The 288358-nt window shown below is 38.5% G+C and overlaps 11 protein-coding genes across 17 annotated transcripts in view; 6 read left to right on the top strand and 5 right to left on the bottom strand.

Moving 5' to 3' along the window:
* Positions 1–8852: 8852 nt before the first annotated feature.
* On the top strand, positions 8853–22862 carry smarcad1a (SWI/SNF-related, matrix-associated actin-dependent regulator of chromatin, subfamily a, containing DEAD/H box 1 a). The gene is made up of 23 exons (XM_060882149.1): positions 8853–9236; positions 9383–9482; positions 12487–12616; positions 15088–15154; positions 15304–15380; positions 15481–15585; positions 15680–15761; positions 16249–16739; positions 17967–18163; positions 18300–18390; positions 18677–18776; positions 19506–19565; positions 19692–19767; positions 19889–20024; positions 20141–20272; positions 20649–20744; positions 20845–20965; positions 21085–21200; positions 21407–21595; positions 21706–21824; positions 21947–22129; positions 22246–22352; positions 22436–22862. The coding sequence occupies exons 1-23, from the start codon at positions 9098–9100 to the stop codon at positions 22495–22497; spliced, it is 2976 nt and encodes a 991-aa protein (XP_060738132.1). The 5' UTR covers positions 8853–9097; the 3' UTR covers positions 22498–22862.
* A 1201-nt stretch (positions 22863–24063) lies between these two features.
* On the bottom strand, positions 24064–29072 carry prf1.5 (perforin 1.5). 2 transcript variants are annotated; one of them, XM_060882241.1, is made up of 3 exons: positions 28931–29072; positions 27914–28457; positions 24064–25908 (listed from the first exon to the last, which is right to left on the bottom strand). In XM_060882241.1, exons 2-3 carry the CDS (start codon positions 28447–28449, stop codon positions 24915–24917), a joined length of 1530 nt encoding a protein of 509 aa, XP_060738224.1. In that variant the 5' UTR covers positions 28450–28457; positions 28931–29072; the 3' UTR covers positions 24064–24914. The 2 variants fall into 2 exon arrangements, with proteins under 2 accessions (XP_060738224.1, XP_060738223.1); XM_060882240.1 differs by lacking the exon at positions 28931–29072 and adding an exon at positions 28766–28915.
* Positions 29073–33429: 4357 nt separating this feature from the next.
* On the bottom strand, positions 33430–36411 carry mpeg1.1 (macrophage expressed 1, tandem duplicate 1). Its single transcript, XM_060881540.1, has 2 exons — positions 35896–36411; positions 33430–35433 (listed from the first exon to the last, which is right to left on the bottom strand). The coding sequence occupies exons 1-2, from the start codon at positions 36343–36345 to the stop codon at positions 33709–33711; spliced, it is 2175 nt and encodes a 724-aa protein (XP_060737523.1). The 5' UTR covers positions 36346–36411; the 3' UTR covers positions 33430–33708.
* A 4245-nt stretch (positions 36412–40656) lies between these two features.
* Positions 40657–43984, top strand: tspan36 (tetraspanin 36). Its single transcript, XM_060882143.1, has 7 exons — positions 40657–40833; positions 41988–42179; positions 42323–42397; positions 42650–42745; positions 42844–42987; positions 43097–43180; positions 43270–43984. Exons 1-7 carry the CDS (start codon positions 40774–40776, stop codon positions 43342–43344), a joined length of 726 nt encoding a protein of 241 aa, XP_060738126.1. The 5' UTR covers positions 40657–40773; the 3' UTR covers positions 43345–43984.
* A 3719-nt stretch (positions 43985–47703) lies between these two features.
* mapk4 (mitogen-activated protein kinase 4) lies at positions 47704–62094 on the top strand. The gene is made up of 7 exons (XM_060882246.1): positions 47704–48242; positions 49655–49726; positions 50732–51312; positions 55578–55722; positions 57397–57558; positions 57687–57873; positions 60611–62094. Exons 3-7 carry the CDS (start codon positions 50770–50772, stop codon positions 61530–61532), a joined length of 1959 nt encoding a protein of 652 aa, XP_060738229.1. The 5' UTR covers positions 47704–48242; positions 49655–49726; positions 50732–50769; the 3' UTR covers positions 61533–62094.
* A 524-nt stretch (positions 62095–62618) lies between these two features.
* Positions 62619–90811, bottom strand: slc20a2 (solute carrier family 20 member 2). Of its 2 annotated transcripts, XM_060882244.1 has the most exons (11): positions 90652–90811; positions 75878–76447; positions 75309–75449; positions 75084–75169; positions 74722–74818; positions 74320–74439; positions 72916–73125; positions 71881–72475; positions 71250–71435; positions 68709–68793; positions 62619–66127 (listed from the first exon to the last, which is right to left on the bottom strand). In XM_060882244.1, exons 2-11 carry the CDS (start codon positions 76167–76169, stop codon positions 65963–65965), a joined length of 1977 nt encoding a protein of 658 aa, XP_060738227.1. In that variant the 5' UTR covers positions 76170–76447; positions 90652–90811; the 3' UTR covers positions 62619–65962. The 2 variants fall into 2 exon arrangements, with proteins under 2 accessions (XP_060738227.1, XP_060738228.1); XM_060882245.1 differs by lacking the exon at positions 68709–68793 and having other exon boundaries at positions 65962–66127.
* A 16379-nt stretch (positions 90812–107190) lies between these two features.
* Positions 107191–116338, top strand: hsd17b3 (hydroxysteroid (17-beta) dehydrogenase 3). Of its 2 annotated transcripts, XM_060880694.1 has the most exons (11): positions 107196–107427; positions 109383–109429; positions 109542–109617; positions 109834–109941; positions 110082–110149; positions 110438–110482; positions 110600–110634; positions 111109–111190; positions 112187–112252; positions 115235–115384; positions 115598–116338. In XM_060880694.1, exons 1-11 carry the CDS (start codon positions 107286–107288, stop codon positions 115691–115693), a joined length of 915 nt encoding a protein of 304 aa, XP_060736677.1. In that variant the 5' UTR covers positions 107196–107285; the 3' UTR covers positions 115694–116338. The 2 variants fall into 2 exon arrangements, with proteins under 2 accessions (XP_060736679.1, XP_060736677.1); XM_060880696.1 differs by lacking the exon at positions 115235–115384 and having other exon boundaries at positions 107191–107427.
* Positions 116339–122934: 6596 nt separating this feature from the next.
* ercc6l2 (excision repair cross-complementation group 6-like 2) lies at positions 122935–140843 on the bottom strand. Of its 3 annotated transcripts, none has more exons than XM_060880691.1 (18): positions 140728–140843; positions 139519–139893; positions 139292–139408; positions 138538–138731; positions 138116–138277; positions 137789–137996; positions 136390–136647; positions 135829–135948; positions 135249–135320; positions 134891–135036; positions 133813–133908; positions 130440–130539; positions 130066–130218; positions 129514–129585; positions 127512–128259; positions 127197–127351; positions 126347–126516; positions 122935–124877 (listed from the first exon to the last, which is right to left on the bottom strand). In XM_060880691.1, the coding sequence occupies exons 2-18, from the start codon at positions 139747–139749 to the stop codon at positions 124019–124021; spliced, it is 3861 nt and encodes a 1286-aa protein (XP_060736674.1). In that variant the 5' UTR covers positions 139750–139893; positions 140728–140843; the 3' UTR covers positions 122935–124018. The 3 variants fall into 3 exon arrangements, with proteins under 3 accessions (XP_060736674.1, XP_060736675.1, XP_060736676.1); XM_060880692.1 differs by having other exon boundaries at positions 127512–128256; XM_060880693.1 differs by lacking the exons at positions 139519–139893; positions 140728–140843 and having other exon boundaries at positions 138538–138685.
* A 19084-nt stretch (positions 140844–159927) lies between these two features.
* ptch1 (patched 1) lies at positions 159928–205405 on the top strand. 2 transcript variants are annotated; one of them, XR_009649174.1, is made up of 25 exons: positions 159928–160446; positions 161384–161576; positions 169361–169550; positions 169710–169779; positions 169862–169953; positions 171168–171366; positions 171634–171755; positions 172301–172448; positions 173729–173860; positions 173954–174109; positions 174202–174300; positions 179506–179631; positions 183562–183680; positions 184567–184951; positions 185602–185911; positions 188011–188153; positions 191120–191303; positions 192540–192820; positions 194147–194284; positions 195364–195506; positions 199283–199382; positions 199790–200095; positions 200212–200758; positions 202627–202749; positions 204154–205405. XR_009649174.1 is itself a non-coding variant. In XM_060881272.1 (24 exons), exons 1-23 carry the CDS (start codon positions 160279–160281, stop codon positions 200755–200757), a joined length of 4350 nt encoding a protein of 1449 aa, XP_060737255.1. In that variant the 5' UTR covers positions 159928–160278; the 3' UTR covers position 200758; positions 202627–205405. The 2 variants fall into 2 exon arrangements, 1 of the variants encoding a protein (XP_060737255.1); XM_060881272.1 differs by having other exon boundaries at positions 202627–205405.
* Positions 205406–222131: 16726 nt separating this feature from the next.
* fancc (FA complementation group C) lies at positions 222132–244682 on the top strand. Its single transcript, XM_060882166.1, has 16 exons — positions 222132–222276; positions 224609–224774; positions 227466–227553; positions 227853–227947; positions 231738–231845; positions 231932–231996; positions 232337–232501; positions 232646–232799; positions 237343–237398; positions 237865–237964; positions 238843–238918; positions 239328–239424; positions 239797–239971; positions 240729–240917; positions 241760–241938; positions 243326–244682. The coding sequence occupies exons 2-15, from the start codon at positions 224619–224621 to the stop codon at positions 241886–241888; spliced, it is 1653 nt and encodes a 550-aa protein (XP_060738149.1). The 5' UTR covers positions 222132–222276; positions 224609–224618; the 3' UTR covers positions 241889–241938; positions 243326–244682.
* Positions 241919–288358, bottom strand: part of aopep (aminopeptidase O (putative)) — a 75904-nt gene continuing 29464 nt past the window's right edge. Inside the window, exons 8-17 of the mRNA XM_060882165.1 lie at positions 287065–287167; positions 286730–286837; positions 286386–286429; positions 283888–283948; positions 275422–275484; positions 274109–274192; positions 253950–254066; positions 247149–247235; positions 246815–246971; positions 241919–243431 (exon numbers count right to left, since the gene is read on the bottom strand). Of these exons, the coding sequence (XP_060738148.1) occupies positions 246831–246971; positions 247149–247235; positions 253950–254066; positions 274109–274192; positions 275422–275484; positions 283888–283948; positions 286386–286429; positions 286730–286837; positions 287065–287167 (808 nt within the window). The 3' untranslated portion in view covers positions 241919–243431; positions 246815–246830. The remainder of the gene's footprint in view (positions 243432–246814; positions 246972–247148; positions 247236–253949; positions 254067–274108; positions 274193–275421; positions 275485–283887; positions 283949–286385; positions 286430–286729; positions 286838–287064; positions 287168–288358) is intronic.

Genomic DNA, 288358 nt, shown 5'->3' with positions numbered 1-288358 from the left:
CTGCCTTATTGTAGTATTAATAAATAATGTAGTCAGAATTGAAATATAAATCTCTAATACAATGAATAAAGTAAGTATATCACATATTTAAATCATCTGCCAAGTGTGGCATATCATCCTCTCCAAATTGGTTCTCTGTCTCAGAATGCATGGGATTCACTATAGTACAGGTGCCATTTTGTTTTTTATACCTTTTCGATATGGCTTTTGTCCATTTATGTTTTAATGTTGTTCTTACATTTACAGCATCTAGCAGACCCCCTTATCCAGAGTGACTTACATTTTTATTTCAATTTACACAACTGAGCAATTGAGGGTTAAGGGCCTTGCTCAGGGGCCCAGCAGTGGCAGCTTGGTGGATCTGGGGTTCGAACCCATGTCCTTCCTATCAGTATTCCAACACCTTAACCACTGAGCTACCCAGAGCCGATCCTGACCTCCCTGGGGCCCTAAGCAAAATTCTGCTAAGGGGCCCTTCTACCTGACCCGTCAGCCATGTAATCCATTTGCCACACATTCACACTTGACACCCCACTGATCCCACTACAAACCTCCCTCTTTTTAAAAAAGTTTGCTCCATCTCTCAGTCAAAGGTAAAACAATACAGAATTAAATGAGGTATAAACAAATCTTTATTGAATGGAATATTTTAAATCGAATTTTGAGCTGAATATTAGCAACTGAAATTAAATGTAATTCCTGATATCAAAAATATGGTTACTACTAGAAATCACACTCTTAATATTTACATTTTAAGTATTGAAAACTGAATTCTTGATATCAAAAGTCCATATCATGTGAATGTATAAAAGCTAAAATGCTTGCCATACCGTATCACTGTGTTTTATAGTATGCATGAGAGCAATACTTGATCCCTGATGGTTATTATTTACCATCAGGGATGGTAAATAATAAGGGATGTGCATTCATATTGACCTGGCATTATGCCCATTCCAATGTAAATCCATTGGTTTCCATATTGCATTAACGTTGTTGTAACCTCGATTGAGAGACTATAAACATTGTCATTTAGGAGTGCTATCACGCTACTTTTTGTACTGGTCCCCACACAGATGCTGCTGGAAAGCACGCGTGTCATTTCGTGCACGATTACACGCGCATATGAACGCATGTTCACGCGCGGCGCGGTTATCGAGCTGCCATTTATAAACACTGTTGCCCTTGGGCGTTTATTCACGTGAATGTTCATGCAATAAATTGTTGTGTGACAGACAGCACTGCACAGCTAATTTAGCTAGTCAGATAGAGACTAGAGACAGAATCACATCAACTTAACTTTACTGTAATTTGCTCTTGCTGACATCAAACTTGAAGAGAACATAAGTTTACCTGATTGCTGTTCTCGCATTTCACTCTCATTTTGTTTCTTTTTTTTCTTTTCATGGTCAGATGGATAGCTCCGCTTCATATTGTCATCTACACAGTAAACATTAACACGCGCTGTAAAATGAGGCAGGTGGAGGCCTTGCCATGCGCAACTTGCGTAGTGAGCGTATAGGGCCGATCGGCTCTGGAGCTACCACATCCCACATGTGCTTGTTTAACTCATGTCAAGTTTGGTCTTTCCTCTATAAAAAATGACGACAAATTTGTTCTGTATTCTGGTTCTTTACAGATGCTTGTTTAGTTTGTATAGTACACCTTCATTGTCTCTATTCTTTTCCTAATTCGGTGCTTTGTGTGTCTTCCTTTATCGTTTAGCGTTTAGTTTTACTTGTGTCTGGAGCTGGTTTTATTCAGGTGGCTTTGTTGCATTGATTGACCTAACCTTATTATCTTTCTCATAACTAGTGAAATTATGCAGATGTGCAGGTTAATTGTCAAAAAATTATATTGTGTATGTATAATGGAATCCCAAGTGCCTCCCACTCCCTGCAAGAGTGAACTACATTGGGGATGAAGCAATGTGTAGTACAAGGAAACTGGTGTTTAATGTTTGCTTTTTGTCTTGCTTATTTACTATTTTTGGTTTGTTTTGTTTTCTTGTGCCTGCTAGATCTGGAACTGAGGTCAGATTGCAGGATCAACTACAGTAGCACATCTAGAAAAGTTGAGATCTTAGAGCTTATTCATTTGACTGGATATTGTATGTAATTTATCTGATCTTTTATCATCAAATTCATCTTTTGATCTTAAACCAACATTACTGTATAGCAAATGCAAAATAATTAATCTTGTTATTCTAATACTATTGGAGTAGACCATACATGTAGAGCCTGAACATTTACTGAAAGCTACTCCTTTATAATGACAGATATGGAGCACCTCATTGGGAGGCCACTGAAGAGCACATTATGAGGTGCAGTGTGCAAGTCCTTGAATGTGGTTGGTCCAGGCCAGTCTCCATCTATCAGGTCAGACTGTGGATCACATGTACCAATGACAAGCTCAAAACTAGCCATGGCACCACTCTATAGATGGCACCAGCCCAAGATTGGTTTGATGGCATAATGCACAAATACTGAATTCACTCTTTTACATTATGAGACTTCACTATGGGTAAAATCAGTTCAATGATTAATAGCTTTCATTGGTTATTTAGGCAAGCCACTGTTCAGCATGGCATTTCCTAGCATGTTCTAGCTAGTATAATGAATCACAAACAAGCTGGTTAGCTGTGTTTAAAGCAGTGAATATAGCACTATGCTAAGTGCTTATTGCTGACACACTCTTATGATGTCCATGTAAAGCTTTTTGGATACTAGTACTGGATCATCCAACCTGCGGATGTTTGAGAAGTTTGAGTGATTGACATCTCACTTTTATTTGTGGGTAATGTGTGGGTGAATACTAGAGAATCTGTCTTGTTTCCTGGGACGATGACATTAAAATAACTGGTTATGAGGCACCAGTTTTTACAGTTTGAATACAGCGCAGCTTAAAGTTCTGTGCACATGCAGCTTCAAGTCACTGAATTCCAGTTCCCTATTTCAACAACCACTAGTGATTCACCTGCCATCCTTATGCTTAAGGCATGTTAAGACCATGAGACTGCAATTATTCATCTGAGTTCTATCTTCCACCTTGTCAGTGCTCCTACATCTCTCCACATGTTGGATAGCTGCCATCACTGAGTACATTTTAGCATAGTCCTAAGATAAGTCTGGTTCCTAAGGGCATGGTGTATGTTATCTGTGAAATTTTTACCACACCTGCTTGGTCGTTATGTATTTGTAACTCTGGGATTCCCATATAACTGTCAGAGCTTCTTGTTATTTGGAACTGTGCTGGTGCAGCAAGAGGGTTCTAGGGAAAGATAGTTGTATGATAGCAGTCCTGGTGGTCATCAAAACATGGAGGATTGATTTACACTTTTTATTAGGAGACTTAGCAAACATGTGTTTTAGAGATTAACCAGCAATCTAATAATAAGGATACAAGACTCAAAAAAAGCTGAGGATAAGATTACAAGACAACAAAAAACAGTAGATACTAGGGGTTAATAGAGCAATTAAGAATATCCTAAGAGATGAGAATTGCTTTAGGTTGTTTCTGGAATGACAGAAAGAGAATTTCTTTTTTTAAACATTTATTAATTGTGTAAATGGTGAACAGTGTTTAATCACCAGGAGCTGAAAATGACAGCATCAGGAACAAATATGATTAAAAAAACAAACAAATTGCTTAGAAACTTTGCAAATCACTGCTTTTATACACAGTTATGTTATCTGAACTTTAAAGTACTGTATGAGACTTATTCTGTAACAAGCATATCATTTAAAGACTGTTTCTTTAAAACTATCTAAATATGTAAATATCAGGGCATCATATTCTTACTAGACAGTCTTCTAATTTTGTCACAACAATATTTAAAAGAAAAGAAAAAGAAAAGCAGGGAAGAAATGTTTTTCTAAAAGTATTATTATTAGGGTTTTATTTGCTTCCAATCTTGATAATAATTAGCACTGATAAGTTAACAATAATGAAATGAATCAGTCAAAATCAACAGATTACTTTTACTAAAAGAATAATTTCATATTAAATATAATAAATATTAAAAAAAAAAAAAAAAAAGCTTGCCAGCTTGTGTAGATAGTATTGAGTCTAAAGTGTTGATGCAGAAAGTAGTAGAAAGCTTATTCCCCATATCTTACATACACATCTGATGAACAGACAGTTCAAAGCAAAGTCCATTCAGGACTTTAGAATGAAAGTGTGTCACCTAGTGGACACACTACTAATTTTAATTTTAACTCTTTCCTCTGTGTGTACTTATGTTTCAAAGCTAGTAACAGTAAATGGCAACTGGACCTGGTGACATAATTTTAATTCGCATAAGGTTAAAGTTAATCTTGTCACCTTCAGGTTTTTTGGAAGAGACATTTCAGGTTTGCAATGGAAATTAACTATAGCACAATTTAGAGATTTGTAACTTTGTGTAGCATTTTACTGATTATATTTTATCTGATTTAAAAGCCCACTATGTATTTAGAGGGGATTGTTAAATATATTTTTAATGAGGACATTTTCTGTCGAAGGTGTTGAAGGTTTTCTTGTATGTTTTTCTAAATATATTTTGTGTAAATAGATTAGTCAGTTACACAACAATGTTACAAACCATGATAGCAATAGCAATAGCATGATAACAATTTTGTAATTTTACCATAACATTAACAAATATCGTCCAACCAGGGTTTGATTTCCAGGGCCCTAATCGCTATATAGACCATGATGCTGTAGAGTTTGATGTTGATTGTCAGAAAATTGGCTACAGCTGTAGGGTATTGATAAATATAAGAATTATACACTTACTCTTCACTTTATCAGGAACACATGTGATCTTGATCATTCATGCAGTCAATCATGTGATGCAGCACAATGCATAAAATCATGTAGATATAGATCAAGAGTTTCAGTTGATGTTTACATCAAACAACAGAATGGGGAAATGAGTATTTTTGATTGCGTATTTTAGAAACTGCTGATGTCCTGGGATTTTAACATCTCATGTGTGGAGGCTGAAAGAACTTAAGGCATTATCATGGGCACAGACTCACCAAACTGGATAGTTGAGCTGGATAATCTTCAGCTGTCTAGTTTGGGTGAGTGTATGCCCATGATAGCCTCAGGTTCCTGTTCTTGGCTGACAGGAGTGGAACCTGACGTGGTCTTCTGCTGATGTAGCTCGTTGTTTTTTTTTTGGTTTTTTTTTGTATATTTGGTTTTTTTTTTCACCATTTTTTGTGAACCCTAGAGATTGTTATGTGTGCCAGTCCCAGAAGATCAGTGGATTCTGAAATATTCAAACCAGGCCAACTGGTACCAACAACCACGCCACAGTTAAAGTCACAACAATCACCTTTTTCCCCATTCTGATGTTACATTTGAACATTATCTGAAGCTCTTGACCTGCAGCTTTATGGGGTTTTTTTCATTGTGCTGCTACAAAATGATCGACTCTTTAGATAACTGAAGAAATGAGCAGATGTACAAATGTTCCTATAAAATGGATGGTAAGTGTATATCAGAAAAACCAGATTTCATTCGAAGGAAACTACAGTTATATATGTTTAATTAATTGACATTTAAATATGTTTATTTAACAGATCATTTCATTCAAAGGAAACTACAGTGATATAGGTTTATTTAAGTGACACGTTAGACATCCAAGCCTGAAGGGGTGATATGTCCTTGAAAGTGCATAATGCCTGTCTCGAAACAGAAGGGGTATTTTAAAAAAACTTAATCTATAATATATCATGGGAAATCATTTTAGTTGCCTCCATACCAGTAATTTCCACATGCCACAATAGACCTTTAAAGCACCCTCTTACTATATTATTTACACATTAAGTAAGCCAATTTTTAATAATTAAATCAATGTAATAATAATAATAGTAATAATAATAATAATAATAATAATAATAATAATAATAATAATAATAATAAATGTAGGCTACTGATCACTTTAGCTGTATTCACTGGCTCTGGTTACAATTTATATGTTATAAAAATTTCAACTTCAGATATCATGTTTAGAATAAATACGGGGATCAGAGAATACTAGTTCATTTTCAAATCTCATAACCACTACTGGCGCTGAGAAATACCTGGATATGCTGTGTACATTTGCTCACCTACCTAAACCTTTCAACCACTGATGCATTATTTTCCTTTCTTCTTCTCATCTCATGTCAGACTAGCTGTGCAGTACAGCGTATGCTGTTATTTGTTAACAGCTTGTGATCAGAAGATGTTAGTCAAAATATATCATTAGAACTATAGGTAAGCTGGCAATAGACTCCTAAGATTTCCAGCCTTCTCTTCTGCTGCTGTGGGGCATGTTTCCTTACACTCTGATAGCTGGTATGCAGAATACAGGCCTCCATGGCATCTGAAATTGTTTGCTTTACTGCTCTAGTATTTGTTTAGTAGCAGCTTTCACCTTTTCTTCTTTTAATGGGGTTTGGATGATGGAGCTAGGTCCTACCTCCTGTGAGCATTTCCTCCTCCTCTTCTCCAGAGAGGGTCTCTCTGAATCTACTAAAGATCTTCTGCCTATGAAGTGCTGTAAAGAAGAGCTCAGAGTTCAGAATCATAAAAGCAGTATAGCTAAATGGGCCATTTACAACCTTTAAGCCACCACAACATCACACAACACAGCATTCATCAACCTCGAGACACTAAGAATGAAGAGTTCAACTCTCAGGCATACATGAGCTACCTGCTACCTTTGCAGTGGTCCATGGAGAATCCTCTACCCTGAGCAGATATGCAAAGCCAATTTGAGAAGAAGATTTGACACCCCCAGCCAGGTTACCTGTGCCTGGCCCCACATGATGAATCATGACTGTGTACTGTAACCTAGTACTTTAGGAATAACTCATGAACCCCTAATGCAAAAAACTTATATGGCTTCATCTGCAAGCTGTTCCACAAATATGTATGCACCTCAGTGACTGAAACTGGGGTACTGCCTAATTTCCAAAATACTAACCTTCAATGCACTGCAAAAAATTACATCTTAGCAATTGATATCTTTAACTATAGTCAAATTTTCTACAATTTATTGTTAAAAGATTACAATAACCCACATCTAAGATTATTAGGCCTATTTCTAGGCATATTATATCATTTTAATCTTTTAATTTCTTATTCTATTGGTTGAATAACTTAATTTTTTTAATAATGCTTAAAAGTAGCAAAATCTTAAACAGCATATCTTCAAGTTTGTTTTAATAATATAGTATAGTAATAGTAGATCAGTTTTTCTAGATTTAAGATATTTTCAGTTGCTAAGATGTAAATATTATTACATATATATAATATTAATAACAAGTATTATTATTATTATTATTATTATTATTATTATTATTATTATTATTATTATTATTTGCAATGTGAAAGAGTCCCTTATCTATAATAAAGCTGATTTACATCTTTCTGAATACTACACAGTTTGGAAGGCTTTTCTTCTTCACAGTTTCAGGCTCTTGATATATATCAAACCCTATATGGCCAAACAACCTGGCCATATATGTTTGGCAAACAGCCCATTCCAGATTTAGTCCCCCGTTTCTGTTATAATAACCAGAACTTCTGGGAAGGCTTTCCACTACATTTTGGAACATGGTTGTGGTTATTTGTTCATTTAACTACAGGGTCATTAGTGAGGTTGGGCGAGGAATCCTGGCACACCTTCACCATTGCTGTTAATCACAACAGTGTTCAAGCAAGTCAAACCATGTCTTAATGGACCTCACTTTGTGCAAAGGGGCACTGTCATACAGGTTTAGGTTTCGTCTTAATATAGAAAAATCTTAACTCATACAAAGATATCCTAAAGAATTGTGTGCTTCTAACTTTGTGGCAAAAGTTGGAGGAAGGCCCATATACGGATGTGATGGTCATGTATACTTATTTTTGGCCATAGTATACCTTATATCCCAAAGCATGCATCAGTGAGGATATCAGTGATGTTTAAATCATTTTGAACATCAAAACAATGAATATGTAAAATGGTGGTGAAATGGGTTTGGGTTTGCTCCTCATAACGTCATGGTCCCCGTTCAATATTGAGCACAATAAAGTTAATGTCTGTGTGGCATCGTCTCTTGGATTTTGTAAAAGTGAGTTTTCTCTGGGCTCTCCTGTTTCCTCCTGGATTGGCAACTCTAATGCTGCATTTGACTTTCCCCTGGATGTGGGATGTCAGAGTTTGGAATTCTGTCATTTTCAACCTCCATGTTTTCAAGCTAAAAAGTGGGTTAAAAACACATGAACACCTACAAGCTAGCCAGCTTACTTTGATTGGTGATGTATATTAACCTCCTCAACACAGCAATCTGTATAGTAAGTGTTGTAGATTTAACAAGCTAACATGTCTGTTGATTGCTTTAATGCTTTAAATATTCAGCTGACAATCCAACATTCATATTTTAAGTTTCAGGTTACAGTATATTCCTGAATTGCAGTGTAACTGATTATGTCACAATACTGTAGTAATGGTTTCAAACAAGGAAGTATAGAATTGTGTGTGTGTGTTTGTTTAGGTTTTGTGTTTGTGTGTGTGTGTGTGTGTGTGTGTGCGCGCGCGTGCGCGCAATATAGAGTCTTTATTGAAGTAGTTACTGATATTGCATGAATGAATATAATGAATAAATTAACCGTGGCACACGGTGCTGCCCAATTCTTTAGTGTTCAGAAGTACATTATGAATGTATACATACATATATAATACTTTTATCTGTATTGTTTGATATAAGAATTTTTAAACGCATAAAGTCCACTTAAAAACTGGCAACTTTCATGGGAGACACGTTAATCTGATCTGGAATCAGGTTCTCAGTGAGGTGGTCGTTTCTATTGGTTCAAGAGGAAGTGACGCATTCTTACTAGTGGCGCGAAACAACTACACCACTGTAGCCGGCGACATTGTGGCTTGTTTAGTATTCAAACTTTGCCTCGTGGTTTTTTTTTGTGTGGCAAAGTCTTCATGGCGAAGTCTTTAGCGACATACTTTGTGTTTTAGTAAAGACTCTGAAGTGTTTTACGGCTTCATACGGACGTCAGAGTGGAGTTTTATAACCGGTAAAAAAATTGTGTGACTGTTTTATTAGCGGTTTAAAACACAGCGATGAGTTTATTCAACCTCGAACGATTCCGATATCAAAAAGAGAAGACGGTTGAAAATCTGTCGTCGTCGGTCAGTTCACCCAAAGCAGAGCACCGCAGACTGGTGAATAACTGTAGGTCAGATAAGGAGAATTACCCAGGTAAGAGTTTACACTGTACTGTGATGGAGACAGGAAGCGACACATCTCACTGTATAGCTGACAGCATCTGCGTAGTTGCTAATAGCGACTCTGCAGAATAACGCACGTGAAGAAGGTTTTATATCCTTTTCCTTATGTGTCCATAGAACGCAGAGTGAAACCCGATGGCAGACGAGGAAGAGGGAAAATCCCACGCCATGCACTGGAGGATGTGTCCTCTGATGATGAGGCCTGTAAGAAGGCAAGGTGAGCTGATCTAGCATGCTACACTCTTTTTATATAGGTTTGCAAACAAGATGCAATAAGTTCAAACAAAACGTGACGTTATTTTTTATAGTAACAACTAGCAAAATGGTCATATGTTCTAATCTATTGACAGATTTTGTGCATGTTGGCATTTGATATGCATCACAATGGTGCAACAAAATGCTAATTATATTCCTGAATGTCTTAAACACTTAAGCATCAAATTTATTTCAATACACAGAGTTTAAAGTTATTTAATTCCATACCTGGAAAATATGGACAATATGTTCAGAGATAAAAAAAAAAAAAAAAAGTATGTATCAAAGCTCTTAAAGAGCAACTTCAGCAAAATTCACTGAAAATGTTCAGTGTTTCTGTACTTTCTTTCAACACTGGCTGAAAAGTGTAAAGTCTGTAGAAGGGCTTCTTCATTCCTATATAAACACATCGTTAAGCTAGACACACACACCTGCGAGATTACAAATTAGCCCTACACACACAACAGGATATCAGGCATTTTATGTTTCATGGCTTCAACAATGCCTTTTATTTACCTCCTCAATAAGCTGCACAATGTTTAGAACGTATGCAAAAGAAAGGGGGCTTCTTTCAGCTGCGTCCGAAACCGCTTACTTCCATCCAATAATTAGGCGAAGTAGTGCTTAGGCGGCGGTTTCGGACGCAGCGTAGTATACCATCTATCAAGCTGATGCCTCGCGTCTTTACTTCTAATGACTTTTTATGGCGGATGGCAAACCAACTTTTGGTGCATTCACCGCCACCAACTGGACTGGAGTGTGAAGCACTAGTAGGCAGATGACACCTCACGTCTCAATCATCCTCGCGTCTTATATATTTGTGTTCATCAATTTATTAAGGTTCCAAGCAGGGGCGGTTTTAGGATTTCATCTTTAGGGGGTTTTAGCCCTCAGTGAGAATTTAAAACAAGAAGAGTTTTATATTATATGACCACTCTGGTAATAAGAATAGTGAAATTTCACTGCTTTTGGTTGGCGTCTTTGCGGCGAAAAAAATCGCTCTTGGATCAAACTGATAAATAATTTTCTTTCCCATCCACGACATGTCCTGTATTTTAACGTAATTTTTCTTATTTACTTATGAAAGTAAAAAATATACTTGTAGTTTTAGGGTGGCTGAGATGACAGACAGGGGGCTGGAGCCACCCTAAAAAAGGTCTAGAACCGCCCCTGGTTCCAAGGCACTCAAATTGTACAGAGAAAATATATTTCCAAGAAATTTTGGTAAAAGTGCTTTTTTCACTTGAAGCAAATGTTGTCTTTTCCCTTTATGTTTTTGTCAGAGTGCTTCATTTTAAGTTCTCAATTTTTCTGGGGGGGGGGGGGGGTATATTTCGAACCTTGTCACCTTTTTCACCTCTTGTGAGTTTGCAGGTATGTCTTAGCCAGTTTTACATAGACCCACTGCATGCAGTCAGATGAATGTGGCACATTGAGTGGGTATAGAAAAGAAACACCTCCTTTCAAAATAATCACATATAGTTGCTTTTTGTGCAACTTGTAACATCCTACAGAAAAATGTAACAGCAACAGGTCAGACAAAAATACATTTAGAAAGCAGTTTCTCTGAGTTCGATTAACGGATCACCCCTTGTGTCAGTATTTTGTTGAACCATCTTTTGCTTTAATTACAGCCTTTAGTCTTTTGGGATACGTCTCTAAGGTTGTTGCACATCTAGACTTTGTAATATTTTCCCACTCTTTTTTTGTAGACCTGCTCAAGTTCAGTTAAAATTGATGGTGACTGATGATGAACTGCAGTCTTCAGGTTCTTCTACAGATTTTCAGTAGGGTTTAAGTCTGGACACTGAATCTTCTTCCCATTGACGACATTCTGGCAGAGGGCAGCAGGTTTTCCTCAAGAATCTTACAGGATTTTTTTCCCCCCATCCATTTGGTGTTATTTGGATTGTGAGCAGTATTTGTTTTCTGCCGGACACACCATTTAGTGTTGAAGCCATATAGTTTAATGTTTGTCTCATCTGACCATAACACTTGCCCTCAGAATCTTCAAGGTGCATTTTGGCAAAGCCTAGTTGTAACTGCACTTGGCCTTTCTTAAGGGGAGCTTCTTCTTCTTCTTCTTCTTCTTCTTCTTCTTCTTCTTCTTCTCCTTCTCCTCCCATACGAGCCATATTTGTGGTGAATGAGATATTGTCACGTCACATGACCACTCTGTTATAAATTCTGTTGCCATTTCCATCTATTTTGGTGGGAAGTCCTGATCTAGTGAGGGTCTCAGTTGTAGCAAACATCTTCCACTTCTTAACAATAGACTTCGCTTCACTTTTGATAATGGCTTTGATTTTTATTTATCCATCTCTTGTCCCGTGCTTGTTTTCTTTATCCTTTATAACTTTATCCCAGAGATCTTTAAACAGTGCCTTGCCACCCAAAATTTGTTTGCTTTAGTTGCACTACCATGGACAGAAATGCTCCAGGAATATCTCCTTTTATGCTGAACTAATCAACATGACCACAGTTGATCACAGGTGGAAGTCATTTGTCTTGTATGTGTGTCATTGATACAGCGTTTAGTTACAACTGACTGAGTTTACCAGTCATTTTTAGGAGGATGGTGATCCTTAGTTACTGCATCTTCAAACAATACGTAATGGAAGCCAAAACAGTGATGGTTTTTCATTGTTTGTTTGTTTTTTTTTTTTTGTTTTTTTCCCTTCCATTGTGTCAGACCTGTTACCGTTATATCTTACAGTGGATGTTATAAGTTGCAATGAGTACATACAGCTGGATAAAACAAAGATTATTCTTCATTTCAGGTTGTGAATTGCATTTTCGATTATTCAGCAATTACACTTCCATGTGGCACAGATTTCTCTCTACAGAAATCATGTCAATAGTGTTTTGTAATACAGTAGAGGTGTTTTGAGAGCATATGTCCAAAATTAGAAAGAGTTTTGCATTTTGTTTTGTTTGAAAGTAACTAAAATGAGCTTGTGATTTAGGGTTCCTACAATGCACTCATCAGCGAGGAATGCTACAGGGTGTGAAAAGCAGACAGATCTTGAGATGGAAGATAAACTGACCAAGCTTCTGGAAATGTTCCCTCAGAGGAACAGAAGAGAATTGCTGGAGGTAACTGCATTTTTGTTGCTAATTAAATTTTTGACAAAAACTATTTTTGTAGGGCTTTGAGTTATAGTATTATTTGCACTTGGTATTATGTGATTTAGTTTTGTTGGCTACATAAGAATAGGATTTGATGGTGAGTCTTTCCCAGAGTAACTGAAATACTAAAACAGTTTATGCACAAAAGTGTTGATTAAGGTTGAAAAGCTCACCTAAAGGTATCAAATTAACTCAATAAACCTGCTTTTCATCCCAGTCAAATTCACAGATGTCTCATCTCTTTCCGGAGTTTTTACCGAAATCTGACTCCCCTGACAAATCCTATTCCTCCTGGCATACAGCCATTTATCAATCAATTTTACACACATCTAGCATCAAGACTGTACATGGAAAAGTTATAGGAATTCAAATCTATTAACACAAATTAAAGTAGATTTAAAAACTAGTCTCAATAACTGCACTTTTATAAGGCTTTTATAAATTATTAACTGAAACCTAAGACACATTCAGGCAATGCTTATTTTCCAGTTTAAAAAATGTATTGCATCGTGACACCATCATATATTACTGAAATTGAATTTGACCCTCACCAGAATTGGATGAAAACATAAGCAAAGATCCCAAGGCATTTTCAAAATCCCGCTCATGCTCTCTGCTGGTGTTTAAAATGAATGTACTGTTTAATATTTCCCATTGCCTTTGAATGGCATAAAATACTATTACTATTATACTATTATTTAATCATGAAGTCCAATACATTAAGTGTTTTTGTTTGTTTGTTTGTTTTTTTCCCCCACACCTTTTTTGATATTGAAGGTAATACAAAGTCTTTTTTTTGAGTCTTGTTGAGGCCATCAGTGTATGTGTCATGGGACTTACAAGTTGATGATGAATAACTGAATTCATGTGAATAAATGAAATCTGAAGACAATAACTGATTAGTCTAGTCAGCAAACCCGTTGTTAAACCAATTCACTCAGCTCAACAATTAACATGCTGCTTGTATGAATTTAAAATAATTTATTGCCAAAAATGAATGTTCAATAACCTTCTTTTAGAAGTCCACACACAAATATCTTATTCATCTGGTTTGTTTGATGGCATTAAGCTATGTAAATAAATGTTATTAATAATAACACGGGTTGCTCTTGGCCACCTTAATTTAGTAGCTCAAAGTAGCTCTCAGATGGGGAAAAAAAGTTGGAGAACGTTGTAGATATTAGCATGAATGTTTCCTACAGGTAGTCACCACCAAATGTTCTCCTCTTCCACTGAAATGTGGATTGTAAGCAGGCAAAAGATTTGTATCAGGGCTGCTGCACAAGTGTGTTACATGTAGAAGGTTGAGAGAGAAAATAGTAGAACTAAAAAGATATCCATCTAACCTGCTGAAAGACTTCCCTTAGCTCTATTGTTTAGACTTTAGTTTGGACATACGGCTATCATGTTCACTTGCTTGTCTAAAAGAGCTGCACATGATGTTAATGATAGAATCTCCACCACCATCCAGATTTACTAATGCACCACATCTCTGCCACTGATTATTTTACTACAACAGAACACCGTTTTGTTTTTTTTATAGACTCGTTGTCTAGTCTGTTTGCAGTAGGGTCAACACTCAGCATTCTCTCAATTACTTTTAAGAGATGTTTAGAGGATCTTTAAAATCATTAGCAATAAATTAGGGCTAGGCGATAAATCAATTTTACTCGAATGTGTAGTTTACGTCGACTTGTTTGAATGAAAATCGGTTTTCTCTTTAACATCCGCTGACGCTCCCCTCTGGGCTCCCGTAGTTGCATGGCTCAGCCTTCCCCCTGCGCGTTTGCCTTAGAGATACGGGATGCACTTATTTCCAGGGAAATACACAAACAACATGGCAGCAAGCAGGGAAGAACTCGTTCCCAAGAAAGACACTGTCATCTGACATATGGAATTGGTTCGGTTTTGCGGCGTCAGACATAGAACAAACACTCCGCTGCAAAGTGTGTTTTAAAGTCAAAAGTAGCAGTACGACTAATTTACTAAAGCACCTTAAACAGAGGCATGCTGTCGAGTGAGAGAGCTATTGTTTAGACTTTAGTTTGGACATACGGCTATCATGTTCACTTGCTTGTCTAAAAGAGCTGCACATGATGTTAATGATAGAATCTCCACCACCATCCAGATTTACTAATGCACCACATCTCTGCCACTGATTATTTTACTACAACAGAACACCGTTTTGTTTTTTTTATAGACTCGTTGTCTAGTCATCCTGTGGTATAGTTTTTTTTTGTTGTTTGTTTTTTTCATTTGCATTGTAAGTCTAGCTAAATTTTGATGGATCAGACTGTCCCTTAAAAATCTGTCAACACATGAAAAATAAGTATTATCTAAGCTGGACTTGTCAAAATGCTTGAGTTTGACAGATTTTATATTTATATATTGTTATTTATATTTGCTATTAAACTTTGTGATATGTTGGGATTTAACAGGTGGTGAACAGTACCAGCACACTGGAGGGCGCTGTAGCGTATTGTCTGGTGGCCTACAAAGATAAAGGTATAGACCCAATGTATTAATTAGATCAGAATTTTACATCAGCCTGCTATAATGAATATATTTTTCCTGTAACTGTTTTGATGTAGACTAACAAATACAAATAATATTGTGAGGCTGAAGTGATTTCTGGTGTTATTGATATCTCTCAGATTTGTCCAAGACAAAAGGCAGCACCACACACAGTGATGGTGATGAGATGCAACCAAAGAAGCGGAGAAAAACCGCCGTAGGTTTTGGGTACATTGTGTATTTGTTTGGACAATGATTTTTGAAAGAATATAAAATAATTGAGATCCGTGGGTGTTTCGAATGTGTTTTTTGTTTAGGAGCCAGATTTTGAGTCTGAAGAGGAGAACCATGAGCCGAGCAGAGAAAAGCAAGATGCTCTGGTTCACAATTTAAAAAAGAAATTTCCGCAAATGGATAAAGTGGTGGGTTAAAATTGTTGCTTTAGAAGGCAGTGTTGGTGTCGGCTTGACTTGTGTATGATGACTTTTTTTTAATATATTTTTTAAATGCACACAGGTGCTGAGAGACGTTCTGAGAGAGCATGAGTGGGATTATGAAAATGCCTTGGGATCATTGCTTATGTTTTCATTCGATTCCGGTGAGGTTCAAATATTTTTGGACTTTCCAGTAAATCCAGTAAATAAGCATTGCCTGAATGTGTCGTTTTATTTAATAATTTATTAAAGCCTTATAAAAGTGCAGTTGACTAGTTTTGCAGACTGTAGTTGGTGTTTTTCACAGGCCAACATACTTGCCACTTGCCTAATTGTCTTTATCTCCTAATTTGATTTTGTGGAAGTTGTGAATTATTATAGTTATCTTTTTGTGTGGGCTATGTCGTAATTTTTGTAAACCTCAAGTAATCAATATTTTATAAATAGTACTTCATTATTCAGCCTGTTGAATGTCTTAGCCATATGTTTCAAAGTGTGATCTTTGTGTCAAATAATATATTGCTACGCTGCATATTGTTACAGCCATTAAATGTTAGTTATTTTGGTTTTCAGAATTTTTCGTGCATTTAAAATTGTGAGCATTGATATGTGACAAGTTATTGTCTTTTTTTTTTTTTACTACCACTGTAGAGTCTAGCCCTGAAAAGATCAAGAAGACAAAGTCCAAACAATCAAGCAATTCAAAGCCTTCTAAGAGCAGACAAGAGAGCAGTGAAGATGGGAAGCAAAAACCTGAATCTTCTAGTTTGACACGGTGGCTATCAGCTGTATCCAGTAAATCTCCTTCAAGACTACAGTCCCTTTCCACCAGATCACCGTCAAGAGGAAGCAGAACAGTTAGTCATAAGTCTGAAAGAAAAGAAGAGAAGAGAGAACCTGAACCAAACAAAGACTCAGAACTTGATAGTGACTCGGAACTTGATAGCGAGGATGAGGATGATGCTTCTGATGAATTTGACTTAGAAGCTGTGGACCATAAATTTTCTTCCAAGGTCCAGGAGCAGATATTGCAGTTCTTCCAGGAGGCTTCAGTGGATGAATTGAATTTGATATCTGGCTGCTCATTGAAAAAAGCCCAGAAAATAATTTCACTTAGACCATTTAACACATGGAAAGATGTGGTAAGTATTTTTTGAAGATGCATTTCTATGAGTAATAGAATCAGGTTGTCTGATCTATTGACTTGAAAGGGTTTTCCATTCTTGTAGTGTTTGTTCTCATCTGAAGTGCAGTGGTGTCCTATTTATACTTGTTAAATATGACCATTTTATTTTTAAGTTTCGCAGTGCTGTTTGCAGTAGGGTCAACACTCAGCATTCTCTCAATTACTTTTAAGAGATGTTTAGAGGATCTTTAAAATCATTAGCAATAAATTAGGGCTAGGCGATAAATCAATTTTACTCGAATGTGTAGTTTACGTCGACTTGTTTGAATGAAAATCGGTTTTCTCTTTAACATCCGCTGACGCTCCCCTCTGGGCTCCCGTAGTTGCATGGCTCAGCCTTCCCCCTGTGCGTTTGCCTTAGAGATACGGGATGCACTTATTTCCAGGGAAATACACAAACAACATGGCAGCAAGCAGGGAAGAACTCGTTCCCAAGAAAGACACTGTCATCTGACATATGGAATTGGTTCGGTTTTGCGGCGTCAGACATAGAACAAACACTCCGCTGCAAAGTGTGTTTTAAAGTCAAAAGTAGCAGTACGACTAATTTACTAAAGCACCTTAAACAGAGGCATGCTGTCGAGTGAGAGAGCTGTTGCACCCTGCAAAATGAAAAAGACCAGCACAAGCACACCCGCCAAAAAACAACCTATCGTCTTAGAAACATTTACAAACTGATTGAATCAGAATCACAGAAGGGAAAATCAAAACAAAATAAAGTAAAAACTTGTTTTGAACAATTTCTTTGCAATCTGCAGATTGATTTTTCAGTAGGAGGGGGAAAATCGATTTAAATCGTAAATCGGATTTTTTGTGATAAAATTGGATTTTTATTTTAGGCCATATCGCCCAGCCCTACAATAAATACATCATAATACTGGTTCACTAGGTCACAGATTAAGAATCCAGTCAATCTAAAAACAATATGGGGAAGATGATAAACCAAGTAAAGCTCATCGCTAATTTTTCAGATACCTTTTTTTTTTTCTTCCCCCCCAAGATATTCAGAAACTCAGCTGTTTGTTTATTGTATCCTGAGAGATGATGGGATACTTTCCCATGTATCAGATGAGCTGAAACAGGGAAAATGTGTTTTAGAATTTCATTTAGAAATGTTGAACTCTAGGCATTTGTAAGTCAATATTCTTTGCTCGTGTGTGACACTGCTGTTTTCTACCTGCAGAATAAGCAGTTCTATAAGGATAATGGCTTGTCTATGGATTTGGTATATAGCTGTAAGGATGTGCTGAAGGAAAGACAAGTACTGAAACAGCTCATGAACAAGTGCGCAAGCATAGCCAAGAACATGACCAAAGACGTAACCAATGTCATAGAAAATTGCATGGGCTCCATGAAGCAGCCAACCAACCTCAACAAGAAGTGAGCTTATATTTACTACATACGTTTTGTGAAAATGGCTCATAAAATGATTTGTATTTTGACAGCGGTCAAAAAATGAATTCTAAAATATGATTTATGGGATTTTTTTTTTTTAATTACTTTTGTATTTACTCAGGTTGAAATTACAACCATATCAGCTGATAGGCTTGAAGTGGCTTATTCTCTTACACCAGCACAATCTCAGTGGGATCCTGGCTGATGAGATGGTGAGTATGATTTCATTTGTTTGACTTTAGAGTAGTTTATTGTTAAGCAAGCATAAGCACATCATCAAAGTCTGTTTAATGAATGGTGGAATAGAAATGTAATCACTTTTCTAGTTTTGATCAAATTAGGTGAAGGTTATGTCCTGCTGCATTTTGAGAGTTTGAGTAACACTAGAATTTGTGCTGAGATATTTTTATATATCTGTTATAATAAATCTAAATAAAACATTGTCAAAGATGCAAAAGGTCTGAATAATCTGTATTTAATTTTCTTGTTCTCCTTCAGGGCTTAGGAAAGACAATTCAGGCAATTTCATTTTTGGCTTATCTTTATCAGAAGGGGATTAAAGGACCTCACCTAATCACTGTACCCTCTTCCACAGTGGGTAAGACCTATCTCTCTCTCACATAATTATATCATTTTCTTAGCTTTATTTAGATTTAATTTATGTAAGTAAATTAAATATCACAATGGAAAAGCCACAAAGCCAACTGCTTTGCTTGCATGAGTTACAGAATAATCAGATGGTGCTCACGGTACAACATACTTTCATTACCTTTCTTGCAATCAGCAAGTTCATACCAGCACTTGGGTATTATGTACTGCATTATCTTGGGGAAATGGAGTTAAGATTTATAACTGCATTTATTTTTTTCATGCAAAACAGCTTTCAATTAATGCTTAACATTACAAAGGAAAAAAAATAAAGCCTAAAATAGCAGTTCTAATAGAGTTCATTGCTGTTTCTGGAGTTTGTATGCTGCTCGTCTCATAACTATTAAGAAGCCCAGCACATCATGTAAATCAAACATGGTATAACAAAGCAAATCATGAGCTATAAATGTATCTTTCAGTCTACACTTTAGAGCTTGCACCATACCTACAAGAGACAAACGTACAACTGAAACAAGCAATATGTTGTACACAAGGGTTAGGAGGGGAACAAGACGTTCAAAAATCGTTAAAAATTTCATGAAATTGTGGCACTTTTTTAAATAAATAAGGTATCTCGCAGCTGAAACAACATTTGCAGACTGTTATCCTTTGTCTGTGTTTGCATGTATAAGCTCAGCTTCATAACAGCATATTTGAAATAAACTTTCTCTCCCTACAGATAACTGGGTAAGAGAGCTAGCACTGTGGTGTCCCAGCCTGAAGGTCATTGTTTATTATGGTGGGTAAACTATCATTCTATATTCTTTTATTTTCTTAAATTTTAATAAGCAATAGAATTTAGACTGCTTATAAATTTGTATTTCACACTGGTACAATTACGTCTATTCTAATGCATTCCTTGTAGGCTCTGTAGAGGAACGTAAATACCTCCGCCATGATATTCTCAACAATCAAGTGGAATTTAATGTCATTGTGTCTACGTAAGTTAGTGGAGTCAATTGTGATCACGCCTTCACTTTTTTTTGGACATTATTTATGACCACAATGTTCTTGAGCAATTTTCTGGTCTCAAGTTCTTTGGATGTTTGTTTTCTTTTGCAGATATAACTTGACTATAGGCAATGAAAATGACCGCAGTCTCTTCCGCAAGTTGAAGTTGCAGTATGCTGTGTTTGATGAGGGTCACATGTTGAAAAACATGAACTCGCTACGCTACCGCCATCTCATGGCCATCCGTGTTAGTGCAGTTTGATATGGCATAAGAAATTGACAACTTGTGTATAAATATTTCTTTTCACAAGCATTTCAATTTATGTGGGACTTCTAAATGGAATATTTATTTGTTTCCTCTAGGCTGAACAGAGATTGTTGCTCACTGGAACACCTTTACAAAACAACCTACTAGAACTCATCTCTCTGCTCAACTTCATTATGCCCTCCATGTTCTCTAGCAGCACTTCACAGATTTCCAAGATGTTCTCCACGGTAGGGCAGGTGCCAGTGGTGGGAGGATTTTATTTGTGGGTTCGCAAGTTTAAAGCTTTAGCAATCAGTTTTAAAGAAGCAGTAGCCTGTCTTGTGGTGTGTGGGGAAAAAAAAATAAAAAAAAATATTTTAATGGTGACATTTTTTGCCATGTGAATGCCATAGAAATAAACTTTCTAGTTAACAGATTTAGAACATGGATCTGATGAGAATCTGAAAACTACTGATTCATTTGCAGTAGATGATGGACAATGATTAGGAATGACTATTGCATTAAATACACTATTTTTTGCTGTCTTCCCTGGTTATATATTGGCTTATTAAGGAATAATTAAATAGTTGTCATGCACAATATTTGTCATGCCATGTCTGTTAGAAATCGTCAGAAGAGGAAAGTAGTTTCCATAAAGAAAGGATTGCCCAAGCCAAGCTCATCATGAAGCCCTTCATCTTGAGACGAGTCAAGAGTGAGGTAATGACTGCTAAAATCTGAATTTTGGATAATAACCTGGTGCTGTTGCCAATTCTTAAAGCATTTGAGCATTTAAGAAGTAATCTGTGTAATTCCATAGGTGCTGAAAGAACTACTGCCCAAGGTGGAGAAGATCAAAATGTGTCCCATGAGTGATGCTCAGCAGCAACTGTATGATGATCTTTTCCGAAGGCTCAAGAAGACTGTTAAGACTGGAGAGAGTATGTGCTTTACAAAAATGTGCATATTTTACACAAAACATTATCTAAAAAAAAGTACATATTATAAATTGAAGTTAATATATCCATGAATAAAAATATACACCTGTGTCTGATTTTAGAGCGAGAGCTGAGTAATGTGATGATGCAGTTAAGAAAGATGGCCAACCATCCACTGTTGCACCGGCAGTACTATACTACAGAGAAGCTTGAGGCCATGAGCCGAGCTATGCTGAAGGTCAGCGCCTGTTCTTTGTGTTAGATTGAACAGTGTTATGTGGATAGTTTAAAACTATGCTGATTGTATAATTGCCTTTATTTATTTATTTATTTATTTATTTATTTATTTATTTATTTATTTATTAGGTCATTTCTTTTTAAGACATTATCAGATGGCTGTCTAAATTAATTGCTCATCTAATTTTGCGTCACTTTGTTTTTTAGGAACCAACACATTTTGATGCAGACCCTGAATTGATCCAGGAAGACATGGAGGTGATGTCAGACTTTGAGCTGAATAATCTTTGTAAGGAATACAGCTCTATTTCCAAGTTTCAGCTGGATAAAGAGCTCATTCTGGACTCTGGAAAGTTTTCCCTGCTTACTAAGTTATTAGCCAAGCTCAAGGAGAAGGTAATGAAGGGCTTTGAAATCTATATGACGGTCGTTTTGTGTTCTCCTCATTTGTAGTTTTGTTTTTTTTTTTTCATTTTAGCTCTGATGTTAAACATTTTTCTTTTCAGGGTGATAGAGCAGTGCTCTTTAGCCAGTTCACCATGATGCTGGACATTGTGGAGGTTCTGCTGAAACACCTTGGTCACCAGTATGTTCGGCTGGATGGCTCCACTCCTATGACAGAAAGGTTAGCATGCATGTTGCTCACCATATATACATTTTTTTTTTATACATCACCTTTTCCCCTAGTGGGTTAATTCTTCTTTCTCTTCACTGCCATTTTTGGCATCTTTTCTCCTTTTTGTCTAGAATTGGCCTCATAGACAAATACAACACAGACCCTGAAATATTTGTCTTCCTTCTGTCAACTCGTGCTGGTGGCCAGGGGATCAACCTCGCTTCTGCTAATGTAGTAATTCTTCATGATATCGACTGCAATCCTTTCAATGACAAACAAGCAGAGGACCGCTGTCATCGAATGGGGCAGCGCAGGTTAGTAGATTGTTACTAGAGTTGACCATGTGAAATGTTTTTTCACGATGCCATGCAGACATACCAGGAATGTTTAGATCATGTTGTATTTATGCTGCAGTGTTGCCTATTTACAGGACCGTGCAAGTTATAAAACTGGTTAGTAAAGATTCCATAGAGGCCTGCATGCTTCGTGTAGGGCAGGAGAAACTCAAACTTGAACAAGACATGACTACTGATGATGGTGAGCACATAGAAAATACCTTGCACAAACTTTTACCACTTTAGTAAATAGCAAAAATTAATGGGGTTTTGTTTCACTTCCAGGTGAAGAGGGCTCCATGTCAGAGGATGTGGCTGAGCTGTTAAAAGTATCACTTGGCTTTTGACAAAAGTGATGAGTATAGAAAACATGCACCACAGCTAAATAGCTGAGCCAGTAAATACACTGACTAAACATGCACTTGCTACCCATAAAGGTGGTAAAAAGTAGCTGTGTCACTTTGTTTGACTGAAAAATTAACCACATCGTACTTTCCTGATTATTATTTACTTAAGCTACTTTTCTCTTTCATATCCTTGTTTTGGCTAATATTGAAAATAAAGCACTGAATGTTTGACATTTTCAGGGTTAAGATGACATTTGTGCCAGTAGTTCTTTAGCCTGTCTTTTTTTTTTTTTAGTTTTAACTGTACTATAGTTGTCTGTATTATATATTGTTGTACATGTCAAATAAAGACAATTTTTATTAGCTTTTTTGATTTAAGTACCAGGTCTAAAACCAATGACTGCCTAATTGGTGGCTGTTGTGACTGGGAACAGAGAAATGGTGAACCTAGAATGTCAGAATACCTCTAGTGGCTGGTATCAGTGCAACCCTGTATATTTCCATTGACGGGAATCAATGGAGTTCAGTTGAGCTTATTATTTATAATATTTTTCCTTAGGAAAACTACAGTTTTATAAAAGTGTCAAGCCTCAAGAACACCTGTAAACTAAGAAGACTTGTTCTCTTGTAAGATGTTATGGTATAACTAGCAAACCAATGTGAGTAAACTAAGTGGTAAATCAAGGCAGAAAATTCTAGCTAAATATCTCAACAATTTATCCCAATTCGCTTTTGACTGACATTGGTTAACAATCGAAGGTGGTAAAGTTAACTAGTCACTAGTTTTTGTATGTACTAAACCAACAGATTAAACAGCCTGAATGAGCCAAATCTTGTTACTGAATGAGTCGGTAACTTACTACCGGAGTCAGCTCGATTCAGATAATCCCTCTTGTATGTTTTCAATTTTTGAAATTTGTATTTCATGCATACCTGTTTGACTAGTCTCACTAGTATATGGTAGCTTAGATGGTCATAAGTCAAAACTCCTTAATCTTTCCCAGCAGCAGATATCTCTATGATTGTACAAGTTTGACACTTTAGCAGTTTACATATTAAGATGTACGGTCCACTGGTAGTCCAACGGCAGGATCCCATGCTCTCATTGTTAGTTTAGGTTAGGTCAACTTTATTATCCCCGAGGGGCAATTTGTTTCACAGCCAGCAGAATCCATACAATCCCAAACACACAACAACAAACAGTACAGAGGAGAAAAAAAATTTTTATTAAGTATTTAAAAACCCAATAGCAACACACAGCCTGGGTTCGATTCCCAGGCAGACAGCTAACCCAGACAGTGGGTCCCAAGCCCTTATAAAATAGGAGGGTTATATCAGGAAGGACATCCGGCATAAAACCTGTGCCAAAATAAAATATACTGACCAGAAGATCTGTTGTAGGGACCTCGGACAGGGAGCAGCCGAAAGAGCAACAACATTGATATGCACAGGGCTGGCTATAGATTTGACCTACTTCTCAGCCTTAGTCAGGCTGACCTGTATTTATAAAGCTGGATATCTATGGTTTCATTCATAAATCATTCATATAAGTGTTTACACAAGAGATTTAGTATTCATCAAAATTTTTATTTTGGTAGACCATCCTTATCCTACTCATGCTCTTGAATGTTTGCAAATTAACACATAAGAGAAAGTAATGTTAATTCTTTATTGACTTTATATCATTCTTTTATCTTGGCTCATAAACAGTCCCATTGTAACAGTTTACTCCATTTGGCAGATGCCCTTTGTAGTCTCTAGCAAAATCACATTCCCATACTAGTTCACTAGTTCAGGGAATTTTTTGGTGTTATTGGAAATAATTAAATAATAAACAGGGTAATTATGAGCGTGGGTTTCATGTTGACAATAATCCAACAACTTTCATAAATGTAAATACACAATTAAAATTAACTCTAGACCTTTTATCTACTTACTTGTAAGTGAATTAATGAGGGAATCACACAAAACCCCACACTCAGACCATGGAGCAGGGGAGCAGCCAACTGTTCAATAATTTCTGATCTTTTAAAATGGGGGGCCACATAAAAAGTGCTGTAATTCCTACACCATTCACCATATTTGGTGTAAATAATATTTGAGCTCATATTCAGTACTTATTTTTGATTCTTATATACTACATTACACAGTTGACAAGAACTGTATGTCCAAATATTTACAGACCTCACTATATATAAGCAGTACAAAGTTTATTTTAATCCAGAAATATTGCTGCAAAATCAACAGGTAGGTTTTCCTGTAGTCATGGTTCCATTTACAAAGTGCTGACACTAATAAACAATCTAAAACTGATGCATTGTACATGTCTATTCTTATTGGTTATTTGAAGCATAGATACATGAAAAAGCTAAAGAAAAATGTTTTTTTTCATGGTTCTAGTTGCCTGGTTGAGGCTCTCAGGCTTTTGGGGAGTAATGTCGACACCAGTGGCCACCCAGGTGAGCATCACACTGGGTGCTGTACATGAAAAAAAAGACTCCGCTGCTTAAGCTACAGCTATTTGATTGAGTTCCACGTTCAGGGTAGATGGAACACCTTCCCAACAGGTCATCAAACCTTACATCACTATCCCACACTTCAATCAATAACACATGACCGAATTCTATTGAACCAAAATTGAAAGTAATGTCCCATACTGGATTGTTATTATTCATTACTATGTTTGTTTCCTTATACATGTTATTGTACCACACTTTGACATAGGCATCGGTTTGACTGAAAAAGTCAGCATTGAGACCACTGGCCCGTTGCACAGTCACTCTCAAAGTGCCACGACCTGTTCGCAGAGGGCAGCAGTTGTGGTCCAAGTTTGGTGTTGGGTTGCATTTGTGGTACTGATTCTGCTCCAAAGGAATCATGTTCTCTTCAATGTACTCGGACACGGCCTTACTGAGGCTGGAACTCAACTCTGAGTCAGCAACCAGATGATGGAGGGGTAAAATGGCATATGAAATTATATCTGGGTTTTCACGCAAGCTATTGAACCAGTTTGCATACGTGTCATCTAGACTTTCACCACCCAGGACCTCCAACTTCTTTGTCAAAAAGTCCTGATAGAAGCCCATGTTTATGTTATCCTTGAGAATGTTTGAGCATTTATTAGAATATGATATGTTTGCAGGCAGAAACCCTAGAGCAATTTTTAATTCAATGTTCAGACAGTTTCGTATATCAAACTCCAAAAACCCCTTTTGGGTTGCAAGGCAGGTTCGGAAGGCTGTGACTTGTCTCATGCGTCCTCCTAAATAGACATGATGAATGTAGTGGGTCCCATACGTATCAATAATTCTCTGATACTGGGACTTAGTTTTCTCACTGTAGTTTCTAGGTAGTTGATGTAAACGTTTTTTAAATTCTGCACTGAGCTCTGGACGATCCATTACTCTGTAGCTGAAAAAAGAAGTGAAATAAAAGACATTGTTTTTGTTTTGACTTTGCTACCTTAATATAATGTATGTCTCAATGTTCTGTATGGACAATGTGGCAACTTCAGTTATGAAGAAAATAACCAAACCTTCCCTTTTTAAGTTGAGCTTAAATTATTCCTAGTTGAGTACTAAAAGCATATTTTAACCCCTGGATCTCACATTTGTTGACTATAAATCATTTGTCCTACTTTGCATTCTCATTCCATTGAGCAGAAGAGGCAGTTTCAATCTGACCAAGAGCATGGATTATTGCTGCAAAGCTGCTGAAGCCAAATGACTGAAATGAATGTTGCTGGCAGACAAGAATAGAGCTACAAGCATATTAAGTATTGTGGGTAAACCTGCACTGCACATAAGCCAAATGTAAAAGAGCAGATGAAAAAGAATGATACACTTGCAATATAATATGTAGTAATTGTATATAATATGTATAATTTGGGGATGTGCTTAAAGCCCAAAAATTACATTTATTACAAATAGTCTTGTTGCTATTTACATGGGCCATTTTAAGCTAGTCTTATTCAGCTTACCAATATAATTTTGTTTAAATTCTTTGTATGACTGGACACATTTGTCTATTGCTACACCCACAGCATCAGAAGCTTTGGAAATGAGCAGATGCACACCTCTGTGTTGGAGAGGTAGCTACATACCCAGGGCATTGCAGTCAGGAAATGCTGTCTTTCAGCTAACCTGTGTATAGAGATCAGGGAATTCAAGAAGTGGTTCAGATCATTTGGATGTCCTATGCCAGAGAAGGAGACAGTCTGTTGGCAAACAGACAGACAACTTGCTGTCCAGTGTGGTTCGAGGACAGGACTGAAACAAGGGCTCTCTGTCATAATATCTCACTTCACAAAGAATATTCGTTCTACTGCTGCCACTGTTATGAAAGGCACTGCAGTGCACCAGACAGACTGTGCAGCTGGTATTGTTGATAGCCACATTTTGTCCAAGCAGACCATAGTTTTTCCTATTATTGATGTTCTTGATGAACCTTTTGTGCCCACTGCCCATCTGAATGGACTTGCTACCCCAGACACAATAATCCCTATATCTATATATAGTGAAATGGGGTGACACCTGGGAGCAAGCCCAGGGTATTAGTAAGCTTGAAAAGGGGTCCAACCTACTCTTATAAGCATTCATGCTTTATCTAGGTGTTGGTTCTATGTACACATCTGTGTTTTTTCAAAGTCAGGTTTAAGAGACATTCTCTTTAGAAAACAGCAGGTGGCATGCTAACACAGTGGGTACCATTGCTGCTTTACAGCTCCAGGCTCCTAGCTTCAATCTTGGGTTTTTGTTACTGCTTTTCTCTCCATGTTCCCATTGGTTTTCTCATGGGGTTCTTCCCACAGCCTACAGCCTTGCTGGTAGACAGATTGGCTGTTTAATTGCCCATTGGTATGAATACAGACAATGGACTGGCTTTTTTTTCTGGATGAATTCTCCCACCTTCTTCCCAGTGCTTTTTACATAATCTACACTATTTTAAAAAGGAAGATTACTTCAGATTGATCAGAATAGTCAGATACCATGCCTGACATTTATACACTATCAGGAGGTTACTCCATTAACAACTTTGCTTTTAGTACTCCGCTACAAAATTGAACGTATGGGGAAAACTGGACTAGTTCTGGAAATGACAATGCCCTGGCAGTCCCCCATTTCATCACACAGCAACAGATATTTACTATACTTATTATACTTCAACATAGTCAGCTAAAATGAAAATAAAAAGTACAGAGCTGTTCTGTTAAATCCAAAGAGTTTTTTGTCTGAAAAGGTAGGTCACGTAGACCTACCTTTTCAGACAAAAAACTCTTTGGATTTAACAGAACAGCTCTGTACTTTTTATTTTCATTTTAGCTGACTATGTTGAAGTGAAAAAAGACCCAAATGTTTCTGCTTAGGTAAGGAGTCATGTGGCAGATGCCACAGAAAAACATGTCATATGTGTTTACCTGTAATAAATGCAGCTGATCTCATGGAGAGCAAAGGTCACCTTGTCCATCATGTGCTGCTCTCGGGCAAACTTGGCTATGTCTGAGTGACTCCCTCCTAAAACAGCTTTACCCCAATCATCCAGGGTAAGGTCCACTGCCCAGTTATTGTCGATTAGTGATGTGGAGCTTTTAATAAGCGAATCTATGGAATAATGAAGAGAACTTGACAGCTGTTTTCTACAGCGGTTGAAAGAACGCCAGTCCACAACGGCCAAGGGAAGTTTCTGCATCTGTCCTTGTTGTAATTGGTTCGGGCACACAGTACATGTGTTGTTGTCAAATTTGTAAGATCTGACATTTATCAAATAGGCACCTTTGCGTCTCAGGCTGACTACATCAAATCCTTCACCTGCAAGGTTGGAACCAGGCACAAAGGGTGCTTTCTTGCATTCTGTCTCTGTTCCCAGGTGGCATGCTGAGCTTTGATGACAAAGGGTCAAAATTGTGCTGATACAGACTAATAAGTGAAGACCAGTGCATTTATGAAGGCCCATGACTGCTTCTAAAAAGAGATAAGACATGGTTTATGTAAGCATACCATTCTCTGTGCATAAAAAATATACCATTGCATTTTTGTTGTCTTCTTCTCCTTCTTTTGTCTTTTCCCGTTAGTGGTTGCCACAACGAATCATCTGTTCCCAACCATTGCTTTTTTGTTGTAATTACAGTATTTATTGAGACCAAATAGACAAAAGCTTATTTCAGATGCACATACTGTTTACAGAATTGGTAATGGCTACTTTACTCCTATTTTCAGTTGAAATTCCACTTCTTCTTCAGTAATGTAAGATTATTACAAATCACACTTACCTTTCACCAGTGCAAAATTATCCAACATATTTAGGTCATTCAAACATCTTCAGGAAGTTTTAACCACAAACCCAATTGTCACTCAGTTGACTCGTCAACTATATCTCACATTAAGCTAATAATCTTTTTTCAAAATGAAAATGAATTTAAATGATAAAAACCCACATGCTGTTAGGATCTCACTTTCTCCAATTCTATGAATGCTCCAGCTGAAAAGACTCTCCCTGGAAGACTCAGGTATTTGCAGGGAGTGTTTTCCTTTCTCTCTGCTTTTTCCAATGTTGACAGAATTCATATGTTAACTGGTTTGGTTTCGATATATTTAGTGTGTTCCAGTTGTACTGTGGGAGGGAGCTTAAGCAATTGCGGTATGTGAGGGTGTGTCACAGTCCCGGGAATGAGACAGGATTTCAAGGGCAATTCTTTTTTTGTGCTGTACACTGAAGACATTTATCTTTAAGGTCAAAAGAGGTAATATGAGACCATAGATCTGAATTCGAGCTGTCATTTTAGATTTTCGATCTATATTCAATTGAGACATGGCAACCTACATTTTTCAAGTGATGTTTTACTTATCAACACTGCATTTGTTTTTAAAAAAGACCAGATGTGCATGAAGACCAGAGAGCTGTTAATTAGAGAAATCAGAGGCATTGCGCAAACATTAGTCATAACCAGTACAACAATTTGGAAAGGCAAAAAACAAAAGAAAGAAACCGCTGGTGTACTAACAGTTGGAATTCAGGTCAAGGAAAACAACAGGAGTTGGTACAGAATACAGTAAGAGCTGTGAAGAAAAACACAAAAACAACAGTCTTTACAGGTATCATTCACCATTTGAAGAAGACTTTGAGAGCAGACATACATATGATGCATGTCCCTCATCAGCAATAAGAATCAAATGCAATTTGCGAAGAAATGCAGTGATAAGCCACGAAAGTTCTGGAATCAAAATTAACCGCTAACAAAGTGGCAGAGAGGCCAAAGTGTAATGGAAGAAAGGATCTGCTCATGATCCAAGACTTGCAAGTTCATCAAGCATGATTTAGGTAGTGTCATGGCTTGAGCCTGCAGAGTTGCTTCTGGAACAGGATCACTCATCTGTATTAATTATGTAACTCATAATGGTGGCAGCAGAATTAACTCAGAAGCTTACAGAAACATTCTGTCTGCTAAATTACTCAGAAATACGTCAAATCTAATTGACCCAAAACACACTTCCAACACAACACAGGATTTCATCAGGGGTCAGGTCTGTCTATAGTTGTTCCAATACTTTAGCTTAGCCAGAAATGGAATGGTCTGCCATTTTTACTGAATGAATCAATAGCAGAGGTGGGTAGAGTAGCCAAAAATTGTACTCAAGTAAAAGTACTGTTACTTCAGAATAATATGACTCAAGTAAAAGTAAAAAGTAGACATCCAAATAATTACTTGAATAAGAGTAAAAAAGTACTTGGTGAAAAAACTACTCAAGTACTGAGTAACTGTTGAGTAACATCTGATTTATTTTTTAACACGACAACAATCAGACAGAAAAAAATACAAAATAATCTTTAGGCAAATTATGGCTCATCCAATCAATAAAATAAATGAAAATTAATTACAAAATAGCTTAAATTAAAATAATTCAGGTAAATTCAAGTACTTAATAAATAAAATAATAATAATAAAAAATAAATATGCACAAGTAACACATTTCCAAACCTTTATACTTTTTTACCAGGCAGAACTAGAACGAGGCAGCCCATAAATTCTCATAAACTGTGTGTGTCTCTCCAGTGACAGAACAACAGAAGGAAACACACACACACACATTTCATTTCTTTTGTGTTGTGATTGTTGCACATTTGATGCCTTGATGAAAGGGCAATAATAATGAAATACATCTCTACTCCTTTAATTAATTTCAGGAAGCCTCTAGTACTTTCCTTAGTTTCAGGTAAGCTAAAGCTTCTGGTTGCAAAGCTGTTTTTGTTTCTCAAAATATCTTCCTTCATGTTCATCAGAACAAAGAAATTTATACAGGTTTGTAACAACATGAGAGTGAGTAAATGATGACAGAATTTTCATTTTGAGTGAACTATCACTTTAAATATGTGTGTTCGGCGCTGCGAGAAACGACACGTCTGACGTCATCTGTTTGTCGGCTCTTGCGGCGCTGAGTAAAGTTGAGCACATAAAAAAACTCGAAACAGCTGAACTCGACAAAACTGCTGTGTTTCTAACTAACGCGTCCCGCCGCTGAGATTGAGTATGGTAACGTGACGAGACTGCACAACTACGTTTGATCGGAAGTTTCTCTCTCTGTCAAAATAAAACATTAAAATTGATGCGTAGAATACCAAAGAGGTAAAAGGAAAAGTAACGAGCTCATTGTAGCCTAATGTAGCGGAGTAAGAGTACAGTTTCTTCTTCACAAATCTACTCAAGTAAAAGTAAAAAGTATAGTGATTTAAAACTACTCCTAGAAGTATACAAAAACTTACTCAAGTAAATGTAACGGAGTAAATGTAACTCGTTACTACCCACCTCTGATCAATAGTAAATCTAGTGAAGCTGAAATTCTTATGCATCATCTCATATTCATGTCATTTGTGCTCGCACCCAGTTATCCAGTATTTGAAGGTGTGTTCATCTTCGTTTGGGTGAAGGTGATAGATAAGTATGCATCATTCCTGTGTTTTCTCCAGGATCTCTGATTTCTTCTCAGTTCCCAAAAAATATGTCAGTAGGTGTGTTTGCTACTCTAAATTTTCCCAAGGTGTCCAAGAGTGCATTATTGGTGTGTGTGCATGGTGCAAAGATGAGTAATGGACTGGATTGCCATGTGTGGTGCATTCCTATCTTTTGATAGTGTTCTATAGATATGTTCCAGATATATCACCACTTTGTCTAGGATAAGGATTGATAAATAAACGATTTATTACTTTTAACCAGCCAAGGAGTGCCAAAAGGCTTTTGTTGAAAGATTAAGTGCTTATCTGTATATCTGAGTCAATGACATAAAAAATGGGTATATGGCTTCTTTAATATATATTGATACAAATAGTTAAAGTTGCACCTCTTGTTAAAAGAATTTAATGCACTTATCAGGTCCTGTATTGCACTTATTAAAATGACCATGTAGTTAGTATTAAGTAAATTAATATCACCAGTTACTTTATAGCATTTATTTCTGTATTATTACTCTAAACTTTTTAAAATTCTGATTTTTTTATTTAACAAGACTTAGTTAGTTAGACAGAATACATTTTTGGAGAATTTTGGAGTTCATGAGTCTTAAATGAACAGAACAATTGAAACAATATGAAAGTAACAAGTTTATCATTTGCATGACTGGAGCCGTTTATTATTTACAGTGTGGATAGAAAACAAAACCAATGTCAGCTTGATGTTTACCTGCAAATCTGTGTGATGCAATAAGCAAAAAAAGTCAAAATATTGTACACATGGCGAATATATATATATATATATAAATAAGATGCTCAACGTGGATTTTGGAAAAAAAAAGGGATTAGTACCTTAGTAACTTCTCCATTTCCACATGAGTGGAACTAAATGATTGTCTAATAGTCTGAGTTCCTGATTTCACATGTGGAAGCTTTGGGGCTAAAAGGTTGTTAATTATGAAACACCTTGTTTGACTCTGTTGAGGATGTTGGCAGTACCAATCTCAGTAATAAAATTAGTTTTGAATCCCAGACCATTTCAGCGCTGGGTAACTGCTCAGCACTTATGAGATGTCAGAAAAATCAGTAGTGGTGATATTGGCTCACAGAAAATGAAAGATATGTGGCTAGTGCTGCTACATTCACAGGAACCTCTAAAGGAAGTCACATGCTGCACAAACAGACCACTGACAATTTAATGTCAACCACCAATGGGGTACATAAACTTGGATGATGTGGTGTGCAGTCAAGTTATGGAAATGACCAGATCACATCTTTTTAGCTGCGTACCTACGTTGAGGTTGTTAGTGCTATTTGCTGTTAATTGTTGTCATGTTGCTTTATTATACCGTTAGTGAGCTTGTCATAAGCTGTTAAGAGCATGGTAAGATATTGTTATTCAAACTAACTAAAGCGTTATTTATTTTTCCATAGCTTACTGGGTGTTTAAATTTGAGTTCCAACTAAGGTTAAGTAGGTGCTGGTCTACTGTAACTAGATAAGTTTGATTACATTTTTATTACTCTTTATTAAAGATATTTATCTCTTGTTATGTCTTGAGCAAGGACACAATGTTTGGTTATGTTTAAGTGCAAATTCTGTATTTTATTACTGTAAAGCTACACCAGCTGATAATGAAGCTAAATGGAACTAGATACATTTAATCACAAGCATGTCTGTGTACAATGGTGTGCTTGCGTGAGTGACACTATTGACTTTTGACTGAATTGACGTTGAAACTTCCTCTGTGATTTCCAGCTTTCTCATTCTACACATATGGGACTTTTAAGTAAAATGGATTTAGACTAATTGCATTTTATGTTGTATGTGTATAGGATTAACCAAGTTTACTTTAATATATCACATTCTTACACTTTCAGTGCTTTGTGAGAACATCATATTCTGGCTTTTTTCATTTATAAATAGAATATTTAAACAAAAAGATATGTTCTTATTTTTCTTTAGAATTCTTTCACAAAAGAAAATTCCTCATTTAATGTGCAGCATAATTTCTTTAATTGATAAAAGTACACAGCAATTGTAAATGAAATGAAACATGTTTTTTAACAATTTATTACAATTGATGATTTTAATGATCTGATTTTATTTATAAATGTAGAAAAGGTAAAATTATAACAGCAAGCAAAATATTTAGCTTAATATGAAATATTAATAGCTTGAAGCAGTTAAAAGTTTTAGTTAAAGATAATAGTGCATTGCTACTGTAAATCAGTTTATAACTATTTATTGTACTGTATGGAAACATTTACACTAAGCCAAGAGACTCTGAGCATTATCGTCAGTCAGACTTTCGGTGAGTTGCTCTGTCTGGTTTTCTACAGTACTCTCAATCAGTCCTTCACTCTGAATCTCCTCATAGCCTTGACCTCTTTTGAGAGCAAGAATCCTCTTCCTCTTTCTCACCACTAACACTGCTACTGCCACAACAAGAGCAATCAAGGCTAGAGCACCGAATACTATGCCAATCGTGTTACTTTGTGACTGAGAGGAATAATTGTCAAATATTTGGGACATTTTTGCAATGTCCCCAGGCTTGGCCAACCTCCACATCTTTGTGTCTTTGATTCTCACCCAAGCCTGATCTCCCTGAGTCATAACAGCTACAGTGTTTGTAGCTATCATACTGATCACTGGAGGTCTTGTAAAGGGTGGGAGGTGAATGGGAAGTAACTCACCCCCAGTGAAAATGTTCGACTGTACACAGTACATTACCTGACAGCCATCACTTATGCCAACAAGATGTTGGCTGAACTGTGGTGGGCAGCGTGATTGTCCGCCTGAAAGCAAATTGGTAGACTGGCAGCTAAAGAAACCTCCAAAGGGCACAGAGAATCTTGTTGCTTGCTCATAATCATTGCTCAGACAGATCATAATGCCATTGGATAAAAAATTTAGGTCAAAGAAATTAGGAGGACAGGATCTAGATTTGGTTAATGGGTTTTGTAAAGAAGGGCCATATAAACCACCAAAGAGATATCCAGAAAAGTCTGGGGCTTTTTCAGTAGTGGAACACCAATAAGTGTCGACTTGTGCACGTTGAACATAATACACATTTCCACATACATCTTTACAACAGCTAAAAAGCAGCCAGCATGAATGACAATGCTTTTGGCACTCATACTTACTGTATTGTCTTTCCTGCACTTCTGAGCGCAATAGTGTAGTAGTGTATGGCTGTTGGCAAGAATATGCATCAGTGGCTGGGTTTTTCACAGCCAGATCCTGGCAGATTTCATTTACATCTGACGTGAAAAAAGCATTCTGCAGTGGAGTACACTGTTGGTAAACACCACCAAAGCTAAGATTGGTGCTTGGACCTTTACAGGATGCATCATCCATATTTGCTTGGAAATTGAAATTTTTGGAGTCTGGATTAACACACCCAGGATGGGTGTTAATTTTGTAGTAACGATCTATAGCCATAAGCACAGAGTGAGCAAGTTTATTTAGAGTTGGACGCGGGAGGTCTGGAAATGTTGATGGGTTGAGAAAATAATGTAGTGGTAATCCACTACGGTCAATAGCAATTAAATTGTTTAGAGTGCTTTCCTGCCATTTCTGTAGAGTGATTCCAGGATAAAACGAAGCCCCACCATGACTCAGTGTTATGGAATATGTAATGTTACCCTTAAATTCCCTGGTTTCAGACGTTTCTTGAGATACATTACTGCCAATATTAAAATTAATTGTACCAAAAAAACTGGCACCAGCTGTTGCTGTGACTGAGGACTGAGAGGACTGCATATCAGAAACATAAGATGATTTTAAATAGTCTTCCTGCACTAAAGTAGCACCAGCATCCACACTTGTGATGACATGTGTACCATAATCAAGCACCATCTTTTCAGACAGATAGTCAGCCAGACGTGTTTGGTTGTTCTCAATGGCATCTGCAATTTCCTCTGCCTGTCTGGCAAAACGTGCATCCAGGATGAAATCTGGATTTGCCTTTACTGTGTACACATGGTTACGCACCTGTAGGAAAACAAAAAGAAGAAGGAATTATGGAATTGAACAGCATTAAACTGGCTTCATCTTTCCCTGTTTTGATGAACTTAGTCCAGTGCACTCTGTGTTCAACACTGACAAACATAAAATATTCGCATAAAATATTTGGCTTTATTATTATTTATGGATATTATTATCCATATATTATTTGATCTTAGGCGTCCATAGAGACTGACACAATGCATTTTTTAATTCAGTTCAATTCAGTTTATTTGTATAGTGCTTTTAACAATTCACATTGTCTCAAAGCTAAAAGAAGGATAGAATGTGTAAAATCAATTAAAAAATATTAATTTCTATTTTTTTCTATTATTTCATATTTCTTCTTACTTCTTGTCATTCTTATTAATTTACGGTTTAAAGTAGTGTTTTTAAAGAGTAGACAAAGTTTTCACTTGCATGTTAGTTGTATATCTTGCTTGACTTTACCTGTGTCTTAGCTGTGACTGAATTATCCTTCACTTGATGGTTTTTCATGCGTTTGCTCTCAGCAGAGAACTTGCCGTTCACCATTTTTTCAAAGGAAGCCTCCATGTTGATTGACCCTGAAGTGGAGCTTTTCTGCTCAAGCCATGAACCGATGATCTCTGAGTTCATCTCTACTGAGCTCACCTTCTGTGGAATGACAAATATCTCATCTGGAATGATGTAAATGCCATCCTCTGTAGACTGGCATTGTGAATAGCTCAGGTTCATCACTCGACCCATATCCAAGTTGCGCAAGTTGTCCCAGCCTCCACCAGGGAGAACCTCGAGTGCTAGTGCGCTAAGGTTTTTTCGGCACTCACGAAGCCCATTGCTTGAACGAGGTATTGGATGAAAATCAGCAGCACTGATAAATGCAAAGACAGACAACAGAGATAACCAGTGTGAGCCCATGATTTTCAGCAGAGACTATTGTGTATCATGGTCGTTTATCAGCTTGTCAGACTCTTTGTTCTCACATGATGGGTGTGTTTTAGTTACCCTAGTCAAAAAACTTTCACAGTATTTTGTTTCATTTCTGTAACCAGTCAGAAGACTTTTAACCACATCCTCTTACTAGATATGTAATGGGTTCTGCATCTTTGTAACTTCATGAGGTGTTAGTTGTTTGCCACAGCATAACAATGAGAATCCAGTTCTAGAAAGATTTGTTAAGACATGTTTTATTCTCAAGGTTTCCTAACCAAACCAACAAGATCTACCACTTTCCCCAAAGAGCACAAACAATTGATATCCTTCAGCAGGGCCGGCCCTGGCCAATTTGCTGCCCTAGGCAAAATTTCCCTGGTGCCCCTGGAATCACAGACAATTGTGTTCCGATCATTTTGTTCATAAACTTACACAGAAACAAACTGCACAGCTTTGTCCTGTTTTTCTTTATTTTGAAAATATTTTGGAAACACGCACAAACTATATAAAAAAACTATATTACGGAGACCTTGCTTTCCTTGCCTTTCTTACAGCAATAAAATATATATAATAAATATATAAATAAAATACTTCTCAGATAATAAAATATATATACATATATATATTAATATATATATATATATATTATTAATAAAAATAATAATTTGGGCCTAGTGGTGGGCGGCGCCCTTAGCAGTTGCCTATTCTGCCTATGCGCAGGGCCGGCCCTGTCCTTCAGAGGAAATGAATAGTGAATATCAGCACAGCTGTGATTGCCTCAAGTGTGTGCTTGTGTGAGTGTGTGTGCATGTGCGTGTACGTGCGTGTGCGTGTCTGTTTGTTTGTTTGTTTATGTGTTTCTGAAGAAAGCAAGGCCTTCTCCAAGCAATCTGATATTCATCATTCTACACTGAGAAGGATTGTTTATAAATAGACAGAAAATAAGCAAAAGATTAAAAAAACAGCTTTCATGGAAGGCTGGCTAGGAAAATGCCCCTGCTTTCCAAAAGAATATGACAGCATTAAAAGTTGCAGAACAATATCCTTAAAATGAATGAGATCAAGGTGAATGTGTTTGTTTTTGCAGTCACAGGACTGTGATGAACTCCACCAAACTGTTCAGTGAGGTAATTGTGATGTTTCCAGCAGCTTAAGCTGGGCCAAAACCAGCAAACATATGAATGGCTAAAGTAAGAAATTCAAGGTGTTGGAATGGTCCAAACCTCAACCCCACTGAGATGATTGGGTAGGATATTAATCGAGTTGGGCATAAACAAATGCCCCCAAACATCAATAAAATAAAGCATGGTTGAGGCTTAGACTAAATTCCTACAGAAAACATTTACTTCAAGCTACAAGTTACTATAGGTGGTTCTACATGTTACTGAATTAGAGGGTGTACATTTTTTTTCCCACCGGGTTTCTGGTTGCTGCTTTATTAGATATTCATATATTTTTGTTGTCATTTGAGGTTATTTGTTTGTTAATAGTACTTGCTGAGAACCATACAATTGTTGTTTAGGCTAAGGAGGCTTTCTATTACTCATGACAATATGTTCTTTTTTAAACATCCCATTCAAAGGTTAGCTCTCTTTTCTTTGTTCTATAAACCTACACACTTCTGAGAAGGCTTTTTACTAAATTGTGGCTGTGAGGATTTGTCCATTCAGCTGCAAGAGCTTTAGCACTGATGTTGCACGAAGAGGCATCCATTTCATCCCAAAGGTGTTCACTGAGGTTGAGATTAGGGCTCTATGCAATACATTCAAATTCTTTAACGCTAGCCAACCTTGATAATGTCATGCAGGAACATGTTTGGGCCTCTTAATTGCAGTGAAGGAAAACTGTAATGTTACAACATACAAAAACATGTATGGGGTTGTTGTGTAGTACAGGCAGTGATGTGCAAACGTGGCTGTTTTAAAGATATAAAGTTAATATCTTTAAAACAGCCACGTTTGCACATCACTGCCTGTATTACAGTTCTGTACCTATGATTCGCTGTATCGGTTCAGTGATTCATGCGCAGTATCAACAGCTCGAGCTCACAGTTCTCTCAGCACAACATGTCTCAGCTCAGTGTACAGGAGTTACATATACTCCGAGATATTAGTTTATTTAGAGTCGGAGGGGCTGTCAGGCATGACCGAAAGTGAGTAACTTTAGTAACTTGTGGATCAGTGCTGACTTAAGACGCGAACTGTAGAACGAATCAGTCCGATTTGGTGAACTGATTCATCCGGTTCAAAAGAACGATTCGTTCACGAACTGGCCATCACTACATGGCAGGGGGAGAGAGCCCCAAAAAAACACAGTATAACACACATTTTACACCATCATGGCCCATGGCAGGTGGAGAGAGCCCCAAAAAACCACAGTATAACACACATTTTACACCAGACTACACGAAAGTGTCCCCGTCTTATAAACGTTAAACATAATGACAATGTTGGACACTGTAAAGTTTGTAACAGTGACTTCAGCATTGCCAATAGCGGGTTAAATGATTGTAAAACACATGTTGACGTGACTTCAACACGTTTCATTTCATCTTCAGCTTATATAAATAGTAAAAGTGATCTACATATTTTAACACTTAATCACATATTGGGTAACACTTAAGGATCATTAGTTAACATTAGTTTACGATGTTAGTTAACATGAACTAATAATGAACTGCACTTATAAAGCATTTATTTATCTTTGTTAATGTTAATTTGAACATTTACTAATACATTATTCAAATCTTGTTAACATTAGTTAATGCACTGTGAACTAACATGAACAAACATAAACAGCTGTATTTTTATGTTTTCGGAATACCTCCCGGAAAATACGTTCTGCAGTTTGGGATGTCTGAGTTTCAGAATGACCTCAAGTATGGCTGTGATGACCAGGTGTCCACAGACATTTGGCCATATAGTGTATTTTATATGAAACGCTATGCATTTTCGATGATCGTGTCCTCCCTACACACGCTTAGCTCACACCTTGTAAACAAGTTACAGTAGTTATTTGTTGTGAGTATTTCAATTCTAGCCATCTATGTGGCTCTTTTTATGTTATGGTACACTGAACACTAGGATGCCGGTGATAAGAGCTAGGCGGAAACTGATGATTCTCTGTGGTGACCCTTAACGGGAAAATCCAAAAGTAGAAAAAGAAGTCAGTAACTGTCGATGTGGTGGTACTGTCAAGCTTACATATTTGTACTAATGATACGTATATGTATACTTAGAATGTATGTTAAAAATCTTTGAAATCTTTACTCTACACTCTAATCAGTCATTTTAGAGGTAAAATATATGTTCGCCATGTGAAAAACACAAATAGAAAAGATGTGGTACACCTGGAGCTGAGGAAAGGTTTGGGTTTTATTTTGTTTCTTTCTTTTTATGCTTGCTTTTATTGTTTGTTTGTTTAAAAATGTTTGGATTGCGTAGCCTAATTTGGTTAAACACAAAAAAAATCCCTCCGTCACTGATGCTCATGATTCACGCCATTTTGGTTCCCCAATATTACTGCATGTACGCCCTCTGGACCATTGGTTGTGGTTCTAAAAATGCGAGTATGTTTCCATCTAGCGTTTGGTAGAAATGTGAAAACAGGCCTGTCGTAGAGCCACATTAACCACAAACTCAGACGTGTTGCCTGATATTGTAACCCAAATCATTATGTTTGCCTTTAGCAGACCCCTTATCCAGAGTGACACTTTACACAACTGAGCAATTGAGGGTTAAGGGCCTTGCTTAGGGGCACAGCAGTGACAGCAGGGTGTACCTGGGATTCGAAATCATGACCTTCCGATTAGTAGTCCAACACTTTAACCACTAGGCTAATGAACATAATCAGCAACAATATAGTCCAATAAGAATATATATCCGATATATATATATATATATATATATATATATATATATATATATATATATATATATATATATATATATATATATATATATATATATATATATATCGTATAATGTTTATATTGTCTAATGGATGTTGCATATTGTCTAAGTGATTTGGGACACACAATTCATCACGTAGCTTTTTATTTAATATTCATTATAAGTCATTTACATCTGTGGTTAAAATCAGGGTCATTTCAGTGCTAGTTTAGGTTACATATCACACAGTTTGTGTGTGTGTGTGTTTTTTTGTCTATTTGTATTTACATATGTGTATTTTTTAAATTCTCATCTTATTTATTTGTCTGTGTGGTGGTGTCACAAACAAAAGACACAAACAAATTAGAATTCTGATTCTGATTCTTTTTTCCGCATACCTGGCAACCGTGAAGGCCTTACAAGCGTCAATGTGAAGGGAGGCGTGTGTTCTTTTACACAGCAAAACAAAGTATTTAATCAAGCATAATTCAGCTAGTTATTGCACAAGTAACTTACAGCAGACATGGATTTCGGTATCCTAGCATCCAAGACCGTCCTTTTGTTCCTTAGTTTAATATTTTGGGTGAGTATCTTTTCAGTAAAACCAGTTATTAGCTAAATGTAGCTAATACCATGTAGCTAACTGTAGCTAATGTTTTAACAGTTTACAGATTAATTAATGACGATAATAACGTGGGATTATTTTGGAGAATTTTTTTAATGATTTTAATGAAGAATTGTCTTTTAATTCGTTGATGTTTGAGATTCTGAAATTGATAAAGCCGTCTTTTTTAATAATAAATAATTCTTTACTGGCGTGCTAAAGAGGCTAGCTAACGTTTCCGGAATATCTCTACACTAATGGTGAAGTGTAATAGCCGTATTCGTTGACAAAACAAAGAACAAATGATTTAATAACAATAACTCGATTTTTTTTTTGCGTATATTCGTATATGCTTGGTGTATCAGCAAACATTTCATGACATATTGGTCAGGCAGTGTGTTTTTGTTGGCTAAAAGTTGTGGCTAAAAGTTTCGGGTATTTTTGTTTGCCTCAGTATGACATCCTACCAGTAAACACGTATTAAAATCCCCTTTTACCCTATAAGAGGGAACTGATGCATAAACAGAGAGTATTGGTTCTCATTTTCAGCTTCTTTCATGCTGAACTGACACTAAATATACAACAATAGTCACGTTTTTGTCACATAACTATTAGTTCTATAATACTAGTTATATTAAAATAAATGTAACATGTATTTGATTATTTAAGAAAAAGAAAATTGAACAAGGAATATCTCAGTTCAGGCAGTTTGTACTAAAAGCTTCTTTACTTAATTTACAAAGCTGTTTTTTTAGGGCTTTATGCTGATATCTTAGGCACAAGACCAGAGTTCCACTAAAGATTAGAGGAACAAAGATACTTTTAGTCTTATGACCAAGATCTATAAGTTGTTGTGGTAGTATTTCATCATGTGGTATTTGGGTGAACCAGCTGACACACATTTAGGGCAAAATTAAACTATTTATTAAAAAAAAAAAAAAAGACATTGCATTATTATTCTGCGTGATGATCACTCATTTATCATTTATTGCATCATTTACCCAATAACTTTGGGACATATTTACACCAGGGCGTGTGTGTGTCACACCAATTCCACAATATATTGTGGTGATGTGATTAGTAGTTGTTGTTGCTCATATGTTCTCTATTTAATATTGTGCATCTTCCTCCAGGTGGCAGGAGCAGCTCTTGCATATATTAGCTCATATGTCATAATCAGCTACAAGAACTTTAGCAGCTTCACAGTCGACAAATATGCCATTATCCCTGTAGCCATCATTCTTGTCGTGGCCATCGTTATGTTCATCATTGGCATAATCGGCTGCTGTGCAACTCTGAGGGAGTCCAGCATTGGCCTAGGCATTGTGAGTATGGTGCTTTCCAGAAATATATCTGACAGGATGAAAATAAGAAACACAGAACTTTGAATGTCAGTTTAAAAAATAATATGTAGAAGTAAATTGTTTAAATACAACTATATTCATATGTATCTTTGTTTTGCATTTAGTTCCTACTCATTATTTTACTGATATTTGCTGCGGAGCTCACAGCCTTAGTGTTTGGTGTAATCTATGAACGCAGGGTGAGTTTTCCTCTTTTGGTATTTGCAGTTTTACAAACATTGTAATATATTCCTGTCTACTTTCTGTGACATTTTGTTACTCAACATTATAAGGAACAAATCTCCCATTCATTGCTATCGCATTTAGAACCTGAATAATACAAAGGTTACTATAAATAATATTTTTTATTTTCATATTTGTAAAACTGCTTTGAGACACTGCTCATTGTTAAAAGTGCTGTACAAATGAATTTTAATTGAATATTCTGACAGATAAGCGGAGAGTTGAACAAATCAATGAATGACGTTTTTGAGAAATACGACGGAAAGAATTCTGAAACAAAGGCGGTGGATTACTTGCAGTCTGAGGTAAACAATTTTTATAATTAGTTGTAATCCATGATTGAAAACAATCTAATGACTGTACAGATTCTTATTTGTGTCTTTCTGTCCTCTGTGCTTCTCAGCTGGAATGTTGTGGGGTGTCAAACTACACTGACTGGTCAACTAGACCATGGTTTACTTCTCATAATTCTGTGCCTGTGTCATGCTGCAAAGCAAACACCACATGCAGTGGGCAGTTGAACCACCCAGAGGTTCTGAATACAAATGTAAGCAGAACTCCACATTAAAACATTTCATATATTAGCATTTATTGTATTTTGGTGAGAAATTGCTCTTTGTCCTTAACTGTGCAATTAATTCTCTGTGTATTTGTAGGGATGTAAAGTTAAACTTGAGAAGCTGCTGCAGGATGTGCTGAGTACAGGCTTGTTGGTCATCTTGGGATTTGCCATCATAAAGGTATTTTAGGATTATCATTTGAGTAATGGTGTAATATTTTGTGTGGGTATAATGTGGGAGCTGTATTGATTTTTCTTTCTATTCCTCAGTTACTGGGCATACTCAGCATTTGTGTGATTGCCTGCCGCAGCTCGAGAAATGACTATGAGCCATTGTATGCATAAAGGGTTCTGTAAAGTGCTTCAGATTCTTCATTATCAATAGAAAAAGACCTTACCTTAATGATGAGGTTCTGCTAAATGCCAGAAACATAAATGATAACTGTGCTTCACACATGCTTTTTTTGGTCCCTTTTTTGTCTTTTTTTATTGGTGCAATGTTTTAATGAAGTTGTTGACTAGAAAAGCAAGAATATCCCCAAATATAGGAAGCACACAACTTCTTGCCAACAGTTTGATTTGTTTATTGTTTTTTTTTTTTTTTTTTAAGATAAACTATATTCATACTATTAGCTAGTTCACCTTATGTGTTTTCCCCTTTAACTTTCCTGAATCCCATGCTAGCATGTACTTTTCTATGATTTTAAATGTAAACAATAAAGGGAGTTCTGTCAGTCACCTGAACTGACTTCTTTGACAAAAAATTATAAGCACTGAATGGATTGCAATTTGTTTAAATTTATAAATGTTTTTGCCTTTAGGTGTTATGTAAATTGCCAAGTAATGTATGTAGTGATGCATTTTTCATGTTTAGTTTAAAGTCATGATTACCTGAAAAACTTAAGCTTCTGAGAGAGTTATATGTTGACATGCTGAGTTTTAATTGCACTGACAATGAAATAAATAAAATGAAAGTCTTAAATAAGTGTTTGTGAACAGTTTGTGATCTCAATCTGGGCTTTTGAGTTTAATTGCTGATAAGTGGTTTGCACCTTGTGTTATGGTCTCTTTATTTCTGCTTCGAGCAGTGGATAGTAATACCTTCATCCTGCACTGTGGAGGTGGTTGGTGACGTCACTGACTGTTGTTTTTGGATTTTTCTTCACAGCTCTCCCAATGTTTCTGTCTTCATATGCTGTTGTTTTCCTTGGCTGACCTGTCTGTTAGTACGAGTGGTTTTCTTACTTTTTCAGAACATTCAAAATCATTGTATTGGCTATGCCCATTGTGCAATGGCTCTGAATTTCCCTTCATTTCTCAGATTCAAAACATCGTTTCTCTTTTAGAGAGCTGTCTGATCGTCATGCTGGTTTATTAAATCAAATGTCATTCAGAACTATTAATTGTTTTATGAGTTAATCTTCCAGACAAAAAGGTGTCATTTTGTTAAAGTTGTTTAACACCACTACATGTTAATATCAGGATATCAATCCCGAAAATCATCTAGCATGATCTCTAGGGCTAGGGTTGGGAACCTACACTGCCTACACAGTCATGCCCTTTGAGTGCCTCACAACATATTGATGGTGGATTCCCACTTTACACCCAGGATAAGGATCAAATCCATCACAACAATGACCAGGACAAAGTGGTTACAGGTGAGTGTATGAAACCAGTTCAGTTAATTTTCCCAGCAATGTGAACAAATAATGTTTCATTATTACTTTTTTATATGAACTGAAAGCTAGGATTTAAAAGCATACCATGACACAACATGGCCCCTATCTTATTGCATCCCACACCGTGAAACCATGTAATAGATTCTCTGTACACTTGCGATCAAGTCACAGAAAAGCTTGAAAAGCTCCATTGCAGATCACTCCCACAGAGAGAATACTAAGCCGTTTGAAGAAGGAAAATTCAGACCGGTTCTTCATTTATTTATTCCTCCTTGCCCGCCCACTGTGCAGTAACCTGACCCTTCTGATGATGAGACACTGGGCGGGCAGCCAGCTTTCCTGCTGGCCACTTCACACACAGCATCCATGCAGTATAGAACGTAGCTGATACATCAATGTCCTGCCCGACCCTCACTCCGACTAATATTGGACACTTTTCCTTTGGATTGAGTATACTGGAAAAGTCAGCCATTAGAATTAGCGGCTTTGAAATTCTTAGAAATTCAACATGAGTTGAAAAATAGTAATCCATTCTAATCCTTACATCTATCAAGATATAAAGCTTTGCCCAGTAATTTCAGAACAGCGTTGCATTAATATACATATGGAAATCATCATTTTCTGGGATACTTTCAGGGATTATACATTACACTATGCAGTTGTAGGAAGAAAGGACAAACAAACTGGTATGTATGTATTATTTTGGACTGATTTTTGTTATAACCAAATTATAGCAACAGTTCCTAGTAAGTGAGACTAGGTAAGATTATTCACTGGTGCAGGAATAAAAAATAAGTTGGGAGCCTTTTAAAATGATAAGATTAATTTAGTTTATAGTGAAACAATGACTAAGCATTCAAGTATTTGATCATGCTATGTGTGGTCAAATGGTGAACTAATCAAAATAATTGAATGCGGGACATTTTCGATAAAGCTAAATACAGTATCTCATTATATACTTAATGTCATAGCAAGGTGAAGTGCATGTATAATGAGTAACACAATAAAAAGTAATTAATGAGAGATTCAGGGGTCTGAAACAGTTTCAGTCTGGGGTAGTGTGACACTGTTATGCCAAATAAATGTAACCATTAGATCAAGAGTGTCATGGTGAGTAGGCTAAATCATGCTGTAATGTAATTTATCTAGATTCAAGTGCTATTCTCATAGTGTCGTGTGTTATCAGGTTTACAATGCATTTACAATTACAATAATTACTACTTTTTGGCTGAAACAAGTAGATTCTACAGCAAATTTCTAGGAATACTCTAAAGTCAGGTGGATCTGGAGCATATCCCAGTCTACCTACATGCATGTTTTAGAGGTGCAAGGATATCAGAGGAAACCCATGGAAACATGGGGATGACATGCACTGAAAATCTACAGTAACCCAAGCTCAGGATTGAACCAGAGACCTTGAAGTGGCAACACTACCTGCTGCAGCGCTTATTGTCTAATGTCTCTGTCAGAAGGATCCTAATATTTTGCCATCGAGGTTGCTCATGGAGGGTGTTGATGTCACTTTTTTTGGAATTTTCTTCACAGTTCTCACAATGTATCCATCTATCTGCTGTTTTCTTTGGCTGACCTGTCTGTTAGTATTTGAGTGGTTTTCTTTCTTTTTCAGAACATTCTTGATCAATTATCCCTCGATTCTCAGATTTATAGTGCCTTTTCTCCTATAGACAGCTGTCTAATCTTCATACTGGTTGGTCAAACCAAAGGTACACATTTAGAGCTATTAATTAATCAGTTTAACAGGACACACATGGACAACAGGAATCACCTGTAAGTTATGTTCTATTATTTTTGATCACTTGGAAAATGGGTGGGTTCATAAAATAAAATGTAATTTTCTAAGTAGTTTAACACATCTAGATGTACGTATATATCAGAAAATAAAAGCTCTAACAAAAAGTTAGATTTCAGCCTCAACAGAATTGCACAATCTCATACATGCATTGTTACAAACTCCTAATGGAATGTCATATTGTTTCAGAGTTATCCTTGCCTCATGGTTGCTGTTCTGACTCATCTACTCCTAAAAGTCACTGACATTTAGTGGAATGGCCTCTCCTAAGCAGAGTCTTGCTTGTGCTTTAATCTTTCCATTTTTAATTGGTTAAATATATATATATATTTTTAATTGTCTTGACCTTTTCTGTCTCCAGATATGATTTCAAAGAAGAGTGTTTGACATTTGGCAGTGTGCAAAATGCTAATTTGGAGAAAAAAACGACCTAAAACAGACATGTTGGGAAGAGTGTTAATATAAGGTACTATATCCTTTCCTGGCAGCTCAGACCAGCCTGCTCATTCTACTCTGACCTCCCTTATTAACAAGGCACTTCCACCCCCAGAATTATCGCTCACTGTGTTTTTTTTTGTTTTGTTTTGTTTTTCACACCATTCTGTTTAAACTCTAGAGACTGTTGTGTGTGAAAATCCCAGAAGATCAGCAGTTTCCAAAATAAGCCAGCCCACCTGGTACCAACAACCATACCACAACCAGCACAAGGTCACAGAGATAACATTTGTACCCCATTCTGATGATTGATGTGAACATCACCTGAACTCCTGACCTGTATTTGCATGATTGTTTGACATTGTGTTGCTTCGACATGATTAACTGTTTAGACAACTGCATGAATGCATACAGGGGTTTCTAATAAATTAGGGTTTATATTTCTGTCACGTCCGACGTACTGGATGTAAACATTTTAAGAATCACAATCCGGATTAGTGGTTAGGGGGACGTGGTAGCCTAGTGGTTGGACTACTGACCAGAAGGGAATGGGTTCAAATCCCAGGTCCACCAAGCTGCCACTGCTGGGCCCCTGAGCAAGGCCCCTAACCCTCAATTGCTCAGGTGCATAAATTGAAATAAATTGTAAGTCTCTCTGTATAAGGGGGTCTACCAAAAGACACCTTCAGTATTTTGAGCGTAGATCACTTGATTGCATCTATCCTATGGCAGGATCACATTTTTTTCTCATCAGTCTCTCAAGTGTCAGAAGCAGCTGCTGTTTTGTAAATTCACGTCCAGGACCAGCAACCAATCAGAGCGCTCGCGCCTCTTGCCTCTGATTCACTATTGGACGCTAGACTCTGCTGCTCGCGAGCAGCTTTTGGTTTCCTGTCGGCGCGAGCAGGTGTCCAGATCTCAACGGGCGGAACGTGACGTCACACCGGGGGTTACCAACAGCGAGTTTTGTTTTTTTTGTTGTTGTTTTTTTTTTTTCTAAAAAGCTGTCAGAAAACTCAGTGTGGAAGGAAACGCGGAAAACAAAACGGTTTGTGGAGAAGAGTTTTCCTAACGAGAGGCTCGCATGCGGTCTTATCACACAGGAGCAGATGTAATATGATGATTTGATAGGCGGAAAATCCTCGATGCAGAAGCAGAGCTGATAACAGGGAGCTTTAACCTGACCGATACCTCAGACTACAACCGGTGCTACACGATAACCGGTGAGAAACTGTGGGGAAATATGAACATAATAAACCTGTGAATGCAGTCTGTTCTTTGTACAGAGAAGCCATGAAGAAGCCTGAAGTGTAGTAACGGTAAGGTCTCATCATTCTCTTTGTACTTCTGTCATTGGGCCGAAACACAGATTTTTACACTGTTTTTATTTCACCTGATTCTGACGTTTTCATCTCGGTTTATTTTCCTGTTGACTTCTGGTACTTTTGGTTGCACAATTCATTGATTCATTGATTTGATACAGCAGTACAGTATAATGTAAGATAGGCGTTAAACCAGCCGCGCACACAAAGGGAGAGAAGAAAGACAACAGACTGCGACTAGTTTCTCTGCTGCACCTTTTCACTTTGTGCCTCAAACACTGAACCACACTAATCTTTCACAATGCTTTTTTTTTTTTTTTTACTTATTCAGAGCCTATGCATCTTTCCCAAGAAATAACCAAAGCCTCTTACACCCATGTTCTTCTACTGTATGTGTGCTGCAGCACAGGTCCATCACTGACACAGCAGCAGTCAGAGCCACAGCAGTGTGCATTATTTATGAAGTTGGAGGATTGGAATGCAGAACGTCTGTGTGGTCTTTGGGCTCTAAACAAAAAATGACAAACGACTCCTTTACAACAGGAAACGGACACCTTTTTAAAATCTGCATTGACTCTGCAGTTTCCTGACATTGTCTGGAGCAACTTTTTCCTTGTATCAAATCGCACTGAAGAAATGAACTGTTTTTTATCAGGATTCGGATCTTCGTATTACAAAACAATAAAATACAATTGACCTGCAACAGTTAGTATAAAACTATGATGAGGAGGCTTCATTGAAGACATTTCAGCTGCTAGAGCTGTTAACAAAACTTAGTTATAACTAGTTGCATAACAGAACTAAATGATACTCAATTTGATGTTGCGTAAATCTCCACATTTGTTTACAAAAGCTACTTGTTGTGTAAGATCGATTGATCACAAGCGATCCCTTTCTTACTTCTATTTCTTTACACTGTCACATGCGCTAATTCTCTCTCTTCTAATTGGTTGCTGGCTCCTGAAATAGCAGTGGGGTAAGTTTTCTGTCATGCCTGAACTTTAGCATCAGAAAGGTTGTTTCTTGGTAGTTTTTTTTTTATTGTAAAAGCTTTTACACCATGAGCTCTATTAATACTGTATATAGCTACATGCTTACATGTTTATGACCTGTAAGCATGTAGCTATATACAGTATATAGCTACATGCTTACATGTTTATGACCTGTAAGCAATACAGTTTCTAATATTATGTCATATTTGTTCACCTAGAAAAGTGTTTCAATATGATGTCGTATTTATTCACTGAAAATTTCTGTCACACCAAAACCTATAAAGTCTGAGTGAATGTGAGTTGTTCGAGAATCGACAAAACCAGTATTTGTTTGGTGTAGTTATCAGCTATTTAAAACATCACTATAACTATAACCGTGTGGCTTTTATTCAGCATTTCTCTCTCTTTCTCTTTCAGAACCGAAAGCACAGAAACTTGGACAGATAACTGCAAGCATGGAGCTGAAAAGCCAACACAGTGCCTAAAATGGCAAGTAGACCCTCTTAGATTACAATGTGATCGTCATGATCAGTTCAGCATGAGAGAGAAACCAGTTTCTGCTCAGCATCTAGTATGAAGCTAATGTGCAGCTCTAACATTATGAGCAATCCAGTGCTTCTGCAAGAGTTTAACTCAATTTAATGAGAGGTGGAGGGGCTTTTGGAATAAGAGCTCACAGCCTGGGAGAAACTGTGCTGTACATATGTATTAGGCCCTTTCAGGTTGTGGGGTGTTGCTATGGAAACACTTACCCTGGACCAAGACAGTGTTGTATTCTACCTACTGCTTTTTGCTTTGATTTGGCTATGTAAATAGTATAAATCAGTCCAGCACAGGCCAATTAAAGATGACTGTAATGATCAAAAGCTTTGAGTTCATACTCTAATATCCTTACAAATACAGCATCACAGGAGTAAATTATTAATAGGACTCATGATTTAAGTCAGTGGTTTTTAACCTGTTTGTGAGCGTAACCAATTTTTTAAATGTATACTGACCACTCCTTATTGAATAAAAATTAATCTAATTTGAAACAACCTTGGTGAATGCTCACCCAGTGGGATGGTTGGGTTCGTGTAGAGGATCATGGTATCCAGTCGTGCCTGAGTAGGGCTGAGGAAAAGATATAATCTCTTCAGCCATGTGTCTGACACTGTACTCTGTATTTGTTCTTGACATGAAATTGCTTCATTTCTAATCAGCATCTAGCTATGATGACTACTAATTCACAAATTGCTAAGCCCATGTAATTTCTTCCAATCAGCAGTTAATTAGTTATAGCATGACACCCACAGGCATTGCAATTAGGCAAGTATTTTATATACTTGTTCAAAAGTTCCACTTTGTGACCCCCAGGTTAAAAACCACCGATGTAACTAAAGCCACTACTGTCAAATTAGTTTTTAACTGTTTAACAAATCCTTGTATAGAATTTAGTATTATTGAATATCTCGTTCACATTATGTTCTCAACAAAGTTTTCCTCTGTTTTCAGCCTCCCTCAGGCAGCACCCAGCAACTCCTCTGTGAACAATGGCCAGGTGGAGCTCTTTTGCATTCAGATATGGCTTTGACCTGGGCAGTTACTTCCATGACCATCGACCCCTGGGCACAGGTGCTTCTGGCCTGGTGTTGTCTGCCATTGATAGGCGATGTGGGCAAAGAGTGGCAATTAAGAAGCTGGTACTGCATGACCCTATGAGCATTAAACATGCACTGCGTGAAGTCAAAATCACATGCCGGCTCCAGCATGAGAACATAGTAAGGGTGTATGAAGCACTGGGCCCATGTGGCCAGCCTTTGCCACACAACCTCGCCCAGCTCACAGAGATCTATATTGTGCAAGAGCTTATGGAGATGGACCTGTCCCGGATATTGGAGCAGGGCCCGTTGCCAGCAGCCCATGCCACTTTGCTTTTTTACCAGCTTCTGCGAGGTCTGAAGTTCATCCACTCAGCCAATGTGCTACATCGTGACCTGAAGCCCGGCAATATCTTCATTAACACTGAGCAGATGCTGTTGAAGATAGGAGACTTTGGATTGGCACGCATTGTTGACCCACACTACTCACACAAGGTAGGAGGCAAAGCAACATTCTACAGATTTTAAAATGTTCTGCAAAACAAGTAGAAGCACTTCATGCCATAAATCTAAATATGTGTATGTGATACCACAGTGTCTTCTGGATGTAGGATTTTGCCACAGTGAATTCACTGTGTGACTTAATTACAGTAGCTTTATATTGCACACCTCTATATTGCACACTTCTTTACAAGATTTCTATGGAAAAGTAACACTTGGACACCCTGTCAGAAGCTTCACTAATGTTTTTACTTAGTGACACAGCATTACCCAATGTAGTCATGGTAAACCATGCTGTTTCCATGCTGGTACACCTGAGACTGCAGGTTATGCAAAAAACACTGGTTTGGGATGGGTTGGTTGTCAGTCAAATGGACTCTTCTTTCTTGGCCAGACTGTGATGAAAGCCAACACCAAAGATTTGAATCACTCACAGAAAGGGGCAGAGAATTTCCAACTTGAACACATGAACTAATGTGCCACGGTGTAGCTAAGGGGTGACCGCAGCGGTTACTCCAGACCTGATGAGCCATCGTTTAATTTAAATATTGCGATAAGAACTTTGTGGCACAAAAGGATCATGCGATTCCATTCATTACTCCACCACAATCTTGACCAGGCTAAAATGGTTATTGGAGATGAATGAATGTATAGCATTATTTTAAAACGTAACCCAACCCATAGTCTTCTGCTTCTTCAATCCGATATTGACATTAACAAAGGCTAAAATCTGCAAATTCTTTAACTATATCAAGTCTCATTGTACTACACATACATCATCATATCCTGGCAGCACTGCTAATGTGGCATAATGTTTTCAACATTATGTCATATATCCAGGTGGCTCCCATATAAGTCTGAGGGTGAGCTTTACAAAAAATTGTCCTTTGATAAATGCTTCTCAGAATGGCCATTCATTTGCATTATTTCCAAGTTTTTAGATTTCAAGGCATGCGACAACTGCAAACCAGCACAGACTTCATTGTTGTTTTATTTCATGCTGTGCCATTTGCTGTTCTCAAAATCATGTGTCTGCCCTCATATGTGTGCAATTATGGCTTATTTTCACACTTTCTGATGAAATAGATTCCCACTCTGCACCCACTACAATAATTCCTAATTCCTTTTAAAGTAAAGTGGCTTAAAACAGGATGAATAGAACTGTGTGTTTAGCTCCATGCTCCATGCTTATATATGTAGATGACCCTGTTTTGACCTACCTTTAGATCATGAGTCTCTAACACATGTTTTTTGTGGACTCACACTATCCATGTATTACATATCAAAAGCTTTCTGACGAATTATGTCCTCAACTGCTTCAGGATTAGTGCTGTAAAAGATTAATTGTGCTTCTAAAAGTGCTTCTCCCAGCACCATTGTCATGCTTTAGTGTAATATAGACAGGCTCTAGAAGACCAAAATGAATGGAGACTTGTGTGAAATGAGCCAAGTGAGAGTCAGTTATACAGGATGAGGAAAAGGTGCTAGGCTCCAACAGGAAAGGATCACAGAGCAAGTTCAACATGAAACAGGCCTTGTTCTATACAGCTTGAATGAACAATAAAGCTTTTTGTGAGTAATAACCGAGTCTGTTTGAATTAGGGTCACATGTCCAACACCCTGCTGTCTGTTGTTCACCAAGGACTCATATTCAATGCTGTCATGATGTTGTGTTGTTTGTGAATGAGTCTGCATCAGCAAGCTCACTTTTCAGTTCAGTCTGTATTCCTGACTTAGTGAACATGACAGTGCTGTCTCTCAGCTGACATGAATGCGTGCTTCCTGAAGTGGTCAGGACTCTGCAAAGGGTGACACTCCTGATGGCACCCGATTAAAAATGAGGGTCAAATTAAAATTTTTAATGGAACATAGATTAACAACCAGATTCTTTTCTGAAATCCGTACACTCCTTAAGCACTGGAACACTTGCACTGAACAAAATAGAGATTATGTAGAAAAAATGATACACTTTTGTGACAACAATTTGCAACACTGCAAAACAGTGTATACCCACAGCTACTTACCTTTAGAGAAATAAATGCAAAATGTATTAGCTAGCCATAATCAACAACAACAAAAACCAATGTGCTTGCTGAGTCCCATGTTTTGGCTGCCTGGATCTGATCCGAATAGACGGAAAAGTGATAAACTAACGTGATATAATTTTGTGTATGTCCAGCTACATAAAGCTTACAGGAGAGACTTTGCACTGCACTTTATTTGTTTAAATTATACAGTGAACGCTTCTTATTCTGGCAAGATTTCCTGTCTTCTGTGAATGCTGTTGAATTCACCTAGTGAATAAATAAACTTTGCTTGTCTGGTGTACCAGGGCTATTGCTCAGTGATTCTTCCACAACATTTATCAAATTATCAACCTTTAAAATGCTTTTATTTTGGCAAATGCTTGTTGTAAAGGCTTGTTGTATTGGGATAAATAGGCTTATGCTAATCAGCAATGTGGAAATACATTGGTTGGCTGCACTTGTGGTTCATTTTGTAATAGTTGTTTATTTTACACTGCAATGGATGAAGATTTAAATCTATTTTATCAGTCCATCAAAGGATTTTAGTTGTTTGGTTAAACAATGTGGTAAACAATGTGGCCAGGGGATGTGAATGGCATCTCTGTTTGTGTCTCCATCACAACCCACCTCACTCTGAGGAATCTGCCTGGTACGATCTCGTCAATGATTCATCACCTCCTCTCAAGAGAAAACTGGGAGGTGGAAAAGAAAAGATGGATTCTATGGGGGTCTGTTAGAGGCCATGCAGCTATATCAGCTGTTTCTCATTAAAGTTTGAAGAGCTGCTGGGTCATTTATTCTCCTGGGAAGTGCAGGGCTGTAGTGGAGGCATTCTGGCAGAAGCAGGATTGTGTATTGTGCCTTAAGCTTATGTTCGTCCTCTCATCAACAGTGCAGTTTCTGTTCATGATATCCTGCTTTGCAGATTGTTTCGATTTCTTTACAATACTTGTCAGAACAGATCTGCAGACTATTTGTGGATGCAGTAAATGTCACACTGTTGAAAAACGAAATTTCACACAGTCGAAAATGGTATAAATAAAATGTGACACCTCCTAAATGTGTCCTATACCCCATAAAGACAATAGGCTCATTGAAGTAAAATTACCAGATTTTAAGCAAGGAATAAAGTAGCATGGGGCAAGATGATGTAGGAAAATAACCTACTTTATACAGACAATGACTCACGTTGTTTAGTGTGTTTATTATTTCCAAAGTGTTTTATTCCTCTTATTATGCAACTTCCCAGCAATTACAATGACAATTCTTATTAATGTCATGTTATTTATTATTGTCACGCAATTATTGAAACAATGAATGGAAAAATTCACCACATCATAAATTACATTATTGCGTTTTTAATCTGTTTATAGTGGTTACATGGAGTGTCTGCCATGCAAGACTTTCTGATTAAACCTTTACTACAGCAATGTAAACAATCACAGTGATATTAAACTTTGATTATCACAGTGATATTAAACTTTGATTTGAATTACATCTGGCTGGAGTATCAGCTGCTGATCGATTTTATAGACATGCATAATAAACAAATGTATTAAAAGAACTGTGCTGAGTTCTAAAAAATGAACAAAATACAAAATAGTTTGTTTTTGGTTTTTTTTATTCGCTGATAATGCTGTTGTGTAGTTGGTAGTTGGGTGATGGAAGGCCATAATAAAAGTTTTGTTTTGGGCAAAATGTTGAATTTAAACACATATTGCAAAACCTACCATATGCCTCTGGTGTAGATGAATAGTTACTGATGTAATATGCCATCAACACCCCAAGACCTGCCATGGTATTAGTGAGCAGCTCTTGTAAGAAACACATTATCCTTATGACTGGTGTGCTCATAAAAGCCACCTTACTGGATCACCTAGATAATGAGAGAATAGAGACTCAGTCTAGTGTCACATACTGATTTTAACTCGGTCATTTGTTCTGACCTAGTGAGGCACAGCTTTAAGCAAGCATCTGCTTGAATTCAGTCTTAGTCTAATATACACAAGTAAAAAATTTCCTATGTCTAGGGAAACCTGCCTGATGAGATGAAGCTTGTTTTTGATGTGAGTGAAGCCTGATGTATTTCAGAGACAAAGAGCAAGTGGTACACAGTTGTTTTTAGACATGGAGACCCTCTTATCCTAAAGCAATGTGTCACTACAAGCTGCTTGTGCCCATATGTATTGCTAGTAGGTAACAGCAGTCTCTTGTGTGTGCGTGTGCAAACAGGGCTACCTCTCAGAAGGGATGGTGACTAAATGGTATCGCTCCCCTCGACTGCTGCTCTCTCCGAACAACTACACCAAGGCCATCGACATGTGGGCCGCGGGCTGCATCCTGGCTGAGATGCTAACAGGCCGAATGCTTTTTGCAGGTCAGATCTGTAATACATTCTGTCATAGTGCATATACTGCACAGGTCCACCTGGTTAAATGGAAGACCGCTAAAAGCACAATAAACAAATTGTTATATTATATTATGATATTTCTCACCAGGACATAGTAGCATGGAATAAACAAGAAATGCATTACAATGTGAAAATATGTACAGCATATACATTAAGTCTACTTTAATAAAAACACCTTTACACCTGCACATTCATGCAGCTATCCGGTCAGCCAATCACGTGGCAGAAGTATAAATCATAAATTCATACAGATACAGGTGAAGCCTCAGTTAATGATAACATCACACATCAGAATGGAGAAAAACTGTGATCTCTGTGACTTGGCATGGTTTTTGGTACCAGGTGAGCTGTTGAGTATTTCAGAAATTGCTGATCTGAGATTTTCACATAGAACAGTTTGTACAGCTGAATGGTGCAAAAAAGAGTGAGCAAGCAACACTTCTGTGAACGGAAATGCCTTGTTGATGAGAGGTCAGAGGAAAAAATGCCAGATTGATTTAAGATGCCAGGAAGGATAAAGGAACTTAAACAATCACTCTTTACAACCACAGAGAGCAGAAAGGCATCTCAGGATGGACAAAACATCAAATCCTGAGGTGGGTGGGCTATAACAGGAGAACACCAGACTCGGTTCCCTTCCCTGTTTTTGTTTCTCACCCAGTCTGTGTAAACTTTAAAGAACCTCGAATGTATGATTGGTAGTTTATGAAATACTCAAACCAGCCCATCTGGATCAATATCCATGATAAGACAGATTCTTTCTTCATTCTAACATTATTGCATAATGGTGCCAAAGGTGCCATATGATTGGCTGATAACTGCATGAATGTGCAGGTGTATAGATGAATGTGAATATATAGATTTTACCAGCATTACTGTTCAATCAACTTATTAGAACTAAATGAGGCTACCAAAACAAGTACCTACTGTAATCATCAGGGAAACGTTTTTTTTTTCTTAAAGCTAGAATGGACTTGATATCCGGCATATACATGAAATATATTCAATTTTTTAAGAATCCCCTCAACAGACAAATTCAGTTTTGGGGAAAGGTATAACTGCTCTATATGGCCAGCATTTTGTGGACACCAAACTATCGCACTATATTTGCCCATTCCAAAACCATGAACATTAACACAGATTTAGTGCCTCTTTGCAGTTAGAATAACCACCACTCTTCAGGGAAGGATTTCTACTTGATTTTGGAGTGTGGCTGTGGGGATTGGTGCTTATTAAGATACAAGAGAATTTGTCAAGTTGGTCACTGATGTCAAGTGAGGAGTTCTCAAAACGGGTTTAGGTCAAGGCTTGGGCCACTCTTCTTCCATTCTAACCTTGGCAAATCACGCCACCATGGACCTGTATTTGTACACAGGGGCGTTGTCATGCTGGAACAGGTTTGGGAGCCTCAGTGATTATTAGTGAAGGGACATTTTATGCTACAACATACAAAACAATGTATTCAATTGTATACTTCAAGCTTTCCGGCAACTGGATGGAGAAGGCCCGCATATGAATGTGATGGATAAGTGTACTTACATCCTCTTGGCCATATAGTCTGTGCTCAGAAATTGCATCTCTGTTCTTTCTATTTTTAAAAGTAAGACAATCTCATTCTAACATCAGAATTCTATGCTCTAGGTGCACATGAGCTGGAGCAGATGCAGCTAATTCTGGACACTGTACCAGTGTTTAGAGAAGAGGACCGACAGGAGCTGCTGAGAGTCATGCCCTCCTCTATCAACCACAACTGGGAGGTCAGGAGACCACTGCAAGAACTGCTTCCTGAGGTGGAGGATGTAGGTGAGAGACAAACAGGATTGAAATTAACAAGCAAATGACAGTCCAGTAAAATGGTTTTCAGTAATTCACACCTTCACACAGCTATTAAACCAGTATCACGGAGTCTTCTTCTCCACTCCACCTCTCAGCCATAGATTTCCTGGAGCAGATCTTGACCTTTAATCCAATGGACCGTCTGACAGCAGAAGCAGCTCTGTCTCACTCATTCCTCCGGCAATATTCCTGTCCACAGGATGAGCCTGTGTCCCTCCAGCCCTTCCGCATAGAGGACGAGCTAGAGGACAGTCTAGTTGGTGAACACGGTCACTGGGACAGGTACAGACTCAAATCCTACCGCTGTTTTTGCATTTTAATAGAGTCTAATCAGTAGCAGTGTGTGTTCCCAGAAAACAGCTCAATTTAAGCTTTTACAGCCCTAGATAGGTATATTGATTAAGTAAATGAGGCTTGTTCTTGATGGAGTTCACTGCCTTACACATATATTGAAGCTCGAGTGTTTCATTTTAATTCGAAATTTCATTCAATTAGATTTGACTCTTAGGAGTTAGTTTCATTACGTACCCTGAATGTCATGCCACCTTTGTGTTGCAGTGTCTTCCATTAAGAGAAAGTTACAGTGCTTAAATCAAAACATTTAGGCTGCTTTGATTTTGTTTTACAATAAAATTATTTTAACATGTTACATCTAGAGCAAACAAGCAAATTTGAATAAAACTGTGTATCAGAGAGCACGCTATGGGCCGTATATTTAATATTCCTGATTTTCACTCCAGCCGTAAATTAGATTACTAAAAGCCAGTATTCAGTGTCAATATTTATTACACAGTAAAACAGAGCCAAGATAGCAGCAGAAGGAAATCAAGGAACATGACGTTAGGGCTCAATGACATGAGAGGCTGGTTAAATATAGCTTCTCATGAATTATTCGCTTAATATCATCTCTCATAATATCCTACTGTCCTTTCTGAAGCCAGATGGCCTGATGTAAGGGGAAGGTCATTATTTACTGCACAGAGGATAAGCAGGTGGAGGTTAATTGGGCTGATTTAACGATGTTTCTCAAAGAAGGATGTCTAGAGGTCATAAATAAGACTTAACTTGGAAGGACAGACAAAGACCCAAGTGGAACTTGTGGTTTGCGAGCCAAGTGGCATGTCCGAAAATAGAAACACATCAAGCTCATTCTGTATGTCATTAGTGTGACCGTGGAGGCGAGTGGTCTTGAGTTATAATCTTAAAGATAATCTAGGAGCATCAACAGTTATATTGATACCTAGGAAATTCCCTGATATTTTTAGCAAAACACGGATCAAACCTACATTACATTTATATGACAAATAAAGTCTGGGGAAGTTGATCTGAAACCTGCAGTGGTATAATTCTGGGTGTTTCTGGGCAGCTGAGACCCCCTAGTTATCTCCAGAATGCAATAGAAGAAAACCCTGCATTGTTTAAAATATTATTCATTTGTTCTGCTCCCTCCCTTTCAGAGTGATGCAGCTTAAAAGGTGACAAACGTATTTAAATGTGAATGATCATAGTCAAATTATGTACAAGTGAATTTAGTTTTTAATTGAATTTAACTGAAGTTTCATTCATTCATTCATTCATTCATCTTCTACTGCTTATCCGAACTACCTCGGGTCACGGGGAGCCTGTGCCTATCTCAGGCGTCATCGGGCATCAAGGCACTGAAGTTTCAGATTTACAAAAAAAAAAAAAAACACAGAGAACCCAAAGGTTTCAGATGTTAAAAAGTTCAACTGCAGAAATTAAATGATCAGGATAAGTATATGCTTAGTGGTCGAGCATGTCATCAGTAACAGTGAAGACAGGAGATGTAGATGTAGAACCAGAATGAGATAAATGAAACGAAATCTTTTGTTATACTCAAAAAGTTATGTTTTCTACACTAAAGCACTTACACATGCCTTATATTAACTATTAACTCTTTGCCTAACAATATTCCAGTTATGCTTATGTTAGATTGCTGCCATTTACAGCAAAACAACCTCAACTCCAGTCACGGAAGTCTGCAATACTGCAGACATCATTTATCACACCTAGCTCATCAGCTAATTCCCAAGATCTTCATGGGCTGAATCTGGTGTGTTGTAACAGGGTAAACACAAATCTCTGTGGGCCTCCAGAGTTTGACAGCATTATTAGTAACCGTATGAAGTGTTATAGTATGAGTACTGTGTCTAAACCCTACTGCAATTTAAATTAAACACAAACTCAGAGTCAATCTGTGTCTAAGTGTTTCTGATTTAAAGCAGATCATTTGGGCTGTTAGCTGTTAATTACTGGCAGCAAGATAACTAACTAGAACATCATCTAAATGCATTTCTCATTCCAGGTTATTATTTTTTGTTTTGTTTTTTTAATCCGCAGTTCTTCTTTTCTCTTCTCTTCACAATCATGGCACAAAGTGTGGTAGATGATTATTGACAAAGCTTGGCAGCTCTAAAAGCATCTACTTTTCCTGAGAATCCAGAATGATGCACCTTTTAACCTAATTTCCTCAAATAATTTCCACAAATCTATTTCGAAAACAAAATCAGCAGTACACTGAAAACAGTACACTGAAAATACTTAAATAGGACCACTTTCAACTAAATCTTTTGTCTGATTCTAAGAGTTGTCCATGTACCCAGAGGTGTGTCCATATTTAGCTGTGCTCAACTGAAACAAAGGGTTACTTAATGAACAGCCTAGAAAGCAAGTGCAGTGTTTTTATTTTCTAAATAAAAATCCCAATGTACTTGTTATCCTCTGCATTTGTTCTCAATTGTTTATCTCAAACTGTATGCCTTGTTCTTGTATAGGTTCATGTAGTGAACAATGCTGGCCTACAATAGACAAAAGCCAACATTATGGCAATTGTGAGTAAAATGGACTATGATGTAAATGATGTATAGATTCAGGATCGGGAGTAATTTAGTTCATTGGATCAGTAGATTTAAACACCCTCAAGTGTCTTTAAACTAAATTAAATCATTCAGACTCAGTACTTGAAGATGAACTAAAACCCTTCTCTCCCTGCATGCAGTCTTTCATCAGATCTGTGCTGGAAGCAACAGGAGCAGTGTGACTGCATACAGAGTGTGTCAGAAATGGGCGAGACTGAGGAGGATGAGGTCCAGAGAGATCCACGAGCCAATTCCTCCTCCCTCATTGAGGAAGCTCTGGTAGACCCTGGTAAGCACTCTCACAGCAGCTCAGCAGAGCGCTTTCTTGAGCAGTCGCACTCATCTTTGGATAGGCTATGCGGCCACTACCTGGAGCTGGACTGTGGGCGCTCCTGTGACTACAAAGTGGGTTCTCCTTCATACTTGGATAAGATAGCATGGAGGGATGGGAAGCCCCAACACTATTCTGAGCCAAAGCTGATTCTGGATTTGTCTCATTTTAAGCGCAACACACTCCCCTCACCTAAAGGGGGCGATTCTGAACAGCTTATAACTGAGGAACCTGCTAATTTGTTCCAGGAGATTTCACGCTGGGCAGCAAGCACACAACTGGGCCTTCATTCTCCCAGTTCACCTCAGGAACCTCCAAACTCACCAGGGTCTCCTCCTTTACCCATTTCTCCTACCCTGTTTCCTCACTCACTCACAGGCACGCAGGCGCCTACTCTACTGTACACTTCCAATGTTCTTCAACATGGCAGGAGAAGTCCGGCTTCTTTCTTTTCTTCTTCTCCTCCTTTGTTCCCTTCTTCACCCTCTTCACCTACTCAAGATTCATTAACCCCGTTTCAAAACAACAAAGACTCTCCAACAGCTAGAGGAGAGGAACATCCTCACTTTGACTTGGATATGTTCATCTCACAAGTGAAACGTGAGAACAGTGTTACTTCTAAGCAGGGTAGCATTAGTTGTACCTCTAGAATCTCAGAGCACCAACCTTCCAGAACTCAGCCTACGACAGATGTGGTCGAACCTCAAAGCTTTCACAAAGAACAATGGTAGAAAAGTGAAGAGTTGAGAAGATCTACATAGAACTGAGTGACTGAACACCTAACGACTTAGTGCTGCTCTTGCAAGATTGCATAGTTTTTTTGTTTGACATGAATATATTAAACCTTTTTCTTTGTTTCTAATAGCTCCTAAAATACGGTCAGAAATCACAAATCGGCTCCCTCGCTGTTCTACCTAGTGTCCTTACACAAAAAAGTGCAAGGGCATACTGCAGAATTCTCACACAGATGTTAGAGAATTCTTATGTGAAGCCTAGAATCTAGAGCATATTTAACACCAACAAGCAAGAAAAAAAAGAGAGAGAGAGAAGTGAATGCTAGTGTTTGCGCACATTTTGGAGCCATTTATGCAGAAATTCCAGAGTTCCAAAGTATACAAACTTTTCTGTACAACAGAAATGTTGCTGAATGTAGTTTTACAGTTCTTCCAACATTATTTAAATGCATCTGCATTGCAGATAAAATGCATTCTGCATATAAGCTGCTTTTGATACCACTGTAATCTCCACCACCTTTGCAATAGTATACAGCAGTGGTTTGCTTGATTACTGTTTCCAAAACTTTCACATAATAAACTTATTTCTTGTAATATAAAAATTGTTTGTTGTACTTTTTAGTTCTATGCACCTTTTCCCTATAATTTCTAAATTAAAAAAAAAAAAAGCAAAAACTTTGCTTATTTAAAATCTTTAATGATAGCACCATGGGTCAAGTTTGCTACCTCAAAGCTCCAGTGTTCTATGACGGAGCTCAGGTTATTGCCTGTGTGCAATTTCACAAGTTGTCTCTGTGCCCTTCAGGTTCTCTGGTTTCAACCCATCACTCAAAAAAAAAATCATGCCAGAAAGTGGATTGCTGACTCATTGTTGCTCCTAGGAGTGCATGAGTGTGTGAAAGTGTGTGCACAGTGCTCTGTGATGGCCTGGTGGCCCATTTAGTGTATATCCCTGCCTCACACCCAGTGTTCCCATGACAGGCTTTCAGATCCAATCGTGACCCTGGTGACATGGATAACGTGTTTACTAAAGATGAATGTTCCCAGAAAGATGTAGCTCACAGAAAATGAAACACACAGTGGTGTAATTCTCTCATTTTAATTCCCATAATTTAATTAGTTCAAAATGCAGACAACTCTCACAAAATTTCCAAAAAGAAATAGAACTAGTAATACAGTACATACGCAGATAAGGGTAGTATTTTTAAGTCTATGGCCCTGTTTACAAAGGGAAACAGACATTTTACAGCATGGCAGCACAGGGAAAACACGTCGCAGGCATCAGCAGGGGAGCAGGCTACATTCGCTTTAAGTTTCAATGTGAATGAGAAGACAAATATGAAATGCAATCAGTACACCCACTGACAGAAAATGATGATACGACGCCAAGCAAAACTGGAAACCTTTATCTACACACTTAACTGGATGGTTACTTTGCACATTGTCCAATTTCACTTATGATACTGTACCCTGAATTCATATTAGCTTGGATCACATTAGGTTCATACAGATAATGGATAAGTCATTTCAGAGGGACTTGATTTTTCTATAAAGCTTTTTGAAATACAGCCATTAGTACGTGCACGCAATGAAGGATGTTTACAATGGTTAAATGCTGCCATCCTGTGGCCACATACGCTACTGCATCCCCAAGAAAACACGGGTCATATGCTGTTTCACTGCTCACACGTTAAAGTTTGAGTGATAAAGAGAACTGCTGAAAACGAAATCATCTGCTGCTCTGTAAGTGAAATTCATCAAAAACTGCCTTGCCTAAACAATGGCACCACTAGTTTGCTGAAATAATCGTTAACATTGTTGAATTTGAACAATAAGCCACCACGCTTACAAAGAAGGGACAGAATTCTGGTGAAAATGGACACATGGAAATCTCTCCAAGACCATTTTACAGTATATTAAACCCTTACCTGAATGATACTGTTACATATTGCATTAAGTGAGAGAACGTTATATTAGTACATACTGTATATAGATCCATTTCTCAATATAAGTTCTGCTAGGACTCATTTTAGCCAAGTTCTCTCTCCAAAATTCAGCACTCAAGGTAAAACTCAGATATGTAGAAAAATATAGTCTGAATGATATATATCTAATGATTATTTTTTTTTTTTTTTTAAATCACACCCACCCTTATATATATTTTTTTATTTTTTTAACTATGTATAGCAGTGTAAAAGTAACATGATCAGAATTCACACCGCCTACAAACTGAAACACGAAATGACGAGACACCTCACTATTCCTGTATATCTTATACATCATTTTGTAGTAAATAGTTTGTCATTTTTAGGCAACAGTAATGAGTTATTTCTACCTACGTGTGACAATGTAAACACCACAGTAATGAAGTTACTGTATTCGACAAACAGTAAAGCACAATATTACAAGGCAAATGGTCACCGAAGCATAGATTTGTTCATGATGAGAGATAAAAACAAACCAAAAACAACAACAAAGTATAATACACTCACAAGGAAAAAACCAAGTTAACACTTTGCATTGGTTCAAAGCCACAATCTTTAGACAGAGCATTAAGGTGTAATTTAGACCAGCACCAAAACACATACAAAATACGATGGTCGTAAAGGAGTATCCAGTTAACTTTGACACTGACTTCATGGCCAGGTTGTGGCTTAAATTTAGTGATGCTATAATGAAAGAGTCTCACCTATCTATACTGCTGGTGTGTGTGTGCGTGGATTTGAGTTATGTGCTGGTGCAATGCACTGTACTTAGATTTTGGCTATACTTGCACATATGATGGCATTTTTGGGTTCTGTTGGCATGCCTCGTTACCTTGAATAGAAATACTGTATACAGATACTTTGTTTGGCTTTTCAAATAATGAAATGGGAGACTAAAGACAAAATTACTGAATGCTTTGAAGTGTAACTGGGACTACATGGATCCGGAGTTTATCTTTGGTGAAAATTTAAAGAGAATGATTGAGGCACCTGCTGTATTGCTTAGAGGTCTTGGTGCATAGGGCCAGAATCTTTTTATCCAATAGCCATCACGTCAGTGCAACAACATTAATACATCATCTTTTGGATAATAAAAATCTAACCTAAAGTGCCTAAATGTCATTTTATAATACATACAGTATTTTGTTCCTATTCTAGTGATTTAGAAATGAAATGTGACTTTTATAGAGAGCGGTACAATCTGGTGTGCAGCATCATTGGCACTTTTACAAATTACTGGGCAGGGATTGAATCTTAGTTCAATTTTGATATTCAATATCAGAATATCTGGGCCGATCTAAAAGCTTATCTAAAATCATATAAAATGGTGTTTTGGAGTTACAGCTCTTGGTTAGAAATGTTATGTCCATTTCTTTTTCATTAGTAACGGTCAGTAGCTTGTGACTGAGGTGTCAAAGCTTAATCTCCACACTGTAGTTTCTGTGATGTCTGGCGACTAAATAAAGAGCTTATCCAATGTCTATTGCAGAAAATATTTACAGAAGAAATGTTAGCACACACTGTTAAGAGTGTTTTGTTGTTTACGTTATATTCTTTGAAATAAACTTTGATGAAAAATAATCTGAATAAATATGATAAGAGCTAACACTGAATCATATATCAGATTTATAGTGTTTTACTCCATCCTCCTCATATTTTGACGCACTAGCTTTATTTAAACGGCAGAGGTTTGAGGTATGATGAATAACACAATATTTACATTTAGCTGATTTTTAGGGACCCTAAGTCAAAGTTCCAAGAGATACAGTACAGCAGCTACTACAGTGAAGACCTTGTGTGGCCTCCAGTGATCAACAGTTTACCTACATTTACATCACCAGTTTGTCATTTTGAGTGGATGTAAAATACTGCAGCTGTGCAACTCATACAGTGTACATTTCAGATTAAATAAAGCCTCATATAGCAAATAAGTGACGTAGCTCATCAATGCTTTGTGCTTGAAAATGATGCTGATCTAAACTGTGCTCTGTGGTGCTGTATGAAACAACTTTTTATCTTGTATAGGTACAGTGTGTGGTACTTTGTGTGTGTGTGTGTGTATATAGATAAGGTTCATATGTGCTGATCTGTGCATATGCTCATGTATTCGCACCCTTTACCATATGTTATTGATATGATCACTTTTGTATGAGAAACTTATTTTGTTACTGCTTCATTGTGTTACAGATGAGACATGAGACCTACTGGGTTCAGTAACATTACAACAGCTAAAACAGAAAAAAAAAAGATACATTTGTAGAGAATAGTTAAGGACAGATTCTAGATGCAATTCTAGACAGCTTTTTAAACACCCTCTCTTTGGCTGTCCCCTATCAACTCTTTTAATCCGTCCTTCCATCTTACCATCTCCTGGTCTTAAAAATTTTTCTGTCGCCTCCTCGATCACCTTACATTAATTCTCTCCATCTCTGGTCCTTGCCCTCATACAAAAGGCATGATGCCGTAGATCATCAGGGCCATGACGGCGGCGCTGAACAGGCCTGCTACAGGAACAGTGACGAACCAAGCCAGGAAAATGTTCCGGAAGAGGTGCCAGTCTACAGCCTTCTGTGAACGCAGCCAACCAACAGCTACCACTGAACCCACCTGCACACACACACACAGATCAGCAGCAGCACTGAAGACAGGTCACAAGCTTAAAATGCTATGTTGCAGGAGAATCTAGGTTAGTAAAATGGGCCATGTTAGTGGAATTATATCAAAGGGAAGTTTTCAGTCTCTGTTACTGCAAGGTAGTGTAGCAGATAAAGAAAAGACTCCTTTATTGTGTGCCATTTGTCATGCTAATTTACACACACTTTATTCTATATAATTGAGAAAAATAGAAAGAGATGCATTTCAGAGCTCTTTCTATCCTGTTTTTTTCTCTCTCTCATTCAAAGGGAACATCAGTGTAAGGGAGACAGTGTGAGGAGAAACATCTCCATACATGCTGCAGGTGTCAGGTTCCTGGCAGACTCCTGAGCTGCTAGTCGAGGAAGCGATCTGTGTGTTCTTATACGGTCAGTGTAACCTAAGATGCCAGGCAGCAGGAGGGGGCACGAGGGGACTAAATCTGGAGTCAAGTCAAACAACAGAGTCAACAACAGCCAGGACCTTTATCTTTATAGACACTGCATGTGGTTTAAGGGGAACTAATCTAATCCGGTCAATCAGAAAGTGTTCAGTTGGCACCAATATATGGTGGAGATGAAGCCTTGATTTATGATTTTGAGTTTACAGAGTCAGATTGGTGGCTTACTGGCTTAATCATTGATCAAATTTATGCTACTGGCACACAATGTTATGGAAAATAACCCTCAGGCTCCTTCCAAATGCGTGTTAGTTTTATACCACAGCACTGTTGATTTCTGAAATCTAAACAGTCAAAAATGTTCATTAGTTACCTAATTCAGATGATGGGTTGATAGTAATTACACCCATTCTAATACCTTTGTATAACTAATATTTAATGAGTCTTCCGAACTTTATGCTTTATTTTTTTAAAGGAAAGGAGATGAGACGACTGTCCCAAGTGATAAGACCTTGTCTTGACTTTCAACTACATTAAATGTAGCTTCAAGTGGGGGTTGTGTATTGGTAAATTAGATTTTGTAATCATGGCTGTGGTATACATAGAAAAGAACACATTGGTACATGCTGTTAGAGATAATCCTTTCCAGGGTTCATTGCACCACCCAGTTTCCCTAAAACAACACGTCCCATCATGTTTTATTCTTTAGCTATTAAACACTTATTAAATCAGTATCTATTTATCACCACTAATGGTGACTGCAGTCATACTGCCATTCTGGGGGCTTTGAGTAATCATAAACATGTGCACGCTATCCACTCAGAAAAGGTCACTGGCATTCTGATAAAGATCCACAAACAGCCAAGCAACTGCACGTGGAGTCTCCATTCAGACCTACCAGATATTGCTGGTTTATAGCATTGTAAGCGAAATGGATTAACAGCAGCTTCAGATCTGCTTCAAGAGTCCTGAGGATGCAGATACTATTCGGAACTAGAAATTCTGTTCGAACTGTCCGTATTTCTACCTGAAATCCCTTAAAATAAACTCTACTGTGCATCATCAGATTGTTCGACAATGTAATTAAATATCAAGAAGCCCCCAGAAAACCTTCCTAGTCAAAATGGATGAAGTGAATTTGCATGTTAATATAAAAGCCTATTTATCCTACATACAAAGTCTGACTTTCTAATTAATTGAATTAGTTAAACTCAATGCAGATGTATGGGTAGTCTTGTGGCTTTTAGTCTAAAATGCTATGAATCTTTGCATTTTTTGCTATTGTAATGATTAATCTCACAATTGATTGATTTCACAAATGATTTCACATGATTTAGTGATTAGCACTTAAGTGATTATACTAATGATGGCCTAAACTCTACCAAAGCTTCTCTACAACAGCTTCGGTACCTTGCAGTGGGTGGAGCTTATGGGAATGCCCACATTTGAAGCAACAAGCACTGTTAGAGCACTCATTACTTCAATGCAAAATCCACTGTGAATAGACAAAGACAGAAGGAGACAGAAAACAGATAGATATAAATGAGACAGAATGGAGCAAGACTCTGAATGACCCAGACATACAAACACCACAGAAACAGGGCAAACACCACAAAAACTGGGCAAACACCACAGAAATAGAAAGGAGAAAGATCTCTTGGTCTCTGTGACCCCGGAGGCACAGCGCCTTTGGTTTAAGACAAGAGCCTGGAGCACTTGTCCTTTTTCCAGAGAGTCTGAGAGTGCTGCATTACCCCAGTGGAAAGGCTGCATTTAATTATGTGGAACGTGACTCTGTTCAATTGACATGTGTGTGCAATTGAGATGGTGAGTGGTTATTGGAAACAATTTCCAAGCACATGGTGCCAGGATTGGGACAGAGGCGATTATATAAAGATCAGAGATCCCAATTGCTGGCCATGTGCCCTTGGCTTATAAAAAGCAACACTATGTTTGATGAGAACATGCTACATTTCCATAATTCATACTGTATATAACCCTGTCATTTATACGAAGACAGACAATGCATTTCTCGCTTTTAGGGTCCACCACAATCACTTATGGCAGCCTGACAGGTTTGGAGATTTTGCAGCAGCTCTGTATCCCTCTGAGAACATGCAGTCACTCCTTTTCTCACCAGTCACCAGTGTTTACCTTGCAATGTGTGGTACTGATAGGGAGTCCAATATTGGACGCCAGCACAACAGTGACCGCTGAAGCCAGCTCAATTGTGAATCCACTGCGGGGAGGGCAACAAAATATCATTTTATACAATCATACCTGTACTGAGACCAATATCACCAATGCATGCACAGTCCAGGCAGACATGCATTCAGAAAGAAATGAACATTTTAGTTCATGCAAAACGAAAGACAGGAAATATCATGCAAATTATGAGATAAATGTAGAGATGTCCTTTGCGTATTTGTATGAGGATGGTTACACATTGCCACATTAGTCATGTGTCAAGATGCGAGATGTGTGTCTTTAATGAACTTATTCTGTCCCACACATGCACACACAGATGGTGATAGTACAAATGTCTGCCTTATTCAAAATGTGTTAGATTTCATATGAATCATCTTTACTTTGTGTTTTTAGATTTATGTAGGTTTAAAAAAAAACTTATACTGCAACTCCACTATCCCCAAGTGGATCCAGAGCTTTGGTTATCCATTTCTCCCAATGTTCTTGCAAGTTTCCTCCAGTATTTTGCCATCTCCAAACACATGCTGGTTGATATTGCTTGGGTGGTATTTGCTTCTATGACTTGCCCCAAGGGGTGAATGAGTGCCTGAATGTGTGTACACATGGTGCCCAGCAACGAGCTGGCATCCTATCCAGGGTGAATAATCCCACCTTGTATTCAGTTAAGACATCTAGCCTACATTAGACAAACCTTTGTGTTTATTTTCTGTGTTTTAAAAACTAATGCTAATATCAGAGTAATTATGAGCTGACATAAGGATAGGGCAACGTTCACATTAAAAGTGATTTTAATGTTTTGACAGACTGTCAAATGTTTTGACAGACTGAGATATAATTTTATAATAATTTATATTATAAAAAGTTACTTCTAGACCGTAAAAAAAGGCATGGCACTGGATGCAGGATCAAGTTCTTTAATGGAGAGCCTGACACCATTACCAAATGGGAATCCTGCTCATTTTTCACAGTACCAAAAGCCCAATAGCCTCAGATAGCAACAAATGGCATGCATTACATTATAATGGTTAATAAGAGCTCTTTGGTAGCTTTCAAAGGACAGCAGCCTCACCTCTGTTATCTACTGTTCCCAAGAAAAAAAGACCATTAGACATTTTTGTTGCTCCGTTTTTAGCTGCCAAAAACCTCATTATGTTTCACTCGAATTTATTTTTATCACACGACATTATTTTCAAAGCCTCCAGTCCAAAGCCATTGTTTATTCAATCGATCTGAAGAACTGAAGATGATTCTGAAGAACTGGACTGCAGGAGCTCTGCTGACCTGTGGACTTGCCAAGGTTTCTCACCTCACTCGCACTGTGAAGAAATGCTTGTAGACCGGGACTTTTCTACAGTGTGTGTACACTGTCAGCTGTCTATTCCAAACCCACCAGAAGAGGTTGTCGTTTCCTGTTCTGACACCACATTAACCATGGAATGAACTGTATAACAGACAACTGCATAAGACTCTCAGTAGCTTGTTACTCTATGGCATTTCCTTTTCCACCAAACCACTGCAGACTGACCCCTATATTGCTAGCACCAAGATGTCAGCTTTATATTTTTACACCCTGCATGTTCACGCTACAAGTGAAATGCATATGCAGTATAATGATATATTTATTTACATTGTTGTTCTTTGTCTTTCGGTTGCTCCCTGTTCGGAGTTGCCTCAGGATGACGTGGTCGACATATTAGATATGGAACATTAGCATTATTTACTGTAATCTACATTTCCTGGGTATGTACAACTGACTGAAGTCAGCTGATCAGCTTTAAGTTTATGGCAATGGACATCTAACATTAATTACTGGTAAGAAACATTAAGACATCTTGACCTTAAAAATAAGTAACATGCTGAAGTTGAATGTCCCATAAGAGTAAAAGGTTTTTTTAATACACAAATGGTTCATTTTAATTGTGTTGTTTTCCAGTTCTAAACTCAAGTGGTTGCTGTTGAACAGAGTGTTTTGTTTTGACTTGTTTCTCGTCACCATAAGAGCACAAGGTCATAAATGTTCCGTGTTCAAGTGTAACGCTAAATTTAGCAGATGTGGGCAGTCTGATTAGGAGGGAACAAATAGTGATAATTGTTGTCCTTACTCAAAGCTGAACTCATTCCACAGCTGCATGTAACCCTGTGTGTGTAAGCAACAAAGCTGAAGCTTTACTGTCCTAATCTACTTATATTTTAATGGGACAAACAGCTATGACCTACTTGGCGAGGAAAATTCTTTGGGTCCTAACTCTGGAAAAATTACTGGAAAAATGCTGCTTTTGTAAGTGAACAGGAGCAGCCAGAGCAGCTTGTATTAAAAAAAGCCATAATTGCAGTGGTAACCCAGAAAAGGAAAGCAAGAACCTTTTGAAACAAACACAGTTAATAAAAATAGATAGAGCATGCATGTTGAGAGTCAATTTTTTTTTTGCTGTGAAACAGCTCATGCAGAGTCATGCACCCATGCGGACAGGAGGAGTGCAAGCTCACCTGGAAGGTGTAATGGGTGTGAGGTCCTTGCCCATGGTCTGGATTACACGGCGTCCCCACACCCACAGGCCAGCGCAGATGCCTATGCCGCCGTATAACAGCAGCCAGATAGGAGTGGCCGCGTCCTGCATCACCCCACCCTGGTCATAGATCATCCATAGTGCCACCAGTGGGCCGATGGCATTACTGCACGTAAAGAAAGCATTCTTATGCTTAACTCAACACAGTATTGACATGAAGCCTGTAAAAAGGACTTTCTGTGTAGAGCTAAAGACATGTTAAACTATGTCCAATTATGTTTCATCAAGTACTGGCGTTCGATCCAGGGTGTATTCCTGCCACATGTCCAGTGTTCCTGGGAAACGCTCTGGAGACACCATAAGCTTGATCAGGATAAAGCAGTTACTGAACATGAATACGCACGAGTTTCAAATGAGTTTCAAAACTGAGGAGTCAAACTGATGTTAATAGTCAATAAATTAATAATAAATAAAAAAAATTCTGACCCACTAAAATTGGTTCTCTTGCATTTATTCACCCAGACCATTCATGTAAAATGTACTTGTATAGAAATGTACTATTTTTTAGTAATTCTTGAAATATGAGGGTTACCTTATGACCCACAGCTTACCTGACATCATTGCCACCATGTGCGAAGGATCCAAAGCAGGCAGTGAGGATCTGGAGGAAGTGGAAGAGCAGAAAAACCTGGGGCTTGTCTTTCTCATCTTTGTCCTCATCAATGCAGTCCTCCAGCACCCCCTCTGCACCTTGCAGTGATTCAAGCTTCTCGGATCCAAGTTTTACGTCCCCCTCCTCTGCCTCGATTTCAGCTTCGGCCACAGCATTGCAGTAGCTAGAGTAGCTGTCATAACGGACGCGCTTCTTAGAATAGGTGACGCTCTCACCCACCAGCTTCTCGCTGTCCTCAGGAGGCGCTGCAGCATTGGACTCTGAGCGCCGTAGGGGCTGTACGGGCATACCGCAGATGGCCGCAGTGTAGCATGTGTAGCTGTTGTTGCGGCGCAGGACCCGGTGGCTGACTTCAGGCCGCTCTTCCTCCAGCCGGCCGACATGGATCTTGTGCAACAGATCCTTGTAGAGACCAGAGTCCTTGTGCACAGTGTGGTACACCTGACCGTCACTGCGCACATGTCCATCAAAAGCAAAGCTTCCGTTGGACACCGGCGACTTTAGACAGCCGTTGGTCATGGAGTGAGTGCGACCTGGTGAGATGTGATGAGCATTTTTATTTTAGAGAATACTAACAACTTAAGCATAAATGGTTTTACATGGGATTACACCAAATAAACAGAGTAACATAGCAAGCTGATCATAACAATTTAAGAACATTTAATTAAGTAATTAAAATTTACTTAAGCAGTCATAATAAACATATACGGGAGAATTTAGCATGCGTATGGAAGAAAGCACTGTCTAACACACCAAATAAGTATTTGTGATTTCAGAAATTTTCAAAGAATCTACGTAAAATGTTTCTGTTGTACATGTGATTTAAAGCGCATAATAAAATCCACTCAAAGCGTGTCTGACAGAATTGTGATAAAATTACCAATACACAAACAGAAAGACAAAGACAAATAGCTAAGGAAATCATTCACTTGAGGGAAATTGAATAGTAGACTCGGAGTGGCTTTAAACTCACCATACACCCGGCCGTTAGGAAGGACGGTGCCACCGTTGGCCAGGCTGTTCAGCTCACCGGTGGATTCCCTAGTCAAGGGCAGTTCAGAATCATCATTACTCTTTGCCCCTGGAAGCTCTTTAAACACCGGAGCCTCCTCTTCTTCCTCTGGAATCTTATCCAGACTCTCATCAGAAATGCGTGAGAGAACATGCTCTTTCTTCAGTCGACCTGGACACAAAAAAAATAAATAAATAATGGGGGCAATGTGATTTAATACCGGCTTTGAGCCAGAAGGGTATAAAAGGTATTATTGCTTTTGCATTAGTCTGAACACTTTAAATTTCTGGATTTACTTACCAAGTCCTCTAAATACAGTGGAACATATTCTGAGTGTTCCTTTCATTTATAATTGGAATTTAGCATGATCATGAAATGTCTTAATGTAAAATGCTAAATCTAGATGCTGAAAAAAATATTTCACATGTGAAATTAGATAACATTCATCTCCAGTATAATATGATAAAGCCAGCCTTTTAATTCAAACACAATGTTAATGCAGGTATTGATATAAAAGCTGTCAGCCGTAGTGATGCCTTGAAAAATTACCAGTGAACACGATTAAATATTAATCCCAGTCATTTCAAAGCGGCAACCAGAGTGTGCAACTCTCACGTGATCATTTTAGCACGAGATATCCATCAGATTTTAAAACTCAAAACAGTGAAATAGCCAAATAAACAGCTGCAGAGTTTATTTTATTAGAGTATCATTGTGGCCATTTTTACACAGAATAAGCAACAACATGAAGCTGCAAGCCACGGCCAGCGAAAAAGGACACTCCACTGTGCAGCTTCCCGCCGGTGCAACAGATGGTAACCTCTAGGTTCTGGTCATTACTTAACAATGAATTTCCTATTAATGTCAGCCATGTTTCTTGGACTTGACTGTAATTTTCTTTATTGCGCAAATATAACAATCCTCTTCATAGCAGATGTGAATACTAATACAAGATAAAATGAGATATGGATATCTAAGTATTTTGTTAATTAATTAACAATTAATTTAATCTGGTTTCTTTCTGTAACATTTTTTATGGAGAAATTCAGTCACCAGATACTTTCTAGTTTACCTCTTATTTTTGCTTTTCTTCACAACCTCAACTTACTGTATTCTACCTCCTCTCCCTCTTATTCCTCTTTCCTACTGAGCTAAAGCTCTGTGGTTTTGAAAAAGCTGGATTATTAATAACCACACATTCATAAAAACCAAATTGCTTTAATGCATAAACAAACTTGAGTTATGACTTTGCAAATTCACTCAGCAATAAATCTGTAGATAATTAAACTAAACCACCATTTGGAAAAGCAGCCAAACATTGTTTGTGGAGAGCTTGTAAATCACCGTCTTAACATATGAACCTACTTGCGATTTTCCTTCTCATCCAGGGGCAGACAAAGATCCAGACCAAGGCAGCACACACCAGAGAGCCGGCCAGGGTGATGAGGGCGATGGCCCACACTGGGAGCATCTCCAGTCCTAACACTGCAGGGGGACAGGCACACAGCTCAGAACAACAGGGAACAGAGTGCACACCTGGCAGATTAACACATCGCCTTGGGTTAAACAGATGGTCGTCCCATAAACTAGACTTTGTCCTTTTTCAAGTTTATATAAAACTATCTGAAGCACATCTGCAAAACACAAACAAAGCACTTGTGCAATTGTGTAAAAGAGTGTAATACAATTACAAGGATGTCAACCGCAATGAATGTGATAAAGCATATTTATTCGATTAGCTGTCCCTTTAAGGGAGTGATGACTCACAGGGAGCTCCTGTGTACATGATGGAGAATGTGTTGATGCCAATAGTTGAGGCATAGAAGAGGGGTAAAGCACGGAGTCCATTTGGAACAGGATCGTCCTACAACAAGACATAAGATACCGATCAACACGGACACTAAACAATAATTCAACAGGTCTAATGTAGCTACTATCTACTTTAACTCAATTTTACTGGAAGGGTTAATAGCCCCCTAAGATGTTTCCAAACTATGCTCAAAGTCTAAAGAGTCTCCAATTGTATGACAAGGTATTACATTACAAGGTATTACCTACAAGGTATTACATTACAAATGCAATACATACAAAATATGTATCTACAGCATTGAGATCATTCTTAAACTTACTTTATTAAGAATTAAATATCTGATGACAAAGAAGAGAAGGCCAGACATGAGGCCTGACAGCAGAGGAGAGATGAACCAGGAGGCAACTGAAGCAGACAAAAATGATCATGATATTAACAACAAATTTTATGCTGACTTGAACAGTGTAACACAGTGTATATAGTGCATAATGTATTATAAAAAATATTTAGTTTTTAGGTTAATACTGCTCAGTTTAATACATACCAATTTTGACTAGCTGCATCCACTGTACTCCTTTGGTGCCAATGGCCACCATAGAGAAGCCGATAGTAGAGCCCACTATACAATGGGTTCCAGAAATGGGCAACCTAAGGAATGAGGCAATGAGCTGCCAAACTGCCGACCCTGAGAAAGATTTTGATACATGAAACTTACACAGGCAGGGAGTCTCTTAGCCACATTCTTCCTCTCTTGTTTCTTAGGGTTATACTCAATACTGCCACGATTAAAAAGATTTAAACATTGAAAGAAGAAACTCAGATGGAAAACAAACAAGAAAGAATCATGCTGCGTACTCCTTAACACATTTTCTCCTAACACTTTCTTTCCTGGATCTGTTAGTCTCCATTTTCTTCGAAAATAAAGACCCCATTCAGGAACTTGGCATCTGAAAGGAGTATCAGTCAGCCCTCAAATAACATGTGACCATATGTTTACTCTACCACAGAGAATTGGCAGTCTACTGAATTAACAGCTTTGCATTTTCACATTTAATCCCAATTCATAATCTCAGGCTGTCATAAATTTAGTTTAAAAATCAAACCATAACTTACCGACCATGGCGCTGACCTCGCCTGCCATCAGGATCGGTACCGTTTCATTGTACAAGTTGACGTCTATAATCCCCTTCCGAATGGTCTCACCCACTTTGGCACCAAGGAGCATGGAGCCCAGTGTTTCAAAAATGGAAGCCAGGATACAGGCCTGGCGCAAAGTGACCACCCCAGAGCCCACCGCTGTGCCAAAGGAGTTCGCTACGTCGTTGGCTCCCACTGAAAATGCCAGGATGAAGGCAATGATGAAGCCAATTACAACCATCCATAGGTACTCTGTTAAATCCACCATGGTGTCTGGTCTTAAACTGGATTGAGATAAAATGAAACAACTCTGGAGCGCTAAATTAAACAAAGTAAGACGGTTTGTTTTGTTTTTTTAAAGGAACAAATTCCCTTTCTTTTTTGTGTGACGCTCTTCTTCCCCTGGCTGCTTGTGTTCTGGGAAGAGGTACACTGCTAACTAAGCCGTTTAACCTCTGAAGTCTCTGAAGCTGTGAGCAAAGCAGGCAGGAGAGGACATTCCATTGTTTGGCTCCCTTCGTGTCCCGTTGACCAAAAAGTCTTCAGCTGTCAAAACAATAAAGAAAAGAAATGATTGCAGAACATTCTCCTCCTATTTGTGCATGATGCAGCATTACATACAGATAAAAGAAAGCTGCAGAAACAGGTGGGAGAAGAAGGGACACAATCCTCCAATGACAATTATCTCAGTACAAACCTGACCACATCCTTTCAAGCAAAACTGAACTTCTGTCAACACCTTTATTATAACAAGTATATTCACATGTGAATGTTAGATCCTTAATGGATCAACAGAGAAAGAATGTACGAAATTCGCACCTCAGGTTGGACTCTCGGCAGGGATTCAGGGCTGGCGTTCCAGCTCAGCCCAGTAGAATGTGACTAGTCATGCTCCAGCCTAAGCAAAACTGTGGCGTATCAGTACCCAATACCCAGCATTAATATGGCTTCCTGCTTTGCTATTTTCAACAGGATTAAAGTCTTAGTGGGTCACAGTCTCTGGAACATGGGAGGTCTGTAAATGTGCCACTACGACCATGTTTATGTAAATGAGAAACACAGTTTTATGGAAAACTAAAAATTCTCAGTTTTACTTTTGATTATATCTGATTATGACTGGAGAAGGCACCAACTGTCACTCATTAACATGTGATGCTGCAATGCATTTTTAGTACAGTGTAATAAACCTAAAATAAACAGGTATTGGTCACTTGGGTTGTGCAATAAATTATAGCACAGAATTATCTTGCTATATTAGTTGTCTATTAAATCAAGCCTAATCCATGTCCTAAGTAAACATCTGATAACGGTTATTTATGTGTCATATCAGTTAAATAAATTTAACTGACTTTAATGAAAATTAAATGCAAGCTCTGTGTCTGAACAAAATCCATGGTTCTGACCAGGGTGAAAGGAGAAAAAACAAACAAAAAAAAACAAACAGTGGATCTGTTATGATGTGGTGGCACATTGCTAGCATGGTTTAGGTCTGCTTTTCCCGCTAGAGGATATTGTCACTGGAAATGAGTAGTTATTTCTGGCTGATCACCGTTATGGTGACAGATTTAGATCCTGATGGATGTTGTCTCTTCCAAGATGACAGAGCATACAATCTGAACGGTTTGGTGAATCACCAAGACCAAACCCTATGGGCAATTCGGAAGAGGTGTTTGACAGCACTCATCATCACCTAACATCAGCATTAGCACCATCCCTCACTTCCTGCTATTCTCAAATACTATTCATGTAAACCTGATGTCAGCTTGGTGTTAATATGAATCCATAACAGATAATCAATGAGCTGAAAGATCAACATACCAAAAGGTCACCAGTCACCACAGGGGGTCATTCTTGATGTCCCAGAGAGAAATGTTAATCAATGCACGCTTCAGTAAAACTCTCAATGATATGTGCACTGAATACAGCAATAATTACTGGGGACTAAAGCACATTCATGTGAAAGACTAAGCCTTTTGCTTAAAGGGAATTAAATGTAAAAGTAGGAAAGAAAATGTAAAGCCAGGCTAAGACAGACTAGGCATTTACATTTCGTGTGCAGAAGTCAGGTGAGCTACAGAACTGCTCACATAAACATTACATGGCATGTTTGACACCAAACATGCTTGAAAAGGATCAGATAGGTCAGGGACATTCCCACGTTCATGCCGCAGAGTCATCAGAACTGCTAATTCATAAACATACAATGCAGTGCACAAAATAGCCTAAGCCCTTGAGCACACAATATCCTGCAGCAATGACACAATGATCTTTTCATGGGACAAGGCTTGGGTGTTACCAGCTCTGTCAATATATGCCCAGATTCATTGGCACACTACTGTGTTATACAGTATGATGAACAGAAATCTCACAATATGTAGTATATATGTACTGTTTTGATGAAGAGCATGTCTGAACTTTTTTCATAATGTACATTTATTATTATTTACAGCTGTTTTAATGCAGAACACCTTTATACACCTAAACCTTGCAGAAACGGAGTACAGTATACACAGAAGTAGTATCTAATATATCCCTGGGTAAAAACATTAAGCTACCTAATGAGCACTTTTCTACAACAGAAGATACAAAGTATGTGTAAATAATGGCATGGAACATGTGAAAAAACAATAGCACGGCTAATGTAACCTTTTACTTTGGCTTAGTTGTTCATTTGATTGAAAGGCATGTTGTGATCAGTATGAGACATACTATACCTTACTACAAATAAGAAGAAATGAATTGTTAAGCAAGTACACAAACTAAAAAAAAAAAATGCATTCTTCAACAGTGTTTTGGGCTTTTAATAGATTTAGCCTCCTAAAGTTGGAATAATCTTTTTTTCCTGACAGTGTAGGACTATTAACCTCTGGATAAAATGTCTATGTACCAAATCCAATTGGGATCTGGTGTACAATAAATAAATTCTCAAGACTTCCCCATACTGCAAAACCTAAACTAACAGCATCACCTCAAATCTTAATGATTGAAATTGGAATTTAGTTAATAATTGTTGAATAAATGTTTCCATACAGAAAGAATAACATTTATTACTTATTCCAGTTTTTCTTATTTTAAAATCATGATAGCATGAGCTACTCAATCCCAGTGAATAAGATATTAACAAAGTACCGGCAGATTAATACAGGCCTACAATCTGCCTCCCAGCTGATGGAATCATGCTGTTAGAGAAAATCAAAATGACACCAAGAACTGAATTCAACAGTAATGTAAACGTATAAAAAGTATGTAAAAACCTAAGATTACAACAGCTCAACGGGTACAAATGGAAAACCAATGCTATTACGGTGTCATTTAAATACCAACAACATTATTGGGGTGACTTAGTATATAGTTATTTGAATCGAAGAGCATGCTGCATTAAGCGGAGATATTTCGTGGATCATTCAATCCAACTGCTTAAGGGTCACTAGTGCATTACGAGCTCGTTATTTATAACGGTAAAAGATGTACACGTGCACACGCAAGTAAACTCCCCTCTAACCATGACCCTGAGAGTCCAGATTCAATGTGCAGATTCACTGAGTAAATATATTAACCTTTTAAAACCCCCTCGGAGATCAGAAAAAAATAATTATTTAGCAGAGGAAATCAATCGCACAGGTAATTAATGTAGCCAGATATACTGTACATGTAATAAAAGTCTAAGCAATAATAAAGTCGACTCACTCTACTCGGACAGATTAAATCCCAGCAGCTTTAAATCAATTGGTGCTCAAACTCTATATGATACACGCAAACTTCATCTAAGGTTTCACATGTTCACACACATCCAGAAGGCACAATCAGTACCTGTTGCATCACAGGAAGGGAAAAAAGGGAAATGAGGAAAAATGGTAAGTGCGAAGAGACAGAGAAACCCTGCCGCACTCACTGCAGTAAGCTCTGATCTACTCTACTCACCTTCACACTATGCAGTATTGAGTGAATCGTTCTGAAAGGGAGGGAGTAGAGAGAGATAATGGTTGAGAAATGACAGACTGAGTGAGTGATGGACAGATTAAATATGACCTGGGAAGAATGAGGAAAATTACATGATGTGAGGTACTAAAGACAAGAATGACAAAGCATCAGGGTGATCAGATAATCCGTTCAAAAAAGGAAAAAAAAAAAAAAAGTGTCCGGCAGTGAGGGGAGGAAAAAAAAAAAAAGCACTTTGTCAGAAAGAAGAGAAAATCGTGAGATTGAGAGTTAGATGTGACGTGTGATCCTGCAGCTCCCTCCTCATGAAACGCCTGTCACTGCAGTCTAGACTGCCTCTTAAATGAGAGCATCGGCACCGAGTGCAGGCTGACCAATCCTGTTGCACTTCAGGCAGCCACCACCTCTCACTGGGCAATTCTGCATGAGAAGAAAGCATGACGGGGTGACTGAGCCAATCATAGAGAAACATGGTAAAGGGGGCCGTGGGAATGCAAATTTCCAAACCAGGAAAGGCATGTCGGCACACCAAGGACATTCAATGGTGTTTACAGTGCTGACACTGCTACAGTCGCATTATGTTTCTCTTAAGACAAACTAGCAAAGAACAATAACTAACAAAAGCATTTATATCCATTAGGAAATGCCTGATCCCTTAAGGGCACAAAAGAGTTTTTCCCCCTTCACAGCACAAAGAGCACACTGATTAATCAGATTAGCACCATGGTGGTATTATTTGTGTGGAATGAAATATGTAAAATAGCAAAGCCAAGGCACACCTGTCCCATAAAATAGGAACCATTAAACAATTGAACTTCACATAACAATATATAGACCATAGACTTCAACTCCTCTCAACAGGCCAATTACATCAGATTCATTACATATTCTATTGTTATGCTTGCACATTCCTCATTCTCTTTCAGCACTTGGAACAATTGTTCCTTTCATGAGGATGATATCATTATCACGTGCCCCCTCTTTCACTGCCCACCTCTTCAAACCAAAACAACTGTGGAGACATGAACTGGGATGACGATTTTCTCACTAGTAGGTTGCACAAACCGCCCAAACTTGAGGTGGTATGAAGTCGATGCAGTCTCAAGCAAGTCCCATCTTACATTCTATCAAAAATAGCCAAACCGCTCACAGATACAGCCGCTGGCACTGGGGATGCTGCAGCAATCACAGTGGTTCTTGTGACACTGGCTGTCTAAGCAGCAACGCTAGTGGCAGTCCATCTGACACTGTCACACTGATTCAGGGTCATATCTATCACACTGATTCATTGGTTGTGACTCAAAGAGCCTCAAGTAGATTCAAGAACATTCTATGAAAATTCTAATCTTTCAAAGCAACTGCACTACCTTGAGATGTTACTGATAGAAATGCTCCAAACATGGTGTGGGGAGGCTGTCTGGCTCGACTATTCCTCTCACATGGTTTAGCCAGGGTTTACAAAAGGCACATCTTGTGATCATCAGCTATTTTGGCTCGGACTCGTTCTCCTCGGAGTGCCTCTTTCACAGCAGAGACAGTAACGTGAGAGGACCAACAATTAACACTACTCCTCAAAAGATAGCTTGAATGGCCCCTGGAAAGGAATTACTACTTTATTTGTTAAAAGAAAAAAAAAAAAAAACACTCGGTTCAAGCAATAACATTATGAAAGGATATGGAATGAGACATTTCACAGCCATCAGCTTTCTTTATGGAGAAATTCTGGTGAAATATGCAGATTAGCAAGCATGTGAAACTTCTCGTGTGTCCGTATTTTTCTTTAGGTAAGATAAACTATTTCAAGTTGATTTGTCTGGAATTGTCCATATTTCACCTAGAGCAAAATGAATCAGTTTTTGTTCAAGTTCACAAGTTTGTATCCCAGTGATGCCACAGCCATCTAAGGATTTGTCTTAGCTGTGCTCTCTGGGTGAGAGGAATGGCATCCATGCTCTCCTCCGCCGATCACTAGCCAATCTCTGGCACCTTTAAATTCATCTGTGTAAGAGGGATGACCGCTACACTGCAAATGAGGACAGCATGTTCTGCCCTGTGATGCAGCATGAGCAACAGTACAAAAAAAGGGGTTTAGCAGACTACAAGTGTCTCAAAGATGCACGTGTTAGCCTTCACCCTCCCAAGTTGGCAGTTGTATTATGATGGGGAGAGCTGGATGGTAGATGGGAATTGGCAGATACCCAAAAAGGGAGGAAAATCATCTTATTCTCTCATCATTATAATCTTTAGCTTGATTGGAAAAGAACTGCATGGATAGCCCATGACCCATGGAATTACTGAGGACAGAGCTATCAGTTTGAGGCTATTACTCCGTCTTTGAACTGCCATTGCAATGGTCAGCTTTGTGCTCAGGTCTTCATCAGTGAACATTTGAAGACCAGCAGGAAGGAATTAGTGTTAGGTCAAACCAATTTCAGAGTTTATTACAGATGTATTAGTTCCTCAAGAGCTCTTGATTGCACAATTCCACTCAATTACAAACCGTTGTAGAAAGGACATTATTAACATTTACATTATTTACTGTCCAGTGTCACCCAAATGAGGATGAGTTTCCCTTCTGCACCTGGTTCCTCTCAAGGTTTCTTCCTCATATCAGCTCAGTGAGTTTCTCTTTGCCACCATCACTGCAGGCTTGCTCATTAGGATAAAATGTTAGAATAAAAATTGTAAAGTTTAAAATTAAATTATTTATATCTATTTCAAAGGGGGCACAGTGGCTTAGTGGTTAGCACGTTCGCCTCACACCTCCAGGGTCGGGGTTCCGATTCCCACCTCCACCTTGTGTGTGTGGAGTTTGCATGTTCTCCCCGTGCCTCGGGGGTTTCCTCCGGGTACTCCGGTTTCCTCCCCCCGGTCCAAAGACATGCATGGTAGGTTGATTGGCATCTCTGGAAAATTGTCCCTAGTGCGTGAGTGAATGAGAGTGTGTGTGTGTGCCCCTGCGATGGGTTGGCACTCCATCCAGGGTGTATCCTGCCTTGATGCCCAATGACACCTGAGATAGGCACAGGCTCCCTGTGACCCGAGGTAGTTCGGATAAGCGGTAGAAGATGAATGAATGAATGAATGATATCTATTTCATTTCACTTTTCTGGACTTTCATATCCTTCAAAGCTGATTTGAGACAGTGTCAATTATTAAAAGCGCTATACAAATAAATTGAATTGATTAGGACTCTAGGACCAGATGCATGTAAATCTGCTGTGTGACAAAGGCTTTAAAATAAACCTGAAAAAAAAATGTGGTGAATTCTCCAAAGTAGTTTCAAAAGGCTGCTTAATTCAAGAATTCCTTAGTAAGTACAACTGTATTATGACGTCCAGGTAAACCCTCAAGTATTTGGAAAATATTATATTCACCATTGAAATATATTCTTATTAACAATAATAAATACAAAGATACACAATGATGAAGTCCAACCAAGTCACTTCACCAAACTGGTCTTCTCAAACAACCACACATTATGTGGAAGTGATAATCACTGTCAAATATCATTCATTCCAAGAGGAACAAAGCTCTAAAGCTAAATAAACTATATTTTAACCTCCTTTGTGGAAATGTCAAGAAGAATGCACGTCATTTGAATAAGAGTACATCAGGTGAACAGCATGACATTGCTTAATGCATTTTCATGGAATCTCCTTTCAAAAACATCCTTTGCTTTAGGGGAAAACAAAAACGGTCCTTTCTGCTGCCTACTGCTCTGTCCTACTTTCACACTCTGAAAGTGCACCTTGTGAAAAGTAAATGAAAAAAAGACAATGAACAGGAAAAAAAAAGAAAGTTACAATGAAGGGCTACCATTATGACAGCAGCAGCAGATACACTACAAATCAAATAAGGTTTTACAATGCCGTGCCAATTACCTATGACCCAGTGAGTCTACAATTCAAACAATCAGACCAAAGACCATTTACTCTGGCCAGTCAGATAGCCTGAGTAGCCAAGGTTTACAGTTCCCTTTTAGCCTTTTAGCCCTAGTTAGCATTTCATTTCTGCACACCTCACTTTTGACAAAGCATGGTTCAGATTACATAAGAACAGAAAACAATGTGCTAACTGCCGTCTCCACCTTGTCATCTCCACCTGTTAAAGTTCAACAACAACTAGAAACACAGCAATCTTTACAGTTACTAAAATAAAGTGGTTGATAAGACAAAGCAAGAATTTCCCTAAACATATAGCTAGATCATGCTGAAACAAGAAATCATGACTGACGGATTTTGACGAGTTAGTCAAAAATCAAGATATTTGAAAACAAACAGTATTAAAGCGGGGGAGTGCACGGCATTTGAAAGCCAATGTTGACATTCAAAATCACCAAAACAAACACACCCCCAACCCAAATGGGTGTCACCCCTGTTTTGATAGCTCCGCCCCACACATACATACGTAACCCAGGAAACTATTATGGAGGAACCTGCTGGGGCAGCTGGTCGAGGGGATATTTTTAATCGATAAATGAACTCAATGAGTAATACTATGTTGATACAGGTCAAATGGTTTTTTTTGTAGTAATGTTTTTTTTTTTTTTTAATTATTTCAAAACTAAGCTTTTTGTGGAAAACTACATAAATTGGCGAAATTGCAAGCACAGGATTCTTCTTTTAAACTACTACCATAAAGGACACACGTTATTAATTTCTTAGATAGCTATACTCACTTTCTGATGCACCCAAATTGAAGGGGAAGAAGATTTGGCTGGATGTGCATTGTGATGACAGTTAGGAAATTTTTACACACTGCCTTTAGAACCGAGGTGCCACCTCTGAGAGGAGAAAGGAGGAAAAACAACTCCGCAGTTCAACGTGAAATGTCACATGACTGCTTTCTAACAAACCCGTAGTCATGTCTTAACAGGTGTCCCTGTCAAACAAGTGGCCACCAGATCCAGTTAAGCTCGTCACACTAAACTGAGCCCAGACTGTCATGTCATTCAGAATGTCAGCATGACATCAATGCATCACTCTAAAACAGATGACTACATAAGCATATAATCTGCATATCACCATCAGATAATCTACAGGGTTTAAACAGGTGTGATTTAATAAAATTCCAGATGAAGTGACGTATAATACTACAGACGGAAAGCAGTACAATGTTAAATAAAATAATTTAGCCAGTTTCATGTTAAAAAACATTTTCACTGTATCTTATATTGAGTCATTGTCAGAGATATATATATAAATAAAACTGTGCTCGCATTATGTACATATTTATCACAGTAAGTTTAAGTGGAGTTTGCGCCTGGCTATGGCACTCATACCACACCTGATCGTACCACAAGACGCATACTTAAAACTCCTGAAATACAAAGGCAGAGCTGGAAAAGTGTTAATCACAGACTGGAATGAAAAGTCACAATAGGCTACACAGCCCACATTATCCTCCATTAAACCTCTTTGGGTCATGAGCCTACAATATTTTTTTCCACCTTTTGACTAATACAGCCCTCCCACAAACCTCACATTTGGCAAAGTGTCAGCGGTATGGCAAATTCAGCTTTTAACATTTGAGTGGGACCGTCAGTTCTAGATACAGGTCCAAGATACAGATCAGAAATTAATCTGATTTTTACAGCATTCACCAGCACCACTTAACTGTCAGAGAGAGCACTTATAGTTATTGTATATCATATCACATTCTTGCTTCTGGGAAACCGAAGTTAAAGATATAAAGCATGTATCATAAATACAACTACATAAGTAGATGCAAAGTGGAAAAAAAAACAAAACAAAAAGAAAAAAAAAGAAATTGAGGCTGACATTTTCTATATGTCAACAGCTTTTCTTTCTGAACCCAGAGCATCTAAAATCACTTCTCTGTAGCTAAATGAAGTGAGGCAAATCTATAAAGGGAAGAGAGTTATTCACCCCTTGACTTCATCAACCTGAACATTATTCTTCACTATAGGGGATATTGAATTTCACTGCAGTGTACAACAATATTTTTTATCAGAATACCTGCCCAAAGCAGCCACATTGACATTAAAGCTCTGCTGTTAAATCCAAAGAATTTGCAGTTTTGTCAACAAAGGTCAACTCATGCAGTTTACATTTCTATGAGCTATACATAGTATGCAATACTATGGAATTTTTAGTGTAACAGCTATGTAGACATCGTTATCACACTTCCACACTTCTTGGATTTATATATAGACTGCATATCCTGCAAATCAATCATTAACTACTGATGTACACCGCCAACATTACCCAACAGACACATGCAAAGAAAAATCATCTCAGAATAATACGTTACAAGAAAGGTCCTATGTAAAATAATTACCTTGCAATCACAAAGCAAGCTTGGCTTCAAACCCCTGAACTCTGCAGCAATTAACATTTTGTTCTGTCTTGTCCGTTTCTTGCAGTTCCTTTCTTGAATTTTTTCCCTGTGAATTCTTTATTATACATTTATGGCTACAGTGGAACTGAAACATTTGGTTGAACATCAACACTTTTTCTTCCATATGATAGATGAATATCTCTACACTTATCCAAGTCTTGTTCTATATTCTGTTAAGTTAGAGTTTCCCTTCCGATTCATTTGTCGCTTGTGATTGTATGTCCTGTCCGTTAAAAGGCAGTTTACGCAAATTATTCTCAATGGCTTAAAAGAGATTCAGATTCAATTCTGTACCAATTCAAGTCATTAGGGATTTACTTATATATATATATATATATATATATATATATATATATATATATATATATATATATATATATATATATATATATATATATATAACAAAAAATAAATAAAAATAACTTCTGTGACAAAAGTACCATTTAACAATGGTTAGCTGCTACAAGGCTCTATAGCTCCATATGTTTGCCAGTCACTGTGCTATCAGGGTGTTATCTTCCCTAGCGGCAACATGACCCATGGGCGCTGGAAATAGTCCTGTCACAGGCTATCCAGAGGAAAACCCAGCCAGCTGTCCATGCACATACTCACCTCTTGACTGTAATACATACACTCTACCAGGAACATACACATACTCAGCAAAAAATACACGCCAAACGTTGTACCTCTTGAGCCCACCTATCACCCCAGCTCTAATCAAGTTCCAAATAACAAATTGATATTTTTAGATGAGCACTTGCCTCACCATGGTTATCGTGCCATACAGAGACAAAGTCCGCTTGAGGATTTTGAGCATTAACAAAAGCAGGTGCAGATTATTGCCTAACCAAAGAGTGCAGTATAAAAACTTAATGTATGAATTTGTAATAAACCTAAAGTAAACAACTACATGATGTTTAGGCCACAACCTCATCACGTCACATCTCATCATATGGCACAACCATAGTAGTAATGGTTTTGTTTAACCGGACTATCAATCTAGATCTGTGGTTGTTCAACAAGTTTTAAAGCAGGTTTTTTTGTAGATCTTCTATGGTGAGCACACACTTTTGCTGATCCAGTATTGTTCCACTCATGCAAAGCTGTTCAGCACAGTTTACCTATTACTATACATACAAATGTCAGTGGTTATGTAAACTTCCTGAGCTATATGACTCATGCTGAAATAAATATATTAGTATCACTGTGAGATTATATTTTAAAATCAACAATGACATTTCTCATCTTTTACTCAGCTGCTGTTTTTTTAAAATAATCTATTCATTATTGCTCTTCACTGTCACCAGATGGTACAAGAATTATACAGAAAATTGTCATGAAATAATCATGACATGACAATACAATGCATAGCTAATTGTCACAGGCCGACCAACATCAGTTCTAATTATTTCTTGAGATGGAGTCGTTAAGCAAGCACTCGCTTGCTGTCTCAATCAATTCGCACACAACAACCAAGCTATTAAAGAGATGATAAAATCTTGAAATCTAATATAGTAATGTTAAACTTTCGAAATAGAAAGCTTAGCTAATTCATAACAAATTGACATCCCAGTTTTTTAGAATAGATTAATTCACTCAGTTAATGTCACAGCCTTGCTATGTTAGCTCAGATCACTTGGCTAATTTTAGCCACCCAGATTACTTGCCATCAGCTAAATGATTAGGGTATCAGCCAATACTTGATGTAAAGGTAGCCACTGATCCAAGCAGTTACAATAATACTGATTGAGTAGTCTTTGAGGAACAAAGTTATGCTGCAGGGTCATTAACATCCCTTAAAACAGTTTGAAGAGACATACTTTCATTTTAGTTCTACTTATATTCTGCATATTTGTCCTAGGTTTGCATTTGCATTTTCTAGGCAATATATGCAGTGCTCAAATGCCTAATATGATCTCTAAGGATAATAAAGAAAAAAAAACTGCTCCAAAATATTGAAATCCTACCCCAGTTTACAACAGTCAAGGAACTTTTATACTCAGGAGGGGTAACGTTCTCTAAAGCCATTTTAAGGTTTATTGTTTTCCAAGTACCATCCACCACACAACTCAACTCAGCTTATTACCCATAATCTTTCACCCTAGTGCTATATCCTCCACCAAGTGAGCCATGCTGTACATTTTTACCATGCCGAAAAAAACTGAACTGAATCCATTTGGAATTTGATTCAAGGGGAAAGAAATGTAATAATTAGAATTAATGTAATAATAAATTAAATAGCAATAGAAAGCACTACTGTGGGTTAAAAATAAATGTAAATAATAATAATAATAATAATAATAATAATAATAATAATTCCCTGATCAAAATCATTAAACTCTTAAATTCACCAGGAAAATGGCAGAGACGACATTGGAGCCAGCAACATTAATCAGGACAATTCTGTGACTACGGTGTGTGATCGGTCAACCGTCGTGCCATATTTTCATTTTCAAAACATTTGTCGATTCACGTGGTACTAGGACAAGAAAAGCACATTTAAATTCAGATTCAAATTGAAATACAAATTCAGAACAGGTAATTAAATGAGACACCATTCCCTTGACTGTGGAAAACATCAACATGAATGATTATGAGTAATTTGCAGAGCAAAGCTGTGGCACACCTTCCAGTAGAAAAGGGTTATTATTGGCAACTTTTCAGCTTTTCTGGCTTCCATGCATGTGTACTGTATGCTTTTCTTTAGTCACTGCCCTTACTTTGTGTTCTAACATTGTAAGGCTTTGGTTTAAGCTTAGAAATGTAAAGAGAGTTCACTGCCTACTACACCCTTAAGTCAAATTTCTCACTAGTGTACTCTCTCTTTCGAGATCATGTCTGGTCCTGTGAGAGTAGCTCATCACTGGAAAGTAATTAAGCCCCATATTCTCAGCCTTTTAAGGCATTTTCTATGTTTAGAGGTATTGAGTCACTTTAACCAGAACATTTGTGGTTTGTACATAAATCACCACAGCCACTTTTAACTTATTTTTTACTCACATAGTGCTTTGATAAACTGCATTTCCTCTGATGTTATTGTGCTTGAGAAAATATAAATTTGGGTTCTATGTACCAGAACACTAATCATACATCAATGAATTACTGTTTTACAGTGCAGCAAAAAAAGTCAGATAAATGGGCAGATTGCCCTCTGTGGGGAAGCCACACTGACAGAATAGTGTTGTCAGGGATACACACAAGGCCTTGCTGGGAGCACTGGTATTCAGAGCATGGCCAGAGTATTATGGAAAGTGCTGGGGCTGGAGTGACGGGTCTGTGGGTGATGACTCACAATCCATACTGCGGAAACTTTGTCTCATCCTTTATTAGAAAAGCGGCTGTGCAAAGGCTTAATTAACATGACTTGCCTCTGGTAGAATCACATAAATTCTGGTTAAGTGAATCCTGTTTGTACTGGATAAGGACATAAGGTGGTTTTGATTCAGTTTGACTCTTACAGCTTTGCCAAGACAGTTGTTATTTGAGCACAACCCAACAATATTAGCACAACCCAGTTATACAAACAATAACTGAATGTCATATTATGGACCTTCCAGGTATGCAAGTACAAGTACACATTTCCATGAAGGATTATTTAGTGTGGAGGACAAAGGAGATTCTCAGGCTCGGACATGTTAGGTAGAAATTGCATGTAAATATATAGTTGTTCTATAACCTGTTGCTGGTCTGAGAAATCTCTGAGAAGACATTTCTCAATCTCTGGCATAGGTTTAGAGCTATGTGAAGCCTGTATCCTTCATGCTTCTAATTGTAAGCCTTTCTATTATGGCTGCCAATGTCATTTCACACAGTATTGAGGAAAGATGGTTTAAACGCGTTTAAAACAATTAAACCAAACTTCCAGGCAAAACATCAAAAAACCCTCAGATGATCTCAGCTAGCGTGTACAATAAGCAACCTGCGCGCGAGACTCTCTTAAACTAGACATTTGGAAGGAAAGGATAAATGCGTGTCCTGTTCAACCCACATTAAACTGCTTTAAGGACACTGGAACGAATACAGATCATAGCCGCAGAGTGTCTCAGTCAATAATATCCGACTATAAACATCAACATTGTGCCCACGCGCTTCTTCAACTAGTGTCGCGTGGACATAGCAGTCAGGTCTCACTTCCAAAGCATTTAGCCGAAAATCTCTCTTAGCTACAGAAAATTCACGTGAAATCTCAATACCGACAATGTTCCCGTTTTTCAGAAATTTCTGCTCGAGCATGCAACATATCCCAAAGACAAAACTGATATTCACCAGCTTTTCTAGTTATAAACACTGTCCTGCTATATAATAATAATAATAATAATAATAATAATAATAATAATAATAATAATCAGCAAAGCGCCCTTACTTTTATAAACGTTCGTTGATTTTTTTTTTTATCCAGTCTGGTCTATTTAAACATCTTAACAACACTCATGTCGACTATTACTTACCTAGAAATGAAAGACTAGAATGAAGAAAAGGTCGCGTTTTGTCCCGGAGACACAGGCTGAGATTCCAGCACGCGCCTTTCACACACTGCTCGGTGAAGCGACCATGTTGTCCTGTCTCGCGCTGCAGGTTTGCATCCGGGCGTTTATGGAGCTGGAGGAGGAGGAGGAGAAAGGGAGGAAGGTTCGGAGGGAGGGCTGAGCTCCAAGAGGAAAAGACACTGGGAACGGAAGACGGAATGCCGTAAATATTTAAATCTCTTTTAAAGGCAGAATTCACTATGATCTAATTTCATCCTAATAATGAACATCCTACGTTTGTTTGTTTTTTTTAATTTACTTTTTTTTTTTTTTTTTTATCATGTTTTATATTTGTCCATCCGTTCAAAACGCATTTGTATTTCATTTGTGTTTTCGTTTTTTTTTTTTTTGTTTTTTTTTACAGCAGTCTTTATTTTCTACATGACACACAGCGTGCTGTCGTATGACAAAATATTATGTCCATCGATATAGAGACACTCAGGATCAGACAAAAGTATGTGCTCTTGTACAAGCGTTGCATAACAAGTGACGTTAAGGTGCAGAGTTCACGTGCAAACAGAAAGGCGCGCGTTCCCGTGTACATTTAACTCAAAACACAGCAGCTTCCTATTTACGGTGACTCACGTTGAGATACCATCTGACTGCAGGGGATGAGTCAGTGTGCAAAAATGCTTTTTCCTTTTTTTTTCTTGCAAGGACTGTAAAGGATTTGTATATAAAAAAAAATAATAACTGATCATTTCAAAATAATCTAATCCCTTACCCTTACTGTAATCAGCAGAGGCACTAGGGAGTAACTGAATGCTTGCTGTTATGTCAATAAAAGGCCAACACGACATTCACTAGCTTTCTGGCCCACTGGTAACATTTTTAAACGAAATAAATTATTTTGGGGTTTGCATCACTCATGGACACTTGTTCAGAGAGGGTGATTTTACTTCTACTGTCTATGCATTCAAATATAAAAATAACACTTGAGTGAACTTTTGTGTTTGAGTAATTACGATAATAACGAATAATAAAATAAATAATAAGTTAGCAACACTGAACTGAACACCACCTTGATTGTTGATTATTGGGGATTCAATAGTTCAGTAACTAGCTCATGTTAAAACTTCCTACAAATTTCTAGCTATACAGTCAGCTGCATTACTGTATAGACTGTTGCAGCATATATAAGTAATTTCTACAAATCACTGAAGAGACATCTATAGTTTAATCTAAAGTCTAGCTAGTTTAGACTCTTCCACCCCAGACCTGTTTTTCTCTGTTTTTTTTTTTGTTGTTGTTGTTTGTTTGTTTTTTGCAAAGACATTCTCTATTTTAAATGAGTATATCTCAAAAACTAAAATTGGTATCTCAATAATTCTCAATAACACTTGTGAGAGAAAGAACACTGCTACAGAACTATATTTAATATATAAAGCTAAAATAAGCATATATATATATATATATATATATATATATATATATATATATATATATATATATATATATATATATATTACCAGGTCAGAGTAAGAGAAGCTGGAACACAGCAAAAAAAAAAAAAAAAAAAAAACAAATTCCACCTGATAAAATGTTCCAATTCCAGAGAGAATATCCCTGTATAATCATTGATAACAAAGCCTAAAAACTCCAGGAATCTATTTTATAACATCTCATCATTAACTGTATCAAGACTGATTTATCTTTTGTGTATCAGATATATTATAGAGAAGTTTTTTGAAGGATATCTAGGCAGACTCTCCTGTGTACCATGATGGCACATGTTAGCATTCTTCTGTAATATCTGAGATTATGAAAAATAAAGATAAAATTAAAAATAAAGGTAACGTGAGTTTGCTGCAGAAGTGTTAAAATAAATGTATATTCTACCAGATTAGAGTAGGAGAAGATGGAACACAGCAAAAATAAAAATAAAAATATCTGCCTGACAAAATATTACAATTTTAGAGCCTAAAACCTAATTAAGAAATATAATCCATTAACTGTTTCAAGTCTGATTTATCTATTGTGTATCAGAGATATTTGAGAGAGGTTTATGTAGAGGCACACTCTCCAGTGCCAAGTTGGCATACCTCTGTATCTGTGTTTTATCAGCTACCAAACTCTAAAACTTAATTGATTTATATGTCACTATAGCTGTTCATTCCATCCAAATATAACTATTTAGGGTTTGTTTTGAAATCTACCCACCACTACCCACAATAAAAGGGACAGACCTGACTTCTGCGCTTCCATGAATGAAAACAGCGATACTATGGACCAAATAAACACAAATAATCCATAATAAACTCCTTGTTACATACATACTGTACCTACAGCTGATTGAAGGTATTCCTGTATGCTATTTAGGTGATCTGGGGGTGTAAAAACTTTTAGCACAATGTTTTTGTCTGGAAAACCCACCTCTTTTCATGTTTTTCAAACCCAACTCTTTGACGTTTTGTAAATTTTCAGCATTTAAAAAGCTAAATAACGCGAAAAAATCATCCTGAAGAAAGTTAAGTCAGAGAATTTAAAGGTCCAGGGCATTTAAATGGGCTTTAAAAATGTTTTTGTTACAACAGCGTTTGCATGAATTTTGAAGCATAATCCAATAGCAAGGCAGTAATGTTAGTGTGTCAGGAATGATCCATGAATGATGGCCAATGGACTTCTTGGTTTCGTAAGTCTCTCACAGACTCAGGAAGTAACAGAGACAATAAGTTAAAAAAAAAAAAAAAGTATGTCTATTTCATTACTTTCCAGACCATGTGTAAGCAATATTACAGATCTCTAATCCTAAAAAGCAAATTTGCCTTTTTACATTAAATGGAAACCTTTATGGTGGAGTCTTTTTAAAGAACCAAATACAACAGTTTCCATTAAAAACTTTGGAGTGCTATAAAGAACTCTGATATATCATTATCTTAACAAAATAATATAATATTATACAACTACAATATAACTTATTATATCATAATATATCAGATCTTAGCTTTAGAGGTGCGCATCCAGACACTAGAGATTGATAGTGATAGTAGTGTAGTTTCTGTAGATGAAACCGAAGTAACCCTCCAGTTAGTAACCCTCCAACTCCAGCATTAGAGCCCTCACAGCGGGGCGAATGGGTGACAAGTTGGTGGCAAAGTCCCAAAGCCAAAGTTAACGCTAAGGCTTATCCACAGGAGCACAACCCCTCTCCGCTTCACATGTCTAACAGGTTTGCTCTCCTCAGTGAAGCACCGGCTGAGAAACCTGAAAGAGCTCTGGTTATAGGAGACTCCATCTTAAGGCATGTGAAATTAGCTAGGATTTTAGGGGCTCCAGCAGCCTGGTTAGGTATATTCAGAGAGCCAGGGTGCTGGACATAGCAGGTAATCTTAGGGTCTTAGGCAAGCATAGGTATTCGAAGGTAGTTTTCCACATAGGAGCTAACGATATATGTCTTTGTCAGTCAGAGATTACTAAGAGTAATATTGTAGAGGTGTGTAAATTAGTGAAGGCGATGTCAGATGCTGTAGTATGATCTGGCCCCATCCCAATGCGACATGTCGATGTAGCTTACAGCAGGTTATGGTCACTGAACTTCTGGATGTCCAGGTTGTGCTCCGAAAACAATGTGGTCTTTATAGATAATAGATAATTGGAGGACTTTTGAGAACAAGGCTGGTCTGTTAGGACAGGACGGTGTCCACCCCACATAGGAAGGTGCTGCTGTCGTTTCTTGTAGCATAGCTCATAGTTTTAGAACAGGCATAGTTAATCGCGGACAATCCGGAGCCAGGGCCAGTGAGAGACTGTGTCTGTTTCCCGAGTTAAACAAAAAACTATAAACACTCAGAAAAGTTGTTTTAGTAACATTATTAGCATGAAATTAGATGAATTTAGTGAATGTAGATGAATTTAGTGAAATTAGTGAATGCACAGCCAGCACCTTTGATCTGAAGCTAGGACTGTTAAATATAAAATCTCTTGCATCTAAAGCTCTATAGCTAAGAAAATGATTACTGATCAGAAGTTTAGTGTTCTGTGTTTAAAAGAATCATGGGTCAGCCAAATGAGCTTATCACATTAAACGAAGCTTGTCCACCCGGTTATAGTTATATACATCAGCCATGCCAGGCAGGAGAGGAGGTGTCGTAGTCATTCATAATGATAAGCTAGACATCAAGCAAGAATCTTGTTTAACTCATGTTTAACTCATGTTTAAGACATGTTGACACATGTTTAACTCATTCGAATTTCTTCATCCTAACATATGTAGCCACAAAAATAAAAGTCTTCTCAGTCAGTTCCTCTTATTGTTATTTACGACATAATAACAATAAGACCATATTCTGAATTCCTCTGAACTTGCAGATTTCATTTCAAACCTAATTGTTTCTTTAGACAAAAGCAGTAATTGTTGGAGACTTTAACATTCATTTTTGATGTTAGAAGATCCTCTGAGAACAGCAGTTGTTTCCATCTTAGATTCAGTAGGGGTGAACCAGAATGTAAAAGGACCCACTCGTAATGGAGGACACACTCTTGATTTTGTTCTAAACCTCGGAATAAATATAGAAAATATAGTCTCAGTGCACAGTGCGTTTCATTTAAATCGCGCTTCGGACACGATATTTGCAATTTGCCTTGTCACCATGTTAAACGTACATTTACATCCGCTACTGCAGAGAGATTTACCAAGAGAATTATATGTCTCCCAGAATTATCATCCATGATTGGATCGCCGTCTGACCAGACTTGATCAGGTGACTGACTATTTAGAGTAAGTGTTTCGCTACACCCTAGATATTGTAGTTCCTCTTAAAAAGAAAGTAATTAGAGAGAAAAAACTTGAACCCCGGTACCATGACAACACACAAACTTTAAAACAATCAGTTAAGAAATTAGAACATAAATAGCATCAAACTAAATTATCAGTATTTCGATTAGCATGCTACAGTAGTATGCTTAGTGCTGCTAGGTCGGTGTATTTCTCCAGCCTTATTGAAGATAAAAATAATCCTAAATTTTTATTTAACACTGTATCAAAATTAACTAGGAATAAAAACACTTTGGGGGGCACGGTGACTTAGTGGTTAGCACGTTTGCCTCACACCTCCAGGGTTGGGGGTTCAATTCCCGCCTCCGCCATGTGTGTGTGGAGTTTGCATGTTCTCCCCGGGTTTCCTCCGGGTACTCCGGTTTCCTCCCCCGGTCCAAAGACATGCATGGTAGGCTGATTGGCATCTCTGGAAAATTGTCCGTAGTGTGTGATTGCGTGAGTGAATGAGAGTGTGTGTGTGCCCTGCGATTGGTTGGCACTCCGTCCAGGGTGTATCCTGCCCTGATGCCCGATGACGCCTGAGATAGGCACAGGCTCCCCGTGACCCGAGGTAGTTCGGATAAGCGGTAGAAAATGAGTGAGTGAGTGAGTAAAAACACTTTCGAAAAGTACACACCATCTATTTGTTGCAGTAATGACTTCATGAATTATTTCATTGAAAAAATTTATAATATCAGGCAGACCATTGATACCAAACAAAATGATAGATAATGCTGTAGATAATATTTATGTTTTTGATCAGTATTTAGACTGTTTTAATCTCCTTCAAGACAAGGGGATTCCCTGGATACTGGATCCCCTACCCACATGTTTCTTTAAACAGATACTACCAGTAGCTATCCAACCCAGTCTAAAGATAATAAATTATTTTCTTAGCACTGGCTATATGGCGAAATCTTTTAAGCTAGCAGTTATCAAACCTTTGATTAAAAAACCTGGACCCAAGCCAGCTGTCCAACTATAGGCCAATATCAAACCTCCACTTTATCGGCAAAATCCTAGAAAATGTTGTAGCTCAGCAGTTATGCTCATACCTACATAGGAATAATATTCATCGAATGTATCATTTGGGATTTAGGCCTCATCATAGCACAGAGACAGAACTGGTTAAAGTTGTAAATGACCTGTTACTGGCCTCTGATCAGGGTTGTGTCTTTTTGCTGGTATTGCTTGATCTTAGTGCAGCTTTTGAAACCATTGACCATGCTAGTTTACTTGATAGGCTAGAACATGTTGTTGGTGTTAAAAGGACAGCCCTCTCCTGGCTCAGGTCTTATTTGACGGATGGATATCAGTTCGTAGATCTAAATGGTGACTACTTTAAACAAACTAAGGTAATGTTCATGCATTAATGCTACCCCTTTGTGCAATTATTCGTAAACATGGTATTGGCTTCCACTGTTGTGCTGATGTCATGCAGCTATATGTTTCAGCTAAGTCAGATCTGAGTCAGAAGCTTGAAAAGACTGAAGATTGTGTGAAGGACATTAGACAGTGGATGCTTACTAACTTCCTCCTGCTTAACTCTGACAGTGCCTTTACTAGGATCACAGGCAGCCAGAAGTAAGCTTTCTGATTACAGAGTTACTCTGGATGGTCTTTCTATTACATCATGTTCAGCAGTAAAAGACAGTGGTGTGATTATTGATACCAGTCTCTCATTTGAAGCTCACATAAATAATATCACAAGGGTAGAATTCTCAAGGTGAGGAGCTCGGTCACCCGGGAGGAGCTCAGAGTAGAGCCGCTGCTCCTCCACATCGAGAGGAGTCAGCTAAGGTGGCTCGGGCATCTGTTTCGGATGCCTCCTGGACGCCTCCCTGGGGAGGTGTTCCGGGCATGTCCAACCGGGAGGAGGCCCCGGGGAAGACCTAGGACACGCTGGAGGGACTATGTCTCTCGGCTGGCCTGGGAACGCCTCGGTATTCCCCCGGAAGAGCTGGAGGAAGTGTCTGGGGAGAAGGAAGTCTGGGCGTCCCTGCTTAGACTGCTGCCCCCGTGACCCGGCCCCGGATAAGCAGTAGAAAATGGATGGATGGATGGATGGGTAGAATTCTTTCATCTCACAAATATTGCTAAGATAAGAAATATGATGTTATTACATGATGCAGAAACACTAGTTCATGCATTTGTTACCTCTAGGTTGGATTATTGTAATGCTTTACTGTCTGGATTTTCCAGTAGGAGCATAAACAAGCTTCAGTTAGTCCAGAACGCAGCAGCTAGAGTCCTAACTAAAACCAGAAGATATGAACATTTCACCCCTATCCTATAATCGTATTGGCTCCCAGACAAGTTTCACATTGATTATAAAATACTAATACTAACCTATAAAGCACTTAATGGTTTCGTGCCACAGTACCTGAGAGATCTTTTGTTTTTTTATGATCCGTCATGCCTACTTCGATCAAAAGGTGCAGGCTATTTGGTAGTACCTCAAGTAAAAAAGGCTACAGCATGGGGCAGAGCCTTTTCTCACAGAACCCCACAGTTATGGAACAGACTTCCAATTAGTGTTCAGGACTCAGACACAGTCTCAGTGTTTAAGACACATTTGTTTAGTCTAGCTTTTTAGGAATAGCTTTTCTTAGGTAAAGGAGCAGATCTGGAGGGTTCATTGGCATAGAGTGTTTGGTGAACTGGGATGTCTGGATGCTGTCGGCTTACCACCCTCGCAAGTCACTCAGGTTTGCAGACTGTGGAGTGGTGGGACACTTTACATCCCAGGAAGCCCTCATGTCTGTGTCACTTTCTGGCTCTAGTCTTTTAGTTATGCTGTCATAGCTAGTCTTGCCGGAGTCCCGGTCTGCACTTTGCACATAATTTACATTGTCCATCACCTGATTGCAATCATGCCTAACAATTTTTCTCCTCTCTCTCTCTCTCTCTCTCTCTCTCTCTCTCTCTCTCTCTCTCTCTCTCTCTCTCTCTCTCTCTCTGTCAAGCTATATATGCCACTCCCGAGCTCCAGGTGTTCCGAGTTTCTAGCTTGATCGTCTCTTCTTATGGAGCAACTTTGTCAATCCTGATGTTCTACCCCTGGTTGGAGTCTCGTCGCTTTCTCTCTCTTCTGTTTCCATACTTCTGTGAAGCTGCTTTGAGACAATGGGAATTGTTAAATGCGCTATACAAATAAATTGAATTTCAATTTGAATTTGAATAATCATATTTTAATTTAGAAACGATGTGAAATATTAAGATGTAAACTAAAGATATTTCTCCAAACTTTATATTTATACAACAATACACAAACAGTATTTACCTGTACACAGAGCTGGAACAAGGAGACAATTCTGAAAAGAATGAATTTCCAAACTATATTAGTTTTGTACAGTACAAACCTTTTTCAAAAGTTTCCAGAGATAGGAAATAGTAGTAGTATTAATAATAATAATTAATAATAATAATAATGGGGGGGCACGGTGGCTTAGTGGTTAGCACGTTCGCCTCACATCTCCAGGGTCGGGGTTCGATTCCCGCCTCCGCCTTGTGTGTGTGGAGTTTGCATGTTCTCCCCGTGCCTCGGGGGTTTCCTCCGGGTACTCCGGTTTCCTCCCCCCGGTCCAAAGACATGCATGGTAGGTTGATTGGCATCTCTGGAAAATTGTCCCTAGTGTGTGATTGTGTGAGTGAATGAGAGTGTGTGTGTGCCCTGCGATGGGTTGGCACTCTGTCCAGGGTGTATCCTGCCTTGATGCCCGATGACGCCTGAGATAGGCACAGGCTCCCTGTGACCCGAGGTAGTTCGGATAAGTGGTAAGTGGTAGAAGATGAATAATAATAATAATAATAATAATAATTACAATACACCATAAACATTAAATTACATTAATTATATTAAATCAGTGCCCTGCGATGGGTTGGCACTCCGTCCAGGGTGTATCCTGCCTTATGCCCAATGACGCCTGAGATAGGCACAGGCTCCCCGTGACCCGAGGTAGTTCGGATAAGCGGTAGAAGATGAATGAATGAATGAATATTAAATCAGGAATTAGATTTAATTTACATTATATGAGGAAATGAGAAAAAAATGTGATTTCTGTGACTTTAACTCTTGTTATTGTTGATGGGCTGGTTTGAGTATTTTAGAAAATTTAGAAAATAGTCTCTGGAGTTTACACAGAATTGTATTAGAAAAAAAAAACATTAAGTGAGCAGCAGTTCTGTGGGTGGAAAAGCCTTGTTGATAAAAGAGGTTAGATATGGGCGACAAGAGCAGAAGTCCACATTGGGTTTCACTCCTGCCAGATACGAAGAGGCAACTGATGCTGTCCCCAAGTTGTTTGCCCAAATTGTTCAGGACTAAACAAATAAGTGGACTCATCTGATGGTTCCCATAAAGGAGAAACATTGCATTGCAACATTGCAATAAAGTGGAGATTGCTGGTACCCCAACATTGGAGCAGTCTGAAGATCAAGTAAGTCTAAAGCCCTTTGTGGTTACTGGCACAAGGTGACAAGTTTGCTCTTTGTACTTGACAAGTAAATGAAAAAGGCAAGAGAAAAAGGTAAAAATAGTTATGGAACTAACTCCACTGATTAAGACAACATTGTAAAATTCACCTTTGTTTCAGTGGCAGTTTTGTAATGTGAAAAATAATACCAAGATAAATCATGTCAGGATTATTTCTACACACACTGTGCAATTATTACGTTTATAAATTAAGAAACAGGCAGTACAGTAGCAGTACAGTTTAGCACATTTGCCTGACACATCTGGCGATGGGGGTTTATTTACCACCTTGCCCTGTGTGTGAGGTGTTTAGAGGTATGTTTTGGGTCTGCTTTGGGTCAACCCCCAGTTCTGGTTGAAGAATAGCAGCCATAAAGCATGATGCTGCCACCACCATGCCGCACTATGGTTATGGTGTTGTGTCGGTGATGTGCTTTTTTGTACCAAAGATACCTTTTGAAATTATAAGTATATATGTGTGTCATATGTGTCATATGTCTCATATGTGTTTGATAGAGTACATTGTTACATTAAATTGTTTAATTAGTTATATCACTTTTAAAATACTTAGCTCTAATTACAGTATGAATATGTAAATATTTTATTTATATGTATGTATAATTCTCTTTTCCCTTGTTTGTATTATGAACTGTTTCTTTGGCGATATGTTAAAGAATCCCTGTGTCATTTTGAGAGGGGTAATGTGGTCACTTGTGGTGAGAATGAAGCTTGTCAGTTTTCATTGCAATTGTAATGAGCCTCGGTGGCAGCAGAGGGCATTAAAACGTTTTTAAAGCAACAGAATTATTATTCTATAAAATACTTCAATATAAATACTCTGTCCTGCTTGGTGGTGTTCTCAAACAAGGTTGTGATGTTTCTTGTCAGGATGCTCTCTATAGTGCAGGGGGGAGAAATTCCTACTATGCTCTAGTTAGTATATAAAAATGTATTTATGGGCAAATTATTCCAGAAATTGTGCTAGAATATGATAGCTACCTATCCACAGCGCATATATGTGGGGATATTAGAGATAGATGTTAGTGATATATATATATATATAGTATTTAAAATTTTAAATGAATATTTTAAAATAATTTTTAACTTTAAATGTATGTATTCATTTATTTATTTCTTCTTCTTCTACTATATGTATATATATATATATATATATATACATATATATGTGTGTGTGTGTGTGTGTGTGTGTGTGTGTGTTTCCTTCTGTTGTTCTGTCACTGGAGAGACACACACAGTTTATGAGAATTTATGGGCTGCCTCGTTCTAGTTCTGCCTGGTAAAAAAGTATAAAGGTTTGGAAATGTGTTACTTGTGCATATTTATTTTTTATTATTATTATTCTATTTATTAAGTACTTGAATTTACCTGAATTATTTTAATTTAAGCTATTTTGTAATTAATTTTAATTAATTTTATTGATTGGATGAGCCATAATTTGCCTAAAGATTATTTTGTATTTTTTTCTGTCTGATTGTTGTCGTGTTAAAAAATAAATCAGATGTTACTCAACAGTTACTCAGTACTTGAGTAGTTTTTTCACCAAGTACTTTTTTACTCTTATTCAAATAATTATTTGGATGTCTACTTTTTACTTTTACTTGAGTCATATTATTCTGAAGTAACAGTACTTTTACTTGAGTACAATTTTTGGCTACTCTACCCACCTCTGGATAAGTGTTCCTGTGCATTTTTAACAGTCAATGGAAATGATTTAATTGTTAGTTTTTATTATGATTGAGTAGACTTATTTTTAAGTCTGCAAGAACCACTAATTAAAATAATGATGTAGCAATCTTCTGCCTAATAATTTGCCTATACTCTGACTGAGATATATATAGTTTGTGCTAAGCCTTTAATAAATTGTCAATTCAGACATGTGAAAGAACAAATGAAAAAAAAACAGAAGGAAACTCTTCAACTAGCACTTCTTTCCTTATCTTTTGCATTTAAAAAAAAAAAAAAAACACCTTTGACTCTTTTTCATTGTTACTCTGAACAAATGTTTTAAACTCATGGTATCTTAAGTATGTAACTTAGTGATCCAGCATTAATGTATTCAGTGTTAGAGATTTAAACACTTATGTACGTCACTCCGGATAAGGGCGTCTGCCAAATGCTGTAAATGTAAATGTAAATGTAAGTGCAATAATGTTAAGTGTAACATGATTTATTACATGTTAGAACAAGAATGTATCTATGTTAAGCAATCAATCAACAGATAAGACAGAGATAAGTAAGTCTTAGAAACTATGTAAACAAAATCTACAGTAAGCAGGAAGGAAAGTGTCAGGTGGCAGAGACAGCAACAATTGCAGAGAGTGTTTTTATTTAAAACAACCAGCAATGACAAACAAGTCCAAATCGCTAGGCAAATGTCAAAAACAGAGAAGAGGCAGTCGGTCAAGTGATATGCAAACAGAGTATCCAAGGTCAAGGCAAAAATTCAGAAACAAGATAACACTAGTGTAAAAAAAAATCAATCAACAGACATAAGTAAAAGTCAGAGGAGCTCAATCTGAGAGCAGAGTTCTTTCTGGGTCTGGGTTTAATTGTTGTTTGGTTCATCACGATGTCATACTTGGGTTGAGGATGTAATGAGCCAGGATCCATGACCTTTTATTGGGGCGATAGCGCTCCGTGTCACTGAGATACTGCTGCTTGCCTCCCTACAATGGAAATCAAAGACTGCTTTTGTTCCAGCATGCTAGATATATATTGATCTCCAAAGGTTCAGGTGGGGCTTTCAGGAGAATTCCTCTGCCAGAAGAACTTGGATGGCTGGTATGAGGCGAGATTTGTGAAAAGCTGGATCAAAGCGGCGTTGATGTAGTACTTTCAGGCGATAGGTTACGTCATTTGTTGATAGGATGCCGTACATTGTATGGTCTGATATACCGATGGCTGAGTTTGTAATAACCTTGGCTGAGGCTGATATCCTTGTTTGAGAGCCAGTCTCTGTCTCTGGGTTGATAATGGTTGATACTGGTGTAATCGGTTCTGTGAATGTCAGCAAATTCTTTGTTGCTAAGGGTTACCTGTTTGAGCCTTTGATGGATTGTTTCTCACACTTGTTCACTTCACCTGAGCCACTCATCCACTGTAGCTAAATCTGCAGGGGCTGTTGTCCCAGGGGAATAGTGGGGGTTGTTATCTGAGGTCACATTGGAGTGAGCTGAGCGGCCATATGTCTGAGCAAGTTTGGGGAAAATACAGAGCTGTATTTTTGGCACAAAAAGGGCACGAGAATCAGACTCTTTTAACTTATTAAATTAGTTGTGGGAGATATCCTTACGTGAGACTAACAGCCATTTGAAGCTTCTCCATAAATGTTTACCTGTTTATTTTAACTGTGTACTTCAGAAAGGAGAACTGGAAAAATTGATCAGTTATGACTATGATTACCTTCTTTCATTGTGAATGGGAGACTGGGAGATTTGTCATGAAGTCCAGGACAAGGTGACACCAAAGATGTTGTAAAACAGGTAGATGCATAAGTTTACCAGTGGGCAGTGTGCATGCAGTTTCTCTTTGACACAATATAGGTTGTTCTGGTGGATAATTACTCTGGTACCGGTTATTGAATGGTCTGGGCAGTTTCACATTCTAGACCCCATGTAAGGGCACAGATGAAGCATGATTCATGGAGAATTTGCTCCTAATGATGTTGCCTGGGGTTGTTGGGTGAATATGGGATAGATCATCAGCTTCGCTGGAACCAGGTTAAAATGTTAAGATAAGGTAAAACAGCATGAAGAACAGAGCTCAACATGAGTTCAGGGATTTTAGTCTTTTGATTTATTTATTTTTTTTGTGAGTGTGTGTATGTGTGTGTTTACAACAAATGAAACTCAACAAGAAATACCTGTCATGTTCCAGTATTTTTCAATCACATGAAAATGTGTGGGACTTCAGTATCTAAAGTATTTTTTAATTTATTTTAAATTAAATAAATGAGTTCATTCAATATTTCTTTTATATCAGACTTATTTCTTTTAAAATCATTATAGTGCAAACACAACAACAGTGTGTTTATGGTACTGTTAGCTCCTGGCACCTTCAGATACAATTTTAGTAGTTCACTTAATGGCGAATTATGTATTTTAAATGAGGGGCGTTCCTAAAGAAAATTGTAAACGTATTTTTCAGATAACTCTCTGGTGGCCATTTTGAATCCCTTCTACAACACCCTATTTACAATTTCATAATTGTAATATTTTACAATATTGAAAAACCGTTGTATAAAATAAATAAAAGCAAATGTTGCCTTGTTGCAGCATCATGCAATGAATTTTAGAAAGTATTGTGTATTAAAGTGTTATATTTTCTACCATTATTCTTCCATTTAAAGAATGCATGTGTCTTTTTTTGCCATATCACAGGAGAAGAAGGTAAAAACAGCAATATCACCAGTTGATAGGATTTTAGTAGTGAAAATAGACATGAGGAAGGCAGTGAGCTAATAGAAACACAGGAAGAAGAGAATGAGAGTGAAGAGTGAAGAAGTGAAAAGTGAAATAAAGGTAAAATGACAGTATTACCAGTATTCTTAAGACCATCTCTCTTCTGGTAACGATCATGACCAAGTATCTGATTGTCCTCAGATTTCCATGGAGGCCAATGCATAATCCACATACGTCCTAGACTGAGAGAGAGAAATCATTAGCTGGACATCACTGTGTCAAGTCCTGTCCCCGTCCTGACAACTTAGGCCACTTTAGGCCACCTCCCCCCTGAAGGATGAGGAGCATCATAATTTATTTTTCAGCTAAGCAAAAGCCAGTGGTTTGCCTCACACAAATCAGGTTCCCTTGGTTCCCTTGCAAAAAGTCAGTGGAGCTGATTTTTTATCACACTGATTGGGGAATTTACCCTGTTTGCATGGCTTGCCCTGATCAGCAGTATTCGAATAGTGCATTCTGCATGTGGATGCGACTACATCGGCATTAATAAGCTGAGACAGAAGGAACTGTTCCTTTTGTTAATACCATGCATATTACACAACCAAAGGATATTTGCTTTTTTAGTTGAATTGGTTAATTTAAATAGTAGACATTTCAAGGTTTCTACAGACATATTTCTCATGTCTGTGCTACAATTATACACTTTTTCAGTTATTTTACACGCTTCCGATAGAAGGATACAAGGAGACGTATGTAGTGGAAATGCATCCTGTTATTCATCCTATATTTACAAATGCACAGCATTTTTGTTGTTGTGAGTGAACACAGATAAGGGTAGTCCATTTGCATTTTCAAATGATGTCTTGCTTTTTTCTTTATGACCATAAATGAATGTTTTACTTCATTGACTCATATTGTCAGTTATCAAAGGACAATGTGAGTGACCGAGGAGTTCCCATATCTGGACTCACCTGTGGTTAACACCCACAAGACAATAGTCAGATATAGCAAACCAACCAAGAAATCGGCAGGTTCCTACACTCATGCTATGCTAATATATTTAGGAAAATTGGGCAGAAAAAGTTATAGCACTCAGCCACCCAGGTCAGTTACAAACCTCTCTTTTTCCCATGGAATGATAACCCCACTGAACAGTGGAAAACAAATTTAGGCAGAACAACCAGGTGTGAGAATCCACTCACCAGTGTCTGTAACTATAATTTGGTCACTTGTTTTGCATTTTCCACAAGATATAGCTTGTCAAATCAAGAAGACACGAAAAACAGGTTTGTTGGCATCTTGTAACTGGAGACAGGATCTTACTCAGATTACATCTCTTCAGAATTGTGAAGAGGATTCTTCAAGGATTTAATGTAGAATTTGCTTGCTTTTTTGATGGTAGGGAAGCCAAGCAAGCTCATGGTGGAGTCTAGTATAGAGCACTTAATTGGCTTGATAGTCGACCTATAAGATTCTACTTATGTTTTAGAGTAAAATAACTTGAATAAGTAATATGCTTCTCCTTGTACAAAAAAGCAATATGCTTTAGCTTTGACAGATTACATGCGGAAGGAAAGAATCATGGCTTTGGTCTAGATATAACATGTTTATTTGAACAGGAAGCACCCTGTAACAACTTGTTAGACTTGTAAAACCTTGTTTGGATTTTCTCCAAAAGAATGAGCTGCTCTGCTACCAAGAGAAGTAACCAGAAACATCAAAGTAGCTTGTTTTAAAACAAACTGCTCATGCATATTGATATATGCTCAAGACCAGCTAAAACTCAAGACCAGTTAGGATTAGACCATTAGTGTGTAAGTGAGAATAATGTGTCCTTCTGTCCTCTTTCAGTATTCTAAATGTAAACAGTTTTGTAAATAAATACATCAAAGTTTCTTTTACATGTTGTCTCTATGTTGGAGTTTTTCCTTCTCAATGTCATCAATAGTCTACTCATTAGAAATATTATATACAGTACATCTACATTTAGATTTATGTACAACTGCATAGTGAAAATATTTAATGTTAAACGTGTTATACAAATAAAACTGAATCAAATTCAACTGAATTAATTTAAAATTGTATTTCAAGGATCAGGGATTAATTAGCAACTATCAAAAAGTGTTATCAAAAGAAAAGTGAATTTTTCTGTTAGACAGACAAGCTGACTAAAATAAGCTAGCTAGCTAAACACCTTTGCAATTTGGTAAATCAGTAGAGAATAAACATACTAGCTAACTAGGATTGTAATATATACAGTAACAGATAATAGATAAGTAGTCTAAGCAAAAAATAAATCTAATCTTTTGCACTTAAGATAAACCTTTGTTGTTTTTAAACATCTTAAGATATTAATACAATTAATTAATAATATTAATAATAATAATAATCAATATATTTTTTTATCCACAAACCTCAGGAACTCAAATCCAAGGTTAAAATAAAATAAAAGTTGATTTGTTGGTGGAAAAATACCAATTATCTTACAGAGCCCTAAAATATGTCCACAAAAACCCACATGATCAGATTCTTACAAGGACAGAAAAACAAGGATATGAATGTAAATAAAATGAAGAATAACAGATTTGTCACAATGTTACAGATGAACTTGGCATTTGCTTTGTATACTACATGCAAAGGGCAAGCACATTTTTGCCACATTCTTTACTTAGCCTTTACATGATAACAACATGTTCAGATTACCAGAAATTCACACAAACCATTGTAATTGAGAATGTAAAAAATGTTTTGCCTGATTGGATAAGTCTGCCATCAGTCAATGGGAGTGTGTGAGCTAGAGGGCTGTGTTTGAGAATCCAAAGGAGGAGAATTGCAATGCAAAAGGAACCAGTCTTATTATGAGGAGACCTCAGTTTCTGTCCTAAAGGAAGCTTGTAGTACAGGAATGGAACTGATTGAGCTTATCTTTGTTTTGAGTGGTGCCTGTGTTGTCTTCTTTTGGGTGACACGCACGATTATGATGCTTGCTCCAAAGGTCTTTTGGCCGATTCCTGGGAATTTCATTACCTCAATGGGAAAATGGGCAGGTGAGTTATTCTTTACTCAATGAAATCAGTGCACAGTAATCTATTTATATTCCATGCTTATATGTAAAATTGTCATATTTCTATCTCTCTATGCTTCCTTTTATTCCAGTTTGGCTGTCAAGTGTTACATAGGTGTTGGGTTTTTTTTTAAAAAAAAGATTGGTTGTGCTTGGCAGATTTCAGCAGAAGGGAGACTTTGATGGCATTGAAAGAAGGTGGCAGGAGATTAAAAACACTTAATGAATTATGTGATGAGATGAGTGATGCCTCAATATATATTCTTGGAAATGTCTTGTAGTAATTACAATCTACTTCCTAAATGACTCAGTATGTGATACATGAGATAAATGAACACATGATCACCTTACATGCCCAGTGACTCATTATTCTGTTTTTGAAAGTCATCACCACCACCCCCCATACCCCAATCCCACTGACTATAGCTAGCGAAAACAGTTTTAAGTGGGCTACTGTTGTACACGTAATAAGGTTTGGAATTACATTTGCATTATTTTCAATAGAGAGACTCTCCACTGATGTAGGATTCCACACTGAAAAATGTTTGTTCCCAAGCTTTGTTTCTTCTCCACTCTTGATGTACAAGAGGCAAAGGAAAAAAGCAATTAGAACGCTATGTTCCAGGGTGTATTATAACACGATTTACTTTTGGAGTTTGGCATGCATGAATGAATGGTCAATCACAAACTGCCTGAGCTGTCATTTTGTGTGTGTGTGTGTGTTTGTATGTGTGTGTTTGTGTGTGCGTGCCTGACTGCGTGCGTTTGTGTGTGTGCGGGTGTTTGTGCGTGCCTGCGTGTGTGTACGTGTGTGTGTGTGTGTGTGTGTGTGCGGGTGTTTGTGTGTATTTTAACTTGTTTTTCACACACCGCTGTGGTTTTACTTTTTCCCCACTTGCTTGAGTTTTTACAGAAATGTGAGAGACATTTATTTAAGAAAAAGCAAGAAATGATGATTGTGGGGCTCAAACAAACAAACAGGGCATGCTTTTAGAGAACACATTGAACAGCTCCTGGCTGCAATGCTCCCTGATCCTTTATCAAGCATCTGGGCACACACTGTCTTCACAAGTACACACTGTTAAAGCAAACAAACATACACACACACGCACACACACACATACACACACACACACACACACACACAGACTTCCCTCTGTCCTGTTCTGCCTGTATGAGTGTTTATGTCAGTGTGATAAAATGCTGACTGATAAATGCTTATCATCTTCTGAATACTTATAAATTGAATGTGCTTCAAAGTAAATTGGATACTGGCTACATGCTTGATCATTAAACCAATATATAAATAAAATATGTATAAAACCAATGTCAAACACTGATTATGTAATGTAGACAATACCAGTGGACTGAAAGAAAAACAGACAAGTCAATACTGTGACTCATATTTTTCAAATGACATCTCACATTTATCTTAAACAGCGTGCAGTTGACACACACACAATCCAAGTGGAATTGTAGAAGCAAGCATTGGCTCTGTAGTGACTAGAAGTCAAAGCCACAGTTATATCCTTGAGCAAACTCTTAACCCTCAACTGTTCAGTTACATCCTATTTCCTTCGTATTCTGTTAATGACTTTGTTCAGGGGACAAATAATTCTACTGTATTCCTGGGCAAATGGTATAATAATTACTAGCCCAGTCTTTAAGCTGCTTGTATAAATAGGGTACACATACTAATAACAATCAGTGGATAGTATTTTAAAACGTAGAACAAATTATGATTAGCAATGTGGTTAGGTTACTACTTAGACATCATTTTCTGACAACACAATATCTGACAACACATGTAGTACCATGGGAGGAACATAGAGTGAAGGATTTATGCGTCGTTTGGTATTATGGTAGCATGTACTTATTATTATTATTATTATTATTATTATTATTATTATTATAAAATCATGTTGATCTTTGTTGCAGTCATCACTGGAGGGTCAGAAGGAATAGGAAAAGCTTATGCAGAACAGGTATCTCAATCATTCTGAATTCTGCGTGATATTTTGCTTAAATGCTCTAATGTACACACACTGTCTCGATTTATTACAGTTCCAAATTATTTTTTTCCATTAATGTTCCCAGTTTGCAAGATTTGGGCTGAATGTGGTGATCATTAGCAGGAGCAAAGAGAAGCTTGTCAAAGCTGCAAGAGACATAGGTGGAGTGTCTGTGAAGGTTTTTAAATGTTCAGATCATGTTTTATATCCCTTATTTGTACCAAGTTGTAAATCAATGTGACTGGACTTAGGTCATAGTATTTAAAAAAATTAGTAATTTTTGCCAGTTCATGAGTGACGTTACAATCTGGATACATAACTGAGGTGCTTTGTGTTAGTGTCTGGCCTCAGACGGTCTTCTCTCTTTTTCCCAACAGAGGTTAGAACAAACAGAAAGGTCATGATCATATCCACTGACTTTACCAAGGATGATATTTACGGAAGCATTCAGGAAAATATTCAGGGTTTGGATATCGCCGTTTTAGGTTTGTTGGCTTCAAATTAACATGCAAATCACACTTGAAGTGCTCGATGTGTGAAATGTTAGTGTGAAACAGTAAAAGGTCTAATCTAATCTGATTTAATCAGTTTCTTTAATAAATAATAAAATAATGTTCTGTTGCAGTTAACAATGTGGGAATGCTGCCAAGTTATATACCCTATAAATTACTGGAAACAGTTAATCTGGAAGAGGTGAGCTCAGTATTTTATAAATTCTTTTCTAGAATTTTAGTAGATAGTTTTTTCATATATCTTCAGAGATTTCATAGTTATCGAGGTAAATATTTATATTTATACGATTTTGAAATAAGATTGCATAATGGACTATGGGGAGTGAAAACTGAAAATATACTATATATATATATATATATATATATATATATATTCTCCAATAAAAATTGTTTAGGGACGATGTGAACTTGTGTGTGTTGTGTGAGAGACAAATGTGGCTACAGCTGCTAATATTATATTGCCTCTTAGAAAATGAATACACTGATCAACTGTAATGTGAAAGCATTGGTCAAGGTATGACGTCTCAAGTCAATTTAAGTCAGTTCTTTTATAACTGTATGTACAATACATTGCATATTTATAGGAAATATGTTACTTACATTGCCACTTGCATTATTTTTTTCAATACAGATGTGCCAAATTGTCCTTCCTGGAATGGTGGAAAGGTTAGCGCTCTCTCTCTCTCTCTCTCTCTCTCTCTCTCTCTCTTTTATCCGAACTACCTCGGGTCACGGGGAGCCTGTGCCTATCTCAGGCGTCATCGGGCATCAAGGCAGGATACACTCTGGACAGAGTGCCAACCCATCGCAGGGCACACACACACACACACTCATTCACTCACGCAATCACACACTACGGACAATTATCCAGAGATGCCAATCAACCTACCATGCATGTCTTTGGACCGGGGGAGGAAACCAGAGTACCCGGAGGAAATCCCCGAGGCACGGGGACAACATGCAAACTCCACACACACAAGGCGGAGGCGGGAATCGAACCCCCAACCCTGGAGGTGTGAGGCGAACGTGCTAACCACTAAGCCACCGTGCCCCCCGCTATAATATACAGTTAAAGATTATTCAGATCTATATTATGGTTGCACAACATTAATGACTGCTTCATTGTGTCTGTTTCTGCAGAGGACGGGGCATCATCCTGAACATTTCATCTGGCATTTCTAAAGTTCCCTTCCCATTGTACACTTTATATTCATCTACAAAGGTCAGTGTACATGCAGTATCTAAGATAAATATTAACTTTTTCTATGGCTCATAATAATTCAAATAAGTGATCAAATGGAATGCCACTGTTTGATTCCAACTCAATAAACAAAAATGGAACCAGAAATTAGAAATTATTATTGGATATAAACTTGTATAATAAGATGTTTTATTTTTTTTGGTTTATACTTGCTTTTTTTTTTTTTTTGAGTTATGTTACCTAGTTCACTTGTTTTGGATGATCATTGCCATAGCTATTTGTAATTCACCTGACCTTTGCCTTTTTGCTGTTTATGACTTTTGGATTTGTCTGCCTGACTCCAATAAAACGCTGTAACTGGGTGCAGTGGATATTCCACTGGAGCTCTTCAATAACTTTACAGTTTACTCAGAATGCTGCATTGCCAAATATATTTTGAGAGTGTTTGACCCCAGGCTGACAAAAAGCAGCAACTAAGCTTCTTTCTTGTTATCTCGGGTCATCAGCCAAGCCCATCCATGCTGCCTAGTTCCTAGTTGGTATGAGAATCTTCTATAATCTTGTATGCTGAACCAGATGCATTGTTAGCTTACTATGAAAGGTGTTGGGATGTCTACATTTGACTAAGATACCACAGCCCTTCCAAATGACAGTAGGTAGTACCCTGTTTTCTCACCAGTATGCCCCATGTCTGTCATTGGCTTTCCAGTCACTTGCATCTGTCTCATAGCATTAAATTAAGACCACAATGCTGCATTTACTGTCCCTAACAATGCTAATTCAGATCATGATGGATATCAGTTGTTTAAAATTTGTCCTGAAGTTAAAAATCCATGTGCAAATTGCTTTTAATCTGATATCATACAAACAGCTCAAACAAAATGTATCTTACTGCAGGAGGTTTCTTTAAAACTGCTGATATAAGCATATAAGAGGAAGAACTGGAACGATTAATTGCTTTCATTTTACATTTATGAACACCTGGATAATTTTCTGTAATGGTTTCATCTCTCCTAGGTGTTTGTTGAGATATTCTCACGAGGGCTTCAAGCTGAATACAAATCCAATGGAATTCTCATTCAGGTAGATTTCAACAGGAATTAATGTCACAGTGCATCATACACTCCTGAACAATATCTTAAGACCGGGGAAACAATCCAAGTATTTGCATTTCACGCTGGTGGAACATAACCAGGTTGTAAGAACTGCTTCAAAATGACAAAAGAAGAAAAAGGAGCAAGAGACAAAAAAAAAAAAACAGAGATTGCCAATTTATTGAAAACTGCATTTAAGCTAAAACAGGCTGTTCATCAGGTGATCAGAAGTTTAAGAAAATAGAATTAAACAACAGAATTAAAAGTGTCAAAAAATTACTCAGTAGTGAGTAGCCCCACCGTTCTTGTTGATAACTTCAAACACTCGCTTGATGCAACTGTTTCCAGGAGGCTGGTGGGAATGTTGCTCCATGTGGTGAACCTGAAGAGGGCTGAAACTGATGTCCGTTTTTGTAAACTTCCGTTGCCATCCATTCCCATCCATTCTCAAGGGGATTTAGACCAGGGGAACATGCAGGATGGTCCAAAAGTGCAACGTTATTGTCCTAGAAGAAGTCCTTCATCAGGCGGGCATTGTGAATTGCAGCATTGTCCTGTTTGAAAGAGCCAGTCATTACCATACAGACAAGGGCCCGCAGTCAAGAGGGATGCGTGCTGCAACATGTTTACGTAGCCGGCCGCCTTTGACGTCCCTGCACAAGCTCCATTTTTCACAAGGAAAAAGCACCACATATCATGATGGAGACTCCACTGTGCCGAGTAGAAAACATCTCCAGTGCGATCTCCTTGTCATGCCAGAATCATTGCAAGCCATCACGACCATCCAGATTAAATTTTTTCTTGTCAGAGAATAACATTTTATTCCATCTTTCAATGTCCCATGTTTGGTGCTCCCTTGCAAATTCCTAATGGGCAGGTTTGTGGTGTGGGAGGAGATGTGGCTTTTGAAGATGTTTTTGATCTTTAAGCCTTTAAGATGCTCTCTTATAGATATTGGGCTGCAGTCAGAATTAGTAATGACCTTAATTTGGGTCAAGGATCGGCCTGTGTCTTCACGAGCTGGATCCTCCAGCTCAACGCAGGTAATTTTTTTGGGTCCACCACTTGATTTTTGTCCCATAAAATCTTTTAAGGAATTTAAAATGACTGTCTAACTGCATACAACCTTGGCAGCAATGGCACGTTGCAAGAGCCCTTACTTGTGCAGCTTAACAATCCTGCCACGTTTAAAAACAGAAAGCCTGTTTGCTTTTGTGCCAGGAGATCATGACAGTGTGACTGTCATGTCATTTTGAAGAAATACTTACATTATTTTTACATTATATTTTCCCTGGTCTTCAGATTTTATGTTTTATATATATATATATATATATATATATATATATATATATATATATATATATATATATATATATATATATATATATATATAAGTACATACATACTTGTATATACTTACAGTACTGTATTGATTGACTGTTAATTGAATATTTTTAACGATTAACAAAATTCATAGTAAGCAAACAGAAGAAAAATCTAAATCAAATTAATTTTAGTCTGACTACCTGTTGGCTTCAAACCAGCATCTTGTACACATTTGTACAAGTTAGGGATTTTGCGAAAAAAGAGTCAGGTGTATGATTGAGCAATAACACCAGGCAGGTGTTAATGATCATCCATTTCATATGTAGGTTGAAACACAGTGATTAAGTGAAACAGAAAAAGCTGTGTAGGAGGTTTAACACTGGGTGAGGAAAAGACAGACTTTGCTACTAAGGTGAGGATATGGAAGACAGTTTCATGTCACAGGTCATACACCAGGGCAAGACTGAACACAGCAACAAGACACAAGGTAGTTCTACTGCATCAGCAAGGTCTCTCCCAGGTGAAGATTTTAAAACAGATTGTGGTTTCAAGCTTTTTTGAAGAAGCACAAAGAAACAGGACTGTAGAGAGTGGTGTGCCAAGGAATCTTAATGCAGACACATTGTACTTACTTACTTTTGATGTGCAGCAGTGCCATCAGCAAAGAACTGGTAGAAACCAGTGGGACCCAGGAATACATATCTACTGTCCGAAGATATCTGTCCAGAGGTGGCTTTCATGGAAGGACTGTGAGAAATAAGTCATACCTCTGACATGGAAAAAGCCTAATTGACTCAACTATGCATAGAAACATAGGAACTGGGTACAGAAAAATTGCAACAGGTGCTCTGGAGTGATGAGTCAAAACATCTGAAAGAAATGATCTATCTGTCTGTAGCAGGAGGCAATTTGTTTGCTAAAGGACCAAAGAGCGGTACAATAATGAGTGTCTGTAGGCAACAGTGAAACATGGTGGAGGTTCCTTTCAGGTTTAAGGCTACATTTCTGCAAATAGAGTGAGATTTGGTCAGGATTAATGGTGTCCTAAATGCTGAGACACACAAGCAGATACTTATTCATCATGCAATACCCTCAGGGGGGCGTCTGATTGGCCCCAAATTTATTCTGCCGCAGGACAACGACCTCAAGCATACAGCCAATGTCATTAAGAACTATCTTCAGCATAGAGGAGACCAAGTTCTGGAAATGATGGTTTGGCCCCCACAGAGCCCTGATCTCAACATCATCAAATCTGTCTGGGATTACATGAAGAGACAGAAGGTTTTAATGCAGCCTCCATCCACAGAAAATCTGTAGTTAGTTCTCCAAGATGTTGATAATTAACCACCTAACCGCCGAGTTCCTTCTAAAAATGTGTGCAAGTGTACCTAGAAGAACTTAATACTGTTTAGTTGTCAAATATTGATTTGATTTGGCTCTCTCTTCTGTTCACTTTCCCCTTTGTTAGCTGATAAAACGAAACTATTATCACTTCTTTTTTTTAAGCATTCTTACTGTACAACATTCTCAGTACTGTACACACACACGCACACACACACGCACACACACAAACAGGTTAATATTTAAGATAAGAGCTGCATTACAAGCAAATGAATTGGTCTCATCAAGAAATTGACTCTTCCAGAGTTTGTCTCCCTTTGGGATCTCCACTGCAATGACGGGCTATCAAAAACCAAGCATTTTTATGCTCACTCCTGAGGGGTTTGTAAGGAGCTCACTGCTGTATCTCAAAGCTGGGGAGCAAACATATGGCAGCATCAGTCATGCAATCCTGGTAATAAAATAATAAAAAAACAACTTTTTGCCTTTAGCTTTTTGAGTGAGGCTCAAAAAGAATGTCAAGCTTGTGCTTTGTTCAAGAGCCCAGTAGTGAAAACGCTTACATCTACAGTCTTAAATCATAATTTTATGTATCAGTGATATATCATGCCAAACAAATACTGTGTGTTTATTGACTTTACATTGACGATTTTCCTTTATCCTGCAGGGCTGGATACTCCAGGCAATCCCCACTTGGTTGCTCAGAAGTGAATCATTTCAGATGACCGTTCAGGCGTATGTTAAAAAAGTGGTTGTAAAATAGCAGTTTGATATGCATATTATTTATAATGCCACTATTAATTGCTGTTTGTTGTATGTCACCATCTGAAAACCACTGCTTGGGAATCTTAAGGAAGTCTGGTTCATACTAAATACTTTATTAGTACCCTGAGACTGCAGAATCTCAAAATATACTTGACAATACTTCTCAAAGCGTGCAAAGATGCAGTAGCAGTGTCAGCCTGCATTTGGTCTCAAGCAGAAAAAAAATAAAATTATACATGTATTTTTTTATGCCATGTCAATTTCAAGGGAAATTGCTTTGAGTTATGAGTCACATTTATCAAGCACACTTTATTTTATCCACAACTACTGTAACTCCTACATGGAAACAGTGTGGGGGAGAATTTTAGTATACATGGCTCCATCTAGTGGGCACACATCATACTACATTGCAATATGACTATACCAGGGGTGTCAAACTCAAATTCACAGTGGGCCAAAATATAAAACTGGGATAAAGTCACGGGTTAAACTGAATATTTATTGAAAAAATTACTGAAACGATATGTAATGTTCAACATTTTTCATATGGAAACAAACTTTAGTTTTGCTTGAACACAGGATTTGGAACAACCAGAGCTTGATATTACAAACACATAAGACATTAAATTTGAAATAAAAGACACATCAGTGGTGTTCATTTGTTATTTAAATAAATAAAATAAATGATGCCTCTCACTGCATCATTTTAAGTTCCTTTTTGAAGTGGATCTTTTTCAAAACCAACAACAAAACAACCAAAAATAATCATTTCATTCAATGAAAATCCAACTTTCCGACTAGTGTGTTCTCGTTATATTCTTTCGTTACAGACACGTTAGATCCGCACACAAGACAAACAGTTCTGTCCTTTATATTCGTGAACAGATAAACTGCCTCCCACCAGTCTTGAAAGCTCCTATTGTCCATCTCTCGTTTGGCCATTTTTGTGGAGGGTGGAATTAACTTGCCCGATGTGACTGTAGCATGGTTGTTAACGACTGTCAACAGAGAATGTGGCAGTCAATACAGTGGCAAGGCATTCTGGGATTTGTAGTATTAGCGCAGAATGCGGCTAGCCAGCTGTAATGCACATTTGATATGATCTCGCGAGCCAAATATAATTACACCGCGGGCCAAATTTGGAGTTTGACACCCCTGGACTATACAAAGACTCATTTCTTTCTCCTTAATGCTTAATGATAGTGTGCACTTGAGCTGGCATGGACTTCACAAACAAACGTTAAGGGTCCGTTTTAATCAAATCCACTGTAATGTAGTCATCCATTGAAAACATGCTTCAGTAGAAAAAAGGCAATCTGACATTTTGTACAAAGTTGATGTTCAGTATCACAAATTTGCTTACATTTAATTAGATGCCAACAAATAGTTTTTAATAGAATATTAAATATTATATAACCTATTTTGGATCCCAATATATACAAAAATATAAACATAGATAAAAAAAAATATGAAAATGTAATATTCTGTCATTTCTAAAACCTGCTAATGCTGAAATAATAGCATGTCACATAAAATGCAGAATTTTAGCATTACCTATTCACCCACTGCTATGGATTGAGAGGTGGGAGGATGCAAAGATCCTAGAAAAACCCCTTTAAAAGAGTATGAATTTCTATACAAACAGTAACCTGGATTCAGGAGCAAACCCGAGACCCTCTAGCTGTAAGGAGGCAACCACTCTGTCCTTAGACCCTGAAATAAAAACCTATGCAGCTCTAATAAATGGAAAGGGCTGACCTAAAGCCTTGCACATGCATACACTGAATATAAGGTTCAGCTTAATTCATCAATTCATTCAGTGGAGTAAACCTAGTTAAAATAACCTTATAAAAAAATCAACAACTGATATTTGGATTCACTTTCTCAGAAGACAGTATGGAGATATAGGAAATAGGGTAATGTTAAGGTATTCATGTTGATCAGCTCTCACTGTATTTAAGTCACTGTATATCTCATACTGGAAGAAGTAATATTAATTAATATAACAGTCAAACCCACTGTTCGGCATTTAAATCCCACAGGGATTCTAACAACAGGCTAGAGCTAGCAACAGAAGACTAGAAGTGATTATAATAATATTCTAATAATATTCTAAGAAAATGTTTGGGCTTACTCTGTTATATATTCAAGAACTGACAAGACTAGATGTGCAGATCCAGATAAGGGCATAGGAGAAGAACAAGTTTCTCTCTCTCTCTCTCTCTCTCTCTCACACACACACACACACACACACACACACACACACACACACACACACACACACACACACACACACACGTGTATGTTTCCAGACTTCAACTGTTAGTTGGGTCTACACCTATGAAAGTTTCATATCATTTTATTTTACTTGGCTTTCTTGGCTTGCTATGTGTACATTTGTCCTGTAGAGGGCGCCCATCAGCTGCTTATTTGTCACATAGGACCGTAACTAATACACTTCAAATCTTCAGGCTGGTTTTGTGGATTTAATAAAGCAGAAAGTTCACCTTATAAAGCTGGTTATCACTATCTTTAACTGAAAAAACTAACTTAATCTAGGATTTGGATAAGGAATTTCATGTGCTTTATTTTAAGGGTTCAAATGAAAGGCTTTTGTGTCTTAGTGTTAAACTGGATGTACTCTGGAAACATTACAATCTATAAGTTCATTACAAGTCCGCTTTAAAAGTAAGTTACCATTTTTAATTTTTTAAATGTAAGGTTCTTAGAAAGTATAAAACTCTGTACACAACCTTTTTATTGTAATAATATATGGAACCATGAACATGTCATCGAAACATTATATACTATTTAACATTATAATTAATGAAGTCACATCTCAGTAGATATGAATGATTTTTTTTTTTTTTTTGTATTATCAAATGTTTGAAATGCATTTCAGAAGAAATAAAGAGAAGAAAAGACAAAAACAACATATGAATGCAGTCCTTCATGATTTTGAAGAAGATGACAAAGAAGAGAACAAAGAAGATGGTAAGTAATTTGCCTTGACTTTTACTCACATCAGACTGCTTACAATCTCAATAAGCTTTGCTTGTGTGGCCTGACGTCAAGGAGTGCAAATCCTTACACACATAAATAGCAGGCAGATGGGGGAGGAATGATTGTTTACTGAACCTTCGATTCCCTAAACAACTGCTCAAATGACACCAAACTCTGGCAACCTAACACAGACATTATGCTGCTCTCCCACTGGTAAATATTTAGCCTAATTAAAAAAGAGTCATGGTTCTTTTTCCCGTGGACAAAGACACCATATAAACAATCAGGAATCAAATGAGGCTTTTGCTATCAATTTGTTCTGCTATCCTTTTCCCTATTGAAAACACTTTCATGCACAAAATGTAGGAAACTAAATACAAATTGTCTCACATAACCTCTAAGAAATACTTTCAGACCAATACCTTCAGACTGCCTCTGTGAGAACTTGTGCGTCTTCACCCTGAAATAAAAGTCACGACTTTCACGTGCGAAATTTAAACCTGTGGTATAAACATTTCACTTGTTACATTTCACACGTTTTTCATGTGCAGACATTTCTTATGTGTTTATATTTTCAACATGTGATTTTTCACAGGATTCATTGATTTCAACACGATCCATTTGTTGTCATTTATCTTCATGTGTTCTGCACACCATGCAAATGTTTGCACAATTGCTATTCAATATTCATTTCTTCTCACATGATTTATTTCTTCTCATATCATTTCACATACTTTCACATACTTTATATACATATATATATATATATATATATATATATATATATATATATATATATATATATATATATATGTCTTTCTTTGTCATGCTGATATATGAAATCAATGAAATTCACTTCATTGCATTCATTTCTCATAGTTCATCACTAGCACTCCTAGCATCTCAGGCCTTGTGTTCACCTGTGGCTGTCTGTTCTTAATATAACTGAAATATAATTGTTTATGATCAGTTAGTGGAATTTACACTTCTATTAGCACTTCTATTACTTTTGGCTCCTTTAGCTGCTCTGTGCTTTGGATTGCATTTTGTCTTAAATGCTTCAGCCAAAGGAACAAATGTACCATCTACATAAATAGAGATTGAGCCTAGAGGAGAGTAAGCAAGATGTCACAGCATGCGAGTCTAGAAAAAAAAATAAACTTGAGCCTTCATTTGGTAATTGTAACCATCCAGCTAAGAGCTGAGGATACACAAGTGTCAGCAGTGGGTGAGAGAGGTTTATTGTCAGGCTTGTGGTAATCATTTAAGGCTAAAATGAGCAGCTGGAAAAGTGATCTCAGCCTGGAGGCCACTTTTATTCTTTGGCAGGGAGAAGGAGAATTAACCATGATGCCCTGATCTGAATAGTTTTGTGAGGTATAAGACTGAATGGGGAAGTTTCACATTGGCACTAAAAAGTCAATCACTGCAACCTGGGCCTGAAGGCCTTCCTTAATTACGCTACTCCCCTTCTCTCAAGAACCATGCCTGTAATTTCCTAACAAAAGAAAAGCAGAAATATTTTCCAGCTTGTCTCAAAGCATTACAATTATAAAGCAGTGCACTCCTCTCCTACACACACAAACATACTAAATGAGTCATACTTACGTTCTTCAAAGTTCTGTGCTCAAATTTTTTTGTTGTTGATTTAAGTGGGAGGTTATTTGCATGACAAGCTCATGGGTTTCATTTCAATATGCTGGAGTGCAGGATTGCTCATGAGGTCCTCCAGCAATCGTACATGTAAACCCAGCACACCCAGCTGTTATTAGTTTTAAAGCCTTTCTTACTTATTAATATTACATTAGATTTTTTTTACTTTTACTCTATTAGCCCATTAAATGTATGAGTTAATAATGAGTTTTACTTCATTTGAAAGATTCTCATGAACAATTTCTTCTAAAAGAAAAGGCAGTTCTGATTTTCACTCTGATATTATTATTCATTTAGAATTATTATTTTAACACAAAGCTAGTAACATGCATTGTAGTCAGGTATAAAATAAAGGTACATGTAAGCAAATATTCTTTAATAAAGAAGAAAGTCTGTGATTTAGAATTGAAGTTTGAAATATGCACCCCCCCCAGGGGGGCACGGTGGCTTAGTGGTTAGCACGTTTGCCTCACACCTCCAGGGTTGGGGGTTCGATTCCCGCCTCCGCCTTGTGTGTGGAGTTTGTATGTTCTCCCCATGCCTCAGGGGTTTCCTCCGGGTACTCCGGTTTCCTCCCCCGGTCCAAAGGCATGCATGGTAGGTTGATTGGCATCTCTGGAAAATTGTCCCTAGTGTGTGATTGCGTGAGTGAATGAGTATGTGTGTGTGCCCTGCGATGGGTTGGCACTCCGTCCAGGGTGTATCCTGCCTTGATGCCCAATGACACCTAAGATAGGCACAGGCTCCCCGTGACCCGAGGTAGTTCGGATAAGCGGTAGAAGATGAATGAATGAATGCACCCTTATTTTCCATGGAGCTAATTCTGTTCATCAATCGGCGTGTGCATAGTTTGTTTCACCTTTTTCTTACATTTTTGCTTATATTATGTAACAAATATAAAATAGTTCCAGGTATAACATAAGTCAGTAATTCCTTTTAACGATTAAATAACATTCATGTATGATGTATCCTAAGGGAAAATTGATCTGTCTCTTTAGATTCTGGTAAATTTCTATTTGTGTATCATTGAGTACAAACTGTATCACCTTGTGGTATGGCAGCTGCTCCGTCTATGACCAGAAGGCCTCGTAACGAGTCATGAAATCTGCCAAAGCCAGTGCTACTTTATCGGCACCCAGCTCCCTACCATTAAGGACATTCAGCATAAGTGATTCCTTCAGAGCAGGGAACATCCATGGACTGTTTACCTGCAGTCAAGCAGACGGCACAGGAGTTTGCCAGCATCAACAGGCCCAGGGCCTACAATAACCACTAGAGTGACTCAAATAATCACTCTTTACAACCACGGTGAGCAGAAAAGCATCTCGGAGCATCTCAGACCTTCAGGTAAATGGGAAACTACAGCAGAAGGCCACATTGGGCTTCAGTCCAAGATGTAGAATCGAAGGCTGCAGTGGGCACAGGTTCACCAAAACTCATCTGTTGAAGACTGGAAAAACAACGACTAGTTTTCATCTAATCTGTATTTTCAAGCTTTGGTTTAATTGCTCACCTTGAACTGTGAGATCTTAGATTTTATGGTCAATGCTAAAGTGTAGGTCATTGTTGTGTGCTTACTTACATCCATCAATCATTGTCATTTGTTTAAAATAAATCTGCAGATTAAATAGAAATATTTTTATTTTTTTAAATATATTTTTAATATATTTTTATCAATTCATTTTAGTTACCACCATCCCTCTAACTTACTGGGCGATGTGTAAATAAACGGAGTGCAAGGAACAGCAGGCTTCTCTCTGGTCATGACTGACATTCAGTTATTGATGTAGGCCAGAAAAGCTAAACAGCTCAGCTGTACTTAGGACTCACACTAAGACTACAGATTTACTATTCTGGGACGGTTATAAAAGAAACTCATTGCACTGAGCAAATCTGTATTGGTGTATCCTATGACAAGAATAAAATACATTTAGAGGTTTTAAGTGCCCTTAAGACTTTTATCATCTATTACAATATTCACTCTGGCATTGTCTTTAGAAAAAAAGAATATATTATTAATCACAAATGTAGAATACAGAAATAAAAGAAAAAATCAGAAATAACTTACTTTATACTTCTATATGTACTATATAACTTAACATATACAATCCTGCTTAACAAGCATATTTAAAAATACAGTACATAGATCTACACTCAATTTTGTATCTATTACATACAACATATGCACTATAAGTTTTCTCCGGAGTTCACTGAGTGAGTTCTGTGTTTTCGGTCTCGCCATAGAAACCAATAGAAACTCAGATAATCAGCCATTTTTAGGATGAAGAAAAGTTTCTTTTTGTCTCACTTTAAAATAATCCTTAAGTGTAAGGCAAATTTATACAAGTTACAGTGGTACCAAAGCTGACCCTGAAAAAGTTTCATTTCAGATATAACAATTTATCAAAATCCATCCAGAATTTTCTTGTATCAATTCCTCATTTATAAGAAATAAACACTTTAATCTATATGAAAACTCTTGATATTCCACTGATTCTATAGCTTCTGTGTTTTCCACAGTCGCATGTGTTCTCCAGATGAGCATACTGCCACCTAAATTGTGGGGTCAGTTAATCATGTCACTGTGTGCACTAGTCTCCTGTTTATTGATAGCTATCAACACTTTCCCATTTTGTGTTGGGAGATGAAAAAAGAAACCTCAGCTCGTCCTCCTCCCCAGGTTCTTTGCTTACTTCAACCCAACATCAGGCACACACACTCTCACACAGACACACTCACACTCATTCACTCTCTCTCACTCACTCACTCACTCACTCACTCACTCACTCACACACACACTCTCACACACACTCTCACACACACTCTCACACACACTCTCACACATACACTCACACATTCACATACACACAGAGTCCCCACCCAGCATGGACAAATATACAAACCTTAACAGTGCAAAAAGAGTCTTTATCCCAGTCAAGTTAAACTTACTTGTTTTTTGCAGCACTCCTTTACAGTGTGGTAACAGAATAATTCCCAGAAAACCATCACACACACAGCACAATATCGAGTTCAGTCAGGCTGGACCACCGCCACACTGTAAGAGCCACATGGCAGACAGCCATTTTTAATAAACTTTTTCACATTGGCTGTTGTGTTATGGAGGGAGGTTTGATTCATACATCATTAATCATCAGTCATGTATATATGAGAATTCATCTACAGTATGACCCTAAGCACACTATTCCTTTGACACTTATCTATATATATAAAAACAACAATAAAAAACATTTACAAGTGTTAAAAGGAAGCAGCAGAAACAACACTTTCTTTTACACTTTAGAATCAGAGACTGTCCATTCTACCACTTAAAGCTCAAAATGAGGTGTATGTTTTGATTAAAATGAATTTGAATGGCAATATAGCAAATTCAGAGGCTTCTGACATAAGTCCAAAATAAAATCAGAGACAGAAGCAGATTTTTAGACCATTCAAATCTGCTCTCCTACACATCAACAGCAATGATTCAGAAAAGCAGGTAAAACATTAAGACTGCATTTAAAACGTACTGATATGAACCAGTAACAGTTCTGCAATAATCAAATAAAAGCAAATGTACTTAAATAAAGCATACTGTATAAAAATAAGTATATTTTGTAAACAAGTATTTGTAATTTCACATTTCAGAAAAAAAAAGCTTCAGCTTCTTTTATCTTTTCCAAAGGAATTTCTCATTCTTCTTCCAAAGTTGAGAGCTTTCAAGTTGGCTTTCACTATTGGACTTTGTATGCACATTAACACTCCTGCAAAGCTTCTCTACCTGAGATAGATCTGTTAGCTTATTAATGCTTTCCTCGTTCCCCTCATTTAAAATGTCCCAGAAGTCTTTACCCCTGTTCTTTGTCCTCATGGTGGGTGAAGGAATGGGTGCCGCTGCTGGCTTTGGCCGGTCCGCATGTCTCTTTCGCTTGAACAGGTCATCTAGGATGGAGGTGTCACCTATGAGCTCACTAATAAGAGTTGTCTCGGAGTTTCTGTCTGCTTGGTCATCTCTAGAGAAAGATAGTAATTTAGTAGTGGATGTAGTTGCGGAAGAATTGCATGCATTAGTGTTTTTTTGGGAATGGATGTGAATCTCTGGAGAATTTCTAAAAGATGTCTCAAGTGGATGTCTTCCTGAGTCTGGCAAAGACAAACAGTTATTTATAAGCTCAGTCTGACCAACACAGAGACGATGGACATCTTTAACATGTTGTGCCTTGCTTCTTCTCTTCTTGTGTGAGGTTCCTGGTTCTGCTTCATTATCCAATCTCTGAACTGAGTTTAAGAGGGTTCTTTTTGAGGTGGGCCTTTGTGTAGAGATGTGGAGAGGTGAAATTTTTGGCTTCGTCTCAATCACGGGTTTAGGAAAGGTCTTTTGAATAGCGTCAGCAAACTCAGGGCTGCTGTGGCTATAGAACTCACACAGCTTGTTCAGTCGCTGTGCTGAGTTGCTCTTCACAATCTCTTCTGCAAACCCATGCACAGTCTTTGCTCTGAAGAACTTTGCCATTTCTTTCAGCTGCTGCCTGTCATTAAAAAAAAAAAAAGTATAATGCAAACCAGTCAAAACGTGTAACAATAGGTATTGTTTTATACAGGTTTTTGTAGCAGTAATCATTTTATACTATTTTTAATAGTAAGTATGTTGTTTTTTAGAAACATAAATGTTATTTGATTGAGCTGAATATACAACTAATTTGTGTATTTCAAAGTGACATTATCAACCTCCCTATTACTATTCACTTTTACTTCAAACCAAATTTCTTAAGAACAAAGGCACATAGTTAAAAATACTTAAAAAGCTTTCTATTTCTTCTGAGAATCTGCTACCATTGGAAGATTAAATGAGAGCTTTAAATTAAATCATTACTGTAGATGTCTAAATCGAGGAAAAATCAGTATAAATAAACACATTTTTCCTTATTACAGAGACGAAGACTGTATGGTTTTGGAGTCAGTTGGGTGCGTCCTTGGGCTAGTGGTGAAATCTTAGGCTTTCAAGAGGAGTTTTGCTCATAGCTCAATGTGTTTTGGCCCTGCATGGGAAAGGGGTGGGTGAGAGGGCTCTGGGGTGGTCTTACCCCTCCCACAGGGGCTATACGAGGGCGCAGAACGCCATAGCTGTGGCCAGAACTGGCACCCAGCCCCATGCTATGAGGACTTTCCTCTTGCTGCTTCTTGTGTTTTTTTAGCCTAACCAACACTATTAACTGCTATAGAGATGTCTGATTTTAAAGAAGTCTGAGCTGCAAAAGGAATCTTTTGAGTTATAGAAACTCTGCTTTAGTGTCTTATTGTGGAAACTGAAAAAGTTTGTATGAAAAAGAGTTATATAAGGTCCTGTCCGAAACCATTGGAATGGCAAAAACAATTCATTTGCTTTTGCTGTAGATTGGACACTCTGGGGGTTCTGGGGGAATTTAGGCCTTAACCTAATGGAATGCATATATAGATATATTAAGCTATATACAACATGGATACATTTTGCATCAGACCAGATAGACATTTTATTTGAGCAAACAAATAGCTCAGAGCATCTACTCTGCATTTTATGGGAATTTGATATCAGATATTATTTGATGAATTACAGGCTTGATGCAGTTTCTGCAAGCACAGGATATGCAACGAAATATTATTGATATTATCCGATTCGGGATTTATCTGCTCCAATACTTAATTTGCCCTCCTACAAATTGGGTGGTCTGACACACAAGGTTGTATGTTTTATGTTGAAATAAAAGCTACACGCTCATCACATATCCATCTAATGGTCTCAAACCCACATCTATTTGGTGTATAGCACAAACAAACAATATTTTCGGGGGGACTATATCAAATAATAAACATCCTACATGTGTTTCTTGGAAAGGACAAAACATCACTGCAAAACCCCTCCTGTATACATTTATGAAGCTTTGTGTCATGGTTTGGCAAAAGTAAAAGAGAAAATAGAAATAAAATATGAATATAAATAGAAAAGGTAGCTCATCCTTACATGCGGACAGCAGAAGGCGTCTTGCCAACACTAATGGTTGCAGTTTTGGTATTGAGGCAAGTTTCTACTGTGTGGGTGACCTGTTTCAGACAAGTTTTGTCATGACCTTCTGTCATACAGACTTCCTCTGCATTTGTGGGCTCAGATAACTGGGGGATTCCAGACTGGCTCTACAAAAAAATAAAAACATCTGTGAGTTTTCCACTGATCTGGGAATACAAATCAGATGAAGAAATTTCATAACCAAACTGATGATGCCAGAATAAATCAGAATAAATGTGCTCAAAATACAGCTGTACTTATTTCATTTGTAGAGTGCAATTCCAGGAGTGCTTTCTATAACCATACTGGGTATAACCATACTCTGTTTGCCATTTAAAATTCAACTTCCTAGTTTGAAATCTGTTACTACTACAGCTGACAGGGCTGACACTATTTTTCAGGAATATAATTTTGAATATATATAAAATTTTATAGATTTTAAATATATTAAAGCTTGTCAGATGAAAAATAAGAAGCGATGCCTATTGTTTAATTTTCAGAATATGGATTTATCAGCAGTTCATGGTTCAGAATTTTCTTGACAGGAACAGGACTATTTTTAAACAATATTGCACTTGTAACTGTACAGTTATACTGAATACTGGCATGACCTACATTCACCCTGAATCACAGTATAACTGCATTCTATTGCTTAAAAATATCCTTGTTTTAATCAAGAAAATTTAATTATCTGAACCAAGAGCTGCTGTTAAAATCAATTTCGGAAAATTCAACAATGTGTAATGTTAGACAAATAACTATTCTAATACTGTCTAACATAACATTTACTAACTATAACCATAAATACCTCCGATATGTCGCTGAGATTGTTTGCTGGGAGCTGGGAATGTTTGTTCAGTTCAAACACATCCCGTAATGCAGCACGGCTGAGGCAGTCCTCTGCCCTGCTCGAGCCGACCACTTTCTGATTGGAGTGGGTGTAGCTCACTTCCTGAAGCCCAACTACAAGAAAAATACAAGTAAATAATATACATAGTAGTATCACAGCACATTAACCAGTAAATCAGTGTATTGTGCAGCCATTTTCAAATTATTTTTCTTTTGAATTTTAAATTCACTCACTACAATTCACCAAATGCTTTATTAAAAAAAAAAAAATTACCCAACAATGATTCTATGGTGCCGGTGCTGATCCCCTCTATGATTTGTGGCTTTCTGGAATGCACGGTTGTGCATTTTAAATCTGTGAACTGAACTGTTTTTTGAGCTGAATTCTGTGTACTTAAGTGGCGTCTTAGACTTTTCTTAAACTTCACCCTTCTCAGTGGAGCTTCATCTACTGATGAGTCAAAACTGTCAACCGCCGCAATACTTTTCTGTCTCTTCACAGTCGGTAAGGCCCCATCCGGTAATTGCTTGATAGTACTGTCTGTATCTCTCTGTTGTGCTTTAATATTGTGGTGGTGAAGAATTTCTACATCTTCGGACTCCTCCATGCAGACGTGGTCCCAGACCTTTTTTGCATCTTTCCTCTCTTCCTCTGAGTCACTAGAGAAGAACCATTCTGTTTTCCCCTTAGCTACTTTGGCCTCCTCTAGATTCAAGCTCTTCGAGTCTGTATCAGTCTGACTGTCTTCACTGCTCTCTGAGCTCCTTTGCATCTTACTAGTCAGATGTTTCATCAGCAGAGCAGATAGATTCATATTTGCAGCAGAGCTGGTGCTGGGTCCAAACTCCCCTCCTGCATTTGGGTATGTGGCTTTTGATCTGGAACCACACGGATCCTCATCCTCACTACTGCTGCTAAAGTCCAGAACCTCAGCATTAAAGGGCAACCGGGCACCATATGCTGAGCCTGGTCCATTTTCTTGCTGTAGACAGGTAACTGCTGATACACACACAGGACCCTGCTGTGGCACATGGGTAATATATATTATAACACTGCAAATTTATGCAACAGGATCTTCAGCAATTAATCATGCAAACTACACATGAAAATGACTTTGCAAAGGGTGGATAAATAATCAATTCATTAGCTATCTGACTAGGCAACCAAAAGCTCAAATGTGCTGGCCAATTTCCTGCATTCATTCCCCAGAATCCTAAATATTCAGGCTAAAATAAGCCAGTTAGTGAATTAATACAGAATAAGGAAACCACTGAGTAGAATTCTTGTGAAGAGAACAATTGTGTAGAGAATCCTTACCATAGTACACGAATCATCAAGTCATAGGTGAAAATGTTTAGTCCTCACAAGTACAAACAGTTTTTGAGGCTGGCTATTTTATTTTATTTTATTTTATTTTGATATGTTCTATATTTTGACCGTTTATTTTACATAGTGCAAGTTTAAAGAAGATCAGACAACGTAAATTTTTTGGTAAAAAAATACTCAAAATGCTCTGTTTCTTTCTTTCATTCAATCTCAATCTCTCTCTCTCTCTCTCTCTCTCTCTCTCGCTCTCGCTCTCTATCTCTCTATCTACACCTGACAGTGTAGTGCAGCAAGTGGTGGGATTCAGAACGGTTAACACATGGCATTGTCATGCCATCAAGTTGGGAGATCCTATTATAACTATACTATATAACTATATATAAATGAAACAAAAAAGTAAATAGGAAGTAAGATTTTATTTCATCTGTTGTTAAACCTGTTTGTAAGCTGGACAAACATGAATAATCAATTCACTCATTTATTAAAATAACTATAAAGATAATAACTTGGACACAAAACCCGTTTTTCCCTTCAACCCCAGCTACAGATTTGTCAACCCCAGCTCTGTAAAATAGATATTTGAAAATAATTCTGCTTCTTTACTACTTGTCCCCCAGCACTCTGCTTATGATCAGTTAACGTCGGGTTTTAAACTGAGACTTTTCCGTTTTTTGGCTTCTAATGAGACCTACGTGTGAGAATCTCCTAAAGAAAGGACAGTTAGATAAGTTCTGCTGGGTAAATAAACTTGCTAAAGATAACACATGCTTCCGTGTGGTCTTCACCAGTGGGCTGGGGAGGGGGTTAATTACAGCCATGTGTTGGCCTTCGTACCCATCTTTTACTGTGGGAATGAAAGGATGGGGAGATGTCTTGGAAAGCAGAGAGGAGAGATGGATGGAGAACAGGAGCATTCCCGTGACGGCTTTGGAGAAGGGCGGCTACTCACCAGTTCTTGCACCCTCTCATCCGTTGCCTGTGTGTTGGCTGTCATGATCCCCAGCTCAACCTGGCCCTCCCTCTGTGACACGCACACACAGTTTCCATCAACTCATTGAGAAGAATTCATAGTCATGGCTCATTTAACACATCAAACATCTGATTTCCTCCGTATACAGCTAGGAACGTTCAAGCTACAGTCTAGTAGATTTGCCATACATAACCAGGTTATATATACACAACACAATGCTTAATTAAAAGAATGAATAAATAAAAGCTCTAATATCAGCTCTATGTTTTGCATCTGCACAAAAAACATATTCTAAAAACTCCAGTATACTGTGCAGCCATTCTCACCTTATATAAAATTAGTAAAAAAAAATTTTTAACTTAGAGACTGATCTAAGAGACTGATCAAGATGTTTTCTAAAAAAATATCAGTAAAGCTCTACTCATATTATTTTATTCTTTTATCCATACCAAATACATATATGTATTTATATTTACGAATAATTGTATAGATTTTTATGTTGTAATAGATAAAGAGATTCATTGTACTCACCTCCAGGATGCGGCGTGAAAGACATGTTCCACCAGTCTGGAAGTGAAAAAGGTTCCTGATTCCAAATAACTCTCCTGTTTGGCCATCTACTCCTTGTACTGCCTCGAAGTAGCGTCTTGCATTTTCATTTCCAATCACTGAGGACTGCAACTGCTATATCATCCGGTGAAACAAGAAAACCCAGTCAGGCCATTATACACTGGAATTTATTTTTAAATTGATATTTATTCATTACAGTTTTCGTTGCTTTATATTAAATATTAATATATTATTAATCAAATATTAGTATATGTATAAAAAGGATTCAAACATAGGACTTCTGAGACTGTAACAGGAAGAGGTTAGTACCGCAACTCTAGTATATTTTTATATACCTGTTTGTAAATCTGACGCAGATAGATGATCTCCTCTACTGTGCCCAGAGAGATGAGTCTAAAAACCTTCACATCCTTACATTGACCAATGCGATATGCCCTGCATATTGAACAAGAAAGGGTGTAAATTAACATTAACAGAACAAGGCATGACTCGAATGTCATGGTTAGAATGAGCTATTCTGTATCAGATCCCAGTTGTAACATGAAATTCACTAATACTGTCCATGAAGAATTGGCAAGTGACTTAAAAATGCCAGATGGATGGTTTGTTATGTGGAAGTAAGGAAGTGATGGCTGGGGCAATAAAGGACTCACAGCCACACAGAACACAAAGCATCTCAGAACTGAACAGTTATGATGCTTTTAACACAAATGCCCTACCTGGATTAGGATACATAGGTACATATACCTCAAATAACTTGGATCTACTGTGCGTGACTGAAACCTGGATGAATGAGGGTGAGTTAAGCCCGTTCTCGGAGGTTTTACCGCTAAACTGTGGCTTTCTCAACTCTCCACGACTTACAGGACGGGGTGGAGGAGTTGCTATTATTTTTAAGGAAAAATTAAACTGCCGGCGTGTGATGTGCAACACGTACTCAAGCTTTGAGCTGACCCAGTGCTATGTGCTGTGATTTATCGTCCTCCCAAATACCATAAAGACTTTATAAACGACTTTACCGATTTTCTGGCTGAAATCATGCCGAAATATGACAGAGATTTAATCGTTGGAGATTTTAACATCCATATTTGTTGTCCCTCCAAACCATTGGTTAAAGACTTCCTAAATCTCACTGAGTCGTTTAACTTAATGCAGTTTGTGGCCAGCGCTACACATGAGCACAGACACACATTAGATCTGGTCTTATCATGTGGTCTACCTGTTAATAATGTTAATGTTTGTGATGCTACTTTTTCTGACCACATGCCTGTGTTATTTGAGATTTCTTGTTTCTGTAGTCCTAAACCATGTGCCCCTGCTCGTCGCTGTCGCTCATTTAACTCTTTAACTGCAAAACGGTTTACTGATGTTTTTAAAAGCGCATACATGTTGTTTTTAATGTTTTTAAACACACATACATTCTCAGTGTCCACTCACCATTATAATACTGATGAGTTAACATCATTATTTTATTCTTCTTGTGAGAATGCACTGGACATTGCTGCCCCTTTCAGGACTATGCGTGCTAAGCCAAAATCTGAACCATGGCTGAACGACACTACCCGTGCTGCAAGGCGTGAGTGCAGGAGAGCTGAACGCCAATGGAAAAAAGATAGGCTGCAAGTTTCGTCTGATATCTTGAAAGACAGCTTGTTCAAATATCAAAAAACTGTAAAAATGGAAAAGTCAAGGTATTTCTCTAATGTCATCGCAAAAAATTCTCATAAACCTCGTGTTCTGTTCAACACTATTAATTCTGTTTTAAATACATCTCAACAAATAAGTTTGGAATTTTCCAAAGAAACGTGAAAATTTTTTGCAGTTTTTTAATGACAAGATTGTGACTGTTAGAGCTAATATTGTTCACCCTTCTACTGTTATGTCTTCTTTCCCTGTGTGCTCCTCTGTTTTTAATCAGTGTGAGCCAGTGTCTCTTGCTTGTTTAAAAGACATCATTGATAAAATGCATCCATCTTGTTGTCCCTTAGACATTATTTCCCCAGATTTCCTAAAGAAAGTTTTTGAAACCCTTGGCCCTAACATACTGATGGTTGTAAATAGTAGTCTCACTCATGGAGTTGTACCCCTACATTTTAAACACGCTATAGTGGAACCACTGATAAAAAACCTAACTTGGATTCATCGGTTCTTGCTAATTTTAGACCCATTTCAAAACTCCCGTTTCTTTCCAAAATATTGGAAAAAGTTGTTTTTAATCAATTATTAGCCTATCTAGACTTGCATGGCTTGCAAGAGTTGTACCAATCTGGTTTCAAATCACTTCACAGCACGGAAACGGCCCTGTTAAAAGTTTACAATGATTTATTATTGGCCACTGACGCAGGTAACTATGCTGTTCTTATGCTGTTAGATCTTACTGCTGCGTTTGACACCATAGACCACAATATACTGATCTCTCGCCTTGAGCATTGTGTTGGTATAAAGGGTGCCGTGTTACAATGGTTTAAATCTTATCTGCATGAAAGAACTTTCTTTGTACGTCTTGGGGAATTTGTGTCTTCTACTGCATCTCTTGTATGTGGAGTCCCTCAGGGTTCCATTCTTGGACCGATTTTATTTTCTTTATATATTACCTTAAGGGTCCATTTTTAGGAAACATGGCATTTCATTTCACTGTTATGACTTGCAACTCTATCTGCCTTTGAAACGTAAGGATGCAAACTCTGTGGCACCTTTGCTGAGATGTCTTGAAGATATTAAAGCCTGGATGGTCTCCAACTTCTTAAAGTTTAATGAAGATAAAACTGAAATCATTTTATTTCGACCTGGAGGTACCATTAATACGCCTGATGTAGATCTGGGTGACTTAAAGTCATTTGTGAAGCCTGTTGTTAAAAACCTGGGGGTTTTAATGGACGGTGACTTTAAACTAGAAAAACAGATTAATTTGGTAGTTAAATTGTGTTTTTATCAGTTAAGGCAATTATCTAAAGTCAAGTCATTTGTATCTTTTACTGATTTTGAGAGGGTCATCCATGCTTTTATATCATCCCACCTGGATTATTGTAATAGTCTCTGTGTAGGCATTGGTGAGGCATCTCTAACACGTTTGCAGATGGTACAAAACGCAGCTACATGTTTATTAACGGGGACACGCAAACGAGAACACATTACACCTATATTGGCTTCCCTTCATTGGTTGCCTGTTCATTTTATAATTGATTTCAAGATTTTACTTTTAGTTTTTAAATCATTAAATAACATTGGTCCTATTAAAGCCATATGCTCCATCCAGAGCACTTAGGTCTGCTGGGCAACTACTTTTAGTACCCCCAATGCAAAATTAAAGAGCATAGGTGACCGTGCCTTTGCAGTAGCGGCCCCCAAACTCTGGAATAATTTGCCTTTGTACATTAGGCAGGCACCTTCACTGGCTGTTTTTAAATCACATTTAAAAACATATTTGTATGGGGCAGCATACAACGCAGAGTTACCTGTTGAGAGTTACCTGTTAGGAGTTCTTTTTAAGTGTGTGCTACTAATTATTATTGTATTTATTGCATTTTTATTAGTCTTTTATTTATTTATTTTATTATTATTATTTTATGCTTTTTAGTTATATTGTTTATTTTATGTTGTTTGTACAGCACTTTGGTGAACACCTGCTGTTTTTAAAAGGTGCTCTATAAATAAACTTTGATTTGATTTGATACAGGATTCCTTACATTTGTAGATGTGCTACCTCACCTGTCTATGGCCTGAAGGTCATTTGCTGGATTCCACGTTGGATCAAACAGGACAACAACGTTAGCCCCAACAAAATTGAGTCCGACACCGCCAGCCCTTGAGGGAAAACATGGATTCAATATCATGTGCAATAACAGTAACATAATTCATGCTTAAACATATGTGGCACATTCTTATTTCAAACAAAAATGTTTCCTTAAGTAGAGTTCTTCTGTGAAACATCAGTAAAAGCCTTTTTGTAGATGGTCTAGCATTTAACAAGTATTTATTGATTTCATTAATGTTTCAAATGCCCCTGGAGAACTGACTGCAAAACAGCCCCAGAGTATCAATGAATCACCAGAATTCACACTGGATGTGGGTTTCTATTTATCCACTCCAGATTTTTAACCAAACATGGTGATGATGTGCATTGCCAAAAGGTTTGATTTTGGTCTCATCTGACCATAAAATATGATTCCAATTTAATTTCCAATGACTCATAGTGATATTGCAGTGATGCAGTCACTAAATAAGCTCTCAAGGACAGCTTATGTGTTTCCTTTTATCAAAGTTCATCTGATAGCTGATTTTGAAACTCAACAACTAAACCATAAAACTTGGAGGTTTTTCACTTCCTGACAATTTTCAACCAGGGTCAAAAGTGATAACAGAGCAGATACTGAGAGTAATTAAAAAATAGAATTTATTTACATTTGCTTTCAATTTAATTATTTCTTAGGAGTGTCATTCAGTTTGCCGCATGATTTTTAGAGACAAATTAGAGACATACAATCAAATAAATAATGTTAAAGGATATTATATGACCATGATTTTTTTTGCCCATAGAAAAACCTTAAAAAAAAACTACTTTGTAATGAACACAACACTGACCACGATAAACTGTTCTCTGAAGAAAAATGAGAACTCTGAAGAAAATGTTCTCAAACTCAAGAGATTTATTCTCTGTTTTGTGCTTACTTTGTCTGCAAGGAGCATGCTTTCACTCGAAATAAAATTATAGATATAAAACCACCATCTGTATAAAGTTAAATAATATGTGAAATTACAGATTGTATGGTACAACAGCAGCACTCACATGGTAGACACAAGGCAAATGTTAATATCATTGCTGGTGTTGAATTCCTTGACAATGTGGATGCGATCTTTAGACTTGGTGTTTCCATCCAGCCTGCAGTACTCCAGACCCTCAGCCATGCAATAGTTCTCCAAAACATCCAAAAGCTCCAGGAGGAAACATTCAGAATAGGTTCCATATTAGCAAAGAAAAATCTAAAGTCCATATTGCCACAACTCTGATATCTATCTCAAATCATATAACTACCTAAATCATGGCTTTACTTTTAACAAAAACATCAGAAAAACTATCAGCCTTCCAAACTACAATGGAATACAATTACGAAAGAATACATTAAAACACATCACAAACAATTCACCTTTGTGGAAAGTGAAAAAAGGAGGACTTTGTCTTTCCTTGTGATGAAGTGATTAAGCAGTTTTTGCAGCACCTGTAATACAAAAGATGTCTCTACATGAGGTCTCAAACAATAATGACAAATCAAATAGCTTCCTCAATTTAATGGTAAGAAAAAGGAGGATCGAGTGATTCATATTAAACAGACTCTACTGTCATTCTTCATTTGGTACCTGACATGGGAGAATGTGCAGAGTATTTACTGTACTGAGAGCACTAGAAACGGTGATTCTGCCAATAACAGCAACAACGTAAGACTCTGCACATGGGCGAAGAAGATTCTTTGGATAGACTTTAAGAACCACTAAATACTGCCCTTGTTATTTCCCAAGGAAGTGTGTCCATAGCTAGTGAGGCAAAGCCACGCCAACGCCAAAGCTGGCCAAAGGCTGGATTATTCACGCCCTCAAGACCAGAACAAAATTTGGAGTGCACAAGAACTTAGATTTACAGTTCTGTGGTTTAGTAGATTTTGTGGTGAGGATAATAAAACATGCACAACTCTGACGTATTAAATAATAAGTCAAATATAAATATCTAACCTTCATTTTTCCACTGTAGATGGGGTCTGACATGGCCTCAAATGCTGCCTGCTTGCATCTTTCTGTGAAGTCTGGAAACTTCTTGAAGACTTGCGTGCAGATAGCAGTGACACATTTCTCCTGATTTGTAGGATGGGGAATATAAAAGAATGATTACAAAGCCAAAACCCATGCTGATTAGTTCAGAATGATTTCATAATCAGGAGTGCAATCAACATGACATGAGAGGCATGCATTGAAGAGGAAGAAAAAAAAAGGTTTTTCACTCTGAAAATGCAAAGGGATACATGATACCATTTAAATCTTGGAAGAAACACTTGGAAGAAACACAGGGAATAATGTTTTTATGACTATTAAGATCTAATACTGGTTACAATATTGATATTGTATTTTTCAATATTCCATTTAAACATGGACAACCCAAAAAAAAAAAAAAACACCAACTAGTGCCAGAAGTATAAAAAAACTACGCTCTGATTTTTCCACATAAATCGAACATTATCGTATGTGCATCATTATAATCCTATACAGACAATAAGAGTAAAATACTAAAACATGTGCCTGTTTTTCACTGGTTCCTTCTTTAGACTGCAGCAGGGCTACATGATTGGCGACCTTCCTCAGTATAGTCAGATAAGTGAAGTACATGTGTCTGACAGGGACACCGTCTGAACCGAGCTTGTAGCAGCATTTTCTCCTGGAGCGTCCACTGCTGCATGGACACTTCTCTGAGCTCTGTAACAGCAACCTTACATCATCTGTGTCCAGAACAGCACGGTATACTGCCTGCTGGAAATCTGTCATGGAACAGTACACTACCTACACAGACACATAAGAAGTAAAGACATTGAGAATAAGGATGAGGGATTTAAAAAAAAAAAGAAAATAATAATAAATCATATCATATGTTGTAAACATCATATGTCTACACTTCACTCTTGGATGATTAAAAAAAAAATTAAATGGAGTACCATTACAACTGTATCAGTTGTTTTCAAAAATACCAAAAAGGAGGCAAAATTATTATATAAATATAATAATATATAATATAATAATAATAATATATAAATTATTATATAAATTTTTTTTATTAATTTTGCATAGTGATATGCACAAATTAGCCACTTTAATAGGAACACCTGGACATTTATGCAATTTTCCAATAAGCCAATTACATGGCAGCAGTGCAATGATTAAATTCATAAAGCTACAGGTCAAGATCTGAAGTTACTGTTCATAAAATATAAGGAATGGTGAAGAATTGTGATCTCTGTGACTTTGTCCAGGACATGTCAGATAATGCTGATTTCAGCATCATGTTACAGAGGTCACCAGGTAATTTCCCAACCTTCTACTGTCCAGTGAACCTGTGTCCATGTAGCATTAGATTCCTGACAGGCGTGATTATGGTACTTTCACTCAAAGGAGTCTTCTCTGTCTCATCAGCAAGACATTAACTAAAACTCTGTACCTGCATCACTTTATTTTGAGCTGTGTTAAATGGTTGACCGATAAATTGTACATAATGAATTGTACATGTGTTAAAATTAATACTTTTTCAAAACATTGCCTTTATATTGTCCCAGCCCAGTTGGTGGATATTATACTTTGCACATTAAGATGTTATGTTTTAGATAAAGTTGTATAATTATATGATCATTGATAATAGATTACTGATTCCACCCTGGTATACAAAAATACATAACACAACAAAATACCCATGCATTTGAAGATTTACAAATCCAACAGGTGTTGTTGCGATAAAGGTATACTGTATATACTTTAAAGCGCACTAGCTTTTTATATCTCATAAAACCACAACAGATTTTGCAGTAGATCTAACAATAAAGTTGGTCGTGCTTTTTGCAGTTATTTGCTTTGCATGATTTCAAAAGGAAAAGATGTCTTGAATAACTAGACTTGAGTTGAAGAGAAATCTCATCTGGACTGACAAACTCACCCTGTCATCTTTCTTTGGTAACTGGTCACTAATGAGTGCTTTGGTTCTCCTGAGGAGCCAGCGACACAGAATGTTGGCCAGAGCCTGGACAGCCTTTCGGCCCTCAGCCAGTGCTCTCTTGGTTGCACTGTGTTTCTGGCCCTGCTCAATAGGGTCTGAGAACCTAGTCTTAAAACTACTAAGTGGCCCAAGGCATCTGGGGTTGGCCCTGAAAGCACAAAACAAGGCAATAAACATCAGAATCAGAATTAGAATCATAAAGCACAATTTAAACCTCAAACTGGAAATAAATAATGATCATAAAAAGAGGCTTTGCCCATGTCTCACCAATCCATGACACACCAGAGTTCCTCCAGGTTGTTTTGCAAGATTGTACCAGACAGTCCAATACGTACTTTGCATTTCAGGGCTTTCATTGCCTGAGTGATCTGAGATTTGTAATTCTTTAGCTTGTGAACTTCATCCACAATGACAGCGGCCCACTCATGACTGTATCGAGTAAAACAAATCAACATGTTGATAAAAGAAGATTAAACATGAATTCAAATATTCTCTTCTGCAGAAAGCTTATATACAAGCTAATATACGTTGGATAGAGCTGTCTAGAATGCAACTTTTCCAAAGACCTGGATCAAACTGTACAAAGATAAATATGATCTTATGTACTTATGTACGTCGCTCTGGATAAGGGCGTCTGCCAAATGCTGTAAATGCAAATGTAAATGTAAATGATCTCTATAGTAGTGCACCTGTTAAACTCATCTAGACAGAGTCTCAGTGTCTCGTATGTTGTCAGGACGATCTCACATCTTCCTTTGTTGACACGGGCCAATTCCTCCTCCTTTCTCACACCATGGACAACCACTGTTTTGAAATAGCCCCATGTGTCCAGCTCATCTTTCCAGTTATAGAGCACAGACAGAGGAGCCACAATCAGAAAAACCTATTTAATAAGTTTAAAAAGATTTAGTTCATGAGACAATGGTACAAACTACTAAATGACAAAAAGGCTTGTCATAGCTGTTAGAAAATGGTCTAAAAAATTATTTGATATAATCATGCTGTAACAGATCTGTAGAGACCAGAAATTACAGATTTCCTATAATATATATGCAAACATTAAATACACCATTTATTATCAATAAATATATCTTGATATTACCAAATCACTAAATAATCACAATTGTTTTCTCTGCATGTATTTATATTTTAATTATAATATGGTCATTCAGAGTCAAAAAGCCACCCTCACTAAATTGTAGAGCAGATGACAAGATTTAATTAATTATTACAGAAAGATAATTTATTTATAGAATTTTGTACTTCATTTTTTATTGTCATATATATATATATATATATATATATATATATATATATATATATATATATATATATATATATATATACATACAAACAAACACATATATATAAATATAACAATATAATTTTAAACATGACAAGAAGCTTTATTACAAGTAAAGTACTGTATGAGTATATAAGTACCTTCTTAACTTTGGATAGTTTTGATGGCACCTGTGACTGCAAAAACTCTGGCCTATTATTTTCAACATCCTGCCATGTCCCTGTTTTTTGCAAAATTGCAGCCAAGCAGCTAATAACCTGACAAACAAAAAGGGATTAAAGAGCTACAATCATAAAGGCAACATTAATAACATTAATTCCTGGTTGCCTTCAACCTCTGTAGAAATAAATAAGTATGTAAAGGTAACCTGTATGGTCTTTCCTAGACCCATGTCGTCACCCAGGATGCAGCCTTTGGACTTCAAGTAGCTGTCATAGATAAACTTAACCCCATCTCTCTGGTAGTCTCGTAGGTATCTGTTAATGGTATATGGTACTTGAATGGTTCCTGACAGAACAAATGTTTCTGATGGACCAGGACAAACCTTCTGGTTTGTATGGAAGTCAGGTTTCTCATCTTCAAATGGGATCTTCAACATTCTGTGTCTTTGAAGTACAGAGATTAATCAAAAATCATCTTCTATTTGCAGGTGAGTACACAAGGTCATGCAGAGGTGGATTTTCTTCACAACTCTTTGAAGGACGTGTTGCTATCATCACGGTACCAGAGGATACACTGCAATCTAGTTTAAATACAAGATAAACAAATAGCTCTTAATATGAGATTTCCAAGTCAGATAATAAATTAAAAAACAGAAGTGGCACAACTTTTCAATGAACTCTTGTTTCATTCTGATACAAATGCTGAGCGTAAGACAAAGCACTACAGGTAGAAACAGCTCTGGTAATCTCGAACATGCCTTGTGACGATTACAACTGCAAACTTTAGTTATAAAATTCTTAAACATTGATGAAGGCTTTAATGTCAACTAATGTCACGTTATGTCACATTACGTTTATGGCCACCTAACCATCACATCCCATTCCAGATTTAGCCCTCTGTCACTGGAAAGGCTTTCTACAAGATTTGAGGGATTTCAACAATCACCTCATCAATGAGGACAACAATCTCATCATCAACACAACATTTGTCAGACTGTATATTTATAATCACACCCTCCAGTGTAACCCAAATGAGGATGAGGTTCCTCTTTGAGTCTGGTTCCTCTCAAGGTTTCTTCCTTTACCATCCAAGGGAGTTTTTCCTCACTACAGTCACCCGAGTCACATCAGACTTGCTCATTGGGGATAAATACAAACACATTTAAATAATATTATTTAATAATAATAATAATATTAATCTTGAATTTTTGTATTCTATAAATCTTTTTAATAATCTTTATAATAACCTTTTGTTCTATGTTCTGTAAAGCTGCTTTGAATCACAGTTGTGAGCTAGGTAGAATCTAGCACTAGCACCTGTTAGCTTGCTTGCTAAAGTTACGTATCTTGCAGCAGCATCTTGTTGGAACACTTTAGATACGATGCAGGTCAAAGGAAGAATCAGTGCTACTCACATTCGCCCGTTTAAATATCAATCAGATCCGCCCTGAGCCACAGAATCCTGGTTAGCATTTAGCCTCGTCTACCACAGGGCACCAAAGAGAGGTGCGCGTTCTGTTTGTGTATCTGTACAACCGGGATAGCACTTTCGCTACAATCTGATTCGAGCCTTTCGTTTCATATACAGAGATTCGAAATTCTGTAATAATCATAACTGCCGTTTCAAACGTAATGTTTAAGAAAAATACGCCAAAATAAATAAATAAAATAAAATAAAAAATAAAGAAAAAAAAAAAGGCAAAACAATCACAGAACGTGACAACACTGGAAAAAATGCTTTATTACAAAATATGTAAGTTAAATGTTTGTAGCCAGCCTAGCATGCACACATGGACTACAGTACATGTTGCTGTTATCTGGTATATCCCTGAATCATATATGCTCTGTTATACTCACAGAATGTGTAGGATTAGGTAGGATTTTACTTTTCACCACCGGCATTAAAGTACTGTATATGGCTCAGATAAGAACACATATGTGGCACAGAAATGACACATCATAGAAAGGGTTTACATGTGGGCGTTAATTGGTTGAGGTTAAAAAACACAAATTATCTGTAGCTTATTGTAGGAATCATGAAGGCAATCCAAACTTCATGCTAATTATAGAGGGGGGAAAATGGCTGTATTTCTCAGCTGTCCAGTGTACAAAAATTTCAATCATAGTAACTTTTATTTAGTTTGTGATAGCTTGTTAACTCTCCATGTTGCTTCATGTTATTATGAGTATAGTTATGAATATCCATCTCCCAATTTTTTTTCAGAAAAAATAAATTTCCATGCAGTTATTTGCTGAAATGTCATATTTATTTTAAATATATCAAATTTGCAAATTACTATAAACACACACACACACACACACACACATACATATATGTATATATATATATATATATATATATATATATATATATATATATATATATATATATATATATATATATATATTCAGTCTTGTTAAATGGATCCCCTGCGTTTGGGACATAGTTATGATTCAGAGAGAGACAACATAATTTTCTCTCTCTCTCTCTCTCTGCTGCTGGATGAGGGTGTTACTGGGAAACATCCGAGCAAATAATGTCAACCTTTTCAACGGAAATGCTCTCATAGTGTAATGACTAAAAGAAGAATTTGTTTTTTAGCTGTTGAAAGCTTGGGTGGTCCATGAATTCATTCAGACTGACCTCACTATTGCATCTTGGGTCCTTCTTTTTTCTTTGGGGGCCAGCACTGACCCTTGCCGTTCAGTGAAGGAGCAAGTGTTATGTGTAACCTAGTGCTCTATGTAAACGGTCTGACACGAATGTTTGGGCTGCTTTATAGGAACATCTGTAGCAGCTGCCCTATAAATTCCCAGTGTTGAGAGAGCAGGGACAGAAAGTTCCATTTTTGTATTGCAGTGTACCATGGGAGAGCAGACATCTGAGGCAACTTCAGATCACTCCATTTTCTTTATCGTTTGGGGCGTAGTTTATGGGAGGGAAATACGGTGTTTGTTTGTAGGAGAAGAGAATGGCAGCTCTGTACCAGGGTCAAAGCTTGATGTAAAGTAGGAACAGCATACTCTTCTAACATTCTTTTCATATACAGCCTTTCTAAAGTTTATGCTAGTAAACTGCATGTTTATAAAGCAGCTTTCAAATAAAGCAGGCCTGTTTTGTCAGTGTGGTCTGGTTCTCACAGCCTGTTTTGTCAGTTCAGTCATGTTGTCAGATGGTAGAACTTAAAGCAGATTTAATGTACCTGTACATCTGAGGGCCCATTTTATCAGCATATATCAGAATAAAAGTTTCACCATAACCAGTGTTATGTTTCTAAATCATGGGGCATTTTCTTATTCTGCTATTTGACTGTTGTGCGCTCAGTAGGTCTCTGTGATATTATCAACAAGTAGTATATTTTCTTATGCGGATTATTGAATGATTTGTTTGAGATTCTCACATATTGACTTGTAAAGAATGATAGAACAGGATACATGGAGTTTTTGCCTCAGTTATAAGTTGCTTTTGATTGAAAAAATACAATCTGATACTTTAGAAATTGTATTCAAAATTTGAGTTGTACTTTTTCCATCCGAAATATTAAATTCTAAAAAATTTTAATTTTAAATCTAAAAATTAAGTAAAAAAACAATCCCAAAATTTTTTTGGGAAAAAAGGAAAAATAAAAATTTAACAATAACCTGGTTGCATAAGTATACACACACCTTTTATTAAACCACTTTTTAAGTAAGGGTCTCACAGTGTGACACGTGTTTACTTGGCAAATTCTTCCCACACTTTCTTGCAAAAACATTAAATTGTATGGGCATTTCCTGTGCACAGCCCTCTTCAGGTCACCCCAAAGATCATTGGTTGGATTCCAGTCTGAAAAAAGTTTTGACATGATTCGTCTTTGTTTCATTTTTTTACTTCTCAAAAACTTTTTATCATAACAGGAGTGTGTAGACTTTTTTATCCCTTCTAATTAAGGAGTTGAGGGTTACAGGCCTACAGTGTTTCTCTGTTTGTCCTGAAAGTTGATCACTTATATTCTGGTCAGTATCACAATCCCTAAATGGCTGAACCCAACTCACCCCAAATATTTTGGGGTAAAAGCATTACAGAATGCACTGCCTGGAATCATGATAGAATTCCAGGCAGTGGTGAATAAAGCATGAATGGCTGAAGCTTCTTCGTCCATGCTGAATGGGAGATTTGTCTTTCACTCCGCAAGTTTAGGAAACGTTCCATATGTGTTCCGCAGACTTTCTCCCATGAGTCACCCGAACATAAGGAGCCAAAACCAATTACAGCCATGCCAAAAATGACAGTTTCAGCTTCATAAGCATTGATTGCAGAAATGGAAAATGAGGATGATATTTCTTGTGTTGCTTTTTCAATCTTCTATTAGCCAACAGAGTTGGTTGAATGCCTTGCTGGGACATTAACAGAAACCACTCTCTTGTTGTCTTTGTCTCCTGCTAATTAATTAATCCAGTAATAACAACTTTATAGTGATATTGTACCATGAAATTTTCTTTAAAACCAGTATTAATTTGCCCCTATTACCACATTTATACTAAGATTGCATTACATCACACCTATTCTTTATAACAACAGGAAACATTTGTGTGCAAGTATTTTTTTCCCTAATGAGTACCTTAAAACTGGACATCAGTGAACATCTCTGAAAATATTCCATTATCAAATTGGTGTTTAAATATGAGTTATATTCCTCTGTGTGGTCTGTAACATAACAGCTCAAATTAATGTTTCACATCCAGCGTGAAATGAAACTCCTGATAGGATTGTGATCTCTTCCTGGACTCCAAACAAATAGGATTTGTTAGTTAAATAGACCAAAATTTGTTCATTTAAAATACATTTTAAGAAGAAATCTGTTAAACCTGTTAAAACAGATTGCTTTTTCAATTTGGTTATAGACCATTAAAGTAATGTTTGCATAATTGTATTTTCCATCCTTTTTCATCAAGTTATTCTATAAAATTATATTTCAAAATATGATTTAATATTATGGTTATGTGCATGACAGAGACTCTTGTTTAGTGTAGATACAATGTGCTGACCAGATGGAAAATGAGTTCATTAACAATACATTTCAGTACACACATTTAGCAGTTCATTTAGCAAACCTGTTACTCTTACCAGTCTCAGGAAGGACAAGGACAAACAGGGTGCAATCATGCCTTTCAATTAAGTTGTATAATTCTTGAACGTCTTCCCAGCAGCTTTGAATTTCATCCAGCTCCACTCTTAATTGTACAGCCACAAGCACGCTTTGGGAATGCGGTCACAGAGCACATCAACGTGAGCTTTGTCATGGAAAAGCACAAAACTCTGAATTGCTAAGAAAGAGAAATTACAAAAATCTCTGAATCTTTAATTGCAGCTTTAATTGTTCTCTATTTGACAACACATTTGAGATATCCATGGTGACAAATTATTTAGCTCAGTGAGCTACAACGCTGAATTCGAGCCTACCCTGAATAGCTAGGGCTCTTATCTTTTGTCCTGCACTGAGATGGAAACACAGAGATGGGAAAGGAAGCATGTTTACTATTGAACAGTTCAGAAACCCCATAGAGAGAGCTTTTTTTTGATGAGCTCCTCAGGCGTTCACTATAACGCTGTTGTCATAAATCTTTATGGGCCTCTTCTTTGCCCAGATCTGAACCTAATTTGAGTGAATGAATAAATGAGTGACTGAATGAACCCAGGGCAGATTGGTGGCACAGCAGGCAGCACTAACAGTTCACAGCTCCAGGGTCTCTAGTTCAACCTTGTGCTAACTTTGATATCCGGTTAAGAAAAACAAAATACCCCTAAACTTAGAATTTCTACTCAGGAACTCAAGACTGTCTATTGAACCCCAAGTTCACCAAGTGACAACAAGAAAAGTAGCTCTTTCCTTACTTTTAAATGGGTTATGCTGTATATACTAGTAATAGTTAAACAGACAGATGCTAGATTGTTAAATCAGTAACACTCACTATACAGTTTGGTGTTTTGAGAAGGGAAATGTACATCACTCCACATTTTTTTCCACTTTGTAACTCAAACACACAGAGATGAAAATGGATGTAATTCCAAATTCAACTTCCCACTTGTAAGGTAAATTGATGGTAACATGAGTTCTCTTGTCACCTCCTATATCCCTGTGTGTGTGTGGTGTCCTCCAATATACTGGCATTCCCATGCAGGTTGTATTCCTACCTCATGCCTATTATTCCCATGATAGGCTTTGGATCCACCCTAACCCTGACCAGGATAAAGCAGTTATTGAAGTTCAGTGAATGAAATAACCAACTGAGCAAAACCTCAACAACTTTTGTATTTTTCCCTAATAGACTGGAACGTCCAGGATACAGGCTTTTGTATGCAATGGCCCACACTCACATTTGGGTTGGAATGGTTGGTTTAACATGTGTGTCGTAGACAGACAGTCGTCTCTACCCAATCCACCATGAAATACAAGAGTTGCATGATTGAGCAGATCAACAAAGACTTGCTGAAAAGTCCCAGCTCAGCAAAAGCCAACAACTGAGGCACGCAATGGCCATTTGAACACTCTGCCAAACAGAGAACAGAGCTGAAGTAATATCTTTATTTTTAACAAAAGTATGCAAAAAACAACTTGCAATATTTCAGTGGCATCTCTGTGGTACTACTGCTTATGGTGAGGATATTATTTTCATTGCAAAAATCAATAAATGATTAATCAGTATCAGGAACATATGACCACTTGAATACACCTTTGTAAAAATAGTGTTGAAGCATTCATCAAAGCACTATTCATCAAATATGTAAAATATGTCAAGTCTTTTGTCAGGAAGAATTTGAAATGTCAGTGATATCAGATAATAAAATGATAACTTATGTTTCAATAATGGTTTCAAAAGCACTGGACCATTAATAAGTTCACAGCACATTGTTACATAAGGGGACTCTCTTAAATGTAATCATACAAATTTCACATTCACTTACTCAGCCTTGACAGCTAGATCTTAAAGTGTGATATCCTTATCTAATTCTGCAAAACAAAACTAAACAAAAACATAGACATGACCTGAGTCTGCATGCAATTTTCCAGTGGGTGGTCATGCAGAAACAAACATTATACTTGGTAACTGGCTTGCAGAGGTTCATTGCAGTGAGTTCAAACATATTTAGGGTACATTTAAATAGTGATACGAGAGTGCTAGCTGGCCACCGCAGTGCTCTGTATTAGCATGGTGTAAAATAAACACTCCATGGTGTGTGGTCTTCTACCTCCCAGGCTTGTTCTCTGCTCTGTTCTTGGGCTTTCAGAATAAATGAATGTCTCTTGTGGAATGTCTATTATTTCAACAATCAAGCCAACACAAAAAAAATAAAATCTATTCATCTAAGTACTGGAGTCATTATGATATCTTTTTGCCCAGTCTTTCATTTTGTTTCCACATACCGAAACAATGAAGTATCAATATCATAATTTCCATTTATTATGTAAGGAATAAAATGCAACATGCTGATGTAGGAAAATAATCAATGACCAGGTGGTGCAGTGCAAACCATTACCATCCTGAAGTTTCTAATGCAATTACTTGAATGTTATAAGTTAATACCATAATACCAAAAAAAAAACAAGTTACCAAAACCTGCTATCACTTTCTTTCTAATTTAATAAAAGACAAACTGCAAATTGATGCTAGTAAATCACAAAATGCAATGTCCCAGTCCATATACTTTTCTAACACGAACAAATTGTTGTGGTAGTAAAAGATTTGAACACAATGGACGCATCACACAAACGTCCAAAACGATAGTGGATTTTTTTTAATTCTGTGTTTTATTCCTTTGAGTGAGGCACTCAATCACTAATCAAAGTATTTCTGTTAATATAGTTTGTATTATAAGTTATATATTTGTGTATACTTTAATAAGTGAATTGATAATATGTGATCTTATAGTGTATTTTTCTGCTAATAGTATTTCTTGTTGTATAAGTATATAAAATATTCTTAATCAGATCAATGGTCTTAGTCTTCCGGTCAGCATTTACTTGGAATGAAAAAAAAAACAAACAAACATGAGTTTATCATGATGCGTAGGCATGATGGTGGAATACAGTATTTAAATCTTGGAATACTATTACAAAAATCTAAAATTAAATATGCTCTTATTATGCAGAAATATGCACAAAGTTTAAGGTAAATAAGTAAAAATGACTGCATACATAAATTAATATTGAAATCCACCAAATCTAGGTTTCCAACCAACTTCCTTTGGGAGTACAATTATTGACAGTAATGTGTGGAAGAAGTGAGCCGGCATATGTTTTGGAGGAGCGGAGGCAAGAAGAACACTAGTGAAGACAAATGTTTGCTTGTGAGGGACTAGAACTAGACGTCTGATTGAAAAAATGTGTAATGGCCCACAGAAATTTGAAAACATTTATGGTTCTTAAAGAAGGGTACTGTTTGAATAGAAATATGAAGTAAAGACAGAAAAATAAGTAACAGCTTAACCACATGAATCTTTGTAAGTCTGTAAGTCACTGATTTTTTTCTGCTTAAATTTGAGATTTCATGATTGAATTGAATTCTTTTAAATGCAGATTGAAAGAAAGATATAACAGAAAATCCTTCTGCCATCTAAAGAATTAGATTTTGCTCGATCAGCAACATTTCAAAGCAACATTTTAAGGAAAAAGGATAAAATTCAATACTCCCAGACCAAACAGCACCCACAGATTTCTCAGATAATTTCCAAAACTGCATGTGTATATTGCTCGTTTAAAATATAAATAGTTGTTATGTTTCCTGGACTATTTACTGGATAGTTAGCTTGGAGTGGTACATAAGCATTTTCATATGTGGATTTATATCTTGATTTCTGGATTGAGTTGGAATGATAAAATAGTATGTGTGAGTAATATTAAATGTGCCAGTAGTCATATTATAAATGTATATTATTTTGATATTTTGATTCAATTTAACCATATCACAATCTTGTCTACCCCCAGTTTCTATACCTTTGGCTAAGGGTATGTACACCATCCATGCAATCAAGCGAACCTCACACATCAGTGCCTGTCCATGACTCTAGTTTGTCCCTATGTGGAACTACTGTATAATTCATAATCTATGACAAAGCTATTTGTACTAAAACACAGATATTTTATTTATAGGTTTGAAACCTTTTCGTTTCTTATTTAAAAAACAGGGTTTCAGTAAAATCCTCACTAATATGAGAGAAGGCCATAGAAAAAAGTTTGATTTCTACAATTGGACAATATGGGCAACAGGAAGAACAGCAAATAGGACTTCATGAAATACAAATCTTATTGTGCTTACAGAATGAAAAATGACAGGCATCTGCTCAACAAATACAAATGTAACAAGTGTTTATTTTCTCAAGATTCTCCTCCCCATTGCTGCACATGTGGGCTGCTGAAGCACATGTGGCCGTAAGTCTTCCTGAATGCTGTGTTTGACATATAGAAATAATCACTTTTATAATACAAACACTTTCTGGCACCAGCTTGCTGTCTGTGTAAAGGTTCTGGACGAAAGACAAAGGATGCCTTCTGCGGTGAGGCTTTCCAGGTTTTCCAGTCGTTCGTGAGCAGAGCAGAAGAATCTGTGTCAGATTTTGTATCCATTATTTGGGCGGAAATTATGAAAAACAGTGGAAAATGTGAGAATTAAAACTCAGAATCATATATGTGTGTGTTTGTGTGTGTAAGACGGAAAGAAAGAAGGAGTAAGGTGGCATTGTATTATGTGATGCTGTATAATATTCCCTGAGCACTGGAATTATTTTCTGTATTTGCTGTATTCCGGTACAGTACATAAAGTACATTTTCCTCTTGAAGAGCAAATAAAACTTCATCCTAACACCTCAACTATGAGGTATAGTATAATTGAATGCAAGAGTGCACATACTTTTTTCAGCACAGTCTGTCAGTAAGTAATCATGAGTAATGTTCAATAACGTCAAGAAAAGTAACAATTGTTTGTAGTATTCACCTTTATCTATTAGCAATTCATGCATAAGTATTTTTAAAGACTTCAAAGCCTTTTTCTTAGGTTACGTACATCAACGTACATCAGTAATGTAAATCTAAAATAAAAATAAACTAAAAGCTTAAAATATTTATAACAAATTTCAAACATGAGAAAACATGCATGTGTGTAATCTTACATAGCCAAGCTTTCTGCTTTTGTGGGAGTTATGTCATGGCCAATGTCTTTGAGCGATTCAGCAATATGAAGAATATCAGAGACTACACAGCGATCTTGAAATACAATGAAACAAGCAGTTGTTGACCTTTATAATTCAAACAGGGCTAAAGCCAAACCGCATAAACTCGCTTAAATAAAATAAAATAACACATTTGAAGCTGTTGTAGACCTATATGGTACCACAGAGACTTTCTGTTTACATCTTGTTTTGCTGTCTGTTTCCTGTACCCTGTTTTCTATTTCCTGTTCTCCCACTTCCAGCTCTGCACTGGTCATTGTCTTCATCAATCTTAAATCATGGGTCTTGTTATTGCCCATTATTCAGTGGATTTATAACCATGAGTTTGTCTATATGTTTTTCTAGATTCCATGTCTTATGGTACACAGTATCACTATAGTACTCAAGTACCCAGTTTCACTATAGTGCTCTTCAGTTTTTATGTATTAACCTAAAAAAGAGGACACTGAAGGATCTGAAGATCTGGAGAGGATGCAAAAATGGTCTCAGGTGTTTTTTTATTCGTTACACCAATTAATTACCACTGAAAAACCTAACACTAATTAGAGTCAACACTAATAAAAACAAAATAAAAAAATGTATTCTTTGCATTTTTTAATTTACAACAATCGTTTACAGAACAACACATATAGCATTTTTTTCTTATACTGTTAATAATATAATATAATATACAACAATGTTTTAAGCTTTTCTGAAAACGTCATTGTAAAGATGAAGTGTAGGGCAGTGTGTATTGCTCCAGATACTCATGACCACATTAGCATGTACACAATTCCTCTTTTAACACACTCTCTCAAACTGATTGACGATGAATGAAGTCTTTTTAGCCCAAAAGGCTTCATGTGTTAATAGGCACGACATGTCATCAGCCATTATATTCACAGTGGACGTGTTATAATTACACGACAAGAAATGCCATGTTGCAGCTGAATAATCAAGAATAAATTTTGCTGTTCACTCTAAAACTAAGACATCATTAGTTCTACTCGTTGCATAGTATCCTCTTTGTGAAGTATATTACTGTTTACCGCTCCTTATAGTACATTTGTTATGTAGCAAGCATTTAAGTTCAATATTTTTCAAAGTATCACTATCCTTTCGATAACCTTTTAAATAACATAATTGTCAATTACACAATTAAACCTATTCTATATAAACAACTGTATATATTTTTCATGATTTTAAATGTTCTCTTTCAGAGACAATATGTACGGTGGCCAAGAAGTGCAAAACAAATTAACAACTCCGAAAACACATTAACAAATCCGAAAACAAATTAACAAATCCAAAAACAAATTAACAAATCCCAAAACACATTAACAAATCCCAAAACAAATTAACAAATCCAAAAACAAATTAACAAATCCGAAAACAAATTAACAAATCCGAAAACACATTAACAATCCGAAAACAAATTAACAAATCCGAAAACACATTAACAAATCCGAAAACAAATTAACAAATCCGAAAACACATTAACAAATCCGAAAACACATTAACAAATCCGAAAACACATTAACAAGTCAGACAAACCGGAAGCGGTTGGTATAGTTTGTGAATGGAAACTTACCATCATCAGACGAGACACCTTTCATTCACCTGTATATCTTTAATGACAGGTGTCTCGTCCAATGATTGGTAAGTTTCCATTCACAAACTATACCTACCTCTACCGGGTTGTCTGAATCGGTGCACGAAACACATTAACAAATCCGAAAACACATTAACAAATCAGAAAACACAACGACATTTCAGACAACCCGGAAGAGGTTGGTATAGTTTGTGATTGGACAAGACACCTGTCACTCAAAGTATACATGAAGTTCAACAGTCTGCCGCAGGGAAAAGTTGGAATGGATGGATGGAATGGATTACTGTGGATTAATTCTGTTATTTTCTTATATTTAAACTGAGAACTTTACACATTACACATAAGATTCCATACCTGTATATCTTGAGTGACAGGTGTCTTGTCCAATGATCGGTAAGTTTCCATTCAAAAACGATACACTACCGTTTCCGGGTTGTCTGACTTGTCGTTGTGTTTTCGGATTTGTTAATGTCTTTTCGGATTTGATAATGTGTTTTGGGATTTGTTAATTTGTTTTCGGATTTGTTAATGTGTTTTCGGATTTGTTAAGGTGTTTTCGGATTTGTTAATGTGTTTTGGGATTTGTTAATGTGTTTTGGGATTTGTTAATGTGTTTTGGGATTTGTTAATGTGTTGTCTGTTCAACTGAATTAACTATGGCATTTGGTTCACATTCTGTAGAGTAAACATTGTCTAAAAGCAATCACTATCTAGTGCTTAGCATTTCATGTGTTAAATAATATTAACAAATTGGAAAAGGACATGCATTATTCAGCAAAAAAAGAAAGTTACATACATAGATACTATCATTTATTAGTGAGGTAAGAAATAACTAAACATACAATGAAATACCAAAAAAGATAACAACAACAACAACAACAATAATAATTATTATTGTTGTTGTTGTTGTTATTATTATTGTTATTATTATTATTATTAATAACAATAATAATAACAACAACAACAACAACAATAATTATTATTGTTGTTGTTGTTGTTATTATTATTGTTATTATTATTGTTATTAATAACAATAATAATAACAACAACAACAACAATAATAATTATTATTGTTGTTGTTGTTATTATTATTGTTATTATTATTATTAATAACAATAATAATAACAACAACAACAACAATAATAATTATTATTGTTGTTGTTGTTGTTATTATTATTGTTATTATTATTATTATTATTATTATTATTGCTATTCTTCTTCTTCTTCTTATTATTATTATTATTATCATCATAATACAATTTGATGTATACATCAAATACACATTAAACAATCTTTGCATAATAAAAATTATGTATGATTAAATTGTGTAAATTGCATACAATTCTTTGTAATTCAATTAACGTGTAACTGTCAGACTGTTAGTACACTCCTTTTGCTGATTAAACTAGTCTGCTGACTAATATAAGTTAAACTCTATAGTTATTAATGCAGACTGTATACATACTGTAAGTACATGTGAGTACAAGAAACCTAACAATACAATCATAACTAAATGTTATCTAATATCTAAATATGACATTCAAGCTTGCCAGAAAGGTTCACGGGTCATCTGGTGAGAACTTGGATCCCATGGGAAAAGTTGCTCAGGTGCAAAGTTTTTATATTACACTTAATACAGTTACCTTTACAGCATCCTTAGTAAGGATACTGGTAAGGATCCCTGTGGTATAAATTAGGATACGATTTGCTTATATTCTGGAAAATAGTATCAGTTAAATTTGTAAATAACCTGGACTGTATGAGCAGATCTGTATGAGCAGGTCTGTATAAGCAGACACAATTACAGGTATAGCAACAGATTTATTACAGACACTGACAGACATTTCCCAAATATAAGACAAAGTAATAATCAGAAAATGGACAAAGGTCAGGTGATAAGCAAACAACACAGACTAGGCAAGGCCAAGGCAAAAATGTGAAATGAGACAAGGTAACACCTGGAGAAAAAACACAGTGTATATACTTCACAAGTTGTGTGTGAGTGAGAAGTCCTTACATACTGAGAGCTGTTATAGGGAACAGGTGTGTGTGATCGCTGGTGCTGCCTGCTGTAGTCCATGTTTTTTAGGCTGTGTTGTACCATAGGTAGTGTAGTTGGACACCATTTTTGTCTTGGACATTACCCATATGGTGTCGAGTAATGTAGGTGAAGTTGAGGAAGTGTTAGAGCAAGAATGTACAGACCATGCTGACATTGCTGGCTTTTATCTGTGTGCTTTTTTCACCTGTATTAAATTTTTAATTAACCAGACAGAGAAATCTGTAGCACTAAACTTTAGATTCACACAAAGATATACTAGATAAAGGTACATATGTGTTAGCCTGGTGGTTAAGGTGTTGGTCTTCCAATTGGAAGGTTGTGAGTTCAAATCCCATGTCCACCAAGTATAGCCTACCCTTAACAGTATTGTATTAAATGGGATAAAATCTAAGTTGCTCTGGGTAAGGGTGTCTGCCAAATGCTGTAGGTACAGGCAGTGGTGTTTTTTTTCAAATACTAAAACATTATACCCCTAGCTGGAAGATAATTTAGTCAAGGATGAATACATAATTTTATAGGCAAGGTTAGTTTAGGTTAGGATGAATACCATAGAAACTAAATGAGCTAAATAAATAGAAATACATTTTTGTGTGGTTTTGGTGAAATATAGTCATGGCATGATTGAAGAATAAATGTTTTTATCTGTTGAAGTGAAGTAAAGTCAATAATTATGATATAACTGAATTCACTTATTTGACACCCATTCACTTATTTGCATTTTGATTCTAATTGAGAGTTTGAAATAGTGATGAGGTTGCACTAAATAATTGTTAAAGATTATCATTAAAGAGTAGACCAGTTACGATGAGGAAACTCAAACTACAGCAAGAACCCCACAAATATGGTATTGAGACGACAGTCAATTCAGTACCAAATTTGAGATAAGGCTAATAAAGAACAGTCTGGAGAGTTTATGTTTGCCCAGAACTCACAAGCTGCACTGACATTTTACTCAAATGATATGTGAGGCGAGAGTGTGTGTGTGCCCTGTGATGGGTTGGCACTCTGTCCAGGGTGTATCCTGCCTTAATGCCCGATGATGCCTGAGATAGGCACAGGCTCCCCGTGACCCGAGGTAGTTCGGATAAGCGGTAGAAAATGAATGAATGAATGAATGAATGATATGTGAGGCCCTTCAGCAATTAATTTCCCTTATTTTATTTTTACTTCATTATTTAACTTTTTGACTTCCAAAAGGCCCTTTTCAACTCATAACTATGGTTTATGCAGGAATGGTTGACTTGTGCAGGTTTGGAAAAGAACATGTGTTAATCATACATTTTTGTGATTGAACATTTCCAGTTTGAGAACTTAACTAAATAGCTCTTTTTTCTGTAGATCTTTCCACTTTCCCCAGTGTCACGGTGATTATACAAGAACAGCATGATCGCTGAGGAAATTGGAGAGTGTAAACATTGGCAGGGCAGTGCTCATAGCTGTCAAACACATCCACATGATTGAACACAACCTTGTGCTGCAAAGTAAACAGAAGAGGAGGCAAGGGTGCGACGCCATGAAGGACCCGGTGGAGCGCTAGGAGTAACAGGGCAAGAAGGAGTGTTTAACAGATAGAATTCAATGGAAAGTATCCAATACATCTGTTTTAAATGGATGTTCAACATCCATTTAACAATTCTTGCTTTGTAAACAATTCTTGCTTTGTAAAGTGTTAATCAGTGTTATGTTTAGTGTATATATGTTTTTTGTTTTTTTTTGCAAACAGGTAAAGGAATGTGATTTTAAAGAGCTGGACTCTGTAGTCAAGGTTTAATACTAGTGAAAAGAAAGATGTCAGGTCAAATCCCTGATAGTCAGGCATTAACAGCAATTAGTATTGCCTGTAAAAGTCTGGAATGACTAACATTTTCATGACCTAAAAGATTGTTTATCCATATCCTTAAGGGTGAGTCTGCCTTGCACACAGGTTGATTAAAACTGGACACTTCTGATGAGATTTTGATATGTTCTTAGCTAACAGGAGTGGAACCTTATGTGGTCTTTTACTGTTGCAGCACATCTGCCTCAAGGATCAACCAGTGAGCTGCATTTCTGCGCACCATGGTTGAAAAGGGTAGTAATTAATTTACTATAGACTTCCAGAAAGCTTGAACCAAGCTGGCCATTTTTCTCTGACCTCTCATCCACAAGGTATTTCCACCTTTAGAACTGCTGCTTGCTGGATTTTTGTGTTTTTTTGTTCCATTCTGTTTAAAGTGCAGAGACGTATGTAAAAAACCCCAGGAGATCAGCAAATTCTTAAATACTTAAAGCAGCCTACTTAAAGTTTGGTACCAACAACCACACTACAGTCAAAATCAGAGAGCAGATTTTTCTGATGTTTGATGTGAATATTAACTGATGCTTTTGACACATATCAGCATGATTCTATGTATTTTTTTTAGCTGCCATATGACTGACTGATTGGATAAATGCCTGGATGAATAGGTGCACATGTGTTCGTAATAAAAATAGTCTGTGAGTGTATATACAGTATTTAGTAAAAGTTATAAAAATTCAGTGTAGTGTCATTCACTGAGGCTATAGGACGTGAAACTTATCGAATGTACAGTGTCCTTTAATAAATGTAAGAAATATAAATGTAAGTTAGTATGTTTAGTAAAAACATAAGCTTATTCCCAGAGAAATGATTATTCACAAATTCCTTAATCATCTCTAAATATTATTTATACAAGAGCTAGTCTTAGTCCACTAGAGTTGCCAAGAGTGACTTATATAGTATTTAGTATAACCACACAAAGACATTTCAATGTTTGTATCACTACACTTATCTTGTTTCCATCATGTTAACTGTAGCAACAGTCCAACTGAAACCGTTACCATTAGTTATCATTATCAGCGAACAATGCAAATGATACAATTTCCATGAACATAACATCTGATGTAAAATATAAAAGCTCATCAAATGAGGATAAAAAGAAAGAAAGGGAGCAAAGTTTTTATTTAAATTATTGTGAGCTAGTTAGCTGACAGGATATCAGTGAGTGTGGTTCTTTGGGACCTGTTTTCATTTGCAGAGCAAATGAGCAAACAAATTATAAAAGCAATATTAAAAAAACAATGTCGCAGACGAAGATGTGTGTTTATACTGAAGCTGTGATCACCTGTGTCACTCGATCAATAAATCATAGCCATGCCACAATATCTTATGTCAACAACAAGCTGTTTCTATTTTGTGTTTAAGAATATACGCTAACAGGTGTAAAAGGTGCAGTTTGCAGTAAATAGAAGGTTATGTATACAACTTTAATTCTATGAGTAAACTGAGGACTGCAAGGGCAGTCTCCTGTGGAGCTAATAGAGGCTAGTTGTGTGCTTGTTTTCTTACTGTGTACAAATAACAAAGTTGTCACTTTGTGGTGGTGACCTCACATGATTAGCATATAAAATCTTCTCGTTGTGTCATGTTCAACATCTGACCACTTTAATATATCCAAATTGACAAGGTCCTGGCAGGTGTTCCACAGGACCATGGTTTCATTATATTTTGTTCCATTTCGTTATTTGTCTGGCAGAACTAGCGTATCAAAGTCATTACTAGAGTTTGTAACACATCCTGTCAGTGCTCCATGGCAGTACAATGATAGACAATTCTGATTTTTTTTTGGAAATCACCCTTAAGGAATCACCTCAGTGTCCTGATAAAGTTCTTTGTTCAAGATGAAAATCACTTAAGGGGAGTTACTCTGAAACTCACTACAGACTACACAGGATGCAACTCAGCACAATTCAGTCTTTAGTATCCAGCAAAGGTACGATGAACTATATGTCATGCTGAATCACAGACACTGAGTTATTGTCCAACAAAATTTACATCTGCATTTCCATTGAAAGAAATAACAAGCAGAACAGTCTGTTTATACTTGACATTGGAATCAATAACTGCATGAATGTGCAGTTGCACAGGTTTCCTAATGAAATGGATGGTGAGTGTATATAAATGCATAATGAAGACTTTCACACTGAAATGTTTGTGTCAGTAATACTGAAACATGCTATATGATATGGCTGAAAAGGAGGTCTTGGGTGCAACCATTATCAGTCATCCAAGACAAACTGTTAGGATGTCTGCAGTTTGGATGGCAGCATCTGGACAATGTGTGGAATTTTAATGACTGCATCCATAAACGAAATGGCTTTCTATTTTGTAAAATAATAATAATAATAATAATAATAATAATAATAATAATAATACATGAATAAAAAATAAAAAGGGGGTTCATGTGACATGTGATTTGGGCCTGACGAGCTGCACAATCCGCAAAGGAACAGATGACTCTTTACATGACAACTTGACAACAGATACATGGCAATATGTCTAGTGCTTCCACATGTGAGATCAGGAGCTCTTTCTGGTTCACCACCTACAGACAGTCTGCACAACAGACACTCATCCATATACGGGAATACAGACCGGCCAATCATGTATATGACATATATATTTATATATCTATTAAGGATAATAAGCGATAAACTACATCATACAACGCGGGTATACAGCTTGCTAATGTTGTCTACCATAATACCATACTCTTATTTTGAAAGAGTCATTTTATTTCAGCCAAAGCAAGGCTTTCCCTGCAATTTAATGGCTAGACTTGGCTTCTCATACCTATACTTATACTGAGGTGTTTTTGAGGTCAACTGCATCTGGCCTTGACTGTCTGCAAGAGTGGCAGGTAGCAGTCTGTCGATGAAAACACTGAATTTATGCAGTAGTCTTGCCATGGCCAAAACCATGAGCTGTGGTCAATCTTATGGAAAATGAGCCTTCCATATGAATTTAAAGATCTGTTTTCTTGAATAATTATTTCCTTGTACATAAGAAACAATTGTTGTCTTTTACATCCAGTGAGGAACACTGTGCATTTTAGTAACTCTAGGCCTAATATGTTGATGCTATTAGGACGAATAATAAGAGCAACATTATTACACTATAATAACAAATTTCTCATTCATTGTGAACACATGACTCCAGTCACTTTTCATGCACACATAGGACTTAAGTGCGGTCACTTGCAAAGAGATAAAAGCCTACTGTTTAGAAAAGTAAGGTCTTAGAATTAATAAACAGGAGCAAGCAACACGACTGTTGGCAGAGTGACAAGTCAATCAGGAAAAATCTTGTGTCGATGACCTTCGTCATCAAACCCAGTCCAAGTTCATGCCATCAGTGGAAAGCAAACAGCGTTATGTTGTGAAAACTTATTACTTTTCAGATTAAAACCTCTCTGAGGTTGGCCTGAATAATTTACAAAAAACAGAGGCGAGACAGGCAAAGTCTGCAAACGAGCTAAAGCATGGTTGAAAAATACATAACAATGTATCTGTGAGAATAGGTGCTGATTTCAAAATGTACATTTCCAAATTTATTTTTTACTGTTTACTTATATACAGTAATACACTATATGGCCAAATGTATCCAGACATTTGACCAGTGCAACCATACTGTATATATGCCTTCTCCTCTGTTGCCTCAAAATTTGCAGCACATAATTGACTAGAATGACTTTGTATGCTGTAACATTAAGATTTGCTTTCACTGGAACTAAAGAACCCAGACTTGATTATCACAACTCCTCTGTGCAAAAGCTACATTCCTCAATCTAGTAATCAAACCCAAAAGAGTGGAAGTTATTATAACAGCACAAGGAGACCGACTTTGTGTTAATGGCCGTGGCTCTGGTATCAGCACATTTTGGTTTGATGGTCAGGTATCCACATACATTTGGCTAAATAGTGTATGACAACTTTACATTTTTAATCAAAACAACACAAAGTTTTGGCCCACTATGAGCAGCTTCTGTGTCTCAGCATATAGAGATTCTTCAGGTCTCTGGAGCTGTATTGATGGCATGAAAGGAGATATTCTTTATCTGTTGGTGTTTTAATGATGATGGTGTCCCAAAACCTTCTACACCAGAAGGTGCAGAAGAACACTTTTTGTTCACCCGGTTTGATATCTGGTGACTATGAAGGTCATAACATATTGATTTGATCTTGTTTTTAATGTTCAGTGACCCGAAACTCAAAAAAAGAAAAATCTGTGAAAATAAAAGATTCAATTTCAGGATAAACTTAATGCAAAATTGCAAATATGGGACAGTACACTAGCATTAAGTGTCTAGAAGAGGAGTGTTTTCTGTTTGTTTTAGACTTGTATGTCGCTATAAGTCCAGATTTTTAACCCACAAACTAAACCATGCCAGTTAAAGTGTCAAATTATTATACATTACACTTGGATTAATCAGATATCGTATTACAGCGAAACGTCTGTTATGTTTTCAAACTGTACGAGTTCTTGCTCCTATAAAAACGACTCCGCTCCTCATAACTAGCACACTGAGGTAAATCCAACCGCTAGCTCGAGCTCCTCCGTCGCAGAAAGTGGGCGGGGCTTGTGTAGGGCCCGCCCCTCAGACTTTTGGGACGCACACGCGCTACTCGGGCCGCCTGGGTGGTCTCTCTACTTTGGTGAGCTGTTGCTAAGCAGCTAATAATAGTCGTGTTTGCTGAGTAATTTTTGCCCTTCTGGAACCAATCAGAGCAGAGAGACTCCGGCCACCTGACAGACCTGGAGGCGGGATTTCGGGCTGAAGTTTTTTTTTCTTTTTCTTCCCCGTACCCCTCCTCATCCTCCTCCTCCCCCGTCTCCGAATGGAGAGTGTTCTCTCTTTCCCCCCCTCATCTTATTGAATCTCAGAGAGACCGCTGTGTCCCGCGGCCCTCAACACACACACGCACGCGCACACACACGCGCACACACACACAGGAACTCATAAGCACAAAACACAGAATGCATCGGCCGCGGCGCCGTCGTACCTCGCGTTACAGAAAGCGCTTTGGCTTCTGAATTTCTTTCTGCTTTTTTTGTTTAAAGAGAAAAACTGTGAATGCGAGAATAATCGGAGACGTCCGGATTCGCGAAATGTTGCAATGGAAGGCGCCGCTTCTGACTCTGCGTGCCAAACAGGAGCATGAAGCACTTTGTGGCTCTGCGAGCACCGACAGAGAAACGCCGTTTTCTTCGGATATTCAGCGACGCTTGCGGGCCGATCGATTAGTGCCGAGAGCGAGGACCGGACAACATGGCCTCGGCTGGTAACGTCTCCTTCGATCAGGAACACGGGGATCCCGATCGGCCGAGGGTGACGCGGAGGACCAGATGGAGCGCTCGCGCAGCCCCGCCGGACCTGGAGTACTTACAGCGGCCGAGTTACTGCGATGCTGCGTTCGCGCTTGACCAGATATCGGAGGTGCTTTTGCGTTGTTGTTGTTGTTTTTTTTTTTTAAATCTATTCGATGTGGAATTAGTCGCTACAGGACGCACGGTTAAATATCTCATCCTTATTGTTAAGTTGCCGCGTAACGGTACTGCGTTTTGTTTTGTTTTAGTGACTTTTTGTTTCAGGTTCACTGTGAGAGAACTGTCACATTGAGGCTTTGTACGTTAGATGCGCTTTATGTTCCGGTGATTTAGGTACAACTGCTGTTTTCTAGCATGCATAATGCACAAGGCGATAATATCGACACAGCGAGCAGTTTTTCCTCCCGTACAACTTGAGGTCCATGTGGCTGCCCCTCTTCCGTTCACGTTTATCGCAGTAACTCCCCGTGTGATGGCCGTTTCTCAGCGTCGCGCGACTCTGCCTACATCCCAACCCACATATTATCTGTCCTATTGTGATAAAATTGTGCTGCACTGGAGCACGCGCTGTTTACTAGGTTAGTTTATGTGGCATGTTATGGTTAAGCCTGAGCGCCTTTGCACGAGCGGAACCCACGTGCACCCAGAAACTCGAATCACTTGACACCTTTTGGTCACGCGCACAATCACTGCAACCCTGAAGGAGTTTATCACGTTGTGAGCAAATATCTACCACTCGAAATAGACTAAATGCGTGGCATAAAAACACATTGAAAGTTAGTACCATTTATCCGAAGCTGACAAATGACTAGAACTGATGAACTCAGGATCACGTGCACATGTAGTGAACTTTTCTATAAGAAATTTTTACCACTAAACACAATTAGTTACGGTTTAAAGTGTCACAGGTGGGTTTGATCATGTTAAGTGCTTGACAAATCACAGTGCACTGGATAAATAAGTAGGCAATCGTATGGTTCAAACTGATTATCTTCCCGTTGGAAAGAAATAGACTAATATTTGTTGTTGATTTTTTTTTGTTATAGGGGAAGGCGACTGGAAGAAAAGCACCGCTGTGGCTGAGAGCAAAGTTTCAAAAACTTTTGTTCAGACTCGGCTGTTACATACAAAAGAACTGTGGAAAGTTTTTAGTTGTGGGCCTTTTAATATTCGGAGCTTTCGCTGTTGGTTTGAGGGCAGCTAATCTGGAGACTAACGTGGAGAACCTCTGGGTGGAAGGTAAGAAAAAAAGCTTTCTTTCTCTTAGATCTGGGCTTTTATATGGTGCTGTTTTCTTTAACATATGTATAAGATACCGTATGTGGGATGCACATAGAATTGTTTATTTTGTGTTAGAGAATGATGACCTGCATGCAATCTTGGAAAAAAAATCAGTTTTATTCATTTGTCTAACGCTGAATTATCGCTGTGCGCGTAACCCGATCGAGACGTTTCGCGCTAAGACTAATTTGTGTTTTTAGTAAAAAGATGTTTGACAAAGCCGCCATTTTGTGACGGGGTGCGAGCGAGCGCGCGCGTGCGTGTGTGTGTATGTGTGTGTGTGTCTGCCTCCAGCAGCTGAATGTGATCCCAGTGACTGTGTGTGGTCCCTGTTTTTTTGGACGGCTTTCAACTTTCCAAAAAGATTTGTCTCAGGGTTAAAGGATGAAGAGAGAAAGAGAACGCAGGCTGAAGACGGGACACATAGAGAAGAACTTCGCCTAACTAACAGATCTGAGATGATTTTAGACCATTTTAGAGGAAATAAAGTCGCGGTTTGGGGCAGTTAAGTTGCGGGTGGAGTGTTTTTTGCCCCCTGCACTGAGGGGGAGGAGCGAGTGGGGGCTTTGATCTGCATTCCAGCAAAATGGAGGTTTTAAAGTCGCTGTATATGAGCAGGCACACGGTCTCTCTTATTTAATTATGTTAATGTTGGACAGATTGTTCTTCTTTTCAGTAATTACACACATCAGAATATAAGGCTGAAGGAGCCACTGATATAAAGCTCTTCTCGGGATTCAGGAACAAGTTACTTGTAACTGTAGAGTTGTTTGTTATTGTTATTGTTGTTGTTGTTGTTGTTGTTGTTGTTTGTATATAAAAACTACCTTGTCATGACTAGCAACTTAAAGTGCTTTTTAGCCAAGTAGATTTAATTTACATTCAGTAAAATGTGATGTATTCTGTTCAATAAACCAAACTAAATTATATGTACTGTGTGTGTGTGAGAGAGAGAGAGAAATATCTGTAATGCTATGTATAAAAACAAAGGTGTGTGTGTGTGTGTGTGTGTAATATGCAGGCTTTTTCTTGAATGTGGAGTGCAAACTGATCCATTTTTCATGAAAATGAAATACCTGTAGGAACAATGTTTAAGATGCTATAGCCATCATTTTCATCAATCCCAACACGAACACAACGCAAACATCATTTTTAAGGATGTACGGTTGCTCAGTGACTTATTAAGTGACAGCCCCCCTCTTAGAGATCAAATTTGGAGAGATGACAGCTGCCAGATGCAGGAACATTGAAATCTGTTTGTTTGGATTAAGCTCTGTAGCTGAGGGATAGATTAGTTCTGCCTGTCCCTGGGATTTTGAGCTGGAAGATATTGGCCCGGTGTCCATTAGGATGCATGTTTATGTTTCATTTGGAACAGTCTTTTCCTAGCGACCTCCGAACGACCCCATTATTGCACTTTGTCTTGTACCTTCTGCTTAAATTCAGCTCAAATGGGAATCGGCGTGATCTCATCTCAGCTTTCATCACTCGCCATTTAGAACCGTGCAGGTCCAAGGAATATAATTTGTTTGGTTTCTGTACAAATTGTACAGTTAAGACTGATGTAGGTTGTGTTTTTTTTTTTTACTCTTAACCGACTCTGAAAGGAACCGCACGTACGTTCACCATGTCAGTTTTGTGTTTTAATGCATTTTCAACTGCTCATGATTGAGTGTGTATCTGTAACTGAAAGGTATCCCCCAAGCTAACTGGAGAGAAACAGTAATATACTTCTTGTTAGGTTTGTGTTACTTTCTCAGTATGATGTCTCAGTTAAATTTATACACACTGATGAAAGATGTCTCTAAAAGCAACCACAAAAATATAGCTCTGTTTTCACACAACAGGCAAAGTTCATGAGTGTTGATACAAAGATCCAGAAAGATGGTAGTAAGTTTGTGTCTTTTTACTCACTTTGCCATCTTACAGTTTTCTTTTTCTTCACAATGTAATTACTTTGTTGTACATTTTTTGGTTTAAGATGAGGTCTGTGCAGAAGCAGTGATCTTGAAACCCTTCTAAAGCTCATGAAGAGATTTTGATCGATTGTGAGTGATTTCAGCTTTACAACAATACAATCTATGCCTTTTTCCTTGCGGAAAATACTTTAAGCTTTAATTAAAACCATGTCTCATGAACAGTTTCTGTTCTGTAGGTCATCCCACCAACCAAACCCGCAGAGAAACCATTATGATATTGAGTTAGACGGCACCATTCTCTAAAAAGGGGGGTAGGGGGCATGCAATTGGAGGCCACAAGGCTGTGTCCCTTAGGACCTGAGGTCATCAAGTGGAGCCTTCACTATTTAAAAGCTCATCTGATACCAGGCTGAATGAGCCTGGTGTGGAGTGAGGGCTTCCAGCCCATGGTGTAGGTGGAGAGAATATAGTAAGAGGCAAGCACCATTATGCTATATTCCTTTCATTGTTGAAGTCAGTTTAAATTTAAGAGCCACAAGCAATGTATTAGATGCACCCAGTAGGGGGCAGTATGATTTTATCAGTGATTGTGATCAATATGACTATGGCAGATTTCTGAAGCATCTGTTGTTTCAGACATTACTTGTATGATTCTTAGAGAAGGAAGCAAATGGACCAAAATGTAGCTAGTAGAACAAGCATTAACAGGTGGAAGAAAGTGCATACACCCCATTAAACGTATGGATAGGATTGGCTCTTTGTCACAGTTATAGTCAAGGGTATATAGTCTGGGATGCATATGTGTAAATATATCTTGTCTTCTCTGTGGATTAAAACAGCCAATGTAAATGATGTCTGCATATGTTGTGTTATACTTTAACATACATAGTATATGAGATGTACTGTTATTGCTCACACTGTGCAGATACACCAGCAAAGGCTTGTTGTGGTAAGCAATGTTGATTCCATAAGTAATACAGGATTACGTTATGTGCATAATTTTCCTTCCAGTGAGCATTTTTGTCAGTTTTGCTGTAAACCATCTGAAAAAGACAGATGTGTGTTGAAGACAGGGACAAATGGAGTACTTCCCATTCACAACTGGCATCCTGAAAGGCCTCCAAGTCCTGTGTTTATGTTCTGCATACCTTCACCTGATGTTATTCAAAAACCAGAGACACCAGAATGTTTCTCTCTCTCTCTCTCTCTCTCTCTCTTTTTCTCACTCACTCACTTCCCCATGTGCCCCCCTGGCTTCTGCTTGCTTTCCTTCCGAAACGTTTCCCCACACTAAACACCCTCCCCTCTTTTTTACTCTCTTCGCCTCATGTCCCTCCTCCCCTCCCCTCCTCTCTTGGGAGTCCAACCCTGGGATGCCAGATGTATTACAGAGTGAAGCACAGCAATGTAAACACTGTGTCTTGCCACGGATGCCGGGTGGTCCGGCCCTCCCCCTCTCGTCCGCTCTGAGAGTGAGAGTGAGAGAAAGAGGGAGAAAGAAGATAGTGGAAGCAGTTATAAAGATATTTGTTTGGGCTAGAGGGCCAGTTTTTTTTTTCCTTCAGTCTTAACAGGCTTAAAATTTCAAAGTGGAAAAAGAGTAGAGAGACATGAAAGAGATACAGAATGCATTGAGCAACACACCTTAAAAGATATGTTGATATTGTGTTGTAAGACTTCGTAAAAAAGCTGTCGCTTGGTTATCGATTTAAATCTGAAGGGAGCCTAAAACAATGGATTTGAGGAGAGTTTTTTCTTTTATTTCACTCATTTACAAGAATTAGGAATTGCTTTAGCAGATCTGAACTAACATGAGTGTATGGGCATATAGTGACATTTTGACTACTTGCAGAAAAAACACTATAATGTTTGTGGTCATATAAAGTATGATAATACAATAGTACAGTATTTTGCAACCAAAGTTACAGATAGTTGCTTACTATAGAGAATCAAACTTAGTTCCAAGACACGTGGATGCGTGTGGATGATATCTTATTTTGCTGGAACTCGCTCAGTGTTTGGGTTGGTGCACACTCAGAATCCTCAGTACTATGAGTTTTACACACACACACACACACACACACACACACACACATTCTCTCCCTACTTTTTTGTTGCATTGCAATCTAGTTGATTTGAATAGTTTTTTTTTCTCCAGGGTAAGCGACCTGAATGAAGCCAGCAACGTGGAAAAATCTGGCCTTTCAAGGCACTCTGAATGTACATCTCTGGATTGCAGTAAGCTGCATTTGTACGCAGCGGACTGCTAAATACACCCATTTTTTCAAGGCGCAGCTCTGGACATGTGATTAGCATAATTAGGGAAGAGCAGGCCATACATATGGTAATGCAGCGTGGAGTAAATGGCAGCTGCGGTGTAAAATTTGTGTCAGGGGTCGGCAGACTGCTTGGGGGCATTCAGCCACAGCTGCGGGTCAGGAACTCTCTCTGTCACCTCTCACTCTCTCTCTTACTTTTTCATTCCCACCATCAATGACATCACATCCCTCTTTTCTCTTATCTCCAGAAGGTTCTAAAGGGCTGAGGAGTGTTGGTGGTGTGTGGCCAGTGGGTACACGATTAAGGATGCAAAGTTAGCTTGCTGTCAGCTTCGATGGAATCAAGATAAATTGTCCAGCATAACATTACTAGGTGCTTCATAGTATCAGAACATTTGTTGGAAGTAATTTGGATTTTTTTTTCTTATTGAAGCTGCAATATTTTCTTTCATATTTATTAGCCACTTTATCCTGGTCAGGGTCAAGGTGGCTATCCTTATAGCACTGGGTGTAAATTGGAAAGATTTGATGCCACTATCTTTCAGGGCACTGTGAACAGACACATGCACATTCCTTTACACCAAGGGCCAATTTTAAGTAGCAAACCTACTTACCACCCATAAACAGGGTGGTAAGAGGAAACAAAAGAAGGAAACCCATGTGGTAATAAATGTAGAATGGAACCCGGACAGTAACATGAGCTCAGGATCAAACCGGAGACCTTGGAGTCAATGCTGCTCACTGCATGTGACTCTCTTTGCTTAAACTAAAATGTTAGTGCTGAACGATGATTTTGATAAACCTTGCGTCATATTAGTCAGAGCTGGCTCAGCAAGTGCACATAAACTGTGCTGAGAGAGAGTTCTGGATGTTTAGTTCAGGACTGGCTCAGTCTCCCTGGTGTAATTGATGAGACAAGAAAAATATAAAGGCAATCCATTAGCAGGTAGCTTGGCAGTGCCCAGCAGAAATAGTGAGCATGGCTCTGGATCTCAAAAACTGCTCAAGGACTTCCGCATGACTGCAGGGGGGTCTCCCCAAGTTGGGTTCTAATCCAGCTAATCCCGCCCGCAACACACTCATAAAAAGTGCCTTCATGTGTCACCACACGCAGCTCCCCTCCCTGCCTCGCCAGCCCCCAGCGAGCGGCCCCAGGATTGGCTAGAGCCAGGATGGTGTATAGTTGGCAGGATCAGGTAGAGAGCAATGGAGCTGTGATGTGGTGTGTGTGTGTGTGTGTATCAGAGGGGTGCCTTCTTGAAGAGAGGAGCCCCATGCTAGCGTCTAAGGCACCCCAATAAAAAGCCAGCTCATGGCTGAATGGTGAGAATCGAAGGGCAAAGCTTGAAAACCGGGGGGCGATGGCGGGCCCCTTCCAATCCACACTCGCCCAGCAGTGAAAAGGGAGGGTCAGGGGTTAATGTTATGCAACAAAATGAATGAGCCCAGTTCAGGCTCAAACACACTGACATGCACACCCAGTTCACTCACATCTCTCGCTCAATACTTGGGGAGAAATATCACACAGTGACACAGCTAAAGGGCCATAATGGGAAATTATAACCCTGTTATAATATAGGCAGAAAAAGTTCATTATAAGATGCGCATTTTTCTGAATGTCTGCTTTGCTTACGCCGTATATGATATACACTATGCTAATTAAAATTGATCAAAGTGTTTCCTTTGCAACACTGCTATCAAAGCCATTCTAATATATAATGGTTATTCAAGTGAGGCCGTAAAATGTAAATGAGCCCCAAACCAAAACTATAACCATCCTAAGCAAGCTCAGGTGCTCCAGACATAGGTTTTATGGGATCCTGATGTATGATGACATTCCCATAATCCAACGCTTGTAAATCTGTTGGCATGTTGCATAACACATACTGAGTTTCATCTCTGTAAATCCGTCTGTGTGCATTATTGTCTTTCCTTGGTGAATCTTTTCTTGCATCTGGTGAACATCCAATCATCAGCAGGCTACTCAGCTCACATTCTCCTCATAGCGAGGAGATCTTTGCCACACAGTCACAGCTTTCTGATGACTCCTCGGAAAAATTTCTTCTCAACAAAAACTGCCGGTGTTCCAGAGGACCAAATAAAGAACATGCTAAGCCATATTAGGCCGTAATCAACCTGGCTTCCATAACCATGTTGAAGCTCAGCTTGGCTGTGGTCAAGGCTGCGATTAATCATGGATATTATAAACATGCCCTAAAACAAGATCAGATGTGAGTGCGTTTTGGGCTGAGGAAGAAAGACTCCACAGTGTTGTCCTAATGTGGGTAGACATTTTTCCTTTCCCTGCTAGTCTTTCCAAACTGACTTGGTGGTCTAGCCTCAGAGAAAAGCATGGGTTTCTTATCTTTAATTCAGTTACAATGGCTGCAAAAAAGCGCAGCTGAGGCCTACTGTTCAAACTGATCACTATTGCGGGATTAGTCGTTTCTTTAAAACCCTTTTTTATGTTTCGTTTTTATTAAATGCACAACATGCATAAATAATTGCTTTCAAAATAAGACAAAAAGTGAACTTGTGCTTTTTGGTGTTGCTTGAAGAAAAAATAAAGCATGAACATACAGTACAAAGCCAGCTGGAAGGAATGTACATGAAGCGACGAGTAAAAAAAAAAAGTCACAAATCCTTGATACAAACCGTTGAGGACAAATTGACTTATCCAATCTTTTCTCAGCACAGTTACAGCTATTTAGTGTTCGTAATAGCTAAAGGTATCCAGGTTTCCTACTTTCCGACATCAGCGCTAAGGTGGATTAAAAATATAAAACCTGGTGTGTATTTGGTTGTGGTAAATTTACCCAATTACTTGCATGAGTGAGCCACATTGTGTGATAGTTTGTGTAAGTGGGACAGCCGTTTGACAGATTCTTGATCCTGAAAACAGAGAAGTCTGATTTTTCTCTATGGGAAGGTAAATGGAACATGAAGAATCGTCAGCTTTGAGAGGCAGACTTGGCCACCAGTCAGCAGGTCTCTTTGAAAGACTACTTTTGTAGCAGTTTTAGCCACTTGAGGACTTTATAGCCTGAGCTCTTAAGAACACACACACACACACACGCACACACACACACACACACACACACACACACACACAGTACTTACTTTATGTGCCCTTGATTGCACTTATGAATCATACATGTCTAATATCTGGCTAAACACGTGTTTTGAGAGTTTTCTTCAAAATGATGTTATTTGCTAATTATATAGTGATGCTATTTTCTTATTTTGACCCTCTGTACTTTTTATACAGAATTATTTTCAACAGCAGTGAGCGGTTATGTTTGTAATAATGGCACAGTGGAATTATCTAAATTATTTCATTGTTATGCATAACCTCTATACAATGTCAACTTCAGTAATAAAGTTCATGCTGGATCACTGGATGTTTCAGATATTATTATTATTATTATTATTATTATTATTATTATTATTATTATTATTATTATTATTAGTGTCCACAGTATATTTAGCTCCAGTCACAATGTCTCATACATTTTTCCTTCCTCCTTCTTTCCCTTCCTTATAGTGGGTGGCAGGGTAAATCAGGAGCTGAAATACACACGGCAGAAGATCGGCGAGGAGGCCATGTTTAACCCTCAGCTAATGATCCAGACTCCACGGCAGCACAGTGCTAACATCCTGACAGTGGAGGCACTTAAGCAGCACCTGGACTCTGCCGTTAAAGCTAGCAGAGTGCATGTTTACATGTACAACAGGTAAAATACACCATTCGTATTGGCTTAAGAAGATTGTACAGATTTATGTGGGGGCAGTGCGTGCTTTTCTCCCACATCACTTTGGGAATTTTTATATTGTATGTTTATGTAAAACTGGAACTTCTCTTGAACTTTTTCTGTGATTTTCATACCTTGTAGGAAATGGAAATTAGAACATTTATGCTACAAATCAGGAGAACTCCTCACAGAAAACAATTTTGTCTACCAGGTGAGATACTACCAAGTGAGCATAGTATGTAACATACATCACCGTTACACAGGGTGTGACATAATGACATCTATGCTTTTAGATCATTGAGAACCTGCATCCTTGTTTGGTCATCACTCCTCTGGACTGCTTCTGGGAAGGTGCTAAGCTACACTCAGGCATTGCCTATCTCCCGTAAGTGACGGTCACCGATAATGTTTTTCAGTTGGATTTTTGGGATAGTTTGTGGTATAAAATGCTAGAACCTTAGTGATTGGCATGAGAAATGGGCTTATGAGCAAGGGTCAACGGCAGTAGGACGGTAAACAGTAATTTGGCAAGGATGCTTTGTTGTATTTGTGCATGAGAGGACTGCACTGCTCCTCTCTAAAGGCGCTCATTGTAACTGCTCTCTGGCCTGGGCAAGCTGGGATCCCACACAATTGTTACCCTTTCGCTTTTAATAACTTTGTGAAGTAGTTAGACTCAGAAGGATTCCCTCCAGTCCAGCAAAAGCAGAACACAAATTTCTTTCTCCCTCTCCCTCTCTCAGCCTCTCTTTCCTCCCTCCATGTAGATGGTAAATAAGAATTTGACTGTGTTCTGGTTGGGGGAGTCTGAATAATGACTCAAGCCTGGTTAGGCACATACAATGTGGTCTAAGGCAATGAGGGTTAGCCAGATGAGTCCGCTGTGAAAAGAGAAAAAGTGAGAGATGCAGCAAAGATGGACGGCTAGTTCAGTGCTGAACCAACGGGAGGTCTGGAGAGGCGGACAGCGGATCGCTAGGAGTGGAAGAAAACGACAGCACAAAGGAGAGAGGGAGTGAGGACTTAGGGAACAAGGGAGGGCATGTAAGGATAGCATGTGGACAGATTTACTGAGGAGAAAGAGGGAGAGAGGCCCAGAAAGCACAGGCCAGACTGCGACTGGAACCAAGAGCGGAACAGAAATATTAGTGGTTTTTAAATATGATTTAAAAAGTTCTTAGTTGTGGGGATGTTGTAGGCCTTGGGCTGGACCAGGAGAATAAAGTAATTAGTTGAGGATAAAGTTACAACGATTGGACTGATTCAGTTTAGCAGAGCTGTCATTACGGAGGCATTCTGAATCCCAATATATGCCTTTAATGCTGCCTCTATCCCCAAAGTTAGAAACCGTCCTCGAACCATTCTGTCAGTGGATTCGGCTTAACCGAAGTCGTCAGTTATCTTTTCAAATACCGCCCATGGTGCTGCTTTGCCGCTTCAAAGACAGTTATATGAGATGCAGTCCATCCTCTCCACAGAGAGCTTAGATCATCTCATAAATCAGATGCACTCTAGGCTGTTAGCATGCCAAATCAGACATGCTCTGTTGAAATGAAGATAGAGTTTTGGTTTAAAGCTGATTCTTCTGTCCTGCCACAGTGGTAGACCCCCTCTGCAGTGGATGAACTTTGACCCAATGGCATTGATTGCCGATATGCAGACCATGACCAAAGTTGTGGGCAGTTGGGAAGAAATACTGGCCAAGGCTGAGGTTGGTCGTGGCTACATGGACCGTCCCTGCATCAACCCTGCTGACCCAGACTGCCCATTATCAGCTCCCAATAAGAACTCTACACAGGTAATCCTGACATCCGCATAACAGAAATCACCCCGTATGAAACACGATTAGGACAATTCTGTGTATCATTTATTTAGTAGATTTATTGCTTTTCGTGCTTTAGATACTGAATTGTCATTACAGCAGCAAATAGGGTTCCTTGACAGCAGTAAATTAATCAATGGAGAACAAAATAAAAGCTAGCAGGTGTCACAATATGACGTGTAAATAAATGTGTAGAATTTCCATGATTATAATCACATGTTGCTGCCATTTTTGTTTCCATAGCCACTGGATATTGGCCAAGTTTTAACCGGTGGCTGTCATGGGGTCTCTAAGAAGTATATGCACTGGCAGGAGGAACTCATCATTGGAGGAACCACAAAAAACAATAGCGGCAGGCTTCTCAGGTAAGTCTGAGCAGAGCAGAATATAGCATATAGCAATAGTGCATCAGCAACACAGAACCTGAAGGTCTGAAGAAGAACTAAAGTGGCAGTACAGCATGTCTCGGCATGAAGTTTGAGAGAACTCGGACCACACAGCTAGACCCAGCGCTATATAAGTGTCAGATTTAAGTCAGGTTTACGTTTGCTATTGTCAGTAGTGTCCTTTAAGGTATAGTTCACTGATTCTGATGAATATTATTGATAAATATGGCTTACTATTTCTGATGATTTACGTCTGTTAATCCTGTTCATCTGAATGAATGAATCATTTGAATGAATTGAACGGAGTTGTGATGCCGTAACCAGAAACACACAGGACAGTAAACAGTGACATTTCTAACAACGTAGCTACCATCTGTGTCCCATGAAAAGACAGAAATGGATCAATGTGTATCTGAACACAAGAGCAACGTTGCAGATACACGTCTGTTGAGTAGATTTTTTTGAGACGCAGAAGCTGGTCACTGTGGCATATCTGACTTTTTTTAATTACCTGTCTCCAACAGTGCCCAGGCTCTTCAGACCATGTTCCAGCTTATGACCCCTAAACAGATGTATGAGCACTTTAAGGGCTATGATGAAGTCTCGCACTTGAACTGGAACGAGGAGAAAGCGGCTGCCATCCTGGAAGCTTGGCAGAGGAAGTACTCTGAGGTAAAAGCCGGCTTTTAGCATTCAGCTCTGAATCAAACAACTTAGAGAGTGAAAGAGAGAGAGAGAGATTTCATACCTTGTTGCTTTTACTCATGTAGTAACACTTGTTGCTAATTCATAGCCTAGTGTTCAGATTAATGTTTACCTGTAGCTTTATTTTCAATGGCATACATGGAAAATTTTAATTACACTGTAAGTCAGCTGCTCGTGGCCCTCACATGCACACAGATTGCATTACGTCCTCTGTAATAACAGTAAAAAAAAATAAATAAATAATATAGGCAAGTGAGCAGACATTTGCTGCTCTCATTAACAGTGCTGAATAGTCAGAAGGGTCTATGGTTTGTTCCTTTATGTGATCACATACTTTTCACTGTTTACCCCACATTTTACATAGAAAAAAGGGTTTCCCATACGATAAGTGAGTTATTCTGACATAGGACTTGCTATTTGGAATGCTTTTGAAACCCTTTACGAAGCATGAACCCACCTGGAACTAATATGGAAATGGAATTTTATTGGTCTACATCAAAGCCTCTTTCACGCTCTTGACCCACCCCCTATCCCCACTATTTCTCTCTCTCTCTCTCTCTCTCTCTCTCTCTCTCTCTCTCTCTCTCTCTCTCTCTCTCGTATGTGTTTAAAGGAATCCAATTCATAAGTAAACTACACATTCCAGATAGTGTACATCTATCACACACAACCACCTTCAAGGTTATGTCCCAGCTGTTTGGGTGATCAAAATCAAGCTTCGTCTTTCTTTCTTGACCATATTTGAAATGCCTGTGTTTATATGTGAACTTGGGGAGGTGCATATGTAAGGCCAGAAAAGGTCACATTTAAATCCGGTGTACGCGTGATGTGGCCCCGTCTGGAACACATTAAACCACACAACGCTCAATCTCTTTCCCAGCTGCCATCCCATTGGTGGTTTGTAGGTGACATCATCTGGGCTGTGTTGTTTAGGCCCTGACCTCTGATTGGTATAGGTTTCCCCTTTGTGCGCGCTGTGCGTGTTTGTATTTCTCCCTGGATAAAAGGAAGGTAATGAGAGGGGTAAATCAACTGAAATTTTCTTTCATCTAATTGTTAACAGTTGAAAAAATGGAAAATTCAAAACTGACAACAATCGAGTAATGTAAAGCCTAGTTCTATATTAGACAACTGGCCTTTGTATTTCAGTGTGCAGATTCTCAGTCATTGTATTGTTGTGGTTACCATGAAGTTAAAGACATCTTAATGAATTTTATATTTATCTATGTTTCTGTAATCATCTTAAGGTGGTCCAGCAGAGTGTGTCAATCAACTCGTCTCAGAAAGTACTGACATTTACCACCACTACTCTAGAGGACATCCTTAAATCCTTCTCTAGTGTCAGCGGAATCCGAATAGCCAGTGGTTACCTGCTAATGGTATCCGTGCATTTTGTTTCACACTAGCCACCCTAAGCCATACATTATTGAATGGTAATCAATATTAATAGCTTTTTTGTCACCCCTGTGCAGCTTGCCTATGCGTGTCTGACCATGTTGCGCTGGGACTGTGCCAAATCCCAGGGAGCAGTGGGGCTGGCTGGAGTGCTGCTGGTCACACTGTCCGTCGCCGCCGGCCTTGGCCTCTGCTCTCTCATTGGCATCTCTTTCAACGCTGCTACCACTCAGGTATCTCACTAAGTTTATGTTTGAAAATGAAAAAAACTTGTATTCTCTTGCAGAAAGACTGGGGTTTTCTAGCATTTCCTGTGTGTGCATAGGTGCTGCCATTCCTTGCTCTTGGCGTGGGAGTGGATGATGTCTTTCTTCTTGCTCATGCCTTCAGTGAAACTGGCCAAAACCGGAGAATCCCATTTGAGGTGAATACGTCTCACTCTGTCTGTCTTTCTGTCCCACTTTCACAAACATCTCTCTTTTGCTAACCGGTCATTGTACATAAGATTACTGCCTGAGATTGTGTCAAGACAAGATCATGTGCTAAGATCTTGAAGGAAAGGGCTCATTTGTTTTCTAGGGGCCAGGCTGTATCAGAGTTGCTACGACTTTTTGCCCTCATGCTATCCCCCACGTAACGGAATGCGCATACCTGTCCCAGCCTGTGATGTAAGTTCAAACCTTAGCCCTCGTTCGGCTTTGATGTGCACCGGCATCACACAGGGACTCCCGGGGGCCAGTACAGGATGTGTGTGGCTGCACAAAGGGCTTTTAGGGATGGTGATGACAAACACACACACACTTGCAGCAGAGTGTGAGGGCAGATACTTATCTGTTTGTGCTTATTTCTGCATCTTTGTGAGACTGGGCATAATTTTATTTTTTCAAGTGTGCACCCATTGCATTGCAGTTGGAAATGTAATCATTTCATAAACATATATGAATATTTTTATAAGTAACATGCATATGATTTTATAGGCATTACTTGGTATTTAAAGGAGCATTTTGTAGTTTTTATTTACTTTTTGCTGCTTAAACTTGGTATTTCTTGTGATTTACCTTTTAAGGAATAGGAGTTTGGTTCAGCAGATCTGTACTGGCAGGGGTGGATCTGACTTCCAGAAAAATGTAAACAAAAATGTGAATAAACTGGTGAGCTTTAAGCAGAGGTTAGAGTATATGATAATTACAGCTCTACAAACACTGGCGAACCTTATAAACTGCACTTATAAAGTAACGTTTCGCAACATAAATGTGTTTGCAGGCGAAGAAGTATGTGTGTGACTGTTCAGGTCGTTGGTGGTGAGAGGGGAGTCAGGGCAAGTGTTTGCTTGTGTTTGTGTGCAATTGCGCAGCGCAGCACAGCTCTTTTTGGTAAAAGTAAACAATACGCTGTGGGAGAAGAGCACAGAGTCATCCTGACTTTAAGCACACACTGTGTGGTCCAGAACATTCTCAGGACTTCACTCAAAGCCTGCACACAATCACTTCCCCCCTACACCCACACACACACATGTACATACGCTCATTCTCTGTCTCATGTCTTTGCCTTTTCCCACTCTGTTCTTTACTTATGCTGTGTGTGTGTGTGTGTGTGTGTGTGTGTGTGTGTGTGTGTGTGTGTGTGTGTGTGTGTGTGTGTGTGTGTGTGTGTGTGTGTGTGTGTGTGTGTGTGTGTGTGTGTGTGTGTGGAGGTGGAGTTTGGAACACTATCTTATCCTGGTCAACCATCTGAATGGCTTCTAGACGAAAAACAAGAGCTTATCCTAACAAGACAATGAGCCAACTACATTTCGGTGGTCCCAAGCTGACTGTTTAAATGACTATCTCCTGTGTTTGATGGAAATGTTTCTGTGCAAGCGAGGGACAAGGAGTGGGAGGGAAATAAATCTCTCCCTCTCTCTCTTTTTCCTTTTTTTTTTTTTTTTTTTTTTTTTTGCAGTCCTGCTGAAAAAAGCCACATAATAGTGGATTAGAACGGAAAGGCTTTTCATCAGGACTTCAGCTCATTAAGTTGTCATGGCAGGTTCAGTGATTGCAGGCTCTCTCGCATGGAACTAGCAGCTAAAGCGCTTAAATAAGGAAAGATAAAGTATCCCTCTGCAGCACACAACATAAATAACACACCTTTCACAGAGAATTTGTCTAAAGGAGGTTTGGAAATTGGACATTTGCTTTAGAGTTACTGTTGGGACAATAATGGATATCATCCTATAAAGCATTATTTTTCAGAGCAAAGCTTAGATAGAAATACTGTTGCTATAGTAAACTTAATCTAACTTGGACATCAGCAACGGATTAGCTGTGTACTTGCGTGTTTGAACCACACATTGAAGACTATTCCATCCGTTTAGCCTGGCAAGCAATGCTGGCGTGTATGCAAAGGAATCTTTTATTCTGAAATAGAGAGTCGATAAACCAATTAACAAAAATTGTTTCAACGAGGCAAGAAAGTAAACCTTGAACCTTAGCCCAGGGAACTGTGTGCAGGTGGTCGCATAGGTGCCTGCCTGCAGATACCAACATAAAAAGTAAAAGGAAAGGAAAGTCAAGCGTTTCACTGATTAAAAAAAAAAAACAAGTACAAAGTACTCAGGTACAAAGGACCAGATGCCATAACTCAAGAGTTTCACTCCTATTCAATCCCTATTCCATTGAGTTGTATAGTAGTTTAACATTGGACACTGTCACCAAGAGGCTTTAGAGTAATCCGGATGTAGATTTAGAGCCTTAACGAGCAAAGGAAAAGGAGAAAGGAGAAAACTCCCTGAGACAACATGAGGAAGAAAACGTGCCAAATAAGCTTATGTAGGATTGCTAAGTTATGTGCCGGCATGTTTTGTGCCTGACGAGAGGAGCTCTCGATCCTTCCCTCCCTTTTTTGGCAAACCTTTCCAGATGCTTCATGCTTATTATGTAGCTGATCAGATTAAACACATACACACATATGAACAAATTTCTCCTAAGTGGGAGCATTAGAGCTGGCGAACAGTTTGTAAAAGGCTTGTTCTAAGTATTTCATGAGGAATACTATTTCTTATTTACTATTCTTAAAATTGGATGTAGTTAATGTAATCATACTGATGAGTAGGCAAGACAACAACCTAAGATACAGAGACACAGGTGTGCATTTAAGGACAAAAAGGATCATTTAAGGACCAATGTCTTTCTGACTTTGAGGGATGATATATTTCTTCTCTGCCAATCAGCATTCACCTGAAGCCTGGACGTTCAGGGCTGCTATCTAAGCAGATTACAGTATAATGTAAAGCTGTGGCTTCTTCTCACTATATCTTTGTGTCCGGGACTGTTTTCAGCTTCTGCTTACATTATAACAAGCCAGTAGGTCAGATCGAACATGGAAAAAAAGGATGTCCAAGCCGAGTTCAGATGAACTACACTTGAACCTGTGAAAGCGTGACTGATGAAAAGCAACATGCTCAAGCCTAGTGTTGTTCTTTCTGGAATAAATAACTAATATGAGGCAATGCTATTGCTAAACAACATTTACACTGGCTGTGAGATGTTTCTCTTCACTCTCTGATTTTTATTTCTGACCATCTGCATGAGAGTAAAACCGTCCAATGGGATCCTGGTCCAGATGCACGTGTGAGAAATGACCTATTCCATAAAGTAAACTTTCAATGACTGTAACAGGAAAGATGTGAAAGATGGCAATACCTGAAATATTCACACTGTAGGAGAGTTGGTGTCTTCGCATTGGAGTGTACACAAAAATTCTGAGACAGCTTTTAGGGCAGCTCATGGGTGATTAAACCGAAAGCTCCCAGAAGCTTGTACTTTCCAAGTAAAGTAGATGAACAGGTCAACAATTGCCTTGTATAACAAATCGTTTTCTAATTGCAGTTAATGAAAGATACATTTCTGATATTCGAGTTAAAGGTAGGGTCTCCGTTGTTTGAAAGCCAATGTTGACATTTGAAATCACCAAAACAAACACGGCCCTAACCCAAATGGGTCCCACCCCCACATACATACGTAACCCAGGCAACTAATGGAAAGAAATGTGTCTTTATCATAGCTGAAGGGAAGAACAATACAATTGCAGATAAACAAACAAGCAAAAATGACACACGAGCATAATCATGCAAAGGACGGCATATATTAGTTCTGTGAAACAAAGCAAAACCAACGTTACTCACCTATCGAGAAGGAAAAAGCGACCTCGGCATCTTAAGTAAAGTTGGCCGCATATTCACAGATTCAGCTCAGTAGTTATTGACTTGGGAAACTCCAATCTCTGAATATGTGACCAACTTCCTGCTCCTTCAGTTCTCTCCAGTGCTGGAAAGCTGATCCTTTATTAACACGGGTCCTACTTCTTGCCTTATCGTAAGCCTTTCTATGTTTTCTTTCTTTGTTTTTATCCTCCATGTCAATGTTAAAACCGCTTTCTGCTAATGTCACACATGTGCACTGAAAACGCTCTCAGCCCATATTGACAAGACCCGCCCCTTTCTGCTCATTGGCTACACTTTAGTTTTGTTTTTGTTTTGTTTGTCGGCCCAACTCGGTTTTTTGAAGCATTTCTCAAACAACGGAGACCCCACCTTTAATATTCTTTATACGTGAAATACAAGCATAATAACTTTTGAGTTCCTATAATGTTCCTTTCATGTCTATTTTTGCTTGTTAGTTAAAATTCTGTATGCTATATGATGTGAACTGTGCATGCTACGCTTCCAGTATAAAGCCGATATATAAACCAGCCTTTATTTATCCAAATGAAAAGCAACATGCATCTTTACCCGCAAATAGCAGTGAGCTACTGCTGAAATAAACATGTACAAACAGGAGCCTAGCTATCACGGAAGATCAAGCTCTCAGCTTAGGCCAATAAGCCTGCTAGAAAAATGCTTTGGCAATAATTTGACATTTGTAACATTCATGCCAATAATGCACTGATGAATTACTAATTAATGTAAGAAAGTTTACATTTATGGGCTTAGATTTATGAACCATCTTTGCCCAGATAATATATTCCTTTTCATTTGGTAGGTATTCTGTCCAACACTACAATATGTTGTATTGATTTATTATTTGTAACGCAGTCATGGTATTACATAGCTGTTTATTGTGCAGTAAGGAGCAAATGAAATATTAAGCTGGCAGCCACAGAGATGGTCTAGTGGATTTCAGTCTGATCGTACCACAACATTAGGCCAGAGGACCTAATGACTTAGGCCAGAGGACTTGGCTTTTTGGAACCCATCACCACTCATGACGCATCATCATCATCATCATATTCATCATCAACTTATTGCTTTTTTATTTGACATGTTTGATTGCAATAATTGGTGAGGTTATATCTTCATCAGTGACATCACCTGACCTCACTAAAGCTCTTATGGGTAAACTAGTCAGATCCTCCCCAGAGTCTAGTGGAAAGCCTTCCCAGATGATTAGAGGTTATTATAGCAGCATTGAGGGACAAATGTGGAATATGAAGTTCAGAAAGTACAACTGGATGTGATGGTAATGTGTCCATAATGTTTAGGATGTATGCTGTATTTCTGAAGATTAAAATGAATCTATACAACAAGTTGTACTGTGCATTCGTGTGTATGAACTGGAGTTTAACTAAACAATATTGTTTCTGTACAATACAGGACCGTACAGGCGAGTGCTTGAAGAGAACCGGGGCCAGCGTGGCTTTGACCTCCATCAGTAACATCACCGCTTTCTTCATGGCCGCCCTCATCCCTATCCCAGCACTACGGGCATTCTCTCTACAGGTATGTCAAACTAGCGAACATGATTTTTGCATGTATGGGAATCGTTCTATAAAAGGTTTCTAAACACTGTTAGACCTGTTAGTGATTGCTGTGTGTGCTCCCCTGCGTATGTGAGGTCTTTCACTCCTTCTTCATTGGTACCAGCTTTCCCCTGGTGACTTTTATTGATTTCATTCATCAAATGGAGCGTGTGACAGGTCGATGGCTGGCACGGCCCATAACCCCCCACTGGGCTTGATTAGTGGTACGGCCCCTGTGCATCCACGTTGTGGCGCGAGTACACGTAACTCAATCCTGGGGGGAAGGGGTTTGGTGAGTGGTGCTCTGTGGTCTCTGTGTGGGAGGTTGTTAGAGACTCAGGTCTGGCGGGGTTATTGTGTGTACATGTGATTTTAAACAGCTGGAGTTGATTTGTGATGTGGAAATGGGGCAGGATCTGAGCCGAGCAGCCTTTAACTGAACAGGAATAGGTGAGGCAGACCACACTGCATAACAGCTGGAAAATACGCAGCCCAAATCGGTGCGTGATTTTACATGGTCAGCGTGTATCAGACTGATATGGATATGTGCTCCCAGTTCTGCTTTCTGCTACAACTGCTTGAGTTAACCTTTATGTTCTGCAGGCCAGTAGAGGAGAAAACCCCACATTATACGTCTTTTCTTCATCACCAACGTAATCAATGAAGCTCTGCGTTTTAGTATCAGAATACGATGCTATGAGTCAGCATGCAAAAATACAACATAAGGGGTTTCTTTTTCCCCGATAAAACCGCAGATGAGCCAGTCAGATCTGTCAGGTGATTTTACCCATCTGTTTGTTAAAGCTGTATTCGTTTTACGTCAAAATGACATCATTTTTAAACTCTGTGTGTTCAGTCTACAAACCAGCTAACTGTGATTTAGTAATGAGGATTTAACTCTTCTTTTCCTCTTCTTCTTCTTCTTCTTCTTTTTATTATTATTATTATTATTATTATTATTATTATTATTTCTTGTTATTGGTAGTTCCATGTTACTTGCTTTCTGAGAATGTTTTGGGTTTATTACTATGAAATAAACTCTATTCATGTACACGTTTACCTTAGCTAACCTTGGGCAAGAATATAATTAAGGCTTTGGATAATAAATAGACTCTAGAATAGACTCGTAGACACTAGAAGAATTTATATGCACACTTTCTTATTCATTGCTATATGCAATAATTTTCTTCCAATTCTAGGGTAAATAAAATGTGTACGTATGTAATTTTAACAGCGTTTGAAATTCGAAAGTGACAGCTTTCGCTCCTGCGATTTGTATTCACACAATCCAGTTTTTACCTGCATGAAGTGATTTGCGAAAGCAAATATAACTCTGTATAATATATTCATTATGTTTAGATACACTCGTAGCAACATTCCAAGCTGCAGCATTTCGCGAGCACCTTCCTGCTTGACTGTAGAGCACAGTGTGATACTCATCTATAATGAATGTTGTCACAGTGCAGTTGCATTTATTATATTGTAGTGTACGAAGAGCGAGAGGCTGTGGTTAAATCACACATGCACTCTATCTGATATTAGCATCTGTGGATGGATGGATTGCACACCGCCTTTCAAACACCACCTGTTTACGCCTGCAGTGTAGGCCTGCTGGCAACTATTCAGCAGCATGCAAAACACACACACATACTGTACACACACACACACAGCTCTCAGGCGAAACAGATCTCTCTTTTTCTACCCTTAGCTTCACCTGCATGCTGGAGAGAAACCAAGAAACAAATACATATCTAAAAACGCGCTGTTTTTCAGAGGTCCTCACATGCCAGCGTGTGTGTTCTCATTGCTCTGACGAACCCAGAGTCAAAACAATCGATTCTGCATCCTTCCTGTATTACGTTTCGCTTGAGCTTCCAAAGCATAATGTGATAGCATTCTGTCTTTCTCGCCTGGCATTTTTCTGCTTATCTGTTTCCCGCTGTGCAGATGAGCAGAAGATAAAGCCAGGTATTTTCTTCCCAATGTTTCCAGTCTGAATTCATGTATTGTATTCATGTAGATTAATGTATGATGAAGATTAGGATACACAGTAAGGTCTAAAAGTCTGAGAGAACTAGTGAAAATGTTTCTATTTTGCATTCTTTTCTATTGTTTTAAATTTTATTACAAATTAAATTGTCAGCAACGCATCTTTAATACCCATTTGTCCCAGCTATGTTAATGGCAGTTGTGAAAGGGGCCTAACTTGATCAGACGTTTATGTTACATTACTAATAACATTATTAGAGTGTACTTTTTTGACGGTCATGTGTGAATCAAAGAATTTTTAATTGCTAAATATCAGTCGTGCTCTGATTAGTATGTGTGGAAAGAGGTGTGTGTGTGTGTGAGAGAGAGAAAGAGATTTAGGTTCTTCACCACTGGACACGTGCGCAAAGCTGCACACATGCTGTAGTCAGAGATTGCAGCTTGTGTGGCAAGCTGTGTGTGTGTGTGTGTGGCAGTCTTCACAGAGTCTCTTCTGTAGCTCCAATCCCTTGCAGACACATGCGCTCTTTATTCTCCCTTCAGTAGTCATTTGTGCACTCACTTTTTCATCACAGAACACACACATCACTCATTCCTAGCACTCACACACTTATAATTTCAGCTCCTTAAAGACACGCAAACACAAGAAGACATCGTTTGTGTGCCAGGGGAAAAACTGAATGAGAGAGAGATGAGTAAGGTGTGTGTGTGTGTGTGTGTGTGTGTGTGTGTGTGTGTGTTGAAGTACAGACCTCTCTCAGCACCTCCAGGCTGTACTGGGCTGCTGCACTCTCTGTGTGGTCTGGCAGCTGAACACAGAGCCAGCCTCCACCCAGGAATGAAAAACACAAAAACCCACACAAGCTGACCAGACCAGACATGCCCTCTCTCTCTCTTTCTCTCTCTCTCTCTCTCTCTCTCTCTCTCTCTCTCTCTCTCTCTCCCTGTTTCTCTATTTCTTTTTCTTGTTTCGAGTCCTTCACTAGCTCCAGCTCTATGCGTTCACAGAAACAAACTTCTAAAGCTGTCTTTCTCAAAAAAAAAAAACTTTCCACTCAGGATATAAATCATGCAAAATTCAAACGCAAACCTTTTTTTCTTTTTTTTTTCATTACATCAGTCTACTTTTGGAGTCTACTTTTACTTTTATCAGTCTAAAGAACAAATAAAGTACAAAATCATCCTAACAGAGAACATAACTAGAACAGTAGTGTTCAAGGTTAGACTTTATCATTATGAGCATTAAGTTGTGAAAAACAAATTCAGTTGAATTAAATGAATAATGCGTTCTAATGACTTTATAATTTTGCTCAGAAAAACTTTGAACATTACTGCAACTATAACAGTAATAAACAAGTTTGGATTTAAAAACTGTAATATTCAGAAAATGTCACATTATAATATTCTTCTCAATTGTTTAAAATGAACCTATTTTCACCATAAAAGTACCAAGTCCTGTATTAAAGAATATGATTTTTTTTGTCTTTGAGAAAGGGAGTGAGGGAGTGAGAAAGAGAGGGAGTGAGGGAGTGAGGGAAGGAGTGAGAAAGAGGGAGTGAGAAAGAGAGAGTGAGAGCAGGAGGGAGAGAGAGAGAATGTTTCCAATTTGCTTTGTGGTCTGATTGTTCCTCCTAGTTCTATAGAAGTGTTTATATAGAATCTCAGAGCAGTATTTAATTGTCTTGGGCTTTGTTTTAATAGATGATTTGCCAAATGAAAGCTCACTTGATATTTCACTGCAGCTCCATGCAGTTGTCTTGAAACGGAACTTGTTTAGTCTGTGTGTAGTTTGGTGTGGGTATAACCTGGCAGCAGTATGTTTTATTTATTTATTTATTTATTCTGTGTGTGTGTGTGTGTGTGTGTGTGTGTGTGTGTGTGTGTGTGTGTGTGTGTGTGTCTCTCTCTCTCTCTATTTCAGGCTGCTGTCGTGGTGGTGTTTAATTTCGCCATGGTGCTGCTCATCTTCCCCGCTATACTCAGCATGGATCTGTATCGCAGAGAAGATCGCCGCTTTGACATCTTTTGCTGCTTCATCAGGTCCCCCCCCCACACACACACCCACACACACACACACACACATTTCTGGAGGAATGTCACTTCTAAGACTTTTCTTTGTAAGTCTCTGTCCTATGAGACAGATGTGCTGAAATGTTCTATTGATTCCAGTTGCAGGAGCTTTTATTCTCTATGGTTAGACAGAAACACACACAGATGCATACAGACATGTTAAACAGCTTCTTTTGTGAGTAGTGGCTAGTATAATTGTAAATATGTGTGAGGTGAGTGTGTGCATGTATGTGTGGCATGTGTGGTTTATGGTATGAGTTACTGCTTCATGTTATTGTGAGGTGTTTTAATCGTGTGTGTGTGTGTGTGTGTGTGTGTGCGCGCCCCCGACCCTCATGTAATACCTGCTCAAGGCTTTTTTTTCATGCTGCTTGCCTGCACTCTTAACTCTCCATCGCGATCCCAGGCTCATGCAGGAAATTGAACCTGAAGCCTTCAGTTTCACTGAAATGCTCACCTCCCAATCAGTAGCCATTGCTTGTTACTGTCGGCTGCCATCAGTTTTCACAGACGTATTGAAAACTACTCAAAATGGCAAATAGATTTTTTTTTTTTAAATGCAAATAAATGAAATACAAAAAAAACTAGAACTCATACTTGCACACAAACACACACGCTCACGTACATTTTAATAGACAGTTTGTTCTGCTTTGTCGAGCGGTATTCAGTTTCAACGGCGAATGATCACGATCATCATGTTTCCAATATCACAAACCCATAATCTTGAGTGTTCATAGACATCTCACGTTTATGTGCTAGTGGTTTGACCAACTGATAAGCCAATGAAAAACATTCAGAAGCTTAGCATTTCTTGGCATTGATTGTGATTTACCTCCTTTGGCCTCCCCCCTTTTAGCCCGTGCTCTAACCGTGTAATCCAGCTGGAGCCTCAGGCACTGGGCGATGTAGGCCACTGCACTCCGCCTCCCTCCTACAGCAGCCACGGCTTCTCTCAGCACACGCACATCACCATGCAGTCGACGGTGCAACTGCGCACCGAGTACGACCCACGCACGCAAGCCTACTACACCACAGCCGAGCCACACTCTCGCATCTCTGTGCAGCCGCTCCACCCCAATCACAACAACAACAATATTAACAACACCAGCTCCACGCGAGATCTCCTCAACCAGTCTAGCGAGGTGCCATCAGGTCACACAGAGCCCTCCTGTTCCCGCTGGACCTTCGCTTCGTTTGCAGAGAAGCACTACGCACCATTCCTGCTGCAGCCTACCACAAAGGTAAAGAGGAAAAAGACACCAGTGTGTTCGAGTAGAAGTTAGCTTAGCGATAAACCAGAAAATTGAATGAAAGGAAATTCATTAAAGTTTTAGTGACCAGAAAATTGAGTTCAAACTCGGGACAGCCACTGTTGGGTCGGATGAAATAATGGCCGACCTTAACTGCCTTCCAAGTCGTGATTTCTGAAAAAAAACGTTTTCCCTTAGTGATTTCCCTTGGCACAGGTTTTGAGGCGTGTTTTTCGGGACCCCAGTCCTTATAACCTCTCTCTGACTAAATAGAACAAAAACATACAAAGTATACAAATAGAACAAGAATGTGTACTCTCTGGGTATTTGGCCTTGATTGAGAACTTCTCTCAGTTGAGTCCAGAGACCCTTGGCAGTCACTAAGCCTGGACGTATTAAGTAAGAATTTCTTGCCAGGTCGAACTTAATCTACTGCAGAGACGGATAGAAGGACAGAGGTGAATGGAAACCAGCTGAAGGATTTAGCACTTGTGCAACCGCTTTGCTTTGTGTAAAAACCCTTTTACAAAAACCACAGACACCTTCTGTGTCAGAAGGGCAGTCATAAAAACTGGAGCTCTGTTTCCAGCCAACGTGTGACTCATCACTCTGTGTGTGTGTGTGTCTGTGTGTGGTCCCAGGTGGTGGTGATTGTGCTCTTCCTGGCACTACTTGGTGTCAGTCTGTATGGCACCACAAGAGTGCGAGATGGCCTGGAGCTGACCGACATCGTACCACGTGAGACGGCTGAGTACGACTTCCTGGGTGCACAGTTCCTCTACTTCTCCTTCTACAGCATGTATGTGGTGACACAGCGGGCAGATTATGCCCAGGCCCAACCGCTGCTTTATGAGCTTCACCAGCGCTTCGGCACCGTCGAATATGTGCTCCGTGACGAGCAAGGCCAGCTACCACTCATGTGGCTCCACTACTTCCGTGACTGGTTGCAAGGTACTACACCAAGCTGACTGCTTTTATCACGTATTGTAACTCACATGCCCTGACTGTGGAGTGTAGAGTGTGAGGTGTGTGATTGTGTTGTCTAAACAGTTAGTATTGCTTTATTTGCTGTTTGTAAACTTATGTTTCGCTGAAGTCATCGCAATTAGTTGCGTCTTTCTTGGACCGAGGGTTGATTGTTCTGTCACTATCAGTCAGTACACCACAGAGAGATCAGTCTCTGTTTAAACGGGTTATGGTGCTCATTAATAACCGAGTCTAGATTCTCTCTCACTTTCTGCGTGTGTTGTGAAAGTATGCGTGTGTGTCTCTTAAAGAATCCCTCTATCAGTCTGCCATCATTAGCTCATCTGTTTTTCACAAATATAAATCCCTCTCCGAAGCCTCTAAGCCATAACACATTTAATGACTTACCAAGGCAGATTAACATTCCAGGGAGGGAGAGTGAAAAAGAGGGGGCTTTTCATTAAGGAGAAAATCCAAATTACTGTACCAGGAGAAGAAAGCCAGGTATTGAATAGGGAACATGACTACAGAAAGTACATTAGAGGGATTGAGGGCATGTTTCTACAGCTGCTGTGATTTGTAGAAATGTTCTGCACCACATACACACTGAATTCTGCGTAATCCTGGGTCGGATTTAATCTTTTAAAAACCCCAGTCAGTTCTGTTCTCTCTCTCTCTCTCTCTCTCTCTCAACGTTCCTGTTTTAATGCCATATCTATGAATGTAAACCCTCCTTTGTTTGCCATAGGCCCAAATTGCATTGCGACTTTTGAGACAACCGCAGACACGTTCGGACTCGCTCTGTCCAGTTTTACACCAAGTTTTGAATCCCTTCTTTATGGTCCCACTGTGCAGTGTTGTTTATTTGAGCCCTGTTTCCATTGGATGTACCCTGAGTGGATGGATGTGTACGTGCGAGTGGGTTTAGGTGCACAGGGAAGGCAGTTAGAGAGGGTGTTAACATTGTGACAAATTTTAAACTGACAGCAAGGCCAGAGGGAGGTAGGTGGTGGGTAAAGCTTTTAGAGCTTCGTATAGAGACACTTAGCATACCGCACCACTTTATACAAATAACACAAGTAGCTAACATATGTAACCGTATGTGATCTTAATTACCCACTCTCTGATTAATAAAATAGTTTATGTTCAGTTACAATATGGATTCATGGCTTCTCAAATTCTTGGTGCCAGTGATCTCTTCCAGAGATTTTAAATATTCATTAGTTAGTAAGTATAAAGCCCTTTCCTTATGATAACGAAAGAATAAATATTTTTTCAGAAATATTTCAAACTAAGAAAAACTTGGTGCAAATGCAATTTTGTTAAACCAAGTACATCTGGATAAGTGCAATGTTCTGGAATAAATGAAAATAATTATGTAAAATGATTGCTCTATTGTAATGTGCACAGTGATCATAAGGCGGTTTTGGAAATTCTTTTACTCTGGAAGAGATCCCTGGCACAGAGAATTAGAGAAGCCCTACAATAAGGCACACAAGTACAACGTGAATCCATATTGTAACTGAACATAAATTATTTTATTAGTCAATAAGTGGGTAATTAATGGTTATATATGGTTACATAACAAACGCTCAATTTGTCAGCTACTTGTGTTAATTGTATAAAGTGGTGTTTAGTGTATTTATTCCAGAGCATTGCACTTATCCAGATGTACTTGTTTTACGTTTTTCTTAGTTTGAAATATTTCTGATTGTTTAAGTATTTATTAGTTAGTAAGAATAAAGCCCCTTTCCTTATGATAACTAAAGAATAACCATAACAACCTTGATACTAATTATTGTTAGATACAAGATTTAGAAACGTGGCCATTTCAAATCATGGCCTGATAGGACTCCCAAAAAAGTTCATTTGTTGCCCTTGAAGTACAGTGTACATCCAGGTGAAGCACTGATGTGGCAATGATGTTAAATAATATACAGAATAAAATGCACGTGAAAAACTCATGATATAGTTACAAACTTGTGGTTTCCAAAATACATTTAATCTGTTTGATCTGTGTTTTTCTGTCGTCAAGTGCCTGTTTTTCAATGTCCTGTGCTATGTGTGTGTGTGTGTTTGTGCAGGTCTGCAAGATGCCTTTGATAAGGACTATGAGGCAGGCAAAATCACACAGAAGGACTACGAGAACGGCTCAGATGACGGCGTACTGGCTTACAAGCTCCTGGTGCAGACAGGTTGCAGAGAGAAGCCGATCAACCTGAACCTGGTGAGCAACCAAACACGTCCCCACGCCTGTTGCCCTCTAGTTCTTTCTCCCCAAAACAATATCATTTTACTGCGCTGTAACACCACAGACTCACTATGCACCCCAATTAGCCACCTGGTTGGCAAACACACTGAACAGAACCCCACATTCATACATCTTGAAGTCGAGGAAGAGGCATCAACAACATGAAAGCAGCACTCCCCACTGAGCTTCAGAGAGAAAGTAGCTCCTATATATCTACCTTTATGGTGCAGCACATTGCTCTGCATGGAGGGGAACATAAGACCGTGACACCACCCGGAGCAGCTTTTACATGCGAGAAATTTTAGGGCTTTGAAATGTGAAATGAATGCGGCTATATTTACGTGCTGGCGTATCTGTAAATAGGCTATTTTGTGTTCTAGTCATTTGGATAGCGTTTAGCGTGCCCTGCCTTTTCTGAGTTTCCAGTTGGAGCCTATGATTTAGAGTTTGCCGTACAGGAAGTACAGCTTGTGATGCATAAAGAGCATTTAGCGTTAATGTCGGGAGTTAGTGGGTTTAGCGGCTTATGCGTGTATATTTTTATCTTCCTCTCTCGTTCTCTCTGTTCTTTCTCTTTTTCTCTGTCTTCATTTTTCTTCTTGTCCCTCCATTCTCTCTCTCACTGATTGCTTTACCGAGCACAGGAATTTAAAGCCCTCGATGGGGCCACAACCCACCTCCTGAAAAAGCAATTAGCCTTTCATTTAAACTGTTGTATCCCTTTGGCTTGGTGCAGGCCCAAACTCAAGCTAGCAAAGGCTCCTGCATCATCTGACTCTTATGAAACGCACACACACACACACACACACACACACACACACACAGAGGCATACGCAAAGGCATTAAATGTGACAGGTTAAAATATTTGTAATGCTTCCAGTTACTGCTCAGTAAGAAATAGAAGACAAGAGGGAAATGTAAACAAGAGAGGTCCAGTGAGGCCGATATACATGCTGTCTTGTCTGCATGTTTACTCCTCCACTTGTCTGCATGTTTACTCCTCCACTTGTCTGCATGTTTACTGTGTTTTTTTTTTTTAAATTTTTGAGTGTGGTTGTTGTACTAAGCAGTCGCCAGAGGAGTGGGGGATGGGGAAATGGGGGGGGGGGTGTTTGAGGGGGGCGCTAAGGCACCCTGCCCGTGTTGGTGTGCGGCCCCGTGATGTCATTTCCTGTGCCTGTGAGTGAAGAGGGGTGGCAGCAGGCCAGAGGGCCGCCGGCCTCGCACTGTCGGCTTCCCGTGACAGCTTGAAGACATACAGTTGTTGCGTATCCTGCTGCTTAATTCGATCCAGATCTTCGGAATCCAAGTTCACTTTTTTCCCCTTTCCCCAAATCTCTCTTCCCTTTTTCTCTCAGAACTGCTGCCGTGTCTTCTTTGAACAGACAGGGAGCATGTTCTGTCTTTTACTCTGTGTGTATTGAGAGGTTTTTCCTGAATATAAAAACAATGACTTTTTTTAATTAAATGGAATTTTTTTAAACAATGGTTTATATATATTGTGTAGGCATATATATTTTGATGTTTTTGACTTTAATATTTAGGATAATTTTTTGTTTCATTTTGTTCAGATTTTCAAAAATACTCATAGCTTACTTAGCACTTTTTTAAATGTACATTTGATACGATACATTGCACCTCTAAAAAATCTAAATACATTTTATTATGGTTTTCCAATACTTCCTTTTTTTTTCATCTGTTGGGCAGTCGCCTGCTGTGACGCCGGGCATCCTGGGTATCCATAGGGGTCAGGAGAAGCAAGTGTTAGGAACATTTGTACAGATGTTGTGTTATTTTTATAGCTCTCCTCCATTTGCTGGGTGGCATTTCCTCCTGTGTTAACAGCGAGGTTAACTGCACACAGGCGCACTCAGGGACTCTGGCCAATTTTTTTATTGTTACGCTAACTCAAGCAATTTCTCTCCCTCGAATACCCCCACCCACTGTACACACACACACATACACACACGCACATTCTCACACACACAGAGTCTCCACCACCTCCTGACTCAGAGACTGTGGATTTATTGTTCTGAAAAGTGCATATGACACAGAGCAACATACCGTAATGGTTTTACCTTCGCAGCAGGTAACACACTAAGCCCCCCTGCATGGAGTGAGTAAAGAAATGAGGGAAAGATTAGTGTGGTTCTGGTGGACTTTCTCAGCCCGTATAAAATGAGGCACATAAAAAAATGCACACTAGCTGACTTATTGTTACATAATTAAAGATATTAGCTAAAATATGAAGTTTGTGTGCTATAACATAATAAAAGAATTGCATCCTTTTTTCAGAAAGATTCATTATGTTTTAAACGTCTTAATTATTACCCTAGCAAAGGATATGGTCATGTTGCTATTAATAAAGATCTAAACACATTCTTTAATCTTTCCAATGTTGATAAATGACTAGTGGACTATGACCTCTGTGTTAGCTCACATTTATGCCATACTCCAGTGAAACAGGAAGTCATGACCGCTTCCTTCACCAATACAAATATGAGTTCCTAAACAAATATGGGCAGTTTGGAGGAAAACTTTTTTGTCTCAGTATTCAGCTAAGTAGCAGACTTTAAACCTATAAAATGGATGTTATTCAGTGAGTTGAATTTATTTATTCTCATTCATCTTTGATACACAATCACAAACATTTTCAATAGCTGCTGAATGGATGGCAGATCAGTCCGTATCAGCGCTCCATGCACACACTCATTTACACCTCAGGGTAATTTAGAATTGCCAGTCCATCTACAAAAATGCTTTCAGGACTTCAATGTCTTTTTTTTCTTCTTTTTTCTAGCAGTGCAATGGAAGTTTTCCTTTGTCTTTCTCTGTGTCTACTATCTCTTCCTTACTTGTATCAATGTTTGCTACTGGTGGTGTGGTGTAGTCTTCTTTCATCTTTCCATCATGAGGTTGAAATTGTGTCTTGCCCTTTTCAGCTCACCAGACATCGGCTGGTGGACGCAGACGGGATCATCAACCCCAAAGCTTTCTACATCTACCTGACCGCATGGGTCAGTAATGACCCAGTGGCCTATGCAGCTTCTCAGGCTAACATTCGTCCTCATCCTCCAGAATGGATCCATGACCGCACCGACTCCATCTCCATCAGCAGGCTCACTAGTCAGTAATACTCTAGTACTTATTCATGTCTGTTCTTCTCTCTAGCCAAATCATACCCAGTATAAAAGCAGAAGTTTTTTCGAAGGCTTCTCTTTGAAAGTGGACTCAAAGAATTGATACAAACTCAGACTATTATTAAGGCAGGAAACTTCCTAGAAGTTTCAGCATTGGGAGCAGAAGTTAACATTTTGATTGGACAGGCTGCAGTAAAACACTAGTCTGGTTACACCCAGAAGCTACTCAGGAACACACGATTGGATAACAACTCAGAGATGGCTTTTCCATGGCAGAGCCTCTGCAGCACAGCTGGCTGCTTTCCAGCTTCTGTCTTAATGGAAATTTATAATGCAGATTACAACGAGGCGAAAGCCATGTTTTAAAAAGTAGTCCTGCATAACCCCACACAGAACACACACACATACTCCATTTACACACACGCCTCTAGACAGATGGTGATTCGGTGTCACATTATTTTGCTTTTATTTGTGAATTTAAGACTGCAAGTTATCCATGTCTGACTATAGTCTGAGGTGGGAAACTCAATAAAGCTCCGCTGTAGAGAGCATTTGGTGATAAGTGGTATAGTTTGTGCAGGTAATAAACATCTCTAAGTGAATGCACATCATTTATTATTTGGATGTTTTACTAAATTGTACAAAGACAGTAAGTGAACAAATTAACGAAATAATAGTCATAATTATATTTGTGACATAAGGTAAGTTACGTAGAAGAGCACACACCACATGTGTGAATGGTTTAAATGGATAACAAGGCTCTGTGTGAGGTCATGTGTGTTCTGGGAAGTAGTGGCAGGGTTGAATTTTGACAGCATAATTACAACAGATCACTGTCGGGGCTGACAGTCAGCAGCATGTTGAGATTTGATAGCTCATAATTTGGCCCCTTCTCTCCTCAAGGCTGGGAGGAAATCTTTATGTCGCTCTGAAATATGTCTTCTTGTGCTTCATTGTGTACATTGTTAATTGGATGATGAGTAGAAGAAGCCAGTGGGAGAGTGGAGTTCTCCTCAGTTTAGCTAAAATAACACACCAATTGGACTGTATATAATACATTATCTTATTGGGGGAAAACCTAATAGTAAAAACAGAAGGTCATGTTCCAAGTCTGTTTCATTCAAATATAATATTATAATACTCATATAATGAAGAATCAGCAAATAAAAAATGACCTAAAGAATGAACAACTAATTAATTATTTGATCATTTTATTCCTCAGTTCCTTCAGCGGAGCCTATTGAATACGCACAGTTTCCCTTCTACCTCAACGGGCTGCGTGAGACACCCCAGTTTGTGGAGGCCATTGAGAGTGTACGTGCCATCTGCAACAACTACAGTCTCCTGGGTGTGCCCAGCTACCCAAACGGCTACCCATTCCTCTTCTGGGAGCAGTATGTCAGCCTACGCCACTGGTTGCTGCTCTTCATTAGCGTGGTGCTTGCCTGTACGTTTCTCGTGTGCGCGGTTTTCTTGCTCAATCCATGGACCTCTGGCATTATTGTAAGTGGTTCTTTCTTTATACTTTTACCTTTGTTTTCTATATATATATATTTGCCTTATATCAGTGCATGTATTATTTATTATAGCACTTTGTATGTTTGGGTTTTGTGCTTTTTTTTTCTTTTTTTAATTTGTCACCTTGTGTGAAATTTCGCCTACAGATCATTTGCTTCATCATATTATAATGTTGTGGCATTATGTGTTTAAGAACAGAGTTAGGCTTCTAACAAGGTGTTAATTATGGATTGTAATTATTTATGTATTATTATTATTATAATATAGCTTTTATTCATGCTTTATAGGCCTGCTTTATTTCTCCTCTTATTTCCCCAATGTTCTGTCACAGGTGCATGTCATAGATAGACTTTTGAGAGTATGTAAAACAGTTTAGAAAATGAGCGGAGGCCCAGGTCAATAGAATGAGTGTTTTTGCAGCCCCAACATTTGTGTTTATCTTACACTGTCAGGTTCAGTTTGTTTAGTCTATGTGGAGAGCTTTGGGGCTTTTCTTTAAAATAAAAAGTGAAGAAACAGAGGTTATCACAGCAACCGCAACACTTTATGTATAAAATATACCCTTTTGTTGCTTTTGCTTGGTCTGTTGTCTCTGTTGAGTTTATGATGAAATAAGCTTCCTTTTCATTCCCACCCCTTGAGTTCATGCCTGAGTGTTGTGTGTTTCAGTACAGCTTGTGTTTTAGCCACTGTGCCTCTGTAGAATAGCCACTTCATCTCCATGCTTTACAGGACAGATTAAAGAGAAAGTTACTGCGCTGCTTTTGCTTGTGCTATCTCGGTTTTGTTCCAGGCCACCAGCAGCCCCTTTGTCAACCCCCACATACGTCCATTGCTTCCGCCTCACTTGTTCTTCCCTCTACCCCAGCACTGTCTTTTCTTTCCCCATAACCCCCACCCCTCTGTCCTTCTTCAAAGGCAGCAGGGCCTCCAAGTAACTCGAGACTCATCAACTGATGATGGCATTTACTTTCCTGTTTCTAAGTGCAAATTAAGCACCTTCACGAAAATTTGTATATAGCAAGCCGGGCCACTTTTTAAAGTCGAAGTGCACTCGTATCATACGTCCCAAAAACCCTCACCTCCTTCTTTGCTGCATTCATGCTATAAAAACTACTGACTGATTGAAGAACTAAACACAAAAGCCTGCCTTTCTGAAAAGAACGACTTTTTGGTTTCGGTGATGAAAGACAGCATATATGGAACATTTTAAAAACAGATAAAAAATAGTTTTGTTATATTAAACTAATTGCTTGATATTTACTTAATGGACCACTGAATATAACATTTTATATACTTGCTATTTTCCAGGTGCTAGTGTTGTCGCTGATGACCGTGGAGCTGTTCGGCATGATGGGGCTGATTGGCATCAAGCTTAGTGCCGTACCCGTGGTCATTCTCATTGCTTCCGTGGGCATTGGTGTGGAATTTACTGTCCACGTGGCTCTGGTGAGTTTGTCTAACGTCTGTCTGATTCACACACACATTCGTCTGCAGCGCTCTCCATTATTATCGGTGCATTTTTAAAAAATGAGCAAAAATGACTGTATTAATGAAACATTACCCACAATAATTCAACAATAGGTGAAACTAGTTAAAAATTAGAACTACTTCTGAAATTATAATAGTTAATTAAAAAAAAAAACATATTAATGAATTAACGAATTAAATACCAATAATGAATATTTTAAGTGATAGACAAATCTCTCGCTGTGTGTATACAGTTCTGTTTACCCACTCACCATGCACTGTTCAGTTTGGGTGTAATACACAATATATCTTTATCCATTTAGCATTAGAAAGTAGTGAACTGATAAAAGCATGGCAAAAAAGAAGCATCTCACAATAAAACATCTGAGCTTCACAATGTGTCCTTAAAACTACATTTGGTATTTTGTGTTATTTTTTTGGTGATGTACATAACCATATTTTATAGTAAAAGGGAACAGTGTACAAGGAAAAGCACTTAATGTGCCACTGTATAAAATGGTGGTGGATTATTGGTTTTTTTTTTTGTTTTTTTTTTTTTTTGGCCGATGGTTCAGGAGTTCTTATAAAGTTGAATGTCACCATGAATTCTGCTAAATACCAGGATATTTCTGCTTAAAACCTGGTTGCTTCTGCCAGGAGGTTGAGACTTGGCCATAAATAGAGCTTCCATCCAGATGAAGAGCCAAACAGACTTCCAAGTCAGCACAGAAATTGGGGAGGGGATGGAAAGAAATCCAAAAAAATCAATGTATGAAGATTGATCTCAGTCATAAAAAAGCTGTGGTCTGAAGTTCTCATGCATAAACAGAAGAATACTGTATATAGAATATTAAAATAATTTAAAGATCTGGCCTAAGACCCTGATTTAAGTGTCTCCAGCCTTGTTAGACATTACAGGTAGAGACTACATGCTGTTATATTATATATTGGTATTCTTTTTAATATCTGATTTAGCTCATTTTCAATAAGTGTATAATTCTGGAGGGTGCTGTCAATGCAGGTTTGGTTGCGTCCTAACTTCTCAGTGCTCCATACAGGCCTTCCTCACTGCCATAGGGGACAGAAATAAGCGAGCGGTCTTGGCCCTGGAGCACATGTTTGCCCCAGTTCTGGATGGAGCCTTCTCTACCCTACTTGGAGTGCTCATGCTGGCAGGATCCGAGTTCGACTTTATAGTCAAGTAAGGACACATAGGCACACAAAAGCTGTGATTATGAATCAAGTATGAACCAGTTCCCTTCTCTAAACCCTTATGTTGTGATCAAGTCAGAACAGCCAGCGAACAAAACGGAATGGTTTTCCACTCCTTGACTTTTTTTGTAAATTACAGGATTATTTAATTGGGCTTGTGTGAGATAATTGTTCCCCCAGTTTATCATTTACCACTTAATAAAATTGGGATAAAAATTGTATTTTTCTGAACCTAAAAAATACAGGAAAACAAGCATTTTCCAAAATCCCATAAATTTCCAGCATGTTTAATAACCTGTTTAATTATCATCACAAATGACATCACTTGTACAGCATTATATTTGACACATCATTGTAGGATTATTTCATTTGGGTTAAAGAATCTGATGCTTTCGTTACCATTTTTCAGAATGCTTTTGGCAAATACTTGAGTGATAACTCACACTTAACTTACTCCAGTGTTACGTTTCCTATAGAAAATGTGTATAGGTTGGAAACATGATAGAAACCAAAGTAAACACTGCTGGATATCGTTGTATGATATCATAATATATCATGTAAAGGTAAATAAATTGTTAAATTGCACAAGCCTAATTGTAACTTTTTGCCTTAGATGAAAACTATGTTATAAAATACCTCTGCTAAAATGTCCAAGCTTTCTGCATGAGCATGCATGTTTTTTGTCTTGTGTGATTTGCCTTTCAACCACTTTTCCATATTTAAGCATTTGCTATTTTCATAACCCAAATAAACAAACTGGTATCGATTCTGTGTGATTACTAAATAATTTAAATCGTTACTAAAATCATAATGTAAATTCTAGATTGCTGAAACATAAATAAATAGCATTTCTGGCTTTGGGATATCCACCAACAAGCCAGCAACGTTTAAAATGTTTTACAGGTGGGAATTATGCCAGTCTTACATTTAAGCTGTAATTTTCTCTCTATTTTAGAAAAATGTAATTAAATTATAATATATAATTTAATATATAAATGCTTGGTGATTCAAATTTGTTTAGTGCTGCCCATCTCACACACACACACACACACACACACACACACACACACATCTCTATCAACAGACCACACTGGGGCCAAAGTAACTCATTGAGCTCCCATTGAAACATAGCCATTATTTTTTCACCAAACAACCTCCTCTTTACACACACACACAGACACACACACAGGCACTACTCCTCACAATAATGGAAAAAAGCAAAGTAAAAACATTGGGTTCTGTATTTTTCTAGCGTTGCAGAAATAAATGTTTCCCTGACTTTCCCCTGTCAGGGCTTTGAATGTTTTGAGTGTAAACAGTTGAGACGCGTAGCTCGTCAAGGTATGTTCTCAGTCGTTTTCACTGGGGAGACACGGCTCTCGACTGCTGCTCAGAATTCTCAGTTCAGTTGCGCTTTGGCATGAGATTTGTTAAAATTTACTGCACAGTTCATCACAGAAAAGGTCTTTGGTGTTTGTCTTCATCGCTGGCAATATCACTCAAGTGTGGAAAAATCACACTCCTTAAAGTTTGTGTTCAGTCTGACTCAGCAAAGTCCTCCATAATTCAGAAGTTGGGAGCTTCGTGTTTTCTCAAGTTAATTTTGAACATTTTGATGTTTATAATGATGGCTTCACGCACCAGTACGCCAACACAGGTGCACAAGTCTTAGGCCCTGTCCCAAATGGTGCTCCAAGCCTCCTGGTCTCCTTCTTAACCTTTTAGAAGATGCAAGGGTGTAGAAGCAAGTATCTGTTTTCTGTTGTGCTGAAATGCTAAATTAAGAGTAAACAGCTAAATTAAATACAAAAACGAAATAGATTTTCACCGTTGTTGTTTGACATCACTATATCCACCTTATCTTGCTCTTCAAAAACAAGTACATCCACTGTGGTCCTTGCAAAATAATAATCCCAAAGATTCTTGAGTTAGAGATGCTGCTGAATCTGCCTTCACTAAGGGGTGCAGTAAGGGTACATAGAGGATGCTTGTGAGCATTAAACTAAGAAATTAAACACCTTTCAGCCTCACAGATCTAATAGCCATAAACAAGGAATGCTGGATTGCTATTGCACCAGTGTGTTCACAATGTGCTGACATAAGGGGGAGTTCTATAGAAGCACAACATTTGTATTATAAAATGCATAAACTGATTAACACTTTGCTCAAAAAGTGGGTAGTTGTGTAGGAATGGAATAGTACAATATGGTAGTTGTGTAATGTAGACCAACTAACAACGGTCAAGGTGTTACTTATCTGATTTCTTCTAAGGCAGTTTGTTGTTTTATATGAATTGCATTTTATCTAGAGCAAATTAAGTTGCCTTATTCCTTTTTGGAGAACATTTTATTTTTGCTTATTTAAAAAAAATCCATTGCACTTTAAGTTCCTTGCGATGTTAATTTGGTTGGTGTACTTGACCAAAAACTTCTCCATCGTCCAGCTCTGAGAAGGGGATTTTATAAATACAGTTTCTCTGAGTGATACGGTTGTCTCATAGACCTATCCTGTGGCTGCAGGGCTGGAGAAAGAGCTCTTCTCTCCCTGTGTGGCTGCAGATGGACATTGTTCAGGTGTGAAAGCCTGGTGGCGGAACTGCATCAGTTTAGTCTGAGACCCAGCTGTGCTGCATATCAACTGGCAGGAGATTATACACACACACCACACACACTAATGCATATGCACGCACACACTCACACACATGCGCTTGTAAAAATATGTTTTAAACATAAATGGCTGAATGCCAGTGATGGCTCTGGCTTGGTGTCCCCCTTTTCTCAGTGGTTTGCTCTCGAGCCTGTGGACCAGCGTTCACCTTTGCACATCCAAACTTTGGGAGAGGAAGAGAAGAGGGGGAGTGTACCTGAATGGCCGACGTTCTGTCTTCAGATTCTTTTTAAAAAGCCTCTTATAAGTCCCTGCATTTCATTAATTAGGTGAAAGATGGTAGCTGTAATTTGAGCTGCTGTAGTTTGCACAGACGCGTTGCTGGCCTAGAGAAAAGTAAAGCTAGCTATAATGAATTGAGAGAAGGAAGATGGCAGGGGGGATTTGTCAAGGAGGTTTGGTGAGGGTCTTACCTGATACTCCAGAGATTTAATTAGACCAAGGGATTGTGAAAGGCAAGAAAATTTCACAGAGGCTTAAAGAGAGAGGACAGAGACAGAGAGAGTGAATATGAGCTTGAGGCCAAGCAAGAGGGGCCTGTAGCTTTTCCTCCTCTCTTCCTCCTAGACTAAATTGTTTAAATTCTATACCCTTCATTTCATTTGTTTGCTTCTGCTTTCTTTCTTCCTTTTTTCTCGTTCTTTTTTTAAAGAGCAAGGGAGAGAGGCCCCTGTCCCTTTGTGATTCATCTCTTTCCCAAGTCCTCTACTCCACATTCCTTCCCACTTCGCTTTAGCCTATGTTTGCTTGTACTCTGCTCACCCCTCAAAAAAAGAAAAGAAAACTCTCCCTCTTTTCTTCCCTCTTTTTTCCATGCCTTTGAATTAACCAACTAATTATGTCTCCAGCTTTTCTGTCCTGCTCTCTAAAAAGACTAGCCCTCTTTGGAGTCTTTGTCTGGCACAAGGTAAAACTAGTTTTTAAGCTTGATGATTATTTCCTGTTTGTGTGGGGTGTGAGGTGGGGGTGCCCAAGTGTGTGTTTTGTGACATTACAAATATGTTTAAGACTTTATTTATTGTCTTATTATTTATTTATGCATTGAAGTTTTAATATCCAATTTTCCCCATTTAAAATGATTTTCTCTGTTGTTTGCAGATATTTCTTTGCTGTATTGGCCATCCTTACTGTGTTGGGGGTCCTGAATGGCCTGGTGCTGCTCCCGGTCTTATTGTCCTACTTCGGCCCTTATCCTGAGGTAAGAGGATTGCTCCTGTCAAGTCAAGCACCACGATATATCACAGCTATGCAGAGCCACCAGGCAGGGATGTGCTCCGCACACAAAGCACAGCTCTAAACTCAATACCTCCAGCTCTGTCTCATTTCAGATCATGCCTCCTACCCTTAATTAACTAATTCAGCCCTTTCTTATCTGTTGGAGAGATCTGGAGAAACATATATTAGGTTAAAATGGAGTAAATTATATTCCTAGCTATAATTCCTAGTTGAAGATGTTTTGCAACATACGACAGTAGGAGTGCTAACTATATATATGTGCACAACTAGTCACTGTGATATTAATATTTACATAACATTGTAACAAGTTTAGTTACAAAAGAGGCCTGATCATTTCTGAAAATCAGCCTGTTTTTCATGTGTGTTAAGGTGTCTCCGGTGGACGGACGTAGCCGATTGCCCACTCCAACTCCAGAGCGTTTTCCTCCAGTGGTGCACTTCACCATGCAGCCAAACCACACTACTACTTCAACCACTGGAACTGGCTCAGACTCGTCCGACTCGGAGTATAGCTCCAACTCCACAGCGTCGGGCATCAGCCATGAGCTCAAGCACTATGACCTCCAGACCAGCAGGGGGCGAGCCACTCGATCTGAATTTGATGATGTGCGGCTTAACACTGGGCCAAAACCAAGCGTTTATCGTACAGAGCCAAACGTTTTACCGTCTTACTCAGTAAGAGAAGAACATTACAATTATAATAGCATTTTTGTCAATCGTGTAATGGCAATAAAATGTGTGTGCAGACATTCTGTGTACCATATTCAATGTGTGCAAACGTTTTTTTACAGGCTGGGAGAACAGACTCCAAACAGCAGCCACACTACCGATCCACTCACCCTCCTCACACTCAGGATACTGGACCTCCGCTTACTCGTCGACACATTGGTCGTGAACCCAAGCGGGACGCAGGGCCCAGACAGGCTCCTCCTCCTCATAGGCGGCGCACGGACGCATTTGAAAGTGCCAGCCCTTATGGGTCCAGAGAACATTCGGCAACCCGCCAGCCTTACTCCCATAACACTTACTCTCACTCCATGCACCCTGGATCAGGCTCCACCTTCTGCCAGCCCATCACTACTGTGACTGCATCAGCCTCAGTTACAGTGGCTGTGCACCCAGGCGTGCCTGGCCAGGGAGCCCCCTACCCCTGCTACCCTTCCAGTGACAGCTACCCCTCTTCAGAGGAAACCTATGCTCGTGACACGCACTTCCCCGACCCACATGTGCCCTTCACAGAGCAGCGCTACAGTGCAGACTCCACAATGGAGGGCTTGGAGCTGCAGGATTTAGAGTTGACTTCTCACACTGAGCGCCACATGGATGCCTCCAGCTGAGGTGAGCTTACCTCATACTTTGTTACATCCTAAACAACAAACCCAAGGACAATTATCCAACTACAGTGCCCCCAAACACCTAAAATGGAACATGTTAATGCAATCCTATAGAAAACGACCCTACTCCAGATATTTTTATAATCATTTTATTTCTATATTGTCTTAGTTCTCATCTATAATTCTTTTCTGTTTTAAGCTAGGTCTTAAGTGTTAAATTATACATGGTCTTAAATTTGATGTTAAAACATGCCTAAATGCTCCGGCATATTTTAAACTTGTGGTCTGTAACATATGGTCGGTCTCCAAACATGGACAGCTTCATGTTTTCAATTTCCGAACATGCACAAACATGGAAAGTTTCCCAGTATGTATAAGTCGAAGCTCATTTTACACCAGACACAGTAAGTGCACTGTACGAACACTACAATGTTTAAGGACATATGAGGACAATTTTACTGATACCCTTGAGTCTCTGTTACATCATTTTAGTAAAAAGCTTTATACTATTGGACAGCATGTACATAGTCTGACAGCATGCAACAAATAAATCTCTAGGTAAAAGCTTTAAAAAAAAACCTCTTCTCTGCAGGATATGAGTTATGGACACTGGTATTCTGTATTTGATCTTTGACATGATATAGGAGTTTATAGCTTTGTGCACTCTGTACACCAGAGCTGTGTTTGTGTTGAACTCTGACAGCCACAACACCTAAATTCACATTTTATTTCATACTTTATTAGTACTTAATCTTAGTCTTGCTGAATTTGTGGCTGTCGAAAGCCCGCGAAATGCCATGCAGCCAGATGACGCTATAATAAATTTCATGTTTATAGTTCCCCTATAACGTTCAAGGTTACTGTATAAAAAGACCGTTCTGGAAACATGTAGCAGATCAAAGCAGGTAAAAAGTAAATACACTCTCGAGCAAACACCTTTGATATTATTTGGCTTAATGTGCTTTGTAGAAAAGCCCATTCCCAATGTAGTCCCCTTTGCTGTTATATTAATCTTCACTCTTCTGGGAAAGCTTCCTGCTAGATTTTCGAGCATGGCTGTAGGCATTTGCTCATTCAGCCACAAAAGCATTAGTGAGGTCAGGAAGTGATGTTGGTGAGGAGACCTGGGACACAGTCAGTGCTCCAATTCATTCCTAAAGGAGTTCAGTGGGGTTGAGCTTTGCTTTGTTCACAGGGGCATTGTCATGCTGGAACATGATTGGACCACCTTAGTTCCAGTGAAGGGAAATTGTAATTCTACAGTATACAAAGACATTCTATACAATCCTATGCCTCTAAGCTTGTGGTAAGGGAAGGCTTACATTTGTGTGCCAATGCCTGCTGTCCATAAACTTTTAACCATGTAGTGTATGTTAGGCCCTGGGGATGGTCCGTAGATATGTAGGTTAATCATAACGGCTATCGTGTTAAAAGATTTAAACGCCTCATGGAAAATGTGGCACCTGCAGCTTTAAGATGAACAAAAATAAATAGTATCTAATAAAATGTGATTACTACTCATTTTCTGCCGTCTTCAGTTTTATAATGAGCTTAATTACAGCTAGTAACTCATCAGGTTTATTTACAGTTCCAACTTCCTGACCTTGTCAATAGGCAATTAATCCAAAGAAACCAACTAAATGTCGGTGCTAGCAGCTTTGCAGCTTTGCGTTTAGCAACATTATGTATATGTCTGGTCACTCCCCCGAAACGCCCCCTTTCCACCCCCTAATAGCCATGGGTGCTACTATCGTACTATCATTGAGGGCACTACAAGTTTATGGCATATTGTGATATCATATAAAGTAATGATATCAATTTCAGATGCGGTTAAATAGCTCCATTAACTCTGCTTTGTTTTTCCTCCTGCAGTGGCTGAATGTTGAAGCACAAATGGCCAAAGATGGGACGTCTGCTTTCTGAAGTAGAGGAGAAATGGTGCTGCAGAGCGAGGCTACTTGGCAGTGCTTCACTCTGTTACTGTATAGCTCTAATGTATGTCTACCTTAGATTATTCTATAAATATTTAAAAAATGTGTATACAAGTGTAAATACAGGCGAGAATAGTTATAATTGGACCTGGCTCGGTGTCGTCAGCCTGGGTGGTGCGTGCGTGTGTGCGTGCAAGTTGTGATTACTGTCTCTCCCTTCATGTGTGTATCTGTGCCATGAGGAAGCTTCATCTTAGACACACTTCTCAGCATCCAGATGGTGCTGCTTGAGATGTTGTTATAATGTACCTGTATAATTCTATGCAATGATTTATGAATTGGTGTGTAAGAGTGAGCCAGTATATGTGTGTGCGTGTGTGTGCGCGTGCATGTGTACAGACAGCATGCTCACACACACACACACAAACATGTTTAATGAATGAGAGTACATATTTGAAGTGTGTATGTGCACCCTAAACAAACATTATGATTCATTTCAGGGCAAACTGCATTCTTTCAGCCAGCTGATCAAAAAATAGTAATATTCTCATTTGGATTTTTCATGTTTCTGAAACACCTGTCCGAAAATACCCATGCATTTCTACAGGGATTTTGTAAACTTTATTTTTTTATTTTTATTTTTTTATTTTTATTTTTTGTAAATTTATTATTATTATTATTTTTTTTTTTTTTTACAAAGTGTATATTGGTTAATATATTAACTGTAATTACTGTGTAGTCTTTTTATGGACATATTATCAGACCTCATAACATGAAGTCAGGTCCTTTAATGCATCACTGTGTGGGAACTGCAAACAGACAAGCACCATATATGTTTGTGTGGGCGTGCACGTGCATGATGGGTTTTGTGTGTGTTGAAGTAGAATGTATGCTTTATACAAATCTTAATTTGCTTATCACAAACCTGTGGTAGAAGAAAAAAAGAAAAAGAATCGCTGTTTATCAGTGAAGCACGCCATGCGTGAGAATTTAGAAATGAAGAAAGTTTAGAGAGCTTCTGCATGCGGCTCTGCTGTGCTCTGCCTCAAAATTTTCCTGTCCTTCTGGCTCGTTTCGAGTCGGTTGACTGTAAAACATGGCCATTTAGTGTGGAGCCTTGCTTGCGCTCGAACTGAATTACTGTCAAATCATTAACAGAGTAGCGTAGCAGTATGGGTGCAGTTCTCTCCTGACTGGCAGTGGTACTGTACACTCTGTAGCATTCCTCTCTCCTCTTTTTCTTTTACAGTAGAATGGCATTATTTCTTTATTTCTTTATTATTGATGCTTTATTACACTAATACACCTAAACCTCATGTGGTGTAACCAGCTGTAGTCTCTGACAACACAGTAATGTAAGCTAATATGTCGATGAGCAGCATGCAGGGTTTGACCACTAAATGGCCGAACTTGACCAGCTTTTTCTTTTTTTTTTTTTTTTTTTTTTTTTTTTTTTTTTTTTTTAAAGGTCCGTCCACCTTCTCTGGCCCCAATTTAGCACGTGCAGCTCTCTCCTCTGACCTCAGCTCATAAAACTCTACAACACAATGCTATGACACTAATTGGAAGTTCCTCCTTCGACCGCCAAATGGCGCATACAAGTGCTTCTGGGGTCAAGGGTCAGGAAGCCCCCAATTCACTCTGGGTCTGGTGTGTGTTATGAGGTGTGTGTGTGTGTGTGTGTGCGCACATGTGCGAGTGTATGGTTTACACTTCTGATCAAACCTCCCTCCCCCCCTCCTGTATGACTTCCTGTTAGACACTAGCATGTCAGAATTCACTTTCTTTGTTCTTCCTTCTTTTTCCTGTTTTGGTGAAGGTCCTGGCCTTTCGTCCACCGCTTGTGTGCGCTGTGTGTTGTGTTCTCCTAAAATGTCACATTGGCAGAAACAGGAGAGAATCATGGCTGGCAACTATTGTTATACAGTTTTTATATTCTGTTATTTTTTTACCTTTTTTTTGTTTGCAATATTTATATTTTTGTATTATAAGATATTGTGTTTAATAATGGTCTTAATGCCAGTTTTAACAATGCAGGGATCTTTATGTCTGTCTAAAAACACTATTACGTTTTTTTTTGTGTTCTTTCATTAATGGATATTGATGTGTATAAAGTGCTTACTAATGTTAAATAGGAAAAAGAGTATATAACATTTACAATACAGATTCTTCACAGCTCTTAGAGGATTTTAAAAGGAAAATGATCAATGTTTTTTTGTTGTGTTGGTTTTTTTTTTTTTGTTGTTTTTTTTTAACAGACTGCCATTTTTTTCCTCAGCCGGTGTGGATGTATGTCATTTTCAGTTACAAAGATAAATGTATGCCATATAATTTATTTATATGAAAATTTATTTTTGTAGTGTACATAGTAGTTGTCAATCTATTTGACAGAAGTATATTTTAAAGAGTTTATATGTAATGCTACCATTGTTTTTTTTGTTTTTTTTGTTTTTTTTTTTACTTTTTTTATTATTATTTTGTGAGAACATAACAGAGACAATAAGTCATTAAGGTGCACACTTTCACTGCTAACTTGTTCTCAGACAGCTAAAGTGCCCTTTTACAGTGTTACCATAGAACAGAGTGAATGAACTCTGAACAAACTGGGCTCGGGTTTTGTGAAAAGCTAGCCATGAAAGTAGAATAAATATGTACTAGCTCTCTAAATAATAATGTTCAAACACTGATAGAATTCTAACAAATAAAAATATTATAACTTATTTGTCTTATTTTTTTGTTATAAATAAATAAGCATATCTAAAACATGATGTACAGTAGCTACATGGGGCGGTTCCCTGATTTCACATAAAATTCACACTTTTTTGGGTAATATTTCAAGATTGTTTATATATAAAGGACTTGTTTCTAAAGGTTTAGCTATGATAATGAACGACATACATAAATGATCAAACTAACTGAATATCAGATATTATGAAATGGCCACACTGACAACAAATATTTACACATTTAAATTTGGCTCATGACGTACCACACTTTATAAGATAAACCGATCTTGAATTAGTGACTGAAAATGTTGTTTTTTGCATTTTTTACATCAAAATATTTCTTAATTGTGGAAGACTCCGAGGATGTTTGGGGATGAAAATAAAAAGTGAGGTCCAGCAGCATTATCTTGCTTTACACTAGCTGACATCTGGCCACAGAGCTGTGCTCTTTCCCTCTAACAGCAGGCTTTTCCTTCTGCTTATGATTGTGATTGACAGTTTTATAGACTTCAAGGAAATTGGTTGTAGTTACAATACAGCTGGTGTGCTCAAAGTAATGAAATGGGGTACATGGACTTGAAAAAATACGGAGTGATGGAAACTGATTCAGGGTGACCCCCTGTAACTGGCTGCATGGGTGGTGGCCATTTATTATTCATGCACCGGCATTTCCGAGCTTGTTTCCACCTACTGTACCCTGTGATTGACCGAACTGATCCGCTGGGCTAATGGTTGATGGCCTGTGTAATTTCTTTTTACGGCCTGTACGAGGCATTAGCTATGATTGGCAGCCAATCAGCACTGACAAACAGGTCATGTGATGTGTATTGGATTATAGGATGTAACAAAAAAATTAGAGTAAGAACTGATTTCAAGGCCATTTATTTCTGTGTTTGGAGTTGTTCGCCACTAATACTATCTGGGACACAATTGTGGCATCTTGAAAATGTATGGACTTGCCTCAATTACTTTAATAAACTAAATGTATGGAAAAATCATGTTAGGGCTGCAAACAATTATTTTGATAATCAATTCATCTTTCATTTTATTCTCATTAATCGATTAGCTAGTTTAGAAACATCTAAAACTATACACCAAAAACTGGTTTCTAAACACACTTTTGTGACTACATGTCAGTGAGTCTAATGGACAGACCAGACCTGGCTGTATTTTAAGTTTTCAACTTCAACTGTTGTGCAATACTTTACTAATATTTAATATTTTTTTGTTGTTATGAAATCTCAATCTTTTATTGATCAGTTTAGTTTATATAAGTACTATGAAAGCTGGAATACAGTTTGAAATTGTCTGAACAGCCCAGTCAGTGTTTGGTGATTTGTTTTGGATTTTCAGCAAAGTGAAATGTTATTTCACTTTGTATTAAGACAAATTTTATATTACAACACAGTCAGAAGACCCTAGTTATTTCAAATAGCTTTGCTACTTGTGTTGTGAAATGAAATATCATTCCACAGTCCACATGCACACAGTTTTATTCTTAAAATAAACCAACAATTAAAATGAATTTCAAGAACAATTCTTTGATTTATTTATCAAATAATTTTAACAGATTTGATCAGTTCAAGGTCAGTTGCTTGATGCAGCACCAGTTTGTATGCATTAGAAATTAATGTATTACTGAATGTTTCTTACTACTAATAACAAATAAATTAGATATTTTGTTAATAATTACACGTCCCAGAGAGAGAGAGAGAGAGAGAGAGAGAGAGAGAGAGAGATGCATGATATAACCTCAAACTTACTGAAAATTATTAAAGTCTAGAACTACTGTATGACTATGACTGTAAACACAGGTCCATCTTTTGTCCCTCTATGTGAGCTGATGAATTAACCTGGACTATATTCTGATGTTAATCTGTGTTGTTTTCCTGTCCTACTAATGAAACCTGAGTGTGACAGACAGAAAGTCCTAAGAGGGAAGCAAAGGAACGAAGTAAGTCTTCTGTTGTCGAGCTGTTCGTTCAACAAGATGGTCAAAAGCCCCACAGGTATGCTGGAGGTTTGCAAAGTGTTTATCATAAAACATGTTATACATACAAGTTGTCAGGTATTCATGCCTACACTGGGTCAGATGACGCTTGTGTAAACAATGTTGTGCAGCTGGCTTATGTTCAGATGATCACAATAACTCAGTCATTCCCGTGCGAAGAGCCTCCAGTGTTGCATTAAAGACCTTTGATAATTCCCATAATAGAAGGTAATTCATCTGAAAGTAAAACGAAGAATCCATTTTTGCACGAGACAGCTGCAACAGAATGAGCTCCCTCTTCACAGCCTCTCAGCACGAAGCTGGGAACCATTAATGGAGGAATTCAGAGGCCCTGAAATCACACATCTCATCACTCAGAGAGAGGGAGAATGAGAGAGAGAGAGAGAGAGAGAGAGAGAGAGAGAGAGAGAGAAGGTGTTTATTTTTCAGCTCTGGGAGCTGTACACCAGCTGTTAGGCAACGGCAGGCTCAGATTTGAATAGGAACACCCAGAGGAGTATTACAGCCACCACCACTTTCAGCCAGGAGTGAAGTCAAATCTGATGCTGCATGAATGTTTTAACGCCACTTGCTCCTGTGCCAGAAAGTGATGGTATGACATGCATCCTCTGAATCCACAGTTTTAAGAGAGATACGTAATGTGTCAGAGACAAAGAGGCATTGTTAGTAGTGCATGATGTATTAGTAGTAGATGAAGTGTTCACTGGCACACTGAGTAGCAGACAAGCAATCATGTAATTTGCCGTGTTTCTGGCAGAGCCTCTGTGGAACTACCAAGAGACACTTTGAGTAGTTCAGTTTTACAGTCAGTATTTCCTTAATAGTTGTAACCGTAATTGTTTTCCAAATGAAATAAGGATTGCGCTGACCTACCACACAGTCCTGACAGGCATCTGCATTATTAAAGAGGTGAGACAGTACATACCGGTGTGTCTGAAAAATTCACATAAATTCTTACTTCATGTTTAAACAAAATACAAATGTTCTTACAAAATGCAGATTCACATATGTATCCATGATGTCTGTTTTTTTGTGGTGGTCTGCAAAATTTATTTCAAAGTCACTGTGTATCTGGCAAAACATCCCAGCTCAATATTATAAGAAAGGCCAAATCTTTTGGCCTTTACAGGTACACAGGCAAGACGCCTGAGCAACACGAGAATAATTACACTGACTGATGTTGTTTACTTTGATTTCCTTTCGCATCATTTATTTTGCTGAGACCAAACCGTTATTTACATTTCAGCTCCAGTGATTATGGATTGCAAGCCAAGGGTAAGGTTTCTCGTAATGCTTACACAGCGCTCACTCAGCCTGCTGGAGCTGTTTTTCTCTTTCTCCTCGCCTTCCGAACCCAACCACATACCAAGCTTCCCCCCTCCTTTTTCCTGAACGTTCAGCACATGTTTCCATGGGAGTGATGTACATGTGTTTATTGCGAAGATGACAAACCAGAGCTGGATTGTAGTGTTTGATTTTTTTTTTCCTTGAGCTTCTCCGTGGTTTATATAATTCCTACAGTGCACTGTGCCTTTCCTCATCTTTTATTTAAACTATAGTCTGTTTTGTCCTTGCCAGCAAACACGCAACATCCTATGGAAACATATACGTCATCTGAAGAGTGAGCGTGAGAGAGAGAGAGATGTTAAACACTTTCATGTGTATTTGGAATGCTTGTGTGAACACAACTAATCGAAATAAAATTACAGCATCTGATTTCACACAGGCTGGAGGGCAAAAAAATACAACTTTCTCGGATAAAGTTGGAGCCCCATGTCCAGCCCCTGGTCAATCAACCAGGATAAATAGCCTCCTCAACTCTACTATACCCACCACCACTGACACACCCCCACCACAGAGCATGAAAGAGGAAAACAGATGAGGAGTGGCTCCATGTTTGTAAACAGTTTGGAATTCATTAATGCTTTACTAATCTGATCAAGATTGATTTTTTTCCCCAGCATTATAGTATATTGATTTTGGCAAATGGATTGCAGTATAATGAAGAACATGTGATGAGGTGCTCACACTGGGCATCTACAAAATGTGAACATCATTCTCACCATCTCTCATTTTGAATCTCCATCCCTTGGACAAAATACAAAACAAAAATTCAGTCATAACTTAAATTCCCATCACCAGTGGTATAAAATCAGCTGTCAACTGATGGGAAGACAACTTTCCATAATTCCCATAATTCCCATTAATGTTAAGCAACAGGACAAGAAATTATACAAATGTAAATTCAAAAAAGCACAAACAGTAATCTTTCCAACATCAGGTGCTAGGTTTCTCCACCAAAACTTCTTTTGGTATACCGAATGCTTGAATTTCCTGATCCCAGGGGCATTTATGCTTATCAGAGCACTTTCTCTCCCATAGTTTGTGGCACCACTATATTTTTGTAAGTGTACATGTGTACATCTACAAAAATGTAGATAGGTGTACAGGAGGTGTACAGGACCAGGATTATTCTTTTGATATCATCCATCAGTTCCTAATATACTGAAGCTACAAAACAGGACTCATGTATCATGGTATCAGGAAAAGGTTTTGTTTGTGTTAAGATTTTTAGCCATGTTTAAAGAGAAACTAAACCTTGTGAAAAAGAGTGCCCACCTACCTGGACAAATGTTGAATTGCTTTGCATACTTGACATGTTTTAAGTGTCAGTGGTCAGTATATGAATATGTTCTGCACCCTCAGGCCACTGAGGCGATTCTTCCAAAGTGTCATGAAGATTTTGGACCTTCATTGAGATGCGGCCAATCTGAGATGTATCAGCTTCATAAAGTATTCAGACAATCTAAGAGGAAATGCCAAATACATGTGGTCTTTGAGGACAACAACCTCATCAGTAAAGAATTGTCGGACTGTATATTTATAATGACACACTCTACTGTCACCCAAATGAGGATAGGTTCCCTTTTGAGTCTGCTTCCTCTCAAGGTTTCTTCCTTGTTTTTCCTTGCCATTTTGTCGCTTTGGTCACCCCAGCCTTGCTCATTGGGGATAAATACAATCACATTTAAATATAAGTCTAATATTAATCTTGAATTTTCATATTAGATTAATCTTTGTAATGAATTTTTTTTGTATTATGTTTCATATGTTCTGTAAAGCTGCTTTGAGACAATGTTCATTGTTAAAAGTGCTATACAAATCAATTTGAATTGAATTGAAAATACAGTATATATGTATATACACTATATATCTACATATAGTATATATAAATATCTTCTTTCCACCACCCTGTTGGAAAGTCAGTTGGAGGCTCGCTGATTGTAGTCCTGAGCATCTCTCTCTTTCTCTCTCTCTCACCACAGTGGTTTGGCTAGACGTGACCACACATAGGCTAAGGGCAGGAAGCAGCAACCATAATTGTCTCCTGCCGGAGGTGAACAGAATGTAATTACTGGGACATCTAAAACGCTGTACCTGTACTGAGCCAGCAGTGTGGGTTAAACACACCCTTATTTTCACTCAGCCATATATGTCATTTACCCAATATTAGCTTGCAATGTTCAATTAAAATATGGCTAGCGGTATCTGAGCATGAGCCAGAGCGAATCAGGACATCATGGTATGTATTCCATGAGTAAGGGAAAGAAGTAAATGTGGGGTGTCAAATACCCCTATATAATTCTGTCTGAATCCTCTGCACTAATTGAAACCATGTGTGTAAAAAAATCTGTCATTTACAAAATTAATGTTTGCTGCCAAGAAAAGGAAGCCATATCTGCCACAATAAGGGTGTTGCCTCTCAAATGTGACACCCTGCATGCTTGGAGAAAGTAAGCGGTGATCTTGCTCATAGTTTATATAGTGTTAAAGCTGCAAAACCAAAACTTGTCTACAATGGGTTTTGTCAATCTTGTACTCTTGATTTTAATCTGCAGTACCTTTTTTTTTTTTACTAATATTATGTATTAAATAATATGTATTATATAATAAATGTTTTTATTAATAATATCAATAAAAACATTAGAAGAAACAGTGAATATTTGTCAGTACCAGCTGCATCACACTGTGTAAAATGTTATTTGTTAATATGCTGAAAAAACGTCCTAAAAAGAACACATTTAAATAAGCCAGATGTTTCTCAAAAGTTTGTATTCTTCTCAGGAGTTCTATACTGTATATAATTAAGTCCTCTTCAGCTTTTAAAAAACATTCTACTCTGTAACATGGAATTTGTAGAAGTTTTAAGGGTCCATCCTAAACCAAAAATTGCTATGTTTTTTTCCCTACTGTCATAGAATGACTCGCCATAGAGAAACCCCGGATCATTGGTCTATGAGTCTTTATGAGAACCACTGCTATGATTTAAGATCTAATACTGCAGTGATTACTCTGTTAGCTTACATTGTATGCTCTTGCACCACTCTTGTTTATGTTAGGCCTGTATGTTTTCTTTAATCAGACATGTAGGCCCCAGCCTCTCTGATTAACCCATTCAAATTGACCTCTTTCAAATTATATGCTCATACAGTTCGCTTACACATATGTTGAGACCAAATGTGCATGCTGTTGCCAAACAACTCCTAACATATTCTATGTCCAAACTTTCATAAAACCTGAACAGGTGGTCATATAATATTGTCTACTATGCTGTGTTTTAACAGTGTATCAATCAACTTACTAAAACCCAAAAACTATATAATCTGTCCATATTACACATCTGTGACCGCTAAAACAAGATTAGGTGATGCAACTTTATGCTTAATGGATATGTTTTTCACTCTTCCAAATACATTCTTCAGGATTTCCTCTCTCTGCAATGAACGCCTTGCTTCCTCACTAAATAATAATATCTTGGTTGGCAACAAAGTGTTTGGAATTGCACTAAATTCCTTTAACACTTCCATGAAAGGAAACTTTAGGCTTTTTTCATAATCAAAACTGGTATGCTGACCAGATCTATGCCTTAAGACCAAGAAGGATTACAAAACTACTTCTATATATTAAGATGGGCTACATAAACTTGTTAATATGGAAAGAAGCAATAGAGAACATGCAAAAGTAAGCCTATGTGAGGTGCATTAAGCCAAATTACATCTGAGGTACATTAAGCCAAATCTAAAGACTGATGAGCGGAACTCAGGGCTGAGCACAGATGTCTGTTAAATGAAAAAATGAAGCAGACAATTACCTTACATTCCAGTGTGCTAGCAATTAGCATTGACTAAACCTTTTGTGTGTTTCTTTCAAATGAAAACAAACTGTTTAAGTTCTAAAGGAAAGTAAGTAAATCCACAAGAACTAGAGGAGGCGTGTTTATTCCATATCCTGCAGAGACATTGTTAGCATTTTATCAAGTCAAATGGCTTTATTGTCATCTCAACCATATGCAAACAGTGCATTACAATAGAGCAAAGAGACAATGTGTCATGAAACAGGTGCCTCCACGGGAACAAATGTCAGACCCAAATGCAAGGAAAGCATAACAAACTGTGGATTTATAAAAAAAATCACAGAACTACAAATGCATGGAAATACTGGAAAAAACAATGTGACCGGTAGATAAAATTACAAACACAAAACCGAAAACATGAAACCAGTAGTCAAAATCAGGCACCAAAACCGAGAGACAAAAGACGAGGACTCATGAGCAAAAACACATGAGATGACAGGTATAAATAAGGGAGGTAATCAGTGAAACAAGAGGAATAGGTGTGCAGAGTCAGTGACAGGATAAGTGTCAGGTAGGGTAAACACACGTGAGGACACAAAACATAAACAAAAGCACATGGCACAAGACATAAACAAACTAATTATCCAAGCCATCATGACACAATGTGGCCCCAGAACCATGGTTCTACATAAATCAACACAGAACAACATGAGACTACACAGAATTTGATGAGCATGTACAGATCTACGTAGGACCACATAAACTGTACATGTACAAACAATGCAGGACAAAATAAAGTAAAAAAATTAGTTAAATGGGGCAATAGGCACAATGAAGGACAGTGCAGCACTAATCAGAATCAAATTGTAGTGTGGAAGTCCTAGTATGATGTTTAACCCAGCTGCAATACACTTTAGAATATAGTCCTGAAACATAGTAGATATATGTGCTTAGGCTTGTTTATAATCAATCCACTATAAGCCAGTGAACTAATCCAGTATGACAACACTATTCCAGAGATTTCCCAGTGCATACATACTATTCTTCAGCTGGCCCCAAACAAGCCTCATACACACGAATGAACACAGGCTGAGTGATGAGCAGATCCAACAGAAACAGACGACAAAATTCTGCCCAAATGATTTATGACTTGCAAGCAAGACAGGACATCTGTTTTTGTATACCCCTAGTGAAAGATATCCTGGTCTCCCAAAACCATTTTTTACTGTCTAATTGCTTTTTCTCTCTTCAAGCGGAACTTGAAGATGACTTTTCATGTCTGAAGCCATTAGACTTTTTTTTTGTTTCCATATCTGCTTTGTCATTAGGACAGCAGGTCATCAGAATGCAAATCTGGTGTCATTTAATGTGCACAACTCTATTTCCCTACCTGAATATCCCAGGCCTAGATAGGTATATTTCTTTTTCAATCAGCCTTACATAGAGGCAGCAAATCAAACACATGGATTGGATTTTGTCACAAAACCATTTCTGCTAATGCTAGTTTGCATCAAATTCACTGAAGTCCACATGTTTATGAGTCTTAGATGCTTTCTCCTTGATGATTTAATGTGGTCATCATTTTCATGCTTTATTCCCCATTAAGGATATGGGAGGATAGTGAAAAAAAACCAACCCAAACTTTTATTTCCGAGTGGGTTAACCTGAGGAAGGCAGGGTTGTTCTGGTCACACCCAGTCTGTGCACTTCTGTTCTCTATAAATTAGGAGTAAGCTTGGGGCCAGCTGGCTGCGCTTCTTGTTCATGTGGGCAGCAGCATTGAAGACAGCCAACACATTTTCATTCAACATAAATAAAGAGATCGGTGGGAGCTTCACTGTAAAAGTATGCATATGCTGGACATGCCATCACTCTGCCTGCAGGAACTACAAACAAAAAATTTGGGCATTAAAAGTGGAAAGGAAACATTCAGCAGAAAGAAGAGATAGCTCTGTCACCACTGCCAGGTACAAAAATGAGAAGGGCTCAGAACTGCAGTGAACTAATTTGTCAGCACTACCATCTGTGCTTCTCTGGGCCTCCTTGGCTCGTGCACAGGCTTCAGTGGTTGACATCCTATTCCAGCCGAACTGCTTGGAAGATATGAGAGTTTCTCAGGGTTTGGCCGAGAGACAGTTCACTCTTACCACCCACTTAGTGATCTCAGTAGCTGGACATGACGGCTCTTAGCCAATCCCCCTATTCCACTATGCAAACCCCTACTCTTTCTTTTTTTTCACCCTTGTTCCCTCAAGAGCTCAAGATTTTCTCAAAATCGTCTATTTCGTACTTTTGTTAAAACACACATGGTTGTTAGCCCAGGCATTAAACCACATGTTTTCTTTCTCCTGTTTTTAATTCCAATTTGTATGACTTAACAACTTCTCTCTATGCCATATGTCTTTTTTTGGAACAAGCAAAGGAATTTGCCCTAATTAAGGATAAAAATTAAATAAATTACAGACTGAACCCACTTGTATTGGCTTTGGACTCTAATGAGAAGTTGATTCATTTGGATTATTTTCATCTCTGTGTTTTGTAGTGAACGCATCTGAAAAGAATAAAAAAAAATCCCACCATTCTTCATACAATGTATGGATATTTTTTGTTTAGTCAAAATTACATCAGCGATGTTATGTTGTGTTTGAATTGCATATGAATTCATATGTTATTAAAATAAATATATCCTTCAGCCAGAAGTGCACATAATGGTTTTGGGTAAATTTTTCATCTTCTCAGTTATCCAGAGGCACCACCCTGCACTGAAGAAAGCACAGGCACACACACACACACACACACACACACACACACACATGTAGACACCAGGCCAGAAAACCACAGTCGTGTGCTCTAATCTGGAGCCATCAGCCCACTTTAAACACATTCCCAAAGTTAAAATCCTGTTTCAGCAACCACTCCAAAACACAAACCTTATCTTTTTAATTTCTCTGTTACACTTACTGTATCAAATGTAAAAGCTTTGGACAAAATATTAAAGAAAAACATTCATCAGTACTACACACTCAATGACTGTAAATATATCTACCCATATTAAAGATGGGCACAAGTAATATTGCTATAAAGAAATATCATATAAGTAAATATTATTAATTATCAAACAAACAAATACTAGTAAACAGCAAAGTGCTCTAACACACGTAAGAACTATTGAAATGGTAAAGTGCTATATTTTATTCCCCATGTGTTCTTTCTGTGGAGTTCCTTTAAAAAATAATTGACAGGCTAACCTATCTAAGATATATTATGTGTTTTCTAGTCATACAGTTGATATACTGTAGGTATGTATATTAAATTCAGGTGAAATTAGTTGCCTTGGTGTGTTCCATAACTTTGCTAGTTATAATAGTATCACAACAAGCTAGCATAGACAGCTAAACATACTGGAAAAACTGTAAATAACTCCCCGCTGAGGGTCTGTTAGAATAGTTTACAGAAGAACATGACATGACATTGCTACAGAACTGGCAAGAGCTTCAGGTGTGTGTTGGAAAGTATTTGCACTTTCATGACACTCGACTTCCATGTACAAAACTGACCACATCCTTTATCATCAAATAACATTTATAAAACTTTTTCAGAAAGTTATCATATGGAAAAATACTAGTGGAGATATCAGGGCTAGCTAAATTATTAAAAATGTTAGAACATTCATTCATTCATTTTCTACCGCTTATCTTAACTACCTCGGGTCACGGGGAGCCTGTGCCTATCTCAGGCATCATCGGGCATCAAGGCAGGATACACCCTGGATGGAGTGCCAACCCATCGCAGGGCACACACACACTCTCATTCACTCACGCAATCACACACTACGGACAATTTTCCAGAGATGCCATTCAACCTACCATGCATGTCTTTGGACCGGGGGACGAAACCGGAGTACCCCGAGGAAACCCCCGAGGCATGGGGAGAACATGCAAACTCCCCACACACAAGGCGGAGGCGGGAATCGAACCCCGACCCTGGAGGTGTGAGGCGAACGTGCTTAACACTAAGCAACCGTGCCCCCCTATGTTAGAAAATTATTCAAAAGAAATTATGTGACTTAAAGTGAAGGCATCTGTACCATTCACTAACCCTGAAATAGGCGTTAATGAGTTCAAAATTGTACAGCTCTTTTTGAAGCAGACACACACGTACACAGTTTGGTTTAGGCTTTATAAGGTCAGTACACTGATTTCAGCATACTGTAGCTATTTACAGCGAAGTGCACTTAGTTCTACTTAATGCCTACACCTACTACAACCAGGTGTAGGGCACCTGCGGCTTAGTCGCAAACAGGTCAAACTGACACATTCATGAGAATGTTACATGTGAATATGACACATACTATTTACCTAAAAGTACACCCCATTTATGAGAATAGTATTGACAATGGCATCTTTCAGCAGGATAAAGATCCCTGACGCGCTGTAAAATTTGTTTAGGAATGGCTTGAGGAACAAATTGTTTAAGGTGTTAAGGTGACTTGGCCTTCCCCAGGTCTTAATCTGATGAGGCAAAATCCCAGTCAAAGCAGTCTAGGCCACTACCAAAAGTTACTTGAGAAACAAATCTGAAACCACTTCAAAGACATACAGGCAAAGCAGTGTCAAAATACCAGAGATCAAACTACAACTATTGTCAAATGTTCTGGACAAAGGTAACATCAAGACAAGGCAGGATCACAAAATTTAGAAATACATGGCTCAGAACTTACAAGAATGGCTTGAAAACTGTAAAATGTCAGACATACACAAGTAAATGTGACTTTTATATTATTCAAACAAAAAAGGACTAGAGACAGTTGATAAGAGACTGAAATTGATGTCAAGTTTTTTGTAGAAGTCTTTTGTACCTTGACATACACTGGAGGACATTTGGAACCTTCAAACTGAGACATTGTCCTTAAGAAGCAAGAATACTTTAAATAATACTTCAGCAGTTTCAAGAACTGTGAGTAGTTTGGTCAGGGTGACAGATAGCAGGCTTTAGAAAAATGGTTAATAATGTCTGGGGTTAATCTGTGTGGTGTGTGCACATTGAACATGTGTTGAAACTTTCAAATGCCCTGCCTCAATGTTCATCAGTACTTATTTTTCACCAATGCATTCTTAAGATACCTGGATGTGATGAAGGAACCAGCTGAGGAAACCATTTGATGTGCCTGTAAAGCAAAATTTAAGCAAAATTTAATGAGAATGGTTTCTGCAACTGACTCACTGGAAGTGAGAACTTTAAAAAAAAACAAGGCAGTTCATCTATCTATGGGGGTCAATTATATCGTTTTTTTTGTTCAAATTAAACTTCTATAATAAACTCCAGGTTTGTGTATGATAACAGGATGGTGTTGAGCCTCTGTTTTAGGATGATAAATGCTTGCAGTGCCTTGTGGTTCCATTTCAGGAACCTTTCACGATTGTTTCCTGTTTTTTCTTCTTTTTGTCAGTTTTTTACTCCTCCAAGTTGAGTGCTGTGTCTTTGACAAATGGTGGGCCTGTTAGGAGAATGAGAGGTACATTTAACATCTTTGCTAGGATTTCATAGGACAAAGAGAAGGGACAAAACAGGATTTAAAAACCAATACAGATTTACAAGTAAGGAAATGTATTTTCTTTCAAATATTCAAATAATGTGTTGCTTCAACAGCTCTGGTCACTCGTATTCCAGTCTGAGGGTGCAGGTAACTCAGAGATGCCCTCTATTCCTCCAGTGGAGGCAGAAGCAAATTATGGAGCTCTCTTTAACAGTAGAAAGCCCTGGCCTGTGCAACATGCATAGATTCTGATTCTGTCACATAAGGCTGAGCATGGAAAATGGCAACAGTGGTGGGTCTGGGCTTGCGGGTTCTAAGCAGACTGTCTGTAAAAAAGTTTAGCTGGAAGAATTGGCATGCTAGCTCTATTTGTAGCCTTGTTTAAACAGTCTTCAGTGCTGCCTTATTCCACCCACTGCCAGCAGCCAAAGTGCAAAACATCAGAGCAACATCAGCAGAAGTCTGTTTGCCTTTTTTCAAGCTAACAGTCTCTCTCCAGTTTTCTTTCCCATCATTGGGTGGCCAAATATCTGTTTAAATACCTATTTGAAGCTTGAGCAGGTCTGGTTTAGTGTTGTGGGGTAGTTGTAAAAGTAGTGGTAGCCAATTCTGGGAAGCTAGGTCAGCACCTGCCGAATCTTGTCCACATCCTTAGAAAAATATGCATTGGCAATAGCAAAGAGAATGCATATGGTATGAGGGAAAACTCTGCATTTGCTAAGAGATCCCATCAAACATTTTCAGTAAAGTGAGAGGAATGCACTGTGGGATTTCCAGGTGAGCAAAAATGATTGCAATACTCATGTGGGTGGCCAGATGTGATGTGGAGGGAACCGTTTCTCCATACAGAATAAACAAAGTTTCACAATTGCTGAGCAAGTGGCCCTAGGAAGACTGGAGGGGAATTGTCAGCATTGGATACTACAATGACCTTGCTCACTCTCACTCTCACTCATTTTCTACCGTTTATCCGAGCTACCTCGGGTCACGGGGAGCCTGTGCCTATCTCAGGCGTCATCGGGCATCAAGGCAGGATACACCCTGGACGGAGTATGCCCTTGCTTATGAAGTGTTTTTTATCTAGCTTTTGTAGCTAAAATTTTCAATTTTAAACTTAAAGTTAAAGTTATAATTGTAATGACAAGATCTTAAAATTGCACCATACAGTATAAAATGATAAGCCATATAATGTTGTATATCAAATAAAACATGACATAAAAAAAGGTAATCCAACAGGTTGTATCTGGATTTAAATGTAATAATAAGTGCTTTATCAGCTTGAGTAGTTTTAAGTGCTTTATTTTTGAATGGCACATCATGCTTTTAAATGCTTTTTTGTTTGTTTTTTTGTTTATAGTCACATTTGGTGTTGTGGAAAGAGACTATGTTTCTGTTATCGCTTACATTATAGCAGCTATAGTTTATAGTACAAAGGTTAAAGCTCACATACAAGTTCCTATGAATTTCTGGTTACTACAAAAGGAAAAATATGTTACAGCAAAGGAATGAACAGAAACTTTTTTAGAAACTTTTAACTAACATATATATGTTTTGGGGACATTTGTTCAACACCAAGGTATAAAAACAAGACCCCCACCCCAACCACAGCAAAGAAAAAACAAAGAATGCAGGCATATTTGTACTCTCTCTCTCTCTCTCTCTCTCTCTCTCTCTCTCTCTCACACACACACACACACACACACACACACACACACACACACACACACGTCTGTTATTTCCCTACAATCTGGAAGCATTACCAGGTTCCACAGGGACAGCTCAGCAGACCCCAGAATTCCCAGGGCAGCCCTGCAGTACAGTCCAGATCCTTAAAACAGTCTTCTCATTGTGCTAGGTTTTGACCCAGGACCTCACTCTGATTGCTTACTTGCAATACTATAGACTGTACATGCATAATAACAGTTTCAATGGATAAATGTGGGCAAAATGAGATTATTTATTGACTGTACATAAAAATCTTCAAGGGTAATAAAGAATTATTTATTTATTTATTTATTTTTAGACCACCTGTACCTATAGCCAGCAGTTATATTATCAGAATATTAGCAGACTATTTATCAATCAGACAGTTCTTGCAAAAATCAGCAATTCTAAATAATATATGTTGTACATATAGCATTTTATATATAATTCAGTATAATCCAGACACTCAGGATAAACACTATAAGTGAGATGTTTTCTTCATGGCTAACACGTTGTGCATTTTTCTGTTTAGATGTACTGTTTGATCAAGAAACACCTGATGGTGTTTGAAACAGGCATTTTGTGGTATAATACATATATGAGAGATTATATGGTTAATACACTGACAATTTACTGTGATTGCATATGATTTTCCATAATATTAAATAACCCATCAATTTAGGTCTACACCAGTGCCCAGGACCATGTATCAGGATCACAGACAAAAAAATTTGACATTGAAAAAACAAATTTAAAAAAAATTGATCTTTGTGGTTCTAAAAATAAGCTCAAACAGTAGCAAATATACAGTATTACAATTTTTTAATGAACTGAATTACTTCAAAATCCTTAGTTCCATTTGTTGACTTCGCAAAACTAAATCTTCATGAATGTCTGATTATGAACTTCAGAAATCTCGTTTTCACGTCGAGCAAATGTCCCAGTGCCCAATAAAATGACTTTCTCTCTGAAGCAGTGCCACCTAATGGTTATATAAAAGATGGAAACAACTTGCCTTTGAGCTCAGTGCTATCAAGAGATGTATCCTTATCATATTTATTATGCAGACCTGCTCTTCTACATTGTATATGTATGAGAAAAAGCTATTTGGTGACCCAGTCAGGTATGTTTTAAAAGGACAATGAGTAAGAAGTAATGTGTAAATTAATATTTTAAATGTCAGTTTTGTACAGAAAGCTTTAAATACTGACATTCCCAGGTACTCAAATAGCTTGATACTCAATATTCCCAGGTACTCAAAGACCAACTAGTGATTTGAACCAAGTTCAACATAGGAACAAAGCCAATGTTTGAGTAGATCATTGAGATCAAATAGATCAAAATCATTGAGTAAAAATGTATTATCAAACCCACATTTTCTGTTTACTACTCAGCAATGGATATCAAAAATAGTGTAAAATTTCTTCTTTAAAAACACTTTTCAACTGAATTCAAGTGAACTGAATTATCTTAAAACACTCACTTCACTTATATTAACTTAAAAACAGTTCTTAGTGCTCTTTTCCTACTTACTTCCCAACCAGTGAACTGTGTGTTGTTTCGAGAAATTTAACATTTAGTTAGATAACATTGCTGCTGTACAATACACTATAGTAAAGCTTTATTACTCACATGCCACAGTTTCCTAATCTCACTATATATCTGTTAGCTGACACCAACACTCCCATTTATACATAAAAGGACCTTAATATACTTGTTACACATAACAGGGTGTGACAGAATAAATGTGCAATACAAAACAAAAAATAAATAAATAAATAAAAAAACAGACCAGTTATTGGTACTCTAATTTATTTGTGCTGTAGTGGCAAACGTGATTAAAAAATACCCATAAAAATTGACTGTATACAGAAATTCCCCTTAATACAGCCTGCTGCAGGTAAAATAATTAAATAATTTTGCTTTCACTGATGAGACAGTTAGAGAACTGATTCATAGCATGTCATTCATGTCGCATTCATGTTGTGTCTATAGTATTTTAACATTTTTTTGTATTTTATATATCATTAAGAACAAGGTTCACAAAAACACGCCCATTTTCATTCTAAAACAAGAAAAATATGCAAATAATGTTAAGAAATCCGCTGTATTATGATTGGCTCGTGGATCCGCGCGCTGTGTTATGATTGGTTAAACTTTCACAAACAGCGTGTAATAGTTTAAAGCGCGATGTCTGTATTGTTTCACTCACTCAAAACAGGTTGGGAGAACTGTCCACTGACGCAGTTTGGGAAATTTTGTTGTGTTTTGTTCTAACATAACGATCTAGTAAGTGCAATTGTTACCGAAAGTTACCCGACACTGTCAAATCACCGCCCACATAAAGCCCGCGGAAGGAGGCGGGAATTGGCTGAATACGGGTGGGAATAATCAACGCACCAATAACAAGTGGCAACTTCCGGTTTGTCACCAGCAGAGGGAAGTTCAGAAAAACGTTTCTTCGTCTCTCTGTTTCTCAGGTATGTTTCAGTAAGAACAAACACTTGAATGTAGAAGTAAAAGTAGCAGGTTAGTGACTTTAACCAGTTTGCCAGCTTCAAATCTTTAACCAGCTCGAAAAAATGACCAAGTGACCGTTAGTTGTTGTCTCAGTCGCAGTTGGTTACCATGTTGGCTACCATGTTGATATGGTTGCTAACGTTGTTTTACCCGGTCAAATTTGATAAGAACACTTCCAGTCAAATATGAAAATGATATAATCTAGATGTCCATATGTTAGAGTTTTAAAATGGATCGCTGATGGTGTGTTTTTGTTTTGTTAGGTCAGACAGCAGTGCTTGCATCAGTACATAATGACAAATAAATGGCATTGAGACAAGTTATCCAGAAAAATCTGATGCAAATCCTTGATCTTCAGTAACCAGTTTATAAATGGTCAGAGGTTGTCCTGTGATCACTGGGTGTGAAGCAGGAACACACCGTGGATGGGACACCAGGGTATTGTCAGGCAGCAACGACATACACATTCACTCACTAATCCACTCCTTACTAATTGACACTGACCAATACACAGGCCAGCATGTTTTTGGCAGGTGGGAGGAAACCAGCATACAAAGTCAAAAGCATACATGGTGACCAAGTATACAAAGCATAGAGCCAATCATATGGCAACAGTGCAGATACAGGTCAAGAGTGGTACAAATCGAAGTGTCGAGTTTCAGTGAATGTCTGTTCCAGGTTGATCAAAGGAAACCTGATGTGATCTTCTGTCCATATGCGTAACAGTTTGTTGTGTTCTGCATTCTGAGATGTTTTATCACCACATTTGTAGAGAATGAAGATTTCAGTTGGTATTGACTTGCTGTCAGCTTGATCCAGCTTGCTCATTTTCATTTTACCTCTGTCATCAGCAAGGCACAGAACAAAGTGTTTTTTCTTCTATTTTATTTATGTATTTATTTATTTATTTATTTATTTGCTTGCACCATTCTGTGAAAACTTTAGTGAATATTGTGTAAGAAAATTCCAAGCGATCATCAACCGATATTTTGATTTTCAGCCTGAAAATGCCTGAATTGCCCAAACTAGGCCACCTGGCACCAACAATCACGCCAGGGTTAACAGGTCAGGGAGATCAGATTTTTTACATTTTTGAAATTTGAACATTAACAGAACCTCTTGACCTGTATCTGAATGATTTTATGCATTGTACCACTGCCAAATGTTTGGCTGATTGGACACATGCATGAATGAGTAATGCATGAATGTTCCCAATAAAGTGGTTGGTGAGTGTATATCCAATTAATGTCTAGTGTTTAGAAATAAGGTGTAAGCTGTTGGCATCCTGGGCAGCTGAATGTGCTACACATTAAATCCACAAACCTAGTAGTTATTGTGTTAGCACAGTGTTATTGTGTTAATTATTGTACTCTTCCTATATTCCTATACATCTTAAAATGATCTGCAGAAAATTGTAAAAGTAGTTCCCATTACTTTTTTTTTTGAAGATGAAGAAATGTTCCAAAATGTAAGTCAACTGAATAAAAGTCCAAAAAGGTTACTGTAATAATACTTACACAATCTTTATCTCTGTGACTGGTCACAGGTTCTTCATTTAAATGCCAATGTCACTAAATAACTGTATTTCAAATAATTGGATAAAATGTTATAAAGTTAAATCAAAGGTTGTGTTTTGGGAAAAACTTGTCAGGCCTCAGGCTTTGGGGTACAGGGTGGGTTGTATTGAGATGTCAAGTCAACAAGAAGCGTTTGTTCATGCTTTTGGTTTGATGATAAAAAGCTCAGTGGGTAATTACACATGGCCTAACCCATGGGGGCTTTCCAGCAGAGTCAATGGAAAGACATTAAACAACTCCATGTTATGAGGTGATCATAAAAGTGGTCCTTTGCAGACCTGTCATTAAACTTAAAAACAACAATTATCCATGAATGCTAGCTTCTGCGCTCTATAGCTGGTGTCTTCAGCTTGAAATGTATGTGAGAACCTTGCTTCTTAATGGGATCTAGCGATGTCACAGTCCGTGTCACTGGACTTTGTCAGAAATACTTGTGTGCTGCGCTAAGCTGACTGCTAGAAGTTTAGACCAGTGTTCAAGAGTATCTTTGATACCCGGTAGTATCACGGTGTAGTACATGAAATACAGGATAATGACACATTCAGAAACCCCAGCTGGGTGGCGCATTTTCAGGCACTTATTTTCTTATGGCTTGTTCAGACATATTCATAACCATATCCAGAATGACATTTCTCTAAAAATGATTCACATCTTGTGTGTACCTATTTTACAATAGTATTAATCTAGGTTTACATGTATGTCTGTGTTTCTGCAGATTTACAGACATGGATTCACTCTCTGAGCACCAGACGAGGTTCTGGATGGATAAAGCAGTGCAGTGGGGCCAGGCAACATCTCCCTCTGCACAGCAGGATATAAGTCAACACATGCAGTCTTTGGGGACCTTCCTCCAGCAGCTTGTACACACTCTACAGACAATGGTAATTGCAAGTGTCATGCCACTTTTCTCAAGGGATGGTCTTGTGTTGTGATCCAGAAAGTGGTATCACATTGAAGACATTTACCCGTTTATCTGAGGGTCTTTGTTCATTCATTAATTTTTCTTCTCCTTTAGCCCTTTTGGTGGTTGCTGTTGCAACAGGCTGAGAAGGTCATCCCATACTCTGTCACTAGCAGGTCTAATCCATCTTAGACTGAACATTACATGCATGACCAATGCTCATGTTGCAGAGAGAGAACCCACAAGATTATGTGGGTTGCATGGGTGGCCTGTAGGGCTGCACAGCTAATATTGATGTTAATGTAGACAGTTTTGTGATTATGATATAATGAACAAATGAACAAATATGAGTGCTAACAAAATACAAATACAAAAAAATACTTATTACTAAAAATGCAACTGTTAAATATGAACTTGACCACAAGTCTGGTGAAGTTACAAATTCATAAAAATCAGGTATAGCAATTTGAGAGAAAAAAATAAGTTTTGCTAAGGTAGCTGGTGCCTCTTGTCCAAACTGCATATCACTTTTTTGAAATCCCAGTTTGCTAACGGTGTACATCATTATTGCTAATGGAGGCATGTCATGTCTCTTGCCAGGCAGTATGCTATGAAGTCAGTAATTTCTTTGTATCTTTGTGAGGACTTGTCATATGGTGTAACACTCGCCAAATATATTTGTAATAGAGCAAGGCTGTAACAGTTAACTTGATTATTATTTATTTATTTATTTATTTGCCTTGATATTTTAGGAGACATTCCAAATGACCTGGATGACCAAGAGCCTCCATAAACAAAATCTGAAAAGCTTGAAGTTTCAAACAGAAACTGTGTGTTTGGCAAAACTGAAATCTCCTAACTTAATGTTTCATTAAGAAGCCTGTGATACAGTCCTTGTCCTGAGAACTTCAGGGAGTCTGTGACTATACCCTAGAGACCATGGTCTGAACCTGAACAGTGACTTCTCTGTGCTGGATTAGGTAGTGTGTTGGCATGGCCATGGTGTTGAGTTAGTGGGCTAATAGCCACCAAGGGACTGCATGCGTTCAGTTAACCTAATGTATCCCTGCATCAACTGTTGGACCAAAGTTTGAATCATGGACTTTATTTATTTATTTATTTATTTATTTATTTATTTATTTTTTCTTTCTTTTTTATTTATTTATTTATTTTTTTGAGAAAGGGGGGGTGTCCATGGAGGGCTATGTCTCTGTGAAGGTCTAGTGTTAGTAAAAGTCAGGCCTCACACCATTCATGTAATCCTTGAAAGGAGCCCTTTCTTTAGACCATTGCAGTCTTAGCACCTCAGGAGCTCTTATTACTATAGCCATGTTGCTTCAGTGCTTACCTTGTCAGAAAGGAAAACAAGTTTGAGGTCGTTCTTTCTAATTTTACTCATTATAATGGTCACTGTGCCCAAATGCAGTGACCAGTCACCTCCTGATCTTCCTATTATTCTAGGTCCAAATACAGGGCTTGGTTAGAGATGTACAGTTGTGTTACTGTATTCCTATGGGTTATATAAAACAATAAAAATACATTTTAAATGCTTAAAAATACTCAAGATTAATGGTTGACTGGGTCTGAGGGCCCCCAGGGTTCTGAGATTTAAAAAACAATTGTTATTGTGATGCATCAGGACATCCTTCATGCCTGGTGACAAATACATTGATTGAAGCCCCTGAAAAATTTGCATCTGAAAGATCTAGATTTGTATCAAGTTTAGCATTTCTAATTGAGGCCTGTTAATTGGGATACACAGAGCACTATTTTTGTGTCTACATAATGTTATTTTCTGATTAGCACTGCTGTGTTGCTATGTTGTATGAGAGATTATTTAAATACTGAAAATCCATATATATAATTCCCTGTATTTTTGGTGTTTTCCCTGTTGTTAGGATTTCACAACTCCCCACAACACCTCTCCTTCTGTTCAGTGGGTAGATCTCTCAGTGTGTATATATACTATAGAAACCGGCATGTGAGTTAACATTGGATTTTTTTTCCAGTCAGAACAGCCTCCAAATCAGTGTTTTTTCCTTATTCATTCATCTTTTAATGCTATGCATTTAGCTCTGTTCTGCCTATGACCATTTTATAAGCTATACATTCTTTTAGCATTTTATCATTCATTTTGCACACATGCATCACTCTGGATCACACTGGGTATTGTATGTATGGGGCATGTAAAAAGGGGTCTGTTCCTTTGAATGGATTCCAGTATACAGTAAATTAACAGCACACATCTTGAATTAATGCAGAAAGCTGTGAACCCCTAGATTCCTTTGTGTTGGCATGCTGGTGTTCATTAACTACGTAAATGTCTTTTAAAAGTGATCGGTGACTCTCCATTTGGCTTTGTGGGAATAGAGTCTATAAAGGGCCATCAAATCCTTGTCTTGGCTTCAATAAGACTGATGGCATGTTCGGATTCATTGTTCATATTCACTGGTGGTTTGTGTGTTGTACAGTTATAGCAGCTATATTGAAACCAAATGAAATATTTGTTCAATTGAAAACCTACCTAAGTGTAAAAGACCATTTTAATTTGTTTACATGCCCACGGTCATGTTTAATGTATTATTTTACAATATTTTTCCATCATAAGACAACAACTCCCTGTAGTTGGTGGTGTTGCTCGGGTTTAAAAAGTGTGTGTACTGTTTTTCAGAGCTCTACCACTGAGGCCATGAAGAGCTTTCCTTTTGTTGGCCAGTTCCTGGGAAGACTTTGTTGGAACCCATATGTTACTGCGGAAGGTAAATTTATGACTCTCTTACTCTTTGGGGGTGTGTTTCCCAATTTGGATGGAGAAATAGGTCTGCAGCTATTGGTATTAACACTCATTTTTAGTGAATCCTGTAGCATCCTCTTGTTCTGTTTGTATTTCTGTGCATCTTTCTCTGACACACTGTTGCTCTTTACTCTCTTTTCTCTCCTTAACATCTTAACATCAGTATATTTCTCGTGATTTTTGTGAAAAACCACAAATTCAAACAGCCTCTTAATACAAAAACAAGAACTTTTTTTTCTTCCCTATTTGTATTTTGTCTTTCAGGAGCAAGCAGGAGGCTTCTGCTGCAGTGTATGTGGCTACTATACAGTGCAGAGCCTCAGAATGTAGTGGAGCACCGGGCCAATGTGTGGATACGGGTACACACACACACACACACACACACACACACACACACACACACACACACACACAGCCCATTAGTCCATAACACATTTCATATCACCTGGTCTTGAAAGGCTTTGTAAAATAGTTGACTTTATTTATTTATTTATTTATTTACTTACTTATTTATTTATTAACCCTTTTTGCTTAATAGTCTTGGTAATATTTTGTACAGTTAAAGACAAAACAGAAAAATCACAACTGAATAAGTGTACTTATAGTCAAAATGGTACAGTACTGTCTGTGGTTGTAATATGACCGTTCCCCCTTTTTTTTTGTTGTACACGGAGTGTTATTGTACAATACACATTAACAGTGCTGTTTCCAAACCACTAAAAATGTTTTAACACATGCCATTTATACAGATATGATCAGAGGGGGATAAGGAGCAATAAAAAAGCAGGCTTTTAGTTTTCACACAGATGGTTTACCATAAGCAATATGGAACCTTTCACATTTTTACCAGATTACAATGTGTGTGTGTATTCTTTTTGTTTTCATCTAATAAAACATTGTGCTAATTAGAGGAGTGCTTTTAAAGTAAACTTTTAATTTGCCAGATGTGTTTTGACCTATACGAAGGGAAGTGAAGACAGAGGGAGGTGTGGATGTTCCAGGAGGCCCTGCACTGCAGTGATTCATCTTGCAGCATTTTCTCAGCTAACTAGCTCTTGTACAGCAGTAGGTAGATACAGTATGTGGGAAAAGGCCTAGGGCTTGAACGAGAGTACGGTAAAAAAAACATCAGATTAGCTGCATGAAATTTTCAGCAATGTGAGTAAGAACTATGTAGTGATGGTTCTACTTTTCTTGCTGAGTTTAGTGTCTGTTCAAGCTTGTTTTCATCCTCTCTTTACCTTTGTCTTCAAGAACAATTTGGCACAAAGGGCAGTAAGCTGTCTGTGCACACAGTATGTAGTTCTGTGCAGCCTGCATGGAAGAGAGCTGAGGTCGGTTTCCGTCTATAGCTAATGTAGTTTCTCTGTATGTTTGCTTTCTAGCCAAGTATTAACAGTTGTTACCAAATATCATTATTGCTCTATCTTTTAGAGAATAGTCTCTCTGTACACTTCAGATTATTGTCACTAATGCTGCTTCGTTTGAGCCACCCAGGATGTGGCCATAGCTTGTAACAAGACAGTGAATGCAATCTGCTGACTTGCCTAGTCATAGTGATGGCTAGCAAAACCGATGTATTCAAGAAATACACTATATATCTATGCCTTCTCTCACTTCAGATGTCAAGTTACACAAACTACCTAGTACTAATTCCAGATCCCACTGAGGGACCATTTTGAATGAGAGTTTGAGACATACCACAGCTTTCAGAAATGCTCTTATTAGTTTTGGCAATCCTAGCAACAAATCTACAGTCTGTCCTCAAAATGTAGGCAATAAGCTTATGTACATATTTATTATAGATAAAGAGGTCTGACCCCTCGTGAACATACCAGTATACTGGGTTGTTCTTTCTCAGGAAACATGTAATTTCAGGGTGTGTGATCTCCTCTGGCACAGTGACACTTGTCTATTTAAAAGAACGTATGGTCTGAGGGTTGGTTTACACAGAGGACCCATCAATAACTTTCAGTTACATGCATAGCCAAACCCGGTTTGGCCTAAAATTGGGCTGTGAACAATACCGTCTTCATGGTCTTCAGAATGGTTTACAGTATCATCCATAACAATGACTGCAGTGGGAAAGCAAACAGGTCTTACATTTGTCTAGTCATGCTGAAGGCATCCTAAGCCCAGACCTTGTCACTGAACTGCACTGGCAGTCAATTGTTAGCCTGTTAAACAGATCAACTAGTGCTCTTTTGAGAGGTGTTCAAAATGAGCTAAACAACCTCTTTGCCATACTCTAGTCTAAGCCAGTGCATCTTATAGCAACCACCAAAGTAGGTAAGTATAGCCCCCTAAGGAAAGTTTACTATATGTTGCTACTTGCAGTTTTGCAAATCCTTAAGACTACTTAATTAGGTTTTAGGCACAGGCTATTTTTTTTCCTGTTGTCTAGGAAGGCTTGAATCCAGCATGTCTCTGGAGTAAACCTGTGCTCTGATCTGATGTTATCAGCTTCCAATGTTTTAATTGCAGAAGATTAAAGCAGCCCACCCTAGACCATGTATTTTTTTACTTTAGGATTTAGAATTCTCTGGAACTTTTGATGAATGCTTTGGTGGTTTGGTCAGTCCTAATTTGATCCACTCTTTGAAATATAGTCTGCTGCCACGTACCAATGTGTGTATCCTGAATAACTCCATATGCTGTTGCGGTTTTTAAAACTCGCTTCTTCTTAAATAAAATGACTGAGTATGCTTAGTTTGTGTTTCAACCAAGGATAAGTGATCAAGTGCCACCTGAACATGTGCACCATGGTATATCAGCTCTATTATATGCAGATTGTATGAGCTTCACAGCTGTTGTGTATATACAGATCAAATACTAATAAACCTGTAATAACAGTGCTAAGTTACTATCACTCCAGGTGCATGTCAATAAAAATGTATATACAAATTTATTACAAGTTTTATTTCAGATTTTAGATTGCTTCTTAACATCTGGATTCCGTCACTGACTATTCTCAGGAAGACGAAGAGAAGACATGAGGAGCGTGATGTATAGGCCTTTTATAGTGTGCACATGTGAGGTCACAGGCATGAGGTGACATCTTTGCTATTGGTGCTCAGCTAGTAAACAAGTGCAAGTGAAAACCCCAATTTTTCTTAAAGAAAACTTTCCAGCAGATCCAGAATGTAAAAATATAATTACTATGGCATTCCCCAATTACCTAAAATGTTTTATTTTTATAAGGACATACTTTATAAGGGAATACTTCTCTACTTTTCCTTTTTCCTGCAAACATAATAACCCCTCTGAATGTCTGTCAACTAAGACACTCATTTGTGAGGTTTTCCTCCTGTTATTCCAATAGTTTTTTTTTTTTTAATGTAACTACTAATGTCAATTGAGTCCTGCATTCCTTTGCTGTTCTGTATGAATAAACAGAGCCTCATCAAATGGAAAGCCAGTTCTGTCATGTTTGGGAGTGTTAAACATTATTTCTCCACTTCATGTGGGTGGCAAAGTCTGAAAGAAAGTCAAATGGGTGGTGCTGGGGTTTTCTGCTTCCTCAATTCTGCCCTGTCATTAATGGCCCCATTACCCATCCACTGCCACACCAGCCTGGCTCACTCGCAGTTCCACATCAGAAGACATACTATGTTTTTCAGGCTCTGAGCAATAGGGTTCTGAGGCTGAGCAGTAATAACTATGTTTCATATCTCTATTACAGCCATCTCTAGCTTCAGCTTTTCTCACTAGTTCTCTCAATGCTTTCTTAAATCATGGTTTGATCCATGTTGAGAGTTTTTTTTTTAATGACACATTTTTCATTCTGTCAGTCTCGCTAACTGTGCTAGGGGAGCTTAGTGTGTGTTTTTTCACATTGGTTGGCTGTAATTGAGCCCATTTTTACCAAGCTGTAAACCTAAAGAAACCACATGGCAGCCATGTTTTCCATCCAGGAGGCTCAGGGTTATAATACTTGTTTCTAAGAATGGTTCTCAGATTCTCTGAAAGTAATTATCTTTCATTTTATCATTCTGGTAAATAAATTGCATTGTTTGCCAACCTGCTAGTTTTTTCAGGATTACGAATTTGTTTTGTTCCACAATGTGCAATGTTTTTGTAATATTAAAGTACTTATAAGGTACATATTATATAATATTAAACTGCCTTTTAAATGTCTGTTTTAAACAGAGTTTGCTATGCCATTTAACTTCAGAGGATGAGGGCAGTATGGTGTATGCTTTGGAGAAACATGCTGGCTTCCCACCACAGCAGTATTATTCAGAGAGTCTCAAAAAGGTTCTTGTTTAGCTAATTAATGGTAATGCACTTAAATATTGATCGTTAGTGTTGTAGCTTGCTGATTGTGTCTGTGTCTGCTGCAGATGGTGGCGTTGCTGGCAACGGAGGTCAACCGTAGTCATATCACTTCATCAGCCTGTTTAGAAAGGTTTGTAGCATTCACCACACACATTCAGACACTTCAGTATTTGAGTATGAAGTAAAGCCAATTCACATTCAAAACATCATTATTCATGGGTGATGTATGTCAATCAGCAGGGACATCCTTACTGAAATGTTTTAATTCACACTGGCTCCATAAGGCTTCTGTGGGTTTTTTATTTTATTTTGTTGTACTGGTATTACTTATCTTCAGTTAATAAAATAGCCATAAAATCAAATTCCTGCCAGGAGCACGTAGTTGTCAATTTTGAACAATGAAAAGGAAAGCTCCGTGTCATTCTGTGCCTTAATCACATTCCCTCTATCATGTGTTGCTTTTACTGCAGGTGCAGGTTTGACAGCATCCATTCTCTATCAGTAACTTGTGTCCCTTTGGTCACATGTCCTGAGGTAGCACCTCTTATTGGTGCACTGCTAAAGCATTACAGTTTGTGTCGCTGTTCAAATCTCAGCGAAGAGTTCATAAAAGCAGTTAACAAAGCCTGGCTCAGGTACATCTCTTTTAAATTCTATGGTGTATATATTTTAGCAATACTGTATAAATCTTCTAAATATATCACATTCAAATCTATATCTGTACAGATTACATACATAAGTAATTGTAATATCTTTCTCTCGATCTTACTATGTCTCAGTAAGAAGCTGATGATGGAGGTTGAAGCAGTGATGGCTCTGTGGAGTACTAGTTTGCCCAGCTTGGAGCAGGCAATTCTGATTCTGCTTGAGCGTGTTCTTTCTGATCCAAAAGTGATGCAGAATCTAGAGACAGTTGTCGCTGATTCTTTACTGGTGAGTAAACATAATCTCCACAGAAAACAGTATCTGGAGGAGCAACTCCTGCTGCACTGAATTGAGATTGAAAAGGAGCTGCTTCGCAGTGATCTCTTAAACCGTTTGAACGTCATTTGAATCTTTTAAATAGTCCAGGTGTTTTATTTCAAACACTGTCAGAATGAATTTACTTGGTTGATTTTGGATTATGGAAAATGAAGCAGTTGTTTTTGTCAGCACATGTGTGTTTGACATGGTTATTTTTGATAGCAACAGCCATGTCATAATATTTAGACAATCTACTAACAAGTTTCCAGTTGAAATATTGAAGGTGAGTACAATGCAGTCCTCCCCAGGAGATCCAGACATTTATTTAGCCATACTTTTTCCTTCTTGGGAGGATTGTGAATAATTCATTGATGAAATGTTACACAGAATATAGTTTACAGGAAGTGCTGTTGTGACTGTGCCCCATGTTCATAATACACTCTTAGCATGAGGTGGATATCACTATAATAGACATTCTTCTTTTTCTCTTCCAAGACATTTATGTAGATGTTTAGAGTAGATCTTTAGAGCTTGTTTATATCTCCTTTTATCTGAATCAATTAACTCAGAGTTACAACATGACTTTATTTGTTTCTCTAGTAAACATGTCTCCTCTAATTGTAAGAAAATTACAAAAGTCTCAGCGAGTCCAGTTGTATATTTGCGATCCAAGACTTGTTTGACAAATGTTGGCTAATTTGCCAGCTCTTAACTCTTCTGTGCTGTTCACCAAGACAAGAACGTAATTGAAAATTGAGTTTTGTAGCTTTAATCCTGACCCCAGAGTTTACATTCAATAACAATAAATAGCATCACCCTACAAGCTGAGTGCCAAAAATTCTAATTTTTTGGCACTGCTACAATTGAACTTTGGGAGATTTGTTAGGACTGAACACTAATGTTTCACAGAATTTTGACTAGATACCACTAGCAACTTTACTATCATTATGTTTGAAACTAATATGACAAAAACATAGAATCTGACAGGTTGGGACATGGTTAAGTAGAGGTTTGCCACGAATAAAGACACGACAGACAGACAGACAGACATGTACAGCATGTAATATAAATAGGTATATATGTAAACATGTGTACAGTGAATAAATATAAAGGCTATAGTATATATATGTACATTGTATGTATAATTGTACAGAAGTTATATACAGTATTTTTTACAGTGTTCTAATGGTGTAGTGTAGAGTTCAGTAGTGTGATGGTGGATGTTGATTGTCCCATGTTCATGGGAACATGGGAACCTGTCCCATGTTCCTGTACCTCCTTCTTGATGAAAGGAGGTTAAACAGTTTGTGACTGGGATGTGAAATATCTTTGATGATGATGTGAGCTCTGCGCAGACATCTGCTGTGGTAAAAGGTGCTCAGTGGCACTTAGTTGGGTGCCAGGGATGCTTTGGGCGATTTTGACCAAAGTAACTGTTAAGTCCACAGACACAGCAGAGATGAGTGATGTGATCAATTTGCTTTTGTCTTGAATACTTCAAGATAAAGGTGCTACACTACTTTTTCCTTGTCACAAATGTCTTTATCGTTAATATGTCTTCTAGTCAAAGATTACTTAAGGTACAAAGGTACATGTTGTGTTTATTATTCACAATATTTTTCTTAAGTAATGTGATGCATATATTGCATCACTGTAAATGTATAAAAGCAGTGTTCCATCTCTTAATAATCATTTAAAAAGACTGAAGTTGGCTTCTTATTTGCCAGTTTCTTATTTGGATTTTCCATCCCCCTGGAAAGATCCAGGCAGTATGAGCTCACACTACCTTGAAGTGCACTTATTTACAATGCTTATTTCTTTTGACGATCCTCATTCACAAAGCATCTCACACATTTGAAATGTAACATCATTTCCTGATGCTTTTGGGGTTCTCATACAACGCAAGCTCACATCCCACAAGAAAGAGCAAGGCATGTTCACTGCACACCTCCTCAAGTGAATGTTGAGGAAATTACATAAAGTGAATTACGTAACAGTATTGCTACTGTTAAACATATTGCGTAGTTAAAGTAGTTAGTTACATGGATATGTGTGTTGTTTTTTTTTTATGGGGAACCTTTCTTTAATTATGTCTACTTACATTTACAATGAAAGTTAGACATGTATAAGAACATTAATTGCATATTAATAATCACACTTATGGGGTATTCGTGTTCTCTATTCATTTCCCCGCCCCTCTGGTACTCTGTTTTCTTCCCTCATTCCAAAACATGCATTGTAGACAGATTGGTATCACTAAATTGTCTGTGGTGTGTGAATGGGTGTGTGAGCATGTCCCATGGGATAGGTTCTGGGTTTCCTGTGACCCAGTGTAGGATAAGCACTACAGAGGGTGGATGGATGATGATGATAACGATGATAAAGTTGTGATGGTGCTAACTTGTTGTGGATAATCCTGTTGATTCTTTTCATCATACTGAAGGACAGTTAATTAATCTGTTTTAATCTCTCTGTGAAGGTCAGCATGTTTGTCAGGAAGATGTTTTGCTAATATCTTCAAGGTGTTCTTTTCGAATATCATTGTCATCTAAAAGTAGACAAAACATTCCATGCACTAAAATCCTGGACCCCAAGACACTGCAGGCATGAAAGAAAACTAGGTGGATTTATCTCAGCAGTGATTTATATCATGTTACTGCACACGGCAGACTTGCAACATAATAGAGGTATAATGTGAATCGTCCAAAGGAAAATGAGCTCACCATGTTATGTCATGGTCATAGAAAGAACCCAAAGTATTAAGATATGGAATCTACCAGATTGTCATGTTTTAGAATCCACAAAGTACAGATGTTTGCATTGTATAACCCTACAAGGAAACATAATGAATGAAACATATGAGCTGTTGAAATAAGTGGATGTCCTCATTTTTGTCACATCTTCCTTTTGTATAGCTTAAACTGATACTACACCATAAACACTAGACACAATAAATTTACGTTAGAAAAATGTTTTTCGAAAGCCTAAAGGGTAGAAAGCATTCTATTCATTTTGTTTCACTTTCATAGTTTTCATTAGGATTATAGCTTATTCAGATAGAAACCAGAACTAGAATGCTTTGGCACTGAGCACTGATTAAAACTCATTCAGCCAAAGTTCAGCACCATTAAAAACAACAAAAAATAAAAATATATTTATTGCTCAGTTGCTGGTTTCTGCCACACAGAATCACAGGATTAATTCTGAGCTCAGGTAAATGTGCTGGGATTTTTTTTTTTACATGCTGTCCACATGGGTTTCCTCCTAAAAACTCACCAGTGGGTGAACTGGTTAGAATGAATTGTTCCTAGTTGCTCTAGTCCTGTGCAGTAGAATGGTGTTGAGTGATCTTCACTTCCACTGTGACCCTGTTCAGGATAAATCAGTTACTAAAGGTAAAGGAAATTGGACTTTCTGATTTTTAGAAACCTGCATTTCTACTATATACAAGTTCATTAGCCTGGTGATGTAGCCCAATGCACATTTGGTTTAGTTGGGTTTTATGAATGTGAAGTTGTGTCTAAAGCTTTAATAAGTTTTTAAATTCATGAGTACAATTGCCAGGCTTTTAAACAATGCAAAAATCTCTCATAAGAGAGAGAGAGAGAGCATGATGTGTTATAGATCAGCCAACGAGTTTTAACTTCTGTTTGCTCGAACACATTTTATATACACTCAAAGGACTCGCTCACAAGTAGTTTGAGCTGTGAAAATGACTAAAGTACTACATGGAAATATTTTGTGGGTGTGACATTTATACATTCATCTTCTTTATCATTTAAGAACATGTTTTTATTGTCACTATTAAAATCCATGTAGTAGAGTTTTGCATTTATGGCTGTTACATTTCTCTTTCTCAAGAAGAAGATCAATGAGCAACGTCTGGTGTTTGTAGCTGAAACACGTCTCTTTTTATTGGAACAGCAATTTGGCAGCTCTTAGCAGGCGTTGAATAGCAAGGCATTACGGGATAGTATAGCATTACGGGAATATCTAAGATGCTTCGCGCTTGTGTGTGTGTGATACACACCCTTTCCTCATTGGTCTTGCTTGATCAAAGACTGCAAGGGAACATATGGGTCTTTTGTGGCACACATGTAGATGTAGTGTATGTAAAACAGTGTGTTTTACTGCATTCCTGGCCCATATGACTGGTACAAAAATGGCAATATAATAATTATTCTTATTTTCCCATAAAAATATGAGTAAATTCTCGACTTCAGGCATGAATGTACAGCTGCTTGGATAATTTTTTTTTTTTTAGTAAAAGCCACTAAATTTGAAACAGATGCTGAAATGTATATGTCTGCATGTTTAGAAGAAAAGCGAAGATAAATCTAAGGCCACTAATGTAACTGCAGCATTTTGTGTGTGAAGTGTGGATGGAACGCCACAGCTTGTGATCATCATTGGTGTCACCACATTGCCCTCTAGTGCTAAAGCTAGAACTCGCATGCATATTAGAAATATTGCTTATAAACTACTGCCTTTTTTTTTTCTTTTTCCTCCTCAGCCTAAAGCATCAGCACTACACTGCCACATCTTTCTCATAGTGAATGATGTTTTCAGGTGGGTTTCAGCTCTGGGTGACCATTTAAACTGCTTAATGTTGATTCTTAATAATCTGAATCCATATTCAATTTATTGTTGAGTCAGAGTTCATGAAGAATATCTTGTAGTTTGTGATTTCAGTTTACATTTAATACCAAAATATCTTTGTTTAATTATTGCTAACTTAAATCAAGAACCATTCACTGAGGATTTATCAGTATCAGATGTTGGGCATTAAAAATGACGTTAATGAACATTGTGTTAAAAACACAATAAAAAAACTCTTGCAAAATAGCAAATATTGATTTGGCAAAGGAAATTAGATTTTCCCTTAGATCTCTTAAGCATAAAGGTTAAAGTTAGTGTTCTTAAATAATTGGCATCTCAATAAAAATGAATTACTAACCGTAAACCATAAAATTAGAATCCTAATGGAGGTAAACAGTTTGATGTTTTATGATGTATGTGTTTTGTGTATTTGTAGAAATGCTCTAATAACAATAGAAGAAAATCTCACACTAAGAGGACTAGTGCAAGTTTTCACTAGCTGTTTTCTTCAGATACGTGCTGCCCAGAGGCCACAGGTATCAGCTACATTCACCATTCTGTCATCTTTTGCTGGAGATTTATTGATTGTTTATATTTTTAATGATGGAAAACACAAATGAGAGTCATCACTACAAGCAGATTGCAACCTGAGTCAAACGTAATAATATGAGGATTATGTATTAATGTGAAATGTTACTAAATGTGTGCTCTATATACAGCATTGTACAACACCAGACTTATTGGCAATAAAAAAAGGTTAATTGGACTAATTCCCTTTAGTTCAACAAAACCATGTGCTGCAGTGGTTTAAATTGTCTTTAATAACTTCAGCTCACTTTTCTTAAGCTGGTTTGGGTCAGGAGACTGGCATTGTGCTTTCAGAAGCATGATCTTGTGGTCAATGAACCATTTTTTGTGGATTAAATAATCTCCCAGCGTGTCATCATGTATTGTAAAAAGTGGATGAAACAGTCTCACAATATCAGATAATCCAGCGTAATATCAGTAGTGATCGGGTTCATTTCTGTACAAGCATATTTTTTTACTCTAAACACTAAGCGAGTTCAAGCTCTATTATGTCTCATTTGGCCAAAGAACCCAGCTCTAGGTGCTAGAATTTGTCTTCGATGTAGTTTCATTGGGCAAACTATACTTTCCTATATTCCTAAGACTTTCTATTGTTGACAATAATTGTGATGTTGCTTCATTAAAAGGATTTTTTTGTTTCATTTGATTAATATTTATTAATAGTAAAATGTTTTGATACAGGTTTTTAAGATCTTAGAATAAACTTACTTCAATTAAAGTTTTAAGTGTGTAAAATGTTTTTTGCCAATAATTCTGCCACTGTATATATTGTAACAGATCCCAGTCTGGAGGCCTCTGAGCAACATAAATGTGTATTTAATTTCAGGAAAGACTACCACTAAGATCTTTTTTTCCTCATGTGCCTCACAACCTGCTCACACCTTTATTGATGGCACAATCAGGTACTGTAAGATCAGTCTATTTTCTAAAAGATCTTGTTGTCAATTTTTGTCAAGTTGGAAAAAGTTTTTATTCGAGGTTCTGATTCTTGTTTAAAGACATGGCAACTCTTTAACACCTCGGAATTGGGATTTAATTTGAAATATTGGAATTGGATTTGAAGAAGATATGATTTGAACTAGAAGTATTTATATAAAGAGAGTTGATCTGTTTTCTTTTGTTAGGATTGATTTGATTATATTGACACTTTTTCCTTTACTATGCATTGTAAGTAATTGTTGAAGTTTTTAAAAGAAAACTAAATTGGTATGTGCTGATACTCAAGGTTTCAGTATCTGTAAAGAAAAAGGTATTGTACCACCTGTAATGTTACCCGTACTCTATTCTGCTAACCATGCTCTTTATTCACAGACGTCCCACAGCATGTGTGGCTGGAACACCTGAGCTGGATTGGGACATTACTTGAGAAATTCCTTTCAGAGAGAAACCAGGAAGAGGACAGTGGAAGGTGAGAACTCACACATTGCTTCATTACACACATTTCTGTAATATGATACAGCCTGGAGGTGTTTCTGTTGAATTGCTTATACTCACCAGTCATTTTAATACAATACAAATCTCAACATTTTCGGCTAATGTTCAGATCCAATAGGAATAGGAGATGTATTTTTTAAATATTTTCTCCCATTGTTTGATGTGAACAGTAATTGAATGTGCACGATTTTATGTATTGTAAATAAATTGTAAATATGACAAAGATTGGAGGAATGATGTAAAATCAAAATATTTTCTTACACTGAGCCATTGTGTAATCTCTCAGTTCTTCATTTTACATATGCGTCATTGCTCATCTTTCTTTTCTGCTCTGAATGTGTTGTAGGGGCGACAAGGCCGTGTTTGAGGCCTGGTTCTTGCTTGTCCAGTGTGGTCACTGGATAGACGTAGCTGCTAAGCTGCTGGTGACTGTCGGATCAGAGCAATCAAAGCCTTTGCTCTTTCTTTTGATGTTTTACCACCACCCAACCAACAGAGGGCAGCAGAGCACTCGGCACAATGTAAGACCTCCAGCTAAACAAGTGAAATTAAATGAGCATGATTTGAGCGAGACATATAAAGGTATTTCTGTATCATATGTATAATAAGGTATAACAGTGTGATGATAATCAAATCATTTACATTATGCTATACTGATACAAATAAAAGTACAAAAATAATATAATCGATATATACAATTTAAACATTTTTTAGTCATACCCCTTGAAATATGAGGCATATTACCAGTTCACAACCAATGAAATTAATTCAAATATTTAAAAATATAAAAAACATATAAGAACCTGCTGACATCATAGAGCATCCTCAAATCTTATTAGTCTTTTATTATTTTATATAAGAATTTTGTTGTATGATTATTATCAGCACATTTTGCAAAGCCCCTCTCACCCATCCCATGGGCTCGTCACTCTCCTGCCATCTTACAGAAGGTACAGGAGCATCTGTGTCACTACCAGCAGCCTTTGTGACAGTTTCTTGCCTGAGTTGGGTCACTCAACAACCTGCTGCCCCTGAATGCTCACCTAGGCTATTCAACCTAATTGGCTTATACCTAATTATGTATTTGTACTTTATGTAGGCTTGCATACTGTTACCTGTTGCATCATGATCCTTGAGAAATGGCATTTTGTTCCAATTTATACAAGCTATGTAGAGGATTGATGCTTAATTTTTGCTGTTTTTGCATAATTCTTCTTAAACTGAGTTAACTAGAGTATAAAATTACTGATTGCTACTTTATTCCACTCTTTCTGCTAGATGGTGGCGAGACAGGCATGGAGTGATTTGAGGAGCCTCTTCCTCGCCCACACTTTGTCTCCTGATCGTCTATCTGCTGTGAATGAGTCGCTCTGCACTCCGTCAACAAACTTTGTTCTCTGTCTTCTGCTTAATTTTGCCATATTTTCTCAAGCATCAACCAGCAGGGTGACTGATGTAATACAGAAGGTAAAAACATACTGTACACTTGGTTCACTGAGATGTAGCTGCACTTACCCCAATGTCAACGAGTGCAGAACTAGGTGGCCTGGTCTCTATTCCCTATATTTACTGTATAGGTATAGAGGTTTGTGTTTTATGCAGAGAGAAAGAGACAGAAACATGCCCGTGTGTGCTTCCAGCTGTTTACAGCCCCTTGTAAAATGAAGAATGTTTTAGTCTGCCCCTTAACACTGAACGAAGTTTACAACCTTCAGCTTTCTGCTTCCCCACTGCAGCTGCTGCACTTTATTATTGACACTGATTAAGTGACAGGACGGTGACAGACTTCATTTTCAGATTTTAAATTTTTTTTTTTTTTTTTTACATTTTTAATAGCAGAGTCTTACAGATAATCACACTGAAACTCGGGTGAGCAAAAGTAAGGACATACCCAACAATCTAGGCCTGATAGTATCATTATTTGGAAACAAATGTTTTCCTGTATATATATATATATATATATGCATTTCAGTGTGACAGGAAATAATGTATAGATAGACTTTGATTTTGTCAATCAAGATTTGATTTTAAAACATGCCTAGGCGGCCATTAAGGCAGCTGAACATGTTTTGATTTGTCATTAATCTTTGGCATAAGTCTTACTACCACTAAACATCTGGGAGGTTTTATACATAAACATACAGTATTAATCCTCACAGATGATTGTGAGAAATGTAAATAAAAACCATTTATATCAAACAAAATGGAATTTATGTAGAAAAGTAAAACTTTTTTTTAAAAGGTGTCACAAAAGTGTCATTTGATTCACACTTGTATGGTCGAGTACCTTTTGTTTGTTGTTGTTTAAGGTGCTGACCGATGCTGGTGTAAGGTGCAGAGCCATGGGTATGCTATGCTTTATGCATGAGAGACTAAAAGGAGACAGTGCAGTGGATGCCAGGCTCACAATGCTTGAAGAGAGACTCCACACAGCATAGTGTCTCTTGCTGCACATAAACACGTGGACGTGCCCAAACGCTGACATGCGGTAAGCTGTTTATTAGTACAAGGATTTCTGACATGTCACAGTTCCACACAGAAAGCCTGGGTTGTTGAAAGTGACATTTATACGCTGACCCCAGCTGCTAGTTTTATTTTGAAAGCCAGGGATGTGTGATGACATATTAGCCCAAATAAAAGGAACAGACATGTAAGGAAATCAGTTAAGAAAAAGGGCCTCAGTTCAGGAAAATATGTAGAGAGGTTATAAAATTATCATGATCTTTAAAAAAATATATATATTCATGTCATGCTTCTGCCATGTAGATAAGCTTTATTTTTGCTGTTGAGCTCAGGTGACATTACAGTGCTGTATCTCTGCAGTGAGAAAACAGAAATTCAATCTAATGACATGTCTGTCCACATGATATTGATAATATAATACATCACTGAATTTGGAGATGTTTACTGGGCACACCTTGTCTTAAGTAATGTTGCTACTGTTTTTATTTATTTGCTTGTGTGACGTAAAACCAGAAGCTAACCAAGTACAGGCTAGGTTACTAAATGCATGGCAGTAGTGAGGTCAGTATTTGCTGTCAGCTAATACTAGAGCTTTAATATTGGGAAAAATCTGATCAGAAATGAAAAGCCCAACTAGATGAAGATCATGTGGTGTATACTCTGTAACCCCCAACAGCAATTTAGCTGAAAATATATAAATTAGGACTGTATGTACTGCATATTTGTATGCATATATGAAAGAGCAGTGATATTTTATTTCCTCCTCACAAAGATGTGCTTAAATCCAAAGGCTTCAATCATTGGTAGTCTTTCCTGCTGACCTGTGCCTGTTAGCAAAAGAATACAGGAAGAGGATATGCTCTGTTCTGATATTTCTCTCTTTCAAAACCACTATTAGGTATACAAAATCAAACATATTGTGTTCTACTGCACTAAAGCTTACATAGTACACCGTTATTCCACATGGCCAGTATACCTCCTTATATAAATATTAGGTTAACGTCACAAAACATTGTATAACATCTCTCATTTTATTTCCCAAATCCTTCAAACAATGTAAACATTATAAAAATAAAAACAATAGATCATATAGTATAGTAGCATACAGCATGTGTAGCAGTAGCATTACATATCCAGTGACAAGGCAGAATTAAATACCAAAAGCTGACCTTTAAGTGTTTCCAAATAGTCATAACTAGAATATCAATGCTGAGCTAACATGTTTTGCATGAAAATGAGTCATCTTTCCATGTTTGTAACACATTTACCTTGTGTTTGTTTCTGTACCTGCTGTAGTCTAGTGACATTCTTCCAGTTGTTAGCACTAATGTAAAAGTTCTACAGTGATCCACTTAGGTGCCTTAAAAAACAAAACATTTTCTCAGTTGTCCTGTATCTCCTTGCAAGAAAAGGTGGTGATTAGCTGTGGTGTCGAGTGCCTGTGCGCTGCTGTGGATTTCCCTGAGCTGATTTCACACCCGGAGACCTGAGCTTGAAGGAGAGCATCTGCATCGGGTCCTGTTCAGAGACAAACAAGTAGAGATGTATTCTTAAAAACAAAACTAAAGAGGGATGGTGGTAGGGATGGGGGTGGGGGTGGATATAACATTCACCCCTAACATAAGGGGTGGAGGGGGCGAGACAAGGCCTGTTCTGTGAGTGAAACGTTCTCAGATTATTCTTTTGTCCATTTGGCCTACAATACAAGCCCCATGACTCTACTGGATTTTTGTTAGCAAACGTACGATATTGACGTAAAAGTCCTGAGCTGGAGACACCATGTCATCAGTGCCGGAGGATGTTGTATGTTCAGGGGTCTGTGGACCAGACTCCTGTTCCTGCTGAACTGAGCCAGTGTTTCTGCAGTACTGTAATCAGCTCAGTAGGCACGGGAGGCCAGGTCCATTTGGCGCTCTTCTCCCTCTTAACAGTCTGTATGAGATCCATACACAAAGCGTCAGATGGGACTAATTCACTTCCACCAACGATACTTAGCACTTCATTTCCCCTGAAATAGAACTTAATGATATTTTAAATACAGCCTGTGCCACTAATTCCATTTGTGCTAGCCTTCTGATGGTAATACATCTTTAACTAGCTTCTAAATATAGACATTTATGGCCCAGCTTCTCCTGGACTTCGTATTTATCTCCTGTATCTGTCATGGCTTAGGCGACAGTGTTCTGGCAGAAAGGGCCGTTAGCTGTCCACTCATTCGACGCTTCCTGTCTCCACTACTTTCTCTATTTTAAGCAGCAGGACTAAAAGTAGGCCTGTATTTTTTAAGCCTGCAATGCAGATGTTTCTGTCTTTTTGTGGCTAAATGTTTCAGACATCTAAAGGCACCTGCTTCCAGCATTTGTCTGAATTTTACCCCTTTCAAGGCAGGAAAACCGAGCAGAACAGTCAAGTTGTGTAGAAGTTGTAGTAAATCTAAGCATCACATGGCAAGATGTGTTGGAGGAGGATGATGAGAAGGAAGACTCCTGCACACTGGCTTCTCACTATGGGCATAATTAGCTTGGTCTATTGGTCTTTGGCCATCAGTAGTAAGAGAGAGATAATTTAGCCCACAGCTGCTTGTCATCTCACATATCAGCCAGCTTCTTAGAGCAACAGTTTGGTATAACTTATGCTTCAAGACAGATAAAGGGGTCTTACACATTTTAAAGATGTTTAAGTTAAGTTCTGTATGGCGATAGAGGAAGTGCCTAATATCTTGAAAACTTTTGCAATTTCATAAGATTAAAAAACAAAAATAAAACCATATGTAATGCAGTACTGTTGTATTGATTTTTCCAGACCTCCTTTCCTGGGGCCTCTTTAACACCCTTTCTCTTAGTCATGTCCACTCTGGTGAAATCAGGTTCTGTCAGGTTGCAGGATTAATTATAAACACTTCACATCCTGCCACAGGAAGGGCAAACTATCTCCTGCTCTTTCATCGTATCTCTCTCTCTCTCTCCTCCTTTTTTGTTAGTCATGCTCACATCAAGTGCAGAACTTAGCCACTGTGAACAAAGAGCTCAATCACTGTTCACCAATCAGCTAAGCTCTGCACCTGGCCTGAGAGAGTCTTCTGTGTGCATGGTTGCCTCTAAAACAGTCTACATACTTTATCTGAGGCCCTCATTCCACCCTCCTGTGTTCGTCACACCTTCTTTTATTTGTATTACTTCAAACTGCAATGTTGCCTCTGGTTGCTGTGGCAGCTGTCCAGGCGGCGGTTGTGTGGTAATCCCTGGCAATGTGATTTTTATCTTAAGTCACAAATCAGCACGCCAGGAACCCACACAGCCCCCGACATGAAAGGAAAGAGCTGCGGATGCTCTCACACACTTGCAATTGGCCACGCTCGGCTGAGCTGAGGTTATGGCCCTCATTAGCCACATTGAGATAGATTCCAGGGAAGAAAGCTCATACATACCTCTTGCACTTACTTGTCTTTGACATTTTAAAGCCTGTACATGGATAAACTCTATGTAGTGTGGATATTAACAGCATGGACAAAAATACTGTAAAACCAAATAAATCAACTTCAAGGGAATCTATTTTAATTGTTACTTTAAGAACTGAAGGGTCTGTTTTTCCCATATAAGCATAACAAATGGCTCCATTTCTGTGCTCATAAACTAAAAGTGTAGAAACACGATTTATTCCACCACACACCTCAGAACAACAGGTGTCATCCACCACCATCACCCTCCATCTCTCCAGCCACAGAGGATCAGTAACCCAAAGGTGCCTGGCAAGCAAATTAATGAATAACAACCAGGCATCCGACAAAGACAAACGGACCCAAAAAGCAAACGCTGTGTAACAGGCCTGGGATGTTGGATAGCTGTTGCAACCAGCATGATTTATCTGTGTTGCTAGCAAAGATCTTCACAGCCTGAAGAAAAAAAAGCCACTCCTCCCTTGCCTTTTTCCAAACACATAAAGCTGTCTCGTTGCTTAAAAAAAGCGTGGTGACTACAGCAGAAAGGTTGGCAGGAGATGGCTAATGGATTTATCTACCAGCCTATCAAGGCCCATAAGTCCTCCTTTCCCAGAGGCTGACAAGTATTTAGCAGCTCCTTCAAGCGAGGCCCAATGTGACATTCTGCTCGTTTAAACAGGATCATATCGATGCGTGAAGACACGGTAAGATAGGCGGCTTCAAAGCCATTATACTCCCTTTCTGCCCACAGTTCACACCATATGTCGCTGCTTCACAGCTCAGAATGAAGCAACAAATACAAGACGGTAATGAGAAGCTTGGGAATTTCTCCCATGATGCTTCAGAATGAAAAACATGATGAAAAGGTGGACTGGCAAGCAGTGAGAACTGCTACTATCTCTTAAAGCCCTGTCATAAAGGAAGAAAACACTTTTGAGGAATGTTTTCCAAAATTATTCTTACAAACAGAACTTGACAGGATTCCTGGAAGAGAGCAAAAGGCAAGCTGAAGCTCTTAGAGAATAAGCGTCCATGGTGGTCAAGGCACTGGGTGAACTCTTACAAAAAAAAAAAAAAAACATGGCCCATTTTAAGGCATGAAAACACACAATTCATTGTGCAGTGTTTTTCTTTCATTAATTATTTGTTTTCAGAAAAATTCAAAAGAATTGTTCTTTACAGGAAGTTTCCTTTTAGAGGAAATTAAACTTTGGTCAGACTTTGGTACAAAAACATGCATACTCTGCCATAAAATCCTGCTGATAAAGTCAGATAAAATGACCACATTTTGGATTTGTCCCATTTTAATATACATGATCTCATTCATTTGTTTGTGTTCTCAAATCACTGTTATTGTTAAGTGTACATCACAGCAGCTGCTGCCGCTTAAAGGAAATTGTGCTCATTACTCCTTTCCTTATAGTGTTTAAAGTGGAGTTAAAATGCTGAAAAAGAACCTTACCCTCTCTTTTCCTGAATTAGAGAATCATTTCTTCCACAATCTTGCGTGCTGATAGGTCCATATCATCTTTGATGGCTGACAAGCAGTGTCTTGCTAAAGCTTGCTGACGTCCGTCTTCCTGCAGCATCAGCTCACCAAACAGATATACACCCATGGCCTAAAAACACGCGACACACATACATACATACATACGTACATACATACATACATATATATATATATATATATATATATATATATATATATATATATATATATACATATGGATTCTAACTAAATTTAATACAGTTTTATTATAACTCTTTACAATCTGATTGTACGAGTCATGACGTACCTGGTCATGAATGAGGAAGTGTTCAACATCTCTATACGCAGCTGCATATTTATGCTTGACCACCAGCTCACACCAGCGATGTTTCACCTACAGAAACACAGACATACAGTCAGCAAGACACCTTCCACATGTGTTTAAAATCACATTAAACTAAAGAGGACACACAAATTTGATAAACAGAGACTCTTAACTGTGTGACTCTGTGTGACTCGGTTGTGTGTGTGTGTGTGTGTGTGTGTGTGTGCGCACACCTCTTTTGGTGTATGAAAGAGAGCTCTGTTAGCTGTGCTGCTCAGAGAGATCACAGACTGGCTCTGTCCCCTTTCCTCATTCTCATTCCTATTCTCATTCTCTCTCATTTCGCTGTCCCTAGAAGCCTGCTCAGCTCTCTGACCTCAGAAAATCCACCCCCAACCACCACCTGACCGACTACCTCTCACTCACATTCCATACTGAAGCTGTTTTTTTTTCCTACTCCCAGTCTTGCCTCTCTGATCACAGTAAGCAAGAGATAAACGCATGGCTTACATTATTCCTGCTTTCCTTTTAGAAAGTGAAAATATCTTGAGTGCAGTCAATTCTTGAAATTATCTTTTATTTCCTGTTAAGATTACAAGAATCCTGTTGTACAGTATGCTTAAAAAAACTATTTCAAGAAATCAAGATTTTTAAATAGAAGCCAAAGGATCTGTTATTTTGTTAGTTGAACAAGAAATTCTAAAGCTTGAAGTAAGTTAAAGCATCTAAAAATCAAGCTGATAATTTTACATATGATTTATATGAATCTCATTGATAAGAAATATTAAATACATTTACCTATATTTTTTACACAATTTTTGATATTTTTGTTTTAGCAACATAGCCGTGTTTGTTATTATCACCTGAGGTAATTCCACATACACTTCAGATATGGTGGACGATGTTTTGGTGAAAAAACACTGGAATATTCCATTTCTTATATTTCCCCAAGTAGCATCCAGTCTTCTCTTATATTTTGTAATACTTTTATATTATATATGTATGATATTATATTCATAATGCTTTACTATAACCTTTTAAAGTGTGTTCAGAGAATAAGGCTGTAGCGTCTAAGTTGTGAGTGTGTACAGTGCATGATGTGTGTGTGTACGTGGAGATTTTCCATCCCACCTGCTCTCTCCTGTGAGACGAGGCCACTCTGCTGTGGAGTGGCACTGTGCTGATAACTTCTACTTCCTGTCTACTGCTGATTTACCTCCACAACCATATACAGACACATTAACCTGTTGGAGGCCAGCCAGCTCCCTCATCCTTCTATAATCCCTCTCTCGCTCGCTCATTTATGTCCACAACAGTCTCTTTTGCTACTCTGGATTTTTGGTTAACATTAAATGTCTGAATTGAGAGAAAATTTTGTGAGGTATTCAGTATTATTGTGAATTATACACCAACACCACCGTCTCTTGCACTGCCTGTTTGATTCTGTGCCCGAGTCTTCACATATTATAGTATTCACATCCTTACATTTCTAGTATATACAACAAATGTACAGATATTTCTCCTACTTCCATGTACTGTCCCCTCTAAAAGTACTGGAACAACAAGGCCAGTTCCGATTGTGCTTTACACTGAAGATATTGGGCTTTGAGATCTAAAGATGTATATGAGATGATAGAACTGAATTTCTGTGTTCATTTCCTAGTTGATGAACAAAGGTCCTAAACCACACTTAATATTAGTTTGCATAACCCATGCTTACAATAGCTGCTGATAAGATGAAGTTGGATTTCTCTGTAAACTGACAATGTTTCTGTGGACTTCTGAATTTATTCTGCTGCTGTCATCATGAGTTACATCATCAAAACAAATTAGTGCTTCTGTTCCAAAAGCAGCCATGCAAGCCTAAGCCATGATGGTACCACCACCATGTTTCACAGATGAGCTTGAACAGCATGTTTCAGAGTCTTAGCAGATACTTTCATTCTCTATAGTTTTGTATTTTTATCACTTTTGTAAAGGTTAATTTTGGGGGAAGGACTTTTGAGTCTCATCTCTGCATTTCTTTGTGAATCTAATCTGGCCTTCTGAGTCCTATTGTTGTTGAATGTTGTAGTATGGCCTCTATACTTCTGCTTATGAGGGTTTCTACCTTTTAACAACAAATGCAGCTTTAAATTGTTTAAATAATCAATCTAAACAGGACATACCTGGATAACACCAGTCAGTTACAGGTTCTAAAATTTTTGTTTACTTGATAAATTGATGGCTTCAAAACAAAAGGTAAATAGCTAAAATTCTGATCTTCATTTTGTGATCTCAAACCCAAATGTCGTCTGTGTATAGCAAACATCATAGAATTGGTATTTGTGTGTGCATGCGTATGTGTGCATTTGTGTGAGAGAGAGAGAGAGACACTGTGTTGTTTGGAATGTAGGTAAATAAATCGAAAGGAAGGAGTGTGTGAAATAGCATGAAGGTGTCAAGAAAAGTTTAATGATTAATGAGCTGTGAAGGTGACAGAATTTCTAGCTTTATGCTTAAAATGTGAAGTAATTCTGGAAGATAGGAAACGGAATCACTGCTCTCTCAAACACACTCACTGTGTGTGTATGTGTGTAGGAGAGCAGCAGTAAAAACACTTTTAATGCTGGCCTGCATACAGAAGAGTGAGGGCAGGCAGGGTCATTAACTAGAGAAAACACCCAGCTGTAATTATCAGAACACATCCACCAGGTACAAGGCACACACTGGGAGTAACACACAAACCGTGTGTGTATGTGTGTGTGTAGACAGAAGGGGAAAAAGCAGGAAAGCGAGAAAGAGAATGGTTGACTCCTACTATCCTGACCTGATGATACTGACAGGTAGAACACTCAGAAGAAAAATGGTGGCTAGAGAGTGTGTGAGTGTGTGTGACATTCTGTACTTTTCACACAGATTACTTCCTGTCTCACCAGTCTGTCCAATCACTTCAGTAAAAACATAGGGTAGAGACTATAGACAGAGAAGACCATTATTTGCTAAGCTGTGTCTATGTCTAGGACGGAAAAGATAACACATTAGCATTATGTGAGAATATGTGTGAGATGATGTTTGTATGCTGACGAGTGTTTGGAGTAATAAATTGTGGAATGCCTGTGAAATTACTGACTTTTCACTGAGGCCCATTGGGTGGGGGGGGGGGGGGGGAGTTCAGCTGCTATGCCTGGGGCTCCACAGAAATGTAACTGTGAGATCTGCTGCAGCTGCCAGGGGTTACAGAGGACACACACACCCACACACACCTACCTACATACAGGTACGACGTCTTAGGACACTGACTGGGAAATTTTTTTAGAAGGCAGTTTTTATAAAAACTGTTCTTTAAAGTCATGCCAGGCTTTAGTCATGACATTTTGAGTCAACGATTTAGATGACAAACATGTGCACAGTTCTAACTGAACAAACTAAACAGAGTCAAACTGAACATGATTAACAAGAGAAAAACATTCATCTTATTTTGAATACAGACGACATCACAGCCTGTTGTTCACAACGACACCAGGAAAGCTCGAGCGTCTCTGATCTCATGTATGTGAAGAGGTCATACGCTGCTTTCATGAGTGTGTGTTCAGCTGTCCTGTGATGCAGCAGTTATAAGAATACAAGGGTGTTGCATCTAAATTTCTTTATTTAAAATCCCTAATCCTATAAGCATTTTTCATTAGTAATTTGGTTGAAATACTGGTTTGGAAATAGCAAGAAAATTGAGAAACTATTGACTAAAATCTCTTGTAATTAAGAGATTATCTGATAGGAAAGGTCATGGACTAGTCTACTCTCATATACAGTATGTGTGTGCACACGCATCCACATACACACACACACACACACACACACAAACACACACACACACAGTATCCAGTGGGTTTTTGAGGCTCTTTGGTGTGGCTCATATCAAATGCTCTTTTCCTGGCTGGGCTGACCGAATGAACTTTGAGACGGGTCTTTGAAAGCAGCTGTGGGACAATGCATTCTGTGTGCCTGACCAACAGATGGTACTCAAGCACAAACACGCACACACAGAAAGAGAATAGTCCACATGAAACAACACGCCATCATGCTAAAGCCCCACATCTCACCCCATGCTCACACACCATGCTCTGCATTCCTGGGAGTGAAGGGAAGCGTCAGGTTCGGAGAGATGTGTAGATTTCTGTGGGAAACTCAAGCACAGCTCAAAGATTCCGTCATGATTAAAAGATTTTTTTGGGCACAATACAACAGCAAGGACTTCATTAGTCAAAAGAATGAAAACTTGCCTGAGGGGAAATCTGACCAAAGTCTAAACCAAACTGTGACCCAGCGTCAAGTTTTGCCATAAAACTTAGACTTCAGATCACCTTGTCACAAAGCATCACACTGAAAGTTAGAGCTGGCAGCCTGGGTGAGCTACACAAGATTTACAGTCCCTTCAAACACAACATACTGCCCTGAAGCATAGTACAACTGCATCTGCTTCATGTTGAGGCATTTTGGGTTATTGAACAGATCACATTCACAAACTATAAAGCATCAGAGAAATGAATCTAATTTTCCGTGAATGCATTTTCTCATAATTTCCCCCGCCTCATGATGGGACACTCAGTACTGACTACTGTGTTCCTATAAAGCTGATTGTTGGAAAATTGGAAGAAATGTCTCAATATTATTTGTCAATCTGAAGAAAAATGTGGTATGTTTTGAGCACTGAGCACCAACCTGCCCTTGAAGCTAATAAAGTCCATGCTAAAAGCCTACATTACCTAAGTGTAGCAATAAATGGCAGGCTGGAAAATTCTGTCTGCTATCATGCAGAAGTAGCAGGGAGGAAGAGGAAGAGGGAGGAAGGTAGAATGGGAGAAGGAAGGACGAGAGAAGAGGTGGAGTGGTAAGTAATAACCCAATTTATTTTTAGAGAGCCTTTTGTTTTTCCTGGAAGGTTCGGCTGAAAACCTGCCCATTGGCTCCGGGCTGAAACGAGCCGTGGTAGTCTGGGACTCACTGTGCTTACCACCTCCTATCACTTTCCATCTGTTAGCCTTCTAAAAGCGCTCCATTACAAAAGAACAGGGCTGGTGGCTTACTGCTGATCTGCCAGATTTCGCTCCCGTGAAGAAGCTGGCCTGCTCTGAATGGAGCAGAATCACAGAGTAGCCTAACTGGCTGCAGGAAAGTGTAACCAAATCACAGATTAAATACTGGAAAGGTTAGGGTGCATCTACAGTCAGCTCCAGAATTAATGTGGTCCTGTTAAATAAATAAATAAATAAATAAATAAATAAATAGGTTTTTTGATAAGGATGATTTATTTTCTTAAATTCTGTCTGATTTTCAGCATCATATTAATCTAATTAGCCACAAAGACAATAGTCCTGGAGTGGCCGAGCAACAGAATGGTCCGATACACAGATCACTGGTGCAGATTATTTTGACTAAAATGGAAATGATGTAAAATGTGAAATGTGTCCTTCTGCTGTCGTTTGGTTGTTTTTTCCTTGTGCTTCAATGATGTCTATAGTGATGTCTACCTTTCAGATATTTACAAACTTGGGTATCAAGCTCAGTACAGGAATAAATTCACTAAATAGTGATCTAAAAAGATAAGGCATTGTTTTTTTCCCTGTTATTTGAGAACATAAAGGTAGCACTGTGAGCCTGTAGGCGGCAGGAAATATTTCAGAGGTGAGCTGAGGCTGTATGTTGTGTAGCTGCTCGACTCACAAGGCCTCATTATGCCAGGTTATGCTGCAAGTGAGGCAGAGACGAACAACGGGATTAAGTGAAATGAATGTGATTAAGGTGGCGCCTTCGCTTGCTCAGTGTCATGTTTGTGAGATGATGTAGCATGTGTAGCGCTAGATTGCTCAGAGCATACAGCAAGCACTATGTCTGAGATAAGATCAGTCAGAAAGTCTTATAGTACTGAATGACATACATAATGTCTATGAAATGACTCCTCCAATTGAAATGACATCTTCACCCATTTAAAAAGGCCAGAATTTATGAACATGAATATGCAATTTAAGTCAAAATAAATAAATAAATAAATAAATAAATAAATAAATAAGTGCCTCTACCATGCCATAGCTTACTCACTAGGTCTTAAACATGTTGGAGCCAAATATCCCTTTAATTTTCAAATACATTTCAGTCATAATCTCTCCTGCCTCTCTTTCCATATATACACGACAGAACAGATTACTCTGAAGTTGACATTATTTATATTATTAGTAGACTGGATTGTTGTGGAATTATCAACATTCAATTCAAGTGAGCAGTCAGCTTAGTAATATATAAGAAATAAACCTTGATAAAGGTGGAGTGATGGTGAGTAACGACCCTTTGGCTATGCAGGTAACTGACAGTTAACTAGTTTGACACAAGTGCTATTTTATTTTCTGGGTCTTAATTCATACTATCATGTTTTCTGCTTTTTATTACTCAGTCACAAAAACAAAATACATCGTATCAAAATAATATAACCATAATTATCATGAACATTAACATCGTACTGCAGCTAAAAGCTTCTGGGTGCCACTTCACGTGTTAATATCACATCACATTATACTTATACATATACACAAATATGAGCCAAATAGCAAGCAATTTATTCAGAGCCAGTGATAAAAGAGAGGTTCAGTTCAATTCATCTGTATACCTTTGAACAACAGAAGCTGCCAGTCTGCACATCAGGGGATTGGTAGTGCAATAGGACATGTAAAGGAAAGCTGGTGTCTACGATGGTCTGATGTGGTGTCTCTCCTTGTGTGTGTTTGTTTTGTGTGAGTGTGTGTGTTTTACCTCAGCATCCTGGCTGCGCAGTTTGTATGTCGCTTGCAGCAGGTTAAGACAGGACACCCTCAGCTCTGTCTCTTCCAGAAGGAATTCCAACAGCAGGACCAACTGCCACGGATTCAACTGAAGAAGAGCAAAAAACAAAAAGTAAACATAATTTTTAACCAAATTACCATATGTTTTTACCTCGCTACAATCTCTGTTTTGAAGTTTTAATCAAATCAGTTTTTACCATAGACTGTAATGTAACTACAAACAAAACAACTCAAATATACAAAAGAAACCTTTACAAAGCTAAAATTACTGCACAAATACAAAGATTTCACACAATTTCCTCCAGGTCTTAGGAGCTCCACATTGCTGTAATCATAGACTTTAATGAAAACACCACCAAAAAATGACTCAGCCATCATAAGCCCTAAATGGCATTAAAACCTAATCCGACTGAGCCTTGTGGCATTAGCAAAGTTACCCAGGAGATGTTCCTTTCCACTTTGAAGCGAATTAGAAAGTGGTGGGTTTGAGAAAGAGACAGGAAGTTGGATAGCTGTTCTGTAGCCACAGTGGAATGAAAGCAGGTTGGGGGAAAATAACAGCTTTATTAAAAAGAGGCAATGTTTAAAACAGGAAAATCTTATTCCTGGGCTCTTCTTAAAATGTAAAGCTGGCATAATGGCATAATTTGGGTGATATTACACAGCAAATAATGTAAATGTAAATAATGTCTTTTCTACAACAGTTTGTAGTTTATGAATTAAGCAACCAAGAGCTCCTGAGGAACTAACAGGTCAGCGCAATTTCCCACTTCACCACAGACCCGACACTAATTCCTTCCTGCTGAAATCTCTAAATGTTCGCTGGTGAAGACCAGAGTATAAAGCTGACTCCGGGCATTAATATCCACAGCAATGCCATGACAATCCCAAAAAAGTAACATGCAGCAGAAATCAATGGGTATGTGTCAACAATAAAGACATAAATACAACAGTTCTGCACACTAACCTGATAGCATGTCTTTGGATGAAGAAGTGAGTGTTGTGTGTAAGACTTAAGAGGAGAAGTGAATCAGGGAACCTGGGTAAAATCTAGATGCACAAGAGGCAGGACCACACGGGGTGGGGGGGGAAGAGGAATGAAGCCAGCTGAATGATGTAGAAGGAGATGGAGGAAACAGAATGTACAGAGAACAAGGAGGGATAAATAGGAACATGCAGAGCGAGAGAGAGAGAGACTGATGTTGTGGGAGATGGGTGGTGGCAGGACTGCTATTATTACCCCATTATCACATCAGGATCTGTACAGCATTGATGCACAGCCTCCTCCCTCACCATGCCACTTCCCTTTCTCTCCATCGCCAAGCCCAGTACTCTCACAAACACACACACTCATGTACCTTTATACATTTGCCAGATATTTTTATCCAAATTGATTCTGACTACAGACAAGACACAGTTCAAGTGTACAGCTGAACAATTCAAGGTTGAACTCACAATCTTCTGATTACAAGTTTTGAACCTTATCTAGTTTAACCTAAAATGTCTGAGACCTTTCCAATGACTTCATCTTGATTCTTTGTGCACCAAAATAATAACAACAGGCACATTCTGACTTTAGTAAAATGTATTGTCCAAACAAAAGTGCTCATCTCTGCAATCAGAAATACACCTCAATCCAGCTCATCTTCTCCTGAACACAATTTTGCAGAAAATCTTTCCCTAAAATGGTTAGGAAATGTTGGACTGCACCCCGCCTAAGTAAGAAATGTGCTATATTTGTCCACATTACTGAAAGAGGGAACTATTTTACTCTTACTAACGCCATTTGTGGATTCAAAAAAGTGCCACATGGACAAAAGCCCATAATAATAGCCTCAATGTGTCAGTGCAAGTCACATAAAACCAAAATTACAGTAACCTGACCATGAGAGACATAATAACCTGGACTTCTTTTGAGTCACAGGGTCCTTTCATCCTTTAATTTGCTGCAGGAAAAAAGGCATCTAACTTTCGGGCTGATAGTTGAGTATATCTTCTTAGTCTCCGTGTCTTATTGCCAGCGTTAAGCAGCATTCCCAGGGCCACCCATGCCCATCGGATCTGCCGCCTTTGAAAGATGAGAAGAATTTAAAGTCATAAAAGAAGTGAGAGTAGAGAGTGTGCCTCCTCCACACTCAATTGGCCTCAGGGAAAAGCAACTAAACCCTTCCCACCTTGAGGATCAAACAAGCCGGACTGCTGCCCAATATTGATAAATCTCAATTTCAGTTCAGGGAGATGAGAAATGACAGCAGAGATTATTAAAGATCCAAGAGAAAATACACTAGTGTAATCCATCAGCGGATATAAAAGCCACGGTTTTCCATCACCAGACTGCCGCACTGAGATCCAGGGAGGAGATTTTCTACTCAGTGGTGATCTTTCAAAGGTCTCTTGCAGTCTTGGGTGTAGTTTTAAGGATAAAAGGCAGCTGTGGGTCTTGATAGCATGTGGGATTTTAATGCTTCACTGTGTGTGACATGAGGATGAGCATAACAAAAGGTCTCACAATGAAGTTCCAAGACAAAGAAGAGTCCACAGAGCAGGAGCCAAGAGTGGGCACTTTGTGGACCAGCACAAACACGCACATGCATGCATACACACACACGCGCGTGCACACACACAAAGCAAAGAAATAAGATTATATTGAGCAAGATCTTTGAAAGGATTATAGATAAATACTCCTTAACAGTACATACCCAAACTATGTCCACATGCATACACTTGTTGCAAAAATGACATGACTGGATCAAAACCACTTAAAAACACACCCTTACCAAGCTAGTATGGTCTGAGAACTCTGCATACTGTACGGAAACCAACCTCTCCACACGTTTATGTGCTCAAGACCAAGCCTATATTTGCTTTTCCGCTGACTTTTTCATTCCTCGCCACATGAAAGTCCATGCTCATGCCATGCTCATTAAAACCACGGAAAAGTTAGCAGCATGCAAATAAACATGCAGCAAAGTTTAATAAAAAATGGTGGACTTGTCAACTCGTTTATTCTGGCTGACTCCATCTGAGACACCGCGTTCTTTGTTGCAAGGTTTGTGATAAATCTAAGTGCTGATTAATTTTTCCTAACAATACTGATGAGACTTCTTGAGCCAAACGGGGATAGAGAACAGGGATAGAAGCTGTTGTCAATTCATCCTGTGTCTGATTACGCCTCTCTGAAAGGTGGGGGCGGTCGATCCTCGCAGGCAATGTGGCAAATAAAAAAGGCAGGGTGACTCACTGTGCTGAGCTTATGTTTCTGCCGGTGGAAAGTGAAAGAGTATGACACGCACTCTCAAACACATCGAGCCACACCCTGCCACTGAGACTTACCCACATGCCACAAGCATATCATCATTGAGCTTCAGTTAGAACATTACACCAGTAAAGATGTCTAGATGCTCTTCGCTAATGGCTCAATGGATTCTATCATGGCGTTTCTGTCAGAAAGCCTGGTGCTAAGAAAAAAGACTACAAACTACAATTCATACATTTCCAATGCATTTTTTTGGTTCAGTGAGAGAGCTTTTATCCTAAGAAAATCCATCAGAGCCACTTGGATGAAGAGAAGGTGGGGTTTTTCTCTCATGCTGGCCATTTTAAAATTGTAAATGCATGGAGGAGTTTCTGTCATCTTTCATCAACTGAAGCGTGTTTGAGCGGCTGTTTGAAAATGGCAAACTTGGGGAATTCTTCTTGTGCAGTATATATCTGGAACAATAGTTTTCTGACATGCCGGCGTAGGTTTAGTCAAAATGAGTGACAGTTGTGAGCGCAATAACTCAGGAAATCAATGACATTCTCCGCAAAAACAGGAAAAATAACAAAGATGCCAGCACTCATACTTTTCCACCTTTTGTCTACTCACTCACTACAGAATAATGCATGTGTGTGTTTCTTTTACGTGTCATCATGTTATTATTCAGGTCACAACTGACTAAACAGCAGAGCTCAGAATGGCTGTGTGAACCAAACAGGATGTGACTATATTGGGACTGGGCAACATTTCTTTAAATATTTGTGGGATTTGGATAAATGTTCAAGGCTCTAGTTTGTTTTTCAGAACAAAGCGGAGAATGCATCAGTTCTTATTTATGCTATAGAAATTAAGATAAAAAATAATTAAGGAAGACATTCAGTAAAAGATTAATCATAATTATATTAATCATTAATCATAAGTATATTTGGCATTGAGAGAATTGGGATTAGCCACAGTGGCCACTCCATTTCTCCCACTGGAACCTCTTGACAGGTGACATACTCACACACAAGGTAGCAGGCCAAAACTAGGGCAATACTACTTAGAGACTCTTCTTATGATTGGTCCAGTCCCATTTAGTTTTAATTGTTAATGTCCACTTTTCAGATGGCATCATAGTCCTTTGACTGAGTCATTTGATTACATTGGGTTCATCAAAAATCTGATGATGACTCATTGTCACTACAAGTTAACAGGTGCTATCATCAGGAATGACAAGTTATTTTCAGTCACCAGATGGTTGTGGCTAATTTGGACTGTATTTAGCCTACAGTCAGGTTTGGATACAAAACTTGGGGCTGGCTGGACCAAATCAGTCTGGAGATTCCCTGAAAATTGTTGTATAATGTTCTTATAGACTTGCTGAAAACTAACATTCATAATAAAACATATTGTTAAGCCTAATGCCATATACCTACCGGACATATTCAGTATGGACAAGCTAAATTGCTGCAACGGTATTTTGGTTGCGTGATGACTAATTTAATTGTGTGACTTTTGGCTCGGTTCACATCCCCAATATGGGATTAGTGTACATGTTTCAGTAAAGTCAGTTGTCCAGTAGTGTGTTGACTCTGACTCTTTCGGGGACTCACATATCCTGTCTTTGTTCATTGCTATAGCAGGCGTGTTTGTTTTATGTGGAAAATACATCTGATGACTTCTCAACTCCTTGTATAAGCGAAAGCAGAGCCAAGAAGAACATTAGATGTCAGTGCAAAGAACTGAAACCTTTATCAGCCATTGGAAAGTATTAGTGGAAGGGATCACATGAGATGACCATGACTCATATCCTAACACAGCGAGTAGAACACCACAAATGCATTGATGAAAATAGAAAACGGCGCCAAGCTCTGATCGTAAAACCACCACTAAATGGCAGCGTAATGTTAGGAACCCTTCTGGCGTGCTGATGTGAACAGCCCACAGACAGCTTTTGAAGGGTTGCCTTTTGTAAATGAACAGATTTTGTCCGCAACCTTGGAAACGAACCCCATACCTTTTTAAAAGCAAATCCTTAGTTTCTTTTCAGCTACCTTTCTCTCTGCAGAGGGTCTTGGTTGTAGAATGCATGTCTCTGTCTCTTTCGCAAAAGGGAAATGGGAGACAAAAGTCATAGTGACATTATTAAATGGGATAGCCTGAGTTCTGTGGCGATTTTCCCGCACCAATGAGTTTTATTTGGTCTGCCCACAGTCTCGTAAAACACGTGCAGCCCTTTACATAAAGCCCTGGCTTGGGTTACACTAATTTCTCACTCTCCTTCTTTCTTCTTTTGTCTTTGGCGGATTTTTTTCCCAGCGATAAGTTGCCCCCGAGGCCAGACCACTGAATGAGTCAATCCATCTCCCAAAGAAATCCTCTGGAGAGTTATAGGCTAGTAACCTAATATGGCTACTGCATGACATCAAACAGGGATGAATTCATCGTTGCAGGTGGAGCTTTCCTTTCGATTTCAGCCAAGCCAATATGCAAGCTTCCCTGTGCACCACATGGGCATGTGGGACTTTACTGAATTATAGATTACATGTGGGTAGGATTGCCCTTTACCATATCATCACTGCTTGCATGCTCCAAAAAGCCTTGCTTGGGTTTTTATTGAAGGCTGTAAACAGATTTGATCTATTCTTGCCGCTTGTGTTTTCAAGGTAAAGCACCTCTGACCCACTGACCCCGAACGTGCCGTATCTTCCATGTTCAGCCACTGCTGTTTGAAGCCCACAGGTCTGTTTTAAAGATGAGAGGGAGGAATAGATCCATTCTGGTTCATAATCAGGTCAGCTGCACCAGACAGAATGTCGATGGGACGTCACGTAGAGAAACAGTTCCGTCTGATTTCGAAGCATTAGCCTGTGTGTGCAGAGAAGGTAAAAGACAACATCTTCCGGTGGAGAGAAATGAAGGATAATGGAGGTGGATCGTTAAATGTTTAAAAAAAGAAAAAAACTTGTATAACAGCTAAACACTTTTTTATTTCATGCAGGAACCAAAGGCTTTTACTGACATCTATATGCAAGTTGATATAGCATGAGTCAGCATTATGTAAGCATTCAATCACTCATCACGCTGACGTGAAATTTCTGCATCATCTGAAGCGCTTCTAAAAACAGACTGTATAATGAACTTTGGAAAGTGTTTGTGGTACTTCAGAAAAGTATAATGATCTTAGCTGACGAGTAAACCACAGCAGGTTGGGTGGAGAGTGAAAAGCAAGGATTAACAGGTTCAAGTAAACATTTTGTTGTCTATTTAAATATAATGATCGCACACTTTAATAGAGATGAGGATGTCGCTATTGTTTTTGTTGCCTCAACTGAGCAATATCATACAAAATTGTGCCATATAATATAAGAAATTATTAGCCATTGTTGGCATTTTCTGGGGTCCCTGGACTTTAATTATATATCCTCCTAAACCCAGTGAGCATCTAGTTTCATTTCAGAACATTTTTTCACCTTTTTTTTATGTTCATTCAGTAAGACGCATAGATCAGGCTTCAGTCCAGACTGGATATGCACCATATGCAGAACAATGATTGTTTGAAATGCCACATGCCCTCTTACCCCTTTAAGAACATAGTGACTGTAAAACCTAAATAGTCATTAAATCTACCTCTGATTAGTTTACACTGTTGCAGGCTGTGTACATTAATCAGACCTGAATTTCTACAAGATAATTGCATGGCCTTTCTTCAGAACCCTGCAATCAAGAACAACGTCAGTCTACATCGAAACACGCTACTCCCTTATATAGCCTCTTTGTAATTTCAAACACTGTATCTAATGAAGATTAACAATTGTTTGCATATACTCAACTGTGAGTCTATCTAAAAGGTATTCCGCAACATACTTCTCCTGTCCTAATGTCAATTTCAGTAACTGCATTAGCAGACACTGCTTCAAACCAGAAGCAGACCACCAATTTTCATAAATGGAATCTATGATTTGCCCCAACCACAGATTAAGCTTCCAGAGCCTTCCAGATCCTGTAACCTGTCTAAAAGCCTTAGCCTGTAGAGTTAAAAGCAGAGCAATCAAGAGGTCTGTCTGTGAAATGTCCTGCAGCTGAGACAACAAACAGCACAGATATATAAGCACCAGATAATATAGACGACAGATCTGTTAAGTCCACCTCCAGCTGTTCTAACTAGTAACATTACAGTGAACTTGAATCACGTGACAAAGCTGCTTTTAGGTTGTCTGTGGAAACGAGTTCCAAGATATCACTGATATGATCAAATAAATCATTTGTAGCTCTAGTGTTTATCCTGAATCATACTGGCAACAGGAAGATAACAAAATAGTGCTTTTTATCTGTATCACACCACACACATCACGCTGAAGATGTTTAATTAATTTCTGCCAATCAACACCTCGCCACGGACCACGGGCTGGGAGTGTGTCTCTCAAAGACACCTTTTATCCTCTGGAGTGGAGTGAGAGGGAGGGAGGGAGGGAGAGAAATGTTGATCTTAATGCACAATGACACCGGCACATAAAGGCCAGTTTTTGTGTCACAAAAGGGCCATTTGTGTCTAATATCACCAAAGCGGCTGACAAACACAAACAGCACGGAGCTGAGCTTTGAGAGAAGCATCGCTTCAGCACAGCCAGTTTAAGTAAAGCACGTTCAAAGCAGGAAAGTTGGGTTGCAGGTGCTCAGAGCACATACATAAAACAGCACAGACGTGCGAGTGCGTTTCTCAAATTATGATGGACTGGTGAACACGGAGGGGACGGACGTACGGAAGACATCAAAGGAACAGAGATATATCTTGCAAGGGACACCTGTTGAAAGTAGCTTTGATAATACCTGCTTAAAAGAGCATCAAAAAGGCTGTGACATGTATACGTACTGCGAGACAACGCAGAAGGAGAGGGAAATCTGAAACAGAGCAGACCCAAACAGAACTGGCACATTTATATACACGTAAAAAGATACAGTTCTGCAGCTCTGGATGTTATCAACAAGGTTATTTACAGGTGGCTTTTTAAGTTTTCAAGATGCTGTTCTGTTTTTACAGTAATAAATTGGGCTGCTGGCCCGCTCTCGCACAGGTCACGTTCAGGTTGTCGCTCGTATTAAGTTGTTCGTTCATTCATTCATTTTCTACCGCTTATCCGAACTTCCTCGGGTCACGGGGAGCCTGCGCCCATCTCCGGTGCATCAAGGCATTGGGCATCAAGGCAGGATACACCCTGGACGGAGTACCAACCCATCGCAGGGCACACACACACTCTCATTCACTCACGCAATCACACTCTGCGGACAATTTTTCCAGAGATGCCAATCAACCTACCATGCATGTCTTTGGACCAGGGAGGAAACCCCCGAGGCACGGGAAGAACATGCAAACTCCACACACAAGGCAGAGGCGGGAATCGAACCCCCAACCCTGGAGGTGTGAGGCGAACGTGCTAACCACTAAGCCACCGTGCCCCCGTATTAAGTTGTTAAATCTTATTATTAAATTTAATCAAGCCAATTAATCACAGAGATCAGCAGTGATTGGAATTATATGAAGTATGATTTAGTGATGTAGGAATAACGTGGATTACTGAAAAAATAATATAAATCAATATTTCCTTCTTACTGTTACAAAGAGAAATATGGGTAACATGATGTCAATATGTCCCACACTGAGACTTCAACATCACCTTAAAATATACATACTGTTGTTTGTATATGGCCCAGCCTGGTAGCCTGCTTATCTTAGACAGGTTTTTCATGAAAAAAAATGAAGGTTAAGTCAGGGTACATTGGCAAGAGAGGGGTGCAGTCTAAATAAACACATCCAAATGCAGCCCCTTGAACAGGCCTCACAGATTGTATCTCTGCTAAAAGCCTGCTTCAATCCGCCAGGCCGTCACCTCACTACACCCTAGCATGACGTGTTATGAGAATGAGCTGCAGTGCTATGAAGATGGACTGTCGTTTCTTTAACCCTGCTCCTGAACCTGGATTAGACCTAGGTCTGACAGAGGTATGCGACCCAGATCTCTCTCTTTCTCACACACCCATACACACACACTCTCGCTCCCCCCTGCCGCCATGCTTGGCTGAACCTCTAGTCAAAAACAATCCTGTAAACAAAGGTAAAAGTGTGAAACCTGAACAAACACACTTACAGTGATGCAAGATTTCACTCACACACGTAATATAAACACGGAACAGTCCAACATCCAAGAATACGTAATAAGATTTCAGATGCTAAAGAAAATTTCCGGTTATGACCAGGCATTAATACGTGTAAATCCATCCGACTCTCAGGAGATTCCTTCAATCTCAAAGGCTAAGAGGAACATTAAATCATAACATCACCATATTGTTTCTTATTATACAAAAGAGAAAGCAGTTGCTCTCTTAGGAGTTTAGAGAAGCCATACAGGCAGTGTGCTAAGACTTAACCACACACACTCACTGAGCCGCATGGCAGAGCGTCCCACTGAGAACCCTCTAACAAACACAAACTGTAAATTACGCTTCACTTTGACTGGCTCTGTCTCAGGAGCCCAGACTGGTAGCCGACAGCAGTGCTTCTTAAACTTTTTCTGCTGTGAGATGATTACTGCACAAGCCAAAAGATTTCTCCCAAGTGTGCTGCAATAAGTTCATGATGATTCATGGTTCTCTGCTAGTGCCTTGGAAAGGTCACAGCAAGTAGGTGGAAGGGCAGAGAGATAAAGAGCTAGGACACCACACCTTGGCACTGTACCTATCCATCTGATCTGATCCCTATCTTTACAACCTGAAAAACTGCTTGATTTATAGTATGATTAATGTGTACAGCAAGTATAGAAAGTAGAGTAAGAAAAAACAAACAATCAAGAACACATGAACCTCACAAACCAAAAATATAGCTAATGGGCTTTATATTCCACAAATGCCTTCATCTGCAAGCATCCTTTTTTTTTGCTCACTGTGGCAAAAGCTGTACAAAAGAGGGTGTGTAAATGACATTTATTTGAGCTTAAACTGGATTGTTTTACGTAGGCATACATGACATGTACATAGTACTAGTGAGCTTGCATCCATGCCGCTGAAGATCACAGCTTGTTTAAGACAATGATATATTTCTGTCATGTTGTAGCTCAAATCTACATTCTTTTCTATGCAACTTTAATGAATAAGGGCTGGTGCTGGGTTATGTGTAGTCAGAGTCCAGAAAGAAATTAACTTCTGCTGACCTCGTTTCAGGAGTGATTTATTTGATATTTCACATACTCTGCTAGAAAAAAAGGTTCTTTATGGGTTTATATGATGCTGAAGAGAAAGTTGCGAAAGGAGCTTCTTTAACGAAATGGATCTTATGTTATTGGTATCTCAACTAAACCTTCAGTGTGCTATACAGAACATTAACCTGGACTAAGCTGAAACTGGAATAACCATCTTTAATTTGTATATGTGCACATAAATTTACTTTTGTTTTCTCCACATTTTTTCTGTGCACACACTGCTGGTTACAGTTATCCACCTACCCCAGAATCCACTGAATAAGTCATCCTGCTATTTCTGCCCAGACCAGTGATGCCCCCTCTTTCAGACCCCTGTGCATTTTAGACCCAAATAAAGTGCTGCCAAACCAATCTGATAAAGCTTGGCAGAAGGCCTAAAATTACTAATGCCATTTTTATCCAGTAGAATCTTTGTGCTGTGGATTTCTGCCTATTTTAAACAGTTTAATCAATATGGTGTTGTTGGAAGGCGTGTTTTATAAGGTGATAAGCCGCAGCGGGTATATTGAAAATTTACTTCGATATATATTTCCAAATTTAATTAGCTCACAGTCTCCACCAAAATAAAAATATGCCAAATATATAGACAATATATATTATATATCTCTCTCTCTCACACACACACACACACACACACACACATATATGACTGAAATTATGTTTTTTTTTTCTCCTTGCCAAAAAGCAGCTGAAGTTGATTAATTAATCAGTTTGTTTTAATGATGAGAGGACTTAAAATGACATATAAAAGTTTGCAGTTCAATGAGTGTTAATCTTTCTTTCCATTAAAACATACTGTATACGAGTCTGCAAGAGAATCTCAATAAGCACACTGTGTCTGAATTTCTCTGTTTCGAAAGATTCAAAAGACGATTGTTCACACACAGCGCACTGTTCACCTAAAACAGTTTGCATTGAAGGAGCAAACAGCAAAATAAATATTACAGTAAGACATTTGAAAATGTGATTCAAGAAAATATTGACTTTTACCAAAAGAGATGAGTAATGTTGACGCACAGGTAAACATTTCATTGGCAAATCGTAATGAAATTTTAGGGGAAGCCGGATTTTCTGTGTAGTCTTAAAGCACCTCTGAGTTCCTTATATTATGCGTTTCATTCTGTGGATAAACTTCAAGTCAGATGCCACACACATTTCCATATGACTTCCTACCATATTCATCTTTTATCCACCTGGAATTTCTTCATTTAAATCTATTTTTTATTTAAACAGACTCCCACTGGAACAAATTCAGGGTTCATTAACAAAAGGTACAAACGCAGCAATCTTCAGCAGGGGCTGTTAAACTTTGGGTTTTATGTCATTAGACAAGTTGTCAGGCTTTTGAACTATCACCACCCTCCTCTTTGGCCCTTCAGTTGGTGTTATCCACAATCTGACCATATGTTTATATTTCAACTGTGAAAATAAGCTACAAAATATGTTTGTTTAGCTGTAAAGCGTTAGCTGTAATACGGCCTTGATTCCAAAGTCCAACCACATGACTAATAAACGTAATTATCAAAGCGTAAACTCTACATTTACTGAACGCTCTGTGCTTTGGCTCTGAATGGAGGTCCCTGAGTCCTTAATTAAAAAGAACGATCATAGCAAGCTAGCAAAGAGAGGAATGTGATATGTCTCTGAACAAACTGTCATATTTAGCACCCTCTCAGCCTTTTTTTTTAAATTATTTTTTTATAAAATAAACAGTACGTTTACTGAGAAAGAGCTTTAACTGCTCCTATTTAAATCACATGCAGAGCTGAATAACATCTAGAGCAATCACAGTTTTCCCCCTTGAAAGGGAAGTACAGCAGTTGAAACAGTCCCAAATTGATCCATCCTTGCAACACTGGAGAAAAAAAGCCTTCAGAAAAGTTTAGACTCACTCAGACCCAGTGGAACCAGACGTGTGCATTAAAGGGATGGCCATCACCGCTGTTGGCTTTACAAGTTTATCCCCATAGACCTTCCAAGATGGAGAGGGAGGCGTGAAGAAAGAGGAGCGCCCAGATCAAGTTTAATAGCATCAGAGTCGTCTGTGGGAGTCGCCGCCTCCTTCGCTCATTACCAAAAAACACAACCCTTAGTCTCTCCATCTGACAGATGTTTTCAAGTTGTGTTTAGTAGGGAAAGAACTTATGGCTGAGTTCACAGAGCATAGGTTCTTTTTTTTATTGTGAGCAATGATTTCATTTCCCCACCAGACGAGGCCCCTTCAAATGAGCTAGACATCAGGGGGAAAAACCGGCAATTTGATTGACCACTATGGGCTACTGCACATTTATGAGGGAGCACTTACTCACAAATTGCTACTTTACTCGAAACCAGCTGGAGTTTTGGTGTTGAACGGCAGTGCAAGAAGGGGGGCAACATGCATAATCGGTTAATGCTATATGTGACTGTATATTTCCTGGCTGACGTCTGTTCGGTTTGTGCGAAAAAGACAAACACGGATGGGATCAAAATGATACCATGATTTCTTTCTGTTATTTCTTTCATCAGTTTGAGGAAAGAACTCACATTAAAAGCCACCTAAATCTCCCGCTGGAGTCCTGGAAAATTCAGAAAAACATCTCAGGCGATGAAAGAGAGTCAGATCTGTGATGTGAGCCATTAAAGAATAGTGATTGGAATTGGACACCATATACCACACAATTTCACACAGAGAAGACGCCAGACTAATTTGTGTTTGTCTCTCATTAGCAGTTTGGTCTTCAAGTGTCACTGAAAGAGGAAACATGTGTGAACATGATGTAAAGATATCTCTCTTTCATACAGCTCAAATTCATTTATATCTCTAATTTTATTTAATGCACGCAATCTTGCTTTGTATTTTAACACATTATTCCTGTGAGATCATTTTATAGGTACAAAATTATGATGTGCTTGTGGTGAGTGAGTCCATCCAAAGTAACATACATCTGGTATTTCCTTCTACACACACACACACACACCTATTCTATGTACCTATTAGATATAGATTCAAAAGGTGCAAAAATATAAGTGCATCTCTATTTTTAGTTTCTATAACCTACATTGTGATTGTTCCATCATGAAATTGAAACTCGTGAAATTCTTTACATCCATCCTGATTAACACATTTCCTTTCTGCCAGTCGGGACAAATCTTTCTATTTAAATCTTCTTAGTATTATCAGATTCAAGAGATTGAATCAAAAGAAAATTTAAAAAAAATCATATATAAGCATAACATGTCTTTAGCTGGTTAAATGATTGCAATGATTGCTCTTATGCGAGGAATGTAGAGTGTAACGTGCATGTAATAGGTGTGTGTGTGTGTGTGTGTGTGTGTGTGTGTGTGTGTGTGTGTGTGTGTGTGTGTTTGTGTGTATAACAAAAAGCACATGACTTCATGGCATATTCTTTCCAGCATTTTTTTACTCAGCAGCTCCTGCCCTTCACATGACTCTCTCTGTTTCATCACAGTCTCTGGACCGTTCTTACACAAAGACACACACACACACACACACAAAACATGCAACTTGCCTAAGCAAGCATAGTGTCCTGTTTTGCACTTTTCTCTGTACACACACACACACACGCAACATGCCTCATGCATGCAGGGTGTTCTGTTTCTCACACATAGCCCCATATACGTACTCTGTACACACACACACACACACACAATATCTACAGTGTCTGACTCAGTGCACTTCTCTGTGAAGCTTTTGAGAGAACCACAGGGGCCGTATGTCCATTTCCTCTCCTCTTCATAAATCAGATTTAGCCACTCAGACAAGAGGAAAACAGACGTGAGGCAGAGACGGGGAAAGGAAAACAGATTTACTGGATATATGTTTCTGCAGCAAAAGGGCAGCAAAGAGAAAAAAAAAGAAATATACAACACACAGTGTACAAACAATGTTGAATACCAAACATTACAAAAAACATCTAAGGCAACAACTGCAACCTGTAATGAATACAGCACCATGAATTGGGAGGTTCTTCAAGTCAGCAGGTCTGTGTGTCAGATTAGATACTTAAGTTCGAGTAACAATATAAAGCTGAATTTTGTATTCACACTGACAAATACAAATCTAAATATTGTTAATGTACTAAAACAACACAGATGTACAATGTTTGCAGAACAAATAAATCAAATAAAACAAATCCTGATATTAAAATGTTATAAATATACAAAAGAAATATACAATAAACCATATAAAGGGGCAAAATACACTCCAATAATAACCAAATATCCAAATATAAGTGCCATCATCTCCATCTGTTTTGTGCTCAGAATATTTGTTACCTCTATTTGGATATAGCTGGAATTTGTGAATTTCTCACTGGGAGGGATGGATGGATGGATGGATAGATCTATCTATCTATTTATCTATCTATATTTAAACTGAAAGTGGGTGTGGTCTACAAAGAGGTGAGCTGCTGGGAATAAGAAGTCAATGGGCTTAACCATATTAGCTGATGCAGTACATAGTGAAATGAAACAAAAGTCACTCAATTCTATGTCATATTTTTACTTAAAATATTTTAACACACAGTTGCAGAACATGATTTTACTTCTGCAAATCTTCAGCTGCTCAACTTCAACTTCATAATCAGTCTCATGTGACTGGGTAAGGAACCAACTTTTAAAAACAACATCTTTCCAAAATCAAGCAACTGTTATTTATAGTTAAAAACAAAGCTAAATAATAATATTTGAATAATAAAGTCCTGTGGGATTCCAGACCTGGTGCATATCTCTTATCTCAACTAGATGTCCTATTAACTTTACTGGGAAACTTACAAAAAAATAAATAAATGATCATTAAAACAAAAAATTAATTAATTAATTGAATAATAAAAGAAAAGAATACTGCACCTTGCATTTGTATCTCTACAAATACAAAATCTCCTTCAAAATCTACGGCTTATTCTGAATAATACATTTTGTGCTCTGTTACATCCAGAGTCTACACACTGCAGGTAAAATCAGCCTTGACTGAATGGACAAAACCAACGTGGCAAAAGCACTGATTCAATCTTTTGGTGTCCATCTCCAAATTCTGTCAGTCATTCTTAATCAAACACAAGCACTGAACACACTATACAGTGATGCCTCGAGATACGAGTTTAATTCGTTCCGGGACCTTGCTCGTATCTCAAATTGCTCGTATCTCAAAACAATTTTCCCCATTTAAATGAATTGAAATCCCATTAATCCGTTCCAGCTAGCAAAATTCCACTCCAGTTGTTTTGTTTGTGTTTTGAATATGAAAAATGTACAGTACCTGTATTTATAAATGACAAATATTGTGTAAAAACATACAGTAATAAAAGAGAATGTTAAAAAAATAAACTGGTTTTACTTTACGGAAGATGCGCACGGAGGTTGAGGGAGGAGTAAACAGGCGGAATTTTGTCTCACTTTCGCTTTCGTTTACTTACTCGCTACTGTACACTCTTAATGCTACTTTACACTTAAATGGAACTTAACTAAACTTCACTAAAATTAACGAACTTAAATCAAGCATCAGCGTTAGTTCTGACAGGCCACGTCATCAAGCGTGCATCAGCTATTAATCGGCTGTCCACGACACGCACCAATCCGGTTACAACATCCATATTACCCGACCATTTAAATTCCCATTCATAGAGCCGTTCTAGCGCTTCACTGCTGCCGCGATCTGAACTCACTCCTCCAACCCCAACTCCACCATGCCGGAACCCGTGTTCGTTGTACCAGTTTACGTCATAAATCTCCACATATTTTTCTCTCTCTCCCCCTCTCTCTCTAATTATTTAATTATTTATTTATCCATTCATTCATTTATTACTTTCCAAAAACGCGTAAGCGGGCAAATCTAATACTATGCATGATTAGAGGTTCTGTTATACGGGGGGTTATTCTATTTTCGCTGCTTTCTCCGCTCTGACCACGCATGCGCACGGACGGGCGCGTGGATTTTTGTCCAGAACAGAACCATACCGCCAACACTAACTGTATGCATATCATCTAATAAATTCTCATTTGACAAAGTGGTCCTGACAGAACTGAATTTCTCTTAACTGAACTTAATTGCTACAATTTCTGTTTTCTTTACATTAATTTTGCTTAATTTTCTTCATCGCTTTTCTCTTCACTTGTTTTTGCCTTTTTTGTCACTCTTTCCTCACTAACATCTGCCGGTCGTTTTAATAAAAACCTGTCCGGTCAGCATATCAGATGCGGTGTAGTCGCACAAGTAAAATTTTTTTAACGGATCCAACGCTTAAAACGGATCAGAAAATTATGGATCCGCAGATGGTCGGCACCTCACGCAGCGCCTTTGCGACTCTCCATAGGAAATGAATGACTTCCTTTTTATCGGCCGTCGTTTGTCGTGTGCAGTGGAAAGGCGGCTTTAACCGAGTGAGACGCGGGAAGCTGAGGCGGGGAAACAGAGCACACGTGGTTGTTGGGGATCTTTTTTTCGGCGGCGGCGGCTCGGATGCTCGTATCTCAAAAATTTGCTCGTATGTGAAGCCAAAAATTTGGTCGAATCACAGCTCGTATCTCAAAAAATTCGTATGTCAAAGCACTTGTATCTCGAGGCATCACTGTATATATATATATTTATACTCATATTTAACAAGCCTCTAATGTATTAACCTACTAAAACTATGTCCTAATCTTTAGTCCTTAGTAAATACACCTCGTGAGTTACTGATCAGGCCTTTTGTGAGGTATGATGAGAGCAAGACTGGAACTGAGAATTGCCTGCCTTTTGCCTCCTACAAACTCTCAGTTTATTCTTCAGAAACTCAGTAATACTCAAAAAATTCAACTTTAGTTACGATGAAACAAATAGGAAAAAAGTAAGTAGTGAGGAAAATCTCTCTGGTGCCACAGACAGATTGATTTTAGTCAAAGGGGTTAAGGACAGGAAAATAACTGACACATAAAAATGAAACTTTAAATTCTAAGCCTCTGCACTGTGAACCGAAAGGGATTTCACAAAATGTAAACCTCAAACGGGTGAGGAGCTTCCTCTTTAATTTGAATTTCCAGTTATCCATTAGCTAATGGACCAGATAGAGCACATATTATCAAACAGAAAACTGATGACTTAATGCTGATAGTGTACATGTTCATTTTTATTTCATTCCATGCAGTAATGGAATAGGAGACATGAAAATGTCTGAAAGCTGAGATGATATGGGAGTCTCACTCTGTCTCTCTCTCGCTCTCTGTGTCTCGCTCGGTCTCTGTGTCTCTCCCTCGCTCTGTGTCTCGCTCGGCCTCTCTCTCTCACTCTGACTCTGTCTCTCTCTCACTCTGACTCTGTCTCTCTCTCTCACTCTGACTCTCTCTCTCACTCTGACTCTGTCTCTCTCTCACTCTGACTCTCTCTCACTCTCACTCTGTCTCTCTCTCACTCTCACTCTGTCTCTCTCTCTCTCTCACTCTCACTCTGTCTCACTCTCACTCTGACTCTGTCTCTGTCTCACTCTGACTCTGTCTCTGTCTCACTCTGACTCTGTCTCTCTCTCACTCTGACTCTGTCTCTCTCTCACTCTGACTCTGTCTCTGTCTCTGTCTCACTCTGACTGTCTCTCTCTCACTCTGACTCTGTCTCTCTCTCACTCTGACTCTGTCTCTCTCTCACTCTGACTCTGTCTCTCTCACTCTGACTCTGTCTCTCTCTCACTCTGACTCTGTCTCTCTCTCACTCTGACTCTGTCTCTCTCTCACTCTGACTCTGTCTCGCTCTCACTCTGACTCTGTCTCTCTCTCACTCTCTCAAAATTAGCCATTGCAGAGAAATGCTCTCCCTAATGTAGAAGAAAATTAAGCAAAATGAATCTCATTAGCACATAAGTGTACCTAATACACCACAAAAAACCTCTTTCACTACACATTTCCGCTCATCCACGCCCACTCACTAAAAGAGGCAATAAAACTCTTTTCCAGGGCAAAAATTTCGTTTCACATTTAAATGACCCTGAGCTCTGTCTAGGGTTTGGTCGGGGGTGTCTGGCCCTCGACAGCACCAATTAGCAATGATGTAATTACTGTGGGGAATGGCTGTGTGCTGGAGCCTTGTGCTTTCCTCTGTTTAAGAGCGGCCCCAAAACCTGATTTATGTACAGACAGGAGATGGGGCACTTGCGTTTGAAGTCTGTGAATAAGTAATATAAAATACACCTGGAGGACTCAGGGGCTCCCACCATTCTCTGTTAGCAGGCACTAGGAAGAAGGGGGGAGTAGTGCATGTGTGTGTGTGTGTGTGTGTGTGTGTGTGTTTGTGTGTGAGGGGTCACTAGTGTTTCCTTTCAGGCTGGCTTTTATGGCAGCACTTCAAACAATCGCTCTTTCGTTCTCCGTCTTCTCTCCACCCGGCCCATTGTACAGAGCCAACTAGACTGTAATTGGCCTTTCTTTCTTTCATGGACCCACCACACCAACCCACCCTCTAACCCCATCCCACATTTCTCTGAAGTTACTTGAAGCGTGCACGTCAACCTGCCATGTAGGTGTGAATCCGGTGTTGTTTGTACATGATGTGATATCTGCAAACTCAAATCTCTCAAAATTCTCTCCCTGGACTGATAAATGGAATGTTCTTTATCAAAATAACAGGATGGAAAGTACACATGACCAAAAACTTACTTCATCCAAAACAAGTGTCATACATTAGAGCCATTTTCAAGGGTGCAGATTTCAAGAAATTCCTGATTGTTGAGTGTAACGTTTTTGACACAACACAGTCAACAAGTCGTCTGTTAATGCTCCTTTCAAGTGTTTTACTGCTCACACAAGTTTGTAAAGAGGCATTGTGTTCTAGCACATTCTCCAGCCATACACACACCCTCACACACAAAACCCTACCACCAATGTGACCAGAGACTCAGAACAGAAATGATCTCACTGCTGAAACTCGAACACGGCCCAATCAGAAACGCACACACAGACACGTTTCTGCTACTGAGGTGTAATGCACAAGGTAAATCCAATTACTGTAAAGGCAATACAAGTGTGTACATCAAATCCCAATGTTTTCTGTTACAACTACAAAATGATTACTCTTCCTTTCCTATGAGTTTATTTATCTCTGTGCATTTATCTCTATGTGTAAAGGATAAAATATTTAAGCGTGGAAAGTAAAACAACAGACTTATGCGCATGCCCATACACACACACACTCGCATGTAAGCACGCACGCACAGCAACAGGCAGTACTGGTGAGGGCCATTTTAAACGCTTCCTCAGGAAAACATTAAATGAGCTGAGTCACGGCTGTCCCATGATGTCATGCAGAATGACCAGCCAAGCCATTTCAGGACAAGTTTTCAAATCACTGATTGTCCTCGTCTGTCTTTTCCTGGCACCTCATTGCCGAGAAATATGGGCGAAGAACAATGTCCACCCCCATTTCCCTCTTTAGGTCTTTACACCATCCACAAAGTCAGATCTGATAATGTCGTGCCACAACACAATAAAAACAAAACAAAAATCAAACAAACAAGTGTAAAGCCAAGCAGAGAAAAGATTCTGCTGGTGGATGTTAAGGACAATTAGCTTAAAAAAAGGGGGAAACCATGTGAGAAGGCAGAAGAGGATAAGATGCAGGAGGATGTGAGGACGACACAGGAGCTATTCAAAGGCAGCTTGGTGGGGTCTTACCTCTTTGAAGTTCACCTTGGGCCCTGCTCTCTTCCGCTTGGTGCCCTTTCGGGTGCCACCACTGATGTGCATCCATTTTACAACCTGCAGAGCAGTAAAGTGACAGACAGAAAGAGAAAAAGAATACTCAACAGATAATATGCCTCAGAGGGAAGGATAATGCATAATGTGTACAATGATAATAATGAGACAAAAACATTTGGGCTCTTACTCTGTCTCTCCCTCACAAACACACACACAGAAACACAAACACACAGACACAGGGCTTTTTGCAATACTAGTGGAGCCACAAGTAAAACTAGTGGAGCCACACTAGTGCGCGCACACAGACACACGCGCACACACACGCACACACAGACACACACGCACACACAGACACGCGTGCACACACGCGCACACAGACAAAAACACACAGACACGCATACACAAACACACCCACACAGACACACGCACACACAGACACGCACACACAGACACACACACAGAAACAAGTACACACAGACACACGCACACACAGACACACGCACTTTTCAGTGTTGGATTAAGGGTCAACAATGTGAAAATTATAACTTCTTAATATTCTAAATATATCATGATATACAGGTTAACTAACAAAGTAAAAACAAAAAAAAAAGCTGGAAAAAAATTAGATTTCACATATCAAAATCACAGAAGAGAAGGGAAAAAGGTGTAATATTAGAATCAGTCAGTACCGACATATGAGACTCTCAGTGGCTTAGTGCTGATAACGTATCATAGTACAGATATTATATTACCATATTGCTAAACTCTACCTCTGCGAGTCCAACAGTCAGAGACAGAGACAGATGAAAAACAGGCACAGTCACAGACAAACTAATAAACAGGCACAGTCACAGACAAACTAATAAACAGGCACAGTCACAGACAAACTAATAAACAGGCACAGTCACAGACAAACTAATAAACAGGCACAGTCACAGACAAATGAATATCATTCCAAACACTGAGCACTTGATGATGTGGCTAAATGTCACCTGCACCACACAGTTTAAAAAGCATCTGTTTTCAGTCTCCATTCCAAAATAGTAACAGAGTCTGTGATTTCGCTTCTCAGCCACTGAGTGATGCTCCAGCCACAACTATTCTCAAAACACTGGCAAGTAGTATATGAAATAAGACTCTCAAGAAAAGCACAGTGAACCAAAGACTTCACAAATCACACGGCTAAACACTCCATTACCACGTACGCTTCTTGAAATGTGAAATTTTCTGAGCGGTAAACAGCTGTTCTACAGTACTGCTTAAAGCATGAGTTATCAGAATGGACTTACCTCCTCGGAGACTTGTGCGACTGGTGGAGAGAGTGACCACGTCGAGCTGGCTTCTCCAAGCCACTGGAGGAAAGGAAGAGAGGAGAATGTTCAGCGGAAAGAAAAAGAGGCAGAGAGGGAGAGACAAGGAAAAATTCCCTCATTAACTTGAAACGGGGCGTCAGTTCCTCAGATCCACTCCTCCAGTCGTCCGGTCTGTCTCTCTTTCATTCTCTCTCTCCTTCCTTCAAGCTCTCACGCAAGCTGCACTTAACCTTATTACAGTCTGCTCTGCCAGTACACTGCTCTTCTCTCTCTCTTTCACTCACACACACACACACACTCAGTGGGTGAGTGAGAAAAGCCCAGCGGAGGAGAGAACAGGGGGAGGAAAAAGGGAGAAGGAAAAGACAGGCAGGGAAGAGAGATAATAAAGAGAGAGAGAGAGAGAGAGATAGAGAGAGAGAGAGAGAATGAAAAGGTGAGAAGCACAAGTGAGTGAAGAAAAAAGAAAGGGCAAAAGAGAGGCAGTAAGAGACAGATGTGTGGTAGCTGGTATCCAGTGAAAAAAGCCAGACAGCAGTAGCAGTTCACGTCTGAGAGAAGAACCTCATTGTAATCAAACACTGCTTTCTCCTATACAGCCTGGGGAGGAGCTATAGCACTCGCTTACTCTCCACCTCTCTCTGTTTTACAAACACACGCACACACAAGTATAATTAAGCAACCTAATACCACTCACACACACACACACACACACACACACACACACACTCATGGAACTTTTCCACTATAAAATTGGTTCTCTATGTATACTTGTCTTTTTATATTCACTGGATTTATCTGAGAAATTGTGTGCTTATGTGTGTGTAAATATGTGTATGTGTGTATACACAGCAGGGCAGTGTGGACAAAGGATTAGGGGCTGGCAGAGCCCACAGATTAGTCATTCCAATCAGTGGTATACCCCTGCTTGAACCGCCACCTTATTGTGGTGGAGGGGTTTGCGTGCCTGAATGATCCTAGGAGCTATGTTGTCTGGGGCTTTCTGCCCCTGGTAGGGTCTCCCAAGGCAAACAGGTCCTGGGTGACGGGCCAGACAAAGAGCGGTTCAAAACCCCTTATGAAGAAATATAAAGCAAGGTCCGTGACGTCGCCTGGTATGGCGCAACCGGGGCCTCACCCTGGAGCCAGGCCCGGGGTCGAGGCTCGCATGCGAGCGCCTGGCGGCCGGGTCTTACCCCACGGGGCCCGGCTGAGCTCAACCCGAAGGAGCGAGGTGGGGCCGATCTCCTGTGGGCCCACCACCTGCAGGAGAAACCGTAAGGGGCTGGTGCAATGTGGATTGGGTGGCAGTCAAAGGCGGGAGCCTCGGCGACCCAATCCCCGGACACGGAATCTGGCTTTAGGGACATGGAATGTCACCTCGCTGGGGGGGAAGGAGCCTGAGCTGGTGCGGGAGGTTGAGAGATACCGACTAGATATAGTAGGGCTCGCCTCCACGCACAGCTTGGGCTCTGGAACCCAACTCCTCGAGAGAGGCTGGGCTCTCTACTACTCTGGAGTTGCCCGCGGTGAGAGGCAGCGGGCTGGTGTGGGCTTGCACATAGCCCCCAGCTCAGCAGCCATGTGTTGGAGTTCACCCCGGTGAACGAGAGGGTCGTTTCCCTGCGCCTTCGGGTCGGGGAGAGGTCTCTCACTGTTATTTGTGCTTATGGGCCAAATGGCAGTGTAGAGTACCCGACCTTCTTGGCGTCTCTGGGAGGGGTGCTGGAGAGTGCTCCGACCGGGGACTCCGTCGTTCTACTGGGGGACTTCAACGCTCATGTGCGCAGCGACAGTGACACCTGGAGGGGCGTGATTGGGAGGAACGGCCCCCCCGACCTGAACCCGAGTGGTATTCTGTTATTGGACTTCTGTGCTAGTAACTGTTTGTCCATAACGAACACCATGTTCAAGCATAAGGGTGTCCATCAGTACACATGATGATGATCGACTTTGTGGTTGTTTCATCTGACTTCCGGCCGTATGTCTTGGACACTCGGGTAAAGAGAGGGGCGGAGCTGTCAACTGATCACCACCAAACGTACTGTGAGGGTCCGCTGGGAACGTTTGGCAGAGTCTCCGGTCAGAGAGATCTTCAACTCCCACCTCCGGCAGAGCTTCAACGAGATCCCGAGGGAGGTTGGAGACATTGAGTCTGAGTGGACCATGTTCTCCACCTCCATTGTCGACGCGGCCGCTTGGAGCTGTGGCCGTAAGGTCTCCGGTGCCTGTCGTGGCGGCAATCCCCGAACCCGGTGGTGGACCCCGGAAGTAAGGGATGGCGTCAAGCTGAAGGAGTCCTATCGAGCCTGGTTGGCTCGGGGGACTCCGGAGGCAGCTGATGGGTACCGGAGGGCCAAGCAAGCTTCAGCCCGGGTAGTTGCAGAGGCAAAAACTCGGGTCTGGGAGGAGCTCGGTGAGGCCATGGAGAAGGACTATCGGTTGGCCTCGAAGAAATTCTGCCAAACCGTCTGGCGCCTCAGGAGGGGGAAGCAGTGCCCTGCTCACACTGTTTATAGTGGGAGTGGGAATCTGCTGACTTCGACTGGGGACATTCTCGGACGATGGAAGCAGTACTTCGAGGATCTCCTCAAACCCACCGACATGTCTTCCACTGAGGAAGCAGAGGCAGAGGGTACTGAGGTGGTTGAGAAGCTCATCAGTGGCAAGGCACCGGGGGTGGATGAGATCCGCCCTGAGTACCTCAAGTCTCTGGATGTTGAGGGGCTGTCTTGGTTGACTAGCCTCTGCAACATCGTGTGGCGGCTGGGGACAGTGCCTCTGGACTGGCAGACTGGGGTGGTGGTCCCTCTGTTTAAGAAGGGGGACCGGAGGGTGTGTTCCAACTACAGGGGGATCACACTCCTCAGCCTCTCAGTCTATGCCAGGGTACTGGAGAGGAGAATTCGGCCGATAGTCAAACCTCGGATTCAGGAAGAACAATGTGGGTTTCGTCCCGGTCGTGGAACACTGGACCATCTCTATACCCTCACCAGGTTGCTGGAGGGTATGGGTTCATGGGAGTTTGCCCAACCAGTCCACATGTGTTTTGCGGATCTGGAGAAGGCATTCGACTGTGTCCCTCGTGGTGATCTGTGGGGGGGTGCTCTGGGAGTATGGGGTCCGGGGCCCTCTGCTAAGGGCTGTCCGGTCCCTATATGACCGGAGCAGGAGTTTGGTTCGCATTGCTGACAGTAAGTCAGACTTGTTCCCGGTGCATGTTGGACTCCGGCAGGGCTGCCCTTTGTCACCGGTCCTGTTCATTATTTATATGGACAGGATTTCTAGGAGCAGTCGGGGCTGGAGGGAGTCCGGTTTGGGGACCACAGGATTTCGTCTCTGCTTTTTGCAGATGATGTTGTCCTGTTGGCTTCTTCAAATCAGGACCTTCAGCGTGCACCGGGACGGTTTGCAGCCGAGTGTGAAGCGGCGGGGATGAGAATCAGCACCTCCAAGTCCAAGGCCATGGTTCTCAGCCGGAAAAGGGTGGCTTGCCCCCTTCAGGTTGGTGGAAAGCTCCTGCCTATAGTGGAGGAGTTTAAGTATCTTGGGGTCTTGTTCACGAGTGAGGGAAGGATGGAGCGGGAGATCGACAAGCGGATCGGTGTATCTTCTGCAGTGATGCGGTCGATGTACCGGTCTGTTGTGGTGAAGAAACAGCTGAGCCGCAAGGCGAAGCTCTCTATTTACCAGTCGATCTACGTTCCTACCCTCATCTATGGTCATGAGCTTTGGGTCATGACCGAAAGGACAAGATCCCGGATACAGGCGGCCGAAATGAGTTTCCTCCGCGCGGTGGCTGGGCGCTCCCTTAGAGATAGGGTGAGGAGCTCGGTCACTCGGGAGGAGCTCAGAGTAGAGCCGCTGCTCCTCCACATCGAGAGGAGTCAGCTGAGGTGGCTCGGGCATCTGTTCCGGATGCCTCCTGGACGCCTCCCTGGGGAGGTGTTCCGGGCATGTCCAACCGGGAGGAGGCCCCGGGGAAGACCTAGGACACGCTGGAGGGACTATGTCTCTCGGCTGGCCTGGGAACGCCTCGGTATCCCCCCGGAGGAGCTGGAGGAAGTGTCTGGGGAGAGGGAAGGCTGGGTGTCCCTGCTCAGACTGCTGCCCCCGCGACCCAGCCCCGGATAAGCGGTAGAAGATGGATGGATGGATGGATGGATCAGTGGTATAACTCATGAGTCCTAAATTTAGGACCTTAGTTGCTTAAGTACATACCATATAACTTAATTCTCAATTTATATACCCTGAGCTGAGACAGCTCACAAAACACCAAATATACTCTTCGGGCCACAAGCTTCCGAATCCTGAAAGTTGCAAGCCAATTAGTTGTCCACACTTCAGAGTGGGAGCAAATTGTGCATAAGTTTCCATTGTGGAAACTTTTTTAGCACAATGAGATTTCAACAGCAAGACACATCACATATTTATTGCAGAGTTATGTCTGAAATGATTAAAACTGAATAACCTGCTGCAAATTCAATTGTTGACTGATTAAAACGCCAGTCTCCTCCTTCCTGTGAAATTGGTGGGCATGTTCAATGAGGAAACATACCAGACTCTAGCTAAAGCAATTAGGCTGGCTTGCAAAACTACTTTTGACTTGTGACCTCAGTCAGGATTGCACATTTCTGTGCCAACTTGCAGCTTTGGAGCAGAAAATCTTAACTGAATTTTGCCTTGAAGCTTACATAAAAGCCTGCAGGTAAATCATTTTTCTTAAATTTAAAATAACCCCATTCAGGTCCTCGCCTGCTCTCAAACTGAATAGCAATGAAAAGGCTTTGGCTTGGAAGTGAGAGTATAAAGACATACACTCGACATGGACATAAGATCTGCTGCCTAGGTGGTAAGTGACCTGACTACAGCACTGCTCCTGGGAAATACAGAACATCTGGAAATGACCAACAGCAGTCTTTCTGTCTCTCACAATTCAATTCAACATGTATTATTACGACTCTTATTACTACAACTATTACCAAAGCAAATAACAGAGAGTTCCTATCCTATGTGACAAATTAGGTCTCTGACACATGAGCTGAGCTGCAGTCAGTTACCAGCCTCATCTATCACTGCGTAAAGACCCCTGGCTCCTAGGACCTGTCATTGGCTCTGGTCAGAACATCCCTTTTTCTTGTAACTACATACATTTCCTATTAGAATCACTGTAGTTACTGAATAATAAACCATAGTAGTTACAGAATAACTTTAGGGCAAATGACAGAATAATAAGTAGAGGCATTTAGTGGTTAAGAAATTCACTGGCTAGGGAAATCCCAGTCTGTTGTGGACTAATGAATTGTAAGCTGCTAGTTGGAAAGCAGTTTCATATTTAGTATCAGTCCAATCCTCATGGCAGAATTCCCTGGCTTTAAGTATCTGCAGTGAAGTAACAAATATTTCTGTGTTCATCTGAAGGTGTCAACACGCACATGCTCGAGATATTAGCTGCACGTTTAGCGTACAACTGCAGAATGTGAAGTGTATATGCATCAATACCAATGCATTAATAACAATACAAATAACCTGATAAACATCTTGAACCTAAAACTATGTGCAATGTGTGTGATTGATAGCAGCACACAGCAGGCTAGGTGAGGAAAAAGTCTACACTGAACACTAGGTGAGTGACAAGAAGATCTCCAGTATATTGTATTGTACATTGTAGGATTGTATTGTAGGTTTTCTGAAGTAAAACACAACCTGCTCATTTACTATCCAAACTAGCTAACAAATGCACTTTATTTATTTGCTAACATTATAAAAAGCAATTCTAGTAGGTTCATTGTTTACATGGTCATGTTTTAAATCAGTGATAATTAAAGAGAGCTAAATAAGTAATAATAACATGAGCTAAAAAATGGTTTGGATGCATCCAGACTCTAGGCAGAAAAGCGAGTCAGTGTGTGCAGATGTGTGCGATGGTATTTGTGTGAAGTGGGAGCATATTTGGAGAAAGGCCGTGTGCAGTCCAGAGCACTTAGGCAGTAAACTGCTCCTGTTAACAAGAGATGGCTTGCATAGCTGCCTTATTGCTCTAAAGTCAGCTTTCATTATAGACATAAACCATCCTTCAGGGTTCAATCACACAGCATGCCTGTAAAACACTGCCATGACCATTAGCATAGCATTATCAACACACAAGCAGAAGAGGCACTAAGCACTAAAATATGACACTATCATGACACTACCTCCACTGTCCTTTACCAATGAGCTTGTACAGTATGGTTTGGGATCATGAGCAGATGATTCCCCCATACGTTGGTGTTTGTTATTTTGGTAAATCTTGGTTTGTGGATTTTTTGCAAATTCCGATCTAGTGTTCTGATTCTTACTAAATATCAGTGTTTGAACTTATGGTGTGCTCTTTATATTTCAGCTCTCAGGATCATCTTCAATCAGTGGATTGTGATACCTTCACCCTGCTCTGTGGTGTTGATGTTGGGTTTTTCTTCACAGCTGCTGTTTAACATCAGCTGCTATTTGTTTCCTCGGCTGACCTGTTTGATGTTAGTTGTTAGTACAACATTTTCCTTTCTTTTTCTGGACATTCCAAATTGTTGTATTGGCTTGTGAACTTGCTTCTGCTTGTGCAATGGCTCTGTTTTTTTTTTTTGTTGTCATTCCTCAGCTTTAAAATAGCTTTTTTTTCTCCCATAGTCAGTTCTCTGGTCTTCATGCTGGTTTATCCTATTTAACAACAAATGCAGTCTTCCCAGGTGGAACCCAGAGCTCACACCAAGAGTAGATGTTCAGAGGTGTTAACAGTTTAAAGATTCAATCTAACAGGACACACTTGTGTAACAAGAAACACCTGTCAGGTGCACGTTCCAATATTTTTGACCACAAGAAGAACAGATGAGTTCAAACAAACAAGTTTACATCCCACGTTACATCTAGATGTAAATGTCATGAAATGAAAGCTGTAATATTGTCTCATATTCATCTTTTGACCTCAAACCCAAATGTCTTCAGTGTATAACAAATAATAAAAGAACTGGTCTTGAGGCTCTGGTACTTTCAGAGGGGGACTGTACACTCTCCTAGAACAGGAAGGTGAGAGAGACATTTGTGGCTTCACATCGAACTGAGGAGGCATGCCTGACATTTGAGTGAATGTCACTTTATTCCTCAGCACACCTTTATGCATCCTGATGCCTCGAACACCAGATCACACACTTGCTGATATGAGGATATATTTGTAGAAATCTCATTTTCATATTTGAATTTGAATATAGGACTTTATTTCATAGTCCACAGGGTGAGCAGTTTAATAAGGCCATAAGAGTACAAAATGTCCACCACGAAATCCCAACATGCTCACAAAAACCCAATGTTATAAAAATAGTCGAATGGAAAAACGAGCTCTATTTCTCTCATTAGTCATTCTATGGGTGTGTGTCTCTTGTGCGCAAGAGAACGAGTGTTTATTGTGAAGCCAACTATTTCCTGCCATTATTTGTTTTGAGACACGTTCAAGTACATGTTTTCAAGCTCAGAGTAACAGCCTGAAATGGGGGGAGTGAGAGTTAAATAATTAAACTGATACTTGTGTACTAAATTATACTTTGGCAATATTAAATACTTGCCAAAGTATAGACTGCTGTGAAATATGATCAGGCTGACGATTCCCTATTTCGTGTTAATGAATTAAGAAAATAATGCCAAAGTTCTTAAGTGTACACTCCTGTAAAGAAAATATAAAGCTGAACTAACCAAGCTCTTATCTGCAATGCTTACAGCTCACTTTAAGTTAATTAATAATTTCACCCATGAAATGATTCAATGCTTCAGACAAGAACTCATCATATTAAGGTGCTGTCTCATCCGATGTCCTGTGTGCGAAACAAACTTTTCCTGATTGGTAAATGAATAATAATATTAATGAATTCACTTAAATAGATGTGTTGAGTGCATCTCCAGCCCAAAACATACATTTCAGTGTGACACATTATGGTGAACTTCTGTCCCAGGAAACAAGTGAAAGATATTAAAGGAAGCTCTCGTGATCTTCACCACATGCCTGATACGAAGCATTGAACTGTGTCAAATTCAGTCACAGATTCCACAGCACTTATAGTAACAGAAATTTTCTTTCATTGTAGAATTCAGCAATAAAGAATGGGCACATCCTGCTGGGGGCTATGCATCAAGATTAATGCTGCAGCAGAAACATTATCTCAGCCTGGGATCAAGACACATTTCCTCTCAAAGTGTTTAACAATCGTCAAATCCAATAATAACCTAAAGGACTCGGAACAGAGATGATGAATCACATGAATGGATTAGATTTGCCCTGGATGAGTTTATAATCATCATAAAAATGCAAAAAGGTTTAAAAATGTATTGACGTTTATACTATCAGAGAATATTTAATCTTTCCTAATGAAAGTAAACAGCATAAAATGCGTTTGTGGTGTTTGCTCTTTTGTTTCTTACCTTCGGTATTCCAGGTGTATCCAGCCAGTCTGAGTAAATAGATTCAAGACTGAGGCCTTGACTGAGAAAAAGGGAAGCAGAAAAGCAGTAGAGTTTTAATGAATGAAACTAAAACTTTCCTTTGATGTGATTCGATAAAAAAGTCATATATAATCATACTACAAGGAGACACGCATGCGGTTCTGGAATATAGATATATGGAAGTAAAACCTTATTTTCCTTTGTAATTGAAGCCAGACTTCCTTTCAGAAATGGAAGTCTTGTTAGCTTGCAGAAGCACCTGCATATATAACAACTAATGGATTGTGCCAGGCAGATATTAGAGCTGATCTTGTCTACAAGGCAGCAATCAACATACATTTAGACTGGATAGAAAAGAACGTTCTCTTCGCCAACTAAAAGTACAGAACACACACACGCTCTCACACACACACACACACACACACACACACACACACACACACACGCGCTCTCACACACACACGCGCTCTCACACACACACACGCTCTCACACGCTCTCTCACTCACACACGCTCTCTCTCACACACACACGCTCTCTCACACACACACTCTCACACACACACACTAATATATATATATATATATATATATATATATATATATATATATATATATATATATATATATATATATATATACACATATACTGAGTAAACTGTAGACAGTTCTGCAGCAGACCAATAGAGTTGGAATGGATACTACTCTGCTTCAGGATATTTTGATGAGCTTGGATCTTTGAATCAGGGCATGTTCACACATGTCTACTTGCCTTTATAAAAAAGAAAATACTCACTCATGCTGAAAAATCATTAACGATGGTCTGAAAGTTAAAATGGAGCCATAACTGCAAAACTGAACTAACAAATCTAAAACCACAAATCTAATCCTGAACTTAATATCCCCAAAAGATAACAATTTCATTGTAACACTGTACCAATCCATTAAGACTATTTAAGCCATTTAGCAGCAGAATTATCTGCACTTAACTGTGTTCCCCCATTCCCATTTTAACTGATTATTCTTCATTGACGAGGACGTAGATGAGCATGGGGCCAAAAATATTAGCATGGGGCAAAACTCAACAAAGTCAGAAGACAAATAGATAGATTCAATTGGAGATAGAAGTTACAGGGAATGCATTGGGCAGATAAATAAAGAGGAACAAAGAGAATAAATGTGAAAACTGCATGCTGTTGTTTTTTGTGGAGTAACAAGATCACCATTTGTTTTGAATTTGGTCAGCAGAGGACTGAAAGGTCCAGTTCACTATATGTAGGAGGAAGGGCTTTGGACTGAACCACCTGAACTGATAGCTGAAAACAGAACTCAACAGCTGTTTGGACCCTGATGTGCTGTTCCCCGGATGCTGCATCAGCCACCAAACATACAGATATGGCAGACTGCATGAACGTTGCTGCATAATCAGAAAGCCAAGTGCAGATGAGGAAAAATGAATGAAGATGTCATCAGGAAAACAGCAGTTAAAGAAATGAACGACTACATGAACGACTAGCATGTTATGCTTTATAATTATGTGGAACTGTGATTTTCAAAAGGTGCCTAAGATTTAAATTTGCTTACATATGTACATGTATCTATCTATGAATCCATCCATCCTCCAGGAGGTCAAGCTGCAAAGTGGGAAAAAAATGTTTGTCTTTTTAGCCTAAATCTAACCATCTGTGGTGAATGTGATAACACAGTGATGATGTATATATTAAAAGTAAAGAACAGCTGCTTTGTTTACTATGCATACTGTGTGCAGCCATGCTGATTGGATGTCACATGCTGAACTGAGAAGACCTTTCCAACTTTCCAAGTAGGAATTCTGACCTGTTAAGGAGGTGATTTCTTAGTTTTTTTTCCTAGTCTGAACTGCAAGTTTTTGCCAAATGTAGCAGTAGCCTTTGCTTTAACTCCACCTACAGAGAGCCATGCAGCAGCGTTTTAGTCCTGTAGTCTGTCCAGCTCTCTTACCTCCTCATCTGTACTCTCTGATCAAACAGATCAATTTTCCACATCTTCAACATTCATGCTAATAATACTGCCAAAACTATCATGTATGCCATATCAATGACCGTTCACTAGCTCAATTGTGCACGGAGCATCTGTGTTGCATTCTGGGATGTTAAGTTCAATGTTTGTGGTCTCCATTAATTATATGTTAAAACTCTCATTAATATAATATTGAATGCCATTGAATTAATGTTGCGCGATAAAAGAAGCAATTTGTTCTCCAATAAAATGCAGGTTTAACAGCACTAGCTGTATTCCCCTATGTCAGTGCATGTTTCACACAAAAAATTAGCACCAGTATCACTGCACATCACAGATATTTCAGTATAAACCTATTTAATGTATTATAGGGAGGGGCTTTCTCCATGACAAAGTTATTACTGTCAAATTACTCAATCTTTGTTTGCTGGTGAGACATTACACTAATCAGCAGTGTGAGTGTGAGCACAGCACATGCTCACCTTTTCAAAGATGGGAATGTATCCAGAAACATCTGCAGGAAGTCCTATTCAAAACATTCACAGAGCATCAAAAAAAAAACAACTTACTGAATGTTTCATCTACACACTAAAATCCACGTTCACTGATTTCCCCACACTCTTCCATTCTGCTAAAGTGGTTCTCACAAAACAGTCAAAAGAAATTCAGTCTCTAATTCAATCAAATAAGCCAATGGCAGCCAAGTCTATTTTGGAAAGCCTTTCCTAAGTATTACAGCATGGGAACAGCAATATATTTGGTATGTCATAAAATTGGAAGGAATGCAGACACATACATTCTTTTTTTTTTAACATGGTTTTTGCACCTGAGAAAGAATAAGCTGCCCATGAAATCTTCTCGTGAAATGTCTGAAGAAGTTCAAGAACTCATCCTCGCCCACTTTCCCAGCCAGGAACATCAGGAGAAAGTAACCCTTTGAAACATATGATCAATATAAATGTTCTGAAGACTTTTTTTGTACAACAACAGAAACAAAAAAGTCCAAATGACTTTAAATATATAACAATTAACAACAAAATCCACACAGACGAAATCTATCATAGGTTAAAGCTCTTGGTTGTTGCACTCAGATACGTCTGCACACTCCAGTGGCCTTTAGTTCTTCAGCTCCACATAGTAGTAGACACAGAGTAGACTTACTTTGAGGTAGTGCACTTGCATGAATGGTTTTCCTGGGTTAAGGGCATGCTTCACGATGGAGGCTCCAGACTCACCGACCTCTCCTGTAGTGTCCTTATTGGGTCTGCAAAGCACGTAGGTACAACACATTTAGCAGACTGACGGCTGTTAGGGAAAAACGCTGCATTGCCTGAGGTCTGAGTGGGGTTACCCTGACAGCAGCAGGCATTAAAACTCACTTAACAGCCTAGTAAATGCCCCTGATATGCATGCATTTGCAAAACGATAGCAGGTCAAGCTCTGCTCATACGACTTACTGGAGGCAGACACGGGTACACAGGATCACCATAGAAACAAAGTTTACTGCCAATTCCATATAAAAGCTGAGCACTTTCTATCATATAAGTTATAAAAGTTATAAATGTATAGCTTTTCTTTCGTATAACATGCATCCTGTTGGTTCGTGTGAAAGCCTTGGCAACACCCATAAAATAATATCACATATAATATATGAACACAACAGTAGCCAAAGCCTCTTTGTAACTTTTTTTGTGCCCTCAGAGCTAATGACTGATAGAGTGTTTCCTTCCTGAGCAGACACTAGCAAATAAACAATGGTTGTAGCAGCAGCCATGGCTACACATGTGATCATTACCCCAGTTTAAAAGCATCGATCGACATCAGGAGATTAACCGAGCTCGCCTATAAAGAGGCTCCTGCAATGCCGGCCCTGCAGGATCAATACACAGGCGCCGCTTGCCTGGGTCACGCTACTTTCTTACAAATCTTTTTTTACTTCATGGATGAGGGTAGAGGCAGCAGTGAAAAGTAGTTTTTTGCCATTGGCCAGCCGATGAACTGGAGCATTTGTTCAAACAAGAAAAACCTCATCTCTGTGGTTATCAGCACCTTCTAGTGTGCTATGTATTTAAAGCTGAGATGTACATTTGTTCTATTTAGAGATTCAGAAAAAATGTTTCATTTGTAATGTTTCTTTAGTGTGTGAATTAATCTGATGATTTATAAGTGGAAAGTCAGCAATATTCAAGTTACACTGAATTTATTCTGGGATATAATTATTCTAGCCAATATTGTAATCTTCACAAGTACCATGCTCATCAATGTGATTGTCACAGTCAACCAAAAAGACAAACAACTTGTTAAACAACTTCAAACCATGCTAGTGTAAGCTGGCTGGCAGTAATTTTGGTAGCTAACTACAGTATCTAATTAACAAACAACTAAAATATCTTGCTCAACAAAGGTTGTAAAAAACCAGCTAAAAACAAATTGGCATAACATCAGTGGGGATGCC

Source organism: Tachysurus vachellii, chromosome 11, assembly GCF_030014155.1.
Source record: "Tachysurus vachellii isolate PV-2020 chromosome 11, HZAU_Pvac_v1, whole genome shotgun sequence".
In the NCBI taxonomy this organism is placed as follows: Eukaryota; Metazoa; Chordata; class Actinopteri; order Siluriformes; family Bagridae; genus Tachysurus; species Tachysurus vachellii.
This window is presented reverse-complemented; position numbering and strand designations above follow the sequence as displayed.

What these genes read in the sequence shown, in the direction of transcription:
- smarcad1a (XM_060882149.1), top strand. Translation starts at nt 9,098, where the DNA reads ATGAGTTTATTCAACCTCGAACGATTCCGATATCAAAAAGAGAAGACG. An exon ending in CCAACCAACCTCAACAAGAA is followed by an intron (nt 18,164 to 18,299) that starts GTGAGCTTATAT and finishes GTATTTACTCAG; the next exon opens with GTTGAAATTACAACCATATC. An exon ending in TGAGACGAGTCAAGAGTGAG is followed by an intron (nt 20,745 to 20,844) that starts GTAATGACTGCT and finishes GTAATTCCATAG; the next exon opens with GTGCTGAAAGAACTACTGCC.
- prf1.5 (XM_060882240.1), bottom strand. Translation starts at nt 28,793, where the DNA reads ATGTTGGATAATTTTGCACTGGTGAAAG. An exon ending in TAATTTTGCACTGGTGAAAG is followed by an intron (nt 28,458 to 28,765) that starts GTAAGTGTGATT and finishes ATCTCTTTTTAG; the next exon opens with AAGCAGTCATGGGCCTTCAT. An exon ending in ATCAGCTGCATTTATTACAG is followed by an intron (nt 25,909 to 27,913) that starts GTAAACACATAT and finishes TTCTTTTTTCAG; the next exon opens with CTACAGAGTAATGGATCGTC.
- mpeg1.1 (XM_060881540.1), bottom strand. Translation starts at nt 36,345, where the DNA reads ATGGGCTCACACTGGTTATCTCTGTTGTCTGTCTTTGCATTTATCAGT. An exon ending in CAGTCACAGCTAAGACACAG is followed by an intron (nt 35,434 to 35,895) that starts GTAAAGTCAAGC and finishes GTTTTCCTACAG; the next exon opens with GTGCGTAACCATGTGTACAC.
- tspan36 (XM_060882143.1), top strand. Translation starts at nt 40,774, where the DNA reads ATGGATTTCGGTATCCTAGCATCCAAGACCGTCCTTTTGTTCCTTAGT. An exon ending in TGGATTACTTGCAGTCTGAG is followed by an intron (nt 42,746 to 42,843) that starts GTAAACAATTTT and finishes TGTGCTTCTCAG; the next exon opens with CTGGAATGTTGTGGGGTGTC. An exon ending in CAGAGGTTCTGAATACAAAT is followed by an intron (nt 42,988 to 43,096) that starts GTAAGCAGAACT and finishes GTGTATTTGTAG; the next exon opens with GGATGTAAAGTTAAACTTGA.
- mapk4 (XM_060882246.1), top strand. Translation starts at nt 50,770, where the DNA reads ATGGCCAGGTGGAGCTCTTTTGCATTCAGATATGGCTTTGACCTGGGC. An exon ending in ACCCACACTACTCACACAAG is followed by an intron (nt 51,313 to 55,577) that starts GTAGGAGGCAAA and finishes GTGTGCAAACAG; the next exon opens with GGCTACCTCTCAGAAGGGAT. An exon ending in GAACACGGTCACTGGGACAG is followed by an intron (nt 57,874 to 60,610) that starts GTACAGACTCAA and finishes CCCTGCATGCAG; the next exon opens with TCTTTCATCAGATCTGTGCT.
- slc20a2 (XM_060882244.1), bottom strand. Translation starts at nt 76,169, where the DNA reads ATGGTGGATTTAACAGAGTACCTATGGATGGTTGTAATTGGCTTCATC. An exon ending in GATATTTAATTCTTAATAAA is followed by an intron (nt 74,819 to 75,083) that starts GTAAGTTTAAGA and finishes GTCTTGTTGTAG; the next exon opens with GACGATCCTGTTCCAAATGG. An exon ending in CATGTACACAGGAGCTCCCT is followed by an intron (nt 74,440 to 74,721) that starts GTGAGTCATCAC and finishes GTCCCCCTGCAG; the next exon opens with TGTTAGGACTGGAGATGCTC.
- hsd17b3 (XM_060880694.1), top strand. Translation starts at nt 107,286, where the DNA reads ATGGAACTGATTGAGCTTATCTTTGTTTTGAGTGGTGCCTGTGTTGTC. An exon ending in AAACAGTTAATCTGGAAGAG is followed by an intron (nt 110,150 to 110,437) that starts GTGAGCTCAGTA and finishes ATTGCCTCTTAG; the next exon opens with AAAATGAATACACTGATCAA. An exon ending in CTTTATATTCATCTACAAAG is followed by an intron (nt 111,191 to 112,186) that starts GTCAGTGTACAT and finishes CATCTCTCCTAG; the next exon opens with GTGTTTGTTGAGATATTCTC.
- ercc6l2 (XM_060880691.1), bottom strand. Translation starts at nt 139,749, where the DNA reads ATGTTGAAGATCCCATTTGAAGATGAGAAACCTGACTTCCATACAAAC. An exon ending in AAGGAACCAGTGAAAAACAG is followed by an intron (nt 135,949 to 136,389) that starts GCACATGTTTTA and finishes CCTACAAATCAG; the next exon opens with GAGAAATGTGTCACTGCTAT. An exon ending in ATGAGAGGGTGCAAGAACTG is followed by an intron (nt 128,260 to 129,513) that starts GTGAGTAGCCGC and finishes CATGTGCCACAG; the next exon opens with CAGGGTCCTGTGTGTGTATC.
- ptch1 (XM_060881272.1), top strand. Translation starts at nt 160,279, where the DNA reads ATGGCCTCGGCTGGTAACGTCTCCTTCGATCAGGAACACGGGGATCCC. An exon ending in CCAATAAGAACTCTACACAG is followed by an intron (nt 171,367 to 171,633) that starts GTAATCCTGACA and finishes TTGTTTCCATAG; the next exon opens with CCACTGGATATTGGCCAAGT. An exon ending in CCAGTGGTTACCTGCTAATG is followed by an intron (nt 173,861 to 173,953) that starts GTATCCGTGCAT and finishes ACCCCTGTGCAG; the next exon opens with CTTGCCTATGCGTGTCTGAC.
- fancc (XM_060882166.1), top strand. Translation starts at nt 224,619, where the DNA reads ATGGATTCACTCTCTGAGCACCAGACGAGGTTCTGGATGGATAAAGCA. An exon ending in CCCATATGTTACTGCGGAAG is followed by an intron (nt 227,554 to 227,852) that starts GTAAATTTATGA and finishes TTTGTCTTTCAG; the next exon opens with GAGCAAGCAGGAGGCTTCTG. An exon ending in GTTAACAAAGCCTGGCTCAG is followed by an intron (nt 232,502 to 232,645) that starts GTACATCTCTTT and finishes ACTATGTCTCAG; the next exon opens with TAAGAAGCTGATGATGGAGG.